The sequence below is a fragment of the Buteo buteo genome, chromosome 10 (genome assembly GCF_964188355.1).
Source record: "Buteo buteo chromosome 10, bButBut1.hap1.1, whole genome shotgun sequence".
Classification (NCBI taxonomy): domain Eukaryota; kingdom Metazoa; phylum Chordata; class Aves; order Accipitriformes; family Accipitridae; genus Buteo; species Buteo buteo.
Genome location: NC_134180.1, coordinates 10,696,686 through 10,964,299, shown reverse-complemented (window position 1 = coordinate 10,964,299; position 267,614 = coordinate 10,696,686). Strand labels below are relative to the sequence as shown.

Genomic DNA, 267,614 nt, shown 5'->3' with positions numbered 1-267,614 from the left:
CCGTGGGCGAGGAGACATCGCCCCCTGACCCCGCATCTCCATCCGAGTGCGGCAGCGCTGAGGGGGAAGGCTGCCAGGCTCTCCCTCGGAGACCCTCCCTGGCCACCCCGACCCCTCAGCGCCACAGAGGGGTCCCCGAAGGGGCAGGGCTGATCTGTGTCTCACAGGGTGCTCTCACCTGCAGGTATCACCTTAGATGTGTACCCTGAGGAGCAGCTCTATGCCTGCTGAACTTCACCCTGAGTATCAAACGTTGTCCAGCCCCACAGAAAGGAGGCCGGTAATGAGTTAACAGCTTTTGCCGTGTTTAAGGCAGCTCTCTTCGATGCCTGGACAGGTGGGAGTTCCATTAACGAGGCCCATGGGGTGTTCTGTTTCCATACAGTAGCCCATGGTTTTACAGAAGCAAGGGCAGACCGCTTTCTGCATAAGTTAATGAATAAAGTGTTAACGAATGATGCCCCAAAGATGTTTTGAGTGTTAAGGGAAATGTTGCCCCCAGACCCAGACTTTTGCAAGCCAAACTGAAGAGTTCATGAAACACAGCACTTGTCAACTTCTCAGCGTGCCCAGAAGTACTGCAGAGACCCTGTTGTTCCCTTTCATTTCTCTTCCAACAACCTATAGAAACTTATTGCCTGCTTTGCGTTAGTAACTGTATTGTCTGCAGTCAGCTTTACCTGTCTAGGGTTAAAGAGCCGGCTGGTGAAACACTAGGGCATTCCCTGAGGATGGTAATCCTAAACCCCGGTATGGGAAAACGCCCAGAGAGATCAGCTCTGCAGCACTCCTCCCAGCACAGACAGCGGAGTGAGCCTTCAGTGGGCTGCAAAACCAGTATGAGAGCTGGTAAAACTGGTCTGAGAGAAAAAAAGGTGGCTTTCAGGTAGGCAGAGAGGTCAGGAGACCTCTCTGGCATGCAGCAGGGTGGCAGGGATGCAGCATCACAAACATCCCAGAGGGAGCACAGTGAAACAGCTCTTGATTTACGCTGGAGATGCTGCTACACGTGGAGAGCTGTGGAGTGCTCCTCAGGCCTCCCCTCTCCGCTGTGCTTGAATACCATTGGGTATTTGCCTCTGTGTATTTATCCCTAATGTTAAAAAAAAACAAAAACAAAACAGTCAACAAAACCCAAACTCTCTCTGAGGAATGTTAGTGTGGAAACATGGATGGGTGCAAGCCAGGAAATTTAAAGGCACCTTCTCTTTGAGATCCAGGTCAGTAGTCTCATCTTTACAAGCTGATGTCTGCCATTACAGTCCCTCCCATGATTTAACTCTGTTGCTGTTATTAAAAAGTTTCCTTTTTATAGTTTTTGGAGTTCTTTTTGGTGTTTTATTTTGGGGTGGGTTTTTAGCCATTGTGTTCCCCTGCTTTCTATAAATAGCCTTCTAACTGGCAGGTCTCAGGACTAACTCCATAAAGACATGGAAACATTGTTTCCCCGTTTTCAGTGGGAGCAAAAGTGAATGGCCTAAATACCTTTCTTTGATCCTGACTGCTGGTGTCTGCGTGCATCATATTTCCTATTGCTAAGAGAAAGGAAAGCCTCATTTCCTTGTCTTCCAGAGGGACCAAAAGCTTTATGGATGACTGTCTGCAATGGACTTTTAGGTTTCCAAGGGATGAACAAAGTAGTAGTAAGCAGTAGTATTGGCGATAGCATGTCTACATGCTTCATGCATACTGAAATACTGGCCGATTCTTGAAAAGTCTCGCTATTCTTTGATGCCATTACTGACTGCTCCAGAGATGAAAAAATGACACAGGCAAAAGCTGTTGAAGATCAAATATATGCCCACTTAGGCCTATATGTAACTGGCCTTCACAACATCACCTACATCCACAGGCCTGGCAGTGAGTATAGCACACAGCACCTTCAGCACCAAAGGACCAACTCCATAATACCTGAGCTTTAGGAGATCATTACAAGCTCTTGGAGGCTCTCAAAGCAAAGACCTTTTCTTTGCTGCCCTGATGCATACTGAACAGCCTCTGGCTTCTGGAGACATTTCTTTCTGGGGGTTACCTTGCATTACCAGTTCCGAGATCAATGTATGTAGTCTAAGGGAGGACTGGTAGCTACTTCCCAGAGATACCTGTGCATTGTACCAGGATAAAGGACGTGGATAAAGTCTCCCAGTTTTAAAGTTCACCACAGCTGGAGCAGTAGTGCATCAGTTATCTTCAAGTCCCTGTTAGCACAAAATGAGCTCTAAGAATTAATTTGCTACAGTCTAAGTATTGACAACGCTGTTATTAGACTCAATAGCAGGGGTACAAGACTTGAAACATGATAGATCAGCTGTAAGAGGTTTTTCTCTGTCTCCTCCAGCCAGCAGTGTGCCAGATGCTTGCACCGCCTCAGGACTGGGATCCCACATTGAAGCACAACTCCTGCTGGGTTCAGGACAGAGGGGAGAGTCCTGGTGTGGGAACACCTTCATCCTCATGTAGCACGCTCTTCATAGGGTCCTTTTCAGGTTCAAACCTGCCCCCAAAGGATTGCTTGTGTTTTCTCACTTAATCTGGGTATTACCTTTGTATCTCCTCTTAAAGAAGATATTATTTCTGTCTGCCTGCAAAGGTGTGTGGAGCACAGCAAGACAAGCACCTCCTACCCAGCCAGTAAACATGATCTGTTCCTGACTGGCCTGAAACTTAGGCTTAAAACAAATCAGTTACTCTGGGATAAGTTGTCTTCAGCTATAGCCCTTAGTGATTACTTCATAGAATGAAATTGGTATTTCTGACAGACATACATTTTGGAAGACTGGCTGTAGGAATCTGCTTTTACTTTTCTGTATTTTCCAGCCTCCAAAGCCACTCACTCACCATGTCCCGAACAGCAAAGTACCAGTTCTGATCTGTGCGAGGATGGATGACACATTAACCGTGACATTAAAGGAAGGAGCAGACAAGTACTGTCTACAGATGAATGAACCTCAATAGCAATACAGGTTCTGCTCTTCTGGGTACATAAATCCTACTTATTATAAGCCCTGAGTTTGTAACTTTTATGACTGCAGCTCCATTTACCTGTGCAACAGGCAGTTGCAGCTGTGATGCTCAGTGGTAGCACAGCTGCAGAAATCATGAAGGACACTCTGCATGGGTCACCATGCAGCGAGACTGACTTCTTCCACACAGAGCGACATGGGGGCCAGATGTTTGGGGGGAGTGACAGCCACCTCCCAGGCTCTGTTCCTGACTGCTGGTGACTCATTAGGAAAATTACTTCTGCTTCCGTTTCTGAGCCTGTTGCTGCCATCTAATTTCCTTTGGGTCCGTTAGGCCATTCAGGAGCGCAGCAAGCCCTGCTAGGAACTGCCACCCTGGCTTGGGAATTGCTGCTCCAGAGGTCATTAGAGAGCTTTATTAATAATCACTGCATTAACCTCCCAGCTAGCCAGTGACAGAAATGCCATTTCTCCAATTTTATAGCTGAGAAAAATGAAGCATAGACAGATTCATCACCTGGTTACAGAGTCAATGGGAACTCTTAATGCTCCATAAATCTGAAAATTAGGCTGTCAACAACTTCTAAAGCTAACCTGCAGCAAAGCTATCCAGGAGACCGAGTTCCTACCCATCAGGTACTCTCCCTCCTCTGTTTACTGGGAGAAATCTAGACACATCTCTCTGAATTTGAATTCCTGCAGTCAGACACAGAGACACGGGGATCTGGAGAGCAAGGTCAGATGAGGGAAAAGAGCTCAGCGCTCCCTGCCCACAGCAGACATCTCCTCTGCAGGGCAGTGGTACCCGCTTGGTGCCTGCACAGGGGAGAGCCTCAGAGGAAGGGGCACGGGGCACTTGATGACCACGTTTTGGCAGAGAGGTAGGAACGAATTGCTCTTATAGCAACTCAGGTATGTGTCTGGTCATCACCTGAAACTTGACTGTGGAAGAATATCTAGTTGTTAAAACATACAATTTAGGTTAACTCAGGCTACTTGGGATATGAGTACAGCAGGAACTGTGGGGGACCTGGCTGGATGGTTGTTTTTTTCTTTTTAATTTCTTTTCTAGTTCAATAGTGCAAAAGCAAGTAGTGCTGGGAGGGAGGATGCTTAGCGACATCTGTTATAGTTAGGATTATACACTGTTATTAAAACCAGCATTTTTTCAATGCTTCATAACAACACCTTTGCCACTCCCAGACAGAATTTTATACATCAGCCTCAGCCTAACTCCAAGTTGGTGTAGAGATTTTGAGCAAAAGTGGTTTAACCATTTTCAGAAATGAAGAATCAGCAAAATAAAATATTAACATTTACTGCTGTATTTAAAAAGCACTGATCTTTTAAAGCAGAAAAAAAAGGTTACCTGGGAGAGGTGTCATCACTTCACTGCAAACTACATCATTCGGGTATTCTGAAGAGGCATTTGACTTGATTGAACTAAAATGAGGTTAAAATCATTTGGTGATTCTTCTGTAATACTGAAATTCTGTCTCCAAAGTTTCCAGGTGCTACAGAGACCCAAAAAGAAATGCACGCGCAACTGCTGTTTCAATGCGTGTGCACTGAAGCAAAGCTACAGGGGAGCCTGACTTAATTTCTGACCTACACAAGCAGAAATACCTGATTCACTGCCCATAGTTACGAAACCTCTCTTACAGGGGAAAAAAAAAGTTACCATCTTCTTCTTAAACACCACACTGTAATGCACATGCTCGTGGGTAGAGTGAGTTTTGCCTTATGGCATGTCCTTTCACTCCAGGAGTCTCTGACCTTGTATCCAAAAAGGGGGCTTTCTAGGCAAATATTAACTAAATCCTCCACTTAGTGTAAGCAGGGCTAGTGCTGATTTCTCTCTCGCAAAGGCTTGGCCCACCCTTGGTTTGTGCAACCCCAGGTCTGCCTCAGGACAGTGCAGCTCTGCCGATGTTCACTGGTTCTCATGCAGTGCAGCAGCGAGGCTCAGCCATTCCTTACCCAGTATACCTGCTCCCATTGACACCCCCCATATCTGAGAATTAGCATGTGATGCTATCTCCCGTGAACTCCCTCCATTATGTTATTGACAGCAAAAGTCATCCGTCTTTAGTGTTGCCACCTGTTAGGATTTACTGCATGGCTTGCAAGTGTTGACTGTCTATATCTGGTGTTTGCCTGAGCCACATTGCTCTGCGGCATTTTTAGGGAAGTGTGTGCCTGGCCCATGTGGTTACAGGGGCAGTCTGGAACAAGTGAGCTGTAAGAATTAAAAAAAAATCAGGAAGTGAAACACATATAGAGAAAACTGTTTCAAATCTCAGTATTTTCAAGCCTGTTGTATGATCGTATTAGGGTTGACCAGCCTGAATGTTTTCCAGTACACTTTCATTCATTAGCATTGATTCTTGCTGGTGCAGACCAATGGGTTTTGAAAAATTTACCCTTCTGTTGAAGGCAGCTACCAACGAGGGCATTTCAGGGTGTGATCCACTGAGCTGCTGATGGTTTTCAGCTGGGGAAATTTCACGCTGCCCTGTTGCCTCTACCAGACATGAACTCTGTCTGCACAGGTGAGCTTTTCCATCTAGCCCATATGCTATTCTTCATTGCCCAAATCAAATCCATGCTGGGCACAAGGAAATGTCTGGTGAATCTCTTCCTTCAAGTAGGAAGTAAAATGATGTCTCTGCTGGTTACCCGGTGAGAAAAATTATCCTAAGGCCTTTGGAGTTGGCAAATAAAAGTCATCTGAACCAACCCAAAGATGCATACACATTGGCCTGTGTTTGAGCTGACAGGTATGCACCATGCCTGCTTTCTGCTTGCTGCTTTGCCCAGCTAGAGCAGGTTCTACCCTCCTGCATCACTTCTGTTACCTGCAGCCCAGGATGGTCCTCGGTGATGCTGTCTTGTTGCTCACACGCCAGCTACAATACAGATTTGTTGTGATTAAAAAAGACATAAAGTTGTGCCTGGTCTCATCCCTCCAGGATGAGACACATGGCCACACATCGCCAGGGAAACACAGTGTGATGCCCAGGCTGAATGCCAGGGACTACGCACAAAACTCAAAACCTAAAGTCCTCACGACCCCTGGCCCTCACCCACAGACCTACGCTCCTGACACCCTAACCCAGCCAGGTTCCCTTTCATTTTTACTACCCCCTATATATTTATTCTTCCCCAGGTCCAACCCTGGAGTCCCCAGATGTGTGTGTGTGTGTATCACTCTCTCCTGGCTGTGCAATTTCCATGCTCGTATGGCTGCTTCTCCTTCAGTCTGAAACAGGGGAGAAAGATTGGCAGGTGCCAAATCCTCTACGTCTCCCCCATATGAACATGGAGGGGAGCAAAGTCCTTGCTTAGTGCCTGCTTTGGAAGCAGATTCCCATGAAGAGCAAGTAGCCAATGGCTCTGTCACTGTGGAGGTGATCCCCAAGGTCTGACCTTCAACAGAGAAATAAGGGAGATGCAGGAAAAAGGGGGGGGGGGAGGTGCTAGGCTCTGCCCGTGCATGCAGCATTATGCCAGCTGCCAGGATCCTGGTGGTACCAAAAAGCCTTGATTGCTTTCAGCAGCCTCATCTGGGACCTCCACCCACGCACCCTCTGGCCATGGGCCCAGGTGCTGTATTTAAGGTCAGGCCTGGGCTCCTCCTGTTGCTTGGGATGTAGTGTGATGGTGTCTGTTACTAGTGCTGTTTTCTGACCGGACCTGGTGCCTGTGCTGTAGGTAGTTGGTCTCCAGTCCTGCCTCTGGCACCATCTTCTGCTGCTCCTGGGTAGACCTAGGACCTGACTCCTTTGCTGTGTCTGGGAGAGTTGACGGACCCTGTTACCAGCACCCAGCCCTGCCTGCTGTGTTCAGGCAGCACCCTTGTTGGTGAGCGCCCTGCTGTGCTGGGGTCACCCTTGGCTCCTGGCTTGTTCCCCTTACGTGGGGCAGCCCTGTTCCTGCTGCTCCCTGACGCATGAAACTGCAGATGTGGCTGTGCCCTGGCTGCTTCCCCTGCTTGCTTTCTCTTTGCTAAGCTGGGTGGATGGCAGGTCACAGGGTTTAGTCTTGCAGGAACCCCCTCAGAAGAGCCAGCTGCTGGATTTGGGCAAGCTGGTAGATGGCTGGCAAAAGCTGCGCGGTTTCCTTCCTGTTCCCTGGCTCCTTTTTTAAACTAGGGTTTAAAAAAGCCTTCTGTGGCCTTGCTGCCTCCTTTGAGATGCTGCAGCATACCTGCGCTGCCTTGCTTTCCCTCTGCCAGGTGATGTCCCCCCAGCCCTGCTTGAAGCAGGGTACAACTTGAGCTGTCACGGCTAAAGGGGTGTCTGGAGAAGCTGCCCTCATTGGGACAACCTTCAGCCCAGGACCTGAGGATGCCTTCGTGGCAGCAGTACTCTGAAATGCTTTATTAGCGTCAGGGGGCTCAGCTGGGGATGGGGAAGCCCCCCCTGCGCTCCAGGGGAGAGAATGGGTTTGGGAGAGATCTGCTGCTTCTCACTACCAGCGCTTACCATCAGAGGGCAAGCTCAGCCCAGGCGAAGATGCTCCGTACCCGGTTACTGCAGCCTGCTGCTTCCCAGACCCATCTCTGTCAGGGTTGCTGCTGCCGGGTAATGACAAAGGAAAGGGAGGCTATTTACCTCCCTCTCGCAGGGGACAGATCCAGCTTCCCACCTCTGCCTCCTGCCAGGAAGGGCTCCTCTCCCCTCTTCCCCTGAGAGCAAATTGTGCTTGGCAGGAATGCCCCAGCCTGCAGTGAGTAGCAAAGATGGTGTGAGCTCCAAGTCAAGTCAGTTTAATACAGAAGAGATTCCCAGAAAGCGGCAGGTTTGTGCTTTAGCATCCCAAATATAATATTCCCCAGCCTCTCCTCCTCCAGCAGGAACTGTATTTATGGCTGAGAATAGAGTTTGAGCAGTACGTGGAAAAGGTGTGCTGGCTGGCACTTGCTTTCCATTCAGTGTCTTGCTGCTCTCCAGAGCCACTGGTGAGCGTGGCTGCACAGCCCCAGCAAAACCAGTGGTATTAAGGTGACCTCTCTGAGAGTGGTGCCCCTCAAGTGCTTCAGATGCATCCTAGAAGAGCAGGGAGAACTGCTTTATACTACTGCAGCTCTGACCTCTCCCAGGAGCCCCATGTGCTGGCATGTGGTCCTTGCTGCCAGCCCAAGGACCCTTCGTGCTTCCCAGGGCAGTTGGTGAGGATTTACATCTTGCCAGCTTCCCCCTTTGCCTCTTCCAATGAATCTCAGTCTTAATCCACACCCCCCTCGTTGCCCAGAGTCTTCCTTTAAAAAGCCTGACGCTGGAGAGCTTTTCAGAGGGGAATAATGAACCAGACGCTTTCCCGGTGTCTCTCTTTGTTTTTACAGCCGTGGGTCTCCCCTGAGGACAGAGAGCCCTTTGTACTACATGGGGTCCCCTTACAAAAGGGGGCTTGTGAACAGAGCATCCTCCCATTGGGTACCACATCAAACTGATTTTTTTTTTTCCCACCTGCCCTCCTAGGCATAGCCAGCGTAAAAGCCCTTTCTGTGTGCAGGGGACTGAGCCAATAGCTTTAACCTTGGAGATGCATGTTGCATGCATGTAGGATTGCTCGGTGCCATCCTGCTGCACACACTCTGTCTAGCTGAAGGGTAAACAAAGGGTTAACCTGGTTGTCATCTTCTCCCCTGCCCAGTTGATATTTGGAGTGGAGCCACGTTTCATTCTTTAGATGGCTGATAATTGAATAAACTCTGTATCTCAAGTGAATTTAAAATCAAGACAGGAGCTCTCCCCACCAGAAGTCGATAAGTTTTCGGTAGCAGTGGTTTTTGTCTGGAGTTAATGCTGCAGCTGCCTCTTCCATGGGATGAGGGCATGCTTGTGAGCTGTTGATTTTTGCCTCATATGGGGCTTTAAATTTAGGTCTCTGTGCATAAAGGAGATTCCTGTTTCTGTTCCCTGCTAAGGGCTGCAACCTCCAATGGCCTTAAAACTGTTAAGCCCTAAGTAACTTGCTCATCCTTTGGTGATGTCTAGAATCCTTGCCCAGGTAACACAGGCAAAGAAAGGCAGAGGGCTTGCACACACTGGTCAGCAGCCTGAATCTGCTTAGATCATGGTGTGGATGGGAGAAAGCAATGTGATGTAGCTGATTAACATCATGCTAATTAAATATTGGGTACTCTTCATGTACTCTTGCAATAAATCACTCCTAGTTTCAGGTGGCAAATTCTCACACTGTCACTTAATGTGTGGATGCATGGTGAGCCTAGAGAAAGCTGTCTCCTGTGAAGTTGAGACTGGTGGTTTATTGAGCTATTTCAAATATTTGCTTCAGTCCTTCTTTGTATTCACTTTTCACAGATATTCAAACAAATGCCTTTGAGTCTGGGAACCAGCAGCTTTTTGGCACGTGTTCATTTTGCAAACAGGGGCATTCACACCAGAAATGCAGTTCTAAGATTTCATAGCCACGTGGTGGGTAGACAGAGATGCACCATGCAATCTGTGCCCCACCAGAAATACCTGGCACAGCTTGTGTTTCAGACTTCACTGAGCAAAATAATTGCATGGAGCTGTTTACTGTCAATCTGTTGACTGCATGTTATTAATAGGGGAGATGGAGTGAATAATTAGGACTAATGACTAAATTGGAGAAAGTTGTCATCTATTCATGAATAGTTTGCAGAGAGAGGCAGAGTTCAATAATTAAACTGATAGGCAAAAATGATTCATTCCTCTTTGCAAACATGCTCTACATTATGCTAATACATAAACACCCACACCTGGCTGTATGTTGAGACTTCAGCTTCCCCCAGCCCTGTTTTGGCACTCAGGCTGGTGTGATGTGATTGCCAGAGGTGGTGAGGATCCCCTGTCGCACTGAGCTTCCTTACCTGGCTTTGGAGCTGGGCATCTTTAGGAAAGCAGGGGCGTAAAGTTTAAATTGTGGTCTGAGGATCAATAGAATGGCTTGGGTTGGAGGGACCTTCAAGGATCACCTAGTCCAACCCCACTTCCATGGGTAGGGACATCTTTCACTAGACCAGGTTGCTCAAAGTCCCATCCAACCTGACCTTGAACACTTCCAGTGATGGGGCATTCACAACTTCTCTGGGCAACCTCTTCCACTGTCTTGCCACCCTTTTTGTAAGAAATTTCTGCCTTATAGCTACCCTAGATCTACCCTCTTTTAGTTTAAAGCTTTAGTTTAAAGCTTACCCCTTGTCCTATCACTACAGGCCCTAGTAAATAGTCTCCATTTTTCTTACAAGCCCCCTTTAGATCTTGAAAGGCCTCAGTAAGGTCTCTGCGGAGCCTCTTCTTTTCCAGGCTGAACAACCCCAACTTTCTCAGCCTTTCCTCAGAGGAGAGGAGTTCCAGCCCTTGGGTTGTTTTGGTGGCCCTTTAACAGGTCGATGTCTGTCTTGTGCTGGGGACCCCAGAGCTGGATGCAGTACTCCAGGTGGGGTCTCGCAAGAGTGGAGTAGAGGGGAGCATCCCCTCCCTGGACCTGCTGGCCACGCTGCTGGTGATGCACCCAGGACACGATTGGCTTTCTGGGCTGCGAGCACACATTGCCAGCTCATGTCCAACTTGTCACCCACAAGTATCCCCAAGTCCTTCTCTGCGGGGCTGTTCTCAACCAATTCATCTGAGTTTGGACTCCTGTTTTGCATGCTGACAATCAGTCTGTGGAGTTGGAAGAAAATGTTATCTGCCTCAGAAATACTGAAAGCTTACTGTGTGAGTATGGAGAAACTAGCCATCATGGGAAGACTGGGGGGCTGGGGCAGTTTCACCAAGAGCAGAGAAGCCTGAGCAGAGGGCGTAGAAACAGGCTGCAATACACCCAAAACTGCCAGAGAAGGAATAAACTGTCCCTTGAGAAAAAGGCAAGGAGTGACTGGCTTAAACTGCAGCAAAGAGTTAGGAAGAACTGAGGAAACCACTTTCTGCCAGGAAAAAATAGCGAAGCACTAGGAGATCCTGTAAGGAGTCCCTGTTGCTGGCAGGAGGATCCGACCTTGCTGCTGAAGCAGCTATGGGGGAGATGCCAAATGAGGTTTGCCCCATGAACCAGGATGCCCTGCTGGTTCCTCTCCCACTGCTGGCTGGAGGTCCTTTGTCATTCCTCACATGGCAGCCGTGGAAGATAATGCGTGGAAGCGGACCCTGGAGAAAGGGATGTTCAGGCAGCGATGGAGACTTGCAAAGGTACAGGTGGGCACCGAGGAGTAGGATTCACTTCAGCCATCCAAAAGCTAATTATTGCAGCAGGAGCTGTTGTCCAAGATCCCTTGATGACCAAAGGACCAAATGAGCAACTGTCTGAGAGTGATTCATCCCATCTAAGCCATTTGTCTCAAATTCCTGGGATAAATCAACCTCTGGGCTGAACTCTTGCTCATATCTTCAGAGAGGGACTTTGGGTGATTTGCTTGCTTTATACAACCAAGCAAACCAACAAACCATTTTGGGTTTGTGTGGTGGGGTTTTGGTAGCGGGGGAGGGGTCGCAGGGGTGGCTCCTGTGAGAAGCTGCTGGAAGCTTCCCCGGCTCCAAGTCAGAGCTGCCGCTGGCCAAGGCCGAGCCCGTCAGCCACAGTGGTAGTGCCTCTGGGAGAATGTATTTGAGAAGGGAAACCTGCAGTGAAGAGGGGACTGGAATGTGAGAGAAACCCCTGTGCAGATACCGAGATCAGTGAAGAAGGAGGGGAAGAGGTGCACCAAGGACGTTGATGCCCCTGCAGCCCGTGGTGAATCGGCAGGCTGTCCGCCCCCAGCCCACGGAGGGGAGCGGGGGAGCAGATGCCCACCTGCAGCCCAGGGAGGAGCCCATGCCGGAGCAGTGGGATGCCCCTGAAGGTGGCCGTGACTCCATGGGAAAGCCCCCACTGGAGCAGTCTGTGGCCGAAAAACTGCAGCCCATGGGTAGGGCTCGTGCTGGAGAAGTTTGTGAAGGACTGTCTGCCATGGGAGGGACCCCACGCTGGAGCAGGGGAAGAGTGTGAGGAGTCATTCCCCTAAGGAGGAAGGACCAGCAGAGACAACATGTGATGAACTGACCCCAACCCCTGTTCCCTGTCCTCCTGCGCTGCTGGGGGGGAGGAGGTAGAGAATTCGGGAATGGAGTTGAGCCAGGAAGGAGGGAGGGGTGGGGTGAAGGTGTTTTAAGATTTGGTTTCAATTCTCATTTTCCTGTTTTGATTTGATTGGTAGCAAATTAAACTGGTTTTTCCCCAAGTCAAGTCTGGTTTTTGCCCATGACCGTAAGTGGTGAGTGATCCCTCCCTGTCCTTGTGTCGACCCATAAGCTTTTAATTATATTTTCTCCTCCCCATCCCACTGGGCGGAAGGAGTGAGTGGTTACATGGTGCTTTGTTGCCAGCTGGGCTTACACCACAACAGCAACCTTACAGATATCCAATGTGAGGTGAATTCAACCTGAGTGCTACAGGAATTTTCCATGGAACTGCCCAGGTGAGGTCAGGTACCTGGGACTCTGCTGAACCTGTAAAAACCCTCTCTAGAGTGCACCAGCCTGACCGATGTCAGTACACCAACCCTCATGCACACTTCCTTCTCCTCAACCACACTGTGCCCACAAATCCATTTTTGTTGAGTCTGGTTCTCACCAAGGCTGGGGAACTGCTGAAAAAGGGCATCCCACAAAAGTTCACTTCAAAGGTTTAAATCCATTTGTTTCCAGGCAGGAACTGTACTCAGGGTGCTTGCTCTCCCAAGAACTGTTGAGCCAACTAATTTTCTGGTGGGAAAGCCTGCCAGCATATTGAAGGCCGAGGGAATTCTGTGGAACATGTTCAGAAAGCAAATGATTGATTCATCATCGTCGGTGGTGGAGAACCGATTCCAGGAATTATGCGTGTGCCAAGCTGAAGCCTGTTGAAGCCAGGGAAAAGGCATCCTTAAATTCGGGTCATCAGTCAGTGTGGGGAAACACATGGAGGCCCTGGTACAGGAAAGCTTAACTTTCAGCATGTGCTCAAGCCTAACTAACCGCCGTTAACGTCAACGGAGGTAAAATTAAACATGAGGTCAAGATTTTGGATAAGGATGGTTTATGGCCTCGAGGCTTACGTGGATGAGAAGGTCAGGCCGAAGAGCCAGGGCATTCGATATTGAGGAATCTAATCAAGGAGCTCCTGCGTAAGCCACCGTGTGAATCAGGGAATAATTCGGGATAACAGACACATCTGGGTAATTTGTGACCTACTAGCAGATGATTCACGCAGACAGGCAACATCCATCAGGGATGTTATTTCTCACAGAGGTCTTCTTGGGAGGCTCATGGGTCTGTGGGTGGCTCCACCTGGGGGATGTTCCTCAAGGGAGAAGCTGGGATTGTGGGGACACCCCAGCATGCTTTGCTGCACAGGGGCAGAGCTCGTCCTTAACCCAATGGTGGCCCAAGAGCCATGGTGCAATAGGTGCTTTGGGCAAAGGGGGACCTTCAGGTTGTTCAAGCTGTCCTTGAGAAGAAAGGGATCAAGGAAAGGTGTTGACGACATTACTGTAGACCCTGTATCCCGTCTCTGCTCTGCCACATGCCTCCTGTGTAACCTTGTTTAGACCTGCTTTATAACCTACTTTCCCACTGAAACATCAGTGCACATCTCTGCTTTCAGGTCCCGACATGGTCTGTGAGATCCATCAGCTATATTCTGATGCTCACCAAGAGTCATCATGAAAAAGTCAACACCACAAATACAGAAAAAGCCTAGCTTGGAGCTCTAAAACTGGGAGTCAAAGCATAAGACTCAAAATCTAGAGAAAACCAAGCTTCATCATCTCTGTTCATCACAAACCAACTAGTTTTCTAATGGCTAAATACCTACCTCCAGTGACACATTGCCATGGGATAAAATACCTGTCTTGCCTCTCCTGCCCGGATGCACTCAGATGCTATGGCACTATAGCTGTATCTGTGGTAGGGTTGTGGTCTGCCATGCTGTATTTGAGATATTACATCAGACAGGAAAAAGTTTGAGCCTGACACCATCAAATTCCTGTTGGACAGTGAATCGGCAGTGCCTTTTGGGAGCTTCCTTTGGGTGCACCATACTTCTGCTCATCTCCATGGACCAGGTGACTCCAGGCGGTGCCAGGTGCCCCAGAAGTAGGAGGTCGCTGTGCCCCTTGGGAGACATGGTCCAGCTGTTCCACCTGGCTTGAAGGCACAAAGGGGAGAGGGAGGCCCCGAGCCATGGGCAGATGGGGTAGGAAGTGAGCGTTATGGGGTGACATGGCTGGGATGAGCCTGGACCACCAGCAGAGAGATAAGGGATGAGGAGAGCTTCCTGAGACCCCATCAGGAGACCTGCACTGGCTCCAAATGCACAGGGAAATCTGCTCCAAAACAGTCATCTGTGGGACTGGTGATTTGCCAGAGAGTCTTAAAAGAAATAAAATAATTCCAAGTACAGCTGGAACCAGAATCTATAAAGGATCAACAGGGAGAAAGAGTATCTTCACTGAGTTTGCATGATCAGCATCAGGCCTGGAGATGCTAGAATAAGGAAGAAAGAAATCTCTTTTTTGCCATGGCAAGTCCAGGAAAGGGAGACAGCATATCTAGTCTCTGCTGGAGTTTGACCGGGGCGTTGCTAACGCCAGGCTCTTGCAGAAGGTGTGAAAGGACTTGCAGGCATCCAGCTCACCCTACCCTTCTGCAGGGTGCACCAGCACAGCCCCCAAGCCAGGGTGCTGGCACCCACCAAGCAGCCAGCTACCCTCCCTGCAATGGGATGGAGCATCTTGCTTTTCCCCACAGGGCTCCCACCTGGCCTTGGAGATGGGGAGCAGCTCAGAGCAGCACGGATGTCCCCATCCTCACTCCAGCACATGAACGTGGACCCAATTTTTGTGCATCTCTCAATTTTTGTGCATCGTTGGTACCATCATTGGTGCTTTGTAGCCTCCCACATGGGGACTGTGCTCTGCCCCTGCTAGCTGGCATCTACCTGCAAGCCCCAGTGTGGCAGATAGCCATCGAACAGCTTCCACTTAGCTTTAAGAGTGGCTATAAAAAGAGCTTGACAAGATCAAATGCTAATAGAGAGGTTTTCTGAAGGTTGAAACTGATCTGCTCGAGGGCATTAGTGACAGGGAGATGCCAGAAGAAACCAAATAACCAGTGCATTGTGGAGTAAATCATTTGATTTTAAATACTCTCCGGGAAAGGATCCTACAAGGGGAAAAAAAAAACCCTGCTAAGTGCTTGGAAAGCTGTTGCTCTTCTAAAACTCCCCTTTGCTGCAGCATCTATAGAGCATTACCATCCAAAGCTGTGGGTGACAAGTGGGTCGTTGTGGGGAACTTTCTTCCCTGAATTTGTCTGAACCGTGTGAAACTTCAGCACCCATGGCATCCTGTCCCCATGACGTCCATGGACGGTGTGGAAAGCTACCTCCCACTGCTTGTATCCTTTGGTGTCCGTCCCCCCCCCTTTTTGTATTCGGAGGGGCAGCAAGCAGTCCCCTTCCCCCTCTAAGGCTGGAGGAGCTTTGGTCACATCCTTGAGTATTGGCCCACCCCAGAATGGGCAGAAAGGTCCTACCAGCAGAGCTATAGCTCCCTCTCACCCAGCTGCAGCACGAAGCAGTGCCCATCTCCTGGCATGGGGTAGCTGTGTGTCAGTATTGGTTTCTGGGGGTTAGCTTGGTGCAATTCCACCCAAAACATAACCTCTGGGAAGAGGTTCACAGGTTGGTCCCTGCTCTCTGAAACAGGGAGGAGGATGTCAGTGTTGCTCTTCCAGGACAGGGATCAAGAGTTGTAGCAACAGCAGGGCAAGCCAGGAGCACACAAATGGCTCATTAGAGCCCTGCCGGCATGTGTGTCCTCACCCTAGGTGAGGATGAATGTCTGCATGAACAGCATCCCTGTCATTGGAGCCACAGGGCTTTACCCCTCACGAGCATCTAGGCCCAATCTCCAACTCTCCCAATTTCCAGTCCATGCTGGTAGGCAAAGACTCCATCTCCACTGTTTTTTTTCACAGGATAGATGCCGAGCCAAAAATGGCCTCAGTCCAGCTAGCATCGCACCATGACTGAGCCAGGCAGCCTGTTTCTCAATGGGTCGGTCTATTGGTGGGAGCACAGGACCGCACGACCATGGTTACACAGCTCTTGGACCAGAGCCAACCCCTAACCAGCCATGTCTGAGCACAAGTGTGGGTCCGGCCCCCAAAAAGCCATGTAGATGTTCCTTTAGGAAGAGCTGGTTCAGATCATCCAGCCAAGCATCAGCAGGCAGCTTGGGGACCAGCAGTCCCCAGGTGTTCTGCATGTGGTCCCCATCCCTGTGCTCCCACTCCTTCTCCCCCTGTTTCTCCTCTCTGCCATTGTCTCTCCACTAATGCATCCAGCACATAAAAGTGAGGTTTCCGAAAAGATCTCTGAACCCAAAGAGATAGCAGGGGGATGGAGATAGAGGGAAAGAGAAAGAGGCTTTTTGAATATTGAATTAAGGCTGTCTCCAGTATTATTGAATTCCCATATGAAGGCAGTCAGTGAGCCCACTGCTTTAGTGTCCTATGAATATTTCATTGCCTGACTTAAGCTTGGTGAAAATAGTTTCACTAGACAAAAGCACCTCTTTGGCTTGTGGACTTCTCCCCAAGCACATGGTGATTGTCCCCGCGCTCACACCAGCTATGAAGTCACTACAGCAAACTATATTTGTCAAACCTGGGTGATCTTTTGGCATGATCTAGCCAGGAATTTCCAGAAGACAACCAGTCATGACTCAAAACATGTTGGTGGCTCGTTGGGCCGAATTGCATGAGTGCTGCAGCAGTGTTGGCAGCAGTGATGCTCAGTACCTGTGTCTCTGTCCAACCAGGGCAACAGTGGAGAAGACGCATGATCAGGGAGGTCATCTTGCCTCACTTCAACCTACCAAGCTGGCCCCAGAACTGGGGATACAAACTGTGCATCCTGATACCCAGCTGTGGGCACTGGCCTTGAGGGTCTGGGTCTGCTTGGTTCCCCAAATTTTTAACGCTTTCCTGGAGCTTCTCTGGATAATCCAAACCATGAATTCCTCAGGCTGAAAATCTTTCAAAAACAAGCTCTTTCACAAAGATTTGGTGACTCCTGCCTTCAGACAGGCTGTAAACCCCATTCATTAATGCTACAGAGAATCCTGATGCAAGAGATTGCTTGTCCACTCTGCAGAGATGAAAATGGTCTTAAATACCATGAAAATACCTGCTTTTCCCTCTCCAGGCCTGTGTTTTCTGGAAGTGCCAGTGCTCTACTCCTATCACCCACTGCTTTTCCTCCATGACCCAGGAGCTTCCTCTGATATTACCCAGCCATCGAAGGTCCTGCTCAGAGATGGTAGCAGCAAGAACCTTTTTCTTGTTTATTAGATGAGCCCAAAGGTCTTCTAACCACAGCACTTAACACCTCTCCTTGATCTGCCAGATGACATCGCACAGATCTGGAGTGGTTCGAGTCTGGAGGGGGTTGGCTAATTCCATTGCTTTCTTCTCTTTTATTGTCTTTTTTTTTTCCCCAGTCTGGAAATATTCTTCAAAGGCAAAGAGGGCAAATTAATGAGAATTAATTATTTTATTGTAGACAGGGTAGATAACACCGCTTGTTACTGAGGTTACCCAATACTTCTCATTACAGGGTTGTGTTTCCCACTGCTTAGAACCATGCCAAAATGCAGACATTTAGGCAGAAATTGTTTCCCATGGATTTGCCTCAACCTGAACTTCTCTGGAAAATTTCAGCCAAACTGGGTCAGCATTTTCCAAGAAAAAAGCCAGCAGAAGGCCATTTAGTTTGCCTGGGGCCAAACACCCTTCCCGAACCTCTGGAAAGCTGTCACACCCTGTGCTTCACGTGGGGAGGTGAAATTTGGCAAGGGAGGTCCCTCTTGATGGCACCATACTCTTGACCTTTTTCAGCTGCAAACCCCTCCCAGTTTCCTTAGAGGGGCACAATAACCTTTGCAGCTTATTTAAACCTGTAGACTTGTTTTTCTTAGCTAAAGTTTCAGCAGCGGTCACTTGACCTGCTGACCAAGAGGTGCAGGCCGCGCCGTGGCGGTGCAGATGGTGGGCAGCTTCTAGTGCCATCCTCCCTGAGCCGTGTGTCCTGCAGGGTGGAGACCCTCCATGCCTCCTGCACAACTGAACCTCAGGACTCTCCCATCCATGGTTGTGGGATTGAACACTCCCTGTAGAGCTCAGGACAGGGACAGACAGTGGGACAGGGAGCAGGGACCCCATTTCTCCTTGCTGGGCACCTGCCTGCTGCAGACAAGGGGCTTGCAGGCACCTTCAGCCTGTCACAACCGCTTGTCCCTGATGAAAGATGAGAAGAGAGATGGCAACACATTTTCTGAGCTAATTTCTCATTGTCATAGACCATAGAATCATAAAATGGTTTGGGTTGGAAGGGACCTTAACGATCATCTAATTCCAACCCCCCGGCCGTGGGCAGGGATATCTCCACTACATCAGGTTGCTCAAAGCCTCATCCAACCTGGCCTTGATCTCTTCCAGGGGCATTCACATGGTGCTTCACTTACTTCCTCCTTTTCTACAAGGTGGGGAACGTCTCTCCCCCGGGAGGCAGGAGGGCTGCAGCCTGCTATCAGCTGCAACACCCCCTGAGGTCTGATTGCAGAAGGTGCTGCCCCTCTGCGACATCCCAGGCAGGGACAGCCAGAGACCCTGGGTGCAGCCGCCACTGTTGCGTGCTCATGCAGCACAGGAGCAGCATGGTCTTGTCATCATAAATGAGAAGATGCTGCCCCAGGACTGCACCGCCTGTCCTCTTTTGCAGTATAATCAGGAGAAACAAGAAGTTCTCTGGGTTAAACGGGCTCTTTGCACGCTGTTGGCACAGGGTCTGCGTGTTGCACAGCGAGCCCAGCGGCAGATCCGGTCCCAATTACAACTGCAGATCCCTTCGCTGCCTGCCTCAGGTCTGCCCGTCCTAGGCTTTAATTTTCTAGGAGGGTGACGGCGGGTGGCTGCGGTTGACGTCAATGCAATTGCGTTAGCGCTACTGAAAACCAGGCCCATGTCGTCTGCCCTGGCAGAGCCCGCTCGAAGCGCGGCGGCTTGCGGAGTCATTTGGCATACATTAGGTTGGGTAAGATGGATTGCTAGGCTCCTAACTAGGACAGATAGATAAGGATAATGGATGGACGGTCAAAGAGCAACCGTGCTTTAGGCAGATGAATAAATCACTTTGATTGTTCATATATAAACAGGAGATGCCAGCGGGACTCGGCTTTCAAAGTGGGGTGCATCCAATTTCAGCCCTACAATTGTGTTTAAGGATCTAAAAGCTGTTTGAAATGGGCCTCGTTAACCGAGGAAACCCCACTCGTAGTGCTCCTGCGACAGAGCCAGGGTCGCTCAGCACTCATGGCTTGGCTGAGAGCCCCAGTCCCTCTGGTCCCTTGGGAACCTCCATCCTGAGATGCCACACCTCTGTGCCACCTTTCCTGGAGAAGAAGAGGTGCCCAGGAGAGGGGGAGGGGCAGCATCCTCCTGCTGAGGAAGGCTGGCTGCAAGACCTGCCTTCCAGCTGCCTACCTGTCTGCACTGACAACAGACCACCAGTTATCCTGGGTGGCATCCTGGGGAGCAGGAAGGGTCTTCAAGAGGCTTTGCAGTGCATGCAGTGTCCTTAATTGCAAAGGCTGCTCAGCTCTGGTATCTCCAGCATCTGGAGATGGGGTGGTGGGGTGATACAGGACCACCACTGGGGACACATCTTCAGCCTGGCCTCCTCACGCTGCAGAGCGCTGCATTTACTCATGGCAGCCTGTGTGCTCAGCGGGATGGCACCCACCAGGCTCTCAGCCTGTGACATGGGGACGTCTTTCTCACCCAGAGTGGTGGAAAGTGTGTGCCTGGTTTCAGCGTTTTTGACACAGGAGTTGTGGCTGTTCCCGTGGGTGTCTGATCCTGTCAGGATCCATGCTGAGGGCACGTGGAAATGCCACAGCAGCTGCGGGTCAGAGAGGAGGACAAGACCTCCAGTCTGTGCAGGGATGGGGCAAGCTCTCAGGGCCCACTCAGGGCAATGGGCATCCCGTGACCTGCTTTAACAGGAGCACCCGGTGTGTCATCACTGCAAGGGCCGTGCCCACCCAAAACAGCTGGCCAGGGTGTCCCCGCAGATGTCCTCTCTTGTCCCATGCTGTGCTGGGGCAAGTTCTTGGTGCCCATGAATACCCCATACATCCGTGGCCTCCCCACGTACGCTCAGGTGAGTACAGTTTCATCAGAAACTCCCTCTGAGCCTCCACCCCCAAATAACTGCACCGGTGGGTCTGGTTCATGGTGCTGGGCTGCCATGGCTGCTCCCCTACGCCAAACCACAAGAGCCGGCGATTAGGCTCTATCTCAATTAGGCTTTGCTCACACCACCAGCTGCCAGCTTGTCCTCAGCAGCCCAGCACCAGAGATGCTTCTCGCCTTCCTCCAAGGGCTGAAGCAAGACCTCAGAGACTTCAGGAGCCAACCAACGGTGTCTATCTCTTGATCCATCACTCGCACCAGCCCTTTCATTTCCCCCCAGCAATGGAGTGAGCCAGGACAATGCTTCAGCCGTCCCCTCCCAGAGCAGCCAGGGTCCTGGATGCAGTGCTGCTCCCTTACCAAAAGCTGATCCAACCCCCTCCCACCAGCTGCCCCCCTCCTCCTCTGTCTGCTCATTGCCTTAATAACCCTCTGATCAATCTCGGAAGGAACCAACAACGCGGGAAAGGCAGATGGGGAACAGAGCATGAATATTAATTAGCAACGAATTCCAAACAGAGGACTTTAATTACATTAAGAGTGCAGGCTCAGAGGCAGTGACTTACTTCCTGCTGTAAATCTGTTGACAGGTCATTTGCTGCAGAGGTGTCGGTGCTCCTTAATGAATGAATATATACATTTCAAGTTCTGGTGTATGGGGGGGAAATCGGGTCTTGCTTCCAAAAATGCAAAAGCAAGCCACTGCGCCAGCGAAAGCCCTTTGCTCGTGGGGAGGATTCGGGGAAATAATTATTAGTATAATTACCTGGTAATAAATGCACCCATTCTGGGGGCCAGGAGCTCTGCTCGTGGGGCTGGAAACCTCCCATGCATGAACCAGACCTGCCACTTTGTTATATGTGGTCTGGTCACTGGGGGGAGACCAAGAACCGCAGCACCTTCACCGGGGATTGGGTGGGTGCCGGGGTCCCAGCCGTGCCGGCACGCTTGGGTGCACAGCATGTGCCTGGACCACTGCCCGCCTCGGACGTAGGCACCCAAGGATTCCCCTCGCTGCGGCGTTTCACCAGCTCCCTCGGGGCTCACGGTGGCCTCGTGGTGGCGTGGGGACACATCTCAGCCTCCAGGTTGCTGGCGGTGCTTTGGCGGCCTGGCAGGAGAAATCAGTGCTGCCAGGGCAGAAGGTTAGCTGAAAAACCCATCTAGCTAGGACCCCATCTCCGCCCATGGGCAGCAGCAGGTGGAAAAGCACATTTTCCCCAGGATGGTTTAACTGCCTTCCCCAGGAACAAGGCAGCCAACACGGGGGGAGCCTCTGTACCGGTGAAAAGGGTCTTTTTGTTTTAATCCCTCAAACTGGTGTAAGATGGTGATGCTGCCAAATGGCCCCTTATAGGGACAACCCTAGCTATACTAAGGGATTTTGCTGGATGTGCTTGGCCTGAGGTTTTCTGCACTGCTAACCAGCTTGAACTAAGAGGGTCACATGAGTGCCAGCATGCCATTATCCCAGCAAGATGAAGCTTTAGCTTTTTCCTCCTTCAGCCCAGCTGCCTTTAGTCTGCGGAGCAGCACGTTCCTCCACAGTCCTGCAGTGATGCTGGAGAGCCGCGCTCCGACGAGGGGCAGCACCCAGCCACGGACCCCTCTGGTGAGTCTGCTGGGCAACAGGTGATGCTCAAAGACTGCTGCATCCTTGGAGCTCCTCCAGCTTGGCCCAGTGCCCCCAGCCCTATGGTGGGGAGCAGTGTGGGACATGGTGTGTTTTCAGGCTCTCCAGGGCCCAGGTGAAGGCAAGGAGGGAAAGGACCACTCTGGGCGATGCTGGTGGAGCTGCGCCATTGGGCGCAATGGTGTGGGCTGCAGGAAGGAGATAATACAGGGGTCTCCGCTGGGTGGGCACACTGAGCTGCAAGGGACTCTTGAGCAGCAGGTTCAGGAGCTGGAGGCTTGCACAGCAAGGGCATGCCAGCAAGCACCCTCTGATCTCCATGCTTAACTGAAACGACCTTGCCTGGTGGGTCTGTACCCATCCAAAATTGATCTTACTGATTTTGCTGGCTCATCCCGGATCGGGACTCCCACTCTTCTCCTGTGCTTCTTGCCAGCACAGCGAGGCTGGCAGAAGCTGGAAGTGCTGCTGGCCAGCTCTGACGGCAGTTCAGGAGTGAGCTCAGAGACGGCTCTGAGTAACTCCCGGCACACCAGGGATCACTCATGCATCTACAGCTCCAAAAGAAGCCACAGAAACGGCTGAGGGGAAAACCTGACCTAGGGATAAAGCTTAGAAGAGCTAATTAGGTCTGGCTGAGCTGAGATAAAGACTATAAGAGCAGGCTACAAAGATGCAATGGGTTTTAGCACCCAGGAAGGCACTGATTTGGAAGGGGTGGTCCTTGCTAGCAAGGACCTTGTCCTGACCAAGGCTTTCATGCCCATGCCGTGCCCTCCTCTGCTTAACAGCCGTGGTGAGCGTGAGTGGTCTGGATTGAGATGGTCTTGAGGTGGGATCAGGTGGAAAATGCCACAAACACCTCAGGAGCAAAGGTGCCAAACATCCTCAGAAGATGTCTCTGTGCTTTGAGGTAGGCCAGAGAAGTGAGCCATGACCACAGCACCATTGCTAAAGAGACACTGAAGGCTAAGGGCTCAGGAGCATGAAGCCAAAGATTCAAGGGCTTATGTGAGCTTCAGCTAACTGGCACAGAAAGCACAATGTGGCAGGATATGTCCCAATGCCAGTCCTCCAGTAAATGGAGGTACCCACTCTGGTTGCAAAGGCTGGGGGAACCAGTGCTCTTGGTGCCTCCAGCTCCCACTACTTGTGTAGACTCATGGGTGCCAGGATGCTGCTGACGTGAGTGTTCGTATGCCTGGGGGTGCACACCTGAGGCTGCCGTCACCTCCAACAACTGGGGTGCAAAACCAAACTGGTTACAGAGTCATATGGACAATGTCCAGCAACCAAACTTCTTAGTTTTCAACTGGAAACTTGCTGGTTAATGGGTGGTGCCAGAGTTCATCTCTTGGTCACCTTCCTGGTCCAGTGAAAACCAGGAGGTGTCTTTTCCCCAGCCTGGGATAACCACTTTTTCCTCTTGCTTGAGAAGAGCGTGTGTGCGTGCGTGCTTACCCTTTCTTCCACTTTTTCACCAGGGCTCTGACTTGCCCCGAGGTGGGACATAAATAAAGCCGGTGGTGCAGCTCCATGGCACGGACGTGAGCTGGAGGCTGTGAGCTGCCTCGGCAGCTGGCACGTGGCTTCCTCCCCCCTCGCTCCCCTGCCTGTGGCTCTCCTGGCAAGTCTATTTTTATTTGTCTCTTCTAAAAATGAGTGGGGAGGGCAGAGGTGTTTCCTTGTTGTGATGAACTTGTCCAAACCGCAAATACTGAAAACCCTGCTAGCCAGATTTTAAGAGCTGAGCCTGACTTTTTCACGCTTCTTTTTATTGCTCGCTGCCAAATTATGAAGCGGGTCCTCCCCGCTGGCCCAGGAGCAGGATAGAGGATGTCACAATGACAGTGTGTTTTGGACCAGCAATCAGGAGGCACCTCTAATTCACAGTGCCGACCAGAGCCAAAAATCCTGCTTTACCTTGAGGACAGAGGCAGCAAAGTTAACAAATACAGCCCCTTTGCCTCCACCCCAGCCAACGTGCTCATTTGCTCCTGCTCCATTTCTTCCTGCAGCAGCTGTTCCCTGGCTTGGGTCAGACAGAGAGATGTTAAAACGGGAGTTTGAGGAGCTGCTGAGCTTTACATCTGCAAAGCCGCCACGCCGGGGGTGGCATGAGCCCTTTCTCCCTCCCCTCGTCCTTCAGATACCTGTGCCAGATTAAACGTTCACTCTGTGTCTTATCGACTGGCACTAGCAAATGGCTTTTCTGCCTGGCTGACACATGGAAAGCGTATATAAATGCAAGACGCAGAGCGAAGGCTACCTGGAGATGGCAAGGCGTGTTTGTACAAGTAATTGCTCTGACACTCCTGCAAGGAAAGTCATGCTCAACTAGGGAAGAGATGCTATCGTGTGAGCGGCGTATCCAAGGTGGACTAACAAGCAGATGTTGGCGTGGGCACGGGAACGGTGAAAACACAGCAAGGTTGTGTAATTATTCCACCTGGATTTACCACCAGGGCTGCCATGAGCGTGGTACTCTCCTGGAGCTCCTGACAGCAGAACTTGGCTCTGCTGGCGGGGGGGGATTTTGGAAGCCTGAGCTGGTCCTTGCTGTGATTGTACCAATATGCTCTTCCCACAGGTGCCTGCGGAGCTCCCGTCCTCCTCTGGGACCCTACCTCTGCTGCTGGTCCCGGAGCTGCGTGGCAGCGTGCCTCTCCCTTTCTCTTCTCTTTGGCAGATGCTTCCCACCCAGCTGGGATACGGAGATGCACTTGAACATTCCTGACTTAATGGGGCTGAAACTCCCCAACGACAGCGGCAGAACAGAAGTGAGAGGCTGATTCCCTTTCCCCCCCTGCTTTTTCATGTATGCTTTTCGTCCGTGGCTGCTGGAAGAGCTACATTACATAAAGACAGATAAGTCCCTGCCTTTTGTGAGCTGTTGGAATAATTTTCAATATCTGAGACACCCCATCTGGCAAAGGTCATGCTCTGTTCTCTAGATGGTCTTAATTTAGCACCTGCAAGTTCTTGGTGAAGTGCAGAACTCCAGGGTGCAGAAAGACGCCTGGAGGCTATTGCGTAGGGAATGTCCTCCCTATGTAGAGATGTGAGCCTGCTGCTGAGCACCTGCATCGTCCTCACCTCCCAGCTGGAAGTAAATGGTTGTTACTGGAGGCTTGCAAGACCTCTTCAGAGCACAGCTCTGCTGCGGCCTGGGGCTTCAGTGTGACATCCAAGGCTGTTCCAAAACCGCTGCACCTGATGGTGATACACCAAACCAGCTCCAGAATGCTAGCTGATACTCCAAGGAGTGCCTGGCTAGTTGGCTTCCTCCACGGGCTCCTATGATCCCTGCTGCCACGGGGGTGCCGCTCGCTGTCTGCAGGCTGCATGGCTCAGAGCAAAGGTGAGGAGGCAGATGTGAGGTGTGAGGATGATGGAGCAGGCGTATTCTTGACTGGATTTTCTTCGCTGTTACTTAAAGTTCATTCCTTGGCTCCGTTGCCAAAGGAGCTGAGGTTGTGTACATGGCTCATTGAATTCTTGAGGCGGGTATAGCCAAATTCAGCAGAGGGGCTTGGAGAAGCTTTTGTCACCAAACTTGTAGGACTGAACAGCATGGGGAAACCCTACTAGGTGTCGTGGGGTGGGGAGAGCCCAGCCTTCCTATCAGACCTGAGAATCCAGACGAGGGAGCCTGTGGGAGGGCTCCCTGGTTGTCTCTTGTGCCTTACAAGATGTGCCCAACTGCAAGGCACAAGCACACAAGAGATGGGGTTCTGGAGGTTTCGCTGTTTTGGTGTGTGCCATTGGTGGCTGCACACCAGGGCTTATCTCCAGACCTACCAGAAGCAGGAAACTCAGCGAGTTCCCAAGCAAACCTCTGGTGCAGGAGGTCGGCGTCTCTGACCTCCAGGGTCCTGCGTGTTTGAACAGGCTCCTAATCTGTTTGGGAAAAGCAGGCAAACTTGGGAGGGAGAGAAGGGAGGGCTGGGGCTGTGCCCTTAGCGGGGTCAGCTGTCACTTGTGGCTTTGATTGCTGAGGCTTGCTGTCTCGGGCTTGCGGGACTTGGCTGCCTGGCCACGAACAAAAACGCCAGATTCTCCTGGAGCCTTTATTCCCATGTTGAGGTTGGTGGTGGTTACCCGAGAAGGAGTGGAGGGAGAGGAAGGCTTTTGTTGATGGCTTTTGACAGGCGTGGGGAAAAGCACGTCTTGGCCTCTGCTCTGGCTAAAATGCTGCTCTTCACCTTTCCCCAGCATGGGGTGAACCTGCACTGGGAACCCCACTCCTGTGTTGGGGTCACCCCACAGCCCTGGCTCAGCATCTCACTTCTATGGGGCTCCCCCCTTCCCCCTGCCACCCTCCAGAGGCTCCTGGCCAGGGGCTTGACGTGGGGCCCCTGCTCCCACCCAGCGCCGGCAGCCTGCCTGATCCAGTCCCTGCTCCAAATAACCCCGACTGCAGAGACCCGCAGCCCGGAGGATCCAAAGAGCAGGCACATGCCAGGAAGGACAACACGTGGGGAGGGAACGAGGACTAGCCAGCCAAACCTACCCTCTGCCACCACTTTGCCCTTCTCCTTCCTCCCATCCAGCATCCTTTCTCTTACTCCTGAGCATCAGCAGATTTGAACTGCAGCTGGACCCTGCCTGGGATGAGCATCTCCATCCAGATGCTGCACGCAGGGATCCCTGGAAGATGCAGGGCCGCTGCATTCCTTGGCCAAGGCAGCCTGGCTCTGAGCTGGGACCTCTAACAGATGCCTGCCCTGCTTCCCTGAGAGCCAGAAAACATGCCGAGGGTGCATTGCCACCATTCTGCCATCTTTGAGTCTCCTGCCTTATCCCCGGGGCCAGTCTTTGCTTTACATGCAGTGAAATCATCACACCGGTCAAGCCAATTGCCTCTTTTTTTGGGAAAACAGAGAAAAACTACCCAAACAACAGGGATTTACTCTATAGCCTGCAGTGGTGCTGGGATAGGAACAGCATCCCGGCGTCTCTGCTCCCCAGACACTGACCCATCCCGATGAATTGCCCCCACGGTCCTGCCCTCCCCATCCTCACCAGCCTCCTCTGGGCCCCACATTGGGAGCGGCTGTGAGGGGAACCTGCCGGTGTGTGAATGGAGAGCATGCTGGAGTCAGCGTGGGGTAATGGTTCATGCGCTTGGCTGCCTGCTCCGGTGGTTCCTGCTTTGGGCTTGGGCAGGCAGGTCAGGGGGACCCGGGGGCTTGGCATAGTGGGGAGCCTTCCTCTGCTTTCACCCAGCCCCCAAAAGGGGGCTCCTTGGTGGGCTTTCACTCCTCCTTTGCAGCTCCTGCTGCGTACCAGCCCAACAGACAGCTGAGCTATTTGTTTGCGGGTGTCATTTTGTTAAGTGAGTAGCTTAGCCCAGGCCAGAGCCTATATATAGAGGCCTTGCTTGGGTGCATTTTTGGAGGGTTTTATTGCTCTGATGCTGGATTCATCCCGGCCGGGCTGTCCTTGAGGAGGCAGTGCTGCTGAACCTCTGGGATGGCAGCACACGCAGCTGAGGGTCTCGTGGTCTCGCTTCTTTGGAGTACCCAGTCTGATGACCGGGTAGGGCAGGGTGTTGTGTGGCAAGATGATGAATAACTGCTGAATAAGGTCACCACCATTCAAAATAAGCCATCCCATGGGATCCTGTCTTATCAGGCCCTGGTAGACATGGCTATCAGGAGCTCGGTTCATTCCTGAATGAATACGCACTATAAGCAACGCTTGCTGGCGGTGGCCCCAGCACAACACTCTTGCTGGGCCACCTCACCAGTGCCAAGCACCAAGCTTGGCATATCCCCACCACCAGCGGACGGGCACCGGTGTGTTCGGTGCAGGCAGGAGAGCTGCAGACCTCTTCTCACAACCTCCTTGTGAGCAACGGGTGTTCGTGTTGTGCTTGGATGTGGTTCACAGCCCAGAGGTCCTTGGGAGCTGCTAGAGCTCCTTTGCATGAGCCTTGCCCGCTCTGCCTGGCCTCGTTCGCTCTCTGTGTGTCCTCCCTTCCTCTTCACACACCTCCAGCCCAGCCTCGCCAAGCCCTTACTTCTCTGCATGCTTACAACTACCTTCTTCCTTCCCGGGGCGTTGGCGAAGCACTGTGCTCACTCCTCCTAACCTCCAAGTTTTTCCAGCACTATTTATTTCTACCTCCCTCCGACTAAAGCACCAGCCCCCCCCCCCCCCACCTCCTCCTGTCACCTTCCCATCTTCAGAAGACAAAAAAACCCAACCCCAACCCCACGCAGCCAGCTCCTGCTGTTTGGTCTTAAATCCCTTCCCTCCTGCCTTGCTGGTTTGAAAGCCTGTACCCTGGAAGGGGCCTCCCAGCTTTCACTGGCAACCCTGCTTCAGACTGACCGCCACAGATAGTGTTTGGGAGTGAAAAAAAAAAAAAAAGAAAAAAAAATGAAAAAAAAAAATCTCTTCTTGCTGAATCTCCTTGCTGAAGTTTTCCTAGTCTCCCGCGCCACGTGCTGGTGTGATGGTGTCTCGGGAACCAAGAGGAAACTTTGGGACCTTGTTTTCTCACCAGTATGCTTTGAGCAGCCCTCCCCTGGCAGCGCCAGTGCCGTACCCTCTGGCAGGGTGGTGGGTGAGATGCGTCTCCCACTGCTGCCTGCCCCTTCGGTGCATCGATGGAGGTTTTTTTGGCTTTTGGACATGGCTCTTTCCCTCTCGCCCAGATAAGGTGCCTCCAGCCCACCTTTCTGCACGTGTCAAACAGATGGGATGGTTGTTTGGGGAAAGAAACAAACAAAAAAAGAGAGAGAAGGCAGCAAAATCTCTGGCTGAGTGGGGACCCTGGGTCTCTCCACACACACTGAGCCCAAGAGCACCTCTCCCCTCACTGGGGGAGGGCTGAGGGTGGGTGTCCCCTCCTTTTGCCCTCCTTTCCTCCACCCTAGGTGATGGAGGTGGAGGATGGAGGCGAGGTGGGCAGGCAGATATCACACCCCAAGCTACAACAGGAGAAAACACGGGCACGTTTCAACTTAGAAAGAAAAAAAAAATTAAAAAAAAAAAAAAAGAAAGGAAAAGAAACCAAGTGCCTCACTGCCAAGCAGAGGAATGAGAGAGGCAGCGAGCGGGGCTGTGGGAAAGGCTGCTGGGCCAAGCCAAGAGCAGCCCAGGCTGCGAACGACGAGGACAGGGCAGGTGCTGCCGGTGCTACCCCCAAGTCCTGGGGGCGGGGAGGGGATGCGGAGGGGACCCAACGCCCTCCGGGCGTTGGGTCCCCTCCGCATCCCCTCCCCGCCAGCATCCTGGGCAGCACCCGGGAGGGCGGAGGGAAGGGAGGGCGATGCTCCGCTCGGGGTTTATTAGATTGGACATAATCATCTTTAAATAAGGCAGCCCCCCCCTCCACACCCCTCCTTGGCGGGGGGGGGGGGGAAGAGCGGAGCGCCTCGGGGCTTTCTAGATAAGGGCGTCTAACGCAGCCCCAGCTCCCGCAGGCAGAGCCGGGCAGCGCCGAGAGCCGCGGCGGGGCCGCCGTGCCCCGGGAACCCCGGCTGCAGGCAGAAGGGGGGGTCCCCGCCGCCGTGCTCTCGCCCTCCTTCTCCTCCTCCTCTTCCTCCTCCTCCTCCTCCTCCTCCCGCAGGAGCAGAGGGGAGGAGAGCGGTGCCGGGGAAAAGTTGGGGGCAGCGGCTGCGGCGGGGGCCGGGGGAGGATGCCCCGGTGCTGCCGCCCGCCGCCCCCCTGAGCGTCCCCCTCCCCCGGGGCCGCCCCCCCCCCAGCCCCCAGCCTCCCCCCGCTCCGTCCCCAGGGAGGATGCTGCGCGGCGGGGCGCCCCTGGCCGCGCTGCTGCTGGCGGCCCTCGGCCTGGCCCGCGGGGACCCCCGGTCCCCCGACGCCCCGCCGGTCTCCGGCTGCGGGATGGAGGCGCCGAGCCGCCGCGCCGCCCCCCCGCATCACCCCTACGGGCTGTACCCGCAGGGTCCCGGCGCGCAGGGGGTGCTCGGCGCTGCAGCCCCGCCGGGCTCCGGGCGGCAGCGGGGCCGGAGACCGCGGGAAGCCGGGGGAGGCGGAGAGGAGCCGGGGGGAGAGGCGGACGGCCGGGTCCGGTGGGAAAAGCTACGGGGCCGGGAGCCGCAGGTGCCGAGCCCCCCCCGGGAGCGGCCGCTGCCCGCCCTGTACTTCTCCGGCGGCCGGGAGCAGCTGGCGGCGCGGCCGGAGGCGCTGCCCGACATCCCGCGGGAGGAGTTCACCCTGGAGGTGTGGGTGAAGGCGGAGGGCGGACAGAGCAACCCGGCCATCATTGCAGGTAAACCCCGGCCCGCCGGCGGGCAGGCAGGGAGGCATGGGTCCCGACCCCCCCCCCCCTCCTCCGCCCCAGACCTCCGGGGGGGGTCGCCTGCCGCCTTCTCCGCTGTGGCAGGTGACACCCCGCGCCCCCACCCGTGTCCTCCGCACCCCGGGCGCGAAATATCCCTCCTTCCCTTGAGACCAAACCCTAAAACATCCCCTCCCCTCTCTTGCCCCCCCCCCGCCCCGTCCCTCCAGCCCGGCCCCCCTGGCTCCTATCTAGCTTCTCCCTCTCCTCCCGCCGGGAGCTGGAAGGTCCCTTTGGGCGACACGCTCGGCCCGACACCCCCCCCTTACCCCCCCATCTCTCCTTCCCCGAGGCCGCGGGCACGCCGGGGGCTCTCCGGGGCTCCCCACCGGGCTAAACGGCCGCGGCTCCCCGCGCTCCCCTCCCGCCCTGGCCGGGCTCCCGGCGGGTCCCCGGGGCGGGCGGCCGCACGGTGGCAGCCGCGCCGCACGCACGGCCCCGGTCCCGGCCCCGGCGTGTCCCCCCCCCCAGGTCCCGTCCTCCGGCCCCCCCGGCCCCGCCGGTGTCCCGGCCCCGAGGGCTCTGCAAAGCGATTCCCCGGGGCAGAGGGCCGCCCCAGATGCTTTTTCCACCGGGAATTCATTCCGCTCCCCCCCCCCCCCCAAGTCAAGAAACAGGCAGGTGATGGGGAGACGGAGGGGACCGGCACACGGGCACGGAGCGGGGCAGGTGGCACCTGCAGGACGGGCGCTTGTGGCAGGGTACAAGCACGGCGGGGCAGAGCAGGGATGCCGGGCAGGGCTGGGAACGGGTGGCAGCACCAAGATGTATCGCTCCCATGGGATGTCCGGGGTCCCTCTCGGGACGGTGCGGGGGCTGCTGTGTTTCTGTGCCGCCTTGGCCGAGCTGGTTGGTTGGGGAAACCCTCTCTCTATCCTAACTCTCCCTCCGCTTGTGATCCCTCCACTGAACCTCCCTCCGCTTTGCTCACCACCTGGCCCCTTTCATTAATTTATCTCCCTGGCTCGTTGGGGCAATAGCCGCATCTTTGCTGTGGAAGAGGTAGGAGGGACAGGCTAGAGGCTGGGTGGCAGAGGGGAAAAGCAGCCTTGTACAAGGAAACTACCTAGCATTCACCTCCCTGTCTGCCTTCTTACTGGGGACCTTGCTGCATCCCCGCTGGCAGGCAGCAGCTTGGGATGCACGGAGCACACTTCCCAGCCATCACATCGGCAGCACAGCTGTTTGCATGTGGAGGTCTGGCCTGCAGGTGTTGGGTTTTGCTTTTCCCAGCTAGCCAGCGGGTTTGGTTTTTTTTTTCTTTCTTTTTTATTTTTTTTGTGGAGGGTGGGATGGTTGTTAGTGCTGAAAGCACTGCCTGTGAGCACTGGCACTCACTTGGGTAATATCCCCCAGCCTCTGTGCTCCAGGGTTTGAGTCAGCCCCAGGCACCTCCGGCTGCCTGAGTCACCATCTGCTTCCCAGCATCTCCCTGCAGCTGCACCGGGGCCCGGGTATGGATGGTGAAGGGGGACAGGCCAGCACCGCTGGCATTTCGTGGGAGCAGGTGATGCAGGCAGCTGCCAGCCCTTTGGCAGGTGCCGAGTCTGCCTCTGATCTGCTGCTCCTGCTCTGTCTGTAGAGAGGGGATTGAGCTGTGAGGTGGTCCAAAGCTGGGGAGGAGCTGGAGATACTTCAGGTGTCCGTGTGCGAGAGGGAAGGCAGGAGGAAAGCAGGGCACAGCTGAGCATCTCCCAGCATCATTGCCTGGGAAATAAGGCCAGGCTGAGGAGTTCTGTCCACGCAAAGCAAGGTGTCCTGTTGGCTGGTGTGACTGCTGCCTGGTTTGAAGGCTCAGGACTTGGGGCTTTGTTCCTGTAGATGTCACATTTTGCCTTAGGGCCACCCTGGATGGGGCTGTTCATCCCTCTTAGCCCCTCTTGCATGGGGGGATTTCTGCTGGGGTATAACCCCAGCGCCCTGCCATGGCCACCGCCAGGGAAGGATCGTGGTCCCTCTTCCACATCCTTCTCATTTTGGGCAGCAGATGAGAGTCCTTTCATGTGATGCCATTTCTTTTTCCACTTTTTGTCTCCCCTCCATCCCCACCTGCTCTGCTTCTGGGATTTCCCTTTGTGCCAGGCTGAGGTTTCTTTTTACTCAGATCAGCGATGGTTTTGTTGGGTCAGAAGATCCCTCACCAGAGGCAGTCCCAAACTTCTGCTGTGTCTAAGCCCAGTTGTCCTCCCTGGATCCCCGAGCTGCTCACTGCTGCGTGCCCCAAGGGGTGACCACCCTCTCTTGGGCCAGCTGCTCTCATGGCATAGCTAGGGGCTCCTGGCCTGTGTCAAACCCTCCAGAGCTTTAGCAGCTAATTTGCACCCAATATTTGAGTCTCAAAGCATGGCTGAACTATTCCTTGTGCTGCAAAGCTCCTGGTCCCAGCGGGAGGAGATGCTGCTTTGAGTGTGGTCCTTACAAAGTGGCACACTTCATCTCTTTGGAGGCTTTTTCTCCATCAGACACCTTTTCTGGCAGACACCTGTCTCTTAATTTTTTTGCACTGTTGCCAACAACTCTTGTTTTAAACCCCAAAGTTATCATCCTAAGTGCTGATGAACATCACAAACCAGGTTAGAGCTCCCCTTTCCCACCTGATGGATCAGAGGCAGAGTTGCACTTGCAGGTGTGAGGAGATCACCTTGCACCTCCTCTGCAAACAGCTCTTTGCCTTCCTGATGGGTTGCCCCAGGACAAAAGACCAAGCTCCCTGGCAAATTCCAGGGTCTTGAAACTGGTCCCTTGGTGATTTCTTGTGGAGGCCCTTGGGAGATGTCAGGACCTGGTGCTGGATGGCTCTGCTTCACCATTCTGCAGTGGCTCCTGGCCGTGGGACATGCTGCTCTGCCTGCATGCTCCGTGGCTGCCACTGCACCAGAGATGACATCCCTGGCCATGTCTAAGAAGCACCGGCTGCTGCTGTAGTGGCTTTCCAGCCCCTGTTGTAAAGCTGACCTTGGCCTTACTTGCTTCCCTTGGATGAAGTCTCCAGGCCTGGTTTTAGGCTCACTTAAGGGTTCTTTGGCCAGTTTTGAACTCATCAGGCACTTCCAGGCTTGGCTTGGTTCCAGCATGGGTTTGTGAGGGTGCTAGCACACACTCACGCCAGAAGGCTGTTCCACCCCTGATGCTGTTTGCCTGGTTTTTCCTTAGTGTTTAATCAAATTTGGGGGGGGGACTCTAAATCATTTCATGGTGAAATGCACGAGTTTTCCTGAGAGGAGGTACCAAGCCCCATTTCCTCAACTCCAGTGAGGACCAAATACTAGAAGATGGCTTTCAAGCGTGCAGGTCTAAGCATCTTTCATTCAGCACCCAGCCCAAAAGTGCTCTCCAGCTTTGCCTTCTAATGCCTACAAGGCTCCCTTGCCTGCGTCCTGCTTTTTGGCTTCTCCCTGTCTCAGCTTCCCCTGGTCTTTCTGCTTCCCTTTCACAATTCACCAGAAAACAAGAGTTGGCCAAAGCCCATCCGCCCACGGAGGCTTTGTGCGTGGCTGCCTTTGTAGTGAGCGGTGGCAGGGATCTGTGCCTGGGCTAGTTATGACCGTGGGATGGCTAAGAGGCCACCACCCATCTCACCCTCGGTGAAAGGGAGGGATGGAAGGAGGGGTGCTGCTTCCTGGGGTGCAGTGGGGCTTGATGTTCATGAGGGCTGGCAGGGGAGATGTGGGGTCATGGTAACCTGGCTTCAGCCACATCCCCTGGATGAAAGCCAGGAGGTCCTGCTCCTCCTGCAGCTCCTGACCCTCTACACCTCTGCCTCTCTCTGCTGGCCTTTTTGCAATTCTGGCGGCAGGTGGAGTTTCCCCAGAGTGTCATGCTGGGCATCCCCAGGGAGAGGTGACACAGCAGGACAGGGCAGGAGTACCTTGTTTTGGCCCGTGATGCCCTGACACCACGGAGATAGGCAGGCAGTGCATGCAATGGAAGTGGCACGGTGAGGGGCAGGAGAACCGATGCAGCAGGGAAAAGCAGGCTGGAGCATAAGAAATGCCACAGCAGGAATATAAAAAGGGCCTCCGGGCACGGCAGCAGGTTTCGGCAGCATCGGGGCACTGTTGCATCTGGAAGCAATTTGTTGGGGTGGTGAACAGGAGAGCGGGGTGGGGGGGGGCCCAGAAGATGCCACTAGTGGGGCTCAAAGTGTGCCTTTGAGCTCACTCGCCCCAGCTGATGACCTGCGTGAACATCCTGGCTGTGGTGATTTAGGAGCCCAGAAGCATTAATTTCCAGTAGCGGGTCCATTTGCCCTTGCCAGTATTTAAGTGCCTTATGGCCATTGATTCCCAAGAGCATTCAGTGCCTGCAAGCCTCTGGTTCTTGACCGCAGGCACTCTGTAGCCTGAGGTTCGTGGAAAGTCAGCAAAGCTCCAAGCCTTGCCCAGCCTAAACACAGGTTTGCAATACGCTTGGGTGCACGGGGAGAGGCTGAGCCCAAAGCTATTCCTGGGGATGGATTTATGCTTGTGAGACCTTAGGGGCTGAGGAGTGCACCCGCCCAGCTGGAGGCAGCACATCCCTCTCCGGCCCTCACCCGCCTGTGCTGGATGCATGACTGGGAGGAAAACTGGAGCATAAAGGAGAGCTGTAAATCTGCCTGGAAGCTGTTGGGAAAGCAGTCCCTGGAGGAGGCTGTTTTGCTTTGGGTTGCTGTGCTTTAATTCTTAAAAGCCTTGGCCCGCAGATAAAAAGTTTAGCCTCTAATCCCGTCCCGCAGGAGTGCTCCTACGGAAAGCAGCTCAGAAACACCTTACTCTTCAGCCTCTCCTCCCATCCATGCTCTTCCTTCCCTCTCCATCCCGCCTATCCTGCTTTGCCATCCCCCCCGGCTACTCTACCTGCTCATACAAATGATTTTGGACGGGGGCTGGGGTGTCCCCCTGATGCAGCACCTATTGCCCAGCTGCTGGCTACCTTCATTTACCCATGGCAGTGGCAGTGGGAGCTTCCCCGCAGCCCTGCCAAGAACTGTCCCGCCACTGAGGACCTGGCTCGTGCTCCAGGGAGGAGCGGCAATGCTCTCCAGTCCTCACCAGCTCTCCTCTCTCTCCATGCCCATCCCCGTCCCCGCTGCAGGCGTCTTCGACAACTGCTCACACACAGCCAGCGATAAGGGCTGGGCACTGGGCATCCGCGCCCTGCAGCTCGGCGGCAAGAAGGATGCTCGCTTCTTCTTCTCCCTCCGCACGGACCAGGCGGCCACCGCCACCGAGGTGACCGCCTACCACCGCTACCGCCCTGAGGCGTGGACCCACCTGGCCGCCAGCTACGACGGGCGGTGGATGGCTCTCTACGTGGACGGGGCACGGGTGGGCCGCGCCAGTGGGCAGCGGGGACCCCTGCACAGCGCCTTCATGGCCTCCTGCCGCACGCTGCTGCTGGGGGGGGACGCCTGGGGGACCACGCATGCTTTCCGGGGACACCTGGCCGGGCTGGCCCTGTGGCGGACTGCCCTGTCCCAACCCCATCTCCAGCGTCCCTTCCTGGAGGGGCCGGCCAGTGGAGCGACAGGGCTGGCTCTGGGTGCCGGCTTCGCCACCCCGGAGGATCGCTGGGAGCCTTTTCGGGAGGGTTCCTTCCCCCGGCAGTGGGTGCTGCCGTCCCTGCCGTCCCCTGTCCTGCGGCCGCTGGGCCCCCCCGCCTGCGGGCAGACTGCCTGTGATAACGTGGAGCTGGTCTCCCACTACAACCAGCACTGGCCGCTGCGGAGTGGGAAGGTGGTGCGGTACCGGGTGGTGAACCTGGCGGAGGATGACGGCAAGCGGCCGACGGTCAGCCGGGAGCAGGTTTGGCGGCAACACTGGGCGCTGAGTGAAGCTTTCCGACCTTACAACATCTCCTGGCAGCTCAGCTTGCTGGAGGTACGCAACTCCTCCCTGCGCCGCCGTGCCATCCTCCTGGGCTGCGAGCCCAGCAAGGTGGGCAACGAGCGCTGCGACCCTGAGTGTGAGCATCCCCTCACTGGCTACGACGGTGGGGACTGCCGCCGGCCCGGCCGCTGCTTCTCCTGGAAGCGCCGCGATGGCGTCTGCCACATGGAGTGCAACAACATGTTGGATGACTTCGACGACGGCGACTGCTGCGACCCGCGGGCCACTGATGTGGCCAGGACCTGCTTCGACCCCGACTCACCCCAGCGGTAGGTGCAGGGCCTACGGGGGGGTGGGGTGGCATGTTGAGGGATGGGGTGCGCCCTCTCCCCATCACCCACTCTGCACCTGAATGTTGCTTCTGACCTGCCACTTTCCAGTGTGGGAAAGTGGAGAGGTGTTTTCCCATGGGATGGGGGTGCAGGATGGCACTGAGTCCTACCCCTCTGCAACGCCCTGCTGTTAAGTGGTTTTCCCCCCCAAAAATTAGCAGGGATTGATGGGGAACTCCTCCCCAGGGGGATTCCCAGTGCAGAGCTGCCAGTCTCCGGTGATAGGCCAGTGGGACTGCGGACATCCCCAGGGTGGGCAGAGGGGCCCTGTGCAAAGGATGCTCTTTCCCCTGACCCCCTGCACAGGATGCAGCGGGGGGGATTGCTGCCCCTTCCCCACCTTCCATAAATGTGTCTTAAAGCCCGATTTCTTAATTTATATTGAAACTGCCTTTTCCTGAGTGCTGGGGTGGAGAGAAGGAGGCGATGCTGTTAGGTGTGAGTGGCAGGATTTGATAAGGTGTGGGTTGGTGTGCATAAGCCTCCCCAGATTCTCCCTGGGAAGTGATGCCTAGGGGAGATGCCCTTGGCTGGGCACGGGCAGGGCTGATCAAACCCTGCACCTCAAAGCCAAATGGTGGTTGGGGAGCAAATCCCCCCTCTTCAGGCAAAGATGTGGGGTGGCTGCTTGGTGCCAGAGGAGAATGTGTGCCTTTACCACGCGCCACAGGCGCAAAAAGCCCTGCAAACCCCACGTTGCTCCATGGAGCATCAATGCGCAGCATTAGGGGACCCTTGCTCTCCCCAGGGCCCTTTGGAGGCAGCAGCTGGGGCTGGATGGAGAGGGGGACCCTCCCCACGTGATGGGGGACCCCGGGGCAGTAGGGACAGTGGCTTTGGCGTGGTTGGTGGCTTGCGCACTCCTGCCCTCCTCCCCGGAGCCTCTGAAGTGCTGGCAGCCCCGCTGATGGCTTCCAGCACTCAGGGCTCTGCCAAATGTGCTTTCTGGCTGGAGACAGGGAAGGGAAAAAAAGGTCATGGCTTTTCCTTTTTTTTTTTTTTTTTTTTAAGCTGTTTCTGTCTCAGTGTCAGAGAAAATTGCTCATTCCCTGCTGCCGGCTCCCAGCGATGGGCAGAGGTGCCCACCGGAGCGGGAGTGGTGCAGCATGGATGGCAGCATCTGGGGAGAAAAGCTGCAAGGGAGGGTTTTAGGGACACATCACCCCTTTGATCTTCTTTCTCCTTCACTTTTTTCCCCTGGGCTGTAGGAGCAGGTAGGCTGTGGCCATAAATCCTTTTTTTGCAACCCAGCTTTTTCTCTCTGCTGCTTCCCAGGTGGGACACAGAGGGTGGAGGGAAGCCGGTGTCTCTGCTCTGGTGGCGGTGACGGGAGAGGAGCAGCACTTCCCTTCCTCCCTTCCTGAGCCTTTCTCACATGTCCTTCAGTCATCTAAGAAAACACGGGAGGAGAATGGGGAGCTTTTCTTCCAATGCATCCCTCTGGCCACGGAGCCACACACCCTGCCTCTGCCCGGGCATCCCCCCAGAAGATGTTTCCCCACCCCTGGAAGTCTCTTTGGTGACAGCCACCATCGCCACCCTGTGCCTGCCCGTCCCCTTGTTTCCCATCCCTGTGAGCGAGCATGGGCAGTGCTTTCCTGAGCGGGGGGGAGACGAGTGGCTCTCTTGCCTGCATGACAACTCTCCTGCCTGCACAACAACTCTCTGCTCACGGTGGCCACGAGTATCCAATGCTACTCGGCCTTTGCTTCAGCAGGGCAAGGGCTTGGTGCTGGCCCTCTGTGTGCAGTTAGAGAAATGTTTTCATCCTCAGACAAGAAGGGCTCCACCTTAAATTAAAAAAAGGCCAAATTTTTGCTGGTATGAATCAGGGCTTCCATTTGTCAGGATTTTCCCCTGAAAGTTGGGAAAGAAAAAAAACAAAACAAAACAAAAACCTTGCTTCTGTGGGAAAGGAATGGGAAAATGGGAACACTAGGGAAATAACAGTTCTTTTGCAATTTTCTTTCCGCAGACCTCATTGGCCTGCGCAGAAGACAAGATTGATTGTTTGTAGGCTAAGCTTTGAAAAACGAAATCCGGTGTGCCCAGCATTTGGGAAACGTGGGGGCATGAGTTGAATCCTGCTGCTGTGGAGCTCTTCTGAGTTGCTTTTGGCTGGCTTCTTCAGAGATGCTGGTGGACGCCAACCCTCCCTGGGCTCATCCCTGCTGAGGGTACCCTGGCTCCTGGGGAAGAATATATATGTTTGTGGGAAAACCACTGGGAAATTGGTAGTGTGGGTTTGAAAAAAAAACAAGGTGAACTTGAACTCGCCCAAGGGCATGGCCAGGTCACTGTTGTTCCCCCGAAGTTGGTGGATGAATCCCAAGATACACAAGCAGGTGACCTTAGCCCAAGGGGTTTTGTTCAGGCAGAGCTCCCACTAGGTGAATACCTCTGGGTTTGCTTGTAAGGTATTATACTTAAATGAACATTTATGAGGAGTGGGGCAGCTGAAGAACATACAGAAGGATTTTTAGGGGGGAAGCCAAAACAGGAGAAATAACGTGAAATAAAATTTAACAAACTGCGGAAAGGCAGCGCAATAGAAGCCAGGTGCTTCAATGTGAACAACAGCTTTCGATCTGACTGGAGAAAAGCGAGGGAGCAAGCTGGCTGCTGCTCTGCTGAGACACCTGCACTTTTTCATACCTGCAGGAGAACCACGTGCCAGAGCCCAGGAGGGAGCTGCGGCTTTGGGAGAGCAGGAGAGGGAAACCCCGCTGCAGGTGGTGCTCTCTAAATCTCCTTTCAGATCAAGGTGGCAAGACAAAAATCTTGGGATCTTTTTTTCATGGAGTAAATCAGCTCTGCTGTATTTCATTTCAAGGCTCTCACAAAGAGTGGTTTGGATGTGAATGTTTCTTGGTATGGCCAAAAATAATCCAAATGGGAAAGTCAGAGTCAGACACTGGACAATTTCTTACTAGCATTGTAGACAGGTTCAGTTCATTTTAGTGAAGGGTCTCGATAGCTTGTTTTAACTTGCATGACCTTAAGCACTCATGCAAAAGCTTTTACCATCTTGCACATCCCTCATTTAAAAATCTACCTTGGTCTGCGGATTTGAGAAAGGCAAATCAGAGGGAGAAGCCTTAGGACCAGCAGTAGCTCCAGTGCTTCTTAGCTGGTGGACACTTCAGTACACTTCTAAGGCTACACTTGGTACTAGCATATTCCCTCATCCATGCTTAGCAGAGGAGGGAAAGCAGGTTCGGAAGGAAGGATTATAAAGCTCTGGTGGGGATGGACCCTGCTGTAGCCCAGGTAGGAGCTACCCTGGGGTAGGGGATGATGCTGAAATGATGGCAGCGTTGTGGTGCACAACACCAGGCCATCAAGCCGTCTTGCCAAGTCCTTCCTGCACCTCCTCTAGTAGTGTGTGGGACAAGACAAGTCCTGCCGTGCTCTGAGCCAGCTGGGCCACCACCCACACATAAAACCCACCGGTGGGACTGCATGCTTGTGGCTGGAGGGAGACTTGAGTGAGAGCTCAGGTAAACAGCTGAGTGTAGACATCCCTGCAAGGCACCACAACAGGAGCCATAGGAAGCAAGTCAGGGACTTCTCACTCACCCTGACCCACCATATGAAGAAAAAGCGGACAGGCAATAGCAGAAGAGCTGCCTGCTGTCATCCTTTGCCCAGTCTCATCCTGATTTAAAGCATTTTCCAGGAGTTGCTGGCAGCATAACGCCAGGGTTTGGAGTAAAATTTGCCTTGATTTGCTGCAGACATGCATCTTCTTGCAGTGGCTGAGTGCTGTTGTAATTGGTGCTCTTGGAAGGAAAACAGCAACAGCTCATTAACAGCAATTAACACTCAGCAAGGGTCTCCCTCCGGCAGTTAGTCAATGAGAGTCTGGTGTGTGACACAGTTAATGTGAAAAGAAAAACTGGAAGGGGAGTCTGGAGAGCAAAGTGGATAAGGGCAGAGCTGCTGGGCCTTTCATCTCACTACCCAAAGTAACGGCAGAAATAACCAAAGTGGCAAAAGGAGGTGAAAAATGATGAGGTGTCTCCAGTCTCTTGGTGGCCTCCACTGGGATGACCACAGCTGTGATATTAAAGTGTACCTGATTAACAGGACACTTGATGGGCTTTAATGCAAGCTTAGCTGGCTTCCCCTCCTAAAGGAAGGATCCTTAATTGGGTTAAGGCTGCTTGGGACCCTCCCGCTGTTTAAGTGGTGTCTTCAAAAGCTGATCCAGATTAACCTCACTGAATATCTCTCTGGTGGACAACCCCCGAGGATGAATGAATTGCTCCAAGCTATTCTCTGGCACTTGAGCAGCCCATTGCCAGGAGGTGTTCAGCTGAATGTGGTTGGATTGGTAGCATAAAAGGTGTAATATTGAGAGCAGGTGAGGCAAGGATGGCATCTTGGGGCAACAGCTGACCTGCCCAGCCCTTAATCCCAACCAGATGGTAAAACACATTCAAATTAGCTGCTCACTTCCCCTTCCCTTGCCACAGGAAACATTAGCAGATTTTTTTCATGGTGAACGAGGGCTGGTATGTGCAATGTTACTTCAAAATTATAAGCCTTGGGAACAACCTGAGGTCACTAATACTGTTGCAGAGCATAGCTTCAACTAGAGGTGGTAGGTGTCTGCAGGCACCTTCATTTGCTGCTTGTGGTGGTTGGTCACTTGAAGGATGGATAGAGAGGGTGTGTTATCTGCAAATTATTGAACACACTGCCTGTGGAGTGGAAGAGACTATTTGCTTGCCTAATGCTCCCACGAGGAGAGCATGGTTAGGGAGTACCCCTGGTCAGGGCCTGAGCTCTGGCTGCTTTTTGGCTCCCTCTGACACCTCTTGGAGTCCTACTGGCCTGTACCCATGTCCTGGTGTTCCCAAAGTATTGAGTATCAAGGGCCTGGTCTCAGTGCTCGCATGTGTGGTGGTGAGACGAGTGCTTTGGGGACGCCAAACATGTCAGTGATGGATTCACTGGCTTCTGAGCTTGTTGCTTCTCCTCTGTAGTAGACCTGCTGGGACTGGGGAGGTGCAGTAATAAACAGGGCGTTTTGCTGGAACCTGATGGTTTTGTGGTGGATGCTTTAAAACTTCGTGAAAGTGGTTGGATTTGAGCTCATCAAAAACCTTATACTTTCCTTTGTAGGAAAACATGCTCTCTCTGAGCTTTCCCATTGATTACTGATTTCAAAATTTGGCAAAGATAGAAGGGATTGTCCTTGATAGAGCCCATTATATATGGCAGGCAGGATGTCTACCAAGCTGCTTGCTTGTGATGGGACTTGGAGGCTATATCCATGTAAACGTGCCTCTGGGTTACTCAGCTCACCCAGAGCCCTAGCTTGGGGGTGAAGACCCCAAGTTTGCTTTTGACCTTCTCAAAGTACATTGGAGAGTATTTGGCATGTTACTACCCTGTAGTAAGCGTCTGGTGCGTTGTGCCAAAGGTGAGCCCAACAGCGGGGTTTTGCTCCCAAGAGGGAGGGCTCAGAGTGGTGAGATAATGCATCCACTGTGGGCTTGGTTGGTGTGACTTAGTGGGCTCTGCAATGTGTCTACACTTGTGCCACTGGGGAACTGCACACCTTGGCCTCTAGCTGCTGCCTTTGCTGTCCCTGCAAGATATATTTTGTTTGCTTTGTCTTTCTATTTCTTCTTTCTGGTTCCTTGCTTGCTGTGAAGGCTGTTCCTTTCCTTCCACGTGATGCACTTGTCTGTCCTTGTGTCTTGTATCTCCCAAACTTTATCGTAAATGAAGCTATGAGTTGGGCACTCAAAAGGCCTCTTTGGGGCTTTTGTTCTCACAAAGATGTGAGAGAGGGAGATTATAACCTCTCCAGCATGGGCTGATAGATAAAAGGAAATAAAAGGTAATATCAAATGATGAGAGGTCCATGAGGAGAAGGTCAGGAGTGGCAGAGGAAGTGGTGATGGGGGCTCCAGCACGGAGGCACACTCTAAGGCACGTGTGGCAAGACCAGGGTCTGACTCAGCCCCTCCAACATGGCATCAGGCCAGTGGGACTGCGGGAGTGACTTCTTTCCACAGGGAAGGTGGCAGCTCGGTGCAGCTGTCCAAGGGACCATGCAAGGTCTTGGGGACACAGGTCAAGAGCAGAGGGCTCTATATCACAGTGGCTCCTGGTGGGACCAGAGCTCTGTTGAGGGAGCAGAGGAGTGGGGCTGGAAGAGGAGCACGAGGATATAGATGTGTCCAGGTCCAAAGGCTGGGTCCCAGCCCCTGGCTTTGGTGCTAGCCAAAGCAGCTTGCTTTTTATAGCAAGCGGCAGCATAGTGCTGATGTGCCCAAATCTTCTTCTGTATGTTTTGGGGTGCTAAAAGTAGGAAATAAAATCTACAGTAATGCACTCCTTTTCTTCCCAAGGTAGAAGGCTCAAGGGTTAATTTCCAGTAAGCCTCTGCTACATGACGAGTCTCGCTCGCTCCCGCAAGCCTTGTGAGCATGGAGGTGCCAGGCAGCGTGTTCCTCTAGGAACCTGCCACGTGCCCCCAAGGGTGACCATGTCTCTGTGGGAGAGGGAGAACATGATCTGCGTGTGAGTGAGGGGAGAGGACCCCTGCCCAGCGGCTGTGGGCAGCCTGGGTGCTTTTGGGGAAAACAGCTGTCCCACATGTGAGCTATTGTTCTAGCAAACACCACTGTCCCGGGGGCTCACTTAAGGGGGGCCGATTGTATTGGGATGGCAATTGTGAAGGAACAGCGTGTGTCCGATGGCTGGGGGGGGTGACTCTTTTTCCTCATCTTCAGCCTTCTACAGGGCTCCTCCTTGTCCAACTGTACCCTTGCATGCTGGTAGAGGATGCCAGCTGAGACACTGGCCAGGTTAGCAAGACCCCAGGAAATGAAATGGCAGGGCGACAAGGAGCTGAGCAGCCATCCGGTGGGACACCATCAGCTTGGTGTTGATGGGGTCTCTGGGATGATTTAATTCCTGTTTCGATTGGCAGGCTGAGCTGCAGCCGTTGGAGTTGTTAAGCGAACATACTGCTTTTAGTTTTCCTTGGCCCAGCCACCACCTTTATTTAGGAAATGAAATTGCCCCTTTGCAGAGGGTGATGGGGTGAGACAGAACAGGTCTGGTGGAGCCCAAACCCACTAAGATGGCATGAGGCAGAGGACTTTCCTGGGAGGCTTTGGGGAGGGCGAGGATGCTGAGCCTTTGCGAATGTTGCCTGCTAAGGGTTGTGCTGGAGATCAGAGGCAGCCTCAGATTTTTTGTTGTTTGTGGTTAACGTCTGATCGTTGCATTACAAAACTTCCCCAGTAAATTATCTTGCATCCTTTTTATATCCACGAGGAAGGCATTTTTAGAATGCTGGCTTGCGCGCGCCATGCTCCGGCTGGGACACCCAATTGCCTCGACCTAAAAATAAATTGGAGGCTTGGGACTTGGTTTTTCCCTTCAAAAAAAAAAAAAAAAAATCTATATAAAGCAGGGGGGACATGTTTGGCTTGAAAAGATTTCTTTTCCTCTTTTTCTCTGTTTTGATCCCTTTCCTGACCAATATCAAGGCTGCAAGTTTTTGCCCTTCAGTGAGAAGTTTAGGGTGAAGGTAGCAAAGTTTTGGACCTTTTAGCAAGACTGGGTGTTGCCATCATGGTGAAGAATACCTGAGGGGGTGTTTATTGACCACAGGGCTGTGTGGTTCCCCTTGCAGAGGAACTACGACCTGTTAGCTTAATGCCCCTGGGAGCATCATCCCTGCTCAGAATGTTGTCAGCCCTATTAAAGGGTCCTTCTTCTGCTGGTGCCCAGGAGCTTTTAGCCTGAACAGATGAGGCAGGCCAGAGACTGGAATGGTGGCACTCTGGTCTTCTGCCACCCTTTCACTGACTACTGTTGCAAGGCCATACTGCCCCACTGATGGATGGGCATGTGCATTGCAGGCTGCTGTGGGCTCATCTGAGCATCATCGGAAATCCTTCTCCAGCCTTGCAGTGTTTGTGTTTCCTTTTCTGTTGTCCTACTAGTCAGGGAGGCTGGATGAAGAAGAGAGACTGACTTTTGCTTGTCACCTGGTGGTCACCAGAACAGTATTTGGAGATGACCTCAATCTCAGGGCTCTGCCTCCCTCATCCATGCAGAAAGCAGTTTGTGGTCTGGCCCCTCTGCAGCAGCCATGCCTTCTTTCAGGAGGGGACCAAGCTGCCTCCTGCTCTGCATTAGACCATGTTTCTCTCCAGCCTCGACTGGTCCTAGCACAGAGCTCCACATGCACTCTATCTCCTGAGACCTGGCGCTGAACATGGTGCTGGTGGTGATGTGCATCAGTCCCAGCAATTTGGCTGGAGACAGGTTTTAGGCAGTAGTGTGGCACATGGTTGCTGGAACACGTGCCGTAGGGTCATCTTCACCATGCTCGTTCAGTCTACAGATCTTCATCTTTCACACCATCTCTTTGAGGTCTGTCCTATGAAGGAGGATGCTGTGGGAGATGGGTGGGAAAGGAGGAGGCACCGGGTGAAAAGCTGGACACTTGCTTTCCATTGAACAGCAGTGGGATATGGGTGCCTAACTTCTTCAAGCTCCTTTGAAAACCCTGCATAGCAAAGATCATGTCTTCTGAGATGTTTGCGAACACCTGTGCTGTGGGCAGGGGTAATCCCAGCTCTTCAGCCGGGGAAACTGAGGCACGAAGTCTTAGACATCTTGCCCCGCAGTTGTGCAGCAATGAGGTGCTGCTGTTGATGCTGGGGCTGTGGCTGTGGCCTCCTGCCTCCTAGTCCCTGGATGGGGAAGAGGCATTTAATGAAAGGAGATGAAGCTGCTCAGTCCTGGCTAAATGCAAGGTAAAAAATGATGCCCTCATTTATGCAGTTCCCCTTTGTCTGGGGTGCTTTGCTGAGCCTCCAGGCCCAGAGACTCTGCTCAGCCACATGAAGCCCACGCAGTGCTGGTGGAGACCAGGAGCGTTGCACCCACCTCTATCATCTGCTCTGCATTCCCTCAGCAGATTGTGAACTGCACTATAAAAATTGGCAGTGAAATTCAGGCTCCTGCGGACACTGACTTGTTTGCAGAGACCTTAAGACCTCCCTAAACCTGGGATGTTGCTTTGTATTTTTGCTGCAGGCAAAAAGTAAGAGAAAGCTGATTTACAGATCTATTCTTGTGGGTTACATGGGACAAGGCTTATCTGTGCAACCTTAGACAGGCAAAAAGTGCTGTAAGACTTGGTCCTGACCTGGGATGTTTTTTTTTTTTTGTTTGTTTGTTTTTTTTTTTTTTTTTTCTTTGAAACAAACAATCCAGGCAGGAAGTAAACCATACCTGGCTTTGTTTAGCTTGGATTCTGCTCTAGAATAACTTGCTACTGTAGAGTTCTGCCTTGCAAAACCACAAGGGGCTGCAAACATATTTCTCCACTTCCCCTGGTGCTTCTTGCTTGCCCTCTCTCACATGCATTCTGTATGATGCCAGCATCTAGCCAGCCAGCATCAACACTGTCAAAAGGTGAGCGCTTACGCTGCATGGTGATAGCAAGCCTCTTCAAAGCGTGTTGGGGTGTACTGGAACCTGGATGTTGCCTGTGCTGGGCTTTGGAGCCTGGCCAGCTGGGGCAATGCTGGGCTCCCCTCCTTCCCCAAGCTGCTGCTTTGCTGCCTTTCTCCCTGGCAGGGCTCCTTTCCTTCCCCTAAATGGTTCAAAACTGGATCTTTAACTCTGTTTCTTTTGATTTCTTCTGATTAACTCCCCCCAGCCACTGCCGTTTCCCTGTTTTCAGGGATGATGTCTCATGATGACAGCTCCCCCCTCCTTCTCACAGCCCCCAGAGATATGCAGTAGCTTCCTGACTTGCTAGGTACGCTGTTAGGTCCATGCTTTTGCAGATGGCCAGATGCTCTGGGGGAATGATGATGCGTTTTCAGAGGCCACTGTGATAGTCTGAGCCTCCTTTGTGCTTGCCGAGAGAGAGGGGGGTCAGTGATGGACACGGGTGGAAAGCCCAACTCAGCAGGATCCTATCTCCCAGGCATGCACAAGCCCTGGAGTTTGCACCCAGAGTCTGCACTTGGCCAGCAGTGTTGCTCCTTCCTTGCACGCTCTTGGGGTTCAGGGGGTGGAGGTGAATGATGCTGCAAGCAGATGGCATGCTGCGTTATGGACCTACTTGGGGATGGCAGTGGGAGGCACCTTACTGGGGTGGAAGCAGACAGTGACCTGCAATATTTGTCTTCTTTGCTTATTCCACTGATGATGAGGAGAAGCAACAGACTGTGGCTCTGAACCCTCTAATTCCAGATTCATTGGTTTTTGAAGGGGAAGGTAAGAGGGAGCAGGAGGACAGATGTTCCTTTGAAATTTCGGAGTTTTCTGGTCCTTGGGTTTTGTCTGGCTTATTCTACGGTGGTGACATGTACCTTCCAGGCTTGCTGTCCTGCACATGTGTGGCTTGGGATCTCATCTTTGCAATGGCTGGACCCACAGACTGGTTTCAAACAGATTAAAAAACCTTGGGCATCTGTGTTCCTGCAGGCTCATGAAAAGGCCAGCCAGGAGAGGAGAGCTGCCCCTGTGATGGGCAAAGGGGTCGCTGCTTCCAGGATTAGTTCTTAGTAATTAGTACATTCTTCTTGGAGTTCACTCCTATTGATGTTTTGGTATGTGTTAACCCCAAATAATCCAAGATTTCTGCCTGTGAATTTCACTACAAGATCATCAGCTGGGAGCCTGTAGGTTGAGTTTGAACCCAGGAGTCTGAGGCACTTGTGGCTTTTCAGCTCCCAGTGAGCTCTCCCTGGGGAGTAACAGGGGTGCACGGTCCGTGGAGGATGAGAGATGGTCCGTGTGTCCTCTGCTCCCACCACGAGAGCAGCTGGGAGCCCAGCCGCTCCAAAAGCCTGAGTCGGCATCGCTGCCTGGTCTGATGAAAGACATCCCCGTACTTTGATGGGTCTCAGATGGGTCGCGTGTTTTAAGATGATCTCACCCGTGAGGAAGTGGTAAGCCTCTCTGAGGAAGAGATGGCCATGATTCACTCTGATAGAAATAGAAAGGCCAAATAAGCAAATGGAAACTCCCTATTGACAAGGTCCCTGCAATTTAAAAGGGTTTTTACTACCTATTCCAGTATGCATTTGAAAATCATATGCATTTACTCTTACATACTACAATCAGATGGTTTTTAAGCCATTAAGGCCCATTGGGTCAATAACCACCATTTTCAAAAATCTATTAAATACCCATTTCCGTGGAAATAGAGCTTTTACAATTGATCATGGCTACCGACTCCCATTAAAATAAACCCCAAATGCTATCAACTCTCCCAAGATGTAGAGCACTAAAACACAGATTGTCAGGACAAATTTATCCCAGGGGAAAGTTGATGGCCCATTATGCTTAAGCAACACAAGAATTGTCACATAAGCCAGGAAGTTTATGGGACTTGCATGGATTTGTCCTCCCTGAGGGGGTAAAAAGGAAGGTTCATGGGGTGAATCTGTAGTGCTAACACAAGCTCAAAGGCAGCCTCCTGCAGGAGCTTTTTGGGAAACTTTTGGCTTATTTTGTATTAACTTTCAAATGTGTACAGGCTTTGGTTGTTTGGCAGAACCAAACGATGCTTTAGGGCTGAAGTGCTGTAAGAAATGCTGCATTTGTGGATCTGTTATTGGTGGGACAGGGTTTTCCATTTTGAATTATACAGGAATGTTCCACCTCTGAGGTTGTATGAGGAAAGCTGTTGGGAAGATGACCTTGCAAAGATGAGGTCCTTGTCTCTCTGCCCTGCGAAGGAAAGCCTTTGGGGCTGCTGGTCTTGTGGTGGACCCTAAAGCAGACTGCGGGCATGTGAACGTGGTGGGACTGCAGGGGATCCCTGCAGGTTGCCTCTGGGTGAGAAGTAGCTCAAGAGATGGAAGGCCGGTGACCAGGAGCTTGACAATGTGTGGGAGAAGGGGCGGGAAGAGTAGATGTCCCCACTGGAACATTGCTGGTAGCTCTTTCCATGCATGGGAGGCGAGAGCTCTGCCAGTCCTAAAACGTACTGCGGAGCAGAAAGATCCTGCGTGTCCCTGCTGAGCACCGGTGATGGAGCGTTGCAGCTCTGGCAGGTCCACCTCAGGAGGGGACCTAAAGAGCTGGGACCTGTCGGTGTGGCTGTTGTCCCCTCTGAGAGCAGCCTTCAGTTTTCAGGGGATGCACCAAGGATGGGGGAACAGCAGAAAGGGGTCCCAGCCCCAGCTCCCACATCTTGATGGGCAGAGAAGCACAGGAGGGAGCTTTGCGATCCAGCTGTCCTTTCTGATTAGGGCTTTGCTGCTTGCCATCTCTGCCAGACAGCAACAACTCTCATGACGTGGGCTGGCTGCCGAAGTCAGTTGAAAGCTACTGTGCCCCCTTGGAGGAGAGGTCAGGTGGTCCCTGCTGAGCCAGGGGCCGTGCTTCCCTTGTTTGTCTCGCTTCATGCCTCCTTCAATCATCTTCACCGCAGCCCTCTGCTCCCTTCTGTAGCCCTGGACTTCTCTGCTGTGTGTGCCTGCTCCTGACCCAGCACTCCTCTTCCCTCTGCACTGTCACCTCTCTGAGCCGTTTCTTGCTGGGGGATGATATCTGCGCTATGGAACCATGTCTAGATGCCTCCTCCTGAGGCCACTGTGAAAAGATGTCCCTTCCCCTCCAGCAACGTGGTGATGCCAGATGATATTTGTGATGGGAATGGAGGAGACAAGGTGGTGAATTGGTCCTCCCCTTCTTAAGGGAATTTAATTTGGGGCAGACGAAGGGGAACATGGGGGTTCCTGTCCCTGGGGAGAGTGTAGACATATATTCCTAGAGCAAGTGTTGTGGGACTTTGTCCTGGGATCGTGATGTAATGACTTCTGTGTCAGGCACCAGGACGACCTGACCTTTCGGGATCATTGGTGATTGGTCTTGGTGCTTTCTGCAGTGTAGGATTGACTCCTCCAGGACCTCAGGAGAGACTGTAGCTCTGTCAAGTAGCCACAACCATTGGAATTTTTTTGGAAACTGAAGTGCAACTTAGACAAAATGCTGATGCCTGGGTTCAGATGAGTGGTTCTCAAAAAACTTACCTTCTCCTAAGATGTCCTAGGGCTGGTGGTACCTCAGTAATAGCCAGGAAACCTACACAGGCACATGGAGATGTGCTGGGATTCCCAGCAAAGCCATCCCAAGAGGCCCTCAGACAGGCCATGGTGCCCATCATATGCATGGCAGCTAGCAGCTGAGTGAGGCAGTAAGCCAGCCTTGTCCTGAGGGTGCCAACATGAAACCAGTGTTTTTCAATGATCCAAGCATCTGATGCACTTGTGATTAATCTGGCTGAACAAAGATCTACTGAACATCCCTGTCCCTTCAGACAAGCAGTGGAGGGAACTTGCCAGTCCTGCTGTGCAGGTCAGAAATCCCAGGGGCTGGAGGCTGATGATGCAGATACTTTAGCATCCTCCAAGAGAAGCCTCAAATTTGGCAAAGCCACAAGAGGAGGCTGTATCTGAAGATAGCATTGGAAAGGGAGGTCAGAAGATCTGCTAGGGGGTGTGCAGTCATTGGCATGGGTGTCCTGAGGGTGCCCACCATGCTGCAAGAGAACAGCTGGGGGTAAACTTCTCCTGAGGCTTATTCTCACGTATTCAACACAAGTGGGGGACCATCTTCAGTTCTACCGGTGTGCCACGTGCAACCAGCCTTAAAACTGGTCCCTGCTCCCTCACCCTGCATGTAAGCTGTCAACAGATATGTAACAAGATCCAGAGAGGAAACCAGCATGTGGCAGAAAAGCAAACAGCATCTGAGCAGGCTGGTGTGGAGGAATTAATGTGGGTTTCCTAAAGTCTGGTGCCCTGGTGTAGTGCCAGAGGCAAAGACAAGTCCTTAATGCCTGACCGTGGCTTCCTAAGAGAAAGGCCAACAAGCGCAGCATGCCTTTGCCTGTGTTCACACTGGCAGGGTCTGGGATCTGTCAGTGCAGACAGCTGGTTAAAAATTTGGCATCCTTGGCAGTATATTCAAAGTTTGCCCAGAAAGGGCATTGTAAGTCCTTCACTGACCTTCAGGTGATCACATCTACATCAGTCCCTGGGTTCAAGCGTTTCTATTACTTTTTTGAAAGATGGGGTAGGAGGGTGAAAATAAAAACATGAAGACCCTTATACCTGAAAATCTGGAAGGTCTGTCAGGGAGAGGACAACCAGATCAGCCTGTCTCGATATGATCTTTGTTCACCCCTGTAGACATCACTGCATGTATCATATTAGCTTCAGTCATATGCCCTGCAGCCAGTCCTTCTGGATTTGGGGTGGCATTTCCCCTGTTCCAAATGTATTACATCCACTGAGTTTTGCTTATCTATGAACATTTCTATTTCTGCACTCTTCCCTCCTGCTTTTTGCCCCTTGTTCTGTATCCCTACATCCTGCCCCCTTCAGAGTTGGGACTCACTGACACCTCCCAACCAGTTCATCTTCCCCCCCCACACAGTCCAAATGGCACTTCAGCCCCCATCCAACTGCTGCCCCCTTTTTTTTTTTCCTTTATCTTGAGCTCTGCTCCAGTACCATGCCTTTAATCTTGTAACCCACTGGAAGGGAACTTGAATTCTGCCTCACAATCCTGAATAAAGGTAAAGACCATACATTAATTTTGTCCAGGGATGCATCTCAATTATGCCGAGCTTCAGCTCCACCTTCCCTGCTCAGCAGATTTGCTCCTTTCTATTGCTCTTTTTATTTCTAAAAGGGTCTTTTACTCTTCATTTTCACTGGAGTCAGCTTGATTTCAGGGAATTCCCATTTCAACCCATTCTCCCCAGTATCTCAGATGCAGCTGGTGTCTGCTTGTCAGTCCTGGTTTTCAATTCTTAGTTCAAGGTCTGTGTTCATCCCCCCATTTAAGTTAATCTGAATCAACTCATTATTAGTTCAGGCCAAGTTTTCTTTCTCTCATCAGCTCTTCCATAATTTCTATGCTGCTTACCAAAACCAGGTCTAAAATAGCATTGCCTTTGGCTGGTTCAGTGATGATTTAGTGAATAACTTTTTAGCAAACACTTCCAGGAATAGCTGGGTCATGCCATTGTTAGCAGTGCTTATTCTTCAGTCTATCTCAGGGCAAAATGCCCTGCAGGGCTTTCTGGTCTAACACTAATGTTATTGTCTTCCTTTCCCAAATCTGACCTCAAGAAGTTGTGTACTACCATCTGATGTAACTGGGAGCTTTCCTGCTGTGTGCTAGTGATCTGCAGCCTTTTTGGCACCTTTCCCCAGTAAATCTATATGGAAGGGTCACAGCCTCGAACCACAACTTGTCTTTTTGATCCCATTTGCAGCTTTGCCAGTGCAACTCTCTGACACTGCAGCATCTGCTACTGCTTCAGTCCCAAAGCCAAATCCACCACAAGGAGATTGAGGGTTACCTCTGAATCCAACAGGAATTGCTCAGATGTAAGGGAAAGCCCTGATCCTGAAGGCCCTCACATAGAAATGTTTTGCACTGTCACCCTTTTTGACATCTTGATACTCAGCCACTCATGCAAATTTTAAACTGTCTCTTAAGCGATGCTGCCAGTGATGGCTGCTTCCTAGGCTGTTCTTCTACTCATGCTGTCAGTGCCTCAGAGGTGGGTTTTTCCAGGCATGTCCAAGAGGTGTGCGATGCCCTCATCCCTTGTGTACCCAAATGCTCTTTGGCTGGAGTCCAACACCCAGTGAAGATGATGAGAGATTCCTGAGGACTACAGGAGGTATTATTCCAGCAGTGTTGTGCCTCCCATGATCCCAAGGGAATGTCTGGCTTTTCCTCAGCCTTCGCTTCACCTCTTGCATGTGTGTTGTATCTGGCTGCGTTACCAAAGCCTGTCCAGATGAGAGTCATTTGGATGTTGCTGCCTTGTCAAGTTGTCGTGATGCTGGCAATGATGTTTGTGGCATACCAGCATAGTGCTGGACTAGAGTCAGAGCTCCTAGACCATGGTCATGGGGATACAAGTAGTCTTAACAAGTACAGAAGGACTTAAGCTTTTACCTGAGAATACAGCATCCTTCCAGCTGCATTAATGCCAGAAATTTCAGGGCAGGTAAGCTCAGAGTGTGAGGCAGCTGCAGTTACGAGAGCCACCATCGGTCTAGTCTGGAGGCAAGTAACCCATTTTGGTTTGTGCACTGTGCCAGGATGGTACCATGTCCTGTTTATGTTGTGGTAGTGGGCTTTGATTGCCTGAGGCAAGGCTGAGCATCGCCTGGGAATTCATGTGATGGGAACAGGGATGAGGGTTTACAAACTCTAGCAAGGAGGATTCATATATGCAAGCAGAGAGCCTGAGTCTGGAGGATTATCACTTTAGACCCCCCCCTAGAGTCACCATGGAGAGGAGCCCTTTGGTGGGGTGAATCAGAAGATGTTCACTTTGGCTCACCATCTGGAGGAGCATGTTTCTTCACTGATGATATGGAGAGTTTAGAGAGTCTGCTCTCTGAAAATATTCATGCCACTTGATTCAGCACCCATCTTCATGGACTGAGTTGCAGCTCTTGGGCTTGTGGCTGCTGCCTCGGAAGCAAGGTTGCTGTGTGTTGCGTTAACCCTTTGCAGCCTTGGGGGAACGTGTTATCCGCACAACAAAAATGTTATTGGCAGGCTGGTGCTTGTTCCTGGGAAGCCTGAGGGATTCCTCATTTGTCAAGCAGGGGTTTGGGGAAAAAGGGAGCCTCCCCGCTTGGGGGGAGTAGGAAGAGGAATTTCCTTGTGGTGGATGAAGGACATGAAAGGAGAGCCAGGAATCCCCTGTGACTTCATTAGACTCTATGGTTAGCTGGAGCTGGCTGGGTCTCAAGTATTTTCCAGCTGTCCATGGAGGGCACTTGGACAGCTTCCACCCAACCCCACTCCCACATCCCCACTGAAACGTCTACAGGGAAAAGACTCCTATTTTTGAATTGCAGTGGAATTCCTGTGGCATTACACACTGCATCCTTTGCAGTACCCAGAGAATTCAGTTTGATTTATGGTACTGCATGGGGTACATGCTGGCCTCACTTTTCATTTGGAAGTGCCATCTTTTGCCTTTCAGTGGTAATGGCCACTGTTGCGGCCCCAAGACTTCCTGTTATGTGGTGGCTCTCACTAGAAAGTGCCACTCTTGCTCCTTTTGTCCCACCTTAAACCACATCAGGCTTGCCTTACAGCTTGATTGTCCATGCTACTGCCCCAGAGATTAGCAGATCCTCTCCTCTCTCCCACCTGTGCACCAGCAGTGGTCCTGTTGCTGCTGCTGCCAGAAATTGCTGCCAGGAAAAGCAGCAACAACCCTGTCTCTCCAGAGTATGTCAAGTCTTCTCCTTTGACCAAGCCAGCTCAGAGCTTGACTTGCATCCACAAGTGCGAAGATGCTGTCTGCCCCATGGGCTAGGACAAACTTGTCCAAGGAAAAGCATGAGAAAGGAGTGTGAGGGTTCTCCAGGGAGGCCTGGGATCATGGGTGGAGTGTGATTTTTCAACTGATCAGAAAGGAAGCTTTGGGTCTTTAGACCTTAGTGTAGTAAGGTCTAGTGCAGTAATAGTTTTCCATGCAAAGCTGTAGTCCTTTGATTGCTTTCCCATCTGATGTGTTGGGGTGATGCATAGAGGGTGGAGCAGGACTCTAAGAAGAGATGCATGATGATAGGACAGGAAGCAATGGATGCAAGCTGGAACATGAGAAATTTGTATTAGACATTAGGAATTTTTTCTACCATGAGGGTGGTTAAATACTGGCACACATTGCCAAGACAAATTGTGAAACCTCTGTCTTCAGAGCTGTTCAGGTCTCAACTGCACGTGGCCTGGAGCAACCTGGTTTAATTAGACCTGTTTCAAACAAGGCAGTCAGAGTAGATGACCTGTGGAGGTCCTCTCCATCCGCAGTTATAAGTGATTCCACTATTCTGTGGTAACACAGTCACTAAAGCTGCTGCACTTCATCTTCCTTTCCTTTTTTCGATAGCCTGAAATGTCACACAACGACAGCGCATCATTAAGTCCCATACAGAGCCATGTGCTCCTGACCCAGCACCAGCTCTGCACAAGCATCAGTGTGGCTCCACTGTGCTGCTGTAGAGCAATACAAGGTCCAGGCTTCTTCCCCATCTTGCTTTCTGCCCACCATGAGTCCGCACAAGTAAAACAGTATGCAGTGTGGTACCTAAGCCTGCCTTGGAGCCAGATTGTCAGCTAGTGTTATTCAGTAGAATTTTAAGTCAAGAGTGCCACAGGTCAGCATCATCATGAAGGAGGCCCTCATATCTGGACTTGTTCCCTCAAATACCATAATTTCAGGTGGTGTTCATGCCCATGCTCATTTCTAATAATGGCGGTCCATAGCCCTCTCATCCCTAATCTCTTTCTGTTGTTGCCTATACTCCTCTTGCAAGCTCCACTCTCCCAGGGTTGCAAATACTCCTCAGGTCAAGGTGGTATTAACATGCAACTAGCTGCTCACCAATGAGCTTTGGATGCTCTTGGAAAAACATTTGCTTTGAATCTGAAAAACCTGATGGCCCTTCTCTGTCTCTCTTCTATCCTCTGCCCTATTCTTTGGGGTTGGTTTTTTTGCTGCTTAGCTGATAGCTGTGCCTTCATGTGTCCTTCTGGCCTTCCTTGTGTTTGTGTGTTAGCTTGCAGTGCCCACCCTGCTGTAAATACCATCTAGTTTGGAATACTCTGGTCTTGTAGGCATTGAGAAGCTATTTGGGGAGCAGAGGAGAGGGCTGTTACTTAGGCTGTTTGTGGAGACCAAAGGCTGCTCTGCCTTCCCCCTGGGAAAATCACAGAAGCTCTGAAGAAGAGGGAGATCATGACCTTGGCAGTAAGTGACAGACGAAGACGCCAGTTACATGCTCCTTGTTTAAGATAAGGATGCCAGTGGGAAATGTGGATTGAGGGGAATTGGAGTTGTCCATTCTAGAGCTGTTTTGGTCTTGGTCATATCTTTGGGGATGCCAGCGGGAGGATATTTGTGCTTTCCATGCTGTCATGGGTGAAATGGGGATCCATTCCTCTCCTCCTCCATCCATCTGAGCATCTCTCAGTGCTGGAATGGCTCCCCCTACCCCTGACACAGCCCTGAACCATCCAAATCTCTCAATGGAGGAAATTACAGTTATTTATAATTAAGGGTTGACAAAAAATGTTGCTAGTGTCAAGGGAATGGCAGGCGACAGCCAGAAAAACATCGTGTCTCCAGAAGAGGGGCAACAGGAATATCCCTCTGAATACGGCTGACGTCAGCTCTCGGAATTTGGAGAGCCTGGAAGGTTTGGGGCTATTTTTCCAAGATATCATAGGTCAGGAATCAATGTTATTTTTAAGCCTGTGTCCCCCGAGCAGCTCTGGTGCATGAAGGAGACTTTCTCTCCCCCTTCCCCCTCCTTTATGCTCTATTTCTATGAAATTTTTGCTTCTCTTCTTCCGAGTCATGCCACAAATATGTCCTTCAGGTTTGTTTATTCTTCTCCCTATCTATTCCTCCCAGCCTGCTTCTGTCTTGGTTGGGTTGAAGGGATGGCGTCAGCGTGGCGCGTGTCTGGGATGCTCAGGCGAGACATCACAGAGGAGAGATCATGTTCTCCTAATTTGCCATTTCCGGTTGGGAGAGTTTTCTCTCCACAAGCTGATGTGGCTGGGGAAAGTGTTCTGGGAATGCTGCTTTGTGGTGGGAGATCTCGGGGCCTGGTGAAGACAAGCTGGTCATCTCATCTCACCATTAAATGCTGCCATATAGTCCAGCCAAGATTTTCTAAAGTGACTGAAGTTTCAGAGCTGCTTTGTTGTTGGGAAGGTGGGTGAGATGTCTCCAGCCCAGGATGGCCTATTGGGGCTGACTGATAGGGGAGAAGTAGTTAGCAGATCCTGATTATTTGACACTTACTGAGTCAGCAATGGCTTCTGAAAATCTATGCTATTTTAGGTCCAGGGAAGTGGCCACCCTTGGGTTTATTGAGCTCTTCTCCACATGCCATCCTGCTCTAGTCTACTTCTGGAATTCTGTTCCTATTTTTCCACTTTTCCTCCTTCTCTTCCATTTGCTGTAGCAACCTCTCTCTTTCTAAACAAGTCCGCGGGTATAATAACTTGACTAGGGATCTTGCCATCTCAAACAGTGTATTTGCCCATCTCTTGTTGGTTTCCCTTCTCAATTCACATTTCAGATAAGAACATGCCTTTTTCCCCCTAGCCCGTGCTCAGCTTTTTTGCTTCCTTCCTTCCTTCCATAATTCAATGTGGTGGGGAATGCACTAATGGACACCACTTTTACAGAAGCTATTCATTCAAATATAGCTGGTATGCCTTCATGGCTAGTCCAGTGTAAAGAAATGATTGCATTGCCTTCATAATCTCTCTGTGCAGCTCAAAGATGCCAATTGCTCCTGGAAGCATGGGAACAAGCGAAATGCTTTCCACCACCTTAATGTTGCTGTTGGCCTTATGCTGCAAGTTTAGTCATTCTTATGACATATTTCCACAATGGTGCATTTCCATCATCATTCCACAGTGATGTATTTGAAGCCTTTCCATGAGTTTTTTCCCTGCTTAGAATCTCTTAAATTAATGGCTTCACAAACTGCGAGTCAGGGTCCTCAGATTTTGAAGACTTAGAGACAGGTCTTAGAGACGATGTCTTCTATGGCTACCTGTCTCAGCCCATGACGTTAATGGCACTGATGATGGAAATGGTAGTAATTGATTTAAAAGAGTATCTGGCATTTGCAGCACAGCCCAAGTCCCTACAATTCCACTGCTGCTATTATTGGAATTATTATTGTTATTACTAAGTTAGATCCTGATCATTTTACATAGCTGAGGACATCAACTCCCTAAAGATCAACACTGGGACTGATGGTGTACTGGCGAATGCAATATAGACCTCTGACTTGTGCAGAAACAACCATGCAGAGGGGAGAGTGAAACCTAAATATCCTGACTGCTGGGTTTTTTTCTCCAAGTGCTGAGAGACATGCCATGTTGTGAGGATCTTTTCGTGGACACCCAGACATACCCATGGGTGTTAGTGCTCTGCTGCAATGCCTATTGCCTACCTACCTCTCCCAGCCCATTACTTTTCCATGCCCTTTAGAAATGGATGTCTTTGACATACCCATTCTAGTATTTTTTCTGTTCCTGCAACTCTTTATTCCCAGCTCTGAAAATGGGAGGAGAGACAGCCAGCAGTGTTGTCAGGAGGCTTTCCCCCCTAAACATGCCCTTTGGTGGATCTGTCTCCCAAGATGTCTCTCCCTCCCCATTAAGCTTATTTTGGGAGCTCCTGTGCTTCCCTGGCCTGGCTTCTGCAGACATCCCATACCTTGTTTCAGAAAGGATTCAGATCATGTGCAGAGAGACAGATTCGTGTGAAGTGGGCCTTGCTGTTGACTCAGTGCTGGGGGGGACCCAGGCAGCCCTCTTCCCCAAGGTCTGTTTTGGGCAGAGCTGGGAGAGAGATTTCTTGGGGCAAATTCTGAGATACCTTTTTCTCATGCCCTTCCTTATACAATACACAGGAATGGGGGTGAGGTAGCATGTTTCTTGATGTGTTATGTGCCTGTGCTCTGCAGGGGATCCCTTGTTTTTACCATGCACTGCCATGTCTGGCATACTGGTTGTCCTGGGGAAAAGGATAGAGTGGAGGGCCATGGTCACGAGCTTCTCCAGACAGACTAGAGATGCCGGAGAAGAGACTTCTTGGCCCCAGCTGACAAACCCTCTCTGCTCCCAAGAATAAGGTTTGATGCCCATCCCTGACCTGTATCAGGGACAACCCCTGAAAACTCTTGTTGGAACCAGCTGGAGCTCTGGATTCCTTTCTCTTTCCTCACACCTTGAGGAAAACTCACTCCCTCCTGCCTTCAGATTCCATTTTTCTGATGCCAAACGCCTTCTCTTTTCCCTAGCAGGACTGACCTCTGTTTCCTTTCTTCTCTCATTGTTTCTCCTCCCATTTTTTTCTTCTTTTATACTATTCTTTGGGTCTCTTCTCTCCCTGTTGTTGGAAAACCTTCTCTAAGAATAGAACTCATCAACAAAGCTGCTGTAACTAGCGAAACTTCTTCAGATTTGCATGACTGTCTCCCACACAAACCCTCACTAGCAGAACTTGCACCTTACAGAGCAGAATGAGTAGTGTCATGGGACTTCCTGTTGAAACTTGCTGAATTTTGCCATGCTTTACCAAATGCTGTTGGTTTCAGAGGCTTGAGGATGGGGTTTCCAGGTCTGCTGTACCCTTTCCAGGATATCTACGGGTGGCTCCTCCTTTTCCTTTTTGCTCCATTGAAGTCGATGCTGACTATCTCCTCTCCCTTGACCTTGCAGGGCATACATGAGCGTGAAGGAGCTGAAGGAGGCACTGCAGCTGAACAGCACCCACTTCCTCAACGTTTATTTTGCCAGTTCGGTGAGGGAAGAGTTGGCTGGTGCTGCCACTTGGCCATGGGATAAAGAAGCCCTTACTCACCTGGGTAAGTAAGCTACCCCACTCATGGGGTCTCAAGGTTGTTGGTTTTCCTCTCTCTTGGTTGATTTGGCAAAAAGAGGCAGCCATGATTTGGCTCAGCATTGAGGATGTTTAATAAGAAGGTCATGATAACAGGCTTTGGGTGTACCAATAGCTGCTGCTGTGGGAAGGAAGGGCGCTGCCTGTTCACCGTGTCCATGTGGATAAGGTGGTGGGGTTACATCCCGACAAGGGAATTCCAGGTTGTGATGAGAAACTTTTAATGGTGAAGACAGTGAGACAGAGAGCTTGGGGAAGGAGAGCTGCAGATTCACCACCAGTGCAGGCTCTGGAGAGGGGTTTAGACTCGCATTTGGCTTCTCTGGGACTTTCCAGGTCTATCTTCCAGGATTCTGGAAATGGTGAACTTCACTTTGCAGCACGTAATGACAAACAGATAAACCAGGAGTGTCAGTGATTTCAGAGCCAAGACTCCAGATTTGAGCAACTCCAGAGCTGACCAGGCATTGAGCACTGACCACTTCCGAATTCAGCTACAAATGTGAGGGTGACTATCAAATTAAATGATGTTTTTATAACTTGGCTTACTACCTGCTGGAGGCAAGGTTCTCCTTGGCTTCAGTGAATTCAAGGCAGACCCTTAAGGTCATCAGCCCTGGCAGGCTACAAAACAGTCAAAATGGCAACAGCTTCACTAGAATGTAAATGTATTTTGTGTTTTCTCCTATTTCTGCTGTCTCTCTTTTTCCTGCCTCTCCCTCCACCTCTTCAATGTCAGAGTTTTCTGGCAAAACCCTTTACACTTTGCAGTCAAAACATCTAAAGTGTTTCTCAATAAGTAACTGGAAATAATTACTCCTGACACCTGCACAGCAGACCTAGACCTTCTGCTTTTACAAGTGCGTGATGTTCAACCCTTAAAAGTTTTACGCTGCAGTTAAAGACCTGTTTTAAAGTTCTTTTTTGCCAGTTTCCCTCCCTCAATGAGTTTCAGGACTGTTTTTTCAATAGCATATTCCTACAGTTGCTTGTTGAGGAAGGCAAATCTCCATGAAATTTGTTCCTTCAGCTTCCAGAAATCGCTTCCAAGGCTCAGCCTGACAATCGTCTTACTACAGCAAGTGCTTCAGCCACACATGTTCTCTTCAGACCCCTCCCGGTGGCTCGCAAGGAGTTGTACGGAGGGGTAATCAGGGTGACTGGTTTCATCATAAGCTTGCATCTAGCTCTGGTCTCAGTTTGTGTCCAGCCAGGGACACAAAAGGTGGTACCATCTGGAAATGTTGGATCAGGGTTTTACCACGGAGGTTCAGGGGAAAAGGGGTGTTGTCTTGGCTCTGGTGCCAGAGCTGTGAAGTATGAAGCTGGATCTGAACTTCTTTGAGGCTCTGGCACAGACTGAAGACTTTAGTTCAAGACTGTCTTTGGTTTTAGATTTAATGAGCTCAGGAGGGCTGGTTGCAGACTCTGTTCTTTGTAAACAGTAGGCTCCACCACATACATCATCAAGTGTTTTGTACCACGCACAATGTATATTATTGTCCAGCACAGAAGAAACTTAGGACTGAGAAGGTCATGAATATATGGCTTTTGACAAAGCCTCTCACAGGGGGCTACTGGAGAGTCTGAGTAGATGTGAAGGTAAAGCAGTGAGGAAAGAGCAAGGAAAACCTTGGGGCGAGTTGTTACAGATGCATGCGTAACCAAATCCAACAGGTGTTAAAAGTCAGATTTATTCTTTAGTAAAAGTTAGTTAGAAGTCTGGTAACATTTTATAAAACCACAGGCTCAATGATGTAAAGAGAGTTAATACTACACAGCCGACTTAAGAATCCCCAAGATTTAAAGTGATGGCTCCAAAACGCGTGTATCACTTGCCTACAAGCTGAGGGCTTTCTCCTTCGAGGAGTTACCTTGGGCAGTACCCTGACCCGAGGGGGAGTCCCCGACTGCAGACCCGCTGCTCCCAGGAGGACTGGTTCCACCACGTCCTCCGGTGGGACCCCGTTTATACCCCTGCCGAATCTGACCTGTGGTCATTTAATCCCTATGGGCCAGGAGGGTCACCTCAGTGTACCTGGCGTGTCTCGACTGGCCAGTTCAAATTTCAACCTGCAGCCTCCAGGGTTTCCTTCCCCTTCTCCCTGCCTGGAGAAGTTTTGTTTCCTGCTGGCGGGATGGTGGGGGCGGAGGGGAGGGGGGGAGTGTACTGCCACACGAGTGAACAGTAGTTTGAGAAAAATTCCTGAGCTTTAAGGACCTAGTAGTGACCAGGGGTGGAGACAGGCCTTTACAAGAGAAGGGTCTGTCTCCAAGAAGACAGACTCCTTCCCTTGCACTGAATCTTGCTAATCTCCTGTCTATCCTGACCTTAAAATACTAAGGTCAGCACACAGGCCCTGCTCCCTCCATGCCACTGTCTGCTCCCATGGAACAGAAATGTCATGCTGATTTTTCCCTACACATGTACAGACCCTCTCATGCTTTGGTTCTCCTCCTGAAACAAATTGGTTCCTTGAGTTTGACTTGACTTCTCCAAGAAGCTAACCTGTCTCTTGGCTCCAGAGACTCTTGGTCAGATTTTGCTCTGTTTGTCTCTCTGAACGGGACTTTCTTAGGTGTATTCAAGAGAAGTGCCATAAGATGTTTTTTAATCTGCCATCTGGACTTTGAATTCCTTAGAAACCATTCTTTCATGACCTTTGAGTGTGTCTTTCAAGAGGGTCCTCCTCACCTTCTTGTTGGCATCTTCACCTTCTGGAAGTCTTCAGTGAACTTTGTTTTTCATCCCTTTCTCTTCACCTATGCTTGTTTTGGGCTACCAGAGATTAAGTGACTATTCCTATGCTGATGATTTACAGATCTATTGCTCTCCTCCAGATTATTTTCCTGAGTAAATTTGAATTTCAGGCAGCCTTCCTGAAGGTTTACTGATGGTTTACTGTTTTAGACCAGTAGTAATACCAAGCAACAGCAACTACGTTCAGTGAAGCGTAAGAGATAATTACCGACTTGGAGAGGTGAGCTGGTCTACAATGCTTCTATAGGCAGTATTTCAGCTGCTGTGGAGCTCCTAGACAGAGACAACTTGCAGCCAGCTAGCAGCAGAGGTAGAAGATCTCAGGTCTGTTTGCACTGTTTCCTCTGACCATACTGTCTGTCTCAGTCTTTCCACCATAATCACAGCGAGTTCCTCTCAAATTCAGAGTTCTTGCTTGGAGTCTGGAATGAATTTTCTGAGAACTTAGAAGTAAATCTTTTTAACTACAAAACACAAGGAGTTGAACTCCTGTCCTATAAAAAACCTTAGCTTTCCACAGTGGAAAGCCTTGCCTCAAAAACCCTAGTAATGTAATAATGCAGACGCTTTAAACTTCATGTGTAGCTGCATGTGAACTGTATTAGCATAAACATGGTTGAAAGGCAAGGGATTTGTGAATATTTGATGTTATAAATACTTTCTGCAGTTATATAAGCTGAGGCCAGCTCATATATCTGGCTGAGGTCAGTGGATCCTGAAGGAGGGCCAGCCATTCCATCAAAGGTACCTTAAGCAATGGCCATCTTCCTGTCTGACTAACTGTCATGCGTTTGTTCCATTAATTGCTGTGACTCAGTGTTTGGGAAAGACTGTCCTTGTGATACAGGTTCAGCTTTGGTTTGCTGTTTAAAGATCCTGTGCTTGCTTGAGCATGCGTTCCCTACAACAGCCCTGACCCAAGAACAGGTTGGCTTTTGGGGGGCTGGCTTGAACCAGAGTCCTTCAGCATTGCCATTGATCGTGGCTAGAAGCAGGGCAACGTCCTGGGACTGGGAGCTTCCAAGGGATGTGTGAGTGAAGATGAAGTGGGATCCACAGCAGTGCTAATCATTCAGTGTACTGATGGACTGGACACCTCTTGTTGCTTGAGCAGAGTTGAGGCTTGACCTTGGGGACATGACCAGCTCTGCAGCTGTAGCTGGTAGATCTGGTCTGGAAGGAGAGGATGTTGTGAGGCCAGACCTGAAGCTTTCCAGCTGCCTGGTCTTGGTTGGGTGAGCAAGTCTGAAGAAAACTCTGGTTCACCTGCCTTGTAGTGCTGGACCCCCTTGATGTCACAGGGACATGACATTGAAGTTTTTAGCTTTGTTGTGTAAATGCTGACCTTGGGGGACCTCCTTGGGCTGGTTCTCAGGCGTGAGAGGGAGGGTTCATTTAAAGCCCAGTTTAGCCCATGTCCCAAGGCAGGAGGGCAGAGGTGAGAAGGAAAGCCTGAAATGTAGAGGAGGGAGAGGGGAGGCTGGTGTTGTGGAAGTGTTCATAACATCCCAACATCTTGCCTTCACAGCCAGGACCCTGCAGAAGGGAAATACAACTTCCTGATCCAGAGCTGGGAGCTCTCCCAGTTCATCAGGGAGCTGTGGGGACAGGGAATGGAGGCACAGGGGTGTTCTGGAAGGAAGGCAGAGTTCTCATGCTGCCATCTGATTAGCTGTAAAAAAAAAAAAAAAAAAGTACTAAAAATATGATCATCCTTGTGGAGTGTGGGGGAGGAATGGGATAGGGGAAGCCAGCAGAGAGGAGAGGGAGGGACAGGGTATCCCTCCCCTGTGATAGTTTTTTCCCTCCCCGTACTGGAATCCTATTTATTCCCCTGCATGGGAAGAACACTGGGTTTCTGCTGGAAGGAGGGCTGCTCGGTCACAGGGCCTCCCATGCCCCTGGTGCTCGGTCCCGTTCCTTGTGGTTAGTGGCGCAGGATGCATGCAGGGCTTTCACATCTCATTTATTTGTTTACGAACATTATTTTCGTTCTGCGTGCGCATTCCTCCTTTCAGACCTTTGGGCAGGCAGCCCCCTGCCTTGTTCAGGCTGGGGTTTGGCTGCAGAGATGCCTTTTCTTTCTCTTTTCTCTTCTCTCATGCCCTGTTTTGACTAGAATGAGAAGCAGCTTTTTTTAATGTGCCCACGGGTTCTCCATCAATGGGATGCCCTTTGCTATCTACAGCATTTACCAGCCTGGTAATTGAGAGGGGGATGGCTTGCAAAAACCTAATGATTGACAGCACACAACATGGAGGTGCCAAAAGGATTTTTCAACCTCTGCACCTTCTTGTGGCCCATCTCCAGTCAACTGAAGGGTCAAGAGTTGACTGATGGTATGCTAGGTCCTCTGCTTCTGGGGAGAAAGGGAATGCAGCTATTTTGTGACGCATCCTTTACCTCAAGCCAAGCTGCCCTGGGCATAAGATCCACACTGTGGGGAGGAAGAACAACAAACATGAATTTTTAGCTAAGAAACAGTGCCACTTGACAGGTCAGTGGTGTCTCTCAGTCCTTCCATGAGTTACACATGCAGGATGCTCCATAGAAGATGCCACCCTTATTTCTTCACCCTCTTGCAGCCCTGTCAGGCTTGAGAGAATTGCTCAGGGCATCTCTGAAGGCCCCTTTCCAGCCCCAACCCAGTGTTCACCCAGTATGGTTCCACCCGAGGAGTCTCAGACCCGCTCGTGTCCTGCCAGGGACACCGTGATCTGAAGAAAGCCCTCTCTTGGAAGGAATGCCCTGTACTTGAGGACACGAGGCAGTCCAGTAGCACACAGAGCTGATCCAGGAGCAGATTTCCAGCGGTCTACGCTGTGGCTGGAGACAGGATCACACAGTGGCCCTCTGCCAATTTTAACTTTGCCGGCGGGGGCAGCAATCAGCAGCAGAGGTGCAGTAGCAGAGGCTCTGCTGTGAGGTAGCTGGCGCAGTAAATCCTCCAGGGCCCTACAAAGGAGGGAGCAAGCTGTGCCGGAGCCAACTCTTCGCTGCACTGCCATCCAAGCTGTCTGGGTTAAAAGTAGTTGGGTAAAACCAGCCTCCCGTGCCATGGAGGTATGGCTTGGGGTCTGCTTTTTGCCCCCTCGTGCTGATATTCCCTAGCACGCGATCCACTGTAAGGCAGCATGGAAAAGTGGATGGAACAAGGAAGTGAGATGAGGAGAGGGGAGGAAATGGCCACTGAAAAGCCTCAAAACAGGGAGAAAAGATATACAGGTTCCAAAGACATTTTCATTTGGGTGAAATAAAAGTAAGTGAGAGAGGAGAGGTAAGTTTTGCTCTTGAGCATTCTCCACGGACAGTTTCTCAGCAGATGTGGTGTAGAGTTGCTGGGACAGGGTGTGCATCCGAGGTCAGGAGTCAGAGATGCTGGCAGAGAGCAAAGGGAAGGCTCTGCTCCACTTAGCTTTCCTCAGCATCATTGCTCCTTGCTCTTCCCATCGCAGGTGGGTGGGCAGGAGAGGAAAAGCACCTTGTCCTGCAGCCAAGGGTCATATCCAGCTCTGTGCTGTTGCTGTCAGTATGAGGTGGCAGCTCTGAGCACTTTCTGGGGGACTTATTCTGCACCCATGCTCCAGCATCTTTGGCAGTTAAACCTGCACCAAACTGGCTTGGAGATGAACTGCCCCTTGGTGCCACCTTGAGGCAAGGGGCTGGGGTGCCCCAGTGAAGAGGAGTAGGGCTGCGATGGGTGGGGGCTTCTCGCCTGGTTCGCTTGGTGCACCTTGCCCCCACACAAATCCCTCTGAAGGAGAGGAATGGATCTTCAGAAGCTGCATTTTGGAAACTCTCACTCCAAAATACACGGTGAATTTGAGTCAGGTTTGTGGTAGAAGCTCATATGAGTTTAAATTTACTCCTTAGCATCTGGTTTGGAGGGTGAAGCAGTAGACCACTGATGCTGTCTCAGTAGTGGCCAGAGGCAGTGCATTTGAATCTTCATATGGACTTGTGCTGAAGGTGCCTTCCAGTTGGCACAACCAAGCGTGTTAGGAATTTGCTAGGCACCTCATTCTCCTTGCCTGCCATGGGAACTGATATGCTTTAGCCAGCTGTCTAAGCTAGGGCAAGGTCTTCTCTGGTTTAAAAGATTATCCCTGTAAACCCAGAACATGCCTCAGTTTGGTGCCTTGGCTCCAAACCTTATTTGGAGTTGTGTGAACCAGAGCAAATGCTGAATTATAAACATCCGAAAAGACACAGAGGGAAATGGTAGTTGAAATTATTGAAGATGGTGGGAGGAGTGGTGTAATCAGAAGGGGAAGAAAAACTACCCATCCCATTCCACTCCAGGAGGGCAAAGGAGCCCTCTTCCCATCCTACAAGAGGGTGAATACATCCATCTTCAGGTCTCCATCTGGCACCTCATTTGTGACGTGGACGCACGATGAGAGGAATTTTATCTAGCACAGGTGAGTAACAGCAGCTGTCTGCTGTCTCTTTCTCTGGATGACATTCTCTGTACTTGCAATTCTAGGTGGAGTTGTCCTCAACCCTGCTTATTATGGTATGCATGGCCACACGAATACCATGATCCACGAAGTGGGGCATGTCCTGGGGCTGTACCATGTCTTTAAGGGAGTGAGTGAGCGGGAATCTTGTGACGATCCCTGCAGGGAGACTACTCCGTCTATGGAGACAGGAGACCTCTGTGCCGACACTGCCCCCACTCCAAAGAGTAAATTCTGTCGGGATCCAGACCCTACCAATGACACCTGCGGCCAGACACATTTCACAGGAACGCCCTTCAACAACTACATGAGTTACACAGGTAATGAGTAACCATCCTTAGAAATTTTAAGGGGTCACCTTCCTTAGAAACTTGGGTTTCTCTCCTTTCTGCCTCCATTGAGAGTCCCTTCCCTCATTCCCGAACTGATGTGGTCCCTCCTGGTGTGTAGGGATGTGGCAGCCTTTAGCCTGTGCTTGCAGTAGCTTCTTAACCCCTTTCTTGCTGCAGGCTGTTTCCGTCTCTCCCTCCCAGTCAGTCTGTCATTGGGCATGCATCAAGGCTGTTCTTGTCTGCATGGTGGTGTGCATTTGTTCGCCAGTCCTGAAGCAACTTTATTATTATTAATTATCACTACTACCACTATAATTTTGGACCTTTGAGTTGAGCCCTTTTGGCTTGGTTTCCAAGGGCATGCTGTGGAGGCCTGGTGTTCCTCCTGGCAGCCCAGGAGGATCAAAGCCTGTAGAGCAATTTTGTCACCCCTTGGTGACCCACTGCGAGTCCCACGAGGATGGTGGCACTGCCCGGGTGTTAGAGCTGATGCGAGCTGGTGTTGAGGCCACCGCAGTCGGAGCTGCTGTGGCAAGTGCAGGGCTGTGGAGCTGCTGAGGCAGTGCCATCTTGTGGCTTTGGGGACACACGACACCAGAGAGTCCTGGCAGAGGAGCAACCACACGCTGGTGTCTCCCGGCTCTTCCCAAAGATCCCCCAAACAGGGTTTGGAGATCAGGAAGGGAGCACGTTGTCAGGTCCCGCCGGCCAACCCCTGCCACCTCTCTTCCCCCAGATGATGACTGCACCAACACCTTCACGCCCAACCAAGTGGCCCGGATGCATTGCTACCTGGACCTGGTGTACCAGCGCTGGGGCCAGAGCAAGAAGCCTGCACCCATCCCGATCCCTCCCATGGTCACGGGGCAGACGCAGGACTCTCTCAGTATCTACTGGCTGCCTCCCATCAGTGGTGTCATACATGAGAGGTAAGGGATCTGCTGTTGCAACGGTCTTGGGCTTGCACCGGGGCCTGCTAGAAGGGCCAAGGGACCCTCTATGGTGCAGACCCCCCCCATCCCCTTTCCCCCTTGGTCGTCTCCAGCAGAGCCCGCTGACACAAGAGCCGGACTGCTGCGATGGCCCCGCTGGCACGCAGACTCTCCTGCAAGCCTTCTGCTGTCGGGGTGCTGGGAGGGGAAGCCAAAGAGCGTCAGGAGGCAATGCCAATTCTTAAACCCCAGAGTGCAATCACAGAATGAAAAATGAGCTTCATTTAGCACTTATTGTATAAAATAGCCATTTACCAGGAGGAAATGCAGCCTTGTGGTTAAGGCAGGGAGCTCGAACCACAAGAGCTGGGTTTTGTTCCCAGTGCTGTCACGGACTCATGGTGTAACTAGCTGGGGGTAAGTCGGGAAATTTTTCAAGCCAGAGAAAGAGTGCTGAGGAACCAGAGTTGTTTGGCCAGCGAGCAGTGCGTGGCCCTGAGCTCTTAGTGGCTGTCTTCCTTCTCCTCAATACTGGGGACTCACCAAGACCTGGATATGACACCAATGCTTCTATTCAGCAGCCTGTCTTACTAAAACATCTTGGTTTTCACCAGGTTTTAGGTCTATGCTTTTATTATGGGACCATAAGCATAAGTTGGAAGAGCTCATGAAATTGTTTTAAAGCTACTTCACAAACCTCCTGCAATTCAAAGAAAAGTGGTGTTTGAGGGCAATGGGGACAACCCTGGGTCAGTGTTTACTGCCTTTTCAAAGAACTGATGCTCTCCGCAATGGGCCTTTCATCCCAGGGATAACGAGAGTGTGTACCTGTTATGCCCGCAGGCATGAGAGCCTCTGAGTGCTGGGTGGCTTTGAGTCATACAAACAAATTCCTTTGGTGGGGAATGGAGAGGTTTGGGAGCAAGAAAACATGGGTTTAAGAGGCAGGTGCTGGGTCTTCAGATCCATCCCCAGCTCTTGCTCAGGAGCTGGTCTATGGTGGGGGTTCTGTATCCCCTCTGATGTACTTGCCAAGGAAAGGTCCTGAGGCGGGTCTTTATCACAGAAAAGTCTCTTTTTCCTTCCTGGAGAGCATAGTGGCACCCTCTTTAATTGACATTATCGTGACTGTTGTGTAGTGCAGTAGTGACAGAAGTTAAAAACCTGACTCTGGGGTTTAGCAGACCCAGGTGCACTCACCCAACTGCAGACGCACTGCCCTGGGAAGCATGAAGTCTGTTAGCCCTGCTTTGTGGTAGGGAACAGGTGATTCAATGGCTCATCCGAGACTACCCAAAGAGCCTGTAGAAGAGGAGGGATTAAACCTGGCTTGTCCCACTGTCACTCTTATTATCTTGTCTTTGACAAAGCTTATTTCAAGCAGGATGATATACCCAGGGGCTTCCTAAGAGCTTAGCTTTGCTTTTCCAACTTCCTATCTGATCCTGCCTGGACAAACGTGGATGGAAAATTAACCAGTTGTAATTAGACATGCCAATGCCTTTGTCTTCTGCCTGCAGGGAGCAGGACACACTCTGTGACGACTGTGCGGAGGACGGCACCTTCCGTCAGTATGTGCACGAGGCTTCTTCCCCTCGGGTCTGCGATTCCTCTGGCTACTGGACCCCAGAAGAAGCAGAAGGTAAACACCTCCTCTCTTCCCCTGACTGTGAATCACCCAGACAGAGATGAGATCTTGTTGGGAAAAGAAAAAGAAGCTTTTTTCTTTTAGAGAGTGAGACATCTCCTCTTTGGGGAGGTTCCTTAGTGCAGGAAGGAATTCTATGTGCCCAGGAGATACCTGGTAACTGCCAGCTGGCTTTGGACAAACAAACTGACAGCCCAGTCATTGCACAGGAAGGTGTTAATGAGAGTTACTGGTCAAAAGGGAAGGGCATTTCATTGAAATAAAAGTCTTACAACATAAATCTTGGGACCTCATCCAAAACCTCAGGGGCCTTCACAGGCTTTGATGCAGCCTTGTCCAAAGGGAGCCAGAGGAGCTCCTTGCTCAGTCCCACTGAATCCGCACCAGGTCCTGGGCAATCTGGGTTGGATGCTACTCCTCACTGGCAAAGTGAACAGCAGGGTGTCACAACTCATGTTGAGACACAGGTGTTGGTTTAGAGACCCACCTTGTGCGCATGGTGGTGGGTTTTGGGGTCATGCACCTGCCATGGGAGCTGTTGGGCTTTTCATGCTGCCTCGGCTCCTCCAAGGGCAAAGCAGAGGAGGCAGAAGACCAGGTGAAATGATCCTGTGACCTGTATGTAGTGCACATGCTGCTGTTGATCATCATGGAGCCAGAGGATCTGTTAGTTCTGTGCATCTGCACATTTGAGCCACTGAGGTTGACTGAAAATGTGCCAGGGTGGTTGCAGAGAAGGTGCAGCTTGGACATTATTACACTTTTGGCATGTAGCCCATGCTTTGATAACAGGAGTGTCAGAGTGTAGCTGAGATTCTGTGTCTGAAAACTCTTTAAGTATCTCTTGCTAGCATTGCAAGTTGAGGGGGGTGGGAATCTACTTAAAGAAATAACCAAACTTGTGCTTATTCAGTGATACCAAACAAATCAAAGCTTAGCTCATGTATTGTCAGTGGTTCCTGTTTCCCCCACCTGTCTGATTCACTGGTAAATTAAAACTGCTTCTGGAATTATTGGATGTTGGTTTCTCCTACGCACGACCTGCAGTTATCACAAGTGCATGTTTGCTCTGGTGAAAAAGAAACAGGTTTTATGGTTTTTAGAAGACTAATATTAAATGGATGCAGGCTTTTGAATTGGTGCTGGGCCCTAAGAAATGCTTGTAGTGGTTGATGAAGACAAGGGTATTTCTACTACAGAATGATGAATTCCAGTGATGCTTTCTGAGACTGAAAGCCCAATGTTACATTTCTCTTGCTGAGTGCTAATCCACCACCAGGGGAGGCAGGCTGGGGATCTGAGGTCAGCCTGGGCACCGTCCTGGTGAAAGAACAGCCTTCCAGAACTGCTTCCCTGGCTTGCTTTGGACCTGCTCCCTTCCTGCCTGTGACCTGTTCCAGCACTTGCCTGTGGAAACCTTCGGTCTCTGCTCTGCTTAGCCTATGTCCAAACCCACGGAGCCACAGGGACTTGGCATTCAGGTGCCCTTGGCAAGCCTTCTGTGCCCATGAGACTACAGAGCAAGCTTCACGTCCCCAGCTGTGTCCAGGCTGTCTCTAGAGTTTGGCACTGTAACCAGCTGCAGTGTGGACACCATCGTCCTTGTTGTAGAGGACTGTGAGACACCAGATCTGCCAAGCCTTGTGCTTGCGTGTATACCCAGGATGCGGGAGACTAGTGGTGCTTATTGCTTTCTAGGATAGCAGGGCAGAGGTGCCACCAGCTCTGGCGCATGCCTATAGCGGGTGCAAAACCTCATGGGTGTGCAGCTATAGCACAGAGATGCATAAGCAGCTATAGGGTACTGCAGGGAGGATTGCCCCTCTGGGTGCCCTGGGAGGTCAGCCGTCCCCTGGGTTCTCACCAGCCTCTTCCTCGTCCCTCCTGTCCAGGGCCCCCAGATGTGGATCAGCCCTGTGAGCCCAGCCTGCAGGCCTGGAGTCCGGAGCTCCACCTGTACCACATGAACATGACGGTGCCGTGCCCCCAGCCGGACGGCTGCATCCTGGAGCTGCGCTTCCTGCACCCCGTCTACCCCGATTCTCTCACCCTCTGGACCACGTACCTCTCCACGGGTTCTCCCAAGGCGCTGTCTGACATTGAAGTCCTGACAGAGCAGGGGGAGTCCATCCATCTGGGCCCCCTGGACACCTTCTGTGATGTCCCCTTTACCGTGAAGCTTGACATACCTAAAAAGGTGTCCGGAGTCAAAATCTACACCTTTGACGAGAGGATGGAGATAGACACGGCCCTGCTGACCTCCATGCCCCACAGCTCTCTCTGCTCCACCTGCAAGCTGATTCAGTACCGCGTCCTCCGCGACCCCCCATTTGCAAACGACTCCCCCGCCGCCCCGGCGCAGGCGCACCGCCAGTTCGTCGACACGTGAGTGACAAGGCTGCTCCGTTGCAGGCTGAGTGGGTGGCTGGGACAGTTTTGATGACCTCCTCAGGTCCTGCCTTTGAATCCCTGGATGGTTTGGCTTGTGTTTTGTTTTTTCACCCCTGGAATTACCATGTTCGATGCCATGAGTGGATTCCCTGTTCAGCATTGAGGAAGCTTGTTGCAGACCCACTATGCTAGCATGACCCTTGCCAATAAGCCCAGGCTAACTAGAAGGAGCTTATTAAACCCAGAAACATTTTCCCCATCAACACAACCAGTAAAATGATTGTTCAAGTTAATGCCACTTCTCCCCAGCTCAGACTCTAGGGAAATAAGCAGCAGGCCCCTCTGCATGACCTGGCAACGACCCTCTTGCCACAGTCTGTAGCAGTTTAGAGTACAAAGACGTATGTCAAACTGTGATACTGCATGGGCACACACATGTGATTTCTATCTAGCTGTGGTGAGCAAATCTGTTGCAGATGTGTGGGCTGTTCCTTCCAGCTCCTTCTTCAAGTCCTCTCTGTTCCTGCAGGGAAGTCACACCTGGGCAGGTGTACCACTACCAGGTGCAGGCAGTCTCTGGGACAACCTCAGGAGAAGCCTCTCCACCGCTTGTCCATGTCCATGGAGCACCCTACTGTGGGGATGGGAAGGTGACCATGTAAGTCAAGAAATTCAAGCTCTCAACTGAGCTTCTTTAAGCTGTCAGGTCATCCTGCCCCAAAAGCAAGCACCGGGTTGGTCCTCCACCCACAGGTACTTGACTTAAGGTGCTGCACCAAATCCCTCCAGCAGACTGGACTATAGAGCTTGTGCTTTGTAAAATGCCTTGTGCATAGGAGATGGAGACGGTCTTTTTGAGAAGCAGGGTCTGGATGAGGGGTCCAAACTGAACATCCTCTGTGTTTGTCTGCAGTGCTTGGATCCTGGCCCATCTTGGTGAACTGTCACGGAGTCTGACCCCAAAGGGATCTGCCTTTGGAACTGGCCAATATAACCTTTTGTACAGGACACACAGTGGTAGCCCCGCAGGATTAGGTTCTGCAGCAAGCGCAGTCCCTCACGGCATGGTGTCTTTAGAGAGCTGTCTGGTCTCTGCTTAGAGACCCCAAATGATGAGGGATGCACCACCTTTACATTGAGGGACTCCAACAGTTCATCTGCTCTGTCTAGGGATAATTATGCCAAATTTCTGTATTTTGGCTTTTTCAGATTTCAACTCTCAGGTTAGTCAGAATCACTTTCCTTTTGAAAACAGCTTTCTTAACAGTGCGAGGGAAGTGGACAATTGAAGCAAGTGTGGGAGGGATTGTGGTATTGTACAAGACCCAGCAAGGCAAAGAGGCTTACAGCAGGGCTAGCTGCTGAAGTGGTATAATCTGGTATGGTTTTAGCATGAATGCATACTTGCTGAAGACTTGGTCCAGAGAGAGCAAATGTCTATATTAGGCTCTGTTGTCAAAGTCACTAGAAAAGTGAGAGAAGCAGAAATGGGCCGATAGCAGCTAAGATTCCTGACAGGCTTTCTTGTTCCTGAGCTGTTGTGGGGAAGGCCATGCAGGAAGCTTTGTCTGTGAAAGTTTTTTTTCCTTTGTACCATGTGTGGAACAGTGAGCTGAAGGTGGGACACAGTGGATCATTCGTGTTAGATGAGGGTGGAGGTGGGTGAGCATCACCAGATGTATGTTTGAATTTTTTTTCACTCCTTGTGGTTTGGGATACATAACTCTGCACAAAGGAATAGGTACAAATCCAGGCATTTCTGCCAGCTTTTCCAATCAGGTCTATTTTCTGCAGTATGGGGACAGAACCTTTTCAAGGAAACTGCATGGGCTTTTTTCCTCATGAGATGCCGTACTTGTCAGCTGGGGAGTGATTCTTGTCTCCTCTTGGGCTAACCTTCTCTTTCCCTTCTCCTGCCTCCCTTTCCCAACTCCTACTGAAACACCAGCTCCATCTCAGAACCTCCTGCCCTCTCCAACACTTGCTTTCTCCAGCAGCAAGTCTTCCTGATGCTTGGTTCTCTACTTCCTCTGTTGTATATAGCTTCATTTTCTCCCATAGTTCTTGGCTCAGGTCTTATAAGAAAGTCACAGTACAGTCATGACTTCTCCCATATGCTGTGTTTTCAACCTCTTTTTGTTCCCTGGCAAGATACGGTGTTTTCTCTCCTTTACCACTCTCCACATGTGGTTCTTTCGCTTCTCCCTGCTTCTGTGGAAATGGAACCAAGATATGGGGTCCTCACTCATGATTGGGCAGATGCACAGGGGTATTGAGTTAAGGGTGATGTTAACGCATCTGGCTGTTGTCCTCTTAGGATCCTGGAAGAGGAATGCGATGATGGGGACTTGCTGGACGGAGATGGCTGTTCCAGGAAGTGTAAAAAGGAAAAAGGCTTCAACTGTGTCGGTAAGTCCAAATTGATTAAGACATCCTTTTGAGGCAGGAGTCAAAACTGTACATTATTCACCCTGCTCCCCAGAGCAGTGGGTGATGCACATCATTGCAACAAAATATGCATCTGCAGCTGCAGTGATCCATGGAGCTTGTCAGGCCCTTGTGGTGGGAAATCCCAGGGCTAAATGGCCAGCACACCACCTGGGACAGGAGATGTATAGCCCTGGAGCCTGGTTTGTAAAAGGGTCATCCCTGATGTCCTTGCAGGGGAACCAAGCCTGTGCTATGTGCACAATGGGGATGGTGTGTGTGAGCCGTTTGAGCGAACAAGCAGTGTCCTGGACTGTGGTCCCTACACGCCCGATGGATATGTGGATCTGTGGGCAGTGAAAGCCTATGCCTCCCATCAGGACGCAAAGTCCTGCCCTGCTTCCTTGGCCACTGGAGAGCCTGTTGTGAAGGTGAGTGAAGGCATGGCAGAAAAAAAAAAAAAAAAGAAAAAAAAAAAAGACTGTTCTAGCAAAGCCCATGCAGTAAAGCTGGGGAAGTCACTGCTGCAAGAGGGTACCGAGGCAAAAAAAAAAAATCTTCAGAGCAGCTCTGGAAGTGTTCATTGATTACTACATTCCCATGCAGGGAGCCAGTAGAAGAGCTGGGCATTTCTCACACCCCTCTTTCAGTAATCCCTAAGTCCAGGAACTGCAGTACATGGAGGGGTGTTTCATCAAGGCAAGGAGCACCTCCCCTGATGATGTAGTTTGCTAACAGTGACCACCCTCGTCCCACCAGCTAAATGCACAACCTTGAGCATGTGAGTAGTCCCACTGTCAGTTTAAAAAAATCCCGTAAATCTAATACCATATAAGGTCAGGGTCTGAAGGGGTAAAATCATGCATCCATCAGCATCTGTGCTGCTTTCAAACTCTCTGATCTGAAGCCAAGGAAAAATTGATGGGAGAATTCCCATCTTTCATATGGGCTTTGGAGCAGGGCCTGGAGGTCTAGGACGGGATTTTGCCTGATCAGTGTTAACATGGTGTGTGTATGTTCTTTCCTAGCAAGCTGAAGAAGGGCAAGAAATATGTAGAGAGGTCATATTTAGCCCTCTATACGTGCGTTCCTATTGACCTGATATAAGGAACAATCTTCTTGAGACCTACAGCATGATTAAATTGCCCAGATGTACATGTCTAATGAGATGCCTTGGGCTCAGGTGTCTGCTTCTGTAGAACACCACCTGTATCTCCTAGGTTTTGTCTGCCAGGCCTGTGGGGATGTCTGAAATACCATAGGGCATTGAATGACACAAAAGACTGGTATTCAGGCAAATGAATCACACTGTCGGATCTCATCAGCCCAGACGAAATCAGGAGGCTGTGGTATTACCTACCATCTCCCAGCTTGGCTCATTATTTCTCTAGCCCCACAGCCACCATGGGGTGCTTTAACAGCTTGTTTACAGCACCTCAAAATGGCAAGAACTCCTGTGCACATGTGTGGGCAGTGAGCTGTCACTCCTGCTTAGGAACCCACATCCTAATTGTCTTCATGCTGGGAACTGACTTGGGATCCTTCTCAACATTTGTTGAGTTGTCCTTGAGGTTTTGTAGGTACTTTCTTTCTCTCACTTTCCTTGCTTCTTTCTGGGTTGAAATAAGTATCTCCTTTCAGGTATGTAAGTCCCACCTTCATAATGTGCCCAAGGACCTTTCCCTGGCTGCTTGGTTCCCCTGTGCTCCCAGCCAAGACAATGCTCAGGATCCAGATGAAGAGAGGATGCCCTTGGGCGATGTGGGAGTTTGGCTCAAGGTAAGTGAGGATGCGTGGGTCAGGCACAGAAGGATTTGCTTATCTTTGCCCCAGCAATTTGGTGACAAAGACCTGTCCTTTTCTGTCCTGCAGGAGCTACGGCAGTCTTAAAAACTGCTCAGATAGGACTTCTTATCCTACTGAACTCTTTGCAAACCCCAAATGCCTGTGGCTGGGTCTTATGTTGTTGCCCCATTCCCACTGTGAACAGCAAACCCATCTTGGGGCAGATTGCCAGGAGAAGGGCTGTGCCCAAAACCAGAATCCCACAGAAATGTGTTGAGGCTGAGAAACAACTTGCTCCTGAGACTATTCCCTGCAGTCAAGCTGTGCTGTTACACCCGCAGAGGGTGGGCACAAGCCATGTTTCAAGTCCTAGTTGCCTTTGTTCCCCATGGCTGTGAAGAGCAACAGAGGGTAGGTGGATATACTCTGCCATCCTGAAGGGTCCTGAACACTCCAGGTTGCTGCTGAGCACCCTGAGCCCACAGCAACCAGCTGTGACATGCAGGTGGTCCTGCCCCCTCCCCGCCCCAGTGACTCCAGACCAAAGGACACACTTCTGTGCCCAAGATGCTGGTCCTGCAGCCCAACGGGGGCTCGGGGGGCTGCCTTTGGGAGGGTACCCAGAGGGTCAACCCTCTCTGTCTTGGCAGGCAGAGTAGGAGGACAGAGGAGAGCTAATGGTTAGGTCAACATGATTTTTACAGCCGTGATTTTCTGACCACAGACACAGTTTAGAGGTTTTGTGGCTGTTGCCTGGTGTTACTGGAAAGCTGGGCTCTGGCATGCTGCTTCCTCTGCTGTTTGAGGAGCAGCTTGCCCTGCTTTGCTCAAGGGTGTCTAGAGAGGACCTCTACCCAAGACACTCAGACGATTTGTTGAATTGTCAAACCTGAGTCAATAAGCATGGCTATTGCCTCTGACATCTTCCGTCTCTCCAAATAACTTCCTTTAGCTGATATAACTTCCTTTAACTGATTTTTTTTTTTTTTTTTTCTTTTTCCCTTGTATGTGTGCTCACAACCTACTTTCCGGCTTCAGTCTCTGGCCATGACAAATGTGCCTCCTTTCTTCCTTTGCTAGTGAGAAAGCAGCAATCTCCCCCTCTGCCCTACCTAGATGAAAGCTTGCTTTCCACTTCTCACCAGGGGTTAAAGCGTGTTCCAGTTTTATTGGAGCTTGTGGTCAGTTCTCTTCCTCTATGGATGTTTATATTAAAGACTTTCATTACTGGTTCTCCATGCTCTCTCTAGGAGTGCTATTATTTTCCGCCCATAAAATTATTTATGGACTAGTAATAAATATGCCCTTTTTCTTTTTTTCTTTTTTTTTTCTTTTTTAATAGAGTTTGCTGATTGGTAACATATTGAGTTAGGAAAGACGGTTTCTTGTTGACAATTTGCCTAGCACACCCGCCTGCCCGGACAGGAATGATGCTGTTCATGCACATGTGTACCCACGTGTGCATGGTGTTTCATGGCCACCAGCTCCCATGACCATTTTAAAGCTGTTGCACCTGTGTCAGCCGGGTTAGAGCCACACCACAAAACTCATCAGGTGGTAGGAATTGCTTCCTACAGCGTTTCTCAAGAGGTGGCACCAATGAGCAAGAGAAAGGCTGGGTCATGCTGTAAGTGGGCTAGGGGCGAGAGGTGTGTGTGTGTGTCTGTGCCACCTAACAAAGCATCTACCATGCACCTTGGGCTTGTCTGCAGATGGGAATCATTATGATTTGCAGATGTCCGGCCATGCTTTGTTCTCAGTTTCTAACACATCCAATGAGGAGAGAAATCAAAATCACTTGTAAGCAAGTCAGGATGTGTAACATGCAGGAAATTAAACAGAAAGGGGGAGAGGGGGGGAGAAAAATTAAGAAGATAGCCTGCTGTGGCCAAGCACATAATATGTATTAAAAAGAAAAAAAGAATTGGGATGTTAGTCAAGTCAGCTGCTGTCAGTCTAACTTGGGGCCAGTGTCCTTCACCTCCAAGCAGATGCACTGCAAGAAGGGAAAGACTAAGCCCTCCACCCAAAGCTGTGCAGTCCAGGGAAAACCTCACCTGACTTCTCCAACCACCTTTCCTGCCCTGAGGAACCATGCTTGGAGGACCAAGCAGCAGGTGGCTGGGTTAAAATCGTCTGGCTCCTTGGGGCTTCCCAGCTGCAGCTCTGTCCTGGGGGGCTCCTCGAAGCAGGCTGTGTGCACTGCTGGCTCTTCATCTTTCTTCTCTTCCTGCTTTTCTTTCCACCCTTCTTGCTTTCCCATTTCTTTTCCTTTCTCCCTCTACTTTCTCACCAAGGGAGACAGTGGGACTGTACCAAATAAAAATGTTTGAGCATCCTGGTCTACTTCTTGCAGCCAGGCCAGCCTTGCATGAGAGCAAGCCCTGGCCAAGGGAGCATGTAGGCAGCGGTGGGGAATCGCTTGTGGGGTGTTTGCTACCAAGCACCTCCCTGCAGGGTGGGAGCCCTGGGCTGAAGCCCAAGGTTTTCTCCTGCTCCTGCTCCCGTGCATGAGCAATGCCTGGTGTGGCATGAACCACCCCAAGGCTGGGCTGCCATCACAAATCGGGCGGCTGTCCCCTCCGCTCCTGCAGTCTGCTCCTTGGGCTGTGCCCGGCCAGCTGGGACTTGTCCTCCTCCAAAATACATCTTTGCCTTGAATTTCTGGGCTCCCTCCACACCAGCATTCAACAAAAACACTCCATAGGGTGGATCTTGATCAAAACACATCACAGCACTGGGTGGGGGGTACCAGGGTGGGGGAGAAAAACATTTCTATCTTCTTACTTCTGAAGAACATCTGTCCTGCCATGATTGATGCCATGAGTTTCCCAGCTGCCTCCTGTAGCCTTCGGGGCTGTAGACAAGTGGGGAGCTGTCGGCTGTCCTAGCAGGCAGGGCTTCTTCCCACAGATCTTTCCACGTGTTGGCTGACGGACAGTTTGCAGTCACTCCAGGTACTGGGGCTGTTATTTGTTTGGGGTTTTTTTGTTGTTTTGGTTTTCTTTTTTAATGGAAATATTTCAGTGGCAGGGCTGGTAGCTGTGCTCTTAGGGTGCCTCACTTGCCTGGCCAGCACTGTGTGGAGTGGGAGTTGGAGCCTGGCGAAGAGAGGGCAGAATATGGGTTATCCAGGTCTCTGTCAGGTGTTGCTCAATTTTAAGAGCAGCAAATGTGAAAGCTGGGAAGATGCCATAAATTTATGGCAGGGCGTGACAGTTACACGTGGGAAAGGCTAGGGAAAGGAAGAAGGGGAATTAGGAGGGAAAGGACTGTGTTCCTGCACCCTTTCTTCCCTCCTCTCTCTCTTCCTACCCCTTTGCTGCCCTGTACATCTGGAGTCTCTGACCTCCTAACCCTGCTCCTGCTCTCTCACCATGTTCCCTCTTTCTCTTTCATATATTGGATCAGAAAGGCTGTATTTGGTATGCATGCTTTCAGGGTGTCTCTTGCCCTCCTGCCCAGGTGTGCTTTGAGAGACCTGCAGTGCCCACCTCCCTCCTGGTCTTCCTGGCCTCCGACGGCACCGTCCCAAGCAACCAGCGCAAGCCGAGGGTCACTGTCCAGATGAGCAACATAGATGGGCTGAACCGCTCTTTGGGTGAGCAACCTATGGGCTGTGGCAGGAGTCTGTGCCGTTCCGGTAGGGATGCCAGGAGCCCTCACCATTGCTGCGATCTCTCACTGGATTGGGTGCTGCTGTCCCCTGTGCCTCCTTGCAGCATCTTCTGCTTCCCAGGCTGGTCTGTTGGGATGTGTAAGGGAGCAGAAGAGGTAAATCAAAGCAGAGAAAATAACCCTAGAGCTGAGCTAGTGGCTTTTTTCTTTGCCCCATCTCGCAGGGATGTACGAGCTGTCATGCCAGCACAATCCCCTCGTCATCAACGTGACCCATGACCAGGAGGACCCATCCCACTGGGCTGCTTCGGTGCTGCTCAACTTTTCCTCCCCACTCATTGGCATCGCAGCCGTGGCCTTGAGGACCTCAGCTCAGGCTGGTTCCTCTGACCCCACCACTTGCCTGCTGCAAAACGAGGAGGGCCATGACCATCAGCATTACAGGTATGATCTCTGCAGGACGCTTCCCAAGGGGCACCCAGGGTACCTCTTTCCTCTGGGGCTTTGTGCTTCAGTTCTGGAGTTTTTATTTACTCATTGAGTGTTTCGTGATTATTCTCAGGTGGCTTTTGAGGTGTTGTTGGAAAATCTAGTGTATGAGTCTTGATTTGCTTGTCTCACTTTGGGGGGGGAGGCAGGAAAATAGGTTTTGCGCGTGGCCCATGCATCTGCATAAAACTGCGTTAAAAGACTGTTCCCTGGTGAGAAAACTAAGCTCCCTCTGGTGAGGAGTTATCGCTGGGGGTTGCTGCTGAAGCTGAAATGTTGGCGGCTTTAGTGTGTGCTTTTCAAGCTCGGTGTCCATCCATTCCAGCCTTCCCCACACTGCAGGAGGTGGGGACAAAGCTCTCCTCCTCCTCCTCCTCCTCTCTGGGCTTGGTTCCCTGTCTATCCCAGGCTCCTTACCAAGTCTCACGTTGCGCTGGTTGTAACAAACATGGTGATAACAATAGTAGTAGCAATGGCGCTTTAATTTATTGATGTCCAGTGTTTGCAGACGTCTGCCTGTCTTCATAAAGCAGCAAACGAGAGGCGGCGTTTGCAGAACAGGCACTGCTCTCCGAGCGGGTCATGCTGGCAAAAGGACGGGGAAGGACTGTCATCCAAAATAGACTAAATAAACAAGGCAGAAAGAGCGTGCCGAGCAGAGGCGCGGACCCAAGGAGGAACGAAAGAAAGGTGCTTAGCTCTGTCCTAGAGGGGTAGTGGGGCTGACGACAGCCAGACCTGCCAAGTCTGGCTTTGCTTTCGAATCCCAAGCTCCCTGAAGTTACAAGCATGCCGATCCAGGGCTCTGGTTCAGTCACTTACTCAAACCACACCACTGGGAATACTGATTTTTGGGTCCAAGCTTTGCTGGATCTGTGGGGGTGTTAAGAGTGAAGGGCTTTGGCTAGGGTCATCGCATCACTGCTACTGTCATTTTTCTTCTGTTGATGGCCCTGGATGGACGAACATCCCTGATAATGAATGAGTGTGCATGTGTTTGTGTAAAAGCTTGTGGGATCATGGTACAATTGATTTATGTAGAGTTCTGGAAGCCATGAATATCCTGCAGTTGCCTTTACTTTCTTTTTTTTTTTTTTTTTTTTTTAAGTGCATGTGTGATTTATACAGAAACATAAATCTTAGTGAGTCAGCATATAAATATTATTCTCAGCCTTACATTAAAGGATCAGCGTCCACCTGAAATGCAGTCTGTTTCCTCCTGGTAGCCGTTACAGCTATGTACACACATGCTTCTAAGACCCCAGCCAACTGATGTGGTTTTTCAATTACATTTTCTCATCCTTTAAAATAATTTTGCACTCATTACTTGAGAGCTTCCCTTTCTCCCTCAGAAGTGACTGCAAGGAGAAATAGACTGGACACAGCTGAGCTTTGCCTATGGATGGGGAGAAGCTCATATAGGGACAAAAAGATAGGAAAATAGATGGTTTTCTCTTAAAAGTCTTGTTATAGCTGAAGCACAGGCCAGTTCCCATATCGCCAAAGCGCACAGAGCTGCGTGCTTTCCCCTTTGCATGGGCACGGCAAGACCCAGCAGGATCCTCACATCTTCTCCTCCTCCTCTCACTGCTGTCCTGCAGGCTCCCCGTGGCCTTGGCTTAGCTGCGGTAGGCTGAATTACAGGTTACACATGTGCCCTTAGCAAACACTCTAATACTCGGAGTAAATCAGATCCCCTGAGTTTTCGGAGTAGGAAATGCTATTCATAGTATCGCTTTTCTGAACAAAAGGCTTGAATGTTTAGAAGGGGGTTAGGCTACAGCCTCCAGTAGCCTCAGTAATAATAAAGGATCTGCCTCTGTTCAGTCAGGAAGCATCCAAGTATCCCCCCTCCTTATTATATTTTTAAAATCTATTTCATCTCCAAAACTAATGTACAGCACTATTTTTATTTTTAAGGGCTAATAATCCATTTCATATAGGCAGATGAAGCCTGGAGAAAAAAATCCCCTATAAAAATCTAGGAATATAAAATCTTAAGAGGTTTAGAGACACTCAACTGTAAAAGATCACAGAAGAGCTGTGTTATTCCTCTAAAGAATTAAATGGACCATTCGCAGGCACCCAGACTCATATACACAGTACGCGCATGTGAGTGCTTTCCTAAAATAACCCAAGAAAGGGACAGTAACAAAAGCAACAAAGAAATGAGGTTTCCTGACTTCAGTCTAGAAATGCTCATTGCCAAAATAATAAATATATGACTGCTTGGTATTTCTGTATCATCTTTCATCTTAAAGGATCTCAAAGTGCTTTGCAGGCTGGGGCAAACAGAAAGATCATGTCTTTGCTGATGAAATGCAGCCATCTCCAGGTCAGGATGGAGCAGGCATTTGATGCTAGAAATGTACATCCTTGTTTTGAAAAAAGGATTGCCTTCTGGTTTTGGACCCGCTTGAGGCACTGAAGGTTGGAAGAACACTTGCAGATCAAAGCAGTGTGGTGTCCCTCCCTTGCACCTCGCTACCAGCACCAGGAACCCGCCTCTACTGTCTCTACCAGCAGCTCAAGGCTCTTCTTTGCTTTCTGTACCCAGTCAGAACCTTACAAGGTCAAGTAGAAATCAGACTTCTAGCGAGTTTCCACCCAGGAAACTCAAACTCTCCAGCTTTCACCCTTTTCTTTGTATTTTAAAACTGAGCCACAGTTCCTCCTGTTTTCCTTGGTACAGGCTATATACTGAACCAGGGGAACATTGTTCATTTCCTCCATTATGTTTATTTTTAGCTTGGTCTATTTTTAATGTGTTTTATTTTATGTTAGCATATGCTGGGAAATGCCTTGGCGAGTTAACAGGAAAGGTGCTACAAAATGCAGTCTGCATTGTGTTTTTATCTCCTGTGTGAGTGCCCTCCTCTGCTGCCCCAAAAGTGGGTTTAATGCATCAAGGGGAGTCTGGTTTGGATTCCTTTTATATGGAAAGTGGATGTCAGGGAGAGAAAATCAAATGGAGGAGGGGGTTGTTTACATATTTTCAATTGCTAAACTTTATTCAGCAAAGAGAAGAGGGCCATTTCCCATGCAGGTTTTATTTGATTTGTTTTCTTTCTTCCAGGTGCCAAATTTACGCAGGGTCAATTTATGAACTGCATCTGTGCTGGTGTGAAAATTTGTGGGGACCCTCGGTAGAGATGCTGGTGTTTCATTTCCTTCCCTCTGGCCTAAGGTGCCCCATGGTCAGGGACCATACACAAAGTGGATGGACCCTTACGTTGGGATCCCAAGGTCACTCCTGATGGGCTGAGACCTCAGGTCAAGATGTACCTCCGTCCCCACTCTGTCCTCCCAGCCATTGTCTGCTCAGGCTCTGCTTGCACGCGTAGTGCAGCTGGCATTGAGAGCTGTCTGCCATGACGACAGCATGTATTGCCTGGAAGTCTGTTCACTGCCTCTCCTAGGGACATGCAGCCTCCTGGGTGCAGCATGACGCCCACCAGAGCAGGTTGTGTCTGTACTGCACCGTGTGCATCCTCTCTTCCTTGAGCTGGGGGAAAATACCTCTCAAGAACCAAGCCTAGGATCCTGATCGCCACCTTTCCTGGGGCATGGGCTCACCTTAGCCTGCCTTTGCCTCTGCCCTTGAGACCTCTCAAGGAGCCTCTCTTCTGGCATCAAAGCCTTTTGACCTCTGGTGTTTCTCTTGGGGGTCCCTGACTGGCTGATGGGCGGTGGTGGCCAAGGCTCTACCGTAGGACTTGATCATTCACTTCAGCTGGTGGCTTCACTGTCTGGCTGGAACATGACAAGGGAAACCCTGGGAGGTGCAGGGACAATTTTCATGGGCTGCCCCATTCTATTTGCTCTCTGCAGCCTAGTCAGCTTCTTGAGTTTAATGCTTTGTATATGGGCTTTTTTTAGGATGCTCAAGGCATCTTCTGCCTTTCCCTGAGACTAGCCAGTCTCACCTAGAAAAAAATATCGCCCAACACAAAGTTTTTCACCAATATGAGCTTAAGTCAAACACAACAGCTGAATGGCTTAGAAACAGAGTGCTTGGCGTCACTTCATGGAAAGGGCCACCCAGTCCGATAAATTTGTTCCAAGCGTGGCCAACCTCTGATACATTGAGGGAAGGTGAATTCCCACACAGAGCAGTTGTGTGAGGTGCAAGGTAGGTTTCCCTCCTGACCCCAGCACAGCTCCTGGTGAAACCCTGAAGCTTGATCTTGGTTCCTTATTCTCTTACCAGTATGGACATTACATGAATCACACAAAGCCTTCTGTCCTTCCCGTGTCCAGTGAAGAAGGGAACAAGCACTGGGAGACCCTGAGATTTGCCTGCAGAGCCCTCGGAGTACTGCTGCAGCCAGCCTGCCCCTGTTCTGCCCTGCCTTCCCTAATGTCATATACAGGCATTAGCATTTTTCACAGAAACTGGATTAAACATGTCCTTCAGAAGCCTCTCTTATCTCATGTTACAGGCTGCAGGAGGTGATGAGTCCACCCCCACCCCCCCCCGCTGAGCTATTCTTATATCTAGTAACCCTCTCTGCTGAGAAGTTGCCTCTGATCTCAAGATGAAAGTTGTTGCTTTCGCTCCATTCTCGTCAGAAAGGTCTAAATGCCTCTTGCCAGGAGATGTATTTTCTGTGTATATGTGTCTACAGAGTTATCAGATCCTCTCCCTATCACCTTTCTGTCATGATAAATATTTTTTCCTCCTTAAATTTTATAGCATAAGTCTTGCAGTCCAGGTATGACTTCTGCTTGCAGCTCCCTTTTGAAATCCCTCTGCTATTTGCACGTCTTTCTTGGTGGTGGATGTGGATCAGAAGTGAATTCCTTTGGACAAGATAGAAGGTGGCAGAAATGAGGTACAGTGTGTTGCTGTGGGGATTGGATATGGGTAAAGGTGGTGTTTGGGACGGCTGAATATGCACCCTTGAGGAATACTGGCAGATAAATCCTACCTGTGTGCTGGCCTCACGATGGGCAGGTGGACCATATACCTTCAGGAAGGAGTCAGGCCAACTCCTCTCAGGAGTGATGAAGGTACAGTCCATCCTGCCTCAGGTTGGGAAGCTGACTAGTCCAAACCTGACATCCTATTCAGCCTCACTTTCTGTGCTTCTATAAGTCTGTTTTGGTGTAGAAAACAACAAAAAACCCATGGAAAGGAACTGTCTGGAAATATATTAAGATTGATCTGCTCTTGCTTCTTTTTCTTCCTTTGCCACTATGGCTACGGAAGGGCCAACAGGTCGTTTGACATCTTACTGGTGCCTTTTCTCTATCTGTGATGTAGATGACAGTGGATGACTCACCAGGATGTTATTTTTTGCCAAGTTTCTTTGGGAGTCACGTACAGAAGCAAACTTCTTTTCTTGAGATGGCAGCCTCAATGAAGATCGTAATCAAGAAGCATCACCACCGTTGGGTCTGTACACGTAGCCTGCTCCCACACGGATGGCTGCCATCAGATGTACTGGAAAAGTGAGACCTTTCCCCTTCACGAGAAACATGCCTGAAGGGAGAAATTCCCAAGTATTTCCAAAACACCTTTTCTCATTTCCTAGCTATTCTCTTTTGTTAGACCACATTGCGGTAAACATCTTTTATTTCACTGATGTTCACTGCTACAATCCAGACTCCACCAGAGTACATGCAGTGACTACTTTTAACTTCAGGAGATTTGGCTGAAGTCTTTACCTTTCCATCAACATCTCCTATAACCCCATCTCCCCAAAAATTTGCACCATGAGATGAACAACTTGTAATAATTTTCCCCTGTTAGAGTTGGAGCTTGATGATAAGGGCTGTTTTAGAAGCAATCTTTGGGTTGAAAGCTTGGGTAGATACTACAGCAATTTATGGATGATTTATTATACTTTAGGCAGCTGCACTGTATTTGGCTTGGCTTAGCTTGACTTGAGTAAATCCATCAGTATTTTCTGGGTTCCATGAAATAATTGCTGTAAAATGCAAAATTTCGGCTTTTCAGAATTTGGGGGTTGTCACAACAAAATGATGTCTCCCTACCAGCATTGCCACCACTGACTCAATGTGCTCCATTGTTGGCAGTTGCCTCCTGCTTTTATTCTAGAAAGATGAAGGATCCCAAAAGAGAAGTTTTGCTCTAGTTCATAGAATTGGTCCCATTTCAGAACAAAGCTCTTATCATTCCAGAGCAGTTAAGGCCATTGCTAGGCAGAATTTCACAGATTTCCAGATCTGAAACTTTCTTTCATGTATGAGTTATGGAACTTGGTGAGCCCAGAAAATCATGCAGGCTGGTTCTGACGTGGAATAAGTTAGGAGAAAAACCTTAGTATTTTGTAAAAATGTTGTTGACAAATCATTAGTTTGAGCTTCAAAAGATGCTGGGATAAAAATGGAATTTTTTTGAGATGTTTCATGCCGGAAAAAAAAAATAAAAATATTGGCTCGTCCCACATCTTATACAGCCTGAATCAGAAATGGGCAAAAGTCAGGAGTTTGCAGCTGCGATACAGGAATTTCATTTATCATCAAAAGGAGAAAGAGCTCCTTCATGCTGAGATCAGAACTGGGCTAACTGCACCATTTCCTCGTCCAGCCTTTGTTAGGGTGTTCCAGAGGCTGGGAGCAGTGATTTATTCCATCACTTTACCCGAACCCTGGTAAGGCATGTGGATCATGATGGGGCCAGGCCCCATGGCTTTTTGCCTTTTTTTTTTTTTTTTTTTTTTTTGTCCTGCACTTGTACACCATCAGGCTCAAGGGTGTCCTGGCCCAGAGTACTGCAGTGATAGTCATGATGATGCTGATAATGGTAAAGAAAGCAATCAGGGCAAAGTTTGTAGGTAGAGATGAGATATATATATATATATATATTTTAAGCTTACTGATATATTTGAGAAAATCAGACGGCTTTCAGTGACATGAGACCCTCTTCAGGTCTGGAATAGCAGCACTGGACTTCAAAACTACATGTAGGATGAGAACAGCTTCTCAGAACTTGGGTCGATAGGTCTCAGATCATTTCCAACACAAAACCTAGTGGGTATTTGTGGGATAGAGGTGTGCTGTTAGTCACAGAGAAAACAGTGATAAGTTAGTCATTTTCTGGGGCAAAGAGAAAGCTAATTATTTCTAAAATATATCTATATGCACATAAAGAATGTGTGTATGACTATATACGTATGGTGTATCTAAAAAGAAAGATTTTGATATTATGACCTATAGTTGTCAATCCCTTATGTGTAACTAATATCTATAACACTTTGCATATACAATAATATAGTAGGAATCTTGGTGATCTCTCGATCTACTTTATACCAGCACTGCTGTTTATGTTTCTGAACTGGTGGAAAACCAAAATGTGCTCAGTAGCACTGAAAAGGACCGGTGCTTCGCTACGTGTTATTAAATAACAACGTTGTCCCGACTGCCGAGGCTGCCCTGGACAATGTGCCATTGCTCCAGCAGAGCTGCTCCAGCCAAGCACTTGGCCTGGCTGGATATGTCCGGAGGGTGCCACCACCATCCCTCCACCCCGGGCTGCGCGGAGCTCTGTGACTCAACACAACATCACGAGCAGATGGAGTTAGCCATCTCGGCGTCACAGCGTGGCCGCACAGCTGCCCTGTAGCCTACAGGTGCTTGGTGAACCCACCACTCCTCTCCCAGACCCGCTTCCCAACGTGTGGTCTATGACTTGGCTACGTAACCTCCACCTGCCCGGCGGCACTCGGGAGTAAGGACTTGCAGTGGTGTGTTGCTACAGCACCAAGCACCACGGTAGGGAGGGATGCTGTGCACCAGCTGCATCTCCCTGCATGCCTGTGGCTGGTGAGGAGGGGGCTGGGATGCAAGAGCGAGGCTGGAAAGAAGAGAAGCTCAGCCCCTTTTGCACATGCGTGTGCAGAGACACGCAGACGAGGAGGTTTAGGACAGCAGCTCCGTCATGGGGAGGTGGAGCTGGGGATGGGAGCGTGTGTGTGTGTGTGTGTGTGTGTGTGTGCATGCACTGGGGGCACAGGCAGGGAGCAAAGCAACTGCCCGGAGAAGGTGACTGCGGGAGGGAAGGGGAGAGGGCTACAATTGGTACCAGATGCCCTCAGAAGCTAATGACCTGACAAACGCTGTGCTCATAAAACAAATTCTTTAAAAAGGAAGCAAATGGAAATATAAGCTAGTGAAAGAATTTGCAGCAGCTGCCCTGAAACCATTTCTCACTTCATAAACAGGTCTGCATTGAAAAAACAGCCCCTTTCTTCTTGTTCTCCTTTGTGGTCCCCTCCGGTGCCCACCGGCTCTTTCAGGGCTGCGGCCTGCAGGTTTCCACCGTGTCTTTGGCTCAGTGGACTTGACCAGAGTCAACAGCACATTGCGTTCCCTTAAAGTCCCTGTCGGCACCAATTTTTTTATTATTTTTTTTTTAAGAAGAGCAAAGACTGCCTCTGCCTCCCCTGGGTGAAACACAGCGCACAAAAACTGTCAGCAGCCCCGTGGGAAGCAGGGAGCAAAGGGGAGGCATTCGGGCGCAGCTTCCCTCCCTTCTCTCCCCAGTTATCACCTGAAGCTGCAGCACCTCTGCTTCAGGAGGGCTGATGTCAGGTTTTGCGCCTATATCACCTGGTAAAAGATAAAGCCTGACTGCCAGATAACCAGGGCATTTTCCTGTGGGAGCTGTTGTGTCAACCCCATGTCTTGGCCTCATTCCACCCCAGGCAATTAATCTAGTGGCTGCATTTCACTGATGGTGACCATAGCCCTCTGGCTGGTACTCCACTACCAGATTATTTGTGATGCTTAATTAATCAGTACCTAATGACTGGTCCTTGGTGGGAAGCTGCCAAGGGACAGGTGACACATTGCAAGCTTTCCTGGGACCTCTTGTAACTTGAGATGATGCACAGGGGAGGGTAATTCCTCCTTGGAGCTGTGTCTCACCTTGGTGGCCACAGCTGAGTCTGTAGAGCTGGACAGGTGCACGTTGAGATGGTCTTGATTCCAAAGAGCCTGGCATCAACACGCACAGGCTTGAAATGCTGCGTGAGCCTGTGGGAAGAGCAGAGGTGATGAAGACCACCAAAGCAGAGTGGGAAGGTGACAAGAGTGGGGTGGAGGAGACACCTGCAGCATGTCCAGCTTCTCCCTTCCACCACAGGCTGTGATGTAGCTGTATGGACATGAAGCTCAGGCACCTCTGCTGTGAGGTCGTGGGGGGCACTGCACATAGTTTGAAGAACATCTTATAGGTGGTACCCTAATATCGGCAGAGGTTTATTCTCCAGCTAAAACCTTCCTTGCAGTTGGAGAATCTTCTGTGGATTCTCTGATGTCTAATACAGGGTTCAGCATACCTGTTGTCCTTCTATCAGCAGAGGCTTTAAAAAGGTTTTTTCTTCCTGACCATCTGTTGCTGCGAATCTTGTCTTATTCTGCACTAAGGTTGTCTGAAATCAAGATGTGAATTCAAAAGTTAGCAGGAAGGAGAAACACCCAGTGTTACTGTCTGGGCTTTGTTGCCTTTGGAAAGCACAGATCTCTTGCTGTCCACTGTTGGTCCCCAAACACTAGTGTCCAAGACACATGCGTGAGCAGAGTATGTACAGGAGGACACATGTGAGTGGCTGCAATCATGCGTGAGTCTAATGGTGTGCTCCCTATGACACTGCAGAGTGCAGTTTCAGGAGATCCATTGCCACAAGTTCTCTGGTGTCCAGTATGATTTGAGCACGTTGGAGATGAGAAATTGTCATGTGGTAGAGACCAGCTTGCTGCCGGAGAAGCTGCAGCCCTTTCAGGAAGGTGCTCCAATGATTGCTGTTTGCAGCTTTACTCCTTGTGCGTTCAGGAGCGCTGCTTGATAGGACCATCTGATATCAACTTTCCTACTTTGGCCATGGAAGAGTTGTGGCTCTGCTGGATACACTGTCTGCCTGCCCCCTCCCTGTCACCTCCCTCCTCTCGCTCTCTTGGTCCACGTACACCGAGCACCAACAGGCCCTTTGGTGCCCGACTGTGTGCAGGCTCTGTGCAATGCATCCTGCGTGCTCTGAGGCAGAGGAGCTGGAGTTAGCCCCACCAGACAGCATGGATTTTGGAAGGAGCGTTGTTGGGCTGTGCCTCCTTTCATCAGCTTGGAAGGACACGATGGTCTGTGGGAGGATGTGGGCTGGGGTTGGGCTGAGGTCCAGCCAAGGCAGAGCTGGGAAAAAGTACCCTCCTGGCATCGTTGTCAGAAGACTTAAAGCCTGGAAGAAGCTGGGGCTGAGGGGTAGGTGTGCATCTCTGTAAGCATCTGTGACCTGCTGAGCAGCCCACACGGGTGCCATCTGGAGAGAGCCCATCCTTGCTGAAGAAGTCCTGGGACCCCACTGGTTGATCCCTTCCCTCTTCTCCTCCATAGCTGCATCCACAGTGCCTGCGCAGGATCGGGAAGCTGCATGCAGCCGCTGCTTGCTCACGCTGCCACCCTCAACTGTACCTCTGATGGCCCAAGGCACATGGCATGCACTGTTGCCTGCGAAAAGGGCTTCGTCCTCCGCTCCAGCAATGGGAAGAGCCTGGGCTCCTCGCAGGTGAGTGGACCTCAGGGTGGCGGTGACCTCACAGCCTATTGGACCAAGTGCTAATTAAGAAAGATTTAACCACCCTGAGGTGGTGGGAGTGACTCTAGGACACGTTGTTCCTCCAGCCCTGACCTCCTCGCTGCCTTTCCAACAAACCTCAGCCCAGTGGAGGCTCTAGTGCTGGACCTCTGTGCTGGTGGCTGTTGGTCCTGCTCTGGAGATCCTTCTCCTTCCTTTGCTGCGCTCCTTCTAGCTCTCCTAGCCTAGTGCTGCCTGCAGACCATGGCTCTGCCAGGCTAAAAGTCACTGTAGGGGATGTTGCAAGCCGGGGTGACGCACTCCTGCAGAGGGAGAGGTAGACGTTTCTGTTCTCTAGATGGGCATTGCTGGGAGGATTAAACATCCCTGGGATGTTTTCTCTCTTAAAGCTGAAGTTAGTGGCTCAGGGAAAAATGAAGTCATTGCAGACTGACTATATTTAGAGGCAGCCGACAGCACGGAGAACTTTTCTTCCTTTGTGTTGCATTGCAGTAACGCTGCCCACATCAGCGGGGCAGCGCAGAGGTCACTATGAAAGAGTTTGTCCCGCTTTTCAGAGAACTGGTGGATGCCTCATAAAAGCCACAAGCCAGCATGGCTCTTAGCATTTGACGGAGGAGACCTGGGACTGATGTAACCTTGGGAGATGAGCTGTCCTGGGTCTGGGCAGTGACCTTGGCAGGGTCGTGGGCACCGTGTGTCCCATCCTTAGGCTGTTCCTGGAGGGGGAACAGGAGTCTCCAGGGCTGAGCTGGTCCCCGCACCAGCCCGAGTGAGAGTGTGAACTCGCACGGGGTGGACACAGATGGAGGTGAGTCAGGCCACATCAGCAGGGTGGACCTTTCCTCTCCTCAGAGAGTTGTGTTTGTGATGCCTGGCAGGCAGGTTTCCCGTGCTGCAGCCACCAGTGTTTGCCGAAAGAGAGGTGGGTGCTGGAAAGTGTAATGGGGCAGCTGGCGATGCACCGCTCAGCCCCTCGTCACTGGGGAGGTTATTAATTACACGGCCTCATGGCTTTGTGGGCCAAGGCATGCCCAGGGAAAACAAAATGTTCCCGTTCTCTGAAATGAAACCGCATAAAATAAATCTGCCTCGGGTGACAGTTTTCCTGTGTTTGGCAGCGAGATGGGAAACTTCTGGACAGAGCTTCACCATGTGGCTGTCACAGCAGATGGCAGCTTGCAAGTGCCCTGCCCTGAGCCCTCCAGTGATGTTACTGGTTTGGCTGTGGGACCCAGTATTCTCTCCACCTGGTTGAGCTACACCATGATCCTGCTGCACATCCAAGAGTACCAGACTCAAATTTAGTGATGTCCTTCAGAGCCACCATGTCCAGGTTCAGTCAAAATGTGTTGGCTGGGACGACAGGTCACACATTTGACTGCATGAGCGGCATGGTTGTACTCAGCTGGTGAAGGGACATCAGGAACAGCTGAAAGACACCTCTTTCGTCTGCCGCCCCTGCCTGAGGACTACGGGGCTGGGGTTAGCAGTCTGGGAGTGGAAATCACAGAATAGTTTGGGTTGGAAGGGACCTTTAAAAGATCACCTAGTCCACCCCCCCTGCCATGGCTAGGGACACCTTTCAGTAGACCAGGTTGCTCATGGCACACCATCGCCCACCAACTCTCTTTTGATGAAGTCTGTGGCACATATTGATCATGTTTAGTGGTGGGACCACTGGGGGTTAGGTTCTCATGCAGTGCCCTAGCTGTGTAAGAGGGTCTGTGTAATTAGGATTTGTAAATGAGGTTATATGAACCTCTGATTTCAGTAGGGTCTGTGGGCTGAGGCATGAGAGAATTTAGGGAAAAGCAATCAAGAGGAGAGCTGCCTGTCAACAGCTGAGGTAAGACTTGATCTTGTAGGGGAGAAAACTGCAGCGCACAGAGCTGGGAATAACTTGTAGTTCAGGAAGTTGTAGTGTATCTTGAAAGTGTTTTCCTTTTTCCCTTAATGTGCTCCGGCACCACTCAGACAGCGTGCACGCAGTTAGCGTTTTCTGGAGGTAAGCAGGTACAGACCAAGAATTAGAAGGTCTCTTGTGCAGGTGGCTTGCGTGTTACCCCAAGGGCTGTTCACTGCTTTCACACCCCAAATGTCACCTCGTGAACAGGTAAGGGCTTTGTGACTCGGTGTCCAGAGTGGGGAGAAAGGGCACATTGGGGGAGGAAAAATGGGGGAAAGCTCTCCTTGTCCTGAAACGTGGGTCAGCTTTTTCTGCTGTGGTGGCAAACCAGTAGATTAAAGCTCAGAGGGGTCTGATGGAGCCTTGTTTTCTCCACAGCAGGAGGTGGTGCTGATGTGCAGCTCAGGACGGTGGGACAGATCTGTGACTTGTGACCCTGTTGACTGCAGTGTCCCTGACCAGTCCCATGTGTACTATGCCGAGTTCTCCTGCCCCAAGGGGACCACCTACCTGCAGAGATGCTCCTTCTCCTGCATCCACCCAGCTAAGCTTCAAGGTACAGTCTGGAGCGCTGAGAAATTTAACCACCCTTTCTGGTGCTACCTTTCCATGTCTGTCCCAAGCTCTTCAAACAGAGCATTGCTACTTTGAATTTCCCAGTTATCCTGGCTTCTGCCAGCCAGGTGGGCTCTTGAGAGACTTCCTGAAATGGTGGGCATCCATGCCCCTTGAGCAGACACCATAGAGTGGGGATAATTCCCTCTGACTCCCATCCCCTGGCTGGCAGCCTGTATCCATCCACCTCAGGGTGTAGGGATGTCTTCTTCTGATAGCTGGTGAGGTCTGGCAGCCTCCAGTGTTCTGGGGACGAGTGAGGCAAGAAGTGTGCAGGCAGCCAGTGCGGACAGACACAGAGGACTTCAGAGAGCCAAAAGTGGCTCGGTGCCTGGTGGCTGTGGGAAAGCCTGTGGTTCAGGAGGCCTGGGGCTGTATAAAGCCATAGAGACTGATGCCCACAGCTGGGGAGCAGTCTGGGAGATGTTCACCACCCAGACTCACAGCAGTCCCCCAGACATGCCACAGCCTGGCTTTCATTCTGCTGACTCCATCAATAGCCGCAGGAATGTTTTCAAGCCAAGTCAGAGAAAAGAGAGCTACTGTTCCTGTCTATGCAAGGCTGAGCTGGATGGGATTTGGGGGGTAATTGCCTTGACAGCTTCAAGCATTGGGACTTTATGTGAGTTTCCACTAGCGCCTTTGCTCTGAACAATCACATACAACAAATCATTTTAATGGGTGCCCTATTTTACAGAGACATTTATAGCTGAAACGTATGAAAATCATTTACTTTTTTTTTTTTTTAAAGTTAAATCTAAGGAGCAAAAACTGCAGGGAATTAAGGTCTCATTTCATGACGGGGCGATGCCGGCAGATCCCCAGTGTGAGCTGATCAAAGGGTAATACACGAACGACGACTCGACAGCCCAAATTCTGCATGAACCAATGCCCGTTGCCTTGGGTGGGTCAGCTGAGGGCAGGGCTTTAATCTGATCTATCACTCACAGCCGCCTCTTGTTCCCGCTGAAGTCAACGGGAGGTTTGCCATGGGCTCCCTCGGTTGGAAGGCGTCCCCTCAGTGGAGCGCCCTGGGTGACTTCCAGCGGCTGACACGATGGCTGGTGGTGCTCGGCCAAGGCTGCCGAGCCATGTGGGTAAACTCTTAGAGGTCCAGCTGACTCGGCTGAGCTGTTGAGGCAGGGACGTGCTTGATGCTTGTTCTTCCTGAAGGCTCGCATCCTTACGGCCAAGCTCTCAAGGCTAATAAATACTAAGAATAGGTAAGGAAAAGATGACATGGCTGTGTGGCGCTCGGAGGCAGGGGATGACCATTGGCAACACTGGCCCGCTGGGAACGCAAGCACTAAGCGGAGGCATGGTCTTGCCCCTGGTCCAAGAGCAGTTGTAGGCAGAGCAGTGATCCCAAAAAAAGAAAGCGATGCTTAAAGAGAGCGTGGAGCAGTCTGACTGCACTGGAAACCTGCTGATCCAAACCTCTCAGTAGGAAGAGTGCTATTCACTCCAGTCCAGCTTTTTTTTCTTGCTTAGCAGTTCCCAGTGAACCATCCATCATCCACACCATGTGGGTGATACAGTCCCGGACACTTACCACAGGCACCCAGAGCCATGCAGTTTTGGCCACCCATTAGCTGGGTCTACAAAACGCCCTTTTCTCTAGAGGGACAATAAAGAGTTGGGCTGTAATACTCAATGCAAACCTTTAGTAATGGGTGGGTTGAATTCCCAGTCACACCAGTTAAGGCTCCCACCCTTGTCCTCCTACTACTTCCCATCTTGCGCTGCACATGTAGCACAGGGTATGACAGCTTGTAAGGGTAGATGAGGACAAGCTGCAAAAAGTACCCGGGGAGAATGAAGATGGGCTGAACTAAATATGACAGATAGATATCATACACAAAAGCCCTCAGCCCACTGAAGGCTATCTTGAGGCTTCACTAGAGAGAGGAAGTTTAAGGGAAAGTTTCGGGGAGATCTGCGGAACCAAGATCCCTTCTCCTTCCCCTAGAAGTTTTTTCTTCCCTGCTTCTGTCTGCATTCAAGGAGTTTCTGCCCCAGCCTGACCAAGCATGCAATGGAGTCCATAGTTTTCGTATTTGTTGCCTCCCTTGGCATCAGTATCCACTCTAACAAGAGGACTTTTGCTGGTTCCTCTGAGCTTCCCTCAGCAGGACTCCATCCCCAAGTCAGCTATAACCCCAATATCGTGCTTCTTTTTTGGGGTCAGGAACAAACCAATGGCTGACCTGCCTGGAGGACGGTCTCTGGTCACTCCCCGAAGCCTACTGCAAGCTGGAGTGCGACGCGCCTCCAGCGGTGGCCAACGCCAAGCTCCTGGTCCCGCAGTGCCTGCAGGGGAACCACGATGTGGGCTCCGTCTGTCGCTACAAGTGCAAGCCTGGATACTATGTGGCCGAGAACACAGCGGGCAAGCCTAAGAAGTAAGTCTGTGGTGGGTCTCTTATCACTGTTTCCTTCCTCCTGTTCTCTCAACATGAGCAAGGAGGAGAGGTGATGGTATGCTGGCAGTCTTGAAGAGTTGATTTGAAAAGTATAAGGCAGAGCAGTTTGCTCTGGTCGTGCAGATTTCTTGAAATACAAGAGGCATTCCCCTGGTTTAGGTGAAAGCAGGTGGGAACAAGATGTAAACTGTTGTTGCACACACGTGTATGTTAAGTGCCTTAACCTAAAGCATGTGAATTTTCCCATGCATCTCAACACAGTTGTCACTTGGCGAAAATTAAGCATGTACAGAAGTGTTTGTGGAGGTAATTAGATGTAATAAGATGCTGGAAGATTCCTGGAGCTGCTGTCTTTCCGAAAAGTGATAAAACATAGATCAAGGCATTGGGAGTTGTAAGAATGAATGACTGCCTTTTGTCAGGGTTAACATTTTCCCCCCTGCACATCTTGGCTAAATTTACTCTTAAGCATTCGCATTTCAATTGGAGAAGGTTTTTCCCAGTGCTTCGGGGAAAAATTCCTGGTGATTCACTAGCCCTGCGCTCAGCCAATATCATGACACTGGGGGGTAAAGCAGCATTTTGTCTACGATGCCTCCGGCTGAAGTGCCCATTGGGTACGGTCACTAAAGATTCCCTGGCACTAGCCAGGTCCTCCCAAGAGTCTTGACGCTAGCCCAAATCAGGTAATTATGTGCTAATTTTTTAATGCCCCCTTCCAGTTTTAATTGGATGCAGACTTCATCTCTACTTTGCTCTGGGGTAGGGTGGTTGTGCACTGGGAAGCAGTTGCCAAATTTCTTGCCTCGTAATGAAGGAAGTGGTTTCTGTAAACAGCTTTTCACAGTGTTAGGAGCATTTCTTGGGCCAAGGGGAGCTGAGCAAATTATGATTATGGCTACGATCACATGGACTGCTTTGCAAACTGCAGAGCAGCTTGCGTGCCTGTGGCATTTCAGGGACTGGACGTGCAATCAGATCAACTCAGCTTGCAAAGTTAGGCCATCTCAGTAATGCTGCAGCAACTGCTGGTAAAAAGGATGGCCTCTGGGAGTTCCCCAGGCTCCTCTGATGTGTGTGTAACTTCCCCATGGGTCTGAACAGCCTGTGAGACAAGTCAAGGAAAACCATGCAAAGTGGTTTACATTTTCATAGCAATGCACATTGACATAGCATTTTCACATTTGGTATTATCATTACCGCTAATTCATCTGACATCTTTGATGGCAGAGTATGATCCTGTTACAGTAAGCAAAAAAACATTAACAGAAACAGAAAATTCATTGCTTTCTTATCATGCAGATTAACTGCTATGTGAGTGGCCTGATTCAAAGCAAAAGCCTTCCCTTGGAAGTGTAAATGTCGGTGTACCATCTCATCTGGAGCTCTGCATATACACTCAGCATGAGTATAAACCCCTTGGCACATGTAGCGAGTAGCAGCTACTAGCCAGTAAGTGGGCCAGTCAATTGCTGGATTGCTGGAAATCTTTCTGGTGTTTCAGCCCTGGCAGGCGGAGGATGGGAGCTGCCAGAGTGAGAAGTTGCTTTCTTTGTTCAGGCCAGTTTTGGAAAAAGTGAGTTGTTGAAGATGAGGCGAGCTCTGGAAGGGGCTGGTGCTCGTGGGGTGCAGGTACCTGATGTGCTGGTGTGCAGGGTCTCAGCTGATGATTTGGACATCAGGTTTTGGGGTCTTCTGAAGTCTTTCTGGGTTCAGGAAACTGTTCTTGAGCTATTGCCTCCCTGTTGTCCATCAACACAGCAAGCAGCAGCCTTGCTAAAGGATTTAGTGCTGTACAGGTGTGGATGGGTATGAAAAAGCAAGACTATGTTACTATACATTAGACAAAAGTCAGGCATGATTTATGGCTGACACTGAGGACTCCTCATGCCAGCTAACTAGCTCAACCTTGGAAATATAGTCAGGCTCCCTTTGAAATTCTCTTCTAGCTCGAGCGATCATGCCTTTTTAGAGGGGAACGTTGGAGGGAGGGTAACCCCTAGCTGCCCTCGTCAACAGCTATGTGGCTTCGGCTGTTCTCCAGGGAAGGCATAGAGGCATCTTTGGGTGTCCGTGGGTTCCCAAGGGATCAGCTGGCTCTGCTACTATGTGAAAGACACACTCAACTTCTCACAGCACTGTTATAAGAAGCTTGGTCACTTCCTTCAAGGGCTGCTTGTAGGCACCTTTCTTCAGGGATGGCTTTGGATCCCCTGTGGACAGGGACAGTTAAGCTGTAATATGAGCGAGCAGGAGTTCAACCCAGCCGGGGCTCAGCATCACCTCCTGACTAGCTGCTTTTTTGATCAGCCTTCTGCAGTGCCTTTCTCTCTCATGCACCTGGTAAAACATCACAGCAGCTACAGCTGAACTGAGGGCCCAAGCTCTGGGGCTTTGCTCTGTGAGGTAGGGCTACAGTGCCCACCTTATGCAGGCCTGCGCCATGGCTGGGATCCAGCTGTCTCCATCCAAGCTGAGATGCTCTTGGACACAGATGTTCATGTGAATCCCTCACTTCTGTTTCGTTAGGTGAATTTTACTGTAGGGGCAGTAAGGATGCTTAGAAGCCTCCTGCAATCTTAGTTGAAATTCATTTCCTGTAGCATAAGTGGAAGGCGGCGAAGAAATTAATTGTCTCAGAGGTGCTTTTATCTGTTAACCTGGGTGAGGAAAAGCCCTTCAGAAATCACTGCTTGTCAACAAGGGATCCTTGAGGAAATGTTGATTGTATAATCAAGATCCTGCCAGAGATTTGCTGCCTTTCTGCTGGCAGGATCATCTGACTGATGATGATGACGAGAAGGGTAAAACTTCTTTGACTCTTCCTAAAGGAAATGCCTGGAGAGTCCACATAACAGCCTGGTTTCCAGCTGCCAAGCTATTTCACATCTAACCCCAAAATAACGTTAACAAGGGGAACTTGTGCTTTGTGATGGGAGCTCTCTGGTTTTGGGCAGCATCTGTCCAATGGCAGCACCAACCCACCCACTTGGATCACAGAGAGAAATGAACTGTCAAGGAGCAATATTTGGCATCGTCCACAGCTGCAGCATTGAAAAGAACTGGCCTGAAAGTCAGAGGTCAGATGCTTTGGGGAAAATGGGCATCACCCCCGCAGTGGTCCATGCTGTTGCTTCCACTGTGAAGTGCCATCTGAAGCAGCTCTCTAACAGGAATATCTAGGACATCATTTAGAGGAGCACTCTAATACTGAGAGGATGGTCTCAGTTTGGGGACCAAAGAGGTCAGACCCTGCAGAGGGTTTGTTTCACTTGCCCAATGCAGGATGATTCCTTGGAGAGAAGACTTTTGGGGATCTCAAAGCTACCTTTGTAAGGCGTTAAGACCCTTCTACTAGCTTGAGGGAATGAAGCAAAGAAGAAGTGGGCACCCAGGTCTTTTCAGGAAGCATTGAAAGTCTCGCCCTGCCTTTTGACCAGAGATCAAGGGAGCACAGCACAGCTCCCTGATGAGCTTCCATGGAGATGTCAGCCCCCTCCACCTCCTCCCCCCTTTCAAACACTACAGAGACCATGAAAGAGGGAGAGGAGGCAGGAGAACGTGGAGGAGAAAATGGACTGGAAGGAGTTAGCAGACCAGGGGCTGGAAACACATCAGAAAGTTCACAGCAGGCAAAGCAGGACAGCCTAACCCCAGAGCACCGGAGTTTAGCAGGGCACCAGGACACTGTACGTTTGTGGTAGGTGGTGTGCTGACTGCTTCTGCCCAGGTCTGGCCCCTTCCAGATAAAAGGCAAACACCTGCGCAGCTGAGGGAGCCAAACAGCCAGGTAAAGAAAACATGGGCTGTCAACCAGACTCCTGCGTCACTTCCACCTCTAAGGTCACTGACCAAGATTTACAGCCCAGGTTTCCCAGGCTGTTTGGAGCACAGCAGCAGAGGTCCTACAAGCTGGTGTTGCTTTCTTTCAATTTACCAGCAAATCTCCCTCCTTCCCTCCTGTTCTTTTTGAATCTGTCAGTCCCCTGTTATGGGAGATGAGGCTTTAGGCTCATTTATCACTGTTCCTGTATGGTGGACCCAGCCCCCCCAAGCTGGCCACCCCAGTACATGGCTGAATCCCAGCCAGGCTCCTGCATGCTCAGCTCCCAGAGCTGGGCAAGTGCTCCTGCCTTCATGTCAGATGCAGCCCTAGCTGGCTTCAGATGTCTCTCCTGCCTCCTCTACCCATTAGGCATCTGCTTGCCTGGTTGGAGGGGGAAGCTTTGACTCCAATTTTCCGGGCTTTCTTGTTAATCCTTGAGAAATACCTCTAACCCAGATCAGAAGTTGGGGGGGGTCTGGAAATTTCAAGCTGTTATGAGGTTGCGCTTTTATATATTTATTTTTTTATTTTATTTTATTTTAAAGCCTTACCCTTCCCTTCCCCATGCCTTAATATAAACTGCTCCCTTCATACGTGCAACAGTGGTCCACAAGCCACCTTCTACCCTGGGGTCAGCCCAGGCTAGCCCTGTTTGAAGTTCCGCAGCATGCATGATGGTGGTGGGGTGAGCCTCCAGAGCAAGGCAGTATCTCCTCCCAGGTCTGGGGAGGGTGCAGGTCTGGGGGAAGGTGGGAGAGGCCATGCATGGTGCTGGCCCCATGCTGGCACCACTCCAGCACCACATCAAGACAAGAAGCCCCTGTGAAGATGATAGGGCTGCAAACCACAGTGTGCACCTTGCAAACTGCAGTTCCCGCAGTGTGCCCTCCCCATGCTCAGCTGTTCTCCCCAGGTCTTCCCATGGCTCCCAGGCAGAGGGCCTCTGCTGTCATTTGGAGGAGCAACAGCGAGGTGTGGTGGATGCATCGGTTATGTTCTGGTGGCTGGTGGGGAAGTGAGAAGTAACGTGTGGCTGGGATGCTTCTCCACACTCCCAGCTTGCTCCTATTGCTGTAACGCCATCAGCTCGACCCCCAGTGATTTACCCTTACAAGTTGTACAGCTGGATCACACCCTGCGTGCCAGGCAATTCAAGATGGGGAAAATGCTGCTTGAGGACCTGGATGTCCGGCACAGAAAATGCCTCATGGCACCTGTCTCCATTTGCCTGTAAAGGTGGGCACAGCAAAACATTCAGACAGACACAGGAGGAGGCAAGGTCTGATGGGGACATCTTCAAAAGGCAGTGACCATCATCCCAGGGGATGATTAGGGGTGGGCTGAAACCACAGATGCCCACAATAGGATCCAGAGTTGCTCCTCCTCACCACCCTTTCAAAATCTTATGTAGTTGCAGTTCTTTTCCGTCAATTCAAGGCTACTGCTCTTGGGGTGACTTTGCCAGACCCCTTGCTGCTCAGATGCTCACACCATGGCAGCCCGTGTTCCTGGCATGGTCTTGTGGGAAGATACCGTGCAGAGCTCTGTGCCAGGGGACCTGCCATGTCCGCTCCCCTGCCTGCCTCCACATCACCTGCTGAAGCCTGAATTCACCACAGCAGGAACCCACTGCCTCCCTTATACAGTCTTTAGGAAAAACAGATCTCCGATTTCTGAAGGAAGAAGGGGAATCTGTAAGAGCTGTAAATACTTAAAAAGACGAGAATGTTTCAAGAAGCTCTCAAATTTCCCATCCAGGAGTTCCAGCAGAAATGTGATGGGGATGGCCACCAGCTCCTGCTCCAGGTCTGGCAGTGGGGGTGTAGATGGGGTCCCCTTGCCTCTCCGGGCTGTGTGACCCCGCACCGTGTGTTGGGGGGCAGCTGGGTGGCCCCACGCAATGTCTGCTGCTGCTGAGAGCAACAGGCAATTTAGTGCCTGCCCCCAGGGGTTTCTCCAACCCAGTTAAACCACCCTCCGCATACCTGCAGCATGCTATAAACTCCATAACGTGCACCTGGAGCCCTGCCGGCTGGCACTGGTGGTGGGAGAGGGCAGGGGCAAGAAGCTGGAGCAGGCTGTCTAGTAAAGAAGCACAGGAGTGGAGGGGGTGGCGGGGGGGTGGAAAGCCTTGTTAAGGATGGAGCAATCAGCACTGGCTCAGGTAAAGCCCATCAGCGCTGTCAAAACCTATGTGTCAAAGTCTGGGGTTGCGATGACGTGTCCTCTTCTGGGAGAGCGGTCCCCAGCCAGCCAGATGCCTTGTGGGGTTTTGATGCCTCTGTGTAAAAGATGCGATGTCTGTATTGCTGCCAAGGACAGGAGACTGAAAAGCGGGTGGACTTTGCTCCTGGAATTTTTCTTCCTTTCTTTTTCACTGTTTTTTTGGCAAGTAGTTTGCGCCTGGGCTGTTTTAGCAGCACAAGATGGTATTGGTCTGCTGCAGTATGACAGCTCCACGGCGAGAGCGGGATTGACAGATCTGGCTGGAGTACAAAGAGGAGCCTCAGGAGCAGCTGGGCACAGGCCAGCAGGATTTACTGGTGGAGGCTCACTCCATCCAGCAAAGTCTGTAGCTACTGGCGGTGGGACAAAGCAGTCTGGGACCCGCAGGGGCTGCGGGGCAGAGAGGAATGGTTTAGGGGTACCACGAGAGGTGGGGAGCAACGGGGTGGTGAATGCAAGGAAAAAGTATCCAGTGCTCCTAAATCAGCGCGATCCCCCCAGCGAGGGGAAAAAGGTCTTGGTTGAGCGTGGGCTGTCCCTTTGGGAGGATCTGCCTAGGGCGAGGGGTGGGATAGCATGGGAAAGCCCCACGCAGGGGGGCTTGCTTGTGCTCCAGGAGAGATGTCTCTAGGCTGCTCCTGCCTCTGTGGGATGCTTGGTCCAGCCAAGGTTGGGTTTGTTTGGGGTGCCGCAGCCCAGTCTGGCATCTGTGTTTCCCCAGGAAGTTCCTGAAGGTCCAGTGCCTGGAGAGCGGGCAGTGGGAAGAGGGGCACTGCGTCCCCGTGGTGTGTGAGCCCCCCCCTCCCGTCTTCGAGGGCATGTACAACTGCACCCACGGCTTTGAGCTGGACAGCCGGTGCGTCCTCAACTGCGAGCCGCGGGGGCAACAGGTGAGTGACTTGGGGGAGAGGCAGAGACTGGCCGAGCGTTGTGCTCCAGAGCACCTGAGAACAGCAGGGCTCCCCGTGCCCTCTGACCACCTGAGAACAGCGGGGCTCCCCGTGCCCTCTGACCACACAGCAGCTTGGCTAAATGCCCTTGTACCACCGAACAGCAGTTTCCCTGCAAACCTAAAGCTTTTCTTGCTGCATACCAACCATGGCCCGGGGTGCATCACTACCTGGGGACGTTCTCCTGCTCCCTGGTGACCCTTCCAAAAAGTCATGGTCCTAAGTAAGCCTGCTTGTCTTGAGTGAAAAGGGTGGGAAAGCAGAAGTAGAGGGTTTCCAGCAGGTTTGGGTTGCTGCTGTGAATGCTGCTGGGATGAAGGGCAACCTTGCTGCAGCAGGCTTGCTACCCAAAGGGCTTGCCTGGGGATGGAGGCTGCTGCCTGCCAGGCTCTTCCACCCAGGTTTCACATCCAACCTGCTTGTCAGTAGAAGTGTGGTCGATTCCCTCTGGTGGGATCCAGGAGCAGCTGGAAAACAATTCGCTTTCTGGTCAGTAGTGCAAAGCATGCATAGGCTGGACTACATGGCTGCAACCCAGCTGCCCTGGAGAACTTCCCTCTGGACCTCACTAGCAGGAGGGGGGTCCTTGTATTGTGCTCCCACCCCTAGAGCTGGGCAGTGGCCAGGCAGGGTGAGCCTTGCCCTACCAGTAGTAACACCGGCTGCTCTCCCTCTGCTTTGCAGGTTCCCATCGTCTGCACCAAGGAGGGCTTATGGACAGAGGAGTTCAAACTGTGTGAGAGCTTATGGGGCACCTGCCTGCCACCCCCGGAGCTGAATTTCGTGGAGTACAAGTGCGAGCAGGGACACGGCATAGGTGAGGGCAGAGAAAAGCTAAACAGAAAAACAAACCTTATGTTGACTCAGTTCTCCCAGAATGCTGAAGGTCACAATGACTCTTCTAGTACCAATCCCCACTAAATCTATGAAAAAAAAATTTCCTGTTTTCTCTTCCATCCTTTTTCTAAACACAGAGCCAGCGTGGCTTTAGCCTTGTGCATGCTCTGGTTGTACTCATGGGCAAGACTTAAAGCTAAAGCTGGCTCCAGTGTAAGCATCTCTTTTTTTTCAGAAGTAGCAGGGACTCGTCTCTAGGGCAAACCCAGCCCTTTGCAGTAGTTTTCCTAATGTCTAGCCCTCCATCCCCCACAAGGTCTCTCCACTTGTTACTACTGCTGACATTTGCAGGGTTAATGTGGCAGGTCCTAGATAAAAGCCACAGTGACAATCGTGTGTAACAGGGCACTTTCACCAGATGAGGGACCACATCATCCATTTCTTTCTCCTAGACTTGGTTGCTTTGTGCATTCAGGAAAAGCTGCAATGCTCAGTCACAGCCGTTGCATCTCATCTGGCATCCCGCTGGACAGGATGCTTGAGCAAAGCCCGTATCACTCTGAAGCAAACACACCAGTCGTCCAGGTCTAATGAAAACAGGCTGAGGCAACTCTAAGGGCAGGGCCTGCTAAGGTTAAGCTTTGGAGAGACTTGATGTGAGGCTGGGGTTAGGGCTGGGATCCACCTGGTTTTCCAAGGTGGTTTCCTGGGTCGTAGGAAGGCAGTGGGAATTCAGTGTGGTAGAAAAACTATGAAAGAAGCTTCCTAACTTGTCAACAAACATCCTATAGCATCTGGCCAGACTTATTTTCATGCTGGATCCCATGTCCTGCCCTCAGGGCTTGAATCTATGTCTTAAGGCACGTTCAATTTTCCTCTTATCTAAGAGAAGGGAATTGGCCACAGCTCCTGTAGGCTGTTGCATAATTCAGGATTTGGGGAAGGAATTGTCATCCCAGGTAGGGAGGAAAAGGGTCTCCTCTATGTCCACCTCTACCCTTAGTGAGGAGCCTACACGTTTGGGTCTGGTGTCCTCCTGTAAAACATCATTGCCTGGTTCCTGATGAAGTCCTCAAGGCTCACTGTCCTCCTGCAGGTGCTGTGTGCATACCTTCCTGTATTATACCTCCCAGTGACCCTGTCATCCTGCCCGAAAACGTAACTGCTGAGACTATGGATCACCGTCTGCAGCCCACCAGAGTCCAGGTAAATGGGAAGGTGGATTCCTCTAGCAGGGGGTTCACTAGCAGCATAGATGGGAGCCCCCTCTTCTCTACCTGGTGTTTTTTAACCGAAGTGTCTTTACCTTGGGTGAAGAATGGTAAGACTTGGAAAGATAAGCACCACAAGTGAGCTCATGGCTGGCTGGCCCTCTCCAAGGAGCTGCCCAGGCTGCAAGCTCTCGAGGTAGCTGCTGCTCCCCATAACCAGGTTCCAGTGCCAAGGTCCTCCTTCCTCCCACCACTTCTTTCCCCTCTTCCCTCCCTTGTGGATGCTACTGAATAGCCTCCTGCTCTCCCATACCAAAGTTCAGCATAAGTTATCAGCTCGCAAGCCAGTTTTCAAGGACTTGCAGGATACCACAATGAATGAAGTTAAGTGCAGGAATCCCACTGATTTTTCAGGACATGCCGCATGCCTAAACCTGCTAAGCTGCTGTTAGTCAGCCAGTGGGCTGGGACAGTAAAAGCCGCCCCTGGCACAGTGTGAGCCTGGGTCCCCGATTACCTGCCAGCAGAGATGCAACCCCAGGCAGGCATCTCCCTGCCAGGGAGGAGGCAGGGCACTGTCAGCTGAAAGGTGTCTCAGGCTGCCAGGATCTGCTGGCCGGCTGGTTGCCTCTGCTGCTGGAACAGGGGAGCCTTTTCCTCCCCATCTCTTACTCATTTTGTAGGCAAAACAGCTCAAATAGCTCAAATAGTTTGGATCCTCAAATAGTTTGGATCCTCATGGCACGACTTTCCCAAAAAGCAGCTCCGTCGGGGGAATATTTCTTAAAATAAAAACGAGATGCATACGGAAGGAGGTGGAACAAAGAAAAGCAAACAATCTTCCCAGGAGCCAGTGCTCCCATCTAAATGCTTTCCCCTCCTCCTGGGAACCCGCAGGAGGCCCAGCATCATGCTTGTGGATACTACTGTACGTCGCCTTGAATCAGACCCATGACAGATCGCTGCCGGGGGTTGAGGATGGCCGGGGCGTGTGGGATGGTTAAGCACGAGCCTTGGAAAGAGTCCTTGCCTTTGAGGGATTGGATGGCTTGGCCCGTTCAGGCAGTGGCGTTCGGCTTCCCTTTCGCTGCTGCTGTGGGCTCTCGTGCAAGAGAGGCATTTTGCAGAGAGGAGGAGGAGGGAGGGGAGGCGTTATTTTAAGAAACAGCGCTCCCCTTTGCCAGGAGCTCTCTCCCTGGACCGTCTTGTTTTCCTCTCTGTCCTGGCTCCTGCCTCTGCTCCCCGCTTTGCTCCTCCAAGCCTCCAACAGCTTGCCATTCCTGGGAGCTGCCGTGATCCTGAGGTGATGGAGAGGATGGGGCAAACCACGCAGGGAGCTGCAGAGGCCACTCGAGGAGGGCACGGTCCTGTTTTGCTTTCAGCTCTGATTCATTGCATCCCACAGACGAGCAGGTTTGTCCCTCTGCCCTCATTTCCCAGCCAGGAATACAAATATTCTAATATGAGCATGCTAAAATGCCATTCAAGTTGAACAACAACCACATATGAAACACCCCAGTCGGGATAGGATGCAAACCTCCTCTGGGCTGGGCAGGAATTGGCTAGCTCAGCCAGCACCCCCAGCCTCTGCCCCATCTGATGGCGGCTCCCTCCAGGTCTGCCTTCCCTGCACTGGCTAAGGATGGCCAGGACCTCATCCTGCCCCAGCCCCATCACGGTCTTGACCGAACATGCAGCAGAAGGACCTGCAGCAGGTCGGCGTGGGCAGAGCTGCCCTATCCCCAGCTGCCGTGATACCTGGGAATGCTGGAGCCAGTCTGCCTGCTGCTGTGCATTTCAAATGGGAGGCTAGGAGAAAACATATGAGCTGCCCCTCTGTGTAGCTCCCACGCTGTGAAGGGCATCCTAGGACACTTTCACAGGCCAACCATCATTTTATGGGGCCTCAGATTTCAAAGTCTGCCTGAGCTTTACAAGGAGGAAATCGCATGTGCGGTGGGGCTTTTCTTCCCCCTTATAATCATAAGTGCTCCCCACAAACCCCTGCTGAATGAGCGGGACAACGCGTTCCAGCACAATGAAACCGAGCCCTTTGCATCTTGCTCTTGTGTCCAGTTGGCTGCAACAGCTGAGTTCGTGCCTCATAAATACCAACAATAACCTCAGCCCCGTGAGTGAACATGAGTCTGGTGTATCTGCTTCAGGCCAGGTCTGGGGAGGTGAGTCCTCCCGGGACCTGGTTCTCGGAGCCTGAGCAGGGGTCAATAAGCAAATTGATGCAGGCACCGAGCGATGACCAGCTGAGGCCCCCATCCCGAGCAAGAAGCTGGTGAATCCAACATCACACAGAGAGGTGATGGCAGACTCAGCCTGTCATGGCACTGGGTGGCTTCCTCCCAGCAGCAGCTTGTGGCCAAGTCAGCCACCATGAGGTGGTACTGCCAGCCAAGCCCCACTTCTCTGGTGGTCCCTGCCATCTCCCTTTGTCCTCTCTCAGTTGTGTATCTATATAAGTCTACATACAGACACACACGTGTCTGTCTAGCTTCTGCTTTGAACAATGTACCCTGGTTTGTGGGTGAACCAGGTGCAGGTGCTTTGGGTTTGATGGGCTTCAAAGGGTTTCCCACTGGGCAGAGGTGCAGGGAGGGTCCTGGGGGTGCCACTGCTGTTCTGCACCATGATGAGCAACGCAGCTTTGTGGAAGACCACCTACCTCCAGAAAGCATTGGGGGCTGTTGCCCTCCCTCTGCCACCTTGCCTAACTGCTCTTTTCTCCTTCCCTCCTCAGCATATTGTGTGCACAGGCAGGCTGCGATGGTATCCAGACCCCTCCGTCATTCACTGCATCCAGTCGTGCGAGGTAAGCCCCCCTGCCCCCAGCACGAGCTGCCTGCTCCTTGCAGGAGAGCTCCTGGCAATGAAGGCTCCAGCGCAAAGCCGGATGGCTTTGACTTCATGGTTGGTCCAAGCTGGGCCAGGGCTTGCTGGCTGAGCAGAAAGACCAGAGCAAGCATCCTTGGGTATGGTCCCCCACAGCCAGGGCGGTACTGGGGAACGGGAGCTGCAGAATAACCCACTTCCTTCCTTGCCTGCTTCTTCTTGGCCAGCCTGGGAAGAATGTTCTAGCAAAAGGATTTCACTGGCAAGGGGTATCCCCAAAAAGCCCGTGCTGACTCCAAGCCTGAATATTTCCTTAACCAGAACTGCAGTTCTAGAGTAACACGGATCCAGAAAAGCCCTGCGTGACTCATGCGTCCAACCAAAACAACTAGGATTTCCAGCCTCGTATATGCAAAACAAACCGCTCCTGAAGAATCTGCAGACAAAGAATTCCTTGCAGAAATTGGTTAGCCACTCATTTCATTTTGAATAATGACCAGGCAGGAGAAAATCATAGGCAGCCTGGAGTCAGTTCACAAAGGAAATTAAAAATAGGCAGTCTTTGTCAAGCACTAGTTGCTATTATGATTGAGGATAAAAGGAAAACGGGGGGTGTATTTTGGAATGTTGTATGTGAAAATTTTGGATTTTTACCAAAAAGAAAAATGTAAATGAAGCTTGCACACCAAAAATAGCTTTGGGGTTTGCTGATATTTTTTTTATGTGCTCATTTCAATGCAGATGATCGCTTTAGCTCACCGATTCTGCCTAGCTCAGCTCTTTGTCAACTGAACTGTGGGAGAGAAGGTGATGCTGCAGGGGGCACGTCCCCAGGAAGGAAATGTTATGGTCAACAGAAGGTGCAGCAGTTATTTCCCAAACTCAGTGGCTGTGTTGTGCGCCTCTACTGCAAGACATGGGCTGCAAGGGGAATGATGTGCTGTGTGCTAGAGAGGTGTTTGATGGTTGAGTACCAGAGCTTAGCAATGGATCCTCTGGTGTTTTGGGAGCTCCAGGTCTTTCTAACCCACATCTTTTAGCTCAGCTCTGGGGCAATGTATTTGAAGTAGGATGGGCTTATGTGGAAGAGCAGTCCAGATGGTTGTGGTGATCCTCTCTGCGGTTCTCCTGCTATCAAGGGAGAACTGCTCCTTGTGCTCTCTGGGAGTTGGTCCTTCCAAAAAAGAAACAAATGGGGCATGAGGTTCTCTTTCTTCCCTTCCTGTGCAGCTCAGGTGAGAGAAAGCTGACACAGGCATGAGGTAAGGTACACCAGACCGACCCCAGCCTTTCCTTTTCTATGGTTCCTGCACTTCACCTTGTGTCTGTGTCTTCAGCAAGAGATCCCATAGGGAATGATGAAAAATGCCAGCTTATTTGTGTGTGTGTGTGCGTGTGTGAGAGAGAGATAGGGTCTAACTTCCTGAAGTCCCAGCATCTCACAGTCACAGTCACTGTCTTCTCATTGCCACCTAGACATGCTCACAGCCAACATTACCTCTTTCTGTTCCTGGATGCTTGTCATCCCCTTTTACTCTTAGAAAGAAATCCTAGACAGCAGTTTTAGTATACAGGAACTTAAGAAAGCCAAAATCTTGCAGTGTCCTACCAAAATATGGAGACTCCATGCTCTTCATTGCCCTTGTAGACTTTTTAATGCCTTTTCTGCTTTCAATTAATCTTTCATCAGGAATGAACAAGCAGTACATAGTCTTCCAGCTGAGGTCTCACCAAAGCCCTGCACAAAGCTTCCTTGTGCTGGAAATGTCTCTTTTGATAGGACCCAGGACTATATCTGTTATTTCTGCAGTTGCGTCTGTCTGGCAGGTCAGAGATATCCTGAGGTCAGCAAGTACGCCCAGATCTTTCTCTACCTCCTTTGTTTCCAACTGATGAGCTCCAAGCTAACAGCAGATGTTTTACCATCAGTACAAGAGCTCACCCTTCAATTTTATACAAGTGAATGTCATCCTGTTTCTCTCTCTAGTTCTTTGGGTCATCTATTTGTCAGATATCCTGATCCTCCTCTCTGGAACAATGCCTTCTTCCTCATTAGTTTCATCATCACAGGCCTATTTTTAAGGTCACAGTCACTCACTGTAATACTAATGAAGATTCATCCTCGGATAGTTTCTTTCACCCTGATGTTCTCCTTTTTGATACAGCTCACAGCTGCCTCCTCCCTGTTCTCCTCCTCCTCACTTCTCACATGTCTTTCATTATTCTTTTCATTGGGTTTTCTTCTACAATGCTGCAGGTTGTTAAGGTTGGACTGATAAGCCAAGTCTTCCTAGATAACTTTTTTTCACATCTGTTTTATAGTAGTCATTGTCTTGCCATAAAGAATAACTCTTAACCAAAAGCGTCTCATTCAAAGTATTGCTCTGGGAGGTGCTGCTCAGCACTGGGAAGAAGGAAGGTGTTACCAGTCTCCCCGTTTGACCACAGAAAATGCCCTGAATGTTGTTTCTGCTTCATCTGTGCTGGCTTCCATCCTCATTCCTATTCTTCTCCTGCTTCTGTCCTTGTGACCAAAAGCACTGCAGTTCTCAGGGGCCATTTCACTTGGGACCCAATCTCTTGTGGGATGTGGGGACATCAGACAGCAAGAGTTGCATAGAGATGGAATATAATGTGTAATCTGTCCTTGCTGTGTGGTGCCCCCCACCCCCATCTCCTCTTCATGTTCTCCCCTTCATTTGTCTGCACAAGAAATGTTCTGCCCCTGCAGAACATAGCCCCTGCCATTTCTGACATGGTTCAGCTTGGCTTGCCATGTCCATGGAACATCTTAGTCCCAGGTTCCTCCTCATTTCACAGTAATCCCTCACTGGAGGTACCTCCTTTAGGAGCCCAGCCTCTGCTCTCCATTGGGCAGGGACATGCTGTTCCAGTGGACTGCCCAGGTCACCTCAGGTCTGAGTAGCCCCTTGGAGATGCCACTGTCTGTCCACTGACTGCTGAGCCGGTGTTAAATGAAGCAGCTTTCTCATCTGGATGCCTTAGTGAGGAGAACAACCCTACATAAGAGAAATGCAGGCCTCCTGGCTGCTCGTACTGTTTCTCCCTGGTGGAGGCACTTCAGGCTGGGGCATGCCGGCAGTAGCCAAGCCTCAACCTTCCCAGCCCCAGCTGGACCCCTGCCTCGCATTGGAAAGTTCAGGTCACCACGTAATGGTGTTAGAGGGATTCTCGCTCATGTTTATCGTATACTGGCAGCAGATCAGCCTGCCTGCTCATCCCTCTCACTCCTCTCCCCACCTCCCTTCTCTTTCCATTAATCTGGTCGTCCGTCTGCCTCCTGGTCTCTCGCTGCACCTTGCCAAGTTCCTCATCCCCGGAGCAGGGAGGCACGTAGTTCAGCGGGCGAGGGAGGGAGGGAGGGATGCAAACCTTTCCAGGAGCCCGTCAGGAATACAAGTTAGCACCGAGTGTGCTTTGCCTCTCGAGGGCCAGCAGAACATCTCCTCCCCTGCCATCAGTAGAAAAACAGATGGCAGCATGGGGGAGGTGGGGGGAGAGAGGAGGGGGCTTGGGGCTGAGTGGACAGGGGAGCAGAGGAGGACAGAACCCCCTCCTCCCTGCTGTGGTTTGGGAGAAGGCGGTCATGGTCCTGGTGGTGTGCTCAGTGCTGTGAGGGAGGGGTTTGGAGCATCTGGGGCAGGTCCTCCTAAGCCATCCCGAGGTGGCCACCTCTCAGCTATCCTCCTCCTGTGCCCAAGAGCAAGTGAGGCTGTTGACTTCAGAGAAGACAGCATGTACAGTGATCCAGGTTGCTCCCTTGGATTATTCCTGCCATGGTGCAAAATAGTCCATGCATGAGTGTAGCTGCTATAAAGCATCTCCTAGTCTGTGCAACTCACTAGCTCTGCACCCCACTATCTCCCACCACAGGGGCTCTGTGGTTCACACTGTGGCTGTGGTTTAGGTGAAAAAGTTCGCTTATTTTATCATCATCGTGTTTACCCAGTGTTACTCACAGGATGGAGTAACCATCGCTGTCCTGCTCAAATACACTCAGAGGAAAGCAAGCTGCTCTTCCAGCGATCAGAGTGAATGTGGGCAGGCTCTTCTGGGCAGCCTATACATTGTGGAACATGCTGACCTCGCCCCGACCTCCAGCTCTGTTTCATTATTGCATGCAGGTAGCAAAGGGTTAATTGCAAGGGATTTAAAAGAGCCTGCTTTGGGCAGACCACGGGGAGGCAGAGCTTCATACTGGTATGGTAGGAGCTGGACAAGAGCTACTACAGCTGTGGTCTGCCTTGTAGGGTAGTAATTCCCTCCTGATACAACTCGGTGTCTCTCCGGTTGCGGCTGGCTCCGCTGTGCTTTGCTCTGAGCAGCCCCACCTGCACGCTGGAGGAACATGCAAAGACTTTGGCTTGAGGTCTCTGCCTCACACCCTGGGTGAAGATGGGCCATACCAGAAAGCTGTTGTGAGCATGAGCTGCTAGGAATTTCTCAGGTCTTGCCTGCATGAGGACAAGGTCTCACTGCCCTTGTGCGTGCTGCTGGTCATGTTATCACGATCGTAAAACACTAATCCGTTGCCTGTTTTGTGATTTTCCTGAGATATTACAATGGAAATTATGAGATAGGGATTGAAGCATGTTTGTGGTTGCAAGTTGTTCTCGAGTCTCTTGATCCAACAGGTAGTCGAGGACCCCGATGGATCCTTGGCTCTTCACACCAGCATGCACAAAACCCTCACTCAGCACGTATGTGGCTTGTGTCCAGCATTTGTCAGCTAGAATTAACCCCTTTGAAGTCATATGCAATAGGGACAGTGGGAAGCCTCATCTAAAATCAGGGTTCCGCTGTGCTTTAATGTGACAGGAGACAGGGTGCGACTCGCTCCCCGGGCAAAGCGCTACAGCTGGAGTCCAGCTGCAGGCAGCTGCCTGTGCTCCTCACTGCCAGTGGGGCTGGGGACCCTTGAGTGTCCCTTCTCCCAGACCTGGGTGCACTCTGAGTTTGTACCATGGCAAAGCTCAGCACAGGAAACCAGGCAGAAACATGATGCTGGTGGGATACTCCGCTCCGGGAAAGAGATACTCTTCTGCTCTTCTGGGGCTTAAGGCAACAAGGACTAGAGGCAACCCAGCTTCTCCAGGGAGACTCTCTAGAGCAACTAGGTATCACAGCATGGCCAGAATTTAGTCTCTTGTGATGCTCACATCACCAGTCTCGCATCTCTTTTCCCCGTGGGAGCATTTAATGACCCCTTTATCCAGCCTGCACTCTTCCTCTGTCTGCTGTCTGGCTTTGAAAATGCAAAGAGGATCCTACTGAATGTGACTGCTGCTCTTGCAAGCAGGTGAGAGGTAGACTGCATGACTGCTATTCCTTCAGGAGTCTTGCCAAAGTCTGAAGCCTTTGTGATCCAGGTGACCAAACTTGACTCGATGAGTTGCCCTAGATTCTGGTACATTCAACTTTTGGATAGTACGCAACATGTTGGCCTCCACATCTCAAGAGGATGCAGCGGAGCAATCAAAATGATTAAGGGGATGCCACAGCTGCCCTTCAAGGAGACCCTAAAACATCTGGGACTCTTCAGTTTGGAGAGCAGAAGAGTGCTGGAGGTTTGCCAAGTCACAGAGGTGCAGGGTAAGATGGATGCAGAAGTGGGGAGCACTCACTGAGACTGGCAAGGGGTTTATTTCAAACAGGTGGAGGAAAGTGCTTTGGACACAGTGAGCACTGGACTCTGAAACTGGGTGCCACATGAGGCTGCAGGGGTGAGTAGCAGCTTTAAGTTCAAAAAGGGATTAAACAAAGTAGTGGACATCAGGGCCACAAACAGATACTGAAAGGACTAGGCAGGGCTATACCTTCCACCAGGCTTAATGCAGCAAGTGCAGACGGTGGGGGAGTACAACGAGCATGGACTGCAGGTAGTGGTCACTTCTGGATCAGACCCAGCCCCTGACTGGTGAAGGCAAAGCCCTTCGTGCTGGGGAGGTGGAAGGCAAGATTGGAGCTCTCTACATACCTGCTAGGTACATTTTCATACTGCTTTTGGCATGAGCAGCGTAGGCTGCTTAGCATGGGATAAAGCCTTCCAGGGGATGAGCCCAAAGAAACCTATTCCTTTTCCAAAATCTCAGTTGAGGCATACTTTTCCTAAACTGTGAGATCATCTCTGTCCCCTGCACACATGTGGAGTGTGATTATAGAAACATCATTTTCTTAAGAGACAAAGCAGAGGGAAATAAAATGATCATACAGCAGCATGGTGCAAGGACAGGGGACAGGTGCAGCTCTTCTGCCTACAGGTACAGGCTTACAGAGCTCTGAAAAATGGGGGCCTTTTGGCACAGGTAGGACCACAGCACCCAGGCACACTACCAGTGCTGATGGAGACCCAAAGAGGTGGAAGCAGCCTCAGCTCCCCCAAGCCACATTGTGCAGGCTGGCCTGCACTTGGGATGCTGTGACCTACGACTATTTCTCTGCCCTCTCCAGCTCAGGTGCTATCCCTCCATCCCTGCCCATGTTCCGCTTTCCCCTCTCCCAGCAGTCACAGTCATGTAGCTGGTGACACAGAGGGAGTGGAAAGCCACTGAAAGCACCTACTGAAATAAAAATCAATGAATCGCTTCTAATAATAAACAAACACCCCCAAGCGTAGCCCAGCCAACTGCTCTTCCAACACGAATATTCATTCTCCTTCAGCTCCTTCATCCCTCGTACATTGTTTTTCTTTCTGTTTAAGATCTGTAACAAGAACTTGGCAGAAACCAGATACAAGTGGGTCAGGAGGCCCTTGTGGTTTTCAGGGCTTGTTTTCCATAACCCGTTCTATCCTGCAACATATTTTGCACAAACAGCTTGGCAGAAGATCTGATCCATGGCAGCAGGCGAGCTGCTGAGGGCAGGATCGCAGGCTGGTGCTCGTGGCCTGGGAAGTCCTGGCTTCTCTCATGTGTGCAGCAGCAGCCCTGGGGATGGTGAGGGCAGGAGACCCATCTCTGGGAGCCACCATGCTTGCCAGGAGCACTGTCGACACACAGCATCTTCCTCTGCTTCCCTTCACTTGTTCTTTCCTGCTTCTGTTTTTCTTCTCCTGTCAGCACTGAGATCGGGGTGTAAAAAAGGACAAGGCCAAGGACCCCACCATGAATACATCATGGACACAGATGCTTTTATGGAAATAAAGACCTACTCTGATGTGGCGTTCATCTACACCAGCTTTCCAACCCTTTCTTCACTCTTGTCCCTGCGGACTGTGCAAAGCGCTTTCTAGGTCACTGTCTGCTGAGACATGGGGTCCCTGAGGAGCAAGCCACAGAGCAGGACACGGATAAAGAAATGCATCCCCATTCAGTAGCCCAAAGTGCCACATACTCACTTCTGCAGCAGAAGTGTGTCCAAGCCAAATCCTGGCCTGGGACACAGAAGCACTTTCAGACACCGTGACGGCAAAGACCTGCTCTCCCAGTATGGTCACCTACAGCAGCATTCAGGCTGGAGACCAAGCAGCAGTCTAACCTCTGTGCTCTCCATCCCCCTTCAGACACTGATCCTGTCCAAATTCAATCCAGGTTGATTCAAACGGGGCCCAGGTGTTTGCAGGAAACCCATGTCCAAGGGACCCCCTTTGTCCTGAAGAACACCTAGAGCTGCATACCAAGACTGCTGGGAGCTGGGCTGTTGCTTGCCTTGGGTGCGGCAGTACAAGTGATGGCACATAGGCTGAAACCAGACAGCAGGATGCCGCCTTGCAGTCTGTCACCTCTTCCTTGAAACATTCCTTTGAGTATATGGAGTACTTTCTCAAGCAAGAAACCTCTGTTTTCTTAGTGAGGCCTGGGGAGAAGGATGTTGGAGCTGGAGCAGATGTTCCTGAAGACCTGAGATGTGATGAAAGTGGTCTGCACGCTGAGCTGATGAGTGAGTGGCTCAGGGACACCAGTAAGCTCAGAAACAATTGGCATTTCTCTATTTTGCTTTCTGGCTATGTCTGAGGTGACGGGGCAGGTCCACGATGTTCCCAAGTAAGCCGTCCTACAGGCATGTGGCTCCAGGGGACAGCTGCCATGGTTCAAAAGGAGCAGAGGGACAGCTCAGGGGACAGAAACTGGGAGACACAAAAATGGTGGATGAAGCACTAGGTCTGTAGGAATTTGTTTCTCTTTTCTTCAGGCCAGTTGGTCCCAGGTGCCACTTGCCAAATTTCTAGAGCTCTCTTCCTCTGAGCGGTGCTCACCCTGCCTCCCTCGCTGTGATGGGCCAGGTAGAGCTCGCTTGCTGCTTGGAGTGGCTGAGGGCAGTGAGGCATCCCAAAAAGCTTTTTGAGCAGAAGCCAGCCCTGTTCCCTCTCTGTCCCTCTCTGTGTTTTTCAGAGCTGATTTCCTCCTTGCGTGCCGGAGAGCCTCAGGAAGGAGAGAGGGAAAGTGAATGTGCTTGGGGTGTTGAGGGGGGGAGAAGGAAAAAAAAAAAGACACGCTGCAACAGAGAGAGGGCCAAGAAAAATATTTAATCCAAACAATGAACATTGTCATTTCCTCCCACAGTCTGCATTCCCAGTCAACTTCCCTGGGCAAGCAGGGGGAGCCAAGAATGGCCGGGCTCTCTGCCTCACCAGTGTGAGTGTGCGTGTGTGTGCAAGGAAAGGGATGTGTCCTGGGGACACTGGGCTATAGTATCACTTTAACTAGCTCCTGCCATGTCTGTGGCTGAAGGGACTGACACCAGCCCGTTTTCTGTAGGGAAACAGTGGTTTGGAGCGATGTTGGAGGGATGTGGGCAGGGATGGGAGGGGTAATTTCCAGGGACCCAAGCTGGGGTGGTGGATGCATAGGGGCTTTAAGTGAACCAAACTTTTAACAAGGCTTTGGGCACTCTTCAAGTCCTCCCAGGGACCTCCCAGAGCTTTTGAAATATCTTGGCTAGTGGCTGAGGTGGGAAGGAAAGAAAGGCATCCAGCTGGGAGAAGCTGCCCTCTGCCTAGCTCTGGCCAAGGGCTGCTGCAGCCTTTTCGTGCTTTCCTTTCCCCACGCGCCCCTGCTTGCTCCCCCCACCATGTGCAGCAGCTTGCACATCTTAGAGCCCTGAAGCTGCAGCAGTCTCCAGCCCTGGGGCAGCTCAAGGTTCATGTCCTGTGGTTCGGCGAGTCCTGGTTTGGGCTGACATCCCTCTGTCACCAATTGGGCTGGGGTTTCCAGCTGTGTTCGGTGAGAGCCTGGCCCTGGTTACTGCTACTTTCTCATTTCTGGTGCTGAGCACATGCTGACACTTTCGGGGGCTTGCTCTCAAAGACCTTGCAAGGCTCCTGAAAGACCACAAGCACAGCGAGGGGAGACACTTCCCCAGCAGAGGTTTACCGCCCAGCCCTGTCCCTGTCTCCCCTGCCTTGCCATCTCCCTCCTGTCTCCTCCAACTGATCCTTCCACCACTAACGACTCATCCATCGCAAGAGCAGAATTCACAGCGGTGAAGCTGATGCACAAGGCGTGGGTCTGATGGCAGCCGCAGCTTTTCCAGGGCCAGTCCCTGCCTGTCTCCCCTGCCGAAATGACAGATCCCCTGTTCCTCTGGAGCTGCTTGGAAAGTGAGAGCTGAGAAGGACAAAGACACCTGACCCTCAGCTGCAGGGTCACATGTGGTTGTCTCAGCATGCAAAGGGTCCAAGGTCAATGCCCCAAATACCAATGCCCAAAGGGAAGGACGAAAGGACAGCAAAATCCATGCTGACTTAGAAGCAGCGTGAAAGCAAACTATGCGCCCTGCTTGGATGGGAGCAGCACAGTTGCAAAGCCCAGGACCTGTGCAGCCTCCCAAAGGCTGGGGGGAAAGGAAACACTTTGCTTTTTAAGGCTGGACCTCATTCCCTGAAACTGGGATCTGGGCTTTCTCTAGCTGTGGGCAGATTGAAATTGCAAGCACTTTCCATCCCGACAGCAGTGCAGGAGAGTCTTTTCAGCTCTTCAGTTACACAATTGACCGGGTGCTTTTTTCCACCTTCCTCCAAAGCATCTGGAATGGATCATCGCCAAAAGCAAGGTACTGGGCCTTCAGGTCTGCTCAACCAGAGCAAAACCTGCATTCCTGGGAAATAATGTTCATCAAATGCCTGTGATGCAGCACCGAAGTATGTATGATACTGATGGCGTCTGTGATTTATTCTTCATGCTCCGTCTTTCCCTCACTCTGTTGCACCCTTTCATGCTCTTTCGCAGTGAATCAACCTACACGTAAGATGGATTTGAAGAAAAGTGTCTGGACCCTGCCTGCTTCCCCAGTGGCACTGGGAGCTCCCTGCTGAGCAGGCCAGCAGCCCCCCAGGAGGGAGCCAGCCAGCTTGGCCCAGGCCCTGGGGCTCCGCAGGGATGGTGGAAAAACACCGCGTGGAGACGGTACTTCCTGCACGGCATCTCCTGGAAGCCTCGAGACAAATGGTACTGCCGAGCCCTCTGAGATGCTTCTGCCTGGGATATGGTGGGATCTAACCAGTCTTTCTCACATCCTTCCTTTGCCTGGAATATTTTTCCCTCTATTTTTTTTTCCCCTTTAATTTTTTTCTCTTTTCATTTGTGCTGATTCCCGGCTTTGAAAACGCGTGGGTTTTTAGCCTGTTTAAATTGCCAAGCACTTGATTCGCGGTTACTATTTTTATGCCGGCAGTGCAGGGCTTGGGCCCAGCAGTGCCAGATGCTGCACCTCCACGTGCTAACACATGCCCCGCTGAAGCTCCTGTCTGAATAAACAAGGAAGATGGATGGCGCGAGCGGGGAGATTTGCTGACGCAGCCTGGCTGCCGCGGTGGCTTACCACCTAGCCGAGCAGCTCCCTATCACTTAATGTGGTGTGAGGCGGTTGCAGCAATGACCTTATTCATTTTTTCCCAATTTATAGGAGCCATTTCAACCAGCCCTTTTTCCCCGCACACTGGAGGATGCATATTCTGGTGACTGAAACCCAGCTGGCCATTTTCCTGGATCACATCCATTGCCTTCGTATGGCATGGTTGGGCACTGGTGTCTTCTTTTTTCTTGTCAGCATCTTGAAACATTGTCGGGTGTTCCTGCAAGTCACCGACCCAGGCAAACCTCCCTTCTCTCCCTGCTGGCATTGCTTTCTGTGGAGCCACACGGCCCAAGCACAGGCTGAACAGCGTCTGTACGGGTTTTCCTCTCACATCACGTGCTCTTAGTACATTGCATTGCCCATGTTCTCCCTTGCCATGATTCTTACAAGACTAAAATGAGACTGATGCAAGTACGAGGGTGCCTGTGCCCTCAAGGGTAATCCACCAGCACCTTACTTTGCTCTTTCTGCTTGCAAAGATGAAACCAGCTGGAGATGCTTGTGAAGGCGAAGCAATGGGAGTCACTGTGTCCTCCAGGCACTGGGTGAGGAGCAGGGACAGCAGTCCCCAAATCCTGCGCCTGGCTCTCTTGAGCCTCAAATCCAATTAGTCATTTTTTATTTTCCCCTCATATGTTTTTCCAATGTAATTTGGAGCATGAGTTGTTAAGTTTCCCCAACAAGTGTTGCTATAGGAGCCTGTATTTGTTTAGGGTGGGGTACGGGTTCCGGCAGATTGAGAGGAGGGGGCAATTAGCCCTAATAGGTATAGAGAGAAACTGAGAGCCTCTCCTTCCTCGTCCTGTCCCTGACTCTGTCCTCCCCCCACCTTTCACACAAGATCTGGAAATCATTTCAGACCTGTGCAGCCGGGATGGGCAAACCTCCCCATAATTGTATGGAAACTACCGAAGCGGCGGGTGTTGTTTTGCCAGTGAGTCATGACATATGGAGCAAAGCTCAAGGAAAAACTCCACCGCGTGGAAGGCTGCAAAAGCAAATCACACCCAGAAGAGCTCTTCTCTGCCAGTGACTCTGGCCAGTCCCCTGCCTGCATCCCTGCACCAGGCAGTCCCAGCATCCCTGTCCTGGATCTCCTGGTTCTCAAAGCTGCTTCATGGCTCAGAGGCTTTCTTTGATCACCATCATTTAAGACCTACTGATGCTTTTCAATGGAAAAGGAGTGTTAACCTTGGCGAAATTGCACCCTGGTCTCCTCTGGACATGGTTTGTGACAGCAATGATGGAAGCCAAATCCCTTCTTGGTTTTGAGTGAGCTACCTAACCCAGCTGTGCCTCAGTTTCCCACCTGTAGGAAGGTGTGCTTGGTCATCTTCTCTTGTGAGATCTTCCAGGAAAATGTGATCTTTCTGTGGCTGCCTGGATTTGGCCCAGGAACTGTGGTACTGATAGCACAGTCAGACTGGGTGGTTTGTCATAATCTGCTGCTACTTCCTAAAGTGACATTAGCCTGCATTGAGCCCATTTCTGTTCCTTGTGAGTCATGATGACAAAAAGCTACATCAGTTCCCTGGTTTTGGTATGGCTTTTTCCTCTGATTTATTGGCATTACCACCAGTCCCACATGTTGGCTTTGGTGCCGTGGATGCAGGGCTATTGCAGGGTGGTGACATTTTTCAGCTGGTTGTCATCTGTTTTAGGGGTGCTACGGGCAAGTGTCCATCAAAGGCTTGGTCCAGGTATTTTCTGAAGCCCAGCTGTTGTTTGGGGCCACCAGATCCAGTGAAGCAGGTCAGCTGCTTCCATGAGCAAAGGGGTGGCCAGGTTTTCACCAAGAGCCCTTTCTGATGACAGCAGTCCTCCTGGAGGTTGGCCATGGTTGCTGGGCCAGTAGCTACCATCACAGAGCCTGGAGCGGGAGAAGCATTTCATTACTAATCACTCAGTTAATGAATGGCCTCTCCATTGTTAGCACATTCGGCTGTTGCTTGGCAGTGCTGATGTGTATCTGTGATAAATAAACCTTGGCTGCAGATTGTTCCTGACAGTTCATTGCAAGTGCTTCACATGCATGTTGTTTGGTTGCACCAGTCACACAGCATTGTTTCTCAGCCCTAGTTGGCTGCTTCCCAGCCCCAGTTGCTTGTTTCTCTTCTCTGATCAGATGACTCATGTAGCTAAACAACAATAAAATGGATTTTTGAATGGCTGCGTGTGCCATTTAACATTTCTGGATGGAGAGCTGTTCTGCTGCAATAGCTTTCTGTTTCCATATTAGAGCTGAAAGTAAAGAAGACTTGTTAGTGATAGAGCATTTATCCGAGCTGCACCAAGGCAAGCTGGGATCTGCAAATCCCTGGTTGTCTAGGCAGACCTGACAGTGACTCACAGGAGAGCAGCAAAGGGCACTGGGCTGTGCCTTGCAAAGAAGAGCCACCATTATTTTGGCAATGCAAAATCCCCCACCACTCAACGATACAATTTCTTTACAGATGGTGAGATTTGGGCCACAAAGAAAAGAAATGAGGAGGAAGATGGCCAAAACTGAAGCTGGAAGGTGGCCAGGTTGCCACTATTTCTGGTTATCAGTAGGCTGGTGCCCTGTCTGCTCAATCAAGAGTTGGATTTTGCCTGCAGGGAGCTAGTGCTTAATGAAGACCCCTTCTGTTTGTCCCAGCTGGCCACCAGATAAGTAGCCTTGTAGTCCAACCCAGCAAGTTTGGTGGAGTCATGTACTAAAGCCTCCAGTGGAGAGTCTAGAGGAATCTGGGGACATTTTCCTGAGGGTCAGAGCCAGAGCAAGAGCATTCTGAAAAAGGCATAGTCCTTGCAACCAAGGCTTGCCAGTCCTTGGCTTGCCTGGAGTGCAAGTACTTCTGGGAGACTCCTGGCCTTGCTGAACCTTTCTCATTGTCCAAGGGAGACATAGCACCTACCTTCCTGAGATTGATCCTCTAGCAGGATGCTCTACCAATCTTCATAACAGCCTCTCTGTACTTAGCTGCCCAAGCCAGGTCACCAAGCTCAACTTCAGAGTCAAGCTCTTTTGGAGGAGGGATGTTGGAGAGAAGAGCTGGGTCAGCTTCTTACAGAGCCCTGCCCCAGCTGTGAACATGCAGAGAGCTGGATTACAGTGAGGTGGTGAACTGACTGCTAGTTGGGTGGCAATGGACTCTATGGAGAAGCACTGAGTGAGATGAGAATGGGGACTTGTGGCTTTCAGGTTGGAGCCGTCTCTAGCGATGTGGATTTGCTTTCTTGCTTCCTGACACAATTCCCTGATCCTTGAGATACAGCTGCTGCCCTCCGAGCACCCAGTTCTCCATACACACCATCCAGGATACCAGTCTTCTGGTGCCCTTTGGCTTTGAAGAGGGGGTTGTGTATGGTGGAACTGGGCCTTAGCCCTTATCAGAGGTGCACAGGGGCCTTGCTGAGGACATGGGACCTCTGCTTTTGGGGGCAACTTTATGCTTTTGAAAAACCCTTTTAGCAAAGACTGGTTTCTCTGCCTAGCCCTTCCAAGCAGACGGCTGGTGCGACACCATCAACAACCGGGCATACTGCCAGTATGACGGGGGTGACTGCTGCTCTTCCACACTGTCCTCCAGGAAGGTAAGTGAGCATCTTCTGTGGTGCTGGCCAGGGTTTAGGATTAAGTGGTGACTGTTAGCCATGCTCTTTGGCTTTACTGGCCATGGAACCGAGCCTGCAATGCAATTCTCCCATGAACAGAGAACAAACCCATGATTTTAAACCAAAGCCAGCTGAAGCTGATAGACATCATCCCACTGATTAACAGCGCGGTTTGGACTCAGGCCAGCAGGACTGAAAGCTCAGCCCAGCTCCCACTGAGGTTCACGGGATTCCCTCTCTTTTTGGGAAACAAGTCCCAAAGGAATGACTTCCATAGGATGTAGTGCTAGCCACGGTGAGTCAGAAGTCACCTTGTCATATAATTGAGCAGTCTCAGGGGATTTTTGGTATGGTCCATTGGCATCCACTATAGGCTGTCTTTCCCTCCCAATTCTCCTGGGGAGGGAAGGAGGGAGGAATAGCGTGGAGGGAGCAACTTGGCATTGGGGTTGCACAGACCCTTCTTTGTCTCCCATCTCAACCTCCCCTCCCACCTAACTTGCTATCCAGCACTCACAGCCCATCCTTTCTAAGCATATCCAACAGCAAAACAAATCATAGGGCATGAGATAATTTCTCACTGCAAAAATATGTGAATTTGGATCTTCTCATCTCTGTTGTGGAGCTTGAGTCATTTTTCCTTTCATCACACACACACACATACAGGGAAAAGGAAAAATAAAATCCTGGGAAGATCTAGTTAAGATAGGAGAGAAAAGGCTTTACACGCAAGTGACGAGTGAAACCTCCACAGTGGTATCATGACATCTTGGAGCAAGGCACGGCTCTCAGGAGGTCTGAGACATCTGGATCTCAGGCCAAACTAAAGGACGAGTTCACAGTGGAAGGTGGGGGGATTCAGTCCCATGGCTCTCAGGAGGTCCAGCCCCAGCTTGCATACCCCACAGGTCCCAGATCTCCTGTGGCACAAGCCTCCAGCATGTCTCTGTTAAGGCAGATGCAGGAATATGGGGTTTAAACACCAAAAAAACCACTCCAGCCTCTCACTGGCACAGGCTGTGAAAAATCAAATGTGCTTCCACAGAAAGAAAAACTCCTGGCTCTGAGCCTGGTATGTATAAAACCTCTGGAGGAAACTTTTCTCAGCTCCCAAGGCCCATGACTGGGCAACTGTCAACCAGGAGCCAGATGCTCTGCTGGTGCCCTCCCACCTTGCTCTGCTGCCACCAGCTAAGGTGACATAAGCTTGCTAGGTCACATACAGTTGTTGTAGAGAAAGTAATGTGCAGTGAGCCTCTCCACCTACATGGGATGTCTCAAAGCAGCACAGCTTGTGTGTGGCCCGAGACGGACCCACTGCCTGCCCCACTGAAGGTCATTCCTGCTTACACAGCCTCCAGCCTGCCTGGGTTTTCTTAATCCATAGTGCACAAGAACTGTATGAATCTAACCTGGCTCCTATATCAGGTAGTGTGGAGGCCAGCCTTTGCAGCTGGGAGCTTGGCTGAGTTCCTCCAAGAGGTGCAGAAGATGAGGTGCGTGCAGAAGGTGTATGCTACCTTCATGCTTTGCTGAGCCTGGAAGAGCCAGGAGTAGCTTGAAGGACAGGTCCATGGGCTCAAACATGGACAAGGGGAGCTTTCTAACAGAGGCCAAAGTAAAACTGAAATCTAGAGGTGCCTCACCACTACCAGCCCTAGTCCAAATGTCTCACACCCCCCAGGGGAGACTTCTTCCCAGGGTTTGACATTTGGGGCACAAGACTCAAGCTGACGCTTGGTTGCAAAATTTGAAACGCAAGTTAACAAAAAGGAAAACACTAAGAACAAAACTCAGCCAGGGGCAGCTTGTATCACAGCCCATTTCTTAGTGAGCGCAGAGCCTGGCAGTCTCTACAATGCCAACAACATCAGGGCACAGCCCAAAGTGTCTGTCTGTCTGTACCTGCGTGGAGAGGGCTTGCAGAGGCGTAGGGGTGCCAGGAGCCAGGGATCTCAAAGCAGAGGCTTACATCTCCCTTTGGTCCCCCCAGGTGATCCCATTTGCTGCTGACTGTGACCAGGACGAATGCACGTGCCGTGACCCGGCAGCCGAGGAGAACCAGTAGCGGCACCACGAAGGGCCTCTCTCGGTCAGGCGAGCGCCGGAGGAGCGAAGGGGCAGCAACGGGGGCCGCTGCGGAACAGTGGGGTGCGAGGGGGCAGGAGGCATAAGGAAGAGCCAGGCAGGGGGATGGTGACCGCACACAGAGGCGATGGGTCAAGGCCACCGAGCAGCCAGCGGTCTGCGGCACGGGAGGGCAGGCGCGTGGCTGTCCCCTCCCCATCGCTGCTCCCTCCCGAACCCAGCCAGGACACGGGGGCCCAGTGCACACTCGAGGGGCTCAGCCGAGGGTCTGGCACCACCTTGGCCATGCGCTGGGCTGGGCTGCACGCCAAGAGCCTAGGTGCTGCCACGGATATTTGTCCTGGTCCAGCATCTGGGTGTCTGTCTTTGCTCTGGGTTTTGTCACTGTTCGCTCCCCTCTGCTGTACAGGCTTCTTTTAGCAAGGTCGAGGTAGTTGTGATCTCTCTGCAAATATTTAAACTTAATTATATATATATATACATATATATAATATATATATAAATATATATTATATTTTCTTTGCTCTTGATGAAGCTGAGAAAGGATATCCTTTGTCACACACCCATGCTGCTGTGAAGTACAAACCATTGGTAAAAGCGCAGGTTGGGGTGGGAGGAGCAGGGAATTCCCTCTTCCTTGCTGAGAGGGAGCTGGAAGGAGGACAGAGAAGCCAAACACCCAGGCCACGCCAGGAGAGAGCTCCCCAGGCAGGCAGCATGGAGGCTGCAACTGTTCTCTTGGCATCTTGCAGGCATGAAGTTTTGCCCTTGGGATTTGCCAGTGCGTTGCCTTGCTCTGCTTAGGACCCTGGGTCGGGATTTTGAAGTTGAGAAGAAATGCTGCTGTGCCCTTGCATCACTCCGGCAAGCATGGCAGATTTGGTGAACACTGCTGCCCCAAAGGGCACTGCAGATGCCTGTCACCCAGTATTTCAGAGCCCTGTGGGAAGGATTACGTGTCCATGGGGATCACTGCATGGTCAGTAGGAGCAAGGACATGCAACAGTCCCTCTCTGCCCCACTCCCCCTGGCCACGGTGCACCCAACTAGACGAGGGACTTGGTGTGCAACTCAGAGTAGCTGTGTGATGCTCTGAATGAAGGATGATGAAGCGGTCCTGCTTTTCTTTCCCACATCTCGTTTCCAAACATGAGCTTCAACAGTGTTGTCAGCAGTTCTCAGAGGAGATCAGACCCTGTAATGCAAGGAGAGACAGGACCCAAATGACCTGTCAGGAGACTTTGAGCATCATCTTTTCCCATTGAGGTTTTCCTTATTACTATGTCTATGGCCGAGCCCATCATGGTGGATATACAGTCGCTGGCTTTCATGAGTCTCTTCCTCCTGTAGGCACTAAGTGAAAATCTTCAGATCCACTTCTAGCCCCAAAGCCCAGCTAGAAACTTTGCCCCCCGCCCCCCCAGTTGATTCCCAGAAGCTCAGCTTGGCAGCCTGGACCCAGTCCCATAGAGGCAGCAGGTAGGGAAGGTGCCTGACTCCAGCTGGCGTTATCCCCGATGGTTTTGTGCTGCAAAGAGGCAGAGAAAAGGGATAGAAAGAGGAGAGCAGAGAAGGGACCACAGAGGAGAAGCATGGACCCCCGTGTCCACGGGTCCCGCTGCAGGTTGGGACCAAGAGACCCAAGGCTGCCCCGCTGCATCCTCCCCCCATGGCCTGTGCTGGTGGAGGCAAGCTCCAAGCCAGGGTTTGTCCAGTGCGGGAGCGATGGAGAGAGGGTGACACGGTGTGGAGAGACCGGGGATTTTCAAGGCATCCTTTGGTTTTCGCTAGCTTTCCCCCTCCCACCACTTTTTTTTTGTCAGGCATCTCCTAAAGTTATATTTCGCTGGAGGACAGGAGTAGGGGCAGAGGTGCCTGGACATCCCACCAGCGTCCAGACAGGAGCTGCTTTGTCCTTCTCCAGGCCCTTTCCTGATCCCAAGTGTCCCCATCACCCCACGGCGGGTCACCTCCTGCCTGCCCTGGTCTAGGAGAGGATGTGGGGTGGGGGGGCTGGACGATGGGCCCCATCTCCTCTTGCAGCAGGGACTCACTGACATTTCTGTTCCCGTCATGCACAAGTGACAACATCCCGGGGTTATCACCCAAATGCATTGTCAGTTTGGCAGAGCGCTGCAATTTTTTGACAGAGATCTACTTTTCAATTAAAAAAAAAACAAAACTCAAACAACCCAAGGAAATTTTAAGAAGGCCCTTTGCGACTCTTCTAGCCACAACAACATCCCCAGGCTGTGCAGCTCGGGCAGCCCGTCCTGCTCCACCAGCACAGGGAAGGGGAGATCCAGGGATCCCAGCACAGCAGGAGCAGGGGGCACAGCAGCCCCCAGATGGTGGGGACATGGGATGAGGGTGACACACAGAGGGAGAATTTCAAGTCCCAGCATCTTGCCATGCCAAACCCTTTCCTGCCTGGTGTCAGCATTACCTAGATGCCTATGTGTTTAGACATCAAATTTTTAGCCTTTTGGCATGAAAATCCTGGTCTCAACAACAGCTCGTCCCTGCTCAGCAGTGGATGCAGGGAAGGGACCATATCCCATGGGCAGGGGAACTGGGCGGGGCCGGAGGTGCTGGCTTGGCTGATAGACATATGTGCTTTTCATGAATGGGTAGCTTCTACGTACTGAAATATTGTTCTTCTATAGCGACACTGAGCGGTTTTTGTCCCTTAGGGTTTTATTCACAATGGAGGCTGCTGCTATTTTTATTTTTTGTATTTGATAATTATTTTTTATAAAAATCTATGAAAAATAAATAATCTTCCCATCCTCCACCTCTTTTGCCTCCTTGCTTCACCCAAAGCGGGGCCAGGCTGGGGGAGGGAGGTGGTTCAGCTGCTCCCAGCATCCTCGCTCCCGCATGCCCTCCTCTGCCCCAAACTACGGACTCTCCCAGCACTGTGCCAGCAAGGTGGGAGAGCTCCTTTGGGTTTTGGGCTGGGGACACACACACCTCCAATGCTGTCCCTATTCAAGGCTGCCACCCAGGCAGCTTTTGCTGTGCCACTAGCTGTGAGGACACTTTTGCAGATGGTCTTCTGCTAGTTATGCCACAAACAGGTCCAATCCCAATCACTTTTTGTAATTAACCCACCTTAAAGGTAAGGAAAGAGTATCTGTGTGTGTTCACACCCCACCTCCCTGGGGACAGGGAGCAGGGGGTGGCTCACTCTAGAGCCAGAGAGACATGCCACATGGCACCCTGGCAAGAGACTTAAAACCAAAGACAATAAAAAAAGTTGCTTAAAGATTGTGGGAATTTATTATTATTTTTTAAGCAACCAGATAAGCTTTGTACATATGGACTGGGAAAGACAAAAAAGCCCTGCACAAGGTGGGTGGCCCTGCCACAGTGCCCCTGCAGCCAGCTCCAGCCTCTCCAGTGACAGTGGTGAGCCCAAGGCACCCAACTCCATTTGCTTCAGTGCACCACCGGCACAAAGCATGACAGGGACCAGGGCAAGCTGATTGCATAGTACCAGCTGAACTGCCTCCTGTGGACATTCCCAAATCCCACAAACATCCCATGTCACCAAGGCAGGGGACATTCACAGGACCCCTCATGGGTTAGGACTTTGCTTTGAAGCTGCCCACAGCTGTCCTGCTCTGTCCACTTGGCTGAATCAGTGTTTCTGGTGCTCTGGAAAATGGGATTTGCAGCATTCGATGAAGCAACCATCCCATGGAACCTGCTGCAGCCACAGCCCCATGTGTCCCCAGCCATACCTGAGCATCCCCTCTGGACCAGAAGCACCTGGACCATCTGGGCCAGGTTTGGAAGTCCCACGCTGGAAGGCTATCATGCCAGTGACACAAGGAGGAACAGCATATGGCTGGGGGTCAGGAGGCTTTCTTTGTGGCAATTCCTGACTCCCAGTGGCCCGTAGAAGCTAGGTCTCCCACAATGCTGGGTACGGAGCCACCAAGCCACAATGGCCTACAGTGGCCACAGCTGGTGACTACATCTGCAATGGGACCAGCCTGCCCTGTGGTCGCTTCCCCAGGCCTGCAGGGTTGTTTACTGGAAGGGAATACTGCTTTTTATAGACTTTGGGCAAAGGGAATTACTGGGTCTTTCTTCTTCCCACTGCTACCTTTTCCACTGTTCAGGTGTTTTGGTGTCCATGTCACAGGTTTTTTTCCCTTTCCTTTTTTAAGACAGTTTCAACTGAGCAAATAAAATGGCCCTGAAAAAAAGTCAGGATGGCTTCCAAGAGCAAGCAAACACGAATGGCAGCTAACAAAATCCAGGCTGTGTTTTTTGATGGACCAGTTTTGTGGACATTTCAAGCCTCTCCCCACATCAGACAGGGACAAGATGGTCCCTCAAGTAGCCCCTTTGCTGTTTCACACCTCAGCGCAGAGTTTGAAAAGGCCAAAGCCATGCTAGGAGCTATTTCTCTTTCCTTCACCACGCACCTTGCTTGCAAGTGGAGGAGAAGGTGAATTACAGCTGAGCAAGCAGAAAGATTATAAAGGACTGAAAAACACAAGCACCTGAAGTGGGTTAGGGGCCAGGGGGCTGCTGGACCCTGGAGGGCAATGCCAAGTCTATGGAAAGCAATGAAATCCCAAATTTCCTCCTGCAGGGTTGACCCGAGCACATCAAGGGCCCCAGAGAGGAGTGATGGGCTGAGAAAATGGAAGGAAAAGCCCCTAACACGGGGTGCCCAGAGCTGCACTGGTGGCTAGGCAAGCAGGGAGCACCTGGGGACGTGGAGCTGCCCCTGCCAGCTCCAGGGCAGCTGGGTGCATCGCACAGCCTTCCCTCCTCTCCGTGGCCGGGATGGCCTTCCCGTCACTGGCAATCAGAGCTGTATGTACACGGCCCTGATTGAAACAAGCTGAGGTGCTTTGGTTTTGTGTTTCTGCTGGAAGCAAGTGAGGCCCCGGCAAGCCCTTGGTCCTTCTGGCTGCCTGCGCCAGGGCAGCTGGGGATGGCAGGCACAGGGGCATGCAGGCAGGGCTGCAGGAAGGTCTGCCTCCAGTGCTGGCCCTTGCACCATGTCCAGGGGGTTGGGGCTGGGGTGGAGATGCCCAAAATCAAAGGGGGTGTATTCCTACTGGGGACAGTCAACTCATCCTGAGTCTCCCTCTTCGTTATCTTTGATTTCCCTTGTCCTGTCTTTAAACCCCACTCCCTCTTCTTTCAGCCATCTCTGATGGCCATATGCCTCCCTTTGCTCTGCGCTGGCCTCTCCTTCAATTCTGGTCTTTGTACGGCCTCTCTCATTGCTCCCCAAAAGAGGAACAACATCTCCTGGTGACATCAGAAGTCCTCTCTGGGGCAAAGCTCCCCACATCATGCACTTCCACCAGGGCCAGCTTTGCTCTATGAAGGATGGTGCATTAAGGGGCTCCACAGCCCCAAGCAACCAGGACCCCAGTTGTATGTCTTGCATTTAAAACAAAAAGAGCAGCTGTCTATGGGACTAGCCAAGTGAAGAGCTGTTTTCCCATCCTGTCCCCCTGTTTCTGCCCAACACCCAGCCTCACGGCAAGATGCGCCAACCCCTGCATCGCCCAAATGATGAGGACATGCGATTGAGCAGGCTGGTGGCTTGTTCAGCAACACAAACTGGATTTGAAAAGCTTTGTCAGCCGTTACAATGAAGGAGACCACACAGTCAATCATTAAGAAATGGGGCAGCCACCAGCACCATGGGGACACAGTGCCTTGTGTGTGGGCTCCAGCGGTGCCACATTATTCACACATGTCTTGAAATGCAGCAATCCCTACTGGTACCTGCTTTCTGAGAATGAATTGGGACTGTTGGCCAACAGCAACCCTTCCAACACACACACACGTTACCAAACCCTTCCTAAAAAGCTGCAATTGTACTGGTGAGGCATCCTTTACAGTCTGCTTCATCCTTTTTGGGGTGGCTTTCTCCAAACCCCCATCACTGGCAAGTCAGATGACCCCTGAGGAGATTTTGGTCTGGCAAAGATGTGATGAGCCAGCCATGCCGAGACTTTCTTACACAGCAGCTCAGGCTTGCAACTGCACGCTCCACTGCCACGCGGCTTCTCTCCACCTCCTTCTCCTCCTCACATCTCATTCCACAGCCACAGGTTATTGTGCAATGAGCCGGTGGCAGCCACAGCACTTAACTGCATGGAAAATAGCAGAAGGAAAGTATCGGGTGTATTTTTAGCTTATTTTCCTGCAATTTAGTAGTGGGAAAAGAAAAAAAAATAAAAATCGAGTTGTTCCATGAGACTTGATGAAGTCTGGTTTCCTATGGATTCATGCGCTATAGCCCCTAAATCCCTCTTGTCCCATGTCCACCCAGGCATCCTGCCTGCCCACAGTAATCCCCAGCTCTCCCACCCATCTGGCAGGGCAAGTAGCAATACACACTGGGCTTGGCCAAAGGGCCAGCTGCAACAAGTGCTGATGGCCTGAGCACTAGACACAACACTGCACTGTAAATGACTTTTAAGGCATCCCTTTCAGTTCTCACCTCTGCTTAGGCACTGACTTTCTCATTGTTTGTAGGACACTAATATTCATGATACTGCTAGTCCTCTGTCAGAAGTCTGCCAGATGGACCAGGAAGTTCTCAGGTGGTGGTTGACCACCAGACAGCACCATCCCATCCACCTTACATACCAAAAAAGGAGCTTTTTTGGACTCTGCTCCCGAATTCCCAGCATCCGCAGAGGTTTGCAAAGCAAGGATTGAGAGCCCCTCACCAAGGACGTGTAAATGCAGTCTTTCCTCTCAAAACCTGAAGGTGCCTGCAGGCATCTGCGTCTTCCCATGCCCAGCAGAGCAGGTAGGTGAGGCGAAGCGTAGGACACAGCTCCAGCCGTAGGTACCGAGTGGTTCGGGACTTGGCTAACCCAGTGGGCAGACAGGCTAATGTTAAACTTGTGTGAAGACGCACCCGAGTTCAAAGGCTGGGAGTGTTTCATCCGCTACCAAAAGATGACATCAACTGGACCAAAACTATAAACAAACACTCCAGTTTGCCAGAGCCACAGATTACTAACAGCTCCGTTTAATAGTCAGTTAAATTATCATCTGGAGTTTTACATAGTGTTACAATGATTTTTTTTGTTGCTGTTGTTTAAAACCTTTTTTTTTTTTTTTTTTGAGTAATCTGGAAGGGTTTTGTGTTTCTTGCCACATGGCTATCTCACCCTAAAGCACCCTACTTTCAATCTACAGTAGTAAAACGTCACATTAGAGTTTTAATAGAACATCAAGGAACATGAACTGTAGCCATCTTTGTAAAGAAAAGGACCAAACCATCTTTATATGTTAAGTAACTCCACAACAAGTAAAAGGTAGTAATGCTATTACAGGAGTACGGGTGCAGCAAAGAAAAGATAACGACCCAGAGGTTCATCTCAGGTGAATGATCGCTCATTAATTCAGAAATAAAACAAGAAGAGAGGGCAGGGGAACAAGAGAGGTTGCAGAAATGGATGGAAAATAGTGTCTTTCCCAGTTTTCATGTTGTTGGCAGCATGGGAAGAACTAGGAGTCCAAGAGAGAAAATACTGTGCAGACCCAAGAGTAGGACCCTGCAGCAGATGTGGACGGTGTCAGCTCTGCAAGGAAGGGCATGCCTTGGGGCTCACCCATGGCTGTTTTGGGTGAGCAAGCCCCATACAACACATCTCACCAAGACCAGGTCTGCAGCCATGGTGCAGCCCCCCACTCCGGTCTGCGCCCCCATGGCAAGCTGCTAGAATTTGTCTGAGATGGGCTTATGTGTTAGTTGAGGGATTTTGGCAAGAAAAAACAAGTTTGGGCAAAATTCTGACTTGCAAAGCCAAAGTGAGGAAACCAAGAAGGAAGCCTTTACAAAGCCAGGGCCATCGTGAAAACGGCCCCGCAGATGTGCCACACTGGCACGACCTGCTGGCACAGTGGGGGCAGCAATGCTGCGGTGGTCAACCAAGCGGAGCACAGCCCCACCAGCAGACTGAGCGCTCTGTCACGGGATGGGGATGCCGAGTGCCGTCCAACACTGCGAGAGTGCTGCCAAAGGACCTTGGATGGGTGGCTTTCCCCTTGCCCTCCAGGGTTGTCCATCTCCCAGCCCATGGGGAAGCTGGGGGCGAGGAAGCAGATTCCAGCCCAGCCAGCTGATGACGCTGCGGGGTTATGTTTGACCACGCAAGGGCTTTGAAATGGGAGCGCAGAAGCAGAACAGAAATATCTGCAGAGCCCCAGCGCAAATCTTGGGGCCAGACGAAAAAGCAACCTAGGCAGGTGTGAACGCATGGGGTGTCCAGGGTTTTCCTGGCAACGTTGTGGCAAGTGGCTGGCAGACTGCAGGGCTCTGTCCCTCCTGCTGCACCTAGTAAGCAATAAAAGAGAGGAGACTGCTTCCCAAAGGAAAACAGTCTGCGTTTCATATAAAGGCCACATAAGCGGTATTACTTGGTGAGCAACCAACTTGCATCTGGGCCAGAGCAGCCTTCGTTCAAGCATCCCTTTGAGGCATTGAGCAGAGGTGCCCTTTGCCCATCCCTGGACAGCTGCCTGGCTGGATGTTAAAAGTTGCCTCAGCATCTGCTGGGAGAAACAAGAGGATAAACCAAAGTGTCTTGGCCAAGACTGCCGGTGGCTGAAAGGCAAAGGAGCAACGGCTCAGTACAGATCACCTGCCCACATAGATCTGCATACAGAGATGGCTCTGGTCTTGCTCTGAGCCCCAAGCTCTTGGCAGCATCAGGCACATCAAAATATAAGGAGAAACATGTAAGAAAAAGCCAAATGGATCCAATAGACTTCCTTCTTGCAAAGAGCAGGCGTTTGCCTGCTGACCCCTGCTAGACACATTCATCACAGAAACAACATGGGGATGCCCAGGTGATACTGACTGCTGGTGGCTGCTCCCAGCAGCTCCCCAGTCCAGGCCAGCTGCCCCTGGAGGACAGGTCTGCCCACAAGAAGGGAAGAGCAAAGCACTGTGTGATCCTGCAGGAAGATACTGAACTGCTGTTGCACAAATACTGTATTGCGGCGCTGTCGGCTGTGACTGGCTGCGGACCACAGCCGCCTCCCTCTCAGAACCATGCAAATATTCGAGCTGTGTCCTTGGCAGGTAGGAGGAGGAATGAGGCAGAAAATTGTAAGAGACAGGCTGAAGATTGCTCCTGCCAAGACTGAAAAAATGAAAAGGAAATTTCTCTCTGAAGAGGCATCGTAAAAATCCCACTGTAGGGCTCCTGGCTTGTCCAGATCAAAGGTGCACAGCTGGAAAGTCCAGAGCTGCCTCCTCTGAAAACCAGGCTGGAAGCTGAAGCTAAAAGGAAGCTGTTTGCTGCCTCCAACACCATCAGTGGTAACAAGGTTTTGGAGAACAGTTTGCTCTGAACCAAGCCCAGTGTCCCAGGACAACCCCAGTTCTCTGGTTTAAAAAAAAAGTCACCGGTGAGAGCTGCAGACGTGAACCTGAACACGGGCAAGCAATACCCCCAGAAGCCTGCCCGCCACGCTGTGCCACCGAGCACTCTCTGGGACCAGGATCTCCAGGACTATCCTCCACTGCTGTGTCGGGGTACACTATACCCTGCTCCCCTCACCACGCAGAGCCCAGGCTACGCCACAGCTACAGGGTGGCTGGTGCAGAAGGCAGCCTTATCCATGCCATCTGGGTGGTACTGTCTTGGCTGGAGGTCTCCTGAGCAGTAGTTTGACATTGCTTCAAAGTCTTTATTATGGTGGGTAAAAAAAAATAATGGAAGGGATTTTTAAGTTGACTTCCTAGGAATGTGGTCCCACAAGAAGAAAGCTCACGATATCCAGCTGACCACTGGCCCTGAGGCCAAGTTGCCTTTTCTCTGGAGGAATCTGCAACTTGGAGCAGACATGGGCTTTGACCATGACGTAAGAACCTGAGGAGATGGGCTCACCAATGCCCCTTTCTCCTCGCCCCCGCTGGTGACACCCCACCAGCCCTGCCCTGCAACGGCACCATTACTCAGCCAGGTCTCATCCAGACTGCATGCTTTACAATTGCAAAAAAAAAAAAAATCCCAATCCTTTTGGCCATCCAGTGGCTGTTTTATTCAGCCATATCCATTAGCATCTCAACCTGACCTGCGTGCCCTGCCTCCATTCTCTGAACACTGCATCACCTGCTCTCCCATCCTGGCTGTGTCACTGTGTTTCTCCCATGGCCAGTGTCCCCCACCCTTGGGAAGGTCCCCACAGCCAGGGCAGGGATGGGGCAGGAGGAGAGAGCATGCCCTCCCAACCGGCCCTCTCCACCGATGCTGAGGAACCTCTTGGCAAAATGAATAAAACAAAACCAAGAAAACTGGGTCCCACAAGACTTCTAACTAGAAAGGCTTTTGGCCAAGTCGAAGAAGAAACTAATACTGAGTCAGTCCTGCACAGAGCAGCTGTTTTCACTCCCCGGTCCAAATTTTCGCCTCCAGAAACATCAGCGACACCCATCCCACCCACCCCCCGCCATGGGTCCGTGTATAAAACCCTCACAAATGCCTGTGGGAAGGCCAGCGTGAGAGCGGGCACCTGCAACCCTCAGTAGTCCTTGTCACCATAGTCATTGTAAAGGACACTCAGCGTCTGCTCCTCGCACGTCTTCTTGAGGTCCCGGCTGAGCTCTGACCAGTCGAGCCCATAGGGCTTGATCTCACTGTAGCGGCAGGCAAGGTACTTGAGGGACGAGCGCTGGAGGCTGATCTTGGGCTCTTGCAGGAGGCCATTGCACCAGCTGCTGAGGTCCCCCAGCTGCGAGAGGATGAGGCCGGCCTTCCTGCAGTGAGGACAGGCAAGGGCAGATGCCGGGGTGGGAGGTGGGGATGGACAGCGAGGGGGCAGCGGGGGTGATGGAGACACCATGGGGTGATGGTGGGAAGGGCAGAAGGAGCATATGAGGAGAGAAAAGCAAAGACGGTTAAGGAGACCACGGGAGCTCCTGGAGGAAGAAGAGATAACGCAAGAGTCAGGCAGCGTGGAGAGCAGCAGAGTGGAGCCCAATGCTGACAGGACGAGGAGGGATGATGGGGCAGGGGGGGACACACCAGCCCCATGGCAGCACTGCAAGCCTAAATGCAGGTGAGAACAGCCCCTACCCGGGTCAGAGATGCCCACACCACCATGGTGGTGCTGGACCTGCTGTGCTGGTCTTGGGACTCACTTTACAGTTCCCTGCCCTGTCCTCCCTTCTTCAACCCTGTACTGTCCCCACAACAAGGCCAGGTTTGCTGAGGGTTTAGTGAGGGTACAGTCACAGGTGTAGCTGTGAAACCCCCAACACCCCTTGGGATGGACATCATCAACAACTCAAATGGCATCACTAGTCACTGCTGCAGCTACTGGACCCCAAATATAACAAGATAGGAAAGCGGGAGCCGATAGCACTGCAGGCAGTGGGGAGAAATGCTAAAAGGTGTCAGGCATGACATGTGTGGCCAGCCCAGGGCAGTGTCACCACGTGTGTCCTCTCCATGAAGTACATGTGTTGCATGTTTGGGAACTGCGCTGGTCACTCGTGGCTTGGTGTAAGACACCTCCAGTGACATGGCAGGAAAGGCAGGGAAAAAGTGGGCATGCCAGGAGCATCACTCCCTTGCCATCATGTGGCTGAGGGGGACGTGATGGAGAAGAAATGCACAGTATTGGGAGCCAGCACGCTGGGACACCAATGAGCATGAAGGAGATTCAGGAAAAAAACCCACTCAAAATATCATGCCTGGCTTGTGGGGGTCTGTATGGAAGGCTGAAGGTGAGTTAAAAATTATGATCGTGCTAAGATGCAATATCACAAGATATAAATACAATGAATGACACTCCTGGTACATGACTTGCAATGTTTAGTAACAGTTTAGGAAACATGTCCCACAGGACAGCATGCAAACTAGAAGGAATATACTGAGGCATACAACATAGGTTTGATCCAAAAAGCTCTGAGAGAGCAGGGGTTGTGGCAGAACTCCCCAGTTCTTTGCATGTGCATTTTGCATTTTGCATTTTCCAATTGCAGAGAGCAAAACAAGGAAAGGCAGGTCACGGCAGCAGTGTTTCCTAAAGAGCCACAACCCAGCCAAGGAAGCCAGGAGAGAAGGTTGGGTGACAGAGGGAGAGGAAGTCCAGGACAAATCCATCTTCAGCAGAAGACAGACACGCAGCACCCCCAGGGCAACATAGCCTTGGTGTGTGCTTGTTCTGGTAGCAAGAAAGTGCTAAATTACCAACCCCTCACATTGGATAAGATATTGGAATACCGTAGAGGATCCTGGCCAAATATGATCTAAAGTGTGTTCTCTTCACATTTTTCCTCTTAAAATTGTGTTTCTAATGCTTTTATCAAGAAAAACAGTTTGTTCAGATAAAAGACATTATGTTAATTTTAATCTTGTCTAGCACTTTGGGTGATCTCCAGGGAACCTGACACATGTGGAGGTAATGGATTCAAATGAAGTGTCTTGAAGGTGAGTATTGCATGTGCCTGGAAACCCAGACAAAAGTTTAAGTGTCTCAAGAGCTGGGATAAGTTTCCTAGCCAGCTTCAAGGTCAATTGGTGTGTTAGTATAGACAGGGAAGATACATCCCCTTGGTAGCTTTAACTCAGCATCTGTTCAGCACAGAACAGGCAGCGGAGGCACAAATGGTGATGCTAGGGGAAAAAACCCTCTTTGTCACATTCTCACTTGGATAAGCAGGGGTTGTGTGTGGAGTACATGGCTGTGTTGTGGCTGGTTTGACAGTTCAGGGGTACATATACCAACCATGGAGGAACATCCACAGCCCCTCCACACCTTCCTCCAGGCCAGATGCACCATGGGAGAGCTGCTTGGAGAGGAATTAATTTACCCTAGGCCCAGCCAGAGCCAACCTTGCCTTTCCTGGAGAGGAAACCCTCAAGAGGTCCATCACGGAGGTGGCTGCAGCTCCAAGGGGCCAGTCTGGAGCCACCAAGAGGTTGTTCAGCTCTGCAGCAATGTGACACCCGCAGCCCCGGGGCTCACATCCAGAGCACAGCAGAGAGGTGAAGGTGCTTAGCATGATGTTGACTCTGGAGATAGCCACCCAAGCTGGCCAGGTCTTCCAGCCATGAGAAGGTAGCTGACCTCTCACTTGTCTTGGTCCTCGCATCTAGACACCTAGGCAAGGTGCCACGACTGCCTCTCTTCCTCTAGCGTCACCGGTACCCTAATAGGAACGTTGAATATGGTCCCACAGATTTTGGCTCAAAGCCCATAGACACCACCAGACTTCACCAGGCTTTGCATCACTTATTGCTTGCTAGAAAATGACTTGCCTTTCCCTCTATTTCTTCTCCTTATGCAAAGTCCAGGGCTCTCTGCAGCCCGTCTCAGACTGGGAGGGAGTGACTCGCTTTCATAACCCCAGGCAAGTTATCGGCGCATACCCTCGCTTCCTTCGGTCCAGCAGCCAGTGTCACCAAGAAGGGAGGCGAGTGCACCCCAAGCAAGCAGACCAGAAGGCAGCATGGCCGCGTGGAGGAGGAGGGACACGGTAGAGTCAGTCGCGTGGGTCCACATCCAGGACTTCAAAGGAGCATCAGCAACAGTCAAACAAACACTGTCTGCCGGCTAAATAATGTCATCTGCAAGTGATTTGTCCTGTCACCACCAGTCTGGATGCTTCGCCCTCGCAGACGATCAAACAGAAGGTCTGCTTTCCAAGATTTGTCATCACCAGAACCCACTGCAGCTGCCTAAATGTCTCTTTCCAAGTAGCGCGAGCTGCAAACACTTCATCAGCAACTTGCGTCATCCCATCCTAAGTGCTCCAGCATTTCCAGAGGGTGGAATTAACCCTCTGGCGCATAGATTCACACAGCAATTGGTAACATTTGGCCAATTCAGTGGCATTTCTGGCTGCTCCATGCCAATGCACCTCTGCCTCGTGGGGCTCAAGGCAGCAGCTTCCACCACACCTTCTGGCTGGTCCTTGGTCTCCTCACTGAGGCAGCAAGCAGCGATGGCAATGCTCAGCCTCAGCGATAGCAGTGGCTGTGTGACAACTCCAGTCTGTCACGTAAGGAACTTTATGTACTCACGCAAACCATCACAACAGATGTCAGATGGTCTGTGCAAACTGGGGCTGGATTTCACATCTGGAAACGGAGACAGAGCGGCAACACCGCAGCTGGGCTTGAGACAAAGGTGGGACATTAAGTCCAAGCCTGCTGATCCCACTCGGTGTCATGAGAATGAAGCAACCCTGGGCAGAGGAGCTGGTGGGAGCCTTAGCCTTAACAAGACTCCACGCACTGGGATGTCGCTACTGAGCTTTGAGGCTGTGCCTCAAAGAGCTCACATTTCTTAGAACATAAATGGGAAAAGGGGAAAGAGGAGAAACCCCAGCTTAGCCCCAGGGAGTGCAGGATCTCTTAGGAGTTTCCCACCAAAGCTGAACTAGGAGACATGCCTAAGACAGCCACTAGCTATTTGCTGAGTCTTTCTGACCACCTAGCAGAGTTTACGAGGACAGACAAGGTACGAGGAGGATCTCCAGTCCTCTGCTAGAAATCCACAGGTGATCACCTGGAGAAGCAGGGCTGGAAGACAGCTAGTAGTGAGACCAGCAAGAGGAGGTGTGGGACAGGGGGTAAGGTGCAGGCCATGCATTTCATAAATCGGAGTTGTTGCTGACGTACATTTGAAGTAATCCTGATTTCTGTATGGGCTCAAGACTCCAGTTCTTTGGAGGCCAGATGCTATGAAACACCACTGCAGCCCACACAATCTCCCAGCCCAGCTTGCTAAACTGACTGGAAACACCCACATTACTGGGAAACCACGCAGACAAAAGCAGACGTCGAAGGACATGGGGAAAAGGGAACATCTGGCTGTCTCTGCAAGCCCTTAGCATGAGGCATCCCATCCCCAGGCAGCTGGAGGGGCTGCAGTGACCTGGAGGAGCCCAGGGAGAGGACATGGTGCTCATTCAGGCATGAAGGTACTGCTTCATCCAGGAAGAGCTCAGGGCAACCTCCTCCAAAACCTGCCGTGGCAGCTCAGCACTGCCTGGGCACAAAACCACTCGTGTCCCTGAGATCACCCCACACGACCACAGGCATGGATCAAAAGGGAGGGAACGTGCAATTCAGACCCAAGATCAATCCACTGCCTGCTTTGGACCACAAGTGGCAGTGAGTTCAACACACAGAGATGCATTCAACTCAAGTCAAAGCCCAGGAAAAGGAGGAAAGCCAAGTCTGACCTTGGCATGGCCCAGCACACGTGTATGTGTTTGCACACACTTCATCCAGCAGCTTCCACAACCAAGCTCTCCTCTGTCACCTTCTCCAGCAGGCTTGAAGGCACAACCACCTCCTTGCACCTTCTTCCCTCCATCAATGCCTGGGGCCCTTCTCTAGCAACATGCTCTGACCACACTTTCTGCCCTCCTCACCCGCAACAACCTCCATTCCTCAAAGGTGTATTATTTTTTCCAAGACCCTCTGCCTTTTTGTCTGTGGCAGCAGCTACTGAGGGAAAAAGAGAATCCCATCCCCTTCCCACCCTGCATAGCATGAATGGACTAGGCAAAACTCCAGAGGCAGTACAGGGCTGGTGGGATGGACAAGGATGGTGGGTTGACAGTGGTCTACTGCCTTCCACCTTGTCCTATGTTTGTGGTCCTTCAAGGGAGATGGCTGGACCCCAAACATATATGCACAGCATCCAGCAAAACAGGAATCCCACTGCGAGACTCTAACCTCTATCATCAAATTCATGAGATTTGCCAGAGAGTCACCTTGCTGGTGACCAACATCTACAAGGGATAAGCTTGTTGGTGGACAGGCCTGCCTGCCTAGCCAACCCAGCTCCCGAGCCTACCTGGGCCCCAGCTCATCTTCACAGCGCCAGGTGAACTCCCCAAAGCTCTCATAGTGCTGGTTGTAGTGGTAAAGGACTCGGTGCAGGCTGGGGGAACCCAGGTCCAGCAGAGTGTTGTAGGCTGTTTGCTGCTCCTTGCCGCTGGTGTAGCCGTTGAAGAGGTTGTAGATCTTGTCTGCTATTTCTGGGCAGAAGGATGCAGTATTCAGTAGGGTGCAAGGAAAGGCATGAACAAAGCCCACCAGGCTAAAGCTCAGCTCTACGGAAACCAAGGCGAGAGCCAAGATTTGTCCCCTGAGCCATATCAAGACTAGATCACAATGGAGGAGCAACAGAGTAGATAGCATTCCCCGGACTCAGTTCAGGTTAGGTTCCCACAGTTTGTTCTGATTAGGAGAAGAAACGGGTGGTGTCATCAGGTACTATTAGTGAAATACCATTTATTTATGAGAAGGCACACAACTGGGGTTTCTTGAGCACAGCCATCACCTACACTAACAGTTGCTTTCTGGGCAGGACAGGCAGGTCTTCTTGGCTATTTCACTATGTCCTGAATGCCTGCCCCTCCACCCATCCTCCCACACCTCCACCAGCACAGAGTGCCTCTGTGTTTGTTTGTGGAGAGGATATATGTCTCCTGCTGCTCTCCACACCAAGTCTCAACACCATGTGGCAGCACCTGGGCCACCGTGGGTGAAGGAGATGTTACAGCCAGGACACGAGATGTGTGTGGGGACATGCTGGAAGGGGGAACTCCCTGTTGCTCGTTCCAAGCATCACAGTCCAGCAGCTCCCCTCCCTCAATCTCACCTTGAGCTTTCACATCGTCTACCACAGGGCAGGGGGTCTTGACCGTCACGTCACTGGACCTGGAGCGTCTTCCTGTGTTATCAACTCCCCAGAGCGTGAACCTGGCCGAGAAGCAAAAAAGGTGAAGCTCTGGACTCCCAAGGCCTCATGCAAACACAGGCAGCATCAGGCAGGAGCACCACAATCAGGGTGGCAGCACTGCCACGGGCACAGTACGGGGGAGGCAACTCACATGTAGGTGGTGTCGGGCTCCAGGCAGCGAACGATGAGGGAGATGGTGGAGGAGAGCCTGTCAGGCACTTGGGCCGGCATGGCGCAGGGTGACTTGGCGCCAGAGATGATGTCGTCCACGAAGCTCAGCACCGTCTCTAGGGAGAGAGGGGTGGACGCGCCACGGGTGATGACATAGGTGTCCCGGGGGTTGTGGAAAGCCCCTGAGGTCTGTGCCCGCTACCATGCTGCCTGGTGCCAAGGGGGACCAAGGCTCATGCATGAGGTTGGTGCAGAGATGGACCCATTGCTTTACCAGCAAGGCTCACCACCGTGGTGTGGAGCTGCCACTTCTGCAGCATGGTGGGCAGGAGAGGGGCTGCTTTCTCTTCCACAGGTTACTGGATATGTTGCAGCATCCCCTTGCAAAGAGAGAGACAGAGGCTCTCCTCCAACATCTCCATTCCACCCTCCCCAGGGAGAAGCAGTGGAGTGCCCACTCACCTGTCTCCACCTTGGAGTGGTCCATTCTGTCGGTGACTTTCTCTTGACGGAGGAGGTAGTCAACGATCTGCACCCCGATGGGGGGCTCCGAGTGCCCCCACTCCAGCACCACCAGTGTGCTGCTTGGCTCGTGAACAGTGGAGAGCCGCAGGCTGGAGGGCAATGCTGGCTGGTCAGCATCTTGGGAGGGCAAAGTCTGCTGGCTGTCCCCACCACCCACCCATGTTCGCCCTCACCCACGTCTATCACCGCCTTGCTGCTCCTCTGTGCCTTAAAAAGGCAGCAAAACCACCAGGCTGAGGCACACAGCATGGGAGAGATGCTGAGGCACACAGCATGGGAGAGATGCTGAGGACAACCTCTCCAGCCAGTGCCCATGGCTGGTGCAAAAGGCATCATGAGTGTGTTTGGTAGCACCACTCACTGCTGTGCAGACCACAGCCAAATGCACCAGAAATTAGTTGGTTTCTGTAATGTAGTATGTAGGGACTCTTTTTGCATTACTCTCTTACAGCAAAAGGGCTTCAAAGCCTTTAACCCATGGGAGAGCAACCTCAGGAGAGAAGTGACTCCCCCTCTCCTACCCCTCTTGACTCTGGGCATGCTGGTCCGAAGGGCTCCTTCCCTGGGGTTTCTCTACCAGGATGGATCAAAAAACAGCTCCCCAGTCCTCAGCTGAATTTAGAAAAGACACTGCATCTCTGCACCCTCTGCCTGATTTCCAGATCCCCCATCCACTTGCAAGCGTGTCCCATAAAGCCACCCCAGCCCAACCACCTCCTGCCACCACACCATCGGTCATTGCCGCCTCCTCCCAGACCCATCACACCAAGAGGCCAGGCTGGGCACGCGTGGAGACCTACATGGGGTGAGGGAGAGGCGCGCAGGTGGGCAGCCCATCAGCCCCGAAGGCACTCGAGTCACAGCGGCACCAGTCCTCAATGACATCCCCGCTGCCCGAGCACCACAACGAGCTCATGGTGGCCTCCTGCAAGAGCTGGGAGAGAGGAGAAGGGGGTGAGCATCAGGCAGGTGAGCTCCCATCCTGTCACCACTTGAGTCAGTGCTCATCCATCCCCCAGTTGGTTCAGTACAGTCCATCCACCCTGGAGAGCAGGGCTGGCCAACAAGCAAGGGCTGCCACGGCTTGACGTGATGCTACCAGTACAAGCTGCCTGCAAAGACCACCCTGCTGCTGTCCTGCCACCTCCCATGCCCACCCCAACACCCCCAGGCAGTGGGTCCTCACCCGCTGGGTCTGGTTGTTGGTGACCAGCTCGTAGATGGGGGCGGCTTTGGTGACCTCCAGCAGGATGGGCTCTGCTGGCACATCGGGACTGGAGGCGACGTGGCAGAGCGGGCAGGAGGAGGGGCAGCGCCCGCGGCTCTGGCACTCCATCCGCACACCGGCTGCCATGCGCTTGGTGCCTGACTCGGAGAGGCTGGCGATGTACTCGGGGAAGGTGAGCACCTTGGGGTCCCGCTCGCGCTCCTCCGACTCATCTGAGGGGGAGTTGCCTGGGTAAGGAGGAAAAGAGGGGCACCAGGGTGGGCTCCAAGCCAGCAATAAGGGGATGCGAGGGGGCTAGAGCCCTGCCTGCCACCCAGGAGAGAGGCAGTGCCACCCAGAGACCCCCCCTGTATCCTTAAGAGGATTTGCTCTGTAGGGATGAAACGTTCCCTGGTCTTCAGAGGAGGAATCAGGACTGAAAAGTCCACCCTGGCCTCTACCATGGCAGGTCCTTTTGTCTCCCTATGCCTCAGTTGCCCCAGCCCCAGCCCTTTCCTTGGCACTGGGACGGACCACCCTTGCAGCGTGTCCCCACGAGAGGGAGCCTTCTTCATGTGGCTGGAGACGCATGAAGGATCTGCCTGGGCACCTTCACCGCACACTGATGCCTTGCCAAAGCCCCCAGCCAAACCCTCTGCTGCAAAAGCCCTCCTGGTCCAACAGCTCATTTCTTCGCTCGACTCCCTCGGTTCCCAATGACCCTGATCAAAGCTGATGTGACAGAGCACGTTGGAAACCAGAGACCATGAGTGTCAGACCAGGGGGCACAGCAACGATGCTGACTCGGTGCCCCCCCCTCAAGGTCTGCAGCCTTGAACACCGAAGAGCTCAGAATGAGCAGGGAAGACTTGCCAGTGCCTCACAATGCCCAGAAAGCTCCCGAGATGGCTACAAAGCCACCAAGCTCCTCTCCAGCCCCTCCACACCTCCTCAACTCAGTCCCCATGCAGGAAAAGGGAGATGGGGAGCAGTTCCCTTTCAGGAGCTGGCTCGAGCCTGGTTCCTCCTGTCTCTTCGCACTGTCATGGGGCACGATGGAGGTGGACAAAGTTACAGTCAGGCAAGGAAATAGGGTCTCTCCCTAATGGCTTAGCTTGCAAAGCACCATCACAAAGCAAAAGAAAATGGTGAGATGGAGGCAGATACATTCGTTGGGACCGCAGACCCCTAGCCGGACTGTGACAAGACTGAAGGCTTATTTACCCTCTGCCCTGTGCACATGGGGGAATATCTGCAGGTCTTACCCTGCCAACCCTCAGGTCACTCTGCAACCCAACAGGCTCGGAAAAAAGATCTGCAGCAGGAAAGCATCACCACAGTCTACACTTTTCCGAGCTCTGCACAAAGGTGCCTGACGCTGGGTGCCACCGTGTCGCCGCTGCACGGGGCAGTGAGCCAGACCCTGCATTTGGTGGGCTTTTCTCCAGCACTCCCATAGCAGGAAATATTTTGACACAAGGGGAAAAGTCCTGGCACAGAAATCAAGAAGGTAGGATCTGCCCATCACTGCTGTGCTCTGGCTAGCACCACCCTGCCACCACGAGCCTTGCCATGCAGGGGAACGGTGATTTCCACCCAAAATCCCTGCCAAAGGATATCCCTGGCTCTACACGGAAGAAAGAGGGGCCCAGAGGGACCACTGATGGTGGTCGGTGGGGTCAGAGGAAGCCGAAGGATGCCCAGGCAAAGCCTTGCCCCTGGGGCAGGCTCGGGACATTGCTGGCAGTGGCTTGGTACGGGCTGGCTGCTGCGGGGAGCCGCCGGAGAGCACGTCCATGGCTCAGTAGGAAGATCTTCCTATTGCAAGGGTTTGCTGAGAAATGGGCCAGCGCTAGCCTACCCTCAAGACTCCTGCAAAGAAAACAAGGCTGTTAAACAAAACCCACGGTACAAGAGCATTGCTCCGCTCCCCCAGCAAGCTGGAAATGGATCGCTTTGGGCTGGCTGTGAATTGCAGCTTAGCAGGCGCCAAGGGAAAGCAGAGGAGCCAGGGAATGATTTGTCTCTTGCAATTTCTCAATCAATATCCAGCTCCTGACGTTTGCAAACAAAAAGCAAAGGAGGGAAAGTGGCAGGTGCCAGAGCGAAACCGAAATGTGATATTGTGGGTGGAAAGAGACTGCCAGACCTGAAAAGCCTCCAAGCAGGAAAATCAAAGAGGAGGAAATTGCAGGAGAAAAAAAAGTACTTGCAATCAAAAGATGCTACATCTGGAGACAGCCCACAGCAAAACAGCAATGGGTCTGTACTCTCGCAGGTGGGCTTGGGAAGAAGTCCAGGCTCCAGGAGGTCTGAGCCTGCAGGATCCAGACTCAGGCTCAGAAAGAAGCCTTTCCCACACAAGAGCCCTGGAGAGAAAACAAATGTCTTCGCGGCCAGGGCACAGCAAGAGCAGCACCGTAGCATGGTGCCAATACTGAGAATTACGAAGCTTCATGCTGGAAACAATGCGGCGGTCAGGGTGCCTGCGAGCTCCAAGCTCACGCTGCCTGCACCCAGGAGCTTCTGGGTGGGGGACAGCAGACCAAGGTCACCTAAAAAGCAGCAGCTCCGCTCAGCATCCTCCATGTCCAGGCTTGGGAGCTGGCTCTTGCTTGTTGTCCAAGGCTGGGTGGTACAAGCCAATGTCCCCAGCACAGGCAGCAAAACGCCTGCAGGCAGCTTTGCAAAGGCCAGCACAAGAGATGCTGTGGTCCTGGTGACAGCAAGCAGCAGGCAGGCATTAGGCTGCCTCTGCTTTTGGAAAACTCACATCCAAACCAGCCGTCGCCCGCCTGCAAAACCCCTTCCACGGGGGATCTGGCACACCTTGCTGCAGTGAGGGCACCAGAGGGGATGCAGCAGTGCTGGATGCCCACTGCACCATGGCAAACCTCACATCTCAGTTCATGACTGGTTTCCAGACATTAAAAGCACAGCACTGACAGCCCAGGAGAAGAAAACACACTAGAGGGAGAAAAGTCTGGCCGCAGGATGCAAGTGGAAGACAGCAGATATGGCGGAGACAAAAGGAAGGAAGGAACAGGATTAAAGACAAATAACAGTTAAGTCCAGAATCAGGCAGGACGGCTTGGTGGGATTAGTGCGTTCGTCTTTCATCTCCCTGGGGATGTGGGTATTTATCTTCCTTTCTGGCCTGGACTAATGCCTGCTGCAGTCCACGGGAGTCCTTTGGCCAGCTTCAAAGGGTACAAGAGCAATGTGCAAATAAAAGGATGAGATGGGATACGGCCCTGCTGCAGGCTTGGCACTTCTCCTGCTATGCTGAAAGCAAACCCAGGTTCCCACTCCCATGGGGTGGCTGTGGGGACCCTTCCTGGGGACAAGAGGGGCTCCTACCTTTGCTGATGTCCTCATACTCCAGCCAGAGCTGCCGCTGGACCTGCCTGTTGGGATACCAGATGGAGCAGGACTCCTTGAAACCATACACTGCCTCCTGGATGTAGTGGTTGCCAAACTGGTCCAGCAGTGCCACGAAATCTCCACGGGACGTGGCCCCATCCAGAGAGTGGAGTGCATTGCTGAAGGCTGGGGAGGAGATGGGAGGAGATGCTCATATCCCAAGAGGATCCCAAGCCCTAGCCACCTCCTTACACACTTGTGACGGGCAACCAACCTCTGAGCCCATCACTTGTCAGAAGAAGGCCGTGTGTCCTCTCGCCACCCCTTTTTCCCTTCTTCCCCCCGGCCCTGCATGCTTACATTGGGAGATGGTCAGCTGGTTGAGCCGGACGTGGTACATGACAGACTGCACCTTCCAGTGCTGCAAGAGGGGGTACCCAGACACCTCACTGAAGTTCACCATCCCTGCCAGAGAAAGGACATGGGGGCTTAGTGCCACTGCCCAGGGATGTCTCCCCATGGGAAAGGATGCAGCCCCTCATGCCGTGGCCGGGGCAATGCAGCCAGTGGGGTGGGAAGAAGCCAGGGGAAAGGACTGTGCACACACCACATCCCCCCAGGAAGGCGGCGAGGCATTCAGAGCTGAGGGTCAGCTGCTCCCCAGCAATTAAAATCATGGCTTTGAAGGAAAACACGTGGGCTCGTTTCATCCTGCCGTCCGGGACTCTGCGTTGGAAGATAACGAGCCTCCTCCTGCATCCCCTCCTGCTTCCTTCCTGGCGCCCGCTCCCAAGACATGCCCAGGTGTGCTAATTATTTCACTAATGAGAGTTGCGCTTTTTAATGAGCTGTTTGCAGGCCTGGGAACGGTCACCGTCACGCCACATGTGCCCAACTGCGGCCAACCAAGAGGCCCTGGGTCCCCTTCAACTGGGACCGAGCCAAGCAGGACACAGGCATACGGGGGAAATGGCACGCCTGTCAGTGTGGGACATTATAGCAATGCTGGGGCTGAGCAGGACCTGGGGTTTCTCCTTCTCCAGGCCAAGACCTGCCATTCTTCAGCCATTTAACTGTGTGTTATGGGAGCCAGAAATTCATGGAGACCAGGGCTGGGTGGCTACTTCATCCTGCCCAAGGCACAAGCCAAGGTGCATGGCAGCTCAGCTTCCATGAGCAGAGGGACAGAGATGCCACCGAACCTTGGACAAAGCCCCAGAAAGGCAGCTGAAGGGTGCTCATGGCTCTGATTTTGGTGACTGGAGCATCCCTCGGTGTGCCACAGCAGGATGCTGGCACACGGCCACCTCCTCCCTCGCAGCTCTGCTGCCATACAGCCAACGCGGCACACCTCCACTCAGCAGCAAAGCGGCAGACTCTGCTGCTAAACAGCCACACAGCAGGAGTTCAGGAGGATAACAACAGGCATCCCCCCTCCATAACTAGAAACGAAGGCAAAGGATATGGAGGATAAGATCCTTTGCCTTCCAGTGCCTCTCCATTTGGTGCTGGCTGCTACCAACAGCTTCAAAGCCTTGGTCTTCCCTGCAAAGTGTTTATGCTAAAACAACCCTTCCTTACACAGCAGCTCTGCCTCTCGTGTATTCACAGCAATATACAGATCTGCTTACTGACAAGCAGAGAAGATTTTACTTCTTTTCCTTTTTTTTTTTTTTTTTTGGCTTTAATCAGCCACAAAGAGCCAGCAGAGCAGTGGGAAATGAATAGGACAATTTACTGGCTTCTGCCTCCTCGGCATAACTGTCAGCGGAGTCCCAGCCCCACCAAGCCCACCATGATGCTGAGGCCATGGCAGCACCATCTTCATTACATCTGTGTAACCACGTCAATGCAGCGGGGAGGACAGCAGAGCCTTACTGGGAGGCAAGTGTCCTACAGCACCTCCAGGCAGGGCTGAGCATCCCCATGGGTGACCCGCTGAGGTGGGTCCCCAAGGGGAGTTCAGCCCTGCCGGGACCTGCCAGCACCCTCCTCCCTGCCTGCATCTGCCTGCGCACACACATACACTGCCAAGCACCCCACTGGGGCAACCAGCACCCATCGGACCCTGGGTGCAGTACACAGGTGGTCCCCAAAACCCTTCTGGGAGCTCTGCCAAATGGGCTGAATGCACAAGGTCCTGTATGAGACCACCCTGCAGACACCTTTCAAAACACCTTACTATCTACATCCCTCATTTAGTAGCTGCCCGGTGTCCTCAGCCATTTCAGCCAAAAGCAATAAGCACCTAGGAAACAAAGGCTATTTAGGGGTGCTAGCAACTTGGTGGAAGAAAGGTAAATCCTTGAAGGTTGTCTAAGAATCCACAATAACCCTATCACTCATGGGCCATGATGCCCCGGCAGGACAAACCGAAACATTTTGGTTTGGCGTAGCAGGTTTTGAATGTTTCGTTACGCCCTGTCATGGTTTAACCCCAGCCAGCAACTAAGCCCCACGCAGCCGCTCACTCACTCCCCTCCCATCCAGTGGGATGGGGGAGAAAATTGGGGAAAAGAAGTAAAACTTGTGGGTTGAGATAAGAACGGTTTAATAGAACAGAAAAGAAGACACTAATAATGATAATGCTAACACTAATAAAATGACAACTGTAATAATAAAAGGATTGGAATGTACAAATGATGCACAGTGCAATTGCTCACCACCTGCCGATCGACACCCAGCTAGTCCCCAAGGTCAATCCCCCGCCCCCACTCCCCCCAGTTTATATACTAGTTGGGACGTCCCATGGTATGGAATACACCGTTGGCCAGTTTGGGTCAGCTGCCCTGGCTCTGTCCTGTGCCAACTTCTTGTGCCCCTCCAGCTGGGCATGAGAAGCTGAAAAATTCTTGACTTTAGACTAAACACTACTTAGCAACAACTGAAAACCTCAGTGTTATCAACATTCTTCGCATACTGAACTCAAAACATAGCACTGTACCAGCTACTAGGAAGACAATTAACTCTATCCCAGCTGAAACCAGGACACACCCACAAAGGGTTTGATTTGGAAATCAAATTAAAGGTGTTTGCAAACCTTTTTTGCCTTGAATAAAAAAAAATATCCTTTTTGTAAATATCCCAAATATCCAATGGTTACTTGAGTTTTCATGCCACACAATTAATTTACAGGCTCTCCCTCTCCTTCATGTTTAATGCCTTTCTCTTACCGCTGCTGCTGCTGCAGGTGAGCACAGGATGCTAAAGCCAGATGAGACATACCCCTCAGTAGATATAACCCCTGGGAGGGATAGGTGCCAAAGCTGGGCATGCCGGCAGCTGCCCCATTGGGAAAGGCATGGGTCCAGCTGGACTCACTCACCGGTGAGGAACTCGGGGTCTGGCATGGGGTCGGAGAGCTCCTCTTGGCACTGGTTCTCCAGGGGCACTGTGGCCACCACCAGCCCATCTGGCAGCTGCTGCTCCAGGCCGCGGGCAAAGTTGTTCTGCCTGGAATTTAATTGCAGAGAGGAGGGCAGGGCTGGAACACAAGCAAACTGCCTGGGATCATCCCCACCAGCTGCTGACCCGTCCCAAAAAGCCACCCAGCACCAAGCCTTTCCTTTGGCCATGGGTTACGAAGATGTCTACTCTCAGTGGAAAGCTTCAGATGTGCCCTCCTCACCAGCCCCTCCATCTCCTGCAAAGCTTGGCCAGACATGGATGGACCAGGCAGTCTGCTAAGGTCCAGCCCAAGACCTTCTTGGAGAGGACAGCAAGGTCAGACCCTGCTGGGATCACCTCCCCACATCCCCCACTCACCTGAATGTCCCTTTGAGCACCTGCCCCGCAGCCACCTCCTTGGAGTGGTTGTTGTAGCCATAGAAGATCTCCCCGAAGAGCGTCTGGTTCATGGGCAGCTCACGGGGCTCACCACAGTCCCCCGCCTCAGGGCATGACTCCGAGATGAGCTGGCACGACCGTCCGTCTGTGCCCAGCTTGTAGTCCTCGATGCACCTAAGAAGCCAGCCCAGGGTCCACCATCAGCTGCAGCCCCCACTGGTGGAGACTGGGGCCACCAGGCCACCCCAGCAGGGACACCAGGAATAGAGGAGACCTTCCCAAGCCACCCAACCCTATGAGGTCAGGGTAGCAGCAGCAAGATACAGCAGCACCTTGGGGCTGTCCCCGTGCCAGGGCAGTGATGAAGCACTCACCCGCAGAACATAAGGATGTTGTAGAACAGGGGCTCTTCAGGCAGGGGGACCATCTGCTGCAGACACAGTTGCTCACAGCCTCCATTGAAGCCATCTGAGCAGTCCACACCAACGTGACGGTCGTAGCAGCCTGTGCCATCTTTCATGGGGCTCAGTCCTGTCGGGCACTGGTCGGGGGGAAGCGAGAGGTGAAGTCCCCAGGGAAGAAATCTGGCCCCGGGGGTGAGATGGAGGGGAGGGCTCTGGCGCTGCTCTCCATTGGAAATTGCAGCTTGAGTGATGATCGGGGGCTGCGGGAGAGACAGCGGCAACACCACCCACAGCTGCAGATATTCCTCCTGCCTCCTCTGCCCCTGGGGAGCGCAGCCTCTGGAGTGGGAGACCCCCAAGGCACCCTCCACTAAGGTAAAGTGCTGGCATCAACCCCGCTCACTGGCACCCAGCTCCGGTGACTGCCAAAGCAGTGCTGCCCTTTCCAAACCCACCGGCTGCTGCATGCTCACCCCGATATCTAGCTTGGGTGGCATCACAGCAGGACACCCCGACCCCACCAACCCTTCCATTTCAGGGCGCACACTTCCCCTGCACAGCAAAGCAGCTGCAGCAGTGACAGGGGACACAAATGAGTGATGCGGGATCTCCCAGAGAGCCAGCAAGCAGATGGGCTGTCGCTCCCTCATGTGTGCGTGCAGCAAGGGCAGGGACGGAGGGGGTGCCAGCCCAAACCCATCTCTTCCCGCTGCAAAACCAACCCCAAAATATCCATCCCGAGGTGATGGGAAGGGAGGAAGGGTGCGGCCCTTCCCCCTCTGCCCTCCGCCTCCTTGCTCACACCAAAGGAGATTTGCAGGTCCCTGGGGGGCCACGCACCACACAGCCCGTCGAGTCCAGCTTGCGGTCCGAGATGCAGCGGAAGTTCTTGCTGCAGCCTCCGTTGTCTCGGGAACAGTCACGGACGGGGCCAAAGGAGTCAAGGAGGACCTCCAGGCTGTCGAAGGAGGAGGAGGTCATCAGCTCTTCCCTGCGAGGAGGAAGAGGAGAAAGTGTTTCGCTGCTTCAATGAGACATTGTGAATGCACGCGCAACCACGGCTGCTGTGTGGGTTTTTCCGGAGCTCAGGTTTCCCTTGGGCTGACAGTGAGCTGAACAGCAACCAAGCTTTTAGGGGATGCAGGAGCTACTGAGATGATGACAGCTACCTCTGAAGGCTCAGCTTTGCCGTCACTAAAGAGGGGCAGGTTAATGGACGTACTAATCTCTACCTGCAAAATGCGGGGTGGGGGTCCCAGCTCACATCAACCCCCATGTGCTTTGGGTTGGTCTTCTCGCTCCAGGGACGCACCACCAGTTTATTTGCTGAAACGCCTCCTAAATGCCCTCGCCCCACCATCGCACCTACCTGACCTCCACTGCATCTTCCATCACCGTCATGTCGGTCTTGCACTTGGCTGAGGGGTTGATGGCCAGCTCAGCTGGCGGGATAACGAAGCTCTTGCTCAGCGGCAGCCACATGCCTTCCCCCAGGGTGTAGGTGAACCTGCCAGGGAGAGCAGCAAAGGCCGGCATGGAGCAAAACACTGAGCCTGGAGGGCTACCTGTACCCAAAACCAAGCCCTTGAACTTCCCCCTGCCCTGCAGGGATGTCAGCCTGAGTAAAGGCAGATGAGTAGGGTAAAGTGGGGTGGCTCCTCCAAATGCACCCCAATGACCCCCCAAAAGCACATGTAATTTAGGTAATTAGGAAAAAAAAAAAAAAAGGCAGGCACTTCCCTTTTCAGTAGAAACCCCAGAGCCTAAACCTCTCTCTCATCACAAATGGAGAGGAGGAACTGGCCGCTGGGCATCCAGCATCCCACATGGCAGCTGTAATAGGACCTTTCCAGCCATGCTCACATGTCCCCAGGAGGTGGCACAGGACAGCCATGCTCAGCCCTGCCAGCTGGTGTACCAGCCTGCCCATATGCCCTGAGTGATATTTTTGAGCCCCAAAATGTGGTGACCAGATTGCCTTTACCGCTTACCGAAAAATCTTGTCGGACGGCTGCTCACCCAGCACCAAGTCAAAGCCACGCTGGAAGATGGTGTACGGCCAAGGTCTAGAAGAGAAACCCAGGAGCATCACACTGGCATCATGCTCCTGCTGTCACTCACAGCCCAAAACACTTCCCCTGCTTGGCCCCCAGCTCACGTGCAGAGGGGTCCTGGGATGAGACGCTTCAAACCAAGACAGGACAAGGTGATAAAATAGCCCCACATCCAAGATCTTGATTTTGGGGTTCCTACGACATCACATCCTCACCCCAGCCCCAACCTGCCAATGGGTCAGTGCTATATTGCATCCTTTATTTTGGAGTACAGTGCACTCCAGTCCCCCCTGCATCCATGAGCCTCATGCTTTTGCATGCTCGGGTACTGCCCACCCTGCTCCCATTTTAGGGATTTGCATCACAGCCATCAAATTGCAAAAAGAAAACCAAAAGGCAGCTGAACCCTCTCTCTGCAAGGCTTTTGCAAGGGAGCACGTCAGGTCGGGGGCCACAGGTTCACCACCTGCCTTATTCCCCTTGGGTCTCACTGTTTCAGGAGGGGAGCTGAGGAAGCCACAGCCCCTGTGGGACTTTGCAAAGGGGTCTGGAAGACAAGCTGGAAGCTTGGAGTCAAGCAGGAGGCTGAAGAGCTGATGGCCCCATCATCTCCATCCCTGCTGCCCTACATAGCACAGGGTGATGTGCAACCATGATTCGGTGGCCAGTGCCCTTCGGTGGGACACCCGCGGCCACCACACCTTGCAGCATGCATCCCCAGCAGCACAGCCCTCCTGGCAGAGCATCACTTGCAGAGCGAGGCTAACAAGGCAGAGCAAGGGGAGGCACAGAGACCTGACCACAGTGGGCTTTGAATCAGGCAACACGAACCCCGCTCCCAAGCCCTAAATCTCCAAATCCCCTTTGCAAGAGCTCAGAGCTGGGGCGAGAAAGAGATTTTCCATCCCATCGCATCACTACTGTTAAAATTCAGGGTGAGAGTATCAGGTGCTGCCAACAAGCCCGGGGATTTTCTCCAGAGGCAATTACATGTCTCCTGCACAAGCACTTTAATTTCTAATCTGAAGTTATTTCAGCAAGGACAAAAAAAAAAAAAAAAAAATCCTGATTGCAGGATTACAGCGTGCTGTCTCATTTCCTCGCTGGGATACAATGCCATTTTCCCGTCCAGTCGGCTGGGAGTGGGGATTACATTCAGCCTGCAGATCGGATTGCCCTGAATGAGGTCAGCTTCGGCCGGAAAGCGATGTGCTCCTTGCGTCTCGCCAATGCCTTGAATGCTTCGCGCCTCTGCCTTCCAATGCTCCCGCAGATGGGTTTTATTCTTGCTTTTCAGGAGCGCACCGGGCAGGGAACAAAAGCAGAGACAAGGTATTGTTCCCCATTGACTCGGGTGGAAAAGCAGTTATGAAGAGCTGCTCTTGGCTTGCAGCGTAGCTCAGCGCCAGGGCAGGCGCTGCAGAGGCATGGTGGCTGCCGGACCTTGGCCAGGTGGCACATCTGGCAGCCCATGGATGCCAACACATCCAGGACATGCAGCCGGTGGGCTTGGACCTGCCCAGGAGATGGAAATCAGTGCCCAGGCCATGTTGCGTCCACCCAGGGTGTAATTTCCAACCATGGCTAAAATTCATGTGATGATGGTTTTGAGCCAGGGGAAAGGTTTCCAAGCTCCAGGGAGGGAATGTGTGGCATCTCCCCAGCCTACCCCACTTTGCCTCGACTTGGGGTCAAAAAAAGGACCATTAAAAGGAATGCTCAGCCTTTAGCTATGTGCTTACGTGGCAGAGGACAACCAACGCTGCCAGGCACCACTGAGTCTGTGGACATGCTACCTTCTGCAGGTAAGCCCTGAGATGGTCTCCATACGAGACCTTCAGCTCAACAACAGGTATTTATCCATCCTCATCTCCAAGGAACCTCTCCAGGAGCTCAGCGCCAACGTTTCCACCCACACATCCTTGCTGACTTTTGCCTTCTGCTGCAGAGGATGGGGTGAGATCTCCTCCCCCAGGCACACCTCACCTCCTCCATCGCTGCCTTTTGCCCCCGTGCCTCTGCTGCTCTTTCACCCCTCCTTCCTCTCCCGTGCACGCAAGTGTGTACCCATGTGGCTGTCTCCCTCCCCGCTTTCTGTGATCACTGGAGGCACCTCGCTGCTCTGGTTTTTGTTGCTCTTGGCAGGTATTTTTGTTGCTCTTCAGAGGTCTTCAGAGCTCACAAAGGAAAGCAGGACTGACCAGAAGCAGCTCTGTGCCTGATCAGGTTGGATTAAATGGGCCAGAAATGACAGCTCTCAGCTCCCTGCAAGCCTTGGCACTCAGGTAGGCATCTGAAACAACAAAACGGGGGATCACCAGGGCAGCTGAGAACCAGCAAACTCCCCACACTCAGTCAGCAAGTTCCCACAGCCAAAGTGCTGCCAGTGCATCCCCAGGATGATCTTCAGGCCTCTTTGCTTTTTCCAGCTGGACCATCAGCTATGCCTTGCTCCAGATCTGGGCTTGAGTGGAAGCTCCCAAAATACTTGCTAAGTCCTCCGAACCTGGTGCTGCTGATGATGCTCTGACCCACCTCAACAGCACCCCAGCCACACTGCCCCAAGAGGACGAGGCCAGACTAACTTCCAGCATCGAGAACCATGCTCCCGCTGGTCCTCGCTCCCTGCAAAGCTCTTCTAGACAAGATGGGTGGGATGAGGAATCAAAGCCCGGTCCCTGCAGGATGTGACTGCGATGAGCTAACTTGGAGCGGCTGGGTTGAGGGGAGCTGGCAGGGAAGTCAGGGGGCCTGCAGGAATGGGTCTTTGCAGAAGGCACTGAGAAGTCACTACATGTGAGCGTGGCTGAAATGCCACTGGAGGAGAAGGTGGTCAGCTGTTACACACTGAAATAGGTGACTTCATGTCTGGTTCCCTAACCCCGTGTGCTCCTGGGGGTTTCCACCCAGTGAGCAGCACGAGGGCGGCCATGCCAGACCCCTCATGGCATCAAAGCACCAGCTCCACGTGCGTGCTGGGAGCGAGCAGCACGGATGAAGGCACTCACCGCATCCCTTCAGTGGCGGCTCGGGAGTTCAAGCCCAGGCTGAATGGCCCAGAAGCATCCCTGCAGCACCTGCACACCTCCTGCAGCCCCAGGACCCACTCCCCACGATGACCAAAGTGGGGACCCAAGAAGACCCAACACCACCTTGATGGGGGGCAAGCAGAGAGCAGACATGACACGAGCACCGAGCTGCCAACTTCTCCTGCCGGCAATGCCCATCCCGGCTCCTCCCCAACTTCGCTTTTCTTTGCAACGGCTTTGCTCGGGCTTCAGCTGCTGATGCCTCTCCTGTTCCCACCTCCCCACCCCCTGCCATCCCTTCCAAGCAGCTCTTTATTAAAAATGCTAATGCCAGCACTTTCTCCCTGGGCTGCCCGTAAATCTGCAAGGAGAATGGGGCGGGAGGAGGAGGCGGATGGGTGGTTTGGTGAAAGGATCTGAAAGAAAGAGAAGCTTTTTATCTGGCCGTCCTTCAAGCTCGCAAAGCTGAGGCACACAGCAGGGGATGGAGAAAGGCAGAGGGGGAAAAAAAGATAGAAAAAGGGGGTGGGAAAAAAAGAGAAAAAAAAAGACTTTAAGCAAGAAATGTGCTGTCCCTGTCACTTCAGCGTGTCCCCAGCTCCTCTGTGGGGTTGGGAGTGGATTGTGTGTGGGGATGGGACAGGAGGAGCAGGTACATGGCCAGGGAGGGGCATAACTGCATGCAGAAGAGAAGAGGCACCACGGGGAGGGGAAGCGGGTGAGCAGGGCACGGGCTGTTGCACTAATTTGGGTCCTGTGTTGGAAGAAACGGCTGCAAGGCTGTGGGGTAGAGAAGGGGATAACATGCCCTGCATGGGACAGGGGCTGGGGTGGCCCCCGCTTGCCAACTGCTAGAAGAGGGTGAGAGCACCCTGTCAGACGCGTTCACCAAATTGCCTTAAACTGGCTTAAAACCTTCCCATGCCAGGGTGAAGCCCATTACAAGTTGAAAGGGCATGTTGTTAAAGACCCCTTAAATGCAGACTGTCTTAAATCTCATCAGGGTGTCTGAAAAGGGGACCCAGGCAAGAAGAGCACATGGGGATGGGATAGGAAAGCCACGGGCCATTGCATGATGGATCTAAGGGCTGAGATGAAGAAGTACAAATGCGGGCAGGTAACAGTTTATTAACTAAAGGCAGAATGAGCTGGTTTGACTTTTGGTCGAGTTATACCACGAACTAACTGCAGGAATTTGGTTTGATGAGCAAAGACAAGGCAGTGTTGGTTGGATTGTTGGAAACTGCATCCTGCCAAGGAAACGTTAGAATAAGAGCCGAAAAGCAGCTAATTAACAATGCATATCAAAGTAGGAAGACAGACTGTGAACACACAAACAGCACCAGATAGATTTGTGTAAAACAGCTGAAGAGCAGCACAAAAAAAGCAGCTGATCAAATGTATCTGCTACCCATGATCAAAAAGATCTTATTTTTTGAAAAACTGATGAAGATTTAGGGACCGGATGCGTTGGGTAAAAGATGTACCGCAGAGGCATGGATCTCAGCGTGGTACCCAAAATACACACAATACACAAAGCCTCGCTGCCATCACCAATAAAGTTCAAAGATGAGCTCGCCTTCATGAGCAAAATTAGATGCTGCTGAGTGAACAGACACTGAGTGAACCCATAATCACTGTAAATAAAAACAAACCAATAGCAAACCTATCTAAACCAACGGGTTGAAGTGAGTTTTCAGATAAAAACACCACCCTAGGAAAACAAAAGAGGTCATAGCCAGACCACATTGCTCCCAAGCACACCAAGGGATTTGGCAGAGCCCCCAGGTCCTGCTTTGCTGACCTCCCCTTTGCTAAGAGCCAATGTGGCTTCTCCGGGGACTGACTCGCCGCCTGGCTTCCACTACCTATGGCTGCAGCACATCACTCCAATATTGGAGGGGTTAGGAGGATATTAGACAAACAATGGTCAGAAACAATTCAGGCACAGTTGATCTCGCCTTGGGATGCGGGGAGAAAGTAGAGAGGATTTGCAGACATCTCTTTCAGGTGAGCCTGTGGGCAACCTTGTTAGGCTAGAACTGGGAGCAAGCTGATGAGCGCAACAAAAGACAGCATGGCCTGGCAGCTCAACCACCACCCCAAAAAGCATAAATACCATGTTAAAATTACAAGTTATTCAGTTAAATGGGCTCTGACAAGATGGTTCCACTGGACCAAAGAGAGTTCATCACAGACATGACCTTGTGGAGGCCAAGGGTTCACAAAGGACACCTTGGACAGGTAGAAGACACCTCCACCATCACAAGCCCTTGCAGGCAGAGCTGCACCAAGCAGCACCTGGACATCAGAAACAGATCACAGAGCAGAAGAATCCTCACTGAACATCAAGCTGGCCTTGGCATCACAATGCTTAGTGTGGATGTGCTTTCAAGAGCCCCTGTAAATTATTTCAGCTGCTACCATTTTCTGAAACAAAAATCTGACAAGTTCAAGGAAGAAACACAAAATGACCCTGGTTTCAAACAGCTTGAGAGAGGAGGTCTCAAAGGGTGGTGCTGAAAAAGTCCTGACACTGCAGCATTGGAGCCTTCTTGAGAGCCCAGAGAAGGGCAGGACTTTGACGGCCCCACCATGGTCTAGGACTGTGTTGCACCTTGGGGAAAAAGAGATCTGCTAGGTTTCTCTGCTCCAAACAGAAAAGTATGTTGGAAATGCTGCGTATAATTTGTCATAGCCAACTTTGGTATATAAGAAAAGACCTGAGACAACATGTATCCTGGTCAGGTATGAACACTATTGCAGGAGGAAAAGCAGAGGTTCAAGCATGAGCATGGAGAAGGCTCCCATGGGGGCATCAGGATGGAGCTGGGTCTGAAAAGCTGCCCCAAATCCCCTGGAGGAATGGAGTGGGTTCAGAGTACCTGTCAGGTTGGCATTGCTGAGACTAAACCTGGGTCCGGAACCACAAACAGGTCCAGAGGGCTGCAGGAATGGATTTTTCCTTCCTGCCCTTGGCTTCTCTCCTGTTTGTTACCATCTATATTTTTTCCCAATTCACCTGAAAGCAACTTTTTGTCCACTTTTGCTTTAGACAATGGAGCAGCTAGATCGGGAAGAAGCTAGAGAAAAGCAATGTGCATGGGAGGAAAAGTGTGAAGCTGCAGTTCCATGCCCAGGAGCAAAGGAAAAGCAGAGGGGAAGGCAGCAAATGCTTCTGCACCTGTGCTTATCCATTTTTACTATCCACCTCAATGGACAAAGTCATTTGCCTTCTTGCTTTTTGCAAGGTGGTGGCTCCAGCACACTGCTGGTAGCTCTGATGGAGGCACAGGCTGGCACCAAAGCCATGTGCGGTCATGGGTGGCCGTGGGCTCTTTCCAACCCACTATGAGATACTCCTAAACCCAACACATCCCCAAACAGGGAAGTCCCCCGCAGGGGAAATACCCCCTCCCACGCCTGAGTCCCCATTGCTCAGTGTCTCTTATTAGATGGGCACAGAGGAGCTGGGGACATCCCTGTCAGACACTTGTCCCCTGGGGACAAACAGGGCAGGGAGCTGTATTTCTGCCTGTATTTTCCCTGTGGTACCTCGCAGTGGTGTGGGGACTCTGACCACACCATTCAGCACATCCCCAGCACGGGGTCAACTGTCTCATGAGCATCACCCTGTCCTCAGCCTGGCTCAGGGCACCCACAACGACGGCTGCCCTTGTCTCCCACAGCCGGTGCTCCACACTGGATTTAATTGCTCAATTGCTTTTAAAATGAAAAAAAAAAAAACCAACAAAAACAACAGAGGGGGCTGGAGACAGAGCAGCCGTGCTCTCCCCGGGCCCCAGTTCAAAGGGATGCAGGCGGGGGCTGGCCGGCGGGGGGCAGCCCCCCATGGCTGCCATCCTCCAGTGCAGCAGCACGGCGGGGGTGCCGCCAAGCCCAGCCTTTGATGATTTTCTCTTCCTGCTGTGAAGACTAATGACTTCAGAGAAGGCGTCCTGCCATGCGTGGGGCTGCCGATCCAGCAGCAGCACAACAAGACGAAGGGAGGAAAAAGGGGGTTGGAGGTGCCGGTGCACGTGGGGCCTCTGGTTTTGGGGGTGTCTTGGCTTTCTGTACACTACCTCCAGCCATCCCTGGAAGTTCCCATCTGCACATCAGAGACCCATGAGTGTTGAGGACCAGAAGGAGCATCCCCTGAGGGTCAGAGAGAGATGGGAATGTTTGGGATCCCCCACCAAATTGCTGCCAAAACATCAGAAAAATTTGCCTTTGCACTTCCAGGGGTGTAAAGCTGTGGAGCAGATGGCGAATGCACTGTTCCCTCAGGCCATGGCATCGAAGCATCTAACCTGCCCAGTTTTCCATGGGGCATACCCATTCCACAGCCTCCCGCCTCCACCGAGGACCGCAGCTCAACCTCAGCCCTCCTCTGATGCCTCGTACACCCAAACCGAAAGCCCCATGAAGCGCAGGATGTCAAGGAGAGTGCTCACAAGGGGAAGAGGAGCAGCTTTGATCTTCTCCAGGGGGTGTTTACTCTGAAACCTATCAATGGCCTCTTTTACATCATTTCTGATTACTTCAAAGAATAGAACTCCTTGCCTCCCACAGACCTGCTGCAGAGCCCAGCCATGCGCTGACCTTACGATTCACCGAGACTCCTCTAACTCTTTCACGTAAGACGATTTGCCACAGTGCTGCTACGCTGCTGTTGAAGCTGAGCAGCTCATGCAAGGACAGTCCAAGCCTGGGCATGCTGCGGCAGGCGCACTCACCCCTGGTTCGTTCCCCACTCATTCCGGATGCAGAGATGCTTATGCACGGGATCCTTCATGTAACCCTCGTAGCAGAGACACTCACCTATGGAGAGAGGGGGGGGACATGAAGGACACCGGAGGACAAGGCTTCCCACACACTTCCCTGCCAAACCCAGCCTGGAGCCGACTGAGGCATCCAGCAGCTCTGCTCTTGCATATGGAGCAAGGCAAGAAAGCATCTTCCCACCAAAGCCGGGTTGAGCAGGCAGAGGTGAGCTCCCAAACCCACCCCAACTGCCTGACCGCCTACCAGTCTCGGGGTCACACTGGTGCTCGCAGGGGTCAAGGAGGCGCCGGGCGCAGAGGTCCAGGGCCCAGGGCCCGCTGGAGTTTTGCTGGGAGAAGAGGACGACCTGCGCCGGGTTCAGCCAGTCGCTGGCATCCAGCTGGCTCCCCTCCAGCAGGATGAACCGGCTCCCTGCCGCCAAGAGGGGAGTTAGCGGTGGCAACGCGCTGCTGTCCCCTGCATCCTGCGATGGTCCCCTCCAACTCCTGATGGATCCCTCCATCCCCTGTCCATCCCCTCCATCCTGAGACAGTGCCCTCTGTTCCGCAACAGCCCCCTCTGTTTCACAATTAATCCTTCTGTCCTGTGCCCATCCCCTCTGCCCTATGATGGCCCTTTCCATGCCATGCCTGTCTCCTTCATCCCGTGACAGCCCCCTCCATCCTGTACCTCTCCCCTCTGTCCCACAACAGCCGCCACCATCCCACACCCATCCCCTCGGTCCCACGTCTGTCCCCTCTGTCCCACACTGATGTCCTTCATCCCATGATGGTCCATGCCATCCCATACCCATCCCCTCCATCCCATGCCTGTCCCCTCTGTCCCACAATGGTCCCCCCGGCCCTGTGCCCATCCCATCCATCCTGCACCCATCCCCTGTGTCCCGCACTGGTACCCTCCATCCCATGCCTGTCCCCTCCATCCTGCACCCATCACCTCTGTCCCACGACAGCCATCTCTGTCCTGTGTCTGTCTCCTCTGTCCTGTGCCCCTCCTCTCCATCCTGTACTCCTCCATCCCTCACTCCCACACTGGTACCCTCCATCTCACCCCTGTCCCCTCCATCCTGCATCCATCCCCTTCATCCTGCAACAGCCACCTCTGTCCTCCACCCATCCCCTCTGTCCTGTGCCCATCCCCTCCATCCCACACCCATCCCCTCTGTGCTGCACTGGTACCCTCCATCCCACAACTGTCCTCTTCATCATCCTCTCCTCCCCTCCATCACAGCTTACAGGATGGGGCAGGAGGGGGTGGGTAAGACCGTGGGGTGCTCACCATCAGCAATGAGGTGCTCAGGGACGTGGAGGGTGATCTTGACAACAAGGGGGCAGCTCATGTGGGAAGAGCACACGAGGCTGATGATGCAGCTCGTCACGCTGATGAGGGTCAGTGTGGTCTTGTTCACAGGGCTCCGGGGGGACCCCACTGAAAAACACGAAAGCACAGTCAAACCTGAGACCTGGGGGACCCAGGAAGATCTTGGGGTGCGGACAGGAGACCTCAGGGTGCAGACACCCTGCCCAGCCCCCTGGAAATCCAGTGGCAATCCAATCAAGCAGCTTTGCTTTGAATTTTCAAGAGCATGAAGCAGCTTTTGCTGTGGGACACTCCATTCTGCCTGCTGCGGCCGGGGTCTCCCTGAGCCCCCGCAGACTGGGCTCTCCTACACCCCTGTACCGCAGCACGCTGAGACCTTTGCAGCAGCAGGACTTTAAAGCAGAGCAGAGATTTTGAGGAGAAGAAATGCAATATCCTTTTTTCCCCCCCTTCCTTCTCAGCACTTCTCTCAGGTTAATTTTGCCATGACAACAGCCTCCTGGATGCCTTTGAAAAAGCACAGGAGAGCCCTAACTGCTAAAGGCATGCAGGTCTTTGACTTTTAATCTCTCAGCTGAAGAAGCTGAGTGGAAAAAGCTGGCTGGGGGCTGAGCTATCCCCTGCAGAGACAAAGCCTGAACCAGCCTCTCAGCACCCAGCACGGGCACTGGGGGTGAAGGAGATGGCTCCCAGTCCCACCACTCCCGGAAAAACAAGGCACCATCCAGAAAACAAGGCTCAGTGAGGGAAAACAGACACAAACTCTCCCCAGAGGAGAAAACCTCCCAGAGGGATGGTGCAGGGCAGTGGGGTGAGACTCTTGCCTGGGGACCAAGCCTGTCCCCATCCCCTGCTGCACATACAGCTCATACACGTACGGTGCCAGAGAAAACCCACAGCAGCACTGCGCTGAGAAGCAGCACGGGAGCTCATGGGCCAGCCTTTGAAGTGTGTTACTCATTAATACACACCAGAGCTCAGCAGAAGCCTCCAGCAAAAAATCAGAATATATTTCATTCTCTGCTGAGAAACTCCACTGGAGAGCAGCAGCAGCCCGCTACGGGAGCAGGGACCGGCACCTGCCCATAGCAGCCCGGATCACGCTTGGGTTTCCATCTTTTGCCCATGGAAAGTCTCCGAACCTGGAGAGGTGACGGCAAACAAGGCAAGGGGGCCACGGCTTGCTGCCCACCTCCGCGCCCGCACCCACCTCGGCTGCGCCTCCGGCTCCTTGAGGGATCCGTGTAGAAGGTCAGCTGGGGATCGGTGTCCGCTTCTGTCCCCGAGTCCCCCTCGGGGTTGAGAAACGCTGAGCCGGCTGCAGGGGACACCAAGTGTGGTCACGGTGGGGCTGGCACCATGCTACTCCAAGCTGCTGCATCCTACATCACGCTTTCAGGGCAAGCCTTGCCTTGAAGACCAGGAGCCGCGTCTGCTGGACGCAGCAGGGATACCCCTTCCCACCACGCACAGCCATGCCCCCTGCCATGGCTCCCATTACCTTGCAAATTTTCCGGAGGCTGTGCCGGTATCATAAAATATTTACCGTGGCAAACACCCTCTGCATCTTTGCAACCAACCCAACATCATTTGCATCCTTGCAGACACCCTTTTTTTGCTTCCCTCCACCCAAACCCTCCTTTCCATGCTCTTGCTGGCCCTATGCCTCCACGAGGGTGAGTTGCTGGAGCTTGGGTGGCTGGAAGCTCAGAGCACCCCATCCCTCCCGGGACCCCCCCTACCTCGTGCTTTGTTGTTGATGCGCTTGCGCTGGCTGCTGGAGGTGTGGGACAGCAGCGTGGCTTGCTGGTGGTTCGAGTCCACGGGGCTGGTGGCGATGATGTTGTCCTTGTACTTGTTCATCAGGGACAGTTTGGCGTTATCGCTCCCTGAGCAGATAGAATCGAAGGCAAAATCTTTCAGGGATAAAGATTTTTTAAAAAGAGGGAGGCGAGAGAGAGATTTTCTTGGATCCTTCTCCAGCATCTGCATGAGGTGACCAGGGTGCCGTGGCCAATGGGCCGAGCTGCCCCCAATGCACCCTCATGAGCATCTCAAAGCTTGAAGGGACCCGCCACCTCCACCAAGCTAGCCAAAAGCTGAGATTTAACATTCAGCCTCTCAGGCACTTCTGCATACCCAGGTCTGTAAAGAAAACCCCTGGAGAGCTATAGGAACCACACCATGGTCTTCCCAAACCACATCTCAGTTGAGAAGGCTCCAGTTGGATGGCTCAGTTGGCAATATGGCCAACAAGCAAGTGTGTTACAAGCTTCAAAGAATCCCTGCTGGTGATGAGAAGACAGTGTTAACTCTGAATCATACTGATGGCAAGTATCATTTTGATACTAAAAACCTCAGCTGAAGAAGACACCAGAAATCCTGGGATATAGAAGGGAATTTTGGGGGTCACCATGGGGTAGCTCGGAGGATACACCATTCTGGTTCTCCATCAGGGCACGGGAATCACAGTCCTTCCCTTCAGAGCTCCACCCCACATTGTCCCAGCCACATCCCACTCAGCAGGGACTGCTCTCAACTGGCTGCAAGGTCTCTGAGCAATGGAAGCACCTTCAGAGTGCCACCAGCATCTCACACACAACAAAAACCCAGAGAAACGGGCAAAATACTCAAGGGAAAACACGCGTATGGAAGGACTGAGAGAAGATGAGTTGGAAAGGACTTAGCTAAGTCCATGCCGCCCTGTCCCATCCCCACCTGGTGTGAGGTCCATGCTGGCCTTCTCATTGCAGCCCTGCAGTGAGTCCAGGGTGCGGGTGACCTGGCTGGCGAAGTCCTCCCCACCGTTCATGCACTCACGCTGGAGGTGGTGCCGTAGGTCGGTGATGTCGTACTCGTAGCCGTCCAGGATAGGGGTCTCGCGGATGCTGAGCGTCCCGCTGGAGTTGTGGCCCTGCACACGGGCGTTGCGCAGGCTCTCCCGCCCGTGGCCCCCGATCAGCACCGAGGGGATGTAGTGGATCTCGTTGGCTGCCTCGGCACTGGCACTTTTCTGGGGCTGCGGCACTCTGCGCCGCTTGCACCACCGCCGGCGGGTGTAGAGGATCATCACCAGGCAGAGGATGGAGAGCAGAAGGGCGATCATCCCTCCCTGGGGGCACAAACGCAAGCAGGGCTCAGCTGGGGACCTGCGCCAGCCATGCCCCAGGGATGCAAACACCCCGAGGATGCTCCGGGCTGGCCAAAGCAAAGGCAATGGCGAGAGGAGCCCGGTCATGCCGATAAAAGGGTGCTGGCACAGGGAGCGCCCAGATTTGGCCAAGTGTTCCCAGTTGAAGCCTGCCTCAATCTGGACCAGCTTTGAAGTCACCACTGAGGCATGAAAAAGCAGCATTTAAAGCAGAGCGTGTTTTGTTTCACTCTCTCACGACACGTCTGTGAAAGCAGAGATCAGATTTATTCAGGCAAATGCTCCTACAGGCAACTTTTTCTGACCCATTTCCAACCAGTTTCAGGGCTGTCACTCTCAATCTTGGGAGATTTTCCCAGGGTATCCTGCAGAAATTGCAGCACGGATTAAAGGAGATCAAGGCTCAAGACAGCCAGATGACTGAAGCGTTGTTTGGGGAACGCCAAGGGGGAAGAGACTGAAAAAGCTCCTGCCCCACAGGGATGGACCCCAAAACTGCACCCAGCCCTGCCACCTCACCACCCTCACCCTGCCCAAGGTCACCCTCCTGCAGAGACATCGTCACTGCACACAGATAGAGGCAGCAAGATGAAAGCCCAAGCTGGCCCTTTACACCCAATCTGCTACTTAATACTACTACTACTACTACTAATCATCATCATCATCATCATGCAGAGCAAGCTAAGAGCTCCATGTCCATCCATGGCTCTGGTCCCCCTCCTCTTTTCTATGCAATAGGTGATCTTGATAAAATAAAATATTAGTAATAAGCTGCTCCATTAGGATAAAACATTAAGGGAATTATTGAATAAGAAGCAGGAGAGACAGCTGGAAAAGGAGCTCTAATGGCCATTACAGGTTAACTGTCTTTCATTCCCAGGATGACGGAGCTGCGATGCACCCTCACAGCCTCTTTCCAAACTTTCTTTAAAAAAAAGGAAAGAAAAAACAAAGAAACTCCAGTGATTAAGGAGACAAGCAGTCTAGCAGAGGGGGGGGGGCTGGCTGGCATGTGATGTCTCTCCAGCCAGGAGCCTGCAGCCCCGAGGATGGGAGATCTCTTACTGGGGCTGAAAACTGGCACTGGATTAATTTCTGGCCGTGTTCATACTGAGTTTTTTAGTGATAAAGTCAGGGCCAATTCTCTATCACATTCAAATCCCTTTGAGTTGCTCTGATCCCTAAATAAGTGTGGGCTATCCCCATCGCCACCTGAGATGGCCTCCCATGTCATGGCTCTCCATCACCCTGGGGAAGGGTCCACCTGCAGATGGGGTGACAAGCAGGTGGGAGTAATACTGGGGCATTCCTGGCTTTCCTTTGCTGCCCTCTGTATGCACATCAAATCCCCCAAACACCAGAGAGCTCTGCCATATGCCTGTGGTGGTAAACAAGGGAGAGCAAGCTGGAGCTCGAGTCACGTGGGTGCCCATTTGTTTAGGACTGCGTCTGTGGGTTCTCAAAAAAGACCTGTTATATAATTGAAACTTAATTTCTTCTGTCCTGATAGTCTGAGAGCTCTAACTATCCTTGAGGAAAAGCAGGCTGTGGCCACCTAAGATGAGGATGAAAACCAGAGCTTGAGTCCCCTCCACCCACTGCTCTTTGGAGGGGGTCAGAGCATCACCTCAGACCCCTGGTTCCTCTCCATTGGAGCACAGAAAACCCATTTTGCCTTCATCCCCCCTCAACCCACCACTCACACAATGGCTCTGAGAGGAGCTCTGCACCGGACAGGTGCGGGAGCGCTTCTCACACAGTCCATGCGCGGACTGCTGCCACGATGGATACAACCCCTCGCTCACACTTCTTCTCTTGGCAACCACATGGGAAAGAAAGAAAATCAGCCTTGAAAAGTCCATGTGATCCTGACTCCTGGCACAAAAGCCAACTTCTATTTGTCAGGCCATAAGGATGCTGCTGGAGCAGAGCTGAGAGTGATGGGGAGAAAGGGGGAGAGGGAGGATTCAATCTGTATTTACACATTTTGGTACGAGAGCAATGAGTTGCAGACATCCTTTTCGTCAGCTCGATAATAAGCCTTGTTTCAGGCACTCCTGTCTCAATCTTGGGATTCAGAGGTAACCAAGAAGACCAAGACCACTGTGGCAGAGTGGGGCCAGCCTCTCCAGAGGTAATGCACCCTCTCAGGAGCAGCTGGGAATGGACAATAAAAAAAAAGATAATCGTGCAAAATGTTTTTGGGGATGGCTTTCCCAGTGTTTTGGTTTTTTTCCTCCAGACTAATCACGCACAAATGATGGAGGAGAAACCTGGCCTGGGGCTGCAATCTGGAAGAGCTATTGACGCTCTCATTAGGGTAGGCACCATTAAACAGCCTGTTTGCAGCCTCGGCAACACATTGTCTCCAGCTAATTATCTTCCAGTGGCACAAAAATTGTCAGATTCTTCAAATTTTTTCCAACATAACAAAAAGAAACAACCAACAAACCACAGATCCACCTCCAGCACACAGATCTCTGTCTCACCCTCCTTTCTCTGCCATCAAAGCCTCATCCCCGCGTATCTGGGGGGAGGAGGAAAGCTGTGCAGCCTCCGCGCATGGGATGCTCTTGCTTACTGCACACTGCGAAACCATGGCCACGGGGCTGCAGCTCTGATAAAAGTGGTGGTGACAGCACCCAGTGGCACCGTGACACCCGCCGCGTGCCGGAGCAGCGGGTGCTGGGCACCATCCACAGGGCAAAGGGCTCCTGACCAAGTCAATGTGAATTAACCCCGGGTTAAGGTGGTTGAGACCTTCAAAGGCCAGCACCCGGCAGGGATAAAGGCATTCCTGCAAACATATTTGCAACGGAGAGGTTTAAAGCAGCCCAATGTTAAAGCACTGTGCATGCAGTGTCATTCAGAGAGGTGCCCAAGGCATCTTTCCCCATCCTAGGGCAGCTGGAGCCAGATGGGGAAATATATGGCTTTTCAAAAGCCCCTATATTTTCTACAGGCTTCTGGACACCTAAACGGGGGCTGCCTTTCCATCACGTACCATGACGGAGATGTGGAGGATCCTCAGCTCCTCTTCTGCCGACTCAGTCTGGGGCTCGTCTGTGGGGTCAAAGCCGGGCAGGTTGGGGGCCCCGTCTTGGTGGTGGATGTGGAACAGCAACGTGCCGTTCTCCAGCCACTGCTGCCGCCAGCGCACCAGTGGGATGTCGTCCGTGTTGCCCGAGATCTCTGCAAAAGCAAAGCCAGTCATGCGGGAAACGTGGAGGAGAGGGGTGATGGGGGACATTTACCTGTTCCCCAAAAATGGGTGGAGGGACCAAGGGACACAGACGGCAGGCTCCCTCTGGTCACCTCCTGCCAGCACCATGGCTGCCCCTACACAACCCACACCCTGAAGGATTGAAGTGGAATAAAATTGTACTTCTGGGTAAAATCCAGATGTGGTGTGGGGACAGAGCACTTACCGACAGCATCTCGAAGCCAGAGCCTGGGAGCCTGGCAGCATCCTTCCAGCCCTAAATTGGACAGGTTTCACCCACGTGCTTCATGATAAACACAGCTCCAGCCGTGGGGAGCAGAGGATATAGGACAACTTCTCGGTGGCACTAATGGGATCGCTGGGACCATGCCGCAAATTATTGCAGACAGAAAGTATTTCCCATCCTTTGTGAATGGAGAAACATGCATGTGGCTGCGATCGCACCTGCAGCTATGGCTCTGACTGAGGTGCATTCAGAGATTTCCTGTCTTTAACCTTTTTTTACAGCTCCCCACACAGGACTCAGCCCTGACATCTGCAGATGTACCTGCACCTTCTGCCCAAACACCCCAACTTTCCCCAGGTACCTTTAACTTCAGGGTTTGGGGGTAGCGGGACAGATGGACAGAGCTGGGCTGAGGAGTGACAGCAGCAGAGGACACCCAAGCAGGAGGAGCAGCTGAGGACAGGGACACAACATGTGCAGCAGGACACTAAATGCCTAATTAAACCAAATTCACCTGGCTGACTCCAAAGTTTCAGGGACATCCTATGGCTGGCTTTTAGCAAAAGGGAGGGTGACGCCAGCACATCCCTAGGAGAGATGGGCACTGTTTTAAACACCACCTCCATCTCAGATCAGATCACCTGGATCACCATCTCAGATCACCTTGATTTCAGCCATCAGCTCAAGCCTGCCATTTGCCCAGTAGTTATTTTTCCTGAAAATATAAGCTTCAGTTGCATTCGTTGGAATGACCATTAAAAATGTGATGAGCTTCCCAGCGAGATGCAGCTTTCCCTCCTGTCTCTGCCCCATGGGAACGATCCAGCCAGACTCGTCCACTCCGTGCCATTTGTAGGCATGCGTTTTGATGGCAGTGGGAAAGAGCCCAGCTCGCTTTGCAGATTGTCATCTTTATTTTGCTTGTTTCATGCTGCCTTCAAATGAAAACTGGAATTCAATTACAGTGCTGAAAAACAACATTTTAAATTTACTGTTAATTAATTTCATTAGGCTGCCTTAAGTGAGCTAGCTACTGGGGAGGGGGGGGGAAATCTGCATCAGGAACCAGGTTCATCCTCCCAAACTGATTTGATTAATCAAAAGAAACATTAGCCGCGGAGAGCGAATTGGCAGATTGTTTCTGCTCAGCACGGGCCATATTTCTGACGGTAATCAGTGCGCTTTGAGTGTCCCAAGCAGAGAGATGCTGAGCTCTCCTCGATGACACCAGGAAGCAAAACCAAGGGGAGTTAAAGCATCTAAGAAGCCAGAAGCACTTTTGAAATTCCCTCTAACCGCTGAGCTGCGTGTTTAGGCACACAGAGCCCCTTTGAAAAGCTGGTCCTGGGAGCCGGGAGGGTTTGAAAAAGCAGATCTCCTCCTCTCCCACCTGGTCTTTATTCATGGGCTGAAAGGGGAAAACAAGCTTTCCTGCTTTCCCCAACTCCCTACGGCTTCTCAACTTCAAATGAACCAGCTCAAATGGAAGAAAATATTCTCCCCGCACCTGCCTGCTAACGTGAAATTAGGAGTAATTAAGGCAAGAGCTTTTATGCACAACAGGAACTCAACGTACTGACATTTGGAAAAATGTAAATACCAGCATTTGTTCCATTGTAAAGAGTGAAAATAATAGATACTAAGTATGTGACATTGTGACATTTAGAAAGCTAGAGTTAAAGATGTTTTCCCCCTGATCTGACATATCATTGAAAAAGCAGCACCCTTCGGCTCATTAATATTTGAGGAGGACTCCTTGATGGGAGTTATTTAAATGATTAATAGATTATAGTAAATTTAAGCCTTGAAATAGGTTGTCATAATTTCAAATTTATTTAAACAGGCTTATTTTTAAAAAGAAAAATGTATTTCAATAAAAAATTGATTCTTGTTTTAAAAGAGCACAATCCAGCCACAGAGCCTGAGTGCGTTATCCTCTCCCACCAGACATCACAACACAACCCTGCAGCTGCAACACACACAAGTTAGAAGTGCTAGAGACAGACAAAAACACCCCAGAAATCAACCGCCATCACCCCAAACCAACAGGCTATGACTGGTCCATCACACTGCAGGACAAGGCTGCTCCACTGTCTCTGCTCCTGCCCTGGGCAAAGGCTCTTGAAGGCAGTACCTGGATGAGTGAGCTTCAACCTTGGACCTCCTCCTCAAAGGTCGTAGCAATATGCCAGCTGCCCCTATCCCATTCCATTTCTGCTCAAAAAAATTGTACATATAAATGCTTTCCTGTGCCCATGATGTTCTCCTGGAGGTTGGTTCAAGCAAGAGCAAGACCAAGACAAGACAACCAAGACAAAGATGAAGACCAAGACCAAGATTCCTCCCTAACACAGCATCGCTTTGCTCTCTTCTCCCAGTCCAATGAATTCCACTTTTATCTTTGTCTTGCTCTCCATGCAGACATCTCATCACCTGGTGGGAGATGCTCCAGTGACCCATGAAGCCAATTGGGGCCATTTATCTGGATGCCATAGGGGCTCAGCTCTGCCATGGGGCTGGCAGGTGCCAATCCTACTGGCCAGCTCATACTGGGGGGCCAGGAGACCCCAGAAGAGGTAGGAAAGTGGGCAGAAAGCCAAAAAAAAAAAAAGCAGGGGGTAGAGGATACTTTCAAGTTCAAAGTTTGAAAGATATTGATGATAGGCCTGGTCCCTGCATGGCTTTCATTAAAGCCTTGGATATGAAGCCATTAGCACTAATATTAACTTCTTGCACCTCTGTTAAAAAATAGCCTGCCTGAGTCAGGGGTTAATAACAGTAGGAGACCACTAATTAGGCTGTGCCACATTCACCTGGTATCAAACGTGGCCCAGGTCCTTCATATCTGCAGGAGCAGCAGCCTCCAAAGACCCCAGCTGATGCTTTCAACATAAGGGCCGTGGCTGCTCCCCTCCCAGACCATCTGTGGGGGATGGAAGGGGGGGTAGGAAAGGTTGTAGAGGAGCAAACTGAGGAGAGGATGAAAGTCCAGATGAAGTTGCTGGAGGTGGCTGGATTTATACCGCTTCATTATTGATCATCCCAAATAACCTCATTTCCCTAGGGACAGCTGTTCCAACCAAAGCAAACCCAGTCCTTCTAGAGGCAACACCTCTGCATCTCCCAATTTTGGGAGGCAACACCTCCACCGCAGCCCAACTCTGCACCCGAGCTGGCACAATGCTGAAACTGTGGCCCCTGAGCCCAACATCGACATGGACCCATTCCCGTGTCCTCATTGCCCCTCCAAGGCCTGGCATCATGGCACACAAAGAGAGCAACTCTCCTTAAAAACACATACCAGCATTTTGATGAAAAAATAAAACTGGCAGAACAATTTTCCTTTCCATTTGCAAGCGTTTTGCACTAATAGATGTCTCCGATTAGTCAAATGAACTCTGCCATAATGCCAGTCTCTGCAGACCCATTTCATACAGCAGAGTGCAGATTTTGACTTGGACTTATATTTCCTCATTAACATTTAAACCTGGCTTATTTTCCATCCGGAACCTGACTGTGTTTTTATTTAAGTTCCCCATTAGCTAAGGCTTTTGCTCTGTGTCTAAACCTCACACATCCTTTAAAGGGCTCTAACTCAGCTAAAGCAAGCCCTGGCCTTGCACTCCTCCAAGGGTCTCCAATGTCTGAAGTAACTCAGGAGACCTTCCCACCATGAGCCACTCGCACTCTCTGTTGGGACCTCAGGCCTTGATTACTATCAATTTAGATGTCAAAACACATATCCTGATATTTTTTGCTTTGAGGTTTTTGTGACACATCTTTCATGGGATAATATTCATGTTTTTATGGGCCCATTTAAAAATATCACATTCATCACTGACTATCCATATTTTATTTGGATTTTTTTTCCCATCTCCAGTCTCAGGTAGGAAAACCAGCTCATTCTGCTTTTTCAAGACAATCCAGCTTTTCCACACCAGCAAACACAAACCTCACTTTGTCTATTAGGAACCTTCTTCATGGAAGAGGGCAACTTGGGCAAAATTTCCAAAAGACCCATAGACATGGCAGAACCTGAAGGCTCAAGGAAAAGGCTCCTGCTGTATCTGAAGCCACTCTCTGCCTAGGTCAGAGAGATCACCCCACCACGATGTCTGCATGTGGGGCTGGTACTCGTGAAGCCATTAGCTGTCATAGCAAGGCTGACAGCTAACCGGGTTTCTCCTTGAAACATAGGGTGCCTTTGCTTTTAGGAAGGTCATCATGACATTTCAAAGCTGCAGCCATGCCTTAGCCTTGAACTGGGATTTTTGTCCTGAATATTCTATGGCCCTAATTCATGCCTTTCTTTAACAACAAAACCCTCCATCACCCTGGGAGTAACATTGTGCCGTGCAGCCATTTCCAGAGCGAAGGACACCAATTCATCATTAATGGGGCTGAGTTGACCTGGTTTGCTCTGCAGCTGCTGACCTTACAACACTATGTGCCACATTGCCCTGCTCTTCCCTGCGGAGCCAAGGACGTGCCCAACGACACCTGTACGACATCCCCTCCGAGGTTATTTTTCCACCGCTTTTGTCAATTTTGACCAAAAGCTGGGAAAAACAACAATCAGACTGGGACATTCGCTGGTGTTTGATTTGCACTCCTGTTTTGTTAGTCTGGGCCCATTTGCTGTAACTGTGAACTACAGAGGAGATGTGGGAAGAGAGACAAACCCAGCTCCTGGACCAACACTTGGGGGACATGGTCATGTAAAAAAAAAACCCAAAGCCCCACACCACAATAGTGAGCAAAAGCAAAATAAAGAGAATGTGTGACAACAACCTACAAGATGCAAGGTTGATATATAAACCCCAGAAAAGACCACAACTGTAGTTGATATCCCACCCTGCAATGCCATCACATCACCTCTTCCAGAGGGAAACCCAGGTCTCTACAGAAAGAGCCCAAATGATGGAGAAGCTCCCGATCAGCCATGGAAAATTACTGCCCTGGCTAAATTGCCTCCCAGAAAATCAGTGAGATGGAGAGCACGAACCCCTCAGCCCAGATGGTGCTCACGTACAAGCAGTGGAGGAGGACAGCTGCTGGACTCCACTAACACAACAGCTATCGCTCAGAAAGGGTGAGCAACCAGAGAAGCAAAACTTGGCAGAGGAGACCCCAATCGCTTTAAAAAGCTCTTGTGCATCACGGAAATTACAGACCAGTAAATTCTACTTCTGCCCTGGACAGTTTGTTAGAGGAACCAGTAGGTGCGTGGGTAAATATGGGTCGCTCAACACTGTAAGCCAGTAGGTAAGGGTGATCCAGTTTGATGGACTCATTTCAAAGAGTTCTTGTCAAAATCCACCCTCAAAGTTTCCCAAAGCGCCAAAGTGGGGTTGGGATAAGAGGGAAAGTCCTCTTGAAGCCCACCAGGTGGGGGAGGAGTAAGAGGTTAGTTTTCACAATGAAAGGAGGTTACCAAGAAGCCCCGCAGAGATCTTTGTTAGGACCTTGGCTGTTCAGAAATGCTGTAGAAGAGGAGGTGAATGACAAAGTTGGTCACCAACGCTAAATTTAGTCTCCTCAAAGCTGAAGCTGCGAAGTACTGGAGGAAAGTGGGCAAGGAAGTGGGCAGGTGAAATTCAACTTTGGTGAAAGCAAGCCGATCTCAAATCCTGCAAGTGGTATTCAGGTCAGCCATCTCATAACAGAGGAGGCAAAGTTTGGAAGGTTTGGAGGAGGGGTACAAGGAAGATGAGATGTTGCAAACGGCTTTGTGGAGAGGAGAAACCAACTGTATTAGGATTCTTAAGCAAGGAAAACAAACAACTGAGCAGGGACATGATAAAAGCCTATAAAAATCATGAAGCCAGTGGAGCAGTGGGAAAGGCAATGATTATTCACTATTTCTTGCTTTGCAAGAATCAGGCATGTAAAAACTAACAAAAGGCTCTGTTTCATCCACCATAAAGTCTGAAAGCACTGAGAAAGGAACTGAATTCAGGGAAGACAGAGCTGCCAGTGGCTATTGAGCCAGACAGCCCAGAGACAAATTCCAGCTTGAGAAATCCCTGCAGCACAGACCTTGGCAGCAGGGAAAGGACCACGCTATATATGCTGCATTTTTAGCATTTTTCCCCCAATTATCAGGTACTTGCTATGGTTGGAGATGCCAAGGGACCACAAACCTGCTGCCCCCCACACTGCCCAGTGTCTGGGGGATGGAGGGTGGCTGCAAAGCCAGGTAGGTGCTACCCAGGCCACCTTTCAAGGACGCGTCCCACATCCACATGTCCCTTCAGGAGCAGCGGAGACCCTCTGCTCGTCCAGGCGCTGTCTTGCTGAGGGAAGGAGACCCCAAGGCAGCTCTCTCCCACTAAGACAGCCCATCAACACCCAGCTGGCAACTCCTCCTCTCCAAACCCCAGCCCTCCATGCCGTCAGACCCTACAGACCAAAGACGCTTGCCAAGATTACCTTCAGCTTTCCAAGCCAGCCAGTGATTTTCATGGGGAGGCAAAGGGCTATTTATATCCATCGCGGGCTGGCAGGGAAGGTAATGGCCAGCCACTCCAGCCCATCTGCCAGGCACTTAGCAAGACATCGGAGCATATCGTACAGGCGAGGTCAGGCAGCGGCGGAGGTGGGACAGGCGGGGGTGGGGGAGGATGCATTACAGTGATGACATGGACTTCACTTCAAGGGTAAACTTCAGCCCGCTCCTGCAGACTAATTTGTTTAAGTGCTTGTTGCGCCGAGGCCAAGAGGTTGGGCAAATTAGACATTATTTTGGCGTTTTCATGCTCAGCACAGGAAACGAGCACGACCGCTCGTTCCTCATCTCCTGGGGGGAGAGCCAGGACCTGCCAGTCTTCTGGGACATGGGAGGGATGAGGTGGCCCTCCCAGGGGGTGAAACAGGATTGAAATAACCCTATCTGCTCTCCTGCCAACAGCAGGGCCAAGAGTTTTATCAAGAGGTGATCCTTCTCTTCCTCTCACCTCCCCTGGAGGGACAAATGCTGGTCTTGGGGGCAGGACGAATCCTCACCAGTGGCCCCATACTGGGATGAAGAAGGCAGGCATAGACTACTGCTGTCTCAGTCTAATGTCATAAACTCTTCAGTGCTTAGGAGCTCTTACCCAATTTCAAGCTCCATTTTCAAGTTTGTGGAGAGGCTTTGAAAGATAATGGGGAGAACGAAAAAAAAAAAGAAGGAAGAAAGATGTAGAAGGGGAAAAAGTTAACTGTGCATCTTGAATTTATAACTCTTGAAAGAAGAGCTTGTCAAGAGGGCCAGAGACCAGCCAGTGCGCAGTGATCAATGGGAGGACTTTTGGGTCTAGTCAAGCTTGTTTCAGATTTACAGGAACTGAATGGAGGCATAAATCTGTCGCCGCCTGACGAAAATGGAGGTAATTAAATCTGCAGGTGTATATAATTGTCATATTGATGATCTATATAAATCAGCAGAGCCAGCAGAGGCACAAAGCACCACGTTGAGCACAGAGCCTCCCCACGAGGAGCTGTTTGCCCAGCTGCCTGGCCAGAGGACAGGGCTGGTGGGTGCAGGACACAGCCCTGGGGACACTCCTCTCACCCGCACAGACCTGCCCATCACCGCGAGAGACCTTCTCCAGATTGGCTTCATGGGCAGCAAAAGCAGCAGGACGCCCTGCTGCTTTCAATGGATGCAATTACCTGTGGTCTCATCCTGGCTACTGCAAAATCTCCGGTGACTTCAGGAGGATGAAGATGGGACCCCAGGCGTTGAGATGCCCGACCATGGATGCTGCAGGGGGGCTCTTTGCAGCCGCTTTGAAGCTCCGAGCCCAGGTGCAAGTGGGGCACTGACTTGATCTTGTAGCAACTCTTTTTTTTTTTTTTTTTTAATTTATTTTAACCTTTGTTATTTTGGGAACTTTGAAGCCTAAGCTGCTCTGAGGCAGCTGCCTTTGTAGAAAGGACAGAAAGTGCAGAGCAGGGATTTGAAAGAGGGGGAGAAATAGGGAGGGGAAGAAACAGTGCTTCACAGCTGAGATCTACAACAGCTCTTTCACTGTTTCTCCCGCATCCCAACAAACCCATCCCGGGAGGCACTCGGGGCTCTTTTACCAGCAGCTACAGGAAGTCTGGATGCAAAGCAACCACGGTGTCTTCCATTTAACTAACACTGTGACCCAGAGGAACCTCAAACACCATTGCATCCCTTCTCCCACCTCTCAGTGGGACACCCCTCAGTCCTTGGGGTGGCTGCAGAGCATCCTTCCCAGTCGCCACAGCTCAGTCCCACTCCTGATGTGCATGTCAGTGCCATGGGGACACATTTATTCCCACTGTGCTGGGAAGGACAGGAACATGAGGGAAGGCTTTCCCATCATCTTTGCCAGCCAAGCCCCCCTGCACATGACCACGGGCCAACCCTGCTTCCCAGGTCGAGTGCTACATACGTGAGGCAATTGGATAATTAAAAATTAAGCAAGTGCTTCTGCATTGCAGTCCAAATTATGTAACACCGCTCTTCAGTTTCAGCACCCATCAGCTTTCATGCAATCACACAGCAGTACAGCCCTGCCTGTATTTGCCTGCCTGTCTTTTCAGGCAGGGTTGGCACCATTGGTAGGGAAAAGGAAACCCCAATGTCATAACCATGGGCAGAAAGTTGCCTCGCATTCACATGGAAAAAAAAAAAGGAGGAAAATCTACTGATTTTCTTAGTCCAGTGCTGAAATCTGAGATGGCCAGAAAAAAGAGGATGGAGCCAGGATGCTTCAGCCCAACCAAGTGCCAAGGGTCACCCTGTCCAGGACAGCACCCCCGTGACCAGGGGTTTTCTGAGTGAGGGGCTGCTGCCTCTTGCTCCTCCTGTGCCAAGGGAAACAGTATCCCATTTTAACAAATAAGCAGCATTTCTGTAAGCAAACAAAATTAAATCAAGGCAAGGAAGTGAGCTGTGTTTTCGGTATCTCGAGAGGGAAGAGCCCTGCCAGACTCTGAGCACCTGGTAACTGCAAACTCCTACATTTACAGCCACATATTTGCTTTAACCCTGCAGGCTCTGGTTGTTGCTGAGACCGGGACTCAGCAACCCATCCTGCCACCTCCTCCATTCCTTGGCCAGAACTCCACTGAATACACAGGCATGGCCCCTGCAGTGCTATTCCCAGGACACGGATGCTGCCACATGGTGTGAAACCAGCCATTAATTCCTGCTGTGATTAGCCCCAAAGGGCGCTTTATTGGGCTTTGTGCACGGTGGTTTCAAGAAGCCACCAGGGATGCCGTGGCTCACACCCATGGCGAGTGGCTCTGCCAAGTACCCTCCAGTGCCCCTTGGCTTTCGCGTGGTCTCTCCGGTGATTTACTATCTCCTGCCATTGCGTCGCTCCTCCCACCTCATGGCCCTTCCTTTCCTCCCCTCCCTCCATCACCCCAATGCTTTCCTGCTGCTGTTTCACACACATGCTGCTTTTCATCCCACGGCACATGAAAAGCCCTTCTTCCCCGGTGCTGAGCTTTAATTAGAAGGAGGCTGGATCCAGCCCGGGCTGTCCACATCATCATCATCATCCCACAGGGAGACATGCACCACAAACCTCTGCATCCTTCATTCAGGCCCCAGCCCCAGTGCCCGCGGGGCACCCCTTCACCCCAGTTTGTGCTGGCCGGCATTGGGGGGGACTGGGGAGGTGATGCTCAGGGTGGGCAGCTTGAAGCTGAGTCCCCCAGCTATTAACCAGAGATGTGCCTTACTTGACAAGCAAGAAAGGGGGAAAACGTGATAATAAAAAGCTGTGGAAGCCAGCCCAGGTCCAAGGTTGACTAAGCAGGCTCGATGCATGTGATGTGCTCCCCTCCCCAGCTCACAGGCGTTTCCACCATCCACCAAGGGGACTGCGCTACTTCTCCCACACACCAGGTCTGAGCTCACCAGGACCGCTGCACACCTGGGAAGAAAGCAGCTCCTGCTGAAAAGCTAAGAAAATTGATTTGATTTTTCCCTGGAAGGTTGTTTCAGGCACTGTCTTGCTTGTGGATGGTCGGACACATACCCCAGCCCAGCTAAAGCTGCGCCTTGGCATAAGCTGGGACGAGACGCCCTGCGGCTCCCCACTCATGGGCTGGCAGAGAGACATTTCTAATTCCCCTCAAATTCCCAGGCCACATGTGTCATGTCTGCAAAGACAAACTCCCTGGCTTGTCCCTTTTGCCAGCAAGAAAGCCAGTAGCTCCACAGCAGTGCAACAGCTCTTGAGTCTCATTGCTGCTCCCCTCCAGCGCTCTCCTGAAGTGGCGAATGCCAGAGCCCAGTTATTTCTGGCTGAGCAATAGAGGAAAGGTGGGGGAGATGCAGCTCTGGGATGGGAAAACAGCTCCACACTGTCATGACTGCCACTAGGAAAACAGCACCCAGAGAAGCTCGGGGCTGGCCCAGGGCAGTGGGACTCTCCGGTCCAAACCTGACATTTCCAGGAGATTTCCCAGCGGCTGTGGACACCAAGGACATCATTAGGGGAGCAGACGGGCTGAGAGCACCACAGCAATTTAAAGTCTGCGCTGAGTCAGACCTAGCCACAGCAATTTAAAGTCTCCGCTGAGCCAGACTTAGCCCCACTGGCACCCTGCAGCCACAGCTGCAAAGTTGACCCTGGCAAGAAAATTTGGGAGCACGATGTCTCCTCTCCCAGGCATCTCCCCTTGCCCACTGAAGCTGCCCAGCTTGACTGATCCCCGCAGGAGCCTCTCTGCCGTGACACTGCCCTTCTCGGCAGGACACAGGGCACTACCTCCTGATGCCACACACGTAAAGACAAACCACCCTGACCTGCGCTGAGCTGCCCGCCCCCATGCTGGAGCTGTGCCCTGGAGTCATTTCTCATATCCTCACCCCTCCTGCAGCACCCTGAACCCTTTGCTCACACAAACATTCCCTCCAACCCCTCCACCTACAGAGCTAGGAAGGGGGGTTTTAAGCCTTAAGCCACCTCTTCTAAAAAAAACCCAAAAGCCTGCTTCTTTCTCTGTGGTGGAGAAACCCCATTATGGGAGGGTATTTGGTGGCTGCGGGGCAGTGGCACTGAGAAGTACTGGGACTCCACCGGCCTGGGCAGCTAGTTCCCAGCACCATGCCCTCCCTCTCTCACTCCCCTTGGGATGCTCAAATTAATTGCCTTGTCTTTTGGACCTTTTAGCTGGAACAAATAAAAGAAAAAGGGCGGGTGCCAAAACCCATAACAAGGTCTACAGTTCCTCTGAGCTACAAGGGCTGCTTTAAATTTCGTGGTTTTTTCTTTTTTTTTTTTATTTGAAGGAGGTTTCCATGGTAACTGTCTCCCATCACACAAGACCCTGTCCCTGGGATATTTCAGGGTTGCTAATATCTGCTTTCCCAGGCAGCCACTGTGTTGTGACGGTGACATCGCAGCCAGGTTTTTTGGCAGGGGAGGAGGGTAGGGGTGCAGGAGAGAGGAACAGGAGGTGCCACTCCCAAAAAACAAGGCCAAGGTCCTGCCTGTACCTGGTTTCCCCTGCCCATCAGGCAGACCTTCATCCCAAAGGGCTCTGGCAGCCAGGTAATGGTTTCGCTTGGACCGCGGACCCAATTCAGGGAGCGCTCCCAAGGCAACACAGCCCTCGCCGGGCCAAGCAGAACCGATGTGTCCAAGCAAGGGCATGGGCAGTGTCTCCTTAACATCTCCTGCTGCCTCCTCCAACCCTTCTTCAACTTCTTTCCTCCACCAGGTTAATTTTCAGCTGGATCAGCTCCCCACGGGAGCAAAGCCAGCTTCCTGCATCCCCCATAGCTGCTTGCTGTGCTACGCTCGTTAGTCATCCTAATTACTGAAATGTCTCAGAGCCAGCTAAGAAAGGGACCGTGTCTCCTCTTGCATCAGGGCCACGGACCCCAAACTTCTGCAACCGACATGCCACTACCAGCTAGAGGGTCCCTCAAGGATCCTTTACTTCTCCTTCAACTACAAATGGTGAAAAAAGCCCCTGCCCATTCCCCAGCAGATCTCAGGCTCTGCAGACAGGACACAGCGGAGGGGATGGGCTCAGCCCCCCTGTCTGTGCCCATCACCAGCAAACAAGACTCTGCAACAAAGCGAAGTGCAGGATCAGCTTACACCACATCTCGAACCAGACCCCAAATAGCCCAGCAGCGGCACCACAGGGTGAGCATCCATCCCAAGTATCCCCTGGCTGTAGGGCAGCAACACAGGATCAGAAATACTAACGTGGCCCGCAGGAGCAGAGGAGGATGCTCTCCTCCAGGCACTTTCTCCCTGTTAAGCCGTAGCAGGCAGCCAGAATCTGGCAATCAAAAATCTTCCCTTATCTAGACAAATCCCTCAGCCATCAGAGTGATGCTGCTTGGTGTGAGCTGCCGGCCACAGCCAGGCTGGCTGCAGAGAAGCCAGGGCCTGGCAATTTGCAAGTAAAAGGACAACCAGTCTTAAATGACAGAGCCGTTGCCATCCAGATGCTGCCTTAAACCTGCCAGGCAAAAATGCCTTCATTTGAAGGACTGCTCTGCAGCAAGTCTCCAAGAGAGATGATTTCAGAGCCTCCATTTAGCTGGCTAAGCAACCATTAAAAAAAATAAAATCTAAAATAAAATTAAATTAAAAGGTAGGAAATGGGATGCAGCCCAGGAGCAAATGCCGCTAGCATGGGGGGAGAGATAGCAGAGGTGAGATAGCGGCATCAGGGAGGTGTGCAGCTGCCCAAGTGTCCCCTCCACTGCTTGGGCCAGAGCCAGTTCCAGGGGGTAAAACACGCTTGCAAAGCTTTGGGGGTCTTTGAGGAGTGCCCGTGTGGGCAGCCCAGCCCCCGAAACTGGGACAGGTCTCAGGGCGAGAATGGGAGCAAGCCTGAGCACCTCTGCCAGGATGGGGTCTGAGAAATTAAGGCTGCAAGTGATTAAAAGGAGCCAGGAGCATTGCCCTGCACGTCCGGCCAAAACAGGGGGCCAGGCCCTCCGCAACCCCCTTGGCTCAGCACCAGTCCCCTGCCTGCCCTGCCGAATGCTGCCGGACTCTGATACCCACCACTGAAATGCCAAGCAGCCCCACAGCCCGCTCCCCCCGCTGCTTTCTGGGTCAGCAGCTCCCCTCCCAGCCCCGCTGCCGCTGGAGCCAGCTGGATGCGCAGTTGCTGTGGCAACGGGTTCCCAGAGACGAAATCCCTATTTCTTTTTTTTTTTTTTTTCCTTGGTTAAGAAAAAATGTACAAGAGGCCCTCTACATCCACCGTGCCACCGAAAACTCTGGTCCCAGTAAGAGGGCAGGTTGGCGATGGGCACAGGACGGGGGCAAGGTGTCCATAAGGATGGGGACGTGCACTCTGCGCCTCCCTCCTGAGCCTCGGTCACCCCCACTTTGGCCATGGGGGACCTCGTCCTCCTCCCAGGGATGCTGCCCACTTTCCTGCACATTTTCCACCCTGACTGTTGGGTTTTAAGGGCTGCCCCTGCTCGTAGCTGAGCTGAGGCTGGTGCTGGGCTCCATCGCTTGGAGGAGGGTGTGTGACCGGGCATGGGGGAGCACTCAGTGCTTCATTTGCTCTGAGCAGGTCACCTCACCCACTCTGGCCCCATCCTTCAGCTGGAAAAGGGATGTGGAGAGGTCAGGTTTACATTGCATGGCCAAGACCAAGGGCAGGAACACGGTCCATCAGCGGTTTGCACCCAAACCCTGTTAGATGAGCCTGTCCTCTCCCACCAGGTGCTCCAGAGCAGGTCCAGGGCAGGGTGCGTCCCCTCGGCAGGTCCCTCCCTGCTTTGCTGGAAGCTCTGCAAGCCCCCAGGTGTTGCTGAGCAAGCATCTCACACAGCAGACCTGGCAGACGGCAGCACTCTGGATGCTGTGGACAACATCCCACCACCAGCAGCAACCACTCCAGGAGGACACAGAAAGAAGGTGGCACCCCTGGATTTGGAGGAGATGTAAACCCCAAAGCATCCATCTCAAATGCACCCCACGGTGATGGGAACTGGGCTTAGGACCCCAGCTGGCAGCAGAAGGGAATTAAGATCATCTCACTGTCAGGGTGGATTTTGCCAGGGGGCAGAAGAGCTGCTGAGACAGGTTGTTTTGGGGTCCCTTCCTCACGACATGTCCTGGCATGAGTGGGCTGGGATCCCCGCCGTCGAACCCCTTGGCTGCCCTCCAAGCCTCCCAGCACGGAGGTGCCAGTGGCTGCCCCTTCGGCCAGGCACGCGGGAGCATAGATCATACCACTGGGTTTCAGTGCATGTGACAGTGTCCAGGATCAAAGCCAAGTTCAATTAATGGCTCACAATCTTATTAGAGAAATTATTTCAGGATCTTGAGTAAAAGTCCGATATATCCACTCCATTCCATTAGTCAGGCTCATTTAGTAATTCAATCAATCTAAGCAAGGCAATTGAGCTCCTCTGGTATAATTTAACTTGGTTATTCTCTAGGTACTTAAGAATTTCTTAATATTTACTCCATTATTTCACCATTACACCTATTTCCAGGTGCAAGGTTCGCACCTGAGCGATGCTGTGGGTCCAGCGGTGGGACGAGTCCCACTGCAGCCCTCTGCCATGCCCTGGCCTCGTGGGATGGGGACACGTGACGGGTAACGGGGGCTCCAGTGGTGATACTGGGGTGCCCTCACCTCCCTTGGAAATGAAGCTGAGCTGGGGACCAGCACCACAACGCCCCAAGACCCACTTTCCCACCGTGGCAAGCTGGGACCAAAGACCCACCAGGTGTGCCACCAGCTTGGGGACCCATCGCTGGCGCCCAGACCCGGGCAAGAGAAGCAGGGCCAAGCAACCCCCAACCAAAACTCAATGGGATGCTCTTCCCACTTGACGTGGAAGTGAAAAAAAAAAAAGCGGGGAGGGGGATAACACAACTCTGCATCCCCTTGGCTCCTGCTTCCCTCCTCCGGGGCCATTTAGGAGCCAGGGGTGAGGGTAGGTGGTGGTGGGGGACCACCTCCCGCGGTCCACGGCAGCAGGGAGATGTGTGGGATGCAGATGAGAGCCGACAGGTGTCACATCTCACCGCTTCCCCGTGCAGCCTGGAAGGAGAGCTGGGGCGGGCAGGCACGCCAGCGGCCCGTCAGCCCGATTAGCAGCATCCCCCATCCCAGCAGTGGTCTGTCTCGCATCCCCACGGCCCTCCATGCTATCCCATTATTAACCCAGGGAAGTCATGGCCAGAGCATCCACCAGCACAGCCAAGAGCTTAGCTGAGATTTAACAGAAAAAATGGATTAGATATTTCGGGGAGATATTCAAGAGCAGTTAAATATGCCCAACTCATCGGTGCCTTTGAAAAATCTCACCCCTCTAAAAAATTAGAATTGATTTTGTGTTTAAAAAGGAATCTATTTAATTTAAAAGTAAGATAATTTGAAATCATGACAGCTTGTATTAAGGCCTGAGTTTATGATAATCTATTAAAGTCATTGAAGTTAAGAACCTTCTCCCATCCTCTGCTGCCAAGGCTCCCATGAGGGAGATGGGAAGCAGGAGAAGTTGGGGGGTGAGGGGCTGCGCTGCCCCTGTTTCAGAGCACGGCAGCTGGGCTGGAAACCGGCAAGGCAGCAAAAGCTCCTTCAGCTCCTCCACACTTAGGGAAAAAAAGAAACAGGACATGAGAAACCATCCGGTATTTCAAGATCTTGAATTATTTGGCACCCAGAAAGCATGGGTTTGACCCATTGGCTCTGCTTTCTAATTCCCCAAGTCCATTTTATGCATAAAACAGCATTTCAAGACTTCGCTTTTCAACTATCTAGTGTCTTACTTGGGTGAAGGAGTCAAAGATACCATCTTTCGCGCGTTTTTTAATTGCGTCGCAAATCTCTGCTGAGCCCAAGGGGCCACGGGAAGCCAGGAGGCTAATAAATACCCCGCTCCCTGGTTTATAACCTGCAAAGGATGGGGACCAAAAAAATTAGCAGCCCGCAGGAGTGTGAATCCAGTTAATGACATATCAAATGCGGCTGAATGCTGCCAAGCCAAGCAGCGAGGAAGAAGGGGGTGTGAAGGTTAGCGGACAGGGAATATTGAGCTGCTAATTAGCATTTCTTAATGTCCACCAACCAGTGAGACTCGGCCTCCCTTCAAGAAAAAATACAGCTAATGCAACAAACACAAAAGGAGATGAAAGTCGACCATTCCAAATGGGGGTTTCCTTGATTTAAAGCAGGATGGAACCAGGTGATTTTAAATGCAGGCAGCCCAGCGCACACCAGCAAGCAGCCCCATCCCTGCTCCCATGCCCTCACCGCTTCCCAAAAATTCAGGAGGTGCGAAAAACCCCCGCAGCAGAATGGGGGGATGGTGCCGGAGTCCCTCTGAGGACATGCATATAAAAACCATGTGGGTTTTTATGGGTACGAGCATGAAAGGCGATGCACGTGGGGACCGCGTGCGCCAAGCTGCTCCTGAGCACACGCAGGCAGCGAGGCAGCACGTGCACAAGAAGGCAGCCAGCGTAATTAAAACACGCTCCATTCATTAGCAAGGGGAGCTACAAAGCAGCTGAAAGCCCTGCCCAGGCACCTCCCCTCACCATAAACCAGGGGTAATAACCCCCAAAACTATCCCTCCGCTTTTGGAGGAACGTGGGAGCAGTCAAGGGGTCCCCACGTTTGGGAGGGTTGAGCACCAACGCACTCGACACACCTGCCTCTGGCACAGGGAAGGCTGGAGGGTGGGGGGGCAGTGAGTCCCAAAAATATTGCACACAGGGCAATGCCTCACCCTTTTGGGTAAAGACGAATATAAAGCTAAAGCCACGGGGCAGCAGATCAAGGCAAGTCAAAGCAAATGCATCCTCCCCAGCTGAGCTGCAGCTCATCGCTACCTGCAGCGGGGAGAAGCAAATGCATGAAGGGGATGGATGCCAGTCCCCTGCCGCATGACTTTCCCACCGCCCCACCCCCAGACCCCCAGGTTGGGCAGACAGCCCCCGGGTCCCCATTGTCCCCACTGGCACAGGCAAGCCCCAGAAGAGCTTGGCTCGTGGGGGGGTCCATCAAAGTCCCTGCCACACCACCCACCAGCAGTGACGGGTTGCCAACAACCTCCACGCTCATCATTAAGCTGATTATGTCACCAGAGCATCTCATCAGAATTGGGAAGTGACAGCCTTTTTTGGGGTGCCCAGTTCAACACAGAACCCCAGCACCCTATTTTTAACAAGCAACATATGCTGCTCTCCAAGACCCCAGCACATCTCTAGCTGGGGGAAAAACCTTGACCCATGTGCCATCAGTGGGATGCCCGGCTCGGCCGCCATGGCATGGAGGTGCCACCAAGGCAGGGCAAACCACACATGCCGGTCTCCACGAATGCCAGCCAAGCTTGAAAGCACTTGAATTATTTAGGGGAGTTTTGAGGGGGACAACCAGGGCCAGAGGGGGATGACACCTGGCCACCCTTGGGCTCCCCAGTCCTGACCTTTTCCTGGCTGATCCCCCTCGCCCCTTCCCCTGCCACAGTCCCAGCCTGCTGCAGCCACCTCCCCGCATGCTCTCATCCTCTTTGCAGGGAAGCTGAGACACGGAGAGACCTCGAGAGAGTTGCTCGAGAGCCCATGTGGCAAAGCCAAGGTGCCACTGCAAGGAGCACTTGTGCAGCACCGCCTGCCCTTCACGGTGCTCCCAGCCCAAACCCAGACCTTCCCTGGCCTGGGGGCAGCAGCCTGGGGTCTGGTCCAAGCCCTTGCCAACCGGTGGGGCAGCTCCCCTCCCCTCGGGAACCTCTTCCCTCTACGCAGGCCCTGGATCCAAAAACCACCAAGAGGAGAAGGAGAAGCTGCCCAGCTCCCCCCAGCTGAGATACCGAACCAGACCAGGCTCAGAGGCACAGACGTGGGCGTGTAGATTATCCACCCCTCTGACATGTTATTATACATTCAAACTCAACAAGGTGGGCACAATTAATGGATCTGGGGTTTGCCAGGGGTGGTACAATCAGCACTACAGAAAGCCTGGTTCCTAGAAGGATGCTCAAATACACACTCCAGCCCACGTACGAGGGCTTGTAGAAACACAAACAGCTGTCAACACCAGTTCCACACATCGACCTGACGTGGCCACATCCCCACCGAGTGTGCAGCGCCAGCACTGATGCTCTCTGCCCCATGAGTTTCTTGGGCTGGAGGCTCTCCAGCTCCAGAGGATGCAGCCTCTGAGTTACCAAGTCTGGGCCTTGCAAGACCTCTATGCACTTCAGGGCTTCTGCCATGCAAAAGCAGTGCCCAGACTAACAATAATAATAATAATAACAACAACAACAATAATAACAACAACAACAACAATAGCAACAACAACAACAATAACAACAACCACACATGGCAAAGCAGAACAACGACAATAATACCACCCCCATGGCAAAGTGGCCATGCCAGCTTCAAAGCAAGCCATTCTCTTGCAGGAAGGAGATGTAACATGGCATTTCCCAGGACTCACCAAGCCAAAACCCTGTCAACAGGGGGCCCGTGAGGTGCCCCATCCTACCAGCCCTGTCCGCAGCCCCAGTATCCCAAGCTAGGAGACCTGTACTGGGACCACCTCTGTGTCCCCACAGCCCAAACCCCTGCGTGGCAGGGGCCGGCACAGCCCCATGCACCCACAGGCTCTTGGGGGCCTGATGTGCTGGGCAGTAATGCCCAGAAGAGAGCAGCCACTGCCGGGACGTCTGGGTGCTCTGACACGGGGCCAGCCGTCCTCGTATTTATCCGGTGGTGATAAGCAGAAGGAGGTGAAAGCAAACCTCTGCCCGGCATCATCAGTGCAAACCCTGGGTGCGGGGGGGGTTGTCAGGGCGGCTGGGTCCTTTCCTGCACTTGGAACCTCGTGGATTTGAAAAATCCTCAGGGAAATCCCCGCACTACCGCCAGGGCCCATGCCCAGGGACCCCCACCCCAGCAGCACCACACATCCCCACCCAGGCACTCCCCATTAGCAGCACCCCAGGCCCCGGGGCCCGTCGAGGTCCGGCTCCCTGGGAGCGGGTCCGAGAGGGACAGGGGACAAGCACCTGTGTCACCTTTGGGGTGTCAAGGCGGCACGGGCCTGGCGGCCATGCCTGCGCATCCCCCTGCATCCGCCTCGCTGCCGCCCCGTTGCCACAGCAACGCTCTCAGGCCTCCGCCGCAGCATCCCGCAGCACAGGGCTTGGACCGGGGTGGGGGGGACCTGGGCTTGGCACAGCCCGCTGTCCCCTCCCCACACGGCCCTTGGCCTTGAGCAAACCATCCCTGGGTGTCCCCGCATACCCCTCCCGCCCCCCCGCCATGGAATCAACAGCCCCCCGCTTGCCTCTGCCTTTCTCAGGGGAGAATGGGGATGCCCACGCAGCAGCAAGCACTGCCTCGAGCCCACGCAGCACCCAGGACCGGGGGCTTCTTTGGGCACAGGGAGGTCTAGGGGCCATGGAAGTGATGAAGCACTGGGGAGAAAAACCCAGGCTGGGACCACCACTATACTCTGCCCGCACACAAGGCTGGCACAGAGGGGCAAAGCCACGCAAAGCAAGAGACCCGTGCCTCATTTTTGGGCCGACATCCAGACGAGGGTGGCATTTTAAAAACTCCACAGGGCACCCAAGGTGCTGCCGGAGCAGCAACAGATGGAGAGGTCTTGCAGGAGGTGTGCACAGCCCCCACGGGGCTGCTAGGAAAGCGATGGTGGCATTTGCCTGGGGCAGGGAGGTTACATGCTGGCGGTGATAAGAAACTGATATTCTGCACAAATATCACTAAAAATTAAAAATCTCAGTGGCTTGTTCCAGGTGGCAGGGAGGGAAGCGGGTCCCTGTGCACGAGTGGCAGAGGCCTTGCTCTGGTCCCAGCATAAACAATGGAGCAAATTGTTGGCTTTTTCTGGTGGAAGAAAACTGAAGAAGCTCACCAGATTTGGGCAGATGTGTCTCACACAGTGGGTGAAGGGCAGAGTCCTGGCTAGAGCAGGTGGGAACGACCTGGACCACGTGAGCAGGCCAAAGCCTAAAAGCTGAGGGCAGGAGTCCTGGAGACAGCACACCCAGGTTGGATGGGAAATGCTGGGCACTGGAATATTTTTCCAGCAGGCTACAGGAAAAGCGACTCTGCCTGGGGACAGACAAAGCAGAAACCCTCACCTCCAGGCAGCCACGCTGGAAGCAGGCTGCAGGCCTCCTGCCAGCACAAACCCCTGGTGGCCACGCACCGAGCTGGAGACAAGCCCCGCAGATGCCAAACTCGGGATGCACCCAGCATCCCAGGCCTGCAGCATCTCCACGGCATCCAGCCCGGCGCTGCAGCCGGTGCCGAGATCCTGCTGCCGTTGCTGCAGCGGGGCGAACCGGCACCGGGGGCCGAGATTGCTGCTGCTGCTGCTGCTGCTGCTGCTGCAGCGGGGAGAACCGGCACCGGGGCCGAGATGCTGCAGGGTACCCGCACGCCGGTGCCGCAGGGAGGAGCCCGGCGGCGGGGGGATGCTCGGGGCCCGCTACCGGGAGGGGAGGGAACCCCCCACCGCGTACCGGCTCTGCCCGCAGGCCCGCCCGGAGGCTCACCCAGCACGAAGTAAGGCAGCTCCGTATTCTCCAGGTCATCCACCACCACCATCTCGCCGGGGAAATCGTTGCGTACGGAGAAGAGCAGCTTGGGCTCGGCGGCCGAGGGGCCGTGCATGATGCTGAGGTCGTTCTCCCGCAGGAAGGGCAGAGCCGACACCGTGATGCTCTTCAGCTTACACTCCAGCTCCTTGGCCGCCGCCTCCGCCGCCGCCGCCGCCGCCGCCGCCGCCGCCGCCTCGGCGGGACCGCTGCCCGCCGCCAAGCAGCAACCGGCGAGCAGGGCGCACAGCCCGGCCAAAGCCATCTTGGAGCCCCGCGCCGCGCTCCCAGCGCCGGCCGGGCGGGCGGGCGGGCGGGCGGGCGGCGGCGGCGGCGAGGGGCGGGGACGCGGGGCCCGGCGCCTCCCCGTGCGGCTCCTCGGCTCGGGGAGGCTCGGGGAGGCTCGGGTTTCCCGGCCCCGCGCCGCATCCCCCCCACACCGCACCTGGTTTTGGTGGTTGGGGGCGGGGGGGGGCCCGCATCCTGGGAAAACCGGGAGGGCTGCGGGGCGATGCGGTGGCGGGAGGGGGTAGCGGTGCTGCCTTTGCCTCCTTCTGCACTGAGCAGAACCTACAGGTACCCCCACACGCACCGGGGAGAAATCGCGAACCCCCAAAGTCCCGGACCTCCAAAATCCCAGGAGAAGTCACAGACCCCCAGAATCCCAGACCTTCAAAATCCCAGACCCCCCAAATCCCGGGAGAAGTCACGGACCTCCGAAGTCATGGACCTCCAAAGTCCCAGGAGAAGTCACGGACCTCCAGAATCCCAGACCTTCAAAATCCCAGGAGAAGTCACAGACCCCCAGAATCCCAGACCTTCAAAATCCCAGACCCCCAAAATCCCAGGAGAAGTCACGGACCTCCGAAGTCATGGACCTCCAAAGTCCCAGGAGAAGTCACGGACCTCCAGAATCCCAGACCTTCAAAATCCCAGGAGAAGTCACAGACCCCCAGAATCCCAGACCTCCAAATCCCAGGAGAAGTCACGGACCTCCAAAGTCCCGGACCTCCAAAGTCCCAGCCCTCCAAAATCCCAGGAGAAATCATGGAACTCCAAAATCACAGATCTCCAAAATCCCAGCAGAAGTCATGGACCCCCAAATCCCAGGAGAAGTCCCAGACCTCCAAAGTCCCAGACCTCCAAAATCCCAGGAGAAGTCATGGAACTCCAAATCCTAGGAGAAGTCCCAGACCTCCAAAGCCCCAGGAGAAGTTATGGACCTCCAAAGCCCCAGACCTCCAAAATCCCAGGAGAAAGCATGGACCTCCAAAGCCCCCAAGCCTGTGTGTTTTGAAAAAAAAATATATATCTTGGGAACGTAAGGGCCAACACCAAACCTGCTGGTTCTTTTTGCACCAGATGCTTTTTATTTTCACTCTAAGTGAGCTCAGAGCAGCACCAGCAGCTAGCCCAACCTCCAAACCTTCCTGCAGACACCGGCAGCTCTGCACCCAAAATGTTCTGACGATAAATGTTCTCCTCTCCCAGTGTGGGGTGAAAGACCCAGGCCCCACACCAGCAGGAACACGCAGCCACAGCCATGCCCGTTTGCTTTTCCCCCTTGGAGGCTGCAGCCGGCTGACACCCAGCAGTGCAGAGGGGTGCGGAGGCATCGCTGCTCTGGAAGAGGAGCTCCCACCCCACCGGCTCCATGCTGGCTCTTTGTGTGGAGCACGGCTCCATCCTGCCCAGTGCCTCCAAAGAAAACCACACACAGCAGATATGTCTTACTTAAAAAAGAAATATCTTGCAATATTTTTTTTTTCCACAGCAGCTGCAGGGATTTCCCCAAATTTCTCCTCCCTCACCCATGCCAGCCATGAAGCTTAACGTGCCCCCAATGTGGGCATCATGATGGGACACCGCTGTGCCCCAGACACAGCAGGCAGAAGAGCCACAGTGGGTGTTTTTCCCCAGCCCCGCTTCTGATTTATAATAACCCTCCCAGTCACCCACTACATTTTGGGGAGGAAAAGCCACGCTCACCATTTTCAACACCAGCCTTGTTAATGATCAGAGCCGAGCACTAAACTTATAAAGGTGAGGCTGTTTTTAGAAGTCAGCTAGTGGGGAAGGTGTTTCGGCAGTGCCGTCCCCCGCCGGCACCGGTCGGCTGCAGCTGCTGGCAAAAACACTTTAAAAAATCAGGAAAAATGAGTGGCAGTGTTTTGTAGGATGGAGCATGGCCCTCCTTTTGGGGGGTACAAGGAAATCCCTTTGGAGGGCCTCTGCCAGGTCCTTTTGCTGCTCTTCTTTCACCAGGGGACACAAACTCATCAAAAGGAGGGTTTTTTCCCTGAAAGAAAAGGTGCAATTGCATATTCAGAAGGCGTCATCAAGAAGGTCCCTCCAGCCCCCGTTTGGAAATGGGGTGCACCCCTGAGAGTGATACCCCGCTAATGCCTAATACCGCACAAAGAGGAGCAAACAAGGGGCTTGGTAGGAGGCGTGAATAATACATACAGATAAATAAAACGTCTAAAAAGAAAAGAGCTGAGAATGGTAAATCCCGCGGCCAGGGCCTCCTCTTGCCGCTTGCTGGTAACGCCCTACAGACGACATCCCGAACCTCGTGAATCATTTACCGCTATTGACGGTGTAACTTGGCACAACCAGGAGTCCTTTAAAGTCGGGAGAAAGCCGGTTGCCCACGGGGGCCTCGAGGCAGCGACCCCTCCCCGGCACAGCCGCCGCGGGGGGACCCACCCGGCCCTCCCGCGGGGACACAGGGCTTTGGGGGCCGGAAAAGGACGGAGGGGAAAGGCCGGCGGGGCTCGGACCCCCCCGCGGCTGTGCGGGCCGGTGACCGTGCTGAGCACCCACGGGCGACCACCCCCTCCGCCGTTCCACGCGCGTCCCCCGCCGCCCCGCTCCGCCCCGCCCCGCGCCGCACGCGGCACCACCAATGGGAAGGCGCGGGGAGGTCGGCGGCGCCTTTTATTGGCTGCCGCCCCTGCATATATTATCGAGCGGCGGCGGCGGCGCCCGCGGAGCGCGGCGGGACCCGGTACCGGCAGCGGTACCGGCGGCGGTACCGGCGGCCCGATCGCGGCAGCGGGCGCGGGATGCTGGCGGGGCCGCCGGGGGCCGCCTGCCCGCCCGGCGATGGGGCGGTGTGGGGCGGCCGGGAGGCGGCGGCGGCGGGACAGGGCCCGGGGTCGCTGAGGCGGAGCGGAGCCGGACGGGACGGGACGGAGAGGCGGCCGGTGCCCCGCCGGCGTTGAGCGGGAGCCTGGGGTAAGTCTGAGGGGTCGGGGAGGGGGAGTGAGCGGGCACGGGGACCCCGACGGCGGGTGGGGTGCGGAAGGAGCGGCGCGGGGGGATCCCGCGTACCGCCGTGCGCGACGGGGGAGACGCGGCTCGGCCGCCTCCGGTTCGCTCGGTGACCTTGGTCAAGTTGCCTCCCGTGCTCCGGGCTCGCTTCGCAGCGTCCCCGGAGAGGACGGGTGTAGAGGAAGGCAACGAGTCCTTCCTGGGAGGGAACCCCCCTCCCCCCCGGTGCCCGAGTGCGGGGCCCGGCAGGTCCGGGGGGCTCCGACCGGCCCTCTGGAACCGGGTGCTGGCCGGCTGCCGGGCTAAACAAGATGCCCGGGAGGCTGGTGATGCCGCTTGCGCAGCGCGCCCTGCTCCGAGGGAGATGCCGGTGTGAGGTGCCCCGGGACGGCAGGGACCGGCGGAGATGCCCCCCGAAAGGCTCCAACACCTGCTTGACTGTTGGGCATATATAAAGCAACAGGAGAGGTCTCCTATCCCCCCCCGTGCTGCAGCGCAGGGCCCCGCCGCCGACCGGCTCTCCCGCCGGAGCAGCGGGCCGAGGCGAGGACCGGGTGTCCTGCGGGAAGGTGTTCGCTGCGTGGGGTTACCAGCGCGGTGCCGGTGACAGCAGCCTCCGGTAGCTCGGGGAGATGGGGGTCCCCGGCTGCCAGGCTCAATTCCCTTCAGGAATTTTCTTCAGGAAGAAACAAAAACTCTGGATTTTTTTTAATCCAGAGCATCAGCTTTCAGCACATGGATGTCCACCCTGGCCTGCCCCTTTCTCAGGGGGACCCGCGTGTCGCTGCCCTCCGAGACTGCCCTGGAGCAGGGCCGGTGGGTACCGGGGCTGCGATCCCGGGGCCGGACAGAGTAAACCTGGGTGCTGCGGGGCGGGGTGGGACCTGCCGGCAGATGTCAGTGTCCTCTCTCTGTCAGCAGCCAGGAGGGTCCGTACAAGCCCAGGAGATGTTGCAAGGAGGTCCCCGCACTTTTTTTTTTTTTCCTTTTTGCCGAGCAGAACTGGCTTTGGTGGGGGTTCAGTGACAGCTTTGAGCCGTGGGGAGCAGAGGGGTGCTGGGAAGGGGCGGGGGGCGGCACTGACACCCCACATCTCTTCCCTCTTTCTGCCCAGCACCAGCCACCTGCTGCCTTATTTACCCTGCGCTGCTAACGCTGAGCTACCGCTGTGCATCGCTGCCCACCCGTGACACTTGTCACCTGTGTGAAGGCAAGGGAGGGATGGGAGGGAGTGGTCCTCACCTTGCACTGCCCCCAGCTCCTGCATGAGGCTGGTACTCGGCTTGCGGGGTCCATCAGAGCGGGGGGAAGGAGCCAACCTCTCCGGGCAGGGGGCTGCAGAGATGCTCGTCCCCAGCTCTTGTGCAGGGATGTTCTTCCCCAGCCCTGGAGACCCATCTGCAGGGATGCTTTGGGCTGAGAGCTCAGCACAAGGCGGGGGAAGCTGGCACTGCTGCTGCCTTCGCCTTGCTGGGGGGAGTTGTATTTTGCACATTGCTCTTTTAAGAGGCTTTTTGCCTGTGGGTGTGAAAGTCTCGGGTGAGCAAAGCCAGAGGGCAGAACACATGGTGCTGGTGCGACTCGCTGCACGCAGCTGCTATCTCCCCCCATGGCAGCCCAGGCTTCATCTCATTTGATGTCTTATGCAAATCCTTAGCTCCCCGAGTCCTGGGATTTTCTGCTATTTTCTTTTACTCTCATCTTCAAGTGTCTCGCTCTTAAGGATGCAAAGAAAAGCTAATAAAAGGAACCCGATTCATCAAGTCTTGCAGGTTTTTAAACCAGTCTCATGAGCTGGGGGGGATGAAGGCTGTGACTTAAAGTCACTTAGCAATAGTGACTGAAAGGGCTATGGGGGTTGGTTTGCAGGAGCCTACTGAGAATCAGTTCACAGCCGCCATCGTGATCTTTAGCATTGCTGCTCGGGCAGGGATGGCAGGCTCTGAGGTGGCTGTCCCCATGCTTGCTGCCCAGAGCCATGTCTCCGTAGGCGAGGTGCCAGGTGGCTGACAGCACCCCGCCGTGCCCACTTTGCCAGCGATTACCGTGCTGCTGTCGCTCCGGCGGTGCCTGGCTCGCTCTCTTAATTACCCCAGCAGATCAATGAGGCCCCGGCGCTTCCTTGGGAGTGTATGGATGCGAGCCCAGCGGCACGATGCACCACGTTGAGAGCTGCTCATTGCAAACCACGACAGAGCAAGGAGGGGGGCAGAGGAGGCAGCTGCGCAGGCAGGGAGAGGCAGGGCTCGAGTGCAAGGGAGCTGGGTCCCACAAAGCCCCAAGCAAGGTTTGTGGGTCTGGAGCAAGGGGCCGAGCATCCTGCAGGATTGAACCCTTTGGGATTGTCTATCCTGGGAGGCGTAAGTGGCAGAACAAGAGGTGCCCTGTGTGAATTCACATAGGCGCACAGCTCAGCTCAATTCACTTCAGAAACTAAACTGCACTTAGCCTCTGCCCAGACTCTCTTAAGTGGCCTTAATTTGATAAAGCTTTCCCACGTTTAATGAGAAGGTGACTCAGTCGCCAAGTTTGATGTTCATTCCCACTAAAAGGCATCTGCAGGGAGGTTGAGACCCATCCCCACCGCTCCCTGCTCCAACATGGATGCATTTTTGCTCCCACTGTGCCCCAGGGACCAGCCCCTGTGGCTGGGCAGGTCCCACAGCTCTGCCACCAACAGGTAACGCTTTGCCTGGCACAGACATCGGCTGCGGCTTTTGCTCCGGGCTTGGGCTCAGCATTTACAGGGAGGGGGCAGTGCCCGCATCCACCCAGAGTCCCATGCTTCCCCACGGCACCCAGCAAATACCACGGCAGCCACTTCCCAGTTTATGTGTCTCTAGATCTGCTCCTGCAGCATGAAAGGGCAGAAATCAATGTTAATGTCCCTGACAATTAGCTAACATCTTAATTATCAAACTCAGCCTGATTAGTGGAGTGCATGGCTCCAGAGATGCCGTCAGCATGGAAGCAAGCAGGACCTCAGCATAACTCTGCAGGATGTTGCCGCTGTCACCATCGTCTCCAAGGGCAGTAGAGAAAGGCTTTTGCAGCTCACGTGAGCTGCTCGCCAGGCACTTGAGCATCCCCGTCCACACCTCGCGCCATCCTGCCTCAGTCTCTTGAGCCATTTTGGGTGAGGACACCCACCACAGAAGCAATCTCCTTGCCATCTCAAGGGTGGGAGGGAGCCTCTAGAAATTGCAACAAGCTATTTTTAAGATGCAGCTTGTGATGAGTGACAGTCTGGGCCATGTATCAGCTGTCACTGGAGGGACACCAGAGCGTTCTGCTGCAGGCAACAGGGACATGGAGGGCTGCAACAAGATCAGGAGGACTTGGGCAGGAAGGAGGTTGTGGTCCTGGGAAAGTTTGCCAAGAATATTTGCATTGGCACTCTTTTTCCTTTGCTTTAAGGTTTTTATAGAAGGGGGAAGGAAAAAAAAAATTAACAAGCTGGAAGTTTTCCAACTTTTGTAATGCAAAACACTAAATAAAAAAAAGAAAGTAGTCAGATGCTTCTCATCAAATCTTGATTCTTTTAGATCAACGAAAAGTGATTAGAAAATTATTTCCAGCTCTAGTAGTAAGGTCGAGGGAGTTACTCATTTCCAAAGAGCTTTGCTCTCCCTGGCATCCCAGGAGGATGCTGGTGTGAGCAGGTGGAAGTGCACTCCGATAAGCATCGCCCCCAAGCCAGCAGAGCAGCAGCAGCAACCCCTCAGCAAAACCAGAGCATCCCCCATGCATCTGTGTGGACTAAGGACTATATGGAGCTATAGCAATTTCTGCATGTACTTATTTAATATAACCCCTGATTGATATGAGCAAATAAATTAGCCCAACTAACGATGGTGCAAGAAAGCTGCTCCTCGGGGATAAGCTTGCCATGTAACTCGGCACAGCCCCCCTGCAAGCTCTCCTGCCCGTGGTGGCTTGCCCGTTGCTGCCTGACTTGGGGCTTCAAGCCTCTGTTGGCAAGGATGCTCGTGTGCGTCAGCGCCCGTCCCCAAGCAAGAGCCCAGCTCAGAGGTGCCAGCACTTACAGTGTAAATAAGAGGCAGGTGTAAATAAGAGCTCATTTAGCAAGGCTGGAAACTTTGCTGCTTTAAGGGACTCTGCATGCCAGGAGGGGACCTTTGCTGGATTTGCACCAGCCAAGGGCTGGAAATACCCAATTTTGACTATTTTTATTGCTCTGTAGTTAAACATGAGGTGGCCACAAGGAAACATCTTGCGTTTGGTCATGAATCTCAGAATAAGCTCCCCAGGGAAAGCCACAGAGCAGGCTGAAATGGTTTCTAGCTGGTCTGGGGACTGCAGCCCAAGGGAAGAGGTGGCTCCATCCCTAATATCTGTCCCCACCATGGTCACCCAGAAGAGGTTTGCTGCCTTGAGCTGCGGTGCTGACGGGGGGGTGGGAGAGAGGGTCTGGAGGAGAAGGACAGCATGGGGAGCCCCTCTTGGGGAAGGTGTATCCCCCGTGGTGGTGGTGGCAAGGCGCTGGTCAGCGGTGGTGGGAAGCTGTTAGCACCCAGGATGGTTTGCTGGAAGAGATAGTGCTCTGCCTGTTCCCCCCAAAATAATCCCTTCTGTGCTGTGGATCAAAGGAAGGATGCTTCCACGTCCTCCTGATTTACTCCAAGAAAGCCTCAGGGAGGGCAGTGGTGTGACTGCTGTCAGACCACCCACACCAGTCTGTGGTGGTGCGAAGTGGTGATGGATGAGGCCAGTCGCTCATGGCGCTCATGGAAAAGCATCCCCTTGGCTGTTTAGACCCGGGTGGAGGGAGAGGGGACCAGCTATGGAGCAGGCCCTGCCCCCCAGCCCAGCCCCACCTCAGCTGGAGATGGTCAGGAGCCACCTAAAAGCCACAGACGATGACGTGGGATGAGGAGATCGGCCGTGCCAAGCCCGTTTGTGGTGCAACAGGCAGGCTACCTAGCACGCCGGCAATCTAAGCAAGGTGTTTTGCTGGCACAGCCATATTTAATGCTATAAGCAGCGTGTTTCCGTGAGCAGGGTCTAGAAAGATGCTGTTCAAGGACTGCTTTCGCCTCAGCTTCTTGAGAGCCGGAATGCTGCTTTCCTCCCTGCTATACAGGAGAGGGACCAAGTCACGGAGGGTTTAGCCCATGGTCAGCATCTAAACCATCCGCGGGGTTTGCTGTCAGGCCTTGGCTCCCACCATGCCCTCCTGGGCACGGCAGCTTGTCCTGGCTCCCCAGGTCACCCCGTACAGCACAGCAGCAGGACCCACAGCTGCAGGGCAGCACGGGACGGGGAGGGGGGCAGGAGGGTTTAATCCTGAGCCTTGTGTGTTCCTTCAGTCCCCAGGCCACCTCAATTTTAATTGCATCTGCAGATATTCCTGGGGAGGAGAGCAAGGTGCTTGCCTGCTTCAGGCAGCCGCTGCATCCCGGCTGCCTGCTTCCCCCTGGCCCAGCTTTGGTTGCAGGCAGGGAAGCAGGCAGGGAGGATTTCAGAGCAGCCACAGTGCCTCAGCTGCTCAGCCATCACCCACACGTGGCAGCGCACGAGCAGCTCTGTGAGCAGTCGGCATCGGGTCCTGCCATGTCTGGCGGGGGGGACAGATGCCCCCTCCAACACTCAAGGCACAGAGTGAGGAAACCAGTCTGACATTGCCAGTCCCCCTGCCCACCCCGGCATGGGGGCCTGTTCGTTTGGGCCAGGATTTGGCCACGTCGTGGCCACGGGGGACTCCACATGCCAGGAGCAGAAGGCAACGACCAGGGTGTTAGGTGGCTACCTGCAAGGCTGGGAGAAACCAGGGTGATACATGGAAAGGTAGTAGGGGGAGGACAGAAGAAACCCTGCCTGCCCCACTGCCTCGGCACCCCCAGTCTGGTCATGCAAAAATCCAGCTTTGTTTAAAATTAACAGGGCCCCAGCCTTGAGGGCTGACTGAGAAGCTGAGAAAGGGCAATCAAAGTGCACCCTTAAGGGTTTAAAAATAGAAGAGAAGGAGAAAAAAAAATTTAAAAAATAATAATAATACATGTTAAAGCACGATGATTCATCTGGCAAAGCCCTGTTTGGGAGAATGCGGGGCTGGTGTGTGCTCAGCAGGGGCAAGCATTTGGGCTCCGGGCCCCACCAGCCACCTTCCCAGAATAAAAATCACCTCCCCTGGAAGCACTGCAGTGATGGGGTCCCTATTTTTAGGCAAACGGCTCTTGCTGCCCTGCTGGACACCTCACCTCGCCCCAGCTCTGCCAGACCTTGCAGCTCACCAGCTCCCACCTTCACTTGCAAACTCAGGCTCTGGTCCCAGGGCCGCTGCTCCCAGCGAAGCTCCATCTTTACTCCTGCAGATACTGCGGGGCTATGAGAGCAGAAAGGTCTTGGCTTGAGAAAAATGCCAGTTGCATTCAAAGCACCACCACAATCAGCCCAGCCAGCCATGGGGTGGACCTCCATCCATCTATCCATCCATCCATCATCTCAGCCACTGGCAGGATGCAAAGGAAAGTCTAATATTTTCCAGCTCCCTATGCTTATTAATTTTTAGCCCCCCACCCCCCCCCAAACAAGCTGCATGTACTCGTGATGGGCATCCCCAAAGTGCAGGGCGCAGAGACAACCCACTGTCCCCACTGCACAGGCACCCTGTAGCAGCAAGCTTGGCTCACCGGGCTGATGCATGGCAGAGAAAAACATAAAGAAAAAGCCAGAAATTTCTCAAACGGGCACTAGCCAGGTTTTCATTTAACTTCAGCAGCAGCCAGCACCCCTAACCCCATAAGCTCTTACCTCCTGCGGCACAACTGTTCTGCGCCTAATGCATGGCTCCCCCCAGAGCACAGCTTTCCCTTCATCAGCAGCCTCCCCAAAAGCAAACGCCTTCCCTTCCCTTAGCTTGTGGTTGCACCTGGTTTATATCCATACCGAATTGGCCCCACCTGGCATCTCGCCTGGCGCGGCTGCCCAGTGCCACCGGCCTCATGGGCTTCCTGCTGTGCCATTGCAGGGCAGGGCTGTCCTGGAGGATCGCCGTGGGGGCGAGAGAATGAAGAAGCCAGCCGGGCAGCAGCAGGATGGGGCGGCAGGACCTCCTGCGCGCTGACGGGCCCCCGCCGATGCTCCCGTGGCCGCTGGCCCTCCTGGCCCTGAGTGCGTGCTGCCGCTGGGGGGTGGCCGGCGGGGCAGGTGGCACGGTGCCCCAGCAGCATGCCGCCCCCGCAACCCCTTCTTCCTCATCCTCATCCTCCTCCTCCTCTGGCCGAGCACCCCTTGACTGGCTCCTTAGCGACCGGGGACCCTTCTACCGAGCCCAGGAGTACGTGGACTTCATGGAGCGCTACCGGCAAGGTTTCACCACCAGGTACAGGATCTACAGGTGAGGAGCAGCGCTGGGGGCCAGCCCTTCAGCAGGGACCCTGGGAGGGGGCTGCGGTGCAGGGGGCTATGGGGCGGCGCAGCGGAACAGACCCCTGTGTGCGGGAGGAGGCTGCCCATTGGGAGAGATGGTGAATGGGTGTACGTGAGATGCTGCTTTCTTGTGGAATAGAACAGCAGCCCCCCAGGATGCTCATGGCATGGCTGGGATGGGCTCCAGGTGGGATTTGCCCTGAGCTGGGAGTGATTTGATGTGCAGGTTGAGATGGGATCAGCCCTTATGGTGGGAGGCACAGAGGGATGCTCCTTTGTCCTTTTGCCATGCACAAAGACATCTCTGTGCCAAACTACTGAGCCTGCCTGGACTGCCAGCCATCTGGGGCTGGGATGCTGCCGGGGCTCGCAAAAAGCCACCCTGACTGACCCCCTGGCATGTCCCCAGTGCTGTCACCCCATAGACTGCAGCAGTGGGATGCTACATGCATGGGGGCCAATGCTGGAGGGGGTTTATTGCCAGTAGAGAACCAGGTTCAACAGCAGTGGGCTCCACTGACCCCAGCAAAGGGCCACCCCGTGACAGCCAGTGTGGGAAACCCACTCCACCACCTCCCGGTGCTAACTGGGGCTGTCACCTCCTGCTAACGAGCCCTTTTCTCTTCCTCCCCTTGCTGGTACCAAGCCCCAGGGGTTTCCAGCAGCAGAGCAAAGCCCAGCTACTGCCTCCAGGAGAAGCTGACGTGGGTGCCTTGTTATGCAGCCCAGCACCCCCAGAGAGCTCCTCTCCCCCCTCACCCCCTTCCTATGCGCTGATGCTGCCATGCCGAGGGACCCACGTCCTCCAGGGATGCTGCTGGTGACGGTAGTGGGACGGGAAGGAGCAGCCGGAGGGATGGCAGCCGGCTTGCACCTCCTCCGAGGCAGAGAGCCTACTAGCAGCCTTTGGGGCTTGCTTTGTCTGCAGGATGGGATGGGGGTACCTGGTGCAGGGCTCCTGGCCCCCCCAGCCCCACTTGCCCCAGCACCCAGGGAGCATGCGTGCAAGGGGAGATGCAGCATTCCCACCCCCCTCACCCCCAGCTCCACTCCTGGCCCCAACTTTCCACTTTCTGGACCCAAAAATAATGATGGGAGGCCACCCGGCACCCGCCAAGCCCCTCAGCTGCTTTGCATCCATCTGTCCATCCACCCCTCCCTCTCCCTCCTTTCCCAACCAGCCTTAATTAAACTGTCTGAAAGCCACCGCCTGGTTTTAATTAGAGCAAAATGCTGAAGATTAGGCTGAAATCAGCTGCTGGTTATTTCCAGGGCCGTTGGTTGTTCAAGGCAGCGGCAGGCTGGCGGCTGCACCCTCCCTCCCCCAGTCCAGGCAATACTGGGGGGGCACGTTCACAGCCTCTGGGGCTACGAGGGGACCCACCACATCCCAATGCCTCCAGCTTCCTACAAAACGCTGCCGATACTTAAAACCATGAAACCCCCAGATGTCGGATTTTCACCCAGATCCATAGGCATGGGAATGGAGGATGGATAAGGCCCATCCAGCTCAGCAGGCTGGAAAAGGCTCTGTCCCTGCCCAGGGCTGTGATTAATGCCAGCCGGAGGTTCCTGATTAATCAATATCAGGCATCTCCGCTGCTTGTAGCTTGTTATTGCCATTGATGGCTTAAGGAGGGACGATGCTTTCGTCCTGGCTGGATCTATAGCTGGCGAGCGCATACAGCCAGTCCTTTGCCTCCGCTGCAGCGATGGGGAGGTCGAGATGGTCCCAACAGGAGTTTTTCTACCTACTGATCCCCTGCCCCAAGGTGGACAGCGGAGGGGACAGTGTGCACATGGCATGGATGGACCAGCTTTGAACCCTCTCCCCACCTCTGCTCTCCTCCCACAGAGAGTTTGCTCGCTGGAAGGTGAATAATTTGGCCTTGGAGAGGAAAGACTTCTTCAGCCTGCCACTTCCCCTGGCCCCTGAATTCATCCGCAATATCCGTCTGCTGGGACGCCGGCCCAGCCCCCAGCAGATCACTGACAGCCTCATCAAAAAGTATGGGACCCACTTCTTGCTCGCCGCCACACTGGGAGGTGAGTGCCAGTGGGTGCTCGCTCCCTGCTTGCTCCCTACTCGCTTCCCTTGCTCAAGGCAGCATGCAAAAGAGAGTGGGTGGGAAAATAAGCACCACAGGAGAAATGCATTCAAGAATGGGAATGGGGGGGACCCCAGCAGCCCCCCGAAAGCGTCGCATATCCCCCCCAGGAGAGGAGTCCCTGACCATTTTTGTGGACAAGCGCAAGCTGAGCCGGAGGGCAGAGCCTGCTGGGGGGGCCGGGAACAGCTCGGGGGTCTCGCTGGAGACCCTGCACCAGCTGGCAGCCTCCTACTTCATCGACCGGGAGAGCACGCTGCGCCGGCTCCACCACATCCAGATCGCCACGGCCGCCATCAAGGTAGGCAAGGGTGCGAGGGAGAGGGCAGCACGGGCAGACAGCGGCTCCTGGACCCCCCGGTGGCCCCTCAAAGCTGGCCGAGACCCTGAAGCAGCATCACAGCCCGGGGAGGGGAGACGGAAGGGGAGAGCAGGCAAAGTTAGCACATCCGCGTTATTTATGGGAAATTGGGCACGCTAACGAAGGCACATTTTTCAGCGGGCTGCAGGCAGGGCTGCTGCCTGTCAACAAGCCAATTAGCAGGCAATTAGTTCTCCTCTCCAAGCATTGCCTTGCTACGGGGAGTGGGGCACGGCAAGCCTGGCCAGGGGTTATGTGCAGCGCTTTCAGTGGGGTGGCACGCGCCCTGGATCCCCTCCTGTATCCCTGACCACCTGCGGGTCCCCCCCTTAGGTGACCGAAACACGGACGGGGCCACTCGGCTGCAGCAACTATGACAACTTGGACTCAGTGAGCTCCGTCCTGGTGCAGAGCCCTGAGAACAAAGTGCAGCTCCAAGGTAGGACCAGGCTGGTGGGGACGTGCTGATGGACGAGTGCCACCATGGGATGGCCGCAGGGGAGGATGCTGGCTCAAGATGCTGCTTTTAATTTAAGGGCTGGGGAGGAGGGAGGATGAAAATAATCAAAGCTGGGCAGGATGAGGTTGTTGCTCATCTGCCAAGAGGAGCCAAGATCAATGCAGAGCCCAGACAAGTGGCTCCACAGCAAATTGATATGAAAATCATGCGAGGGTGGGAGCCCAGGGAGGGGGAAGGCTCATTCCCTCCTTGCCCGGGCAATGTTTTCGAGGGGCTCCATGCATGCCCTGATGCTCTCAGGGCTGCCTTCCGCTCGCAGGGCTGCAGATGGTGCTCCCCTCCTACCTGCGGGAGAGGTTCGTGGCGGCCGCCCTCAGCTACATCGCCTGCAGCTCAGCCGGGGAGCTGGTGTGCCACCGAAGCGACTGCCGCTGCCAGTGCCAGCCAGCCTTCCCCCGCTGCAACTGCCCAGAGGCTGACATCCAGGCGCTGGAGAGCAGCCTGGCCCAGCTCCGGCGAGCCTGGGAGAGCCACCACGGCCAGTTTGAGGAGTCAGGTGAGGCTGGAGAGACCCCATGAAGCATGTCCTTCCATGCAACCCCTCCTTTGGGAGCAGCCCAGGCTGGGCAGTGGGGCTCCAGGGCAAGATCCAGGGTGGTCGTCTCACTGTGAAGACCTGAGAGCCCGGGTGGAGGGAGGTTGCGTCCAGCCCTACCTTCATCACTTGCTCTCCTGGCTTTGCTGACACCATCTTTCCCCCCCTGCAGAAGAGTTTCAGGCCCTGGTGAAAAGGCTCCCCGGGGACCACTTCCTGAACAGGACGGCCATCTCCCACTTCTGGGCCATGGACCTGGATGTCCAGCATCGCTACCAGCAGCTGGGTACCAGCCTGAAGCTGCTCTCCAGGAAAACCCACCGACTCATCCGGCGGCTCTTCAACCTCAGCAAACGCTGCCACCGGCAACCTCACTTCAAACTGCCGAAGGAGAGGTAGGGTGCCACAGCATCCCCCTCCCATGCTGGGGACACTGCTCAGAGCCTTGAGGAGGGCTCAGACCCACGGCCCACCTCCCTGTGGCTGGGACTGGAGGAGCTCCCGCCTTGCTGGAGGGATGCTCAGGAGGGGAAGCAGGCAGGAGGGGCAGCTGTGCCACCCTGGGATGTGGCCCTGAGAGGTTGGGTCCAAGCCTGGAGGTGGAAAATGGGGCTCAGATCACGGGGGGGCCACCAGCAGTGCAGAAAAACGTGCACAAGGTGGGCAGCTCTTCCATCGCTAGGGAAAGTTGGTCATGCCCCAAAAGATACCACGTAAGCATCTCTCCTCCCGTGTCTGTTCTCCACCAGGTCCCTCTCTTACTGGTGGAGCCGCGCACAGTCGCTGCTGTACTGCAGCGAGACCACCATGCCTGGGACCTTCCTGGAAGAAAGCCACAGCTGCACGTGTCCCTCCGACCAGCCCTCCTGCCAGGGGTCCATACCGTGTGCCTTGGGCGAGGGGCCAGCCTGCGCCAGCTGTGCCGAGGACAACAGCACCCGCTGCGGGACCTGCAACCACGGCTACGTGCTCACCCAGGGCTTCTGCCGCCCCGAGGTGGCCGACTCGCTGGAGCACTACCTGGGGCTGGAGACGGACCTGCAGGACTTGGAGCTCAAGTACCTCCTGCAGAAACGGGACAGCCGCATCGAGGTACACTCCATCTTCATCAGCAACGACATGCGGCTGGGGAGCTGGTTTGACCCCTCCTGGAGGAAACGCATGCTCTTGACCCTGAAGAGCAACAAGTACAAGCCTGGGCTGGTTCACGTGATGTTGGCCCTCTCCCTCCAGATCTGCCTCACCAAGAACAGCACGCTGGAGCCTGTCATGGCCATCTACGTCAACCCCTTTGGGGGAAGCCACTCGGAGAGCTGGTTCATGCCTGTCAATGAGGGCAGCTTCCCAGACTGGGAAAGGACTAACGTAGATGCCTCTGCCCAGTGCCAAAACTGGACGCTCACCTTGGGCAACAAGTGGAAGACTTTCTTTGAAACGGTCCACGTCTACTTGCGGAGCCGCATCAAGTCTCTGGATGACAGCTCCAACGAGACCATCTACTACGAACCCTTGGAGATGGCAGATCCCTCCAAGAACCTGGGGTACATGAAAATCAACAGCTTGCAAGTCTTCGGCTACAGCTTGCCCTTTGAACCGGATGCTATTCGTGACCTGATCCTTCAGCTGGACTACCCCTACACCCAGGGCTCCCAGGACTCGGCCATGCTCCAGCTGTTGGAGATCAGGGACCGGGTGAACAGGTTGTCCCCCCCCGGCAAAACCCGCCTCGACCTCTTCACTTGCTTGCTCCGCCACAGGCTCAAGTTGGCCAACAACGAGGTGGCGAGGATCCAGTCCTCCCTGAGGGCCTTCAATGCCAAGCTGCCCAATGCGCTAGAGCAGGAGACGAGCAAGCTGTGCAGCTAACGGCTGGGGCTGCTCAGATCTCAGAGCGACGGGGGCCAGGAGAAAGGACTCCCTGGGGCAGGGGGAAATAACCGCCCTAAAAAATTAAATCAAGGCCTTACCTTAGTGCCAACTGCGTGCTTCCATGCTACACCCAGCGGCTGGCCAAAGAGACGCAGGGCTCAAGCAGAGAGAGGACACCAGTGGGACTATGGAGGAGGGATGGCTTATGCAGCGCAGACCGGCTCCAAGCGCGGGGACAATGCCAGCACGGCCGCCCCGTCGGTGCCTGGGGGAATGCGCCGATGGCCAGTGGGGATGTGGCTCAGCCAGAGGCAGCTGCTGGTCCTGCCGAAGCAGATGCACAACCCACCACGAGGATCCTCCAGCGGCAGCCTTCTCGGCGCCCCAACTTTTGTAGTCTTTTTAAGAGAGGTTTCTACTGGCACCTTCGCTTTCGCATCCCTTGCGATCCTTCCTGCAGCCGTGCCCTCACACACGGTGCCGGGGGGACCATACCGCAGGCCCCCGAGACCTGGCAGATCTCCCCTGGGGCCTCTCCACGAGCATCTCGTGACTGCTGCAGTACCAAGGCATCGTCACCCCTTGTGTGGGAAGGAGGAACTGGCACCTGCCCCATGGACGCTGCCATCACGGACACTGGTGGAGAACTCTGGGCTGCAATTCCTTACAAAAAAAAAAAAAGAAACCTAAAACAAAAGAAAGAAAGAAAAAGGAAAAAAAAGTTTTATTTATGTATTTATTTATTTGTTTTGTTTGGGAGGGTTTTTTTTAAGCCTATTTATTTGGGGAGTGTCATTTCTTGTTGGTGGCTCCAGCCAAGAGACATCTTAGTAAAATGTATCTGTTTAATATATTTTTTAAAAAATGCCTTTTTTGAGCAAAAGAGCAACCAAAACCAACTGAGATTAAAAAAAAAAAAAAAAAAAAGAACAGTTACTGTCATCTCTGGCCCTGGCTTTTCCCTTGCTGTGCAGCAGGAGGGGAGGGTGAGGACACTCCTGCGTGTGTGTGTCCGGTGGCCATGTCCCCCTGGTGACTCTGTACCATCCTGCTCTCTGGATTTTAGCCGAGCCTCCTGAGGCAAGGATATGCCACCGCATGGGCTGGCCATCTGTGTCCTGTCCATGTCTTCATTAACTTAGAGGGACAGGGCTCTGAGGCGGCCCATTAAGACCATTGGACATGCCTGGAGGCAAAGCAAGATCCTGCCCACACCTGGAGCCATCAGCTCCTGCCTGCTCCCCCCAGCTTTTGCTTTTGCTCCTAGCACGGTGCCTGGAGCAGATGCTCCCCGAGCTGGTGGGAAGGACCCACGTGGCATCAGTCACATCTCATGTCCAATCTCCTCCTGGTCCCATGTAAACATCCACCATGCCTTAGGGTGAGCAGTGCTGTGGCTCGATTGTCTGCTGCGGCACATGCCACCTCTTTGGATATGTCAAGCGTGGCCCTTGGGAGCTTCACTTGATGACCCTTAGCTCTCGTAGGGGAAGAGATGGGAGATATCTGACCCTCAGCCACCCTTTCCAGCCAGTTACAACTGTATAGACAGGTATGACAGTCATCTCTGTGTCCTAGCTCTATTTCTTGGTCCATATACCTAAGTTGCTCCATACTTTTGGTATCTTCATTGACCTCCTCAAGGCCTTCTCATTCACCACTCTCAGAAGGGACCCCAAACCAGGTGCAAACCATTGTGGTCACCTCGCTCTGCTACACCCAGTGCAGGCATCAAGGGGCAGCGGGTTTTCCCAAGGCCAGCATCTCTGTCAGCCCCACTGATAAAGCCTGTGGCATCTCCAGTGCCCACTCAGCTCAACCTGGGGTAAAGAGCCGGGTGGTGGGAGCAGGCGAGCTGGCAGCTGATGGCTCGGTGAAGCTGGGCTCCCCTCCCTCCTTCCCCGGTGCTGCTGCTGCCGCGCTCGGTGCCTGACCAGAATATCAAGCAGTGGCACTGCCCGGCTGTTGGATAGAAACACTGGGTATCCAGACAAGCGGAGCTCACTGCTTCGGTGGCTGCCCTAATTTCTTGGCCAAGGACAGGCTAGAAAGAGGAAGGAGCCAATCCTCCAACCTGCAGCATCCCCAAAGGAGGGGGTACAGGCAGAGGGGATGGGCAGGGTGCAGGGAAAAGGAGAGGGTGGGAAAAAAAAGTGTATCGGTGTGCAGATCTGAGTCCACTTCCTAATCCTCCCCTGCTGGCAAAACTTTCCTGCTTGGATGCTGCAAAAGCGGTGGTAACCCAAACTCATCCATCCTGCTTCTGTCACCTGCCTGCTCCCTGCTCTCCTCCATCCTTGGGCTGGACAGATAAAGAGATAAGCGGGAGGAAAATAACACCAGGAGAGATAAAGAGATAGGTGAGAGGAAAATAAAACAGGGGTAGATAACCCGTGCTTGCTATTTATATTCCCTGTCTAATCTATCAATCCATCAGGCCGGCTATTGTGGTTATAGCATCCCTCAATCTGTCACCTGGACTTCTCTTCTCCATACATCTGTCTTCCTTTGCCCACTACTACTCCCTTGTCTACCAGTCCTAAGGGGAAAAAAAATCAGGCAATTAAACACACCTGGAGGAAATGAGAAGTCAAAGCCATCATCTTGGCTCCCCGGGGGAAGCTGGCAGACATCTGCCCGGGGATGAGGAGGGTATAGGCAGGAGGGCCCGCAGTGCTGCCTGCTCCTGAGCAGGCAAGGCTGCCAGGAGGCTTCTCAGCTAGAAAGACCATTTTGGCTTCTGCCACACATCTTTCTGGGCCATCACATCACTTCTTCTCCCCATCATCACAAGGGCCGTGCGTCAGGCTAATGTTCCTTGGCTCCAACCTCTGTCTCCTCCAGACAGAGCATTTCCTACCATGCTTTTTGGCACCCTTAACCAGTCACACATCCTAAAGCCACCTGAACACAAATGCGAGAGCCGTCAGGACATCTGGCAGCATCTCGAGGAGCTGCTGGCCAACACACGGTGGAGTAGCTTCCACCCGGCAGGGGACCGACCCCGGGCTTCTCCATCTCGGTACTGGCACCAGAGGCAGGCAGATGATGCTCTGAGAGTAACAGTCTCATGTGCGGGGACGGAGGTGGATGAAGGCTGTTTACTTTCACTTTAACACAAAAAAAAGGCAAAAAGGGGCAGGCAGGCAGCTGGAGGGATGCACTATCAACTCTTTGCATCCTTGACGGTTGCCCCCCAGGCTGGCAGGCAGAGCGGTGCTAAAGCCTCCCCTCCCCGCAGCCCCCCCAGCAAGATTTCATCATGTGTTGCCCAAAAGCACAGAGTTTGGCCCAAATCGCTGATTCCTGTCAGGAACAAGGCCACTCATGGCTTTCCCAGCCCGGCAGCCAGAATGGTGCCTCCTCAGCAAAGCACCCCATCGGGCAACACAGGGGTGGGCAGACAAGGACTGACAGCGATGCTGAACACATCCCTGGCCACCAGCCCCCCACGCCATGGGGCTGCACCACCTCTTTAACCGAGTGGAGGAAAAGACGGGGGTGGTTCCCTGAATTTTGCTGATAAATCACTGTATTTTGGGAGAGAACCACTTCCACCTTTTTGGGGGGTTAGTGGGTGAGTTAAAGGAAGAGCGTTCCCCCACTCCCCGGCGAGGGGACTGCCTGGCTGCATGTTAATCTCAGGTGGAGGCAGCCAGGTCCTCCCATCCTTGTTCAGCAATTAAGGCGCTCGATGGAGGTGATTAAGAAGACAAGGTTAATAACTGGAGGTCAGCATTTGATTACCTTGCAGCGCTTTCCCCTGCGAAGAACAATGCCGACACCAGCAGGGCTAGCTCGAGAGTCGCTGCCGTGTGGCACTGACAAGATCTGGCCTCTGGATGCAAAAATCCAGTGTGCCACCCTGAACCAGGAATCAACCCAGTGTCAAACCCATTAGGTTTTAAAAACCAGTGTGTTTGGGTTTATCCTTACCTGGGCTCTGGTTTGCAAGTCTCTCCATTTATACAATGTTCTCTGCAGCATGAAAGCCAGAAAGCTGCCTCTTAAATAACAAGCTAAGCTCCTCACTCGCTTGATTGCAGACATTCTGGCTCCCTCCGGACACATTTATTTAGCAGCTCTGCCAGGGAAAAGGAGGCTGGGGAAAGGCCATGCTGTTTCACCCCCAGCCCTGGCAGCAGGACGGGATTATCCGCAGTGCTCTCCCACAGCATCCCTGCTCATGGCTCCCAGGTGTGGATTCTTCCCACATCCATCGCCTGGCCCAGAGACAGACAGTGAAGGGCTGTGATCAGCTACACCTGAACCAAACAGCTCACAGCTCCAGCTATCTAACCTACAGTCTTTTTCCCCTCCTGCATTTTCGCTCCTTTTCCACAGCAGCGGTTGAGCCTCCAGCCCTGCATGCTGGGAAGGGGTGCCTTCCACCTCATGTCCAAGAGCATCTCTGCATCAGGCTGTGCCAAAACAGCAAAGACAGTTTTGCCATGAAGAACCAGGATGGAGGAAGGCTGTAGGGCTAAGCCTGCATCCCTGGCTGTATCTCTGCTTCAGCCTGCCTCAGTTTCCCCACTTCTAGCTCCCAGCTGTTGGTGTACCAGCCTGGGAGAACAGCATAGGATGCACAGGGGATAAAACATCCCCAGGGGAAGAAGGGAGGGCTAGGGGGAGGGGGTCTAGGTAAAACGCTTTACTGGCATGTAAAAAGAGTGTATACTCTTTTTCTTTACATGCAAACAGCACACAGGTGCAGATTTCACTTGAAATTCATTCCCGCAGTCTCTACCCTCTTGGTTCAGGCTGCAGGATGGGAAAGAAGTGGAAATCAGCTTGGCAGGAGGCTTCATGCCAAGCATTTTGCTCAGGGCTCCTCCAGTTTCGTTAGCCACACAGAACCGCCAGGCAGCTGCCCAACAGAGCTGTTTTGCTGTTGAACAGCGTTTCTGGGGGAGGCAGGCGATGGCAAGCTGCCTGCGGACCCCTCCACCCCAGCATGGGGCTGCTCCGGCTTCTTCCTTATAACACGGTTTCACCGCAGGTACCAGAGATGCTCCTGGGCACGCCTGGGATCACCATTTACTCTCCCGACTAACCAAGCAGACTGTGGGATGCAACCCCTGGGAAACCGGGATCCCCAGGTCAGGTAGTGCCGTGGCCTGGAGCTGCTCTGCCAACCCAAGCCCACGGAGACTTGTCACCATCCTCTTCCCACTCTGGGCTCAAGGCAGGGCAGGGGGAATTCACCACTGCCCCCCCCTTGCTTCCCCCTGCCTCTCCAAAGCCTAGCGACATCTGTGTAGCCGAGAGGCAAGCTAAAACCTCACCGTCTCTTTTTTAGCCTCGTCTTTTTTTTCCCCTTCTCCTGACAAGATCAGAAGTGCAGTCAAGGTGGCAAATTAGCACCACAGCCTCGTTAATTGGCAGGCAGGAACCTTCTCCTGCTGTTTGGGTTGTCATCAGCTGCTTCAGCACATTTTCAGTTTCTCTCTGTTTCAGTCTATTTTCTCCCTTCACTGATGTGGGCTGGGATTTTCCTCTCTGCTCCATCTCCCTGCCATCTCTTTCAAAGCTGTGGAGGGCTCTCATTCTCCCATGGCACTCTCCCTGGTGTTCCCGCTCCGAAGCGGATTTACAGGGCCTGCACTAAATGGCCACTTCTTAAGGAGCATGGGGGGACAGTTAACAGGCTCTTGAAATGATGATACTCTCGGCTTCTTCCTCCCTCCTCCTCAGCCTCCTGCTGTGGCCTCCAAAGAAGGCAGGAGAGGCTGCAAGGAGCAGGCAGGGAGGAGGCAGGGGGAGGTTGCTGCCAGCCCAGACACGCAGGAGGGGTCCCAGCCACCCTCCTTTGTCCCCCCACAGGAGCTTAGTGAGGACCTGGGATGACTTGAGCTGGTGGGGACCTCAGGAGGCTCCAGTCCCAGTTCCTCAGCTCCCTTCTTCCCTCCCCACTGACTCCTTCTTAAGCAAAGATGGAAAAGCATAACCTCACCCATCCATTAGCACCCAGGTAACCCCAGCACCTGCACCAGCCCTTGACCTCCTTCAGTGCCCCCCAGCTGCTCCCAGCTCTCAAAGAGAACCTGAAGACCTCTTTAGACACTATCAAATAACGTATCTTCACAGAATCCCATTCTGCAAGCAGAGAAACTCGCAGGGGACTGGGGACACTGATGGCAAATTGCTTGCTTCTACCCGAGCTCAGGGCTGGGAGTTGCTGCTGCTGCCGGCAGTAGTACCCCTGTCCATTAAATAAGGGTGCCCTGCCTCAGGGTGCCACTGCAGCTGGTGTAAATCAGCAGTGCCAGGGCCAGGGGCATTGCTGATTCATGGCCAGGAGCCTGGCTGGATAACTTACCTCATTTGGCCAGACCCTGAGCCCCCCTGGCCCGGCTGCCCCCAGGGACCTCTTGGCTCTGCTCCTGGACTGGGGGTTGAGACAGTCAGTGAATTTTGGAGGGTTCTCCCTGGAGGGCAAAGCTCTGCGAAAGAAAAAAAAAAAACAGACAAAGCTGCGAGAGAGACCTTTTGCTCCTACTACATGTGCCAGGAGCAAAGCCTGACTGGATAGAAAGGACAGAGATCAGTCTAATTATTCTTAAAAGTGTTCTCCCAGCTTACAGGCAGCCTCTGCTCCGTATGAGGATACACAAACCTTCCCAGGCAATCTGCCTCAAAATCAGCAGTGGTTACTACATCGGTCACCACCTTCTAGTTTTTCCTTTAATACAATTCCACACCACGGTTCCTCGCCCAGTCCTTGCCCCTGACATTATCGATCCACTCAGGGAGATGGGAATTGAAGGAGAAAAGGGTCTCCGGGACCTATTTCTCCACCTGTAGCCCACTTCGTCACTGGGAGAGCCCATGCCACCAAGGATTTATCTCCCACGTTGTTTTCCCAAACTAGTTTCTATGGTTGTTTCACTGACATAACAGTAAAAAAAATACGGCATATAAACCACCCCAAATAGTGTCCAGGGATGTGAAATACTATAAATCCCAGGAGGCTACTGGGAGAAGACTGATGTTCAGATCGTGCCTGCTCTATCCAAGCTATCTCCTCATTGGCCGTAAATCAGGGGGCTCCCCCGAAGCCCATGAAACTCAGTTAAAAAAGAGACTTCCTTCTCCCCTGAGCCTCGGCAGTGGTGTTGGGAGCAGTGCTCTCAGAAAAGCTCCTGGGGGAACAGAATCAGTGATTACCCAAATTAGTTTCTAATAGCTTTTATCTCCTAATTTCTACTTTGTCAAGTACCAAAATCCATTAATAATCAAGAAACCATGTGGAAAAACATTTAACATCCCAGCTACCAAGAGCTCCCACCCCATCACAGTCCAGCAAAGTTAAGGGAGAGGGGAAAAAAAATAATATTATTTTTTAATCTTAAACCCAGCTCTCCAGCTAAACCATCACCTGTGTTTGCTGATTAGCAGGACGATGGGACAAATCCACACATGAAGCTGTAGATGCTGCAACTCCCATCTCGCTCCTCTCCAGCCCTTGCCAGATAAGGGTTCCCCGTGCAGTCCCATCCCTGTGTCAGCTCTTTTCTAGAGGGGACCAAAGACTGCTGGCCAAGGCTTGTGGCACCCTTGGTCCTGCCTGTACCCAGTGGCTCCTGTCGAAATGAAGGCAAGATGCTGCACCCCATGAGATGGGCACAAGCAACAGGTCCTCCATGGGCTGAGGTTGGGTTGGACCATATCCACCCCAGGGCTGGTCCCTTCCACTCTCCAATAGCTCTGCCAAAATACAGCAGCCCTTCAGCTTTATTTAGTCCTTATCTTGGCCTCACAGAGCTGGCCTTGGCCCTCTGGCCCTGCCAGGTCATAGGTCTCCCTGCTCAGGTGGGAAATCCACCCCCACCTTGCTTTGATTTGCATCAGCTGCCGCCCCGCTCTGCAACGTTGCCCCACTCTTAATCACCTGTTTGAACAGTCTAATAGGCAACTAATAAAATATTGCATTTCTAAAGCCCCCTCATGATGGAATAAATCCCCCGGCGTCCCCAGTAGTGGTCGGAGGGATGCATGCAACCGCTGTATGGCATTGCCCGTGACTTTCCCTCCGTGTCTGGGCTGCTTCCCCAGCAGCAGCATCCTGGAGAGAGGAGGGAAATAAAACCCCGCATCCAACCCAGAGGTTGTTGCCTGAGCAACGGCAGAGGTGGGCGCAGGGATCCAGGCGGTGCAGCCAGAGGTGAGCTTCAGACACGATTGCTGGAGGGTTCAGGGCACCCTCTGGGGAAAAAAAAGCAGGAACGAGGAAGGAATCAGGATGTTGCAGCTTGAATCGATGGCTGCGGTACCTGCTGGGAGCTGGGGGGAGGACGGGGGAGGTGTGGGCAGCCGGAGCGGGGATCAGTGGCTGCGGCATCCTGCATCCCAGCTGGGCTGCTGCAGGGATGGCGGTGGGTGGGCATGTTCCCAGTATTAGGGTGGATGTGGGACAACCTCGTTTAAAGAATGCTCTTGTCCTGGCCTCACCGCACGTTTCTCCCTTCCTCTCTTGCCTGCTGGTGGCTTGAAGAAAGGGACTGAGATTTTTTTTTCTTTGCAGTTTAACCATCACCCCAAGGCAGGATCGAGAGCCAATGGCCCCATAGCAAACCCAGTATCCCCAAAGAACCAGTAAATTCTCATCTCCATATGACTGAGAGTCCGTCAGTCCGTCCAAGGCTAGCTGGTCACATGCAAATCCTGTCCTGAGCTCCTGCGGCTCAAACCAGCTCTTGTTAAGCTGCTGGCCTGGCAGAGATGAGCAAGCAGCAGTGCAATGGCACTGTACTGTGGTGACCACCTTGGGGCCAGACCATTGCTAGACTGGAACTTGTCTTCGTTAGGACATCAGTCCCTTAGTGACCGTGCTGGTAAGAGCTTGGGACATCACCACCACCATGCACTTTTTATTCCACCCCTTCTCCTGCTCTCAGCAAGGGCCAAAGTCTGGTTATGGATTTATTTGTGTTTTGCTGTTGGCTCAAACATCATTAAAAACCGCTGTGATGTTGGCTGAGGAGCCGCGGGCTTCAGACGCTCGCAAGCCATAAATTGACAGCCGCGCTGTGAGCAAATCTGTACGTGGGTTAATGGACACAGCTCCTGCCGGAGGCTGGGCACCATGGCAATCCTTGCCCTGGGGGATGTGACAGGCGGGTGTCCCTAGGGATGCTCAGCATCCCCCTGGAGCAAACCCCCGCACAGGCTTTCTGCAGCTGCTTGCAAAGCGGCCGGAGCCCAATGAGTGTCAGGGACTGCTACGGCATCCACATCATCTCCTAATCGCAGGGAGATGGGATGCTGGAATGGGATCCAGTGCTGCAGATGCTTTCCAGGGGTTTGCTCCTAACCAAGAGAGATTCAGTTGCTGGGGGCGGTGTACATGAGGTCACAAACCAAACTATATCCAGACATATACGGTACATAAAACTACAGTCTGTTTCCCGTCTAATTGGTAATAAATGTAAATGTTTAGTTATGCGTGGCTTGGGAGCTATGAAAAAAACATCTGGCTGGCTGGTTTTCCTGCCTACCATCTGTAGCTGAAACGAAAGGCGAGAGCGTGTGCGTGTGTGCACACCTGAGGAAGACGACAGCAGGAGAAGAGGGAACGGGAGCAGGAATGGAGGGGGAGGATTGCTGGAGCGGGGAAGGTTGGTGCTGGAGGGCAATTTCTGGCAAGAGCTTTCCCCTACTCATGGGGACCTCCAGGTTCTGCATCTCTGCTCAGTCCTTTGCTCCCTCCCGGGTAATGCAACCCACAGAGGAAGGGCCCAAGCTGCCAATGCAGTATTCCTGCATGCACTGGTGGGGGAAGCAAACCTGGTGAGCCCCTGGAGGTCTCCTCCTGGCCATTAATTACCGTTAACCAGAAGCTCTGATCTGATCCAACCTAGAGCGGTATCTATGCATCCCTTCATCCAGTGCAAAGAGCTTAGGGCTGAAATGGTCAGACCACAGCTGGCAAGGAGGCGTCGCTGGTTCCCCCTCTGCTCCTGTCCCAGAGCCGTCCTCAGGTCCATAACACATGACCTGCAGCACCGTTCCCACCAGTTAAAGACTGGGAGGAAACCACTGACCCAAGGAAGCAAATACAGCCCCTTCTCAGCCCACAACACCTTCTCAACCCTAGATCCCCAGTGCTGGGGAAGGAGGGAGAGACAAAAAGCAAATGCACATTGAAAATCAGGTTTGCAGCAGAATTAAGCACAGGGGGAGGTGTAGGTTCCCCCTCCCCACCATACCTCCCAAGCTATGGTTTCCTGCCCTCACCCAGCAGCAGCTCCAGCCACCACAGCAATGCCACCATCCCCACTGGACCCACACTTAGCCCAGCCCAGCTGGGGCCTTGGGAACCCAGCAGCCTTCCTCCTCCTCCTCCTCCACCTGCCTGGTTCGCTCTTATTCTGACAGCACCGCCTCTTACTTTGAAGCAGGTTTTTTCTTGGAGAATGAGCTTTGTTTTCTAGACCTTCCCCAAAGAGCCCTCAAGTACTCACTCTTGTCCCTCCCCCTGCCTTGATCAAGGCTGAAGGCTGAAATCCAAGTGCATTGATCAAAGCAGCTTCTTCGGGTGAGATTTACTAGTGAGGAAAAGCAACAGTTGTTGAGGAGCTGGTCCAAGGGGCCAGCGGTTCCTCACCAGGAACAAGATGGTAGCCATGGGTAGGAGGTGCGAAGGACTTCACAGCGCCCAGGACAGCAAAGCAAAGGGATTTTCACCAACCGGTGAGGTTGTAGGCTGCCATAGGTGAGAGGGATGCTGCCTGCTCCTGAAACGTTTGGGATCGAGCAGCAGCCAGGTGTCATACTTCTGGGCTCTCGTAGGGAAAGATGCAGCTTTACATACAACCGGGACAGAAATCAGTGATGCCTGGCCACAGCGTGCTGAGTCCAAGGTCTTTTGCCTCGAGACAAAAGCCTCCCATTCCTAGAGGGCAGCTTTAAACCAGCCCAGGCTCCACAAAACCCCTTGAAGAGCTGGGGGCTGGCAAGCCCAGACAGCAGCCCCCTGGCTCGGTGCTGAGCGATGGGGCTGGGTGCCAGCTACTCATGCCAAGGTGAAAGCAGAGAGATCAGGCAGCCAGATGGCATCCTCCCACAAAAATAACCACCAGGACTCAAAACAGCTCATCTGCAATTGAGGGCTAAAGCTGGGCCCGATGTGGCCGGCGGCTGCCTTGAGGGGGGACACGCTGCTGCCCAGGCAGGGAGGGAACAGCAGGAGTCGGGGTAAAGCCATCCACAGGGATAGGCAGGCAGGGAGCCGGTGCCATCACTGGTGTTTCTCAAGAGCATCCAGAGCCTGGCTGGCTTCACGTTTTAAGTGTGAGCCATGCCCTTATGCCTGGCTTGTGATTGCCCAGAACAGGCTGCTTGAGAAAGGGAGCGATAAAAAGGGGTGAAGGTGGGGAAGGGGCGCTGGCAGGAGGAGAAAGTTCTTACTTGGGTGGCAGACAAGGTCAGGGTCATTTGTGTTGGTAAGATGACCAGACAACCCAACGCCTAGAGGCAGCCCCTCTAGATGGGCTGAGACCCCTTCCCCCCCCACCATGCCATGAACTGTCTCTGCCCTGAGATGGGCACAGGCAAAACCAGCTCGCTGCTGCCCGTGCTGTGACATGCTTTATGCCCAAGTCCCTGCTGCCCACCCTGTGCTACCTGCCTGCTTGTTGCCTGCACCAGCAGCACAGCTGCCCAGGCACCCTGGGCAAGCTCACATGCCCTGCGCGGTCCTTTAAGCCAAGCTTAAAGTGTAACTCAGCCAAGCCCAGCTGCAGCTCCCCAGCAGGACATACAGCCTTTGAAATACTGGGGCATGCCCTCAGGGTGGTCACACAAGTCCCCAGTTACTGGGGATGCTCACCTTGGTCACCCCTCCCAAGCCAGCAGAGATCAGCCCTAGGGCCACACTACCTTATTCCCTGGTGGAGTCAAAGCTGGTGAGTCCAGGTCTCCAAGGTCGGGCCATCAGCTGGTGCAACTCCCCACCTACCTCCAGGAGATTTACACCAGCCGTGAGGTCCGTCCATCCCATGGAAAGGGTCAGATGCGGCCGGTGCGGGAGGAAAGGCCAGCAGTGACATTTGCACGTTGCTCCTGGCAGCCTCCAAGCAGCCGCAGCAGCTGCCTTTGAGCACTTTTCATCTAATTCAATGAAAATGAGATGTTCAAGTGAATGAAGATAATTTAATAATGAATAGCTCCAACTTATCGGAGAAGCTCTCCATCCCTGCCTGACAGTTGCTGCCTCTAAGTGCAGTTTAATAAGGGAATCACCATCACTCAGCCCTGTGGTAGGAAATCAACACTTTGCTACCCAGTGAAAAGGCTCTGCACCTTCCTAAAAGCTGAAGCAATTTCTCAAGGAGCCTAAACTCTGTTGGCCTTTAAAAAAGAAAAGGAAAAAGAGTGGGGGAAAATCAGCAATCAGCAAAGCAGCCCATTTTCAGAGGCAAAATGTAATTAAAAATAAAAGCCAGCTTGAAGAAGGCTGTAAGTCATCACAAGCAGCAGCCAAAGCTGCAAGCAAAAGCGATGCTGGCTGAGCCTGCGAGTGGGAACACAGGGGGGGTCCCAAGAATACAGTAAGCCAGGAGGACATCTCAGCAAGACTTTTCAATGCATCAAGGTGCTGCTTTCTGCCAGCCAGGACTGGGACGGCTCTGCTGCTTGCCATCATCCCCAGCTGGGGGATGTGCTGCCTGGGGACAGAGGGAACCCCCTCCTTTGCTATGAATCAGGGCATCAGCATGAGGGCATCAGCACTCAGCCACCTCCAGCCCAGCCACCCTGGCCACCTCTGCGGTGGCTGCGCCAGCCCCAGGGGCGGACACGCTCCCCGTCTTCGACAGCGCAGAGAAGTGCTGCTGAGCCGTTTCCACCCCAGCGAGGACGGAAAACACCCGCAGGACATCCTTGGCAGGGATTGATTGAGCTGGGAAGCACCACTGCAATGCTAACTGGGGACTATGCACAGGTCCTGACAGCTGGGCAGGCAGCACTGAGCCCCCATCCCACCGCCTGAAGCCCCAACAGCAGGCAGCCATCATCCACGCTGTGGAAATACCACCAGCAAGTTATTTCTTCAAGGCGTGATCCTGCATCTCACCGAGTATTGATCCAGGCAGCAAAGGGCTGCATCCTGCCTGGCGCTGCCTGCTCCCGTGCAGGCAGAGGGAGGTGTCGACGCGGGGGATGCCAGGCCCTGTGGATTCCTGCTGACACCTGCCAGTGCTGGATGTTTAATTATTAATCGCATTTCCAGTAGCAATTGTTGCTTGTGCCGATGGAGTTGGACTAGACATCACAAGCAATTAGCAGAACCCTCTGCCTGTGTTCGGTCGGTACCTGCTTAATGCTCTGCTCACGTCCTCCTCGGGTCGCTGCAGAGGGAAGGAGGAACCCATTTACATCTCCTCTGCTCGCAGTCTGCTGCTCACAGGGAAACCTGTATGTCTAGCCTGTGTGTGGTGGCCATGGGCAGCGATGCGGGCCAGCCCCGGCATGGCACTGGCATCGTCCCCTCCTGCAGCCGTGTGGCAGATGTGGAGCGGGACACGGGGGGCATCAGCTGCTGTGCATCCATGTGCCACCGATGGCCAGCCCTTGGAGGCACTGGGGTCTCAGCCAGGTCTCCTGGGCAAGCAAAGCCAAGAGCAGGAGCGGTGGGAGATGCAGCAGACGAGGCAGCCCCAAGCCCGGTCCAGAGCAGAGTTACCTCAGGGCCAAGCACCTACTCTGCCACAGCTCAGGTGTTCGACCAAATTAATTTTTATTATTACCAAAGTGACTGGTCAGTGGAATCCAAACAGGCTTTTCCTAGTCATTGAGACCGTTTCATAGCGAGAGCAATTTTGGGAGCTTATTTTCCACTTCATTGAGTGCCATGTTACTGCAAATGAATATATTCCTTGGTTGGTGTGATGGAAAATACAGCTGTAAATGCTTTCTGCTTCATTTGGGTAAAGAGCTCCAGATAGGACTAAATATAAAGAGAATTTAAATGCTCTACTTCATTAAAAAAAGTTGTTTCCCATTCTCTTTCTTCCTGAAAATACAGGGCTGCTAGCGGAGAGAGCAAAAGGATTTGAATTTACATCAGTGTCATGCTAACCCAGCTGATCACTCCCCACCCATGACTGATGGTAGACATCTGCCGGCAGCTTGCTCTCCAGAGGTTCAGAGAGTCGGGAAGCTGAAGGCAGAGGACAGGATGCCCAACACCGGAGCCTGAGGCCATGGCATGTCCATCTGTTTACCTCTATGTCAGTGTACATAATCACCTCCAGCTGGTGGTTCAGCCTTGGAGGCAGCACAACACATTAGTAAAGGCACGAAGCCCCAAAACCTAATTCTTTCAGCTGAGCTGGGGCCCACCTAGAGGTTCCTAGAGACACATGCCACCATTTTCATCTGGCCTTGATGACTGGGTCAGAGATCCCTACCTGCTGCACAGCCACCAGTGCTAGAGAGGTTTGAGGACCTGGGAGGTGATCTGACTGCCCTCTAAACCATCTCAGTGGCCATCCAGCCGGCTGCATCCCAGAATCAATTACTAGTTCATTTTCTTCTGCCACAGACTACAGAGACTCATACCAGCTAACGGGAATGCAGCACTTCATATTGACCTCTGGAGTGAAGTGCTACCTCATCCCACGACCATAAGGAACTCTCCTCTCTTGCAGTCACTCCTGGTTTACCCTCTTAGGGAGGGCAATAACTCCCCCGGCCAATGTCTCATTTCCTGATCCAGTTCCCAGCAAGGAGACAACGATCCTTATTGACTTCATGGTGGTCAAGATCATGTTCACACTCTGACATCAGCTCCAAGAGAGCACAAGAGCAAGACCCAGCCTTGGAGAACACTGCTCTGAACAAGCTCATCATGGCTTCTGGGAGAAGACTGAAATCCCATCTTTGAAAGGAGGGGTACAGCCGGGTTGGGTTGCCGTGTCCTCGTGGGGCTCCTTCTTAATATTCAAGAGTCCCAACCTCCTCTGTGTAGCACCAGGTGCTGCCACACAGCTTCCTCCCCTCCACGTGTTCAGGAGAGGTGGGATCCCTCTCCAAGCTACCCAGCCTAGAAGACTCCCTGGTATCTCACTTGAGGCCAAAGCAGAAGGAGGATGCCTCCTGCTCCGGCTGGGGCTGGCAACCAACGTCACTCAGAGCAATCCCATTTCATGCAAAACCTGAACTGATTTCATCGCTAGAGGTACAGGGCCATTGCACCTTGAGGGAGACACCTCAACAAGTCTTCGGAGTCTTTAGCCTTACAAATCTTAGCCTGTTGGACCAGGATGATGTCAGGTTGTGCTCTGCTCTTACTCGATACCAACAAAGTGAGGGGAAGCTTTCATCTCTGCTAAATCCAATTATAACCCAGGAAGCAATACATTCGAGTCTCATGGGGCTTACAGATAAACAGATCATCTCAGTAGGGCTGTGGCAGAGTGGGGTGGGATGAGTGATAGGCAGTGGGCTTACATCTGACTAGTGGATAAACAGAGTTCACTTGACTCATAAAATAACCACCTATGGCAATTTTGCTAAATTTTAAATTGCAATTTTTTTTCCCAACCAAAGATTTAAGTGGAATTGATAGGAGTGAGTTCCATATAACATATAAGCTTCATGGAAATAACTGAAGTTAATTCAGCCTTACATTTGAGTGGAGGAGCCAAGAGCAAAGTGACATCCATGGCTCTGTCCCGTACCTCCAGCCCAGAGGTTAGGCCAACCAGCTGCTTTTTATAGACCAGCAAAACCAGAGAGACCCAGATCAAACAATACCACGGATATGAAGAATGAGCCACAGCAGTCTCATTTTAAAGGCTTCCCTTCCCTTTCTCCTCCTCTGAGCGTAAAGTTTTCATTGCTCAGATTGCCAGCAGAACTCAAGGCACTTTATGAAGGCATTAAACAGCACCATCTCAATCTCCAAGGCATGGGGACAACCCAAATGTGCAAGGGCAGGATAGGGAACCTCCCACCCATCATCTAACCCCAGACAAAGGCACTGATTCATCACATGTTGCCAGGAGAGTCCTCCACCAGAGACCAGGTGCCAAAGAGGTGCCCCAGGTCCCATCTCCACACAGCCCTTTGCCTTCTCCCCTTTTTTCAGACCAGCCTAGTAGCGAAGCTGGAGGAGCTCTGGAGTGGCCTGCAAACAGTGCTCTGACCAGAACTGGCGTAACGGCAAAGAGCAGTGACAAAACTTCACTGAGGAGCCACCACAGGTCTCCCATGCCCAGCACGTTATCCAGCTGATATTACTCGACCCCCACCCCACCACCCATGCCGCAACCCTTCCCTTGCACCTATTACCACTTAAATAGCTGCCAGCAGGCGTGAACAATTACCACCCAAAATCTGGATCAAGGACAACGTGATATAATTATTACCTTAATGGCATTTCAAGACTATCACCACCAGCTGGAAGTAAAACTTCTGTTGAGTGAGTTTAACAAGCATATAATCTAATATAATATTCGCATGGAAGGGCAGGGTGGGTTTAGGAAGGATTACGGTAGCTTTGCAGCTTTGCGTAGCTTTACATGGGATATTTCACATGCAACAGATAAAGCAGGATGAGCCCATGATAGCTGAAAACCCAGATAGCGGCAGCAGCCTGTAATGCTACCTCCCATCTTTTGTTAAGTAGGAGATTACAAGCTTACCTCGCACACAGAGACCGGGCAGCACTGGATCGCTGCTCCAGTTGCCTCTGCGGTGGCCTCCGCGCTGGTCGCAGCCAGCAGGGTCCTCACCGTCATGGTCACTGCCAGCTACTAGCTGGCCGTTTCCCAGGTGGCCAGCTGAGACTTGATGAAGGCATCACACCAGTGCTTCATTGGCCACCAGTCCACAGTGGGCTTCAGACCTACCTGGGTAAAGCCCCACAGGGAGTCGATCCAACCTCCTTGGCAACGCTCCCCTCATCCCTGCCCACGCTCTGCAGAAGCTGGATGGGAACAGGTCCCAGAGGGACCTGGGACTGGTTTAACTGGGCTCAAGTGAGCCCACCTCTACATGCATCAGCTCTGCATGGCGTGGTGAGTCCATATTTCCCACACACACCTGATGCCCTCCCCAGCCCAGGAGCCTTCACTGGCTCTCACCAAAGGCTTGCACCCCCAGAAGCAACCAGGCACTTGTGCTTCCCTCCAGTGTGAATTACTGCCAAGGGAGCTACAGGTAAGGAGTCGCCAGGGATTTTCAGCTAGCCCTGCTGGTTAATGCACCCGCGGGGATGTAAATCAAAGCAAAGGGAAGGCGGGTGATTGCACAACAGCTCAAGGGATATACTGCACGTCTAACCCCTGCAACTCCCTGCCACAAGGCACCAGGAATGTTAAGTGGGGCTTTTTTCAGGTTTAAAGACCTTCCTACGCCTAACAGATATCCAAAATAATTCTTTTTGAAGGACTAAAAAACAAGAGAAAGAGGTATGTCTCAAATTCCAGCACGGCTATCCAAAGCAGAAGGTGCCCGTCAGCAACCGAGAACCCAGACTGCCCTCTGCTCTGGCCAGCCAGGCCTTAGGTAATGTCCTATATAAAGCACTTGCATCTGCACACTGCCCCTGTGAGCATCTCAGAAATACTGTCTCGCTGCCTAATATATGCATTGGGTTTTGCTCAGCTTTTGAACCATCGGGTCGCCTTGCCGTTAATTAATGCATCGCTAAAATTATGTTTGGGGGCTACTAAGGTTTATTAGGTAGAAAATTATTTCAAATACAGAGAACAGGCAGTAAAGATTGGAAATATGTTTCCAAGTATAAAGCTAATTGCTACAGGGAATCCCTTTGGGATCCATTTGGAGCCCTTGCTTTTATATTTGCTTCCTCCGTTAATGACCCAGCCAAGGTTTGTAAAACAGCAAATGCACAACTGTGTGCTGATGGTGTGACGCCCTGCATGCTGGCAGCCAGCATGTAGTGGGCTCCACTATGTCTCCATGGTGGTGCTGGTGGCTGGAGCAGCCCTCAGCCACGTGCCCTGTCGCAGCAGACCAGGGCAGCCTGGCAATGGTGGTGACCATGTTGGGTCCAGCTCTGGTCTCAGCCGTGGGGCTGCTCACCATCCTTCTGCTCTCTGTAGGAGTCCATGGAGCCAGAGAAGCCCATCCCATTCCCACCCTCCTGCTGACATGGGCATTTCTGGAAAGGAACAGCAAGAGAGGGCTCTGCCGCTCCCAGGAGAGCCTCGTGCAGGTCCCACAGCCACACTGGTGTTGGCAACTGGGTTTGAGGTCTCCAGAAGCAAGACTGCATAAATGCAGCCTTGAAAGTGAGACTGGCCTAAGGCCAGACCTGTGACCAAAGGGCTTCGCTTTTACATCCCAGCGACCCCGAAGTACCAGTTTGTCTGAGAAAAGATGTCTTGCCTCAGGGTGACATCCTGCAAGCCTCCAGTCATCCCAGCAGGAAGGAGCAAGCCCTTGTTTCCAGGAAGGTTTCCATTTCTCACAGGCAGGGTCACTTGATTGAGGAACAAAAATTAAAATATACCAGCCCAGGCTCAGCTGCAATCAAATCAGGAATCGCCAAGAGGGGCTACCTTGCAGAGCATCTCATGAGGATGCTGCAAAGGCAGGGGTCAAGAGCAAGGTCCTCCCTGGCTCCTCGCCGTGACACCTGGCTCCCCACACCGACAGCAAAGCCCCTGCTGACCTGCTCCGTGCAGGGATGCCACACGCTACCACCCGGACAGGCGTTCACGCACGCTTAAGTGCTTTTCTGGACCACAGCCCAAGTGAACCAAGGTGTTTTGAGTGGCACAGATGGGATTTTTCTTTTTTCTGTTTTTTACCCTGATGGTGCCCTTTGAGATGTAAATAACTGCATAGTGGTGACCTGGACAGGTGACTGACCTGGACAAACACAGAACAGTTTTATTCATAAAAACCATCCTTGCTCCCCACTTAATTTGGGAGGAGACATTAAGCTGTCTTATTTGCTATGTCCAACCACCACCTTGCTCTATTTTATTTTCCTTCCTAGACGAAGCATCTCTGCCTATAACTGCCCCTCCTTCCAGCCCCTTTGAGGCACGCAAGATTTCAACACAAGCCAGACATGGGGATCCTGCTCCTGGTCTCGGCTCGGAGGGTCTGGATGTCAGCAGGGCTGCCAAGGAACTCAAAGGTCTGCTCGTCCATCACCCGGGGACATCCACAAACCGAGCCTGTCACAACCCCACACCAGGTAGGGCAGGCTGGAGTCTCTCAGAAATTGGGATTTGCTGATACTCCCTCTTCCTCCAGTGAAACAGTTGCCCTGGGAGCGAGATGGCAGCTAGCAGCACTGGGGACGAGCTGCTCCATCTCCCACCAAGTTGGCCAACACAGACAAATGAAAATTGTGCCGTGCTGCCCAAAACCACCCACGCTCTAGAATTTCTCCTTCTAGAAAATACCAACAGAGAAAACCAATTCATACCCAAAAACAATGCTGATTTTTTTTTTTTAAAGAAGCTCTAGGCAGTGAAGGAGGCCACCTTGTCCAGTGCCCATGGCCAGGCTGGAGCTCTGGCCATGTCCAGTCATTCCTGACTCAATCCCTCCTATAACTGGAAGACAAAACCAAATAATTTCATCACCACTGGATTTCATTTCACCTCCTACTCCCATGGCTGCCTCTCCTGCCCAGACTGCAGACTTTTTGAGCTAGGATGTGGCTCTCCCTAAGAGGATCTCCTAGCACTGGCATGGCCAACCTCAATTCAGCAGCAGGGACATCTCTGTCATTAGTAGCCAAGTGAGGGACCACATACACTTGAAAGCAAAGCCTGGTTTCAAGGCATCTTCATCTGATGCAGCCTGTGTTAGGCAGAGCTGTGCCCAGCAGGCATCACCTCCTAGGCTCAGCACCGTGCAATTAGCGTAGCGTTATAAAGCTTTCCTTTAACCATGCCATGAATGTGGAGCTGGTGGTTACGGGCTCCCAGAGACCATAGTTCAAACAGCTTCATCTCTCTGCCTTGGCAGCAGGCTGGCAGGCACGTCTGCTCCCTGCGCCGTTACAGAAACAACACTCTTTGTAATGCAGATCCTGCCCCGCTTTGTTCCCTGCATCTTTGTAGGTGCCGGATTTACAACGCCTTTGCATCTTGATCACTGCCCTTACACCAAGGCCCGCTGTACCGTCCGTGCACGCCGAGCTCTCGTTAGCGTTCAGAACCGCACAAACCCCAGGAGCCTTTTACCTCCCTCAGCTTCTCTTGACTGATGCTCGGGCAGGGACACATGGCGGTGCAAAGCCCAGGGACAGCAATAGACAGACAGGTCACAGGACGCTTTTTCAAGATCAAGTCCTCGATTCAGAAAGCTGCTCGGAGGAGCAGTTATTCACGTCTGTCCTGGTGCCAGCAAGGGGGAGATCACAGATGAGAGCAAATTACTGCTCGTGCAACAGCAGCTGGAGACATCAGCCCCCTCTGGGCATGGGCAACCCCTGCGCAACGGGGAGCTGCATCCAGAGAGCTTTAGATGGAGATGGATTTGGGATCCCTGCAATGCTGAGGCTCACCTCCCCCTGATGCAGGTGTCTGCCCCAGCCTGTCTCCCCTGTCCTCCACCAACAAGCTCAAGCTGCCAAGGGGAATGTGGCTCACAGTCTGCTGGCAGACGCCCCATCCTTTTCAATTACGTGCAGTCCAATTCTCATCACGAGGAAGCAAGCCAGGAGGAAATGCCACCGAAGTCAGCGGAGTTGTGCTGCATAGTCTGGAGTGAGCGGGAGGAGATGCTAAGCCTGGCCTACACACATCATCTAGGCTTCTTATGCCTGCCCCGTGCTGGCTCAATCCTCATTTAAATTTATGGCATCCATTCCCAAACCGGCAGGACGTGTTTACAATTAATAAGAGGGAGGTGGGGAGATGTGTCCTTTTCTCTTTAAAGCCAAACATCAGACACTGTAGCAGCCTCCGCTCCCTGCAATGGAAAGCCTGCTCATCTCCCCAGCTACCAGCCTAAAAGCCAAACCACACAGCCTTGACCCCAGCAAACATCACCCATTGAAACACACAGCTCTAGTTTAAACCTTTCCCGGGCTAGAGCCTTAATGATTCGTGGGCTTTGAGCCCTCAGCCCAGCTTAGCCCACTCACCAGGGATGCACCACAGAAGTGGGCACCAGCACTGATATCATCTGGGGTGCAGCCAACACCCCCCAAAACTTTGGCAGCCACCAGCCAAAGGAGTGGATGCTACGGGGCTGTTCCTGCTGGCCCAGCTCCCAGGTTAGAGGAGCAAGCCCCCTTTTTACTGCTTGCCCTCTCCCCAGGCTTAGGACAGCTCAGAAAGGCAGCTCAGAACATCCAAGAGCTGCCCAGGATCTCCATCCCAGGGCTTCTGTTGGACCAAAGGGTCTGGAGACACGGCCATGCCCCAGGCTGCAGGACCGACTCAAGGAAAGTCCAAAAGCCACCACTATAACGTGGCACGGGAAGCAAACGAGGAAGATTAGCAGCTCCATGAATTTCCTAGGGCCTTGTAACAGCAGAGGAATTATTTCAGAAAAGTGTAAGATCTGAGGAAGCCTCCAGGCACCAGAAAGAAGCCAAATAAAGCCCTGTTGGCTGACCAGGGAAATTACTCCCTGTCCCCCAGTGTGTTTCCAGCTGTGGCCACTCTCCACCACCTCAGAAAGAGACAGGACCACCACCAAACACAGGAGTCAAATTAGGCATCAATGGAGACAAGGATTCCTCCCTGGACCCTGGGGAGGACAGTAGATGCCCTGAGGCATGGGATTAATATAAACTAAAGACAGCAAGAACAAAGATCAATCCAGTCTCACATCAACACATCAGATACTGAAGGCCTCTCCCCTCTGGAAAGGCTCTGAATGAATAATCCTTCCCATGAATATTGAGGGCTATCTTGAAACAGTGGCTGTCCCTTCCCACCCACCATCCCTTTTGAAGGCCACTCCAGAATGATCTCTTTCAAGCCTCAGAAATTGCTTCTAAAATCCCATCTAAATTTATTTATGACCAGCTTACCACACAGGGATGCATCTTTCTTGACCAGAGCTCTTACAAAAGCCACCGCATTAACAACTGGATGTCTTTTAAACCCTACCGGGAGCTAAATCTAATCCCACTTACTATAGAAAGTCTAGGATGCAGCCAAAGTATTTGCCCTGTCCTGAGGCAGGGACCCTTGGTAGGACCCCCAGCCCTCTCCCTCCTCCATCCCCTTGGGAGGAGCAGGTAGGGAGAGTGAATGAACTTCTTAAAGCCTGGTCCAATGCCCCAAAAAATGTATTTATAGACTCTGTGGCTGGAACATAATAAATTTCTATTTCACCTCCACAAAGGCTATTTTGGGCTTGTCTGCCATGGGGACCAGGCCAGCAGGGAGCAGAACCTGGCCCTTCCCTTGCGCAGCGGTTGATACCAAGCAAGGAGAAATGTACCCATCCAGACATCTGGAGTGGGAGGTCTCCATTATCTGCACGACTACATGGCAGCCTTTCCAGCCTGTACTGCAGGGGCTAAGGCCATTCTTCAAGTGCCTTGCTGCTTTCGAAGTGATTTCTACCTGCCATTTCACACCAGGAAGGACCACTATGCTTCTGAGACCTTTTGGGAACTTAAATAGTCAGAGACTATCAAGAGATTTGCAGCCGTAAGAGTCAGCGGTGGAGGAAAATGCTATCCATCTCCAGGAGTAGATGCTGAGGGGCTGAAAACTGGCGTCAGGCCCCCAGGACCTCCTGGAAATATGCTGAGTGCCGGGGCTGGTTGGGGACCTGGCCTCCAGAAGAACGCCGTAGACAAACAGCACGCCTGGACCGTCTTTTATAAGGCCACGGGAATTCAGAGGGTCCTTCCACCCCAGTAAAAGTTTGGGATTTAGATGCTCAGCGATATGGTTGGACCAATTTCCTTGATCTTTTATTACCCTGGTAAATAATTTATTAGGACAGCCATTTTAAAAAATCCCATAAAAGACCCATAAAACATATTTATCACACACAAAAAAATCCAGCTCCTCGGCTCCAACCAACAGCTGAAAACTTGTTTGTATACTTCACTGCACATAAACTAACCAATGCCTTGTGACAGCTTTAAGCTTTTTAACAGCTCTCTCCCTGCTGCTCTTTATTTCCATTTTTCTCTATATGATTTCCGAAGAAAAAATAAAAGAAGAACCAACCACAACAGGAGAGGTTTCTCCTTTTGGACAGATATTGACAATTGGGAACTGACCCCCAGTTTTCCTGACGCCCAGTAACTTTAGCAAATGATGCTTCTTTTGGCTGAAAAACACAACTCAAAGCTGTGGTTATTCATAGCGCGTTGGGACGCCGGGGTTGGCAGTGGTACACAGAGGGATGGATGCGCGTGTGACCAAGGTGCTAGTGGCACAGGCATCAAGCCACCTCTTTGTGCCTCAGTTCCCCTCCTGAGATCAGGAACATCCATAAGGCCCTTCTGTCATCTTCTGCTGGCAGAGGGCAGGGTTGTTTTTTTGTCCAAGACTTGAATAAATGGAGAATCCAAAGAAAGGGCTGAGAAATGTGTTTTCCCACCCAAAACATGCACAAGCCACATGCACCAAAGCTTTTTGGCACTCCCTTGGACACCAGAGGATCCAGTCAGATGAAGCCTGGCCAGGACGACACTCAGCTTGCTGCCAAAGTACAAAACCAGAACCCAAACCACATTTATTGCTGCAAGCGGGATGCCTGCTGGCAGGTAGTTATACAGCCTCCAAAAGCAGACCAACCCACATTCCCCTGCACTGTGCCTGCAAACCCAGACCTCATCAGGGACAGCTTTGCCCAGCAAAATGCCAAGAAACACAGATGACCTGGCACGGGGCAACCAACCTTCACGCACTGGGATGGCCTCAGGTGTGCTTCTCCTCTTCCCAGGAGCAAGGGTTGATGTGGGAGCAGCAGTGAGGCCAGATCGAGCCTGGAGTCCCTCTGCCATGATACAGAGGCGATCTTCCAACCTCCCTCTGAGGAGGGTGAGCGCAGTCCTCCCATGCTGGGTCAGAGGAGCTGGTCATCAGAGGGCTGCCAAAGTACACAGACACCCAGGCGTGCACAAAGCCTGCTCCAGATGGCATCTGTCAGAGGGAGCCAGGAGCTGTCTGGGTCAGAGCGCTCCCCATGCACGATTTGGCTCTTCCCCATTCCCAGACATCTCCAAAACCCTTCATCCTGGTCCTAGTTCCAACACAGGAGTGATGTAATCCAGTAAAATGCCTTTTCAGGACATGGTCAACACGCTCACTGCGCTCCCGCCTTCACTCAGCTTCCCCTTTGCTTTCCCAAAGCCCACAACAGGCACTTGAGCTTCAGCTGCTTTCACACTCACATGAGCCAAAATGCTCCTGTCCACACTGGCTGATTCTTCATAACGGCTGTTCTCTGCCTCCAGCACTTGTTCTACAGAAAGATCAGAAGTTCAGAGCAAACTTGCGCAGCCAGCATGGCCATATGATGAAGAACAAGTGATGAAAAGAAGGTCAGTGGTCAAAGTAAGCAGGGGGTAGGGTCTCTGCATGCTGGGCATCGCTTCTGCCCAGCTTCAGTGCCACCCTGGCTATGGGTACACTTACAGGGCACGTGAAAGCTCATCTGAGCCAGTGAAGGTAGTCCAGCTCCATTGTAAGCCTGTCTCCCAAGCAGGTTACAGCCCAGCAGAGCATCAGGTCTTCTGTGCTCATGGAGGCTGAGACAGAGAGCGTGGATATAGGGGGCACGGAGAGCCTTTTTCTATCAGATCCCAGTGTTGCCACTGCTCACTCTCTCCTCACCCCCTTCTCCTTCAGCTGCTCCCTTGTTATTTCTTCTTAATATCTCCCTGCCAAGTCCTGCGACCACATGCCCCTAGTCCCAGCAAGACCACTGAGGAACCCAGCTGGTCCAGACAATCCCCATGCCCACCATCCCGTGCAGCTCCACACGGGTCCCAGCAGCACATGCTGTCCTGGGTGGAGGCCAGCAAGGATGCATTGCCCACAGCAGGGCCATCACGTTTCCCTCCTTCCTCCTCAGGGGAGCTTCATCATTACCATCAATGGAAGGAAGCAAAATGGACACCAGGAGCTGCAGTATGGATTAGATCTCTCCAAGTTTTCCTGGGACAGAGATACAGCCCGGCGCTGCAGACCCGAACAGATCCTTTTGGCCAGGGAAGAGACTGTGGCTGGTCCAGGAGAGGCTGGGATTCCAGGCTCAACTTTGGAGCATCTCCCACCTTCCCCGAGTCCCGCAGCTCCTTTGGCTGCTGCTTCCAAACTGATGAGCACTTTAGCTGTTAACTCCGTTTGCAGATTTAAAAGTCAAACCCTGCCACAGGAAATTAAAAGATAATGCAAGGAATTATTTAAAAAATTAATCTTTATTACTCTCCACTCCCAAGCTGCTAATAAAAAAATGTGTTCCTCATGCAGTCTCTATAAAAACAGGTTATAAAGCAGAGGAAGAGAGGAAAGCAGATGCTTTAAAAAAACATCTTTCATCTCTCCACCCTACCTGCCTGCCATAGCCATTCATCTGCACCTGTGTGTCAGCTCCCAGCACTTTCCAACCCAGTCAGCCCCTTTTACCCTGCTAGGCAATGATTCCCCATTTCAATCTTGTTCCCCTTGTCCTCCCTGTTTTACATATCCAGGAGATCAACAACCCCGGTCCAGAGAGCAGCCTAGAAGGTGGTTTAATGGCACACCTTCCTTGCTCAGGTACCTCTGAGCACTGTATAAACCAAGATGAATTATAGCTCATTACAGAAAGGGCAGGCATTTGGGAAGTAAACAAAGCAGCTATTACAGAAGCCAGCAATAACTCCACAACACTGGAGCAGGGTTGATCATGCAGGAAACCATGCCTGAAAGAGAGGTCAAGGATCCTTGGCAGTTCTCAGAAAGCAGTGTAAGAGGCTGAGAGGCAGGTGGCAATTGCACAGGTTTATTCAGAAGATGCTTCTGTCTAGGGCTGTGCTCAAGAAAGAAGCACGGTCCTTGGTTCTAGCTGCTGTTTGAGCCCATGGAGCCAGAAATGGGACTGCAAACTACTTTTGTGTCATGACAGCTGGCATCAGTTAGCCAGGTTTTGGTAGGTCCAAGAGCCACTGCAATTGAGCAAGAGCACCCAATCTAGCACATAAGAGAGATGAAGAAGCAAGAGCCATCAAACCCACCAGCTGTGTCCACGCCCCAGCAGAAGACACAGCCCTGAGCACAGATCCATGTCCCATCAGCCTTCTGGCCAGCTTAGGCATGTGTCTGGCCTGGGCCTTCTCAGGAAGACACCCACCACCGGTGCCCCTGCCAAAGAGGTGCCCTTGGGTCTGGTGGAAACATGGCCAGGCCTGGAAGAAGCAGAGCACTTCACTGATGGAGAAACCAAGAGACCAAGAGCTGCTGCATCACACCACCAGTCCAGCATGAAAGATGGCTCCCTTAGCTGCTCCATGCCCAGAGCTGGGGTTGGTGCAAAGGAGCCAGCTCAGGCACCAGCAATCCCCAGAACATGCCCTGATGGCCATTACTGCAGAAGCAGCCTCAGGGGAGCTGTAAAGTCCAACCTCCCCATCCCCAGTTGAGCAGTACAGGCACCAAAACCACTCCCATCCCTCCTCCAGGCAGCGTGCAGGGGTTTCAGCCCAGGACAGGCAGCTCCACACCTTCTCCTCATCAGGGATAAAAGCAGTATTCGGCCTTTTCCGACTCCAGGGAGCTGAGGAGCAGTCTGAAATAAAGCACTGGTGAGGAACAGACACCAGGGGTGGAGGAAGGAGAAAAGCAGAAACACAAGCAGGCTCAAACGTGACAAAGAAGAAACCCCTTCCCTCCCCCCCGGCCCGGGAGAGAACGTGCCTGCAGGCGGTGCTGGCCGGGACACCTGCAGTCCCCAGCCAGGGGCAGAAGCGGAGGGGGAACGCTGCAGTACAGCCAGGCAGGAGGTGGCTTTCTGAGGGGAGGTTGACTATGATTGATGGCACCGCACTGTGTTCTCACTGATGTAGAAAATTAGAGAGAGATCGCTTCAGATATTGGCCCATCCGAGACACTTGTTGTGTCCATCTCCTGTACACAGGCACCTCTCCTGGGAGCTCTCCCTCTGGCTTGTAGGCTCATTATTCAGAGTGCTGAACTGGGAAAAGCAACGCTATTTTATTATTATTTTTTTTCCCCCTCAACTACTTGATTGTATTATTCTTGGGAATATATGAGGCACTGATTTGCTCACTCAGCTACTTGAGGGAAAGTTTGTTTGGTTCTCCTCAGCTAGGAAAAAGTAGCCCTTCACTTTTTTCTTTCTCTCCTCACCCAAGGCAGGGAAGAGGCTCTAGAAAAGATAGGAGCCATTTTTTCAGATGGAAATAGCTCCCTAAAAAGCAGTGAGTCATGCTCCACCCCGGGGCAGATCTGATAGTTGGTAACCACAGGGAGCAATGCTGCTCTCCTAATATAGCCTTGTGCTAATGTCCTCCTGGCAGGATGGTCCCCTCCTGGCTACCCATCCCTTTACCATTTAACCAGTTGCTGGTTTTCCTTCCCTTTACCATGGCTGCTTTTGTCCCTCCTTCGCCTCTCTGCTAGATGCTCAAATAGTTTTAAAATGGCCTTTAAGTGGTTTTAAAAAATCCATGTATGCTTCCATATGAAATGATGAAGCTAATGGTCTAGATCAGCACAGGTTGGTGGGTCTTCAGGAGACAGGTCACACCACAGACCAGGACACTACTGGGCCCTTGCCTTAAAACAAAGCTGTCCCTCAGCAGTAGGCAACCAGTTTCTTCCCAGCCAGGCACAGCATCTGAGCTCACATCCCTTCAGTCCCAAGGTTTCCAAGCAGGTCTATAAATGGTAGAGGAACCACTCTGCTGCCAACACAATCCCAAATGGGCCCTACACTCCTACTACAGCCAGTCACCTCTCTTCATACTCCCCAGGAGCTCCCAGGCAACTACACCTGCCCGGGGAGCAGCACGGGCTCTTCCATTTAGTAAGCATGGCTAGAGGAGACTGACCAAGATGTTGGATGTGGGAACTCCCACCTCTGGAAAGGGCAGGGAAATGATTCAATTTTGTTCATGACTCCAAACTCAGCCACTGGTTTCTCTCTCCAGCTTGGGGCAGCTAAGCTTGTTCCCATGGCAAAAGGGCAAGTGTCTTTTTTCGCTCTTGTGTATCTCAAGAAGTTTCCCTGCTTTGAAGCCCATTGCTCCTGAATTGGGGAGCTCCTCACAAGACATTAGCTAAACCCAACCCTGTTTGGCTCCTTTGTTAAAAAAAAGATGACTATGCCACCAGCTCCAGCCCTGCCAGCGCTCTGATCATCCCTGGGGTCACAACATACTGAGGGCTGGCAACAAGCAGCAAACACCAAATTCAAGCCAAAGCCTGAAGCACTCGAGAAATCCCCACAGGAAGATGACTTGGAACAAAGTGTCCCCCTCCCTCCCTCCCACATCCACCAGAGACTGACCCCAGCATCTGCTACCAGTTTTCCCAGTGGTGGTTAATCATCTGCCCTCTGGAAGTCCCTTCTCAGGGTGCAGAACAACCCCCCCACATTCCCCCCTTCTCCATCTGCTAATGGCTCCCCTCCACCCAGGCTGAGCCTCCCCCAGCCTAAGCTAACAGTAGGAAATTAGCATTAAAATGATAGCTTGCTATTAGTGGTGCCTCGGCTCCCTATCACACTCCAGGAACAGCAAATGACAGGCTGTGATTTCCCTGCCTCGATGCAAGGGAGAGGGAGCAACGGCAGCCAGAAGTGCTGAAGTTACCCAAGGAAAGTTTCAGGCTCATCTCTCCCACCCCAGCAGCCCCTTCCCTTCGCCATCCCCATCGTGCTCATCCACCGCACAGGCAATCCTACAAACAGATGGCACCTGGGCAGGAAAGCAGACAAATTGGCTCCCACCTGCAGGAGCACTAAGAGCTTTCAAAGCAGACGAGCGCTCGCTCGCCAAGAGCCCTGCGGTGTGGAGACGCCAGAGGAATCTGCCATCGCTTGCCTTCCTCCCTCCTTGCTGCTCAATGGCTCCTGCTGCATCCTTGTCTGGTTGCAAGCACGCAGCTGGCTCCTCCTGGGAGCCGGTGGCAGGAGGGGATGGTCGCTGCATCCTGAATCAGGCACCTGGAAGAGGTAATTCAGGCTGAGCATCAATGGAGTGATGCTTTTTACGTGTCAGCACAACGCTTTGGTTTGGAGGGCTCACAGCTAGCCTGAAGCAAGAGGGTTTTCTTGGGCCCCCGCTGAACATCCATCTGCTTGTCAAAAAAACAGCTCAGCTCAAGCTGCCTGCTCTCTCCTCCTGCCAAAGTGGGGGTCTGCCCTCCCAGAAACTTCCCCTCCTTGACCAGATACCTGTGGCAAGAGCATGGAGAGATTAATTTCATTTTCTGCCTGCCTGCTCCTCTGAGCCTACCTGGCTGAAAGGTTCTTAGTACATCGAGGCCAGGGAAGCAGCTTGCGACTCAGACTGCAGAAAACCAAGAGGCAGGAGGAGGTGAAAAAAATCCATGGGTGTCAAGGCAGGTTGTCATCTCCCTTTGGGTACCTGAGTGACCCCGCAGAGTTACGGCAACTGAGGATCTCATAGCTGTGCATTCCTCCCTGCAGAGCCCCATAGCGCTGGCTCCTACCTACAGCAGGGAAAGGGGACACAGTGAGGCAGAGACATGCAGGAGTGCCTGGGTGCTTTCAGCACATCTTACGTGGAGTCATGCACAACACTGCTGAAAAATTCCATTCAAAATTACCTTTTAAGCCACTTGGGTAAGGTTGAACAATCCCCTCCCCTCTACCTCATCCTTACCTCTCTTAAAAAGTACCTGGACAAGCAAGTGAAGGCAAGTGTCCTCGAGCACCAGCCTGCTGATTGCCTTGTAATGGGCCTAGAAGGTGGGATGCAAAAGGGAGAGGGTAAAGGATGGCAGGAAAAAGCAGGATAAACCAGTTACCCCTTCCCTGGCATTCCTATCAGCAGCTGAGATGTGCGAGCGAGGAGAGGACTCTGATGATGATGGATGGCAGACAACTGATCCTTGGCAAGGCGGAACAGGAGCAGAAGGAAGCACTGCTCCCAAAGGCGATCCTCTCGCCTCCTTGGGATAAGAAAAACAACCATCAGAGGCAGCAGCAGCGGAGGAAGGGAACGCACTCTTCTCCCTGCACGTTTGGTATTCATCTCCGGCCTGTCAGAGGGGGCCACGATCCAACCACACATTTGTATATTCACTGAGCTGTACACCGGCTCGGCAGACTCCTGACAGATGCAGATGGCAAAGCCATTTTTCATAAGGTAAGGGAAAAAGAAAGAAAAAAAAAAACAAAAAACAAAGACAGGTTCAGGCATCAGCCGGAAAAGATGCAAGACAGGATCAGGGCTAATAGAGAACCAGAATCAGATTAAACTCTTGGATCTTTAAGTGCACAAAAAGGCCTGTCCCCTGCCTCTGTTTTCTAGTGTGGCCTGGCAGCAGCAGCTACCTCTGTAAGCAGCTGGAAAACGAAAGCTGGACCCAAATCAGCACTAAGGCTTTGCTGAACTGGCCCTTGAGGACAGAAGGTGAGCAGAGGGGCTGCTGGAGTAGTGTGGGCACAGGCACTCTTCTATGAGATTAGCTCCCATTTAGAGGAGGTGAGACAGCCTGCAGAGAACATTAACCATTAACATGCTTGTCTGCCCCCCAGACCCTGACTTAGTTTGGGCCTGGCCCCCAAAGAACATGGATGGCCCCCAGGGCTCTCAACGGACATCCCTGGCAGACCTCCTGCTGGTACAAGGGTGCCAGTGTGGCAAAGGACCACTCTGTGCAATGTTCCCCATGATGGCAAACACGGCAGCTCCCAATGGCCCCGATTTGTCTCAGACAGTGACAACGGTTCACCCTCTGTCCCAGATCACCACACAGCAAAGAGGCATCACTGACACATAGCTGTTCACCGACAAAGCAAGAAAAGTGATGCTCAGCACAATATACATCATCCCTTGGGCAGCATGTATGCATGCCCTGCTTGGCACTGGGAGCCAGTGGTTCTTGATGTAAGCCAAGGGGAAGGGAAAGGAAGAAGTACCCTCACAGAGAGAAAGATTTCACCTCTTCCAGTGGCATTCTGTTATTGTCACCGCCAGCCATAACATCACCCTCTTGATGAGAAATCTAAGTTGACAGTGATACAGGAAAGGAGCTGAGAAGGCGGCAAACTCTGCCCAGCCCTCTCTGTAACCCGAAATCTCCCCTGGCTTCCAGCGTCTGCATGAAGCAGAGCCAGTACCTCATCACCAGGTTACTAAGCAAGTAGGTCTTCCTTTTCCAGAGCCATAGAATAATCTTTCCTTGCAGCTATCCATCCTTCTGGGCAACTCTGAGAATTTAACTTTGATCTCTGTTGTATCCTCTTCATTTCTGAAATGAGAAACACATGCAGAAGCCACATCCCCTTTGCAAAACAACACATGCATCCATAAACTGAAGTCACCAAAGCCTGAAGAGTTTCTGGTGCCAAAGCCCAGGTGCTTTCAGACTCATCAAAGGTGCATTGAACACCATCAAGCCCTGCTGCCTGTGGCATTTCCAGCTGACATTCGCCCCCCCCTTGCCCCGGGAACAGACAAGCACAGTGCTGGGCAGCAAGGCTTGGCGAAGGTTACTGCCGAGACCTGGTAGAAATGTCATCCAGCAGCATACGCTTCAAGAAAGATTCATTCCCAAGCAGCCTGGCTCCATAATAAAAGTGTCAGAGCAGCTGACTTGCTTCCCCCCAATCTCATTGCCTCCAGATTTATCCTGTCTCAGGTCTCTCTCCCTCCGTAAGCCAGCACGTGCCTTTCCTTTCAATAGGCTGGCACCAAAACTCAGCCAGCTGAGATTGCAGGAGAAAAACAAAAATAAGCCAGGTGAAGGGAACAGGGAGAAAAATGCTCAGGAGCCAGGTTTTCCTCTAATTTTGGCTGCACTCAGTTCTGAGAGGGAGGAGGGGAAGGTGAGAGATACCTTAACACGAGAATACTCCACAACTAGAAGCCACCTGATTTTGTGTCCCAAACCAATGCCCTAGCTGCCAGGCTGTGTCACCTCCCTCTCAGGAAGCTCAAATCACATTCCTGATAAAACCCATCTCAGAAGACATGAGTATCTCTGAGCCTGTCACCCTCCTGGCCAGGGAGCCTCTTCTCAGAGGGCTGTGCACATGGTGGGCACCCAGAAAGCAAGGAGAGGAGATGAGATTCCCTGCGAGTCAGAGTCTTGGGGAGTGCTGAGCACTGGCTTACCTTCACCGCAGAGATGTGATGTTAATGCAGTGTAGCAGGCAGCCCCAAAGAGAGAACGGTCTTCAGGGAGTTCAGGGGGAGGGAGAGAAGGGGGAGGGAGGGGGAAGAGATGTTAATGGTCCTTTGCAAAGAGCTAAAAATACCCAGAATGGCCAGAGTTTCTGTTGTTCTTCCCTGCCCACCCACCCCCTCCGCAAAGGAATGTGCCACACAGATTAAAACAATTTCCCTCCAACATGCAAGATAGGACCAGGCAAGGCATCCTTCAGCTGTGAGTGAAAGAGACAGAGCCTGCCTTTGTCAGGAGCACGCCAGCCCCAGGGAGGCAAGGTGGGGGATGGCAGACACCACTGCAGGGATCCTGCTGGCTAATTCCCAGTAACCAGGACAGACAGGTCTGTGCCAGGTGCCCAGCTGGGGTGCAGGGTGTGCTTCTCCAACACAATGGAGACATCAATAGCAGAAGTGAGTCCTGGGCATCTCAACTGCCCTGGGGGGATGCAGACTAAGAACAGATGCCTGCAATAGTGGACTGGGGGTTGTGGAGCAGCTTTCCATGGAGCAGAGAAAGCCTCTGCTACCCCAGAGACCGTCTTGTTACATTTGCAAAGCACATAGTAGGAGGCAGAGCCCATGATACCTCCTGGATCTATGGACCTTAACACCCAAGGACATCTTTCTCTGGCCCGTGCTAGCGTACACCTTCAGGTAGGCGGCTTACAACCTAGCACCATTTCCTCCATTCAGCTGATGGCATGGAGAGTGCCATTTTACTTCCAGCACTGAGTGCTGGTTGATAGTCAGGAGAAAAACCAAAGCCACCCTCACCAGGCTATAAAAGCATTGCTTTGCTGTGTCACAGCTGTTTCTCACATCTGGATGCAGACAGCACTTAAAGTGTTGCAGCTGGCACCAGCTCCTCAGTTAGCATCTTCTTGTCCTGTTAACGCCAGGCAGGGGAGAGGTCCGGCAGTTGAGGTGAAGGGGCACTTCATCTCTGTCAGGTTCTCCTCCACTAATGAAAATGTTTCTCCAGCATGTCCTCGGGAAGGCTTCCTTCAGCTCCAGCCCCCGTGTGATTGAAGGCTAATCTCTGTTACTCTTGGCTGAATGGCAACCCACGAGGAAGGTGATGTATTGTGTTTCCCTTTAACTCGACATTTAATGGTGCTGGCAAAAGAAGAAAAAGCGCCAGATGTTTCCAAATGCAGAGATGTCAGGGCAGGAACAGGGGCTTCACGGACTGCGACCAGAGCACACCTCTATAAATTCAACCCTGCTTTGAAGGGCCATTTCACATGCCAGTGTGACTCCCTCCCGGAGACAGTACAGCTGATCACATGTGGCCGCAGGAGGCAACATGTCCTGCAGCCACCCTGTGGGACATGACTGGCCTCCAATGAGCTCCCCATCATCGGTCTGGTCAGTGCAGAGACCTGGGAGAAAGGCCAAGGTCTGGAGTGCAGACTATTTGGGGCCAGGGAAAAGAGCACATGAAGGGGGCTCGGCACTTACAGGTGGTGTCCTTGGCTCCTCTGGCTGGCTTTGAACTAGTCTCTGAAGCCTCAAGATGTGAAGTTTTCCAATGTGCAGTGTTACCTTCCTTCTAAAACGCTTGGAGACCTACCAATAAAGAATGGAGACAAAAAATTAGGATTACAATCCTGCTGGTCTGCTGCTCACGCTCAAAGAGACCTGGCTCCATGACACACTAATCTTTCTCCTCTGGTCCAGAGCCACAGCTCTGCAAACATGCTCCAGACCATCCCCACTAACTGTTGCTCTCCTGTTGTTTCTGCCCTTGCTGGAACAATCCAATTACCCATCATGGTGGTCTCCGCACCCTCCACCTGCAAGACTTTGCAGCTTTTCTTCTCCTTTTTCACCCCTACAAACCCACCAGCATTATTGAGGATGCCCAAACACAACACAATGTCTCCTGTTTGCTTTCCCTTCCTCTCCTCACCCCGCTCCTGACCTTCTCCCAGCCCTGCCCGCCACTGGCACTGGATGTGGGGTGCTTACCATGGGCCACACAAAATGCACCCTCCAACAGCTAAAGCTGGAGGAGAAGAAAAAGGAGAAATTAAGAAAACAGACAAGAAGAAAAAGAAAAAACTTCCAGTTCCTGGCAATTAGCTGTACTTAATGCTCACCTGCTGTGCACCGTGCCCCAGACACAATGACTCTGGTAGGTGAGCATGCAGGGTGGCACACCAGGGACCTGCACGCACTGCGCACAGGTGAGCACACAAGGTGCTTGTTGAAGGTATTCCAACCTATTTGGTCAACTATCTGGGCACAAATGGCTGCAGCCCAGCCAAATCAGGGACGGTGCTTTTCTCTGCTCCCACCAGCTGTGGCCCAAGCCCTAGGGCAGAGGAAGAGGCCCTTGCCCGGAGCTGAAGCCCAGCACGGGAAATTGCCCAAGGCATATCCATCCTCATTCCCAGACCCACCTGCCTGGGTTACGTGGCTGTTTTTTCTTCCCAGGAGAGACAGAAGCTACAGACAGCACCACGGGCTGCCTGTTGACACAGTCGCAGACGGCACAGCTCTAGCTGACAGAGATGCCTTCCCCTCCTTGGGAGGACATGCTTTGCTCCCAGCCGGGGGGAAGGCGGAGGCACCCAGCATGCTGCCGCAGTGGAGGAGGCACTCAGCCAGCCACTAATGCTTCCTACTGTCTTGGAGCAAAGGGATGAATTAGCTTTTATTAGCTCTTACAAAGAGCACATCACTTCTGCCCTCTCGTCCTCGCACAAGACTCATGCACAGACTCAGCTGTGCTGCAAGTGAAGCAGAACCAACTTACCTCCGTGCCTGCGGCCCCAAACTCCTGTTGGGTCTTGTATAAATCTTATAAATCTTGAAACTTAGACAAGCTAGGAGTTAGGATAGAGCAATCCTCCTGAGGGTGCTGCAGGGCCCTCGCTGCCCAGAAGCACTTTAAAAAGATGGATGCTCGGCTTTTATGTCCGGATCTCTCAGGTGGGCATCACACATGGCCCGAAGGAGGGCATGCTCTCCACGCCAGCAAAGCCAGAGCCACTGCACAGTCCCTACTGCTGACACCCAAACTCGGGGCTGTTATTTGGGGGGGTGGTCTGTGGTTTCCCGCTGAGCGCTCCCGCCACATGATGTATTCCTGACCCCCAGCACCCAGCCATCAGCAAGGCTGAGGGATGGTGCTTCTCCAGAGAAGTCTCTCTGAAGTCGCTCTGGGGCTTGTTAGCAGGGTGATAAAGGGGATGAATGGCCTCAGAGAAATGCTCTGTCTCCTGCTGTGGCATTCATTATCCTTTAGCTGGGCAATTCTTCACACCAGCCAGGAGCTCTGGGCTTGCTCGTTTATTGTCCTCAGGGGCTGTTTTCCACAAGAGGCCACGCTCTGCAGTTGTGCTTGTCGCCCCAGGCAGCTCGAACGTGCCTGAAGAGCCCGCAGCATGGCAGCCACGCAAGATGGCTGGGGGCAGAGAAGTTCTTCCCCTGGGTAGTCTCTGAGCTCATCGACTTCCTCCCACACAACCAGCTTGCTTTCCCAAACTTGCAATTTGGTGATCTGAGCCGCAGCTGCCCCCCAGATCTGCAGGAAACAGAGCTGGGCACATTTTCAGCCTGATTTCCTAGGAAGTGCAGAGCATATGCAATCCTGCTGCATCACTCTGTCCTCTGCCCACTCCCCAGCAACTTCTGACACTGCGAACAGATTTCAACCTGATCTGACAGAGAGGCAGAGGTCTTGGAGACAGTCAGAGTCTATAAATTTCATGGGAACAGACTGTCAAACAGAGGAGAGACATTATTAGCACCTTCCAAACTGCAGTGTATCATTCCTTATTAGACATCAGACAATCTGCGTGGGAGAAAGAGAGATGTTATAAATATCCTGGTAAGGGGGGATGCTCCATTCAGCACAAGCAGCTTACTACACAGCAGAGAATCCAAACCCACGCTATATATCCACAGGAGACAGAACTTCATGGATCCCACTGCACACAGTACTAATGGGAGAAGGTTTCAAGCCTGCTTGGCTGATAGGAGAGCCAGCCAGCTAAGATGGCATGTTGGCCTTTGGAAAGCCTCCAGAAATGGGCTATGTGCTCTTCCCTTGCCATTCTTCCAGTGACCAAGCTGAGGTCCCACTGCATTTCCAGCTTGAATTGCCATCCCAGCCATATGGATGAGTTCAGATGCTCCCTGAAATGCAAGAGACATGCCCAACTCCAAGGAGGAACACTGACGGGCAGAGCGGCTCCCTCACCCTTGCAACCCTCCCTGTGCCTCTCTGCCACATGGGCAGAGATTTCACCTTCCAGCAAGACGTTTCATCCACAGGTTGCTGCCAGCAAATGCCAGGAAGGCACCCCAGAGTCCAAGCAGCCGCCTGGGGAGCTCACAGTAGTATCACTTACACATCAAGGTACCCGTTAGTGGGTTGACTGATTAGTGGCACAGAGAGAGGGAGCCTGTCCCTCTTCACACAGATCCTTGCTGAAGACCAGACCCACTCACCAGCCTCAGTACAGATCTGTAAGCTGGGGCCAGCATGGAGCTGGCAGGCAGCAGCATGGGTGCAAAGCTCAGCCTTTGCCTGGCAGGACAGAGGGAGCCCCACCAACCCTTCCTCTTCCTCCTAAAGGCTGAAGGGGACACAACAGCCTCTTGGTTCTCCTTTAAAAGTCAATTAAACAGCTTGCAAGTTGCGCAGTGCAATACAGCCTTCAGAGAGCAACACCAAGAAGCCATTTACTACAGCTGCTGACTGCCCCTTCTTCCTCACCTCCTTTCAATGACCCAATTAGGAGACCCTCATTAGGCTGTTCCAGGGCGGAACCTGGAGTTGCTCTTGCCAGGAACTCCCGTCACTCATAGCTGCTCTCCGGTACAGGAACGATTAGCGGCAAGTGTATGGTACATGGCAAGGCAGCAAAGGCGAACGGAGCTTGCTAAGGCTAAGCCCAGCATTTCAGTGCTGTCTGACACTGCTGCAAGAAAGCCAAACTCCATATGCAATTTGGGGACTGAGCAGGGTAATCCCTGTGCTCATTTAGGATCTGCACTGACCCTGTCGTTATCTGTTTGCAGTGCCGTTTCCAGCCTCAGGCATCCTAGAGCCCTGGAAGTAATTGAGAAGTGGGAAATAGCCTTTTTCTCTCCAGCTCGTATGTGATGACAGCCCACCTGGCCAGATGTATTTTGGGACTTCTCTGATTCACCCAGTAAAGGTCGAGTCCCAGGAGGTGCCATCAGCCCAGAGGATCATGTATCTCTTGTACCTGCAGGGCTTCAGCTCTGCAAAAAGCGAATTTAAACATGGGCTACAGCACATCCTTTATTCCAAAAAAGGATTTACACTTCACTGGTGCTTGACTCCCTGTTCTGCCCAACAAAAGGAGTGATGGGGATTGCATCCAGGTTTGTGTTTGTTAAAGACAAAAAAGAAAATCCAGAAATCCAGTCACTCTATCCTAATTGTTCTGATCCAACCTTTCACAGCATTGCATTGAGCTAAAGGGCCGCACCTGAAAGTATGCCAAGAGTAGCATGAAATGTTAATGTTGCAATTAAAACAATATGAATATTGCAGCACCTCTCTGCTGCTCCCCATCCACTGAACAATTCTCATTCAATGGAAGTCAAGTTACATTTGAGGAAATAATGAGGTCTGCTAATTAAGTCTGGCCTAGGAAGACAGCAGTCTTAAAAGGAAAAAAAGAATAAAAAAAAATCACATCTCCCCAAAATGTGTACATTTGCTGCTTATTACCTGCAAAGGGAAATCATTAATGCTGTGCAATGCCAGGATCACAGGTCAGTGCCATTGTCTTTTTGCACATATCTAGAGGAAATTATCTTTTTAATGATAAAACGCATAAGTCATGACCTGCTTTGTCCCTAGGAGCTGAGTGGGAAATGCTGGGCTGACACTTTCCATACTCTGAATGCAGAAAGCAGGTACCTGACAGTGAATGCCAAATCCAGGCTGGGCTAGTGAGAGGCAGGCAGGGGCTCCAAGGGGCTGAAGGCAGCAGACTGCGTTCAGCTGACACAAGACGGGTCTCAGCTTGTACACGGGGAAGGGATTTTTCCTCCCCAGCCACCGAGACAATTGAGTGACAGTGACATCAGCTCGAGCTGGTGGAAGCCACAGGGAAAGAGACTGCTGGGTCTGTCCTGGGGTGACAAAGATTGGTCAGGATCGTCATGAGTTTTAACTCTAACAAGAGGCAACAGAGGAAGACCCCTCTTCCTGCCCTTTGCACCCATCAGTTGCTGTCCCAAGACACAAGTGCGTGTTCCAATAACATGAAGACAAAGCAACAGCCTGGCAAACAGAAACATCAGGTCCAGGGGTCCCAAAGGAAATCTGTATCAACACACTGCACCCATAGTTTCCCCACCTTCTTGTCTTTCAACACCTTCCCAGATCTCTTTATCCATGATGGTGGTTGAGGCTGCCACCATGTCTCCTGTGTTCTCCCCAGCCCAGATAACTGCAGAGGGAAGTTGGGGTGGGGAGGGTATGGCACTGTGCATATTTCATGGGAAGAGCAGAAGGCTGGGAACAAGCCCACCATGTCTTCCTGATGATTTGGCTGCCTTTTCTCTTTGTCAGAGTTTCAGGAGCATACAAGACCTACTCATCCTCCAGGCCTAAATTTTGCCATTAGACCAAATCTGACCAACCAGCATGGAGTTGTCTAGGGGCCACAGAGCAGCTTGTTGTGTAAAGAGCAGGCTATGGCAGTCCAAACCTCTCCTGCTGCTGGAGCAACACCCCTTCCTAATCTACTTCCCAATTCTCCAGAAGAAAAGTCATCCAATGGAGGGGTGAGGGAGGGCACTGGAGTCCTGGTTCATTCCTTGACCACTGCTGACATTCTGAACTTTTGCCTGTCTTTAATACAGATGACATTCCTGGTAAGATCCAGAGACTGAGCCACACTGACCAGACATGGAAACACGAAGATCCAAATGTGGGGGAATCTCAAACCATCAGGAAGAAAACACTTCATTTGAAAGAGGAGAAAAATCCAGATGAAAAGATCAGAAAGGACCTTCCAAGTCCTAGATTGTCCTAAGGGACTCAGATACTATTTCTATCCATCTGTGGCCTCCCAGAGATGGAAGAGAAATAAACCTATTTGGTCACCAAGGTCCACTCAGGAGGAGTGGACCTGTCCCCACCACCAGCAGCTCACTGTTTTGTGGATGAGTAGGTGGTCTCCTCCCTTCAGCCCGCTTCTCACTGTATTTCCAAATGCACCAGCACTTGCTGCTACCAAGTGTCTGTTCTGCAATAAAGAGCAATAAACATGCCAGAGTAATTAATGTCTTAACAACTTATTACAATCCTCAGATAATTAATCACAAAAGCTAAACATGCTGTCTCACCCTCCTAATGTGTTAATGCTCTAATTATTATGCCTCAATTAAGGGGAAGTCAGCGCTCCTTGCTTAGAAGTGCATGTTTAATAAGGGTGCTTGAATGCAGGCAAGTTGAAGTGGGAAGGGAGGGGGTGATGGGGGTTAAGGAAGAGGACACCATTTTTAATGAGGTTTCACGGGTGGCTCGAGGCAAGGAATTGACAGCCCCTATCTAGGATCTCACACACGACTGCACGTGGAACTGGGGGCCATCTGCGATGGCTCTGTGCTCCGCTTCCCACCGGGCTATTTATAGGAGAAGCAGCATGTGGGGCACAGAGAAGGCAGAGACTGGAGATGAGCAGTTACACTGTGGATCTGGCCAGCACTAGACAGCAGAGCTGGCAGCTTGCAGAGCAGTCAGCAACAAGAGTAGGTGTTCTCCTCTATCCAGCCCACTTCTTGCTGTATTTCCAGACACACAGGCACTTGCCACCTCTCCTATCCCACATGAAGCATCCCTATTGCCCAAGCCTCTCCAGCACAGTCCTGCTTCCATGATGCACCTTGCCTCCAATGAAGCCAGCTCTGGGACATCCCATGTTGATGATAAGAACAGCCCCCAAACCCCAGGATTACTCTTGGGATGTGACAGAGCAGCTTATCTGATTTCAGCCATTGCCTGGTGGTTTTCCACAACTCCTTGTTACATGAGCGAACAGAAAGACGTGTCTCGAAGAGCACACCATTAAAACATGCTTGTTTATAAGTGGGGAAACTGAAGGCCAAAGGGAGATATTCTGCAGGGGACTTTATGGTGGTTACTACCCCTGAATCTGCCTTTCTGCTGCCTGGCTCTGAACCTTGCTGGATGTTGGGAAACCTCAGAAAGAGGTTCTTGGTGATGAGGAGCTTGAGCAGACGGTAACGATGAATGTAGGACCTGGACCCCTCACTGTGCGATAGCAGGAGGTCCCTGCTGTACTCAAGACACAGGTCTGCATCCATATGATCCTCCTTCTTCGGAAAGACTTTTGGTACAAAGTATAGTCAAGGCAAAGATGGCATCACTTCCATCCCACCCTGCAGAAGTGGTGCCCCCAGAGAGCAAAGGGCTCAAGATGTAGGACTTGGTGAGAGGTGGCACAGCTCTGTAATGCAGCAGGCATGGGAAACTGGGACTGGGATGGCCAGGCTCCAGATCTTGGTACCATACAAGAAGCTGCAACAGAAGAATGGCTGGAGCCCAAGTCTCCCAAACAAAGCCTCTAAAAATTTTCTTTTTCCAATAAGAAGCTTTTGAAACAACTCCCCCGCTCAAGTGGGTCTTCAAACACAAGAAAGCTCTCCCTGAAATAGACTGGTTTCTGTTCCATCCAAGCTTTTTAAAATCTCTCAGACAAATGAATCACCAGAAGCATTTCCAGTCTAGGTTCAACTGGAAAACGACTGCGTTTCCTCACGAAATAACACACTGTGTAGGTTTGGATGGTTCCCTCTGAGGAATAAGGGAGAGGGAATAAGAAACAAAACAAAACAAAGCAACCCAGAGGGGACATGAATTTTAAAACCCATGAACAGGTTTGGTTTTCAAATAATCAAAATGAAAAAATATTTCACATAGTCACTTCCACAAAAATAATTCTGTCACCCTGATTCTTCGGTGATGTCTCATGAAAAACAAAAGCAAGCTCTCCACCTCTGCTCACCTCACCTACAGTACCTCTGAGACAGCAACCTGCCAGCAGTTTGACTGGAGAAAAGGGCCTCATGTCTCCCTATAGAGGCAACCTGTGGATTCCCCCAGGGATGAGGGCTCCAAAAGAAGATTTGTGTGTTGGGCTCTCTCCATGCTGCTTTCCATTCCAGCATCAGTCTTGACCTGCCCAGACTTTCCTTCATCCCTTTGATAAGGATGACTTTAGGCATCCAGCTCTAGCTCTCCACACTTGGCTGGAGACATCGCAGGACTTTATCTCAGCAGCTTCACTTTGATCTGGAGTTGCTGCATGGAGACTCCACCAGAACCCAACCCATCCTGCAAAACCTGACCATCCAGGACAGGGCCATCAAAATCATGGAAATCTGAGCAAACACAACCTGACTAGGGAGATACAAGGTATATGATGCCTCTTGAGGAACCAAAGGATCCTTCTACTGCTATTTGCACTGACTGGTGGATTGAGGAGTTTTCTATGGCTGTTGGCATCTATGTTGTTCATCTATGCTGAAGATGGCTGTGCTCAGACATGAGACTGTTACCTTCTTTCTTTTCAAGCATACTACCCAAGTCTCTCAGGCACCGCAAGAAAGTGGCTGACTGCTTTTGTACCTCTACCTTCTCACCACTACCATCAAATCAGTGGTTACTTGAAAACATGGGCTATTATTTCAATTCTGGGGCTAGAAATTTTGGCTTGGTTATACTAGATTTGACCTATTCCAAAGCATCAAGTCAGCTGAATATCTCGTGTCAGGAGTTTTGGAGAAGTTAGTATGCTGTGGGGTTGGTGTCATGGGTTTAACCCCAGCCGGCAACTAAGCACCACACAGCTGCTTGCTCACTCCCCCCACCAGTGGGATGGGGGAGAGAATCAGGGGAAAAAAAAGCAAAACTCGCAGGTTGAGATAAAGACAGTTTAAAAGGATAGAAAAGGAAGGGAAAATAATAATAATAGAATATATGAAACAAGGGATGCACAATACAATTGCTCACAATCCACTGACCAATGCCCAGCCAATCCCCAAGCTGTGGTGCCCCCCAGCCAACTCCCCCCAGTTTATATACTGGTCATAATGTAATAAGGTATGGAATACCCCTTTGGCTCATTTGGGTCAGCTGTCCTTGCTGTCTCCCTTCCCAGTTTCTTGTGAACTTCCAGCCTCTGCTGGCAGGGCAGTGTGAAAAGCTGAAAAGTCCTTGACTTAGTCTAAACACTGCTTAGCAACAACTAAAACCATCGGTGTGTTATCAACATTATTCTCATCCTGAATCCAAAACACAGCACTATACCAGCTACTAAGAAGAAAATTAACTTTATTGCAGCCAAAACCAAGACAGTTGGAAAAAGCCCTTGACCTAGAAGAGTGCAGTAACACACAGCTCCTGTGCCAGACTATTTTCCCTGGGATGCTCTGGGCCTCCTTTAGCCTCTACCCACAAACAACATGAGACAAGGCATCAAACCTGAGCCTTCCTCCCAGTACAGTGGACTCACGTCCCCAGTAATCCTCAATGCCCAGCCTGAGCATGCTCCCATTCACGTTGGAGCAGATGAAACAGAGAGGAGAATCACCATGCTCCTTTGCACCTTTCCCAGTTGAACTCAGGATCAGCTTCTTGGAACGAGACACTGCCCCGACAGCCTGAGATCTGCTCCCAAACATGCTCACACAAAACACCTGCAGGCAGCAACAACACATGGGCATGTTCCCAGAACTCTCTAGAGCAGAGCCTCAATTTTGAGGGCAGCCTCTGGAGGAGAGCAGGTAATCATTACATGAATAAATATGAGAAGTAAGGACCATCAGACAGCACAGCATCACTGCTTCCCAGAAAAAGGCAGTGGGCTTGAGTGGATTAATGTGCTGGACCATGAAGCTGGTGCCACTGGAGCCCAGAGGCCCCCAACCCCAACCTCACAGCCCCCTCCAACAGGAGCTTTCTGAGCTCAGCTTACCCCTTCCCTCCGCCTGCTGCCTTTAAGACAGCATGCAGCACAACAGCTGGGAAACCCAATCTGGTCCAAATTTTGTTACAACCCTGCTGGTTTTTATCCTTGTTTACCAGCATTAATTTTAATGGCTTTCCCTACATTAACTTTGTCCTGAGCTGGTTGAAGGAAAATTCCTACACACTTGCCTTCTGGAGAACAGCCTGGGTAATTTTCCCTTGTCACATAAAAGCCCACCTGGGGCTCCTCAGGAATGACAACCACACTGTGTACTTTGTTGAGGGCAATAAACTTCCCAAGGCTGGGGGAGGAGGATTTGCATATCCTTGAATACACTGGCCGTTCTTTGTTCAGTTTGGGTCTTGGCTTGTGCTCGTCCAGCAGGTGGAAATTTCTTCCTCCTCTTCAGCATGGAAGGGAACTACTGAGCCTGCACCAAGGAAATGTAATGCTTGCAGGCAAAGTGGCAACCTCTCCAAGTCGGGGCAGCTTTGGGCTGGGTTCATCACTGGCCATCCGAGTCTCATTTTCCCTTGGAATCATTAAAAATGCCTGTAAAACAAGTCCTGAAAGAGGTAACGGTGCTAGAATATGCACGGAGAATGTTTCAGAGAGGTGGGGAGCAGGAATAGAGGATGCCTTGTCCTCCACACCAGCCCTCTACTCTGCAATGCCCAACTTTGCCCATGCTGGCAGAGTTGGGCATTGCCCAAAAGGCAGTGTCCCTATTTGTGCTGTCTCATGTATCCCACACACACCTTTATTCACAGCAGGGGAGCAGAAGTGAGGATGATGCAATGCCTGAGCTTTTTCTCTCCTGTCCACTCTCCCTCTTCTCATATCTGGCTCCTTCCAGCCACCATCCTGGCTTCCTGAAAGAGACATCACAACTCCATCCAGACTGGGCTCTGCAGGAAAGAAAAAGACTGTCCTTCCCTTTGTTCACCAGATGCTGTGAGCTGTGGTTCCTCTCCTTTCTCCAGTTCACAGAAAGTTGTGACAGCTCAGGCCATGGGAAGGAAGAGAAACACTCAGGACTCTTTCAACGCCTTTTTCTCCCCATTAAAAAAACACGGCAACAGCTCTTTCCACCAAAGAAACGCAAAGGTTCAGTTCAGGCACATTTCCAAAGTTTTCTGTCTCTGACAGCATAAAAAAGGAATATGGTTACACCAAGGGAAGCTATTTGATTTATCACATGATGCCCATACTTTAAAAGTACAGATGTTCCCTCCATGCTCCAAGGGCTGATTCGGAAGACAGAGGGCTCAAAAAATCCCACTAAATCCAACCACAAGCACCTGGGCTGCTGTAGTGAGAGTGTTGCCATGGAAAGATGAGGGAGGCAGCAGTGAGATGGCTGGAGTATTCCTACCAATTAACATGAAGAATTTCGACTGCTCTGCTGTGTTTTCTGCAAGAGCCTAGCAACCACCTCAGAAGTGTTATTAACACATCTGAGAAGTGTTTAGCAGGGTCACATGCCTAATAAGCTATGCGAGCAGGGAGGGATAGCTCTCCAGACGAGGCCCCTTGAGCATGGGCACATTGCATGTACACAGCTTGGACACCTCAACTCCTGCTCCAGGAGGTTCAGGGACTAGGTGCAGGCAGTCATTGGATGACAACAGACACCAGAGCGAGACTGCAGGGGGAGGGATGGGGTGACATGCAGGAGAGAGAGCCACAGCTGCAGAAAGGAGAAGACCTGAAGAAGTATCTAGGTGTCCTACCTTCATGGGGCAAAACAGGGCAGCTTCTCATTGCTCAATTCAGAGATCCTGGCTGGAGAATCCCTGTCACCGGCAATCTCTTCTACATACAAGCAAACTTGTCCACCTGCTGCATGGGTTCACTTCAAATGTACTGTTTCCACCAAGACTCCCGCTACTCTGCCCTAATAAAACAGAAGAAACAAGACCTCCAAGATACCTTGCAACATCTCTACTAGGCACTAAAGAGTGAGTGACCCAGAGTCAGACACCACAGCATTCTACTTTCTTCCACCCTCTGAAGTAAAGAAAAGGCAGATACTCCACATGTGCCAGTCTAGCCTCTTCCACAAAAGGGGCACTACAAACTAACAAAGAACAGGTTCTGCCCATTCATTAAGTTCTTGGCATTAATTGATTTCTCTCCCACCAAGCCATAAAACCCAAAGCTGCATGCAAGCAGCATCCTAAAATATCCTTGTAAATCTCAGCCACCACATTCATTAATTACAACCCAGTGATAGTTCAGGCCATTAGTTCTGGATGGTAACTTCATTTATTCCCACGTTAATGCTCGATGTCAGTGGTTATCTCATTACCACTCTATTACTTACCTACTTAATCCATCATTGCAACCCAGGCCAGAAGGGAGGAGCAGAGTTTGCCCTGCGTCTGTAGGAAGACAATGCATCAAGTGCAGAGCACCTAGGAATCACAAACAAAACACTTCTCTAATCTGCAGCTGATATCTATTAAGAGGAGGAAATTACACAGATAAGTGCTGTTAGGAACACAAACACATTCCAACATTGAAAAATTGTGGATATTGAGGATTACGTTTCCTACTAAATCAGAACCAAAAGCTTTGGCAAGAATGGAAACACATATTAGCAGTCATACAAAAAAAAATTACCTTAACTCTGCCCTCCTCCTCCTCCTTGGACTCTCCTTCCTCCAAACCCCAGGTTAGATTCAAACAGTTTCTGCCTTTTGTGTGTTAAACACTTTGAAAAGACAGGTCAAAGTATGGGCACTGGGAGCTGCTACCGGCTGAATGCTCCAGAAAACATGCAGGCAGCATTGCAGATACTGCTAGCCCTGAGTGCTAGTGAAAATACACCTAAAGCCATGTAAAGATACAATAGTTATCGGCATTTCAACACGCACCCAGCTGGAGTTCCTCGTTTGGTGAGCACTTCCAAAAATGTGCTTTATCACACCTGCCACGCTCCTGCCTGTCCCAGGACTTACTCCACTCACTGATCCAGCCCCATGGGTCTGATCGGGGTGTTTCAGCAGAGCGAGACCAGCAGCTTTCCATGACTCATTCCCTCCTTCTTCCCTCTTGCTGCAGACAGCATTTTAATCTTCCCCTGCTTGACTGAGAAAAGGGGAAGCCTTTTTTATGTTGACAGGCTGTGAAACCGAGATGTGAGTTGGGGAAAGGTTCAAAGGGACATTTCCCTTGCAGTAAGGCAGGTCCTCTTATGAGCAAGCAAAGTACCTCTGCTCTGCCCAGATATGATGCCCATGCAATAGGGCAGGTGACTGTGGGTTTTACTGCTTCTAAGTGACATGGTATGGAAGGACTGGAATTCTCCAATGCGGAAGAAGTTGATGCCACAAAAGCACAACAGAGAAAGAAGACACAGCCCCAAGATGATGTCAGGAGTGAAAAATCAGTATTTTCCTCTGTGATCAGAAAACCCCCAGCTAACATGCCTGTGCTAGCAAAAGTGGGCTCTAAATGGTGCTGTACCAGAACAACTGACAGGGCAAGCCTGCAAGATGCCACAATCACATGTAATTAAAATACCTTTGCTGCCCTGCTCTCCATCCCCTCGGCAATGAAATCCATTACGGAGTGTAGAAAGAAAATTATGTAAAATGTCCCTAAAGCGAAGTTGTTGACACCAGCATAGGCAGATGGATTTTGATACACCCTTGATTAAACAGCTTTCTGCAGAAGGCAAAGAGGGCAGGAAAGGAGCTGGGTGATGAGCCAGAGGACCATCCTAGAAAGAGTAGCTATTGCACAGGGAAAGCAAGTGCTGCTGCAGGGGAAAGCTGCTCCATCAACCAGCCAGAGGCTAAACCAGCCTCATCCCCCTGGGAAGCAGGCTGCAACCCTCTGCTCCAGTGCCAGGCTCCTGTCCCTGAGCTCTCTGCTCTGAGTCAGGCCAGCAACACCACACAGCGCTGCTTCCAGCCTCTGACGAAAGGCTGCAGTGAAAGCAAGCAACAGAAAGCCTCACACAATGTTCAGGCCATAGCAGGGTCAGCAATACTTCCATCTCCCATGGAGTTACACATAACGGAGCGGGGTTCTCCAGGATGCAGTAGGATACTGGTTCCAAGCACAATTTTCCCCATAGGCATTCATAACGTCTCTCTCTTCCTCGTTCTCTCACACACAGATGCTCTTGGACTGATAAGGATTGAACTCCCTTGGCAGACAGGGGCAAAGATAAAGTCTTCTCCCTGGCCAACTATTTATATCAAGCTGGTAGGAACTTGTTATCTTTAAGATCTTTGGCACACACAGCTGCAATCAGCCATCAGGCTGGAAAGTTATTAGGGGTGGGCAAAGAGGAGGCAAAACCACTTTAACCCTGTTTTCTCAGGAAAGCAAACGAAAAGCAAGAAGAAAGGGTGTTACAACTGGGTGTGGGCAGCTGACCTGTCCAACTCTTAAAGACCTCAGAAAGAGGAAACCCAGGTGGGACAGAGGGTCAAGCATAGCCCAGGAGCTCAGAGCACAGCCTGAAGATACCTACTGCACCCAGAACTGAGGTTAAACATCTTGAGTGAGCACACAGGCTCTGGGTAGGTACGGGTCATGGAGCTATACAAACTAGTGACCACTGCTTACCAGTCCTGTGCTTGTGTAATTCTGGCCCACTTTGATGGCCAAGAGTTCTGCAGTTGCTGTTACCTGGTAGAGAAGGCTCGCAGGTGTGTCCCACAAGAAAAGGGGCTTTCCCATCAAATATTCCTCAGGCTTTGTGTACAAAGATATTTGATAGAAGACTCCAGATCAGGAAGGAATTATAAATCAGAAAGTATAAGATGCTCAGTATCACCAGCTCCTGCAGTAGTAAAGCCCCTGTTTTTGCACAACATTCATCTCTCGTTCCTAACCTACTTCAGACGGTTCAAACAGAGGCTTGAAATTTTTAATTCCCCCTGCTCCCTCCCATGGCCTGAAAGAAACTGAGGCAAGCAGCAAGAATTCCATACCTAGCATCCACCTTATTATTTTTCTGGGACTTACCTGAGAGTGCCCTGTGTTAACCTGACACTTGGGAACCCTCAACTACTTGTTTTTACATGCACTTTGAGACTGAGATGGCTTTTGGTCCCAGCTCTGCTCAATGCAATGCTCAGAACCCTGGTTCATAACAGCAGTACCACTGATCTTCAGATCTGCAAATAGCTGAGGGGCAGCCAAGCTCCCTTCTGAGTCATCAGAAATCCAACCCCATGCTAACAAATGAACGGCCCAGCCAGATGCAGAGAGCACTGCGTCTCCACCTTCCCTGCAGCGGTCTAGTCTGGGTAAGTATAATCATGTCTCCAACAAGAAAGCAGGTGTTTTAAAAATGTGTTCACCAATGCATTTCAATTAGCCATGTTTTTAAACACCATTTCACACCCAACCCATGTGAAAATGAAATTGCATCTCAGACAGAGAGGAGTGCCCTTCCACAGGGTATCACAGCAACTTGTAGCCCCTGTTTTTGCACGTAGTAAAGGATTGGGGTGCAGGAAGCACCTTTATCTGAAAGCTGCTTTAAGCAAAGTCTCACATCTTTTAAAATAGGGCAAGGAGGTCACATTTACTGCTTAGCAACTTTCCTCTCAAAAAGTCATCACCCAAAACTTACCATGGCTATGTGTATGTGGGCACCCATGCACAGAGATGAAGGAGGCGTTGGTCCTTGCCTTGGTCTCTGATAGCCCGTTCAGAAGCTGACATTTGAGCATTTTATTCCCCCTGCAAACAAAACACATCAGTTGAGCACTCCTAGGGAAGCAGCAGGACCACAGCAAATTCCCAGAAAAAGCCTTGGCGGCGTTCCCTCTGCTATGCAGCTCCGAGTGAGACAGAGTAACAGAGCACGACACATGGAGCAACAGAAGCTAAACAATGCACGTGTTACTGCAAGGAAAATTAACAATATTAGGGGGAAGAGGGGGAAGGAAAAGCACTTGCTAAGAAATACTTATTAAAACACAATCTTATCCTCATCTGACCCTAATGCCGATTAAAGAAAACCAGACAGACTGGCATCGCTGCTGGGGCATTCAGGCGATATCTCTGGCCATCCATGTATATAATTGCCCAGGAGGTCCCACAATGACCCCCTCGCCTTTCCTCTGGCAATCTTAGATGCATTGGTTTCAGTCATCAGTATTTTTAAGGCCACTCAGCCCTGCTCTCCAGGCTGCCAGAGTCCTCTGATGTAGTCAAAGCATCTTCCAGTCACCCCAGACAGACTCCCAGACCAGCTAGCTCACCACGCATCTTGTTTACCATTGCCCATCTTGGATACAAAAGGACACTCTAGTCACAAGTCCTGAAACCCCCACAGAAGATCTCCTTCCACGTCTTCAACAGAGATCAGCAAGGGATGTGCCTCCCATCCAAGCAAGCCCATTGAGCTGGTGCACTCCTTAAAGAGAGGTAAATCTGCTGCCCCCAATAGGGTTTGGGGGGCTTCAAAATCCATCTAGCTTAGGACCCAAGTATGCCTGCCCTACCACTAGCTACACCATTACTTCACAGGAGCACAGGCAAGACCAGATTTTACTGAGTTTAGGGACCATATGCATAAGAAATCTTGGGAAAGCTAGACACGTGCTGAGCGGTTTGACTCACGAAAAAGGTCACCGCTGCTGACTGCCCAGCAAGCAAAGGGCTTGGTGCAGCGTCCCTTATCAGTCACTGTCCATCAAGCCTAATCACATGGCATAATAATATTCCCTAAATAAGTTTTACATTTAAAAAAGAATGCAAAACCAGGGGAAAAAAAATGCTGTGATGGAAGGGGAGAGGTGAAGTTCAACCACTGTAAGAAAGCCTAAAGACAAACACACATTTCACATTTTGAAATCTGTAAGAGTTGATTTTCTGTTCTTCAGCTTCAATCACCTCTTTGCTAGTGAGATTTGGCAGTAGCCCAGGTCTCCTGAGGAAGCAGAGGCAAAGATTTTCCAAAGGATTTGTCACCCACATCTCCTCCTGCAACACTCCCTTGGGGATTTTCTAATGAGCAAGGTTCTCCTTTGAAAAAAATCTCCTTTTAAAAGACTGGGCCATGGCCACAAGAAACCCAAGAGCAATATTGCTACCTCAGACCTAACTCCAAGACCGGCATTCGCCTGCAAGCCCTGCTGCCCTCCACCTGTTTGAGGAGGATGTTTTCATTATTGTTCAATTTGCAATGAGTTTAGCTTCGCGTCCTTCATTGGATTATTTTTATATTTAATGTCCTCTCCTCTCCTACTCTTCTTTTTATAGACTGATAATCCAAGTCCCTTGGTAAGGCTGAGTAATCTTGATCAGATTTTAATCAAAGTAAGCCAGATCCTCAGCTGCCAGTATTGATGCATCTGCCTTTAAATATTTGAACGATGCCGATTTACCCCGGCGAGGCGCGGGCCCCATCCGTTCAGAAAATTTAAATTCCTTCCTATGCATCAAGCTAAAAAAACAAGACAGAACAAGCAACCTGCTGCGAAGGGGGTTTAGTTTATAAAACCAATACCCAGGATTTCTGAACTAAATGAAAATCTGAGATAATCCCTCCCCAAATCCAGCATGGGAAAAGCACTCCGGACAGATCAGTATCAAGTAACTTCTTAAAACACACTTTTTCCTCTTGTGAAAGCTACCATCAAGTCAGAGAAAAGGGAAATTACCCACAATGCCTCACTCCTTGACATGACCCAGAGAATTCACATTTTCCGACCGTAGAAAATGCATATTTTACCCATGCAGGCTTCTCCAGGATGGACCTGCTTCTGCTTTGTTCAGCAATGACCCTTGTGTCACTGCCAAACCCCAGCACCCAAAATCAGCATGTTAGTTGGAAAATAATGAGATTTCTGGAACACAAAATGTTGGCTCCATTTTCTTTACCTTTAAAGATGATATCTGCCAGCTTCCCTCCACAGATCAGAAAGATAAAAAAAGCACTTAGATGAAACAGAGTCTCATCTAATCACCTGATTCCAGGAGACAACTTTGAGGTGGAGATGGGGGCTGTCCCACAGAACTTGTGGGACTGCAAACAGTGTCCAAGTGAAGCCAGAAATAGACGATTGCCTAAAACACTCTGGTAAAGGCAAGACAAGCCAGTTACACTGATTTACTTCCACATTTAGGGGAAAACTCCCAAGAAACGCTAAGGATTTCGCAGCTTCTCTTTGGTCATTTCTACTGAGACAGAAGTTAAATCAAAGGCAGCACGTCTTGTGCTTACACAAGCATCACCTGAGGAGTTATGCCAGTGCATCGCAATAAATCTGCATTTCCGTCCTTATTGCTAGAATATTGTAAGGTCTTCTGGGTTTGTCAGAACCACACTCTAGCTTAGGCCCAGTCCTGAACAGGAGGAGGAGAACAACTTGAGGATCTCAGTCTCTCCTTCCCTCAGGAGGTTGAGGTTTTCTATTCACCTTTTCCAGCTGTTGGCTGGACCTGCCCTCCCTTCTACCTCCAGCTGGGTTAGCTTACAAGCAGGCGGGCTGGGATCAAATGCTCTCCTGCTCATGACTGCTATTGCCATCCTGCTTCACAACTAGATGTCTCAGTTTTGCTCTCCACAGCCCAAAGTCAAGCTGGAGGAAATACAATCACCCTCTTGCAAGAGCGCAAGACACAGCTCAGTCCCTGAATTGCACTTGGATCCGTATCATGTCCTTCATGCAAGTCCAGTAAAACCAGTGACACATTCAACTGAGCAAATACTACAGGATTAGATGCTGCCCTGCTCGGGACAAAGCCACGGGACAGTGTCATTAAGATGTTATTACTCATTAAGGGGACCAAAAAACAGGCTGGGCATTAAAAATACATTAGTCAGCTGATGGTTGTAAAGAGAAATTACAAAAGGGCAGAGCTAGGGATGAGGAAAGAGTGAGGACTTTGTTTCTTTCCCCATGGCTCCTCCACAGCTCTGTGAGTAGAAGAATGCTCCAGTGGACACAGCCCCACCAGTTTCTTCCCATACAGAAGGAACACTAAACAGGAAGCAAAGCCCCTGGTGTCATGACCAGGGACTGACCCCAAACCCTGCAGGGGGTTTAAATCCAAGTCACTGGTGGCTCCTCCAGTCTCTAGACTTGCCAGACAAGCAGCCCACATGGCATTGATCTGAGTGCAAGCAGACACTTGGGAAAGCTACGGCAAAATCAGCTAAGGTGGGACTCAACCCAGGTTACGTATTAATAGGCATATTAAACCACCCTGTATATAGTGTCATGAAGGAGCCTACATAGAGAAGCATTTGCAGGGGTGTTAATGAGCTTCAGTTCCTGCAAGCAGACTGCATCTTTTGTCCTTTCATATTAGCTCACCCAAGCATCCCTGATTTCAGACACAGGTTCCTACAACAGATGGTCTTATTAGTGTCTGTGTGTAATGACAAGGAGACAACAACAGGTGGCCTAGACAGCAACTAAAACACTTCAGTCCACTTGCCCCAAAACAGGTTCAAGATCATGCCAAGGGCAACCAGGATCAAAGCACAAGAAAGATGTCGTGCATAAGTGGTCCAAACTATCCTCACATGCCTTCTGCACTGTTAAGATCTCAGCTGGAACGTGTTGTCCAGTTTGGGATGCTGATCTCCCAAGACGGTACGAACAATTGGAGACAGTCCAAAGGAGACAGACAACAGTGACTGGAAATCTATAGGAGACGGTTGGCAAGGAGAGATGGAAAGCTTTTGTGATGCTCAGTCTAGAGAGGATGGAGACATGGTTGCAGTCTTCAGACAAGCAAAAAGGAAAGGGGAAAAAAACACCCCACCTTTCCCCACCTATAGAAATGACAAGAAATTCTAAGCTTAATTTAAAACAAGGAACATTTCAGTCAAACCTTAAGAAAAACTTTCCAAGTGTACGGACGGGAAAAGCACTAGACAGTTGTCAGATCTCCACTGCTTTCTTCCAAACATCCACAGTTAAATTAAACCCTTTGGGCTACGCTGCAGGAGACCCCATAACTCAGCCACAAGGCAGTCAAGAGAGTTACGAGCTCATTCTGCACTGTGGCATGGGGAATGGATAGTCCAACACCAATGAAAAATAAATTAATTTCCAGCTCATCATAAAAACACAAAAAAAAACAAAAAGCCACACAGCACCTGCTGCTTAGAGGGACCTTTAAAAACCCTTCCAGTGTGAAAAGGCCAGCAGGGGAGGGAGCGGGTGTGTGCTTTGAGGACTGGCAGGAGTGGGAGGAATGGAGAGGAAAAAGCCACTGCAAAGCTGGGCCTGCTTGGGTTGTGGCAAACAGATCAAGAAAAGCAGAGCAGCAATACCTACCTGTCAAAGCAAAGCCCTGCTGAAGTCAGGAGGATGCTCCAGGAGCATTCAAAGCTGTACTCTGTTAAGTGACCCACCCACCACGCGCTGCTCAGCTGTGCCATCAGCAAGAGGGGCCTCGTGCCCTCACAGGACCTCCCATGGAGTCTTGGGTGCTCTCTCCTCTGGCACGTGCAAGCCTTGCTCTTAGCTGGTGGCTCCATTGTTCACCTGTGCTGAGACAGTACTGTCTCCAGGTCGGGCTATTTCCATGCTGTAACTCAGGACTGAGCCCCCAGGCTGCCTCCAGCACTTCATGGGTGCCAACACAAGGCAGGAGTATGCGGCTGAGTGCTCTCAGCAGCCAGAGGGGAAAGAGTTTCGGGATGTCCATGCCTTTGTCCGCGTCCAATCGAATAAAACAGCACATATATTTATACATATCCAACCAAATTAAATATATATTTTTATATATCCAACCAAATAAATCACAACTAGAGAAGCTCTTCAAGCCTGAGGCAAACCTGGGTGTCCCCAAACTCTCCTGAATTTTACTTGGAACATGGGCAGCAGCCCAGCATTCATACTATCCCCCTTGGATTTTTGTCCTGACTGCCTGCTGACCTCTTGTGTGAGTAAAAAATACAGCCATTTTGTTGGCTGCCTCATCATGGGCCTGCCCTATTCCAGATACATTGGCTGGAGCTAATTCCTGCATTATATCTTCAAATTTGTCTAAGCCAAAACTTCTTCTTGTGCTCCATGGCCCAAACCGCCCTGGATTTGAGCTCTTATATTTTTGGCTGGATCTGGAGTTCAGGGAGCTGAGAGCTGCTTGGAGAAACGAAACCCTGCCTATTTGCCTTGGTACTCATCAGAAAACACAGCTTGATACATATCCATGATAAAGCCTAACCACCCAATGGAGAGTCCCCTAGTGACGCAGAGAAGGTTTCCAGCAGGTTTCCTCCAGATCTAGCCATTCCTGCATGCCAGACCTAAACTTTAAGCCCAGAAATATTCCTCCTGAGCTTCTCCTACCACATCAACTTGTCTTTGTGGGAGACTTGGCTCAGACCATCACACTCACTGTATTTGCAAGACCAAGTGCAGTCAAAGTCAGCTCACCTGAGAAGAAACTTCTTGACCTCTTCCACCACTCCTTTCCCTGTGTACATCATGGAGAGACCGTGAGACACATCTGCAGTGAACTATTATCCCCTGAGCTTTGCCTCCCACTTTGTTTATAGAGAGTTTGGGGAGATTTGTGGGCCTGGTGATGAATTATAGGGAGGAAGACAAACATATTTTACTGTTCTGGGCAAGGAGCGCTGGAATCCCGTGGACATCTGGAGGAATTATTTGCAGAAAATTAACATTGTTTGTCATTTGCATGATGAACTTCTGGATCTCAAATGAATGATGGGAAGAAACCGGTGGGAGACGTTCATTATCCTTGATGGAGTGAAGCCCCCTGACATGATGCTAAGGTCACCATGATCTATGGACCTGCTGACTGACAACTCCGAATGCTCTGGAATTGAACACACAATATAACTGGGGGCGTAAGCGATCTGCCACATTAAATGCCGAGGCGTTAATAATTGTTGCTTGCCTCTGATTGCTGGAGTTTCGGATGCACTTGTTCTGGCTGCCTCATAGGGCACGCATGTTAACTCCTTCCTGACTAATTTCAGAGGACACAAAATTCAGCCAGAGGCTTCTGCAGGTATCCGGGCAGCCTCACAGATTAAAACTTCCAGGCTTTCTTGTTTATCTCTTGATGTGCTCTTTGGGAACGTGCTCTCAGCAGCTCCCTGACACAGATTCTCCACCTCTGCCTCAGTAGCAGTTACAAATCCCAGGCAGCAGCAGATGATGTGCCTTCACCAGACCTGCAAGGGAGACACTCAAATTCGCAGCATGGCAGAGAAGCCCTCAAAGTTTTTCCAGTACCACAGTGTAGCACACCTCATTCCTCTGCATGTTAATGTTTGCTGCTTGGGAGCTAACTTCAGGCTTTTTCCTTGTGACTCTAACATGTACCAATGCCAGGGAGCAGTGTTTCTTGAGAGCTGGGAGCACCACTAGCTGCAAGGCAGGGTGGCAGGGACCCAGAAGAATTGTGTCTGAGAAACATCGCCTCGCTTAGGACATGGCTCTTGGTCTCTCAGCATCTTAGTTTCTTCCTTTGAAAAGCTGAAATATTCTTTGATCTGCTTCTGAATTGTTGCTCCTAAGTCCCCGAGTTGGTGTTTCCCAAACTGGGGGGAGTGAGGTCCCCTCTGCTTCCCAAGGAAAAAGGCACAACTGGAGTGCAGAAGGGATGTGAGGTCTCTCCAGAGGAGTGGTGAGAGTGCATCAGCCGTGGCAGCCTTATTAGAGAGGGGGGCAAGAAAAGTAGAGGGCACCTGGGCCCGGATCAAATTCACTCGCAGAATCACTGCCTCAAGTGCTTTTGTAAGCTCCGCTAAATTAATTTCCCAGTGCTTTCATCCCCCCCTACCTCTAAGAATAGAGAGCAGCACTCGCCTTCCTCACAAGGCTGCTGGGAAGACAAATTCACAAATGTTTCTGAGGCAAGAAAGCAGAAGAGTGTATACTTGCTGAAAGATGTAAGGAAAAACCCAAATGTTTTGGGTACCAGGACCACCCCAGCATCACCACATGACAAGGAAAGCAAGGGAAGTCCTCTGTGGACCACAGCCTCCCCAGGAGCATGAGGGTGTAGGGATCTGAGGAGAGATAATTACACTGACAATATCCTCTGTGCAAAGGTACTGCAAAAACATGCTGACACCTTTTCTTATATCAAACGAAGCACTACACTGATTAACATGGGCAGAAAAATTCAGTCCCTGCCTTTCTGGAACATCTCAGGGCCATGATGCAGTGAAAAAGTGGATGGGGCGATGCAGTTTGATTTCACCTGGGAGACGGGACAAGAGCACCCTATAGATTTGGGGCAGGTGTGGGAGAGCCTGTACTGTACCCGCCAGTGCTCTGTGAACAACTGCAGCTCGGGGGATGGCTCCACTCCAAGTTCTGTCCCCCCTTACTGGGATTGGAGCTGAGACAGGGAAGGAAAATGAGCATCTGGAAGTCCATATGAATAAGCTAATGCCGCAGGGCTGTCAGTCATGTGCTAATACCCTTAGCTAAAGAAACATATTGATCCTGATTGCCTGGAATTGCACTTGAAAAGGGTTGGGTGACATTTCCAAGGAGACACGAGCTACTTTCAAGTCAATTAGCGACATTGGAGGATTCATGCCGAGGGGACGCACTCACCTCCGAGGAATGCCAGGAGAGAATGAGAATTGAATTAAGCCTTTTCATACACCGAGAAACAAATCCTTTAATGGCCTGTAACAGCTGACGGGACACCCAGGGTCGCCAAAAGCATGCTGGCAGCAGCTAGGTGGAGAAGTTTCCCCCTGGTGAAGCTGAGGACTGCAGAGCAGCTGAATCCTTGCTAAGGGCCCAGGAGGGCATACAGAGCCGCACAGGGTAATCCTCTAGATAAGGGAGCAGAGGAAAGCAAAGTTTAAGTTCCATGTCAACAATGCACGTAAAGCTCTTCAATCCTCTCCAGGTACCTGACCTCCCTTGGGGCTCAACAGGAACACCACAGCCAGCAGCATCTCACGTGTGACTGAGCAGCACGTGACCTTCCTGGAACAGGCATTTAGATGAGGTCTTTTGCCTGCTGCCTTCCCCAGAAAATTCCTTCCTAATATGGATCCCAAAGACTCCTTCAGAGCCTAGGATCCCAGGCAGGTTTGAAACCAGCACAGCAAATCCAAAGACAGAGAAATTAGGGTAACTCTGCAATCCCTCTGATTTTTCTACTTGCGGGTTCTCTGACCCGTATTTAGTTTCCATGGTTCCTTTTATGTTCCTATAAACATGAGGCTTGTACCTGAATTCAAGGCTTTCTGGACAGCTTTACAGAGATGATTTCCTGCTCCCTTGCAGCAGCTGCGGTTATTCTGTCTCACAAGCCAAGGAGCACAACCCATCGATCCCTGTGCAGGAGGGTGAAAAGCTCCAGTGAATCAATCCATTCTGCAAGGTGGAAGTGACCCCACCAGCCCCAGAGTGACCAAGAAGCCTCGGACCTGAACAGGCCCCAGGAGTATCTGAATCTTCCTGAGTATGGCATAGGAAAAAAAAACTGGAAAGAGAAGCCAGCCCACCTGTTTTCTCCAGCCTCAGTTCTGCAACGAGCTCTGCAAACTCTCAGACACTGTGGGTTTCCTTGTGATAGCATCTCTCAGTCATAAGCCCAAAGCCATCCTCAACATATTGGTGACATTCAGAGGCCCCAGAAATGCCAGAGTGTTCTTCTGAGTATGGCACCAGCCCAGGGAAAGCTGCCTCTTGCCCCCACCTTCCAAAGCCAAGTAGTTCAGCCTAAGCCTAAGAGCTAAATCATGGCCTTAGCCCCTTCCTCATCCACCCACCTACACCAGGGATGCTGCAGCAACAGCTCTAACAGGGCTAATCCTTCTGGCAGGAAACCACTGCTGCAGCAGCACAAGTTTTACTGGGCACGTAATCACGATTTGCTACTTATTCTCGCCATGATGCAGGTTTTCCTAGTCCAGGACAAACCAAGATCACCTCGGTGCTCTCCTGCCTTTCCCCCCTCCCCTCCTCTCCCCACTGCTACAGTCCTGAACTGAGGAATAGAGACAGCCAGCTCCAGTCCCAAAGGAAATCAGATAGAAGTTGTTCCTTTCAACTCAGCTGAAGAAAAGAGCCCATGTTTATAAACCTGCAGGCTTTGAGCAGAATAAATGAATCTCCTAATAGCCCCTGCAGACAGGAGGAGACTTGGGAAATGGATGCTCCCATGGGTTCACCAAAGATTGTCCCTCCGAGTTTTTAACCAAGCATTTTCTCACTGGAGATCCTTGTATGGCCAGTGATTTTCCACAGCAGAAAACGAAAGCAGAATTCTGACACACATCAGACAAGTCCTGTAGAGCCAGAGCACCCATTCCTTTGGTGACAGAGATTACGCACACCTCGGACCACAAATGTCTATCCAAAGCACAGCCAAAAAGCTTAAGAAACACATTTTCACTAGAACAACACAGTGCAGGGTGTCAGGCTCATTTTGCAAGGACTAGTAGGAGCCTGGATCTCAATTAAAGCTAGCAGAGCTCAAAATAGCCTTTTGCAATATTTCCAGCCTGTAACAAAAAGCATGGGTCATATTACTGAAAGCACCTGAAAAACACCAACGTCTGAGGCTCAGCTTCAAAGTGACCCTTGTTTCAACACCCGCATATTTTCCTCCGTGGATGGAATATAGTTAAAAGCGACACATGACTACTATTTAATCCTAAGAAGTCGACCAGACCACATTGATGCAGACAGAGGCTACGCTTACAGGTAGCGAGCAGATGCACAGGAGTGATTTTTCCAAGGCTACACTGTAAATCCAAAGCACAACAAAGACTTAACCACAGGTCTTCCAAACTCCTCCTTTTCTCCCAAACCATTGCACTTTTCTTTCTGCCTGCTATTAAAAGCCAACTGAAGGGATACAGTATGGCTGCGTGGACATGCTCAGCAACCAGTCCTCTAGTGAGGAGCACAACTGAGAGAGAGAATCCACTGCCTTCGTGAGATGGGAAGAAAGCAGAGGGGAACAGCAGGGTGCTCCTGACAAGATGGGAGGGAAAGCAAAGGGGGTTTATTTTTTGCCTTTACTGTGAAGACATGTCTGTATTTCCCTTATTAACAGCAAGGCTCAGCCCTAGCTAGAAAACAGCAGGAGAGACTAAAAAATGGGGTCTTTTCAAAGCACCATTTTTCTATAAATATCAAGCATGAGCTGTTGCTCACGAGAGCAGCCCATTACATTTCTGGGGCTCTCTCACTTAGCCATGCAGGAAGCCAAACTGGTTGACTTAATGACCCTTTCTGGGTTTCAAACAAAGCAACATAACCCCCCTAACCACCAGCAGCCCAGAGGGACCCACTAAGGTACTAAGCCAGTGTAAAACATGGGACAAAGTCAACTTTGATTGTCCTAGGGTCTGTGGAGGCAGAGGGGAGGGTTCAGCTCACTTCCATGCCTGAGGGACCATCAACATACCTGTATGAAGAAGCCACCATGTGTGCTGGTGTATTTTATCACTCTCTAATAAAAAGAGAAGTAGTTCCCTCTGCTGCAGAGCACCATATACAGGAGAGGCTGAGCCAACTGCCCTTAGCTCCAGAAAGAAGTCTGCCACGATGCTTATAGGGTCATGGATGCTGTAAGGAAGGGCATGGGGACAGAGAGAGACACCAGAGGTAGATGTGCTTAACTGGCCAGGTGATGAGCCGCTGGATTAATGGTGGGCTCTGTGCTGGGTGGGTGGAAGGGGGAATGACCAGGTGTCTGGGGAAGCTTGGGGAATGGTAGAGGGGGAAGACCTGCATCAAGTTTTAAAGCTGTTTGCTCTGGCCCTAGTTGCCATTATGAATTTCTTCTACCCTTGGCAAAAAAAGATGCAAAACCCAACCTAATATGAAGTTGGAGGAGAACTAAGGTCATTATCTTTTTTTCACAGCCAGTTTCAATTCTCTTCAAACCCCAGTTCACCCCAGCAATCCCCACTGAAGTGGCCTCAGAGAATCCAACGACCCCAGGAGTCCACATCCGGCACCAGGAAAGCACTTAAATACACACACATACCCTGGGGGGAGATCTTCGCTCTACCTTCTCATATCTAGACCTGAGGGCTCAGCTGTGTCTTCTTACATAGATATTTTTATGGAGGCAGAGGAATTAAGTTTTATTAAAATAAGGCCTTTGATTCTCTCTGTCACATGCCTCCATGACACGGGAGTTCAACACGACATGTATCACCAGGAGGGATACCAGTAAAACTGCAAGAACTAGCAACCAAAAGACCTAGGTTCAGGCTAGAGGCAAGGAAAAGACACAACATGACAAGGGGCTGAACATCTTGTATTGCTCTCACGTGTGTCCTCAGGTCAGGTGTGGAGCAGAGACAGAGAGGCAAGGCAGCAATGAAACAATGCTGATCATGTTTTCCGTGCCCTGTGCCATTCATACTCTAAGGCTGTTACAGCTGCAGCCACGTGTTCCCCACACAGCTACAGGCAGAGAGGATTTTATTCTCTCTAAAGCTAAATCTCTAATCCAAAAACCTATGGATAAAAACCAGGGTTGGGAAAGGAAGGCTTGTCCAGCTTTCACCACCCAAGAACCGGCTGCGCAACTGCCCGGGTGCCAATAGGACAGAGATAACGATACTGAAGTGGATAAAATCAATTGTTCTGTAAGATCTTTCTGGGACCATTAGTTAATTAAGCTGCCAACAGATAAAGGTCTGTATAAAAAGCTCCGATCACCTTCAGCACCCAAGATTAAAGAAGAGGAATGAATTTTGGTGCCCACCCCCTGCCTACCTGCAAAATGCAAACCTATTCTTTCTCTGCATGCTCTCTACTTTCAGAGAAGTAAGAGTTAAAAACAAATCCACACTCCTTCAGCAAAAGCAAAGACACTGCCAAGCAAATGAACACCGGGGAGGCGGTGAGTACAAGCCCGCAGCTTGCAAGCTGCCCAGCTTTATTATTTCTTGAAACAAAGATATCACTTAGTGCAAAGATTTTTCAAGAGGTGCAAGGGATGCGATACCTGTGATGAGCCCCTTCCAGACCCATCATCCTCTTGGGAGCATCATTTGGAAGATGACAAGCAGCTTTTTGCTTTGCCCATCCTCAGTCCATCAGCAGCCACATCCTAGCTTCCCCCATGGATGTTGAAGAGTTCTCATTCTCACCGAAGGAACAGTGGACCTACCCCATCCATGCTATGCTCCAGTGGCCTCAGCAGAGTTAAACCCAGGCAGGGTCTTTCTAGAGAGTGCTCCCTTCCCCAAGGTGAACTGAAAAGGAAAAAGGGATTTGGAAGCCCAAGAATGGATGGGAGCAAAGAGGGACTGTTCTCTAAAGACCTTCAATAACAGGGTATTCTCATGAAAACCACAGAGCATTATGAGGTCTCAGCAAACAGGAAAGCCAAGGACTGCAATTACCTTTTTGAACACCCTCAAGATGCTACAGGACTAAGCAGTGCTCTCCTCAAACCTTGCCTTTCCAAAAGTGATGGCTTCCCGTGCACCTTTACCCCACTGGTGACCCACAGAGTCCTTGTAACCACATTACCATCCTTACATTTAAATCTCACTCAGGAGCTGAAGCCAGAAGTGAAGTGGTTTACACACTTCTGCTGAGATGAGTAGCATCATTTTCTCCTGGCTCCCCACGTGAGTTACAGCCCCCTCTGGGCAGTGCAGAATTGCTTTTGAAGAGCAGCTAGGAACACTTCAGCACTTTCTGAACAGATAAAAGGAGAGCTGTCGAATCCAGTACATTCTGGGGAAGAGAGAGATTTTGCTTCATGATGGCTGTTTACAGCACTAGCACAGCCCTGGCTAGGATAGCATTAACCACCATCATGCTCTGACAAAGTTACCATCACCACCCCACACTCGTATTTGCCATAGGAAAGAGCAGAACATTACTCCAACAGCCTCTGGTTAACACGCAAATCCTAGCCGACTCACACGCCCTGCTGCCATCCAGGTTTTCTGAGGTTCTGACTCCTGGTGCGCTCAAGTCAGAGCTGGCCCCCATTTTTACAGCTTGTTGGAGGGCAGAAACTGGAAAGGCTATAAAGTGGAGCTCCGGGGGGAAGACACAGGCACATCCCAGCACTTCTCTGAAACAGAGCAGTGTGATGGGCTCCTGGTACATCACAACAGCACAGCAGAGACACAGAGTAGTGCACCAGTGGCCGTATGACCCCCATAGGGCTAGCAGCACCCCAAAATCAGCAACGAAACCATAGGACTGAGCAGTAGCATTTTACCCCTCCTCCCTCTGCATCTCACTTATCCCAATCTCACAAGACCTTCCAGCAACACACAGCTCAGGAACATTTTCCATTACTTTGTTTAAACACTTTCCAAAACCATTTAATCTTTAGCATCCACAGTATCCTGTAGCAATGAGTTCCGCAGTTTGCCTACATGTCGCAGCAAGCAATTTCTCCTTTTGAAGCATCCACAAAGTCATTTCACTGCAGATGCAGAATGAGATGAGAAAGCAGGAGGCAGTCCGGAGGAGAAAAAAATAAAACTGTCACAGCTTTAGGAATAAGAACTGGCAAGGAAAGGTTAAATGAACTAGGTTCATTCAGCCTAGGAAAAAAAAAAAAAAGAAAAAAAAAAAGAAGACTAAGGCACAGAGGCATAACAATCTCCCAGTAGCTAGCAGGTTATTAAGACAGCAGTCGATTGTTCTCTGTGTTCACGGTGGCAGGAGAAGAAGAAATAATTTAACTTGGAGCAAAGAAAGCTTAAGTTTAGACATTTAAAAAAAAACAACCAAAAAATCCCAAGTTTCTCACTAGAACAGATACCAGGGAAGTTGCAGAATTTTTCACCGGAGACATCTATGGAAAGGTTAAACAAACACCTGTGCAGAGGGGAAAGGTGTAATTGATCTTGCCTCAATGCCAACATACAGAGTAGATTATCTGCAAAGGCTCGTTCCAGCCTTCTGCTCTGTGATACCAACAACAAACTTTCAAAATGCTTTCTTCATGCATTTTTAATTGCATTTTAATTTTTGTCCTCATATAGCTTGAGACAAGTGTAAAAAAGAAGCTGTGTCTAATAAATCAGAAATTACATGTTTTCCATTTCTCCAATGTAATAAAAAGATGTAAAAGTTCCAAATCAGAATAGATATATGTTAAGCTATACAGTTGCGCCAATAAATATGTATGGGTGTCACGTCCTCTTTTGCTTTGCCAAAAATAGTACCAAATTATGCCAACCAATGAGAAACTATGTT

General features: G+C 52.0%; 3 protein-coding genes across 3 annotated transcripts; 2 read left to right on the top strand and 1 right to left on the bottom strand.

The window, feature by feature from the left end:
- The first annotated feature begins 29,615 nt into the window (after positions 1–29,615).
- On the top strand, positions 29,616–123,594 carry PAPPA2 (pappalysin 2). The gene is made up of 22 exons (XM_075037543.1): positions 29,616–30,108; positions 35,254–36,316; positions 58,691–58,836; positions 66,119–66,412; positions 67,161–67,353; positions 68,877–68,998; positions 70,897–71,389; positions 71,925–72,053; positions 73,713–73,804; positions 74,060–74,253; positions 75,464–75,601; positions 79,073–79,208; positions 79,450–79,669; positions 90,072–90,243; positions 92,561–92,738; positions 94,986–95,199; positions 101,994–102,162; positions 102,907–103,039; positions 104,156–104,265; positions 107,023–107,094; positions 121,407–121,505; positions 123,520–123,594. The coding sequence occupies exons 1-22, from the start codon at positions 29,616–29,618 to the stop codon at positions 123,592–123,594; spliced, it is 4,935 nt and encodes a 1,644-aa protein (XP_074893644.1).
- A 10,553-nt stretch (positions 123,595–134,147) lies between these two features.
- On the bottom strand, positions 134,148–188,396 carry ASTN1 (astrotactin 1). The gene is made up of 23 exons (XM_075037544.1): positions 188,090–188,396; positions 167,136–167,323; positions 163,699–164,092; positions 162,723–162,869; positions 162,191–162,298; positions 160,939–161,088; positions 159,904–160,071; positions 159,612–159,696; positions 151,781–151,855; positions 151,159–151,296; positions 150,630–150,780; positions 149,760–149,926; positions 149,365–149,559; positions 148,925–149,052; positions 145,960–146,064; positions 145,597–145,785; positions 142,216–142,484; positions 141,830–141,963; positions 140,967–141,118; positions 140,485–140,620; positions 140,253–140,353; positions 139,443–139,626; positions 134,148–134,382 (listed from the first exon to the last, which is right to left on the bottom strand). The coding sequence occupies exons 1-23, from the start codon at positions 188,394–188,396 to the stop codon at positions 134,148–134,150; spliced, it is 3,906 nt and encodes a 1,301-aa protein (XP_074893645.1).
- A 10,069-nt stretch (positions 188,397–198,465) lies between these two features.
- On the top strand, positions 198,466–205,227 carry BRINP2 (BMP/retinoic acid inducible neural specific 2). The gene is made up of 7 exons (XM_075037542.1): positions 198,466–198,767; positions 200,655–200,845; positions 201,018–201,208; positions 201,602–201,707; positions 202,048–202,284; positions 202,496–202,718; positions 203,073–205,227. The coding sequence occupies exons 1-7, from the start codon at positions 198,466–198,468 to the stop codon at positions 204,187–204,189; spliced, it is 2,367 nt and encodes a 788-aa protein (XP_074893643.1). The 3' UTR covers positions 204,190–205,227.
- Positions 205,228–267,614: the final 62,387 nt, after the last annotated feature.

Bases quoted from the DNA above. Each gene is read 5' to 3' on its own strand.
- PAPPA2 (XM_075037543.1), top strand. From the start codon at position 29,616: ATGCTGCGCGGCGGGGCGCCCCTGGCCGCGCTGCTGCTGGCGGCCCTC. The intron at 73,805-74,059 runs GTAAGTCCAAAT...ATGTCCTTGCAG, and splicing joins AAAAGGCTTCAACTGTGTCG to GGGAACCAAGCCTGTGCTAT. The intron at 95,200-101,993 runs GTAAGTCTGTGG...GTGTTTCCCCAG, and splicing joins ACAGCGGGCAAGCCTAAGAA to GAAGTTCCTGAAGGTCCAGT.
- ASTN1 (XM_075037544.1), bottom strand. From the start codon at position 188,396: ATGGCTTTGGCCGGGCTGTGCGCCCTGCTCGCCGGTTGCTGCTTGGCG. The intron at 159,697-159,903 runs GTAGGCGGTCAG...CTCTCTCCATAG, and splicing joins CCAGTGTGACCCCGAGACTG to GTGAGTGTCTCTGCTACGAG. The intron at 141,119-141,829 runs GTAGGTCTCCAC...ATTGCCCTCCAG, and splicing joins GCGCCTCTCCCTCACCCCAT to CCTGCGGCTCTCCACTGTTC.
- BRINP2 (XM_075037542.1), top strand. From the start codon at position 198,466: ATGGGGCGGCAGGACCTCCTGCGCGCTGACGGGCCCCCGCCGATGCTC. The intron at 200,846-201,017 runs GTGAGTGCCAGT...TATCCCCCCCAG, and splicing joins GCTCGCCGCCACACTGGGAG to GAGAGGAGTCCCTGACCATT. The intron at 201,708-202,047 runs GTAGGACCAGGC...TTCCGCTCGCAG, and splicing joins GAACAAAGTGCAGCTCCAAG to GGCTGCAGATGGTGCTCCCC.